Source organism: Chlorocebus sabaeus, chromosome 5, assembly GCF_047675955.1.
Source record: "Chlorocebus sabaeus isolate Y175 chromosome 5, mChlSab1.0.hap1, whole genome shotgun sequence".
Classification (NCBI taxonomy): Eukaryota; Metazoa; Chordata; class Mammalia; order Primates; family Cercopithecidae; genus Chlorocebus; species Chlorocebus sabaeus.
The window spans coordinates 14524028-14750177 of NC_132908.1; the positions used below are offsets into that span (position 1 = coordinate 14524028).

At 45.8% G+C, this 226150-nt stretch overlaps 2 protein-coding genes across 4 annotated transcripts; both read left to right on the forward strand.

Moving 5' to 3' along the window:
• Window positions 1-11566: 11566 nt before the first annotated feature.
• Window positions 11567-23766, forward strand: LOC140711656 (mpv17-like protein). Of its 3 annotated transcripts, XM_073015189.1 has the most exons (4): window positions 11569-11962; window positions 15962-16032; window positions 23338-23367; window positions 23449-23766. In XM_073015189.1, the coding sequence occupies exons 1-4, from the start codon at window positions 11653-11655 to the stop codon at window positions 23626-23628; spliced, it is 591 nt and encodes a 196-aa protein (XP_072871290.1). In that variant the 5' UTR covers window positions 11569-11652; the 3' UTR covers window positions 23629-23766. The 3 variants fall into 3 exon arrangements, with proteins under 3 accessions (XP_072871292.1, XP_072871291.1, XP_072871290.1); XM_073015191.1 differs by lacking the exon at window positions 15962-16032 and having other exon boundaries at window positions 11567-11962; XM_073015190.1 differs by lacking the exon at window positions 23338-23367 and having other exon boundaries at window positions 11568-11962.
• A 1428-nt stretch (window positions 23767-25194) lies between these two features.
• On the forward strand, window positions 25195-214034 carry BMERB1 (bMERB domain containing 1). Its single transcript, XM_007986401.3, has 7 exons — window positions 25195-25301; window positions 49058-49386; window positions 144754-144877; window positions 194151-194224; window positions 207958-208072; window positions 209888-209970; window positions 212781-214034. The coding sequence occupies exons 2-7, from the start codon at window positions 49281-49283 to the stop codon at window positions 212891-212893; spliced, it is 615 nt and encodes a 204-aa protein (XP_007984592.1). The 5' UTR covers window positions 25195-25301; window positions 49058-49280; the 3' UTR covers window positions 212894-214034.
• Window positions 214035-226150: the final 12116 nt, after the last annotated feature.

Here is a 226150-nt window from a genome sequence, read left to right on the forward strand (position 1 = left end):
ATATATATGGGGAGGTGTGCTCTGCTACAAGAGTTTGTGATAAAGGATTAATATTTTTAATTACAATATTTTACAATAATTGATATTATTATTATTATTATTATTTATTTTTATTTTGTTGAAACAGAGTCTCGCTCTGTTGCCTAGGCTGGAGGCTGGAGTGCAGTGGCACGATCTCGGCTCACTGCAAGCTCCGCCTCCTGGGTTCACTCCATTCTCCTGCCTTAGCCTCCCGAGTAGCTGGGACTACAGGCGCCCCCCATCACACCTGGCTAATTTTTTCTACTTTTTAGTAGAGACGGGGTTTCACCATGTTAGTCAGGATGGTCTCGATCTCCTGACCTCGTGATCCGCCTGCCTCAGCCTCCCAAAATGCTGGGATGACAGGCATGAGCCACAGTGCCCAGCCAAGAATTGATATTATTTTATTATCTTTAAAGCAAAATTAGAATGCCTTTGGTCTCTAGATATTGGGATATTTGGACACTCCCAAGTCTGGGTCCGTTTAGTAAACATTATTAATTTGTTCCCTTAACTGTAAACATCTAGAGGCTAGGACTGCTTACCTTTCTGGGAATGCAGCCCAGGAAGTCCCAGCCTCATTTTCCTAGCCCTCAATCAAAATGGAGTAGCTCTGGTTTGAATGCCTCTGACAGTATTCTATGTCAATAAAAATAATTAAACTATGTAAAATATTTTAAGAGGTTTATTTTGAGCCAAATACGGTGACCAAGGCCTGAGGCATAGCCAAGATGTCCTGAGAACATGTGCCCAAGGTGGTTGAGTGACAGCTTGATTTTATACATGTTAGGGGTACAGAAGTTACAGGCAGACATCAATCAATACATGTAAGGTGTACACTGGTTGGGCCCACAAAGATATAACTAGAAGCAGCAGGTAAGCAGGGCTGGGTGTGGGGGAAAGCTACTAGGTCATAGGTGGATTTAGATTTCCTGATGGCAATGGGTTGAAAAGGTTAAGCTCTGTAGTCTGAAGTCTGCAGAAGGAAATGTTTGTAGTTAAGATAAAGGGGGTTGTGGAAACCAAGGTTCTTGTTATGTAGATGAAGCCTCCAGGTGGCTGACTTCAGAGAATAGATGATAAGTATCTCTTATCAGATCCTAAAAAGTGCCAAGCTTAGTTAAATCTCTCCTGGATGAGGGAAAGACATGGAAAGGGAAGGAGATCCTCTATAGAATGTAGATTTTCCTCAAAAGAGATAACTTTACAGGACCATTTCATTTCATAATACGTTAAAATAATATATTTTGGCATAAAATCCTTTGATTTCTTTCAGGGCTTATTATCTGTCCTGACTAGGGTCAGGCTATAATTTGGTATCTTATTGCTACAAAGAGTCTGTTTTGTCAGTCTTAAGGTCTCTGTCTTTTTTTTTTTTAGTTGGAGTGTCACTCTGTTGCCCAGCTGGAGTGCAGTGGCATGATCCTGGCTCACTGCAACCTTTGCTTCCTGGGTTCAACTGATTCTCATGCCTCGCTAGGATTACAGACATGCACCACAATGCCCGGCTAATTTTGTATTTTTAGTAGAGACAGGGACTTTGCCATATTGGCCAGGCTGGTCTTGAACTCCCAACCTCAGGTGATTCTGCCTTGGCCTCCCAAAGTACTGGGATTACAGGCGTGAGCCACCGTGCCTGGCTTAAGATCTCTGTTTTAATGTTAATGCTGGTCAGTTGTGTCTTGATTCCAGAGGGAAGAAGGTATAAATGAGGCATGTTGACACCTCGCCTTCCCATCATGGCCTGAGCTGGTTTTTTCAGTTGACTTTGGAATGTTCTTGGCCAACAGGAAGGGTCTATTCAGTTGGAGTGGGTGGCTTAGAATTTTATTTTTGGTTTACATCTAAACTATCACAGCAAAAAGTAGGAGGGATATTTCATTACTGTCCAGTTAAACTGGTTAATGCAGAAAGGAAGTCTGGAAATTCCAGTTTTAAAGGAAAAGTTGGGACATTATAGAATTGATTATTTGGCATAGTTGTGATGCTTGTTCCTGCATTATGGTTTTGTTGGCAGGGCAGCCTTTAAGAACCTGTATATTTTCTTCTAGACTCTATATATTCCCTATGAGTATTAGTTGCATGGTCAAACTGGCAAATTTTACCATAGGTATAAATAATAGAGAATGTGGAAGAATAGTGTCAGAGATAGTTAAAAGTCCATACAATAGTAGAGAAAGTAATAAGTAGTAGTGACTTGGACTAAATATTTGTTGAATAAATTTTTTAAAAAACAAGCTATCTAAAATTTGTGTTGAAGATATGAATGAATGAAGTTTCCAGACCCTTATGTGAAGTCTTGATAAGTAAGCAACCATGAGGAAGGGTCCCCAGGTTGGGGAGAGTCCCAAGTTGAGGAGAATAATGAACGATTATTATATGAACAATTGTTAGAGACAGCTAATCATCAACAACCTGCGGGCACAATTACCTCATTCCACACGTAGCACCCTCCAGCATGACCCTATAACTTTCCTCCAGCCCTTGCCTCTTTGCAGATAGCCCCTTCTCTGCTGTGATGCCCATTGCAACCTTGCAACATATTTTCATAATTTCTTTCTTTACCTACAACTGTCTTGGTAAATAGCTTTACCACCTGCAAAACTGACCCTAGGTAGTTGCTACCTGATACGGTTTGGCTGTGTCCCCACCCAAATCTCATCTTGAATTGTAGCTCCCATAAACCCCATGTGTCATGGGAGGGACCCGGTGGGAGGTAATTGAATCGTGGGCGCAGGTTTTTCCCATACTGTTCTCGTGATAGTGAATAGTCTCACAAGATCTGACGGTTCTATAAAGGGCAGTTTCCCTGCACATGCCCTCCTGCCTGCTGCCATGTAAGATGTACCTTTGCTCCTCCTTTGCCTTCCACCATGATTCTGAGGACTCCCCAGTCTCGTGTAACTGTTGAGTACATTAAACCTCTTTTTCTTTGTAAATTACCCAGTCTTGGGTATTTCTTTATAGCACTATGAAAATGAACTAATACACCACCAAGATACGTTAGGAGATTTGTAAAAGCTGTAATGCCAGGTCTGCCATATTTTCAGCATAAAGCAAATGTTTACCCATGATATGACTGCACAGGCTTTCAGCTGGAGCCACAGCAACTCAGGTAGTAACCCTGTCTTAGTCTGATTAAAAGTAAATATTAGGCTGGGCATGGTGGCACATGCCTGTAATCCCAGTACTTTGGGAGGCTGAGACGGAAGGATTGCTTGAGCCCAGGAGTTTGAGACCAGCCTGGGCAATTTGGAAAAACCCCATCTCTACAAAAAATACAAAAATTAACTGACTGTGGTGGCATGCACCTGTAGTCCCAGCACCTTGGGAGGCTGAGGCAGGAGGATCTCTAGGTAGAGGCTGCAGTGAGCAGTGATTGTGTCAGAGGTGTGTGAACCAGAGCAACTCCATCTTAAATAGGAGTAGGGTAAAATGAGACTGAAACTACTGGGCTGCATTCCCCGATGGTTAAGGCAGCCTAAGTCACAGGATGACATAGAAGGTCAGCACAAAATACCAGTCATAAAGAACTTGCTATCACAACAGGTTGCAGTGAAGGAGCTGGCCAAAACCCACCAAAACCAAAATAGTGATAAGAGTGACCTCCTGTCATCCTCACTGCTACACTCCCACCAGCACCATGACAGTTTACAAATGCCATGGCAATATCAGGAAGTTACCCTATATGGTCTAAAAGAGGAGGCATGAAAAATCCATCCCTTGTTTAGCATATCATCAAGAAATAACCATAAAAATGGGTAACCAGGAGCCCTCACGGCTGCTCTGTCTATGGAGTAGCCATTCTTTTATTCCTTTACTTTCTTTTTCTTTTTCTTTTTTTTTTTTTGTCTTTTTTTTTTTTTTTGAGACAGAGTCTTGCTCTGTCACCCAGGCTGGAGTGCAGTGGTGCGATCTCGGCTCACTGCAAGCTCTGCCACCTGGGTTCATGCCATTCTCCTGCCTCAGTCTCCCGAGTAGCTGGCACTATAGGCTCCCGCCACCTCTCCTAGCTAATTTTTTTGTCTTTTTAGTAGAGACAGGGTTTCACTGTGTTAGCCAGGATGGTCTTGATTTCCTGACCTCATGATCCGCCTGTCTTGGCCTTCCAAAGTGCTGGGATTACAGGTGTGAGCCACCACGCCTGGCCTCCTTTACTTTCTTAACAAACTTGCTTTCACTTCACACTGCAAACTTACCCTAAATTCTTTCTTGCACAAGATCCAAGAACCCTGTCTTGGGGTCTGGATTGGGACCCCTTTCCTGTAACAATCATGCCACTGCACTCCAGCCTGGGCAACACGGCAAGACCCTGTCTCAAAAAAAAAAAAAAAAAAAAAAAAGTAATATGACTTCATACATCATTTTGGAGGGTAAGTCTCTTAAAATAGCCCTTTCACTGGGGGAAAATGGTAAAAATACACCCTGGTAATTCAAGAATTGGAGACTCCTGAGATGCTGCTCATATTAAGGGAGGAGACCACCCCTCATATCATCTTATGCCCAATTTCTGCCTCCAAAGAAAGAAGTAAAAACTAAAAGGCAGAAATGAAATCCACAGGCAAACAGCCCAGCGCCGCACCCTGGGCCTGGTAGTTAAAGACCGACCCCTGACATAACTGGTTCTGTTATCTATAGATTACAGACATTGTACAGAAATGCACTGTGAAAATCCCTATCTTGTTTTGTTCCAATCTAATTACCAGTGCATGCAGCCCGCAGTCACATACCCACTGCTTGCTCAATCAATCACGACCCTCTCACATGCACTCCCTTAGAGTTGTGAGCCCTTAAAAAGGACAGGAATTGCTCACTCGGGGAGCTCGGCTCTTGAGACAGAAGTCTTGCCGATACCCCCGGCCGAATAAACCCCTTCCTTCGTTAACTCAGTGTCTGAGGAGTTTTGTCTGCCACTTGTCCTGCTACAATATTAGCTGAACACTTATGAGTACTTCACCTTTTTCCATATATACTCAAGGAACAAATGCTATTTAATGTGTTTCACTTTGCTGTGCCAGGTGCAAGCCTATAAAGAGGTGTGAGGATCAACACTTTTATGAAAACCAATGTCATTCTGAAGATAGTTTCAGATGCTAATGAAAGGGAAGCTCTCGGTCTACGGAAAAAGTATCCAACAATAAATCAGTCATGGTTGCTTCCATTTTCTGCCTCACATACTTTTTTTTTTCATGGCTAAAGTGATGATATGTCTATGATATTTTAGATTGGCAGTTGCAAACTAGTGGTCCACAGCATGCTTTTTATGACACCTCCAAGGTTTGAAGACTTTCATATTAAAAATCTGGGTTTCAGGATGGGTGCGGTGGTGCACGCCTGTAATCCCAGCACTTTGGGAGGCTGAGGCAGGTGGATCACCTGAGGTCAGGAGTTCAAGACCAGCCTGGCCAACATGGTGAAACTCTGTCTCTACTAAAAATACAAAAATTAGCCAGGCGTGGTGGCATGTGCCTGTAATCCCAGCTACTCAGGAGGCTGAGGCAGGAGAATCACTTGAAGTGGGAGGTGGAGGTTGCAGTGAGCCAACATCATGCCACTGCACTCAAGCCTGAGCAACAGAGTGAGACTCCATCTCAAAAATAAATAAGTAAGTAAATAAATAAATAAAATCTGGTTTTCAGGCCAGATATGGTGGTGCACACCTGCAATCCCAGCACTTTGGGAGGCTGAGATGGGCAGACAGCTTGAGTTTGTCTCAAAAAAAAAAAAAAAAAAAATCTGGGTTTCTGGCATCTCAAAAAAAAAAACAAAACAAACAACAACAACAAAAAAAAACAGGAAAGCTCTGGGCGCATGGCTGCTACAGTCCTCTATTAAGCAATGTGCTGCAGCACGGGTCCCTAACCACTGGGCCATGGACCTGTACTGGTCAGTGGCCTGTTAGGAACTGGGCCACAGAGCAGGAGGTGAATAGTGGGTGGACAATTGAAGCTTCATCTGTATCTCTGGCCGCTCACCATTGCTTGCATGACTGCCTGAGCTCTGCCTCCTGTCAGATCAGCAGCATCATTAGATTCTCACAGGAGCATGAACCCGGTTGTGAATTGCACACATGAGGGATCTAGGTTGCGTATTCCTTATGCGAATCTAATTCCTGATGATTTGAGGTGGAACAGTTTCATCCCAAGACCATTACCCTTCTGCATCCCACCCCTTGCTGCCTGTGGAAAAATTGTCTTCCACAGAGCCGGTTCCTGGTGCCAAAAATGTTGGGACCACTATGCTTTAGAATCTGCCACGAATCTGCAGCCTCTATTATATAGTTCGCTATAGACTTTGCTTCCTACAGTCTTACATTCTGCCTTACAGGCATTTGAGTTTGCATCCCTTGTTTTTGTTAGTATGCTACGTTGGTGACATTGACCAAATGACCACTCATTAATTATAAGCTTAGTTGATAATGACCTCAATGGAATAACACAACATAGTACTGTGACAATACTTCTTGCATGTATCTGCAGGTGGAATTGTAAACCTGGTGGTCTGAGGTGGTCTAATTCAATCTTCCTACGTAGCTTGTTATATTAATAGTGGTAACATTTGAGCGTTTCAATGCCTCTAATCATGGCAACAACAAATGTTTTCCTTCTGAATCAGCATTAACCTAGATGTTACTGTGGATCAAAATTAGACTCTACATTTTCAACCACACAAATATTAGGCAGTAAAAATTTTTCTTAATATTGATTGCCTATGTAGGTTATATAATTAGTGTATATTTATAGTTCTATGATTTATGCATGGCTGCTACAGAGCTGGAGAAGGTAAAGCAACAGCGTTTTCTCAGTTGTGCGAGCAGCATTATGTTATAATGAATAGGCAATATTAAATTGGCCTGATGAGAATCGGAAAAAACTAATTTAAAGTTCACATGGAACCAAAAAAGAGCCCGCAACGCCAAGACAATCCTAAGCAAAAAGAACAAAGCTGGAGGCATCATGCTACCTGACTTCAAACTATACTACAAGGCTACAGTAACCAAAACAGCATGGTACTGGTACCATAACAGATATATAGACCAATGGAACAGAACAGAGCCCTCAGAAATAATACCACACATCTACAACCATCTGATCTTTGACAAACCTGATGAAAACAAGAAATGGGGAAAGGATTCCCTATTTAATAAATGGTGCTGGGAAAACTGGCTAGCCATATGTAGAAAGCTGAAACTGGATCCCTTCCTTACACCGTATACAAAAATTACTTCAAGATGGATTAGAGACTTAAATGTTAAACCTAAAACCATAAAAACCCTAGAAGAAAACCTAGGCAATACCATTCAGGACAAAGGCATGGGCAAGGACTTCATGACTAAAGCACCAAATACAATGGTAACAAAAGCCAAAACTGACAAACGGGATCTAATTAAACTAAAGATCTTCTGCACAGCAAAATAAACTACCATCAGAGTGAACAGGCAACCTACAGAATCAGAGAAAACTTTTACAATCTACCCATCTGACAAACGGCTAATATCCAGAATCTACAAAGAACTTAAACAAATTTACAAGAAAAAATCAAACAACCCCATCAAAAAGTGGGCAAAGGATATGAACAGACACTTCTCAAAAGAAGATATTTATGCAGCCAACAGACACATGAAAAAATGCTCATCATCACTGGCCATCAGAGAAATGCAAATCAAAACCACAATGAGATACCATCTCACACCAGTTAGAATGGTGATCATTAAAAAGTCAGGAAACAACAGGTGCTGGAGAGGATGTGGAGAAATAGGAACACTTTTACACTGTTCGTGGGACTGTAAACTAGTTCAACCATTGTGGAAGACAGTGTGGCGATTCATCAAGGATCTAGAACTAGAAATACCATTTGACCCAGGCATCCCATTACTGGGTATATACCCAAAGGATTATAAATCATGCCGCTATAAAGACACATGCACACGTATGTTTCTTGCGGCTCTATTCACAATAGCAAAGACTTGGAACCAACCCAAATGTCCACCAATGATAGACTGGATTAAGAAAATGTGGCAAACATACACTATGGAACACTATGCAGCCATAAAAAAGGATGAGTTCATGTCCTTTGCAGGGACATGGATAAAGCTGGAAACCATCATTCTGAGCAAACTATCGCAAGGACAGAAAACCAAACACCACATGTTGTCACTCATAGGTGGGAATTGAACAATGAGATCACTTGGACACAGGGCAGGGAACATCACACCCTGGGGCCTATTGTGAGGTGGGAGAGGGGAGGGATAGCATTAGGAGATATCCTAATGTAAATGACGAATTAATGGGTGCAGCACACCAACAAGTCACATGTATACATATGTAACAAACCTGCACGTTGTATACATGTACCCTAGAACTTATAAGTATAATAAAAATAAATAAATAAATTGGGCGGATGAATCATATTACAGTAATCCAGTATTTCGCTTGTAAAGTCCCCGAGGTTTACAGAAGGAAATATTTTCTAATAACAAGAAGAGTGAGGCATGTGCTTCGGTCTTTGTTTCCTAGTTATACGATCCTGGGTAAGGAGCTCAACTTTTCCCTGCCAAAATTAAATGAGGATTAAATGAGATTGTATGTGTGAAGGTGTGAAGGACAGTGCCTGGCACATAGTAGGAGCAATCAATGTTAGTATCTCTAAAATAGAGATTGATTCTGAAGATCCATAAAGTGGTAGAACCGATCTTAAGATTCCCAAATGATAGAATTGTCCTTTATTTGCCTAAGTAGTAGGGGCTTACTTATTTTCTATGTCCAGGGGATCCTTTTTTTAAAATAATTTTTATTTATTTATTTTGAGACAGAGTCTCACTGTGTCCTCCAAGCTGGAGTGCAGTGGCACTATTTTGGCTCACTGCAACCTCCATCTCCCTGGTTCAAGTAATTCTCCTGCCTCAGCGTCCTGAGTAGCTGGGATTACAGATGTGTACCACTATGCCCGGATAATTTTTGTATATTAAGTAGAGACAGGGTTTTGCCGTGTTGGTCAGGCTGGTCTTAAACTCCTGACCTCAGGTAATACAGCTGCCTCAGCTTCCCGAAGTTCTGGGAATGCAGACGTGAGCCACTGGGCCTGGCCTTTTTTTTTTGAGACAGGATCTCACTCTGTTGCCTAGGCTGGCATGCAGTGGCACTACCATGCCTCACTGCAGCTTCGAACTCACTGGCTCAAAATTCTCCCACCTCAGCCTCCTGAGTAGCTGGGATCACAGGTATGCACTACCACACCCCGTTAATTTTTTTTTTTTTTTTTTTTTTGAGATGGAGTCTTGCTCTGTCACCCAGACTGGAGTGCAGTGTTATGATCTCAGCTCACTGCAACCTCCACCTCCCGGGTTTAAGCGATTCTCCTGCCTCAGCCTCCCAAGTAGCTAGGATACCACAGGTGAGTGCCACCATGCCTGGCTAATTTTTTGAATTTCTTTTAGTAGAGACAGGGTTTCACCATGTTCACCAGGCTGGTCTCAATCTCCTGACGTCGTGATATGCCCACCTCGGCCTCCCTAAATGCTAGGATTACAGGTATGAGCCACCACGCCCGGCCCTAATATTTTATTTTTTTGTAGAGATGAGGTCTTACTATGTGGCCCAGGCTGGTCTTGAATTCCTGGACCCAAGTGATCCTCCCACCTTGACCTCCTGAAGTGTTGGGATTACAGGCTTGAGCCACCGTGCCCAGTTCCCTACCTAAATAGTTTTAAGGGGGAGAAGAAAAAGACTGATTTTCTTCCCTTCCACTACCAAGACAGGCAGAACACACCAGAACACTTTGCTTAGCATTTCTTTTCGTTTTTTTGTTTTTGTTTTTGTTTTGAGATGGAGTCTCACTCTGTCACCAAGGGTGGAGTGTAATGGCAAGATCTCGGTTCAATGCAACCTCCACCTCTTGGGTTTACGCTATTCTCCTGCCTCAGCCTCCCGAGTAGCTGGGACTACAGGCGCCTGCCACCACTTTCGGCTAATTTTTTGTATTTTTAGTAGAGACAGGGTTTCACTGCGTTAGCCAGGATGGTCTCAATCTCCTGACCTCGTGATCTGCCCGCCTCGGCCTCCCAAAGTGCTGGGATTACAGGCGTGAGCAACCGTGCCCGGCTGTCCCTTCATTGTTTAAGATAAATTCACATACCATAAAATTCACCATTTTACTTATTCTCTCTCTGTCCCTCTCTCTCTTTCTTTTTTTTTCCAGGCTGGAGTGCAGTGGCCCTATCGTGGCTCACTGCAACCTTGAATTCCTGGGCTCAAGTGATCCTCCCACCTCAGCCTCCCCAGTAGCAGTAGCTGAGACTATTGTCTCATGTGTCCATGTGAAGAGACCACCAAACAGGCTCTGTGTGAACAACATGGCTGTTTATTTCACCAGGATGCAGGTGGGCTGAGTCCGAAAAGAGAGTCAGCAAAGGGTGGTGGGATTGTCTATAGTTCTTATAGGTTTTGGGATAGGCAGTGGAGTTAAGAGCAATGTTTTGGGGGCAGGGGGTGAATCTCACAAAATACATTTCAAGGGTGGGGGAGATTATAAAGAACCTTCTTAAGGGTGGGGGAGATTACAAAGTACATTGATCAGTTAGGGTGGGGCAGAAACGAATGACAATGGTGGAATGTCATCAGTTAAGGCTATTTTCACTTTTATGGATCTTCAGTTGCTTCAGGCCATCTGGATGTATATGTGCTGGTCACTGGGGATATGATGGCTTAGCTTGTGCTCAGAGGCCTGACAACTATCAGTGCACACCACCAAGCCTGAGTAATTACAATATTTTTTCTTTTCTTTCTTTCGTGTTTTTTTTTTTTTTTTTTCTTTTTTCTTTTTCGTAGAGATGGAGTCTTCCCATGTTGTCTAGGCTGGTCTGGAACTCTTGCCCTCAAAGGATCCTCCTGTCTAATTCTCCCAAAGTGCTGGGATTACAAGCATGTGCCACCGCGTCCGGCCAAATGCACCCCCTTTTTTTAAAGTGTGCAATTCAATGGTTTTTAATATATTCACAAAGTCATGGAACCATCACACCTATCTAACTTCAAAATGTTTTCATCACTCCAAAAAAATAAGTCCATATGGGAGACCGAGGCGGGCAATTCACTCGAGACCAGCCTGGCCAACATGTTGAAACTCCGTCTCCACTAAAAATACAAAAATTAGTCGGGCGTGATGGCTCACGCCTGTAGTCCCAGCTACTCCGGAGGCTGAGGCAGAAGAATCGCTTGAACCCGGGAGGTGGAGGTTGCAGTGAGCCCAGATCGCGCCATTGCACTCCAGCCTGGGCGATAGAGCGAGACTCCGTCTCAAAAATATCTAATTAATTAATAAAAATAAAAATAAACAAGTAAATAAACAACCCCATGCCTTCTGCCTCTGTGGCTTTGCCTGCTCTGGGTATTTTGTGTGAATAGACCCATGCATGGGGGTGGGCCGGGCACCTTTCAAACGTTCATCCCCTGTGACCTCCGGATTGGACGGTGCGAGCTGAATGTGCGGGCCGGGCGCCCAATCGCTCCGGAGCGTCTGGAGGGGGCTGGTGCAGGTGCGGGCGGCGCCAGCTCAGGGGCTGCTGGAGGCCCAGGAGGCGGTGCAGGAAGCTGCCTACCACGCCGGCTCCTGATCGCGGGCGCCCATAGCGCGGCCATGGCGGGCTGGTGGCCGGCGTTGTCGCGCGCGGCCCGGCGCCACCCGTGGCCCACCAACGTGCTGCTCTACGGCTCGCTCTTCTCGGCCGGGGACGCGCTGCAGCAGCGACTGCAGGGCGGCGAGGCCGACTGGCGCCAGACGCGACGCGTGGCCACGTTGGTGGTGACCTTCCACGCCAACTTCAACTACGTGTGGCTGGGCCTGCTGGAGCGCGCGCTCCCGGGCCGCGCGCCGCGCGCGGTGCTGGCCAAGTTGCTCTGGGACCAGGTGGTCGGTGCGCCCATCGCAGTCTCGGCCTTCTACACCGGTGAGGGGCCGGGAGGGAGCCTCGGGGGTGGGACCCGCTATTGGGGGACTGGAGCCAGGGACTCGGGATCAAGCGGCTGGAGGAGGGCGCTGCAGGAGCCTGGGGACCCGGGTAGGAGCTGAGGCTCTGAGACCAGGGCTGCTTCAGGGGCCTGGAGGCCCGGGACAAAGGCTGGAGGCTGGGGTGTTTGATTGCGAGAAGTTGCGGGGGGGCACTGGCTGGGGAGCCGGGAAATTGGAAAGCCAGAGGTCCACCGGGTCAGGGGCTAGGGTCGGGGCTCAGACTCCGGGGTTGGATGTAGGTCAAGGCTGGAGCTGGCAGGGCTGGGGAGGTCTTTTCCCCCTGGAAAAGGGCCCACGGGAAAATAAAGGAGATCCCAGTTCAAGGCCATAGCAGCTGCATGACCATGAACCAGTCGTGGGCAGGGAAGGGACCGACCTGCTCTTCAGAAAATCCATGCCTGGGGCTCCGGGGCCAACACAGGAACAAAACGCAAGGGGACCCATGACCCTGGGGGGCAGAGCAGGTGGAATCTGAGGTTGGGCCTGGATCTTCAGAAAACTCATACCCACGGGCCTAGTCCTGCTTTGGTGACAAGATTTTCCCCTGGGGGTCCCACGGAAGACATCAAGGGATCTTGGATCCTTGCCGTGGAGGACTATATACCTGTGAGGGTTCAGGGAACCCTCTCCTTAGAAAATGCGACCCGGGCCTGGGGTTTGGGGGACGGGGGCTTGACTGTGGAAACCTTCTCTACTGCCTACGATAAGAACAATGGAAATGTTACCTGAAAAATGCCGGGGTTCATTCCCCTAACGAGTCCCAGATGACTCCATCAAGAGGCAGGTTTTGGTCAATGGGAGTTTTACTTGGCACAAGTAAGGAAGACACTGGGCGTGTTCTCCAAAGTAGTGTGTCCCCCCGAGAAGGAGACAGGAGGGTTTTATGGGGTGATGGAGAAAGGAGAGGGCGCGTGATTGCATGCAGAGTAGGAGTCCCAGTGAGTCATGAGGCTAGCACATAGATTGCATAGGTTACATAGGTTATAGTCATGAAGCTATAGCTTCTCCCGGGGTGAAGACTTTAGCATGGAAATGAGGAGAGTTAACTTGGGTGCATCTATATGTAACCTGGGGGCACTTCGGAGCTGGTTTAAACAAACAGGGTGACCTCATTCCATCCAGGGTTGGGGAAGAACAGGTTGAGGACAGGAGGCTGTAAAACAGGCTGATTGCTCAAGTTGGTTAAATTCTTGTGATCTTTGGAGATCCTCCGTCTTCTTACAGAAGGGGCCCTGTGGCCTCTATCATCTTTGCAATTTCTATAGCCTTGAAGGGGATGGGGTGGGTAACTGGGGAGAAAATCTCTATGGGTCTTAAGCCTGACCTTGGGATTGGGGAACAGATTTTCTCCCAAATGGGAGGGAACTTCTCCTAAGGGCTGTTGGTGCTTTCTAAACCAGGTTGAGGTCAGACAAGCCACCATCTTGAAGAGAGCTACCCTGCCCCCTGAACCTTATTTTGAAGAGTTGGATTCACTTCCTTTCTCTACAGACCCCACCAGAAACACAAACCACCTGGTTGCCTATTGCCATTGCGTCCAACTACATGGCTCATGGGATCAGTGGGTCAGGAGAACAGACAGCCTGAGAGCTAGCACCTACTGTTTTATCAGAAGGTCTTTGCCTGGTCCCACGGTATGATTTCCAGACTAGATTTGCAAACAGCTTCCTAGCACCTGTTACAGAAGCCTTGTACACTGTTGAAGGGGTAGGGGACCAGAATCCTATTTAATCCTGAAACAACTAGTGAGATTGTTCTCTTTTTCTTCTTTTTTTTTTGGAGACAGAGGCTCGCTTTATCACCCAGGCTGAAGTGTGTAGTGGCCCGATTTCAGCTCACTGCAACCTCCATCTCCAGGTTCAAGCGATTCTCCTGCCTCAGCCTGCCGAGGGGCTGGGATTACAGATGCACACCACCACGCCCAGCTAATTTTTGCATTTTTAATGAAGACAGGGTTTCACCATGTTGGCCACACTGGTCTCGAACTCCTGTCCTCAAGTGATCTGCTCATCTCGGCCTCCGAAAGTGCTGGGATTACAGGCGTGAGCCACCTCGCCCAGCCGGTTTTCAGTTTTTCTGGTTCAGTTTCCCTCACCTCAAATTTCCATGAAGGGGCAAGTGGAAGGGGATAGATTGGAGGTTTGCATGAGGCTCTACATGGAAATTGCACCAATCAGATGATCTTTGTGCTGGGGTCACCTTGGGGAACCAGATTCGTAACAGATTCACAACTCTGGCTTGGGAATCAGACACCTGGGTTGAATTCCGTCTGCTATTAACCTCTCTAAGCTCTTTTCCTCCTTTGTAACTCTACCTACCTTAGCGAATTGTAAGGAGGGACACATGAAATGAGGCGCATAAAGTACTTAGCATTTAATTAATGCTAGGTAAATGGAACACAGTATTACCAATATTTTGCTGGGTCATGTAAGAATCTTCTGTAATTAACTAATAAGGCTCTTATTTCCCCTACCTCCTAATCGGGGATTGGAAAGAATTTTTAAAGTACTCTCAGTTTACAACCCTTTCTAAAATAGGAGAGCTTTGCCTTGCTACCTGAATTTCTTTCTTCTTTTTTCTTTTTTCTTTTTCTCAGACAGGGTCTCACTGTATTCCCCAGGCTGAAGTGCAGTGATGTGATCACACCTCATTGCAGCCTCAACCTCCTGGGCTCAAGCAATCCTCTCACTTCTGCCTCTAGAGTAGTTGGGACCACAGGCGCGCACCCCTATACCTGGCTGGTTTTTAAATTGTTTTGTGGAGAAATGGTCTTGATGTATTGCCCAGGCTGTGAATTTCTCTTCAGGAATGTTGAAGATCAACGTTTTCAAAGTGTTTTTAGGAAGGCTGAATTGGGGTTTCACTTTCAAATTTTGAATAGGGTAATACTGATGGGAAATTTGTAGTTGCCAGAGTATTTGAGTCCACTAGCCTTTTTTTATTTTTATATTTTTGAGATGGAGTCTTGCGCTGTTACCCAGTCAGGAACTCAGTGGTATGATCTTGGCACACCAAAACCTCCAAATCCTGGGTTCAAGCAATCCTTCTGCCTCAGCCTCCCGAGAAGCTGGAATTAACAGGCATGCACCACCACGCCCGGCTAATTTTGTATTTTTAGTAGAGACAGGGTTTCTCCATGTTGGTCAGGCTGGTCTCAAACTCCCAACTTCAGGTGATCCACCCGCCTCAGCCTCCCAAAGTGCTGGGATTATAGGCATGAGCCACCACAACCAGTCCACTAGCTTTTTTTTAAAAGATAGAAATTAAAATTTCAAAATGTTCAAATGTTTGACATTTCACAATATGTTTGGAAGTTAGAGAAAAGTAACCAATAGACCCACTATTATAACTTGATTCTTTTTGTGAATTGCTATAGTTTTTGAAAAAATAATTGTTCTGCTGTAACTTTTATACTCTGCTATTCTCACTTCATATTTATCATTCCTTTAAAATTTATCCAGTTTTAGAGTGGAGATTATGTTCTATTTTCTTTTTTTTTTTTTTTTGGGAGACAGGGTCTTGCTGTGTTGCCCAGACTGGAGTGCAGTGTCATGATCACAGCTCACTGCAGCCTCCACCTGCCAGGCTCAAGCAATCCTCCCACTTCAGCCTCCTGAGTAGCTATGACTACAGGCTCGCCACCACACCTGGCTAATTTTTGTATTTTTTGTAGAGATGGGGTTTTGCCCTGTTGCCCAGGCTGGTCTCTAAACTCCTGGACTCGAGCAATCTGCCTGCGTCGGCCTCCCAAAGTGCTGGGATTACAGGCTTGAGCCACCGCGCCTGACTATGTTCTCTTTTCACTGTTGGATCAGAAGGGTCGTATTGATGGATGATAGTGATGGTTACTTCGCATTTTGAAATGGAAAACTGAAACATGCACTGTTATACGGTACCTACTGAATCTTTTAAAATTCTTTTGGTGTTTTGCAAATAGGTATGAGCATTCTCCAGGAAAAGGATGACATATTTTTGGACCTGAAACAGAAATTCTGGAATACCTATCTGGTAAGTCAGGCATTTGAAAATGTCATCAGTATGTTTTTCTGTATGTATGTGTGTGTGTATATATATTTATATACATTTATTTATATTACTAAATATTAATATTAATAAACATTAATGATGTTAATAAAATGTTAATAAAATAATAACTATATATTTTTATCTATAGTAAAGCCTCTCCTCATACATCTATCAAAATAACTTGATGATTTCTCTGTCAAAATATTGGACCGTTCTGCCAACCAAACTGGAGCTCTAATTTAGGAATAGTTTAATAGAAATGGACTTAATGTTGAGGTGGGAGAATCGCTGGAGCACAGGAGTTCGAGGAGTTGTGTATATATATATATACACACACACACAGAAAAATATTTTGTGTATATATTTATAAATATTAAAAAATCTTTGAATTGACACCTATATGTACATATTTTCAGTATACATGTGATAATTTGATACATTTGCATAATCATATCAGGATTCTGTGTGTATGTGTATGCGTGTGTGTATATATATATAATTATTATTATTTTTTTAATTAAAATTTCTTTGAGACAGGGTCTCATTCTGTCACCGAAGCTAGAATGCAGGGGCATGATCATGGCTCACTGCAGCCTGGACCTCCTGAGCTCAAGTGATCCTCCCACCTCAGCCTCCTGAGTAGCTGAGACTACAGGCATGTGCCACCACACCCAGTTAATTATTTTTAAATTTTTTGGTAGAGAGAGTCTCACTATGTAGCCCAGGCTGGCCTCGAACTCCTGTGCTCCAGTGATTCTCCCACCTCAACCTTCAGTCCATTTCTATTAAACTATTCCTAAATTAGAGCTCCAGTTTGGTTGGCAGAAGGGTCCAATATTTTGACAGAGAAATCTTCAAGTTATTTTGATAGATGTATGAGGAGAGGGTCTAAGAGTATCTGTACTTCTCATGAATTGGAAAGAAATAATGTCTCTGGGCCAGGCTTGGTGGCTCACGCCTGTAATCCCAACACTTGGGAGGCTGAGGCAGGTGGATCACTTGACGTTACGAGTTTGAAACTAGCCTGGCCAATATGGCGAAACCCTATCTCTATTAAAAATAAAAAAAATAGCTGGGCACAGTGGTGCATGTCTGTAATCCCAGCTACCCAGCAGGCTGAGGCAGGAGAATCGCTTGAACTTGGAGACAGAGATTGCAGTGAGCCGAGATTGCACCACTGCACTCCAGGCTGGTCAACACAGCAAGACTCCATCTCAAAAAGAAAAAAAAAGAAGAAAATAAATAATATCTCAATGGTGTCAATGATTTCTGACTTTATTAATTCTTATTAATGATCACAATTTATTTTGTGAATTTTGCAGCCCAAGTGACAACAATTTATTCTGTAAATTGGGATTCTATTTGCAAAATAGGGACTGCAGACTGTGAGTGGCTTAATGGAGTCATTCCCACATTCAAAGCCAGTGTTTTCAGGTGAACTTTCTGCGGAGTCCTGGTGAAGAGAACTTTAACATCACAAAGGTATTGATAGCGAAGGAGAAGTTTTCCAAGGGTTATTTCAAGGTTTGAAGCAAATCAGTGGTTTTACTGTTTGCTCGGCACAAATATATACAGTCCCATCCAATACGTATTTATTCATTGATTCAGTTAATATTTATTGAACAGTGTCCTTAAGGCCTGGCAAAGTCAGGGATACTTTTCATCTCTGCCCTAGAGCATGTTTGATTGCCTTCATCACAAGGAGGTAAATCTTTGGGATTACAGAATGTTCACAGACTGACCTAGGGCTTCACATGTTCTTCATTCCCTATCAAAAGCAGTGTTGAGCCACACCCAGCTATTACCTCCATAGCTTCAAGCATCATCTGTTGGATGGTACCAATGGTACCAAGCCCCTGAACTAGCAGCATTACTTGATAGCTAGAGGTAGAGGATGGAGAGGTTTGAAGTCAGAGGCTTCCCGTGAGCCTCTATACTCAGGAACAGTAACTATAAGGAATGTGTTCAGAACTCTTGTGATTTCTCTTAGGGCAGAAATTGAAGATCCCATGGTGATAACCAAATGTGATTTTCTTCTGTTTGGTGTGTGTGTGTGTGTGTGTGTGTGTGTGTGTGTGTGTGTGTGTGTGTTTAGATGGATTCTTGCTCTGTCCCCTAGTGGGGACTGCAGTGGCACCATCTCAGCTCTCTGCAACCTCTGCCTCCTGGGTTCAAGCAGTTCTCCTGCCTCAGCCTCCTGAGTAGCTGGCATTACAGACTTGCACCACCACATCCAGCTAATTTTTTGTATTTTTCAGTAGAGATAGGGTTTCACCATGTCGGCCAGGTTGGTCTTGAACTCCTAACCTCAGGTGATCCGCCTGCCTACGCCTCCCAAAGTCCTCCCAAAAGAGTCCAGGAGTTTGAGACCAGCCTGGGCAACATAGTGAAACCCCATCTCTACAAAAATAAAATAAATCATCTGGGCATAGTGGCATGTGTCTGTGGTCCCAGCTGCTCAGGAGGCTGAGATGGGAGGATTGCAAGCCTGGGAGGTCGAGGCTGCAGTGAGCTGTGATTGCATAGCTGCACACCAGCCTGAGTGACAGAGTGAGACCTTGTTTCAAAAACAAAAAAAAAAAGCAGGAAGTAGAATTGGGAAAGAAAGAAGCTTCAGGCAGGGATTTGTATATGAACACAGGAATATTTGCATACTGTTTTAATAAAACAGTGGTTACAATGAGTGAGTCTTATCTACCTTCAGGAAAAGAAAGAGGGTAAACTAGTGGTCTGAAGCCCAGCCCATTTGGAGATTTTGTGGGAAGATTTCCTGTAATAAAACTGTTGACCAGGCAGGATGACTCAAGCCTGTAATCCCAGCACTTTGGTAGGCTGAGGCAGGTGGATCACGAGGTCAAGAGATCGAGACCATCCTGGTAATTTGATGAAACCCCGTCTCTACTAAAAATATAAAAATTAGCTGGGCGTGGTGGAGGGCACCTGTAATCCCAGCTACTCAGGAGCTGAGGCAGGATAATTGTTGGAACCCGGGAGGTGGAGGTTGCAGTGAGCCAAGATTGTGCCACTGCACTCCAGGCTGGCGACAGGGAGACTCCCTTAAAAAAAAAAAAAGAAAGAAAGAAAAGTGTCTTCCAGGTGCTGTCTTAGGTGTGTTAGTGGAAGATACCCAAAAAACTATGTAAAACACAGATTCTGACCTAAAGGGACTTAGAGTCTAGTGGGATGGATAGATAAATAGACAAGTCATTAACTAGAGTTTGACGAGAAATGCTTTCAGATTCCATGGGTACTTAGCACAGCGAGGAGGTGTGGAGGGATCAAGGAAGTCTTGCTGGGGCCAGGCACCAGTGGCTCATGCCTGTAATTCCAGCACTTTGGGAGGCCAAGGTGGGTGGATTGCTTGAGCTCAGGAGTCTGAGACCAGCCTGGGCAATATGATGACAAAACCTCATCTCCAGAAATACAAAAATGAGCTGGGCATGGTGTCTCGCACCTGTAGTCCCAGCTACTCAGGAGGCTGAGGTGGGAGGATCTCCTGAGCCCAGGAGGTTGAGATTGAAGTAAGCTGTGATTGTGCCAGTGCACTCCAGCCTGGGCAAGACAGTGAGGCCCTGCCTCAAAATAAATAAATAAATAAAAAGATCTGGAGTTATGCACATACCGAGGGACAGGGCATTCCAGGGGCAGAAGGGCTGAGTAGAGGTGACAATGTGTGAAGCACCATGGTATGCCTGGAGGGGAGAAACCACAGGCAGTTTGGTGTTCACAGAGTATGTGTTGAGCAACCTGGAATGAGTTTGGATCCTGGAGACTGTTGAACGCCTGGAGCTGAGGATCTTGAACTTCACGGTTAGGTAATGGCAGCAAAGGAAACCAAAGTTGGGAGTTATCGTAACCAAGTTCACATAAGAAATAAAGCACGTTGGGTGTGGTGGCTCATGCCTGTAATCCTAACACTTTGGGAGGCTGAGGCAGGAGGATGCCTTGAGGTTAGGAGTTTGAGACCAGCTTGGGCAACACAGCAAGACCCTGTCTGTATTTAAAAAAATAAAACTGGCCTGGCATGGTGGCTCATGGCTATAATCGTAGCACTTTGGGATGCTGAGGCGAGCGGGTCACTTGAGATCAGGAGTTTGAGACCAGCCTGACCAAAATGGTGAAACCCGTTCTCTCCTGAAAAATACAAAAAATTAGCCAGGTGTGGTGGCACGCACCTGTAATCCCAGCTACTTAGGAGGCTGAGGCAGGAGAATCACCTGAACCTGGGAGGCAGAGGTTGCAGTGAGCCAAGATCGCACCACTGCACTCCAGCCGGGGTGACAGAGCAAGACTCTGTCTCAACAACAACAAAAAAAGAAAAGAAAAGAAAAGAAATGAGGTGAGTTCAGTTTGGGAAACGTTGAATGCCAGATGTCTTTGGGCTATTCAGAGGGAGATTGCCAAAGCACAGAGGAGAGTTCATGGCAGTGTTTAATTATTTTTAGTGCTCGCATGTCCCAGATTCGGCCAGTGGGAGTCCCTCCAAGCTGGTTCCTGTGTCCTGTGACATCACCCGTCTTCTTTCTCCTTTTCTTCCTTCATAAGCCACTTCCTTTCTGGCATGACAGTATGTTCCAGAACCATCTTGTACCTTGCCCCTGCCCTGCCCTGGCCCTACAATCAGCCAATTGTCTGAGGCATCCTGATTTCTTTTGGTGAGGGAATGGTTTGAGAACAAAACATACTACTGCATGATACTACATTCTGACAAGAAAAAAACACAGCCATAAGAAATAAAGCCATGGACAGGCACAGTGGCTCACGCCTGTAATCCTAACACTTTGGGAGGCAGAGGTGGGAGGATTGCTTGGGGCCGGGAGTTCAAGACCAACCTGGCCCACATAGTGAGGCCTCGTCTCTATTAAGAAAAAAACCAAAGAAAGAAGGAAAGCCATGTTTGGATGAGTTTAGTCTTCTGATTATTTTTGCTAAAGTTTTACATTCTTCTTTTTTTTTTTTTGAGATAGAGTCTTGTTCTGTTGCCCAGGCTGTAGTTCCATGGTGCAGTCTTGGTTCACTGCAACCTCCGCCTCCCGGTTCAAGCGATTCTCCTGCCTCAGCTTCTTGAGTAGCTGGGATTACAGGTTCCTGACATCACGCCCTGCTAATTTTTGTGTTTTTAGTAGAGACAGGGTTTCTCCATGTTGGTCAGGCTGGTCTCAAACTCCCGACCTCATGTGATCTGCCCGCCTTGGCCTCCCAAAGTGCTGGGATTATAGGGGTATATTTTATATTTAAAGTATATTTCAAAATTAAGGGTTAGGCTCCGTGTCTCACGCCTGTAATCCCAGCACTTTGGGAGGCAGAGGTGGGTGGATCACCTGAGGTCGGGAATTTGAGATTCCCAACAAGAGCAAAACTCTGTCTCAAAATAAATAAATAAATAAATATAAAATATACATTATGGCCTGGCGCGGTGGCTCACGCCTGTAATCCCAGTACGTTGGGAGGCCGAGGTGGGCAGATCACCTGAGGTCAGGAGTTCGAGACCAGTCTGGCCAATATCGCGAAACCCTGTCTCTACTAAAAATACAAAAAATTAACTGGGCGTGGTCGTGGGCACCTATAATCCCAGCTACTTGGAGGCTGAGGCAGGAGAATCACTTGGACCTGGGAGGTGGAGGTTGCAGTGAGCCAAGATCGCACCATTGCACTCCAGCCTGGGCAACAAGAGCGAAATTCCACCTCAGAAAAAAAAAAATTTATATACACACACACACACACACACACACACACACACACACACACACACACTATATGTAATATCTACTTTTAAATATAAATATAAAGCTTTTATTGCAATTGTTCATTTTAGAAATTTCAGAAAATACAAATTAGTGAAAAGAAAGTAAGTCTGTAATACCACTTTTAAGGACTATTTTAAAAACTTGTAGCTTTTCTTTTTGAAGTATAATTTGTATATCAAGACTTTTAAAAAAACTCATAATGGTGACGTTTTCATTAGACTGTATGGGATAAAGCTTGTTGAAATGTCTATTTAAGATATTTTGTAATATATGAAAATTTCAGCTAAACTTGTTCTATAGCATCACATGGTTTGAATATACTATTAGAAAATCATTCCAGAAACAATGGTTTGGTATATAGTTTTAACAATTCAAGGCTAGGCACAGTGACTCACGCCTGTAACCGTAGCACTGTGGGAGGCTGAGGCAGGCAGATCACCTGAGGTCAGGAGTTCCAGACCAGCCTGGCCAACATGGTGAAATCCTGTCTCTACTAAAAATACAAAATTAGCCGGGCATGGTGGCAGGCGCCTGTGATCCCAGCTACTCAGGAGGCTGAGGCAGGAGAATCGCTTGAACTTAAGAGGCAGAGGTTGCAGTGAGCCAAGATCTTGCCACTGCACTCTAGCCTAGGCAACAGAATGAGACTCCATCTCAAAATAAATACATAAATGAAATAATTCGGCCGGCTGCGGTGGCTCATGCCTGTAAACCCAGCACTTTGGGAGGCTGCGGTGGGAATATTGCTTTTGCCTGGGAGTTGAAGACCAGCCTGGGCAACATAGAGAGACCATGTCTCAAAAAATAATAATAAATTTAAAAAAATTAATTGATGATTTTGTATTTACAGATATATTTCTGCATCATTTTTTCATGGTATCCAGGAAATTGCAATGCATAAATATATGTTGTCATTTCCAAAGCAATTGTCTTCCAGAATTGGTACCGATTCTAGTAGACTTTTCATTCTGGTGTTAAAAATATAATTGATACAAATGTCTTGTACCTAATAGTCTTTTTCTCCACAACTGCCCAACCCCCTCCCAGCCTTAAGTAGTCTAATTTAATCAGCTTAGTCTGATATGTAATACTACCTCAGCATCTTTTTGGCCTAGTATTTCTTACTCTTTTATGGAATGAACTGTGCAATTGTTTTGTGTGGTTAAAAGGTATGCTAGGCCGGGTATAGTGGCTCACACCTGTAATCCCAGCACTTTGGGAGGTCGAGGTGGGCAGATCACCTGAGGTCAGGAGTTCAAGACCAGCCTGGCCAACATGGTGAAAACCCATCTCTACTAAAAATACAAAAATTAGCCAGGTGAGGTGGTGTGCGCCTGTAATCGCAGATACTCAGGAGACAGAGGCACGAGAATTGCTTGAACCCAGGAGCCAGAGGTTGCAGTGAGCTAAGATTACACCACTGCACTCCAGTCTGGGCAACAGAGTGAGATGCTGTCTCAAAAAATAAAAAATAAAATAAATAAAAAATGAAAGGCATTCTAATAAAGTTGTTGCTTTTTTATTTTTTTTTTAATTCCAGAGCGGACTGGTGTACTGGCCCTTTGTACAGGTAAGTTCCGCCTACTCAGTAATATTAACTCAGGGCTTTGGTTTCCATGTGGCCCTAACGAACTCTCTGTCTCTGTTCCAGCTGACCAACTTCAGCCTTGTTCCTGTTCAGTGGAGAACAGCTTACACTGGAGTCTGTGGTTTTCTCTGGGCCATCTTCGTCTGTTTTTCCCAGCAGAGTGGTGACGGCACATTGAAGTCAGCTTTCACCATTTTTCGTACAAAGTGGACCAGTGCCATAGAAGGATCCCCGGAGAAATGAGAAGTCAAGGATTCTCTTAAAGGGACCACATATTTGACCTAAAATGCACAGAATTGCCTGCAGACAAAATACTTGATGTGCCAATTATGCATTTCATTTTGAGGAATTACTGCTATTTATAAACCCACTTAAAAAATATTATGATTATTTTTGAATTGTATTCAGATATTTTTTCCTGTTCTAGTCTGAAGTATTACTTCTCTAATTTTTTGGTTGATATGAATAATAGTGGCAAAATGGCATTTCAGAATTATTAATATTTTTAATATTTTAACCCAGGTTTCGGGAAACTTGGTTTTGATGTTTACATTTCTATTCTAAAATCTCAGGTTATCTCCTGAACACTTTTGGGCAGATGAACTTTTATACCAAAAAATAGTTCTCATAGTGAATTTTAATTTACATAGAACTCAATCGAAATGAAGATTTAAAAACAAGATTTCTTTCCCCAAAGCATACATAATTTGTTTTTTTTTTACTAAAATTCAGTAAATACTTTTTTTTTTTTTTTTTTTTTGAGATGGAGTCTCGCTCTGTCTCCCAGACTGGAGTGCAGTGGCACGATCTCAGCTCACTGCAGCCTCCACCCTCCAGGTTCAAGCAGTTCTCTTGCCTCAGGCTCTTGCGTAGCTGGGATTACAGGCATGTGACACCACTGACACCACTACACCACGCCATGCCTCGCCTGATTTTTGTATTTTGTTTGTTTGTTTTTGTTTTTGAGCTCCACCTCCCTTTCCACACCATTCTCCTACCTCAGCCTCCCGAGTAGCTGGGAGTACAGGCATCCACCCCCATGCCTGGATAACTTTTTGTGTTTTTAGTAGAGATGGGGTTTCACCGTGTTAGCCAGGATGGTCCCCATCTCCTGACCTTATGATCCAGCCGCCTCGGCTTCCCAAAGTGCTGGGATTACAGGCGTGAGCCACCGTGCCTGGCCTAATTTTTGCATTTTTAGTTTCACCATGTTGACCAGGATAGTCTCGATCTCCTGACCACATAAGTCGCCTGCCTCAGCGTCCCAAAGTGCTGGGATTACAGGTGTGAGCCACCGCAACCGACTTTTTGTTTTTCCTTTTTTTGAGACAGAGACTCGCTCTGTCACCCAGGCAGGAGTGCAGTGGCATGATTTCCGCTCACTGCAACCTTCGCCTCCTGGGTTCAAACAATCCTACTGCCTCATCCTTCAGAGTAGCTGGGATTACAGGCCTGTGCCACCATGCCTGGCTCAGTTTTGTATATATATATATTTTTGAGACAGAGTCTCGCTCTGTCACCCAGACTGGAGTACAGTGGCCAGATCTCAGTTCACTGCAAGCTCTGCCTCCTGGGTTCAGGCCATTCTCCTGCCTCAGCCTCCTGAGTAACTGGGACTACAGGCATCTGCCACCTCACCCGGCTAGTTTTTTGTATTTTTTAGTAGAGACGGGGTTTCACCGGGTTAGCCAGGATGGTCTCGATCTCCTGACCTCGTGATCCGCCCGTCTCGGCCTCCCAAAGTGCTGGGATTACAGGCTTGAGCCACCGCGCCCGGCCCATTTTTGTATTTTTAGTAGAGACAGTGTTTTGACATGTTGGCTAGGCTGGTCTCCAACTCCTGGCCTCTACTGATCCACTCAGCTTGGCCTCCCAAAGTGCTGGGATTATCGGCGTGAGACACCACACCTGGCTCAGTAAGTACGTTTTTTTATTATCAAAAAAAGAGTAGTGTATGATTGGTGTATTCTGTATAGAATGTATTTTATTGATGTCTTCTATTTTTATAATTTCTGAGTTAAGTACTTTTTAATGAATGTTTTTTAGTTTGGGCACATTCAGTTGACTAAAGCACTTCATTTCCCAGATATATGACATAAAATATTTCGCTGCTTTTCCAATTTCACACTGATGTTATTTTGTGAAAATCAGTGCTTTAAGATAAACCTTTATACTTCAAGATAAACATGAGAAACTTGATCTAATATTTAATATTCAGTTCGTCTAACTTCTAAACCATCAGATTTAAAAATTACGTAACTATCTCAAGAAGTTTCACTTGGATGTAGTCGTTCACGCTTGTAATCCCAGCACTTTGGGAGGCTGAGGTGGGAGGATCGCTTAAAGCAAGGAGTTTGAGACCAGCCTGGGCAATATTGCAAGATCCCATCTCTATTTTTTAAAAAAATTCACTTTGTGAGGCCGAGGCGGGCGGATCACGAGGTCAGGAGATCGAGACCATCCTGGCTAGCATAGTGAAACCCTATCTCTACTGAAAACACAAAAAAATTAGCCGGGCGTGGTGGCGGGTGCCTATAGTCCCAGCTACTCAGGAGGCTGAGGCAAGATAATGGCGTGAACCTGGGAGGTGGAGGTTGCAGTGAGCGGAGATCACGCCACTGCACTCTAGCCTAGGCGACAGAGCAAGACTCCGTCTCAAAAAATTAAAAAAGTTTCAACAAATTCCACCTAAGATTTCCACCAGAGTTCTATTGTCTCCAATGTCATGTTCCACGGATTTCAAGTTGTGAAGGCCTGAACTGTTCATTTATCTTGAGAATTTATATTTAAGCTTAATTTAAGACTATATACCTAAAAATTGAGCATATAATTTGTATAATTTATGTAAGTTTCTGTAAGTCATAAACATGTAGTTTCCAAGTGTATAATTTATCTGAATGTAATAGGCATTAATATATTTTACATTATTGGGACCATAGTAAAGCAATTTCTAAATGGTTTGTAAAATAACTTATTTGCATTGTTGTAAAAGTAGTTAATACAATGGAAAAACTGTTTCATAATAATAAGATACATTTTAACATCAAAATACATCAAAAAATGTACCCAAGGTAATTGTGCGTACTGCCTGGCAAACCTTTACAGAAGCTGTGGTATCACTTTTATGATGGAAGAATAGTGTTTGCATTTTGTATAAAAGTACTTAGGGCTGGGCGTGGTGGCTCATGTCTATAATCCCAGTGCTTTGGGAGGTGAAGGCAGGTGGATCGTCTGAGCCCAGGAGTTTGAGACCAGCCTAGGCAACATGGCAAGGACCTGTCTCTCTAAAACATACAAACATTAGCCAAGCATGGTGGTGTGAGCCTGTAGTCCCAGCTACTTGGGAAACTGAGGCAGGAGGATCTTGAACCCAGGAGGCAGAAGATGAATACATCAACGGATGCAATTGAATGAGGTGAGGTCTCTTGAAGGAGAGAGCAAAAGAGATTTAAATAATAACAATTATAATAAGGCTGGGTGCGGTGGTTCACGCTTGTAATCCCGGAACTTTGGCAGGCCAAGACAGGCGGATTGGTTGAGGTCAGGAGTTCAAGACCAGCATGGCCGACATGGTGAAACCCCGTCTCTATTAAAAATACAAAATTAGCCGGACATGGTAGTATGTGCCTGTGGTCTCAGCTACTCAGGTGGCTGAGACAGGAGAATCGCTTGAACCTGGGAGGCATATGTTGTAGTGAACCGATAAATACAAAAAGTATTAAAGTACTAACAGGAAAATTTCCACTGATCACCCTTTAGCTATAAATAACGCAGAAACATATGCCCAGTTTACTTGTAATTAAAAATCATGCATCGTTCACAATTTATCAGTCTTGTTTGTGAAAAACTAATACAAGTTATTCTCTTTGACCTGTATTGTGATTGGTTTGGTGAAAGGGAATTGGGCCACTTGAGAGTTTGTGCATGTTTAAAATTTTCTGGCCAGGCACGGTGGCTCACGCCTGTAATCCCAGCGTTTTGGGAGGCCAGGATGGGTGGATCACTTGAGCTCAGGAGTTCAAGACCAACCTGGGCAACATGGTGAAAGCCTATCTCTACCAAAAATACAAAAAGTAGCTGGGTGTGGTGGCTTGCACCTATACTTCCAGCTACTCGGGGGGCTGAGGCAGGAGGATCACTCAAGCCCAGGAAGCGGAGGTTGCAGTGAGCCAAGATCATGCCACTGCACTCCAGCTAAGGCAACAGAGCAAGACTCTGTCTTAAAAAAAAAAAAAAAAAGAAAAGAAAAGAAAAGAAAATTAACTTTGGTATTTCAGATTGAATTCACATGGGGACTTCACGTCAACTGTGTTCACTACAGTGGACCAAATTAAGTGTAGATAGTCTCTTTAATAGAGAGATTATCTGGAACTGCAATTTCTAACTCATACATCATTGCTATAAACCTTATCTATTTACTGTGTCTCTTCCAAGGACCATCAGTCATCCTTTAAAATTCATCTGAAGCTATGAAAAGGTATTTTTTGTTACATGGGCAATTTGCTTTTCGTACAGTAAAATGTTACGTGAATTTCTACAGAATGTTTGCCAAAATGAATTATATCTAGAATATGCTTAACAATATATTCTGGAGGCAGCTTTCATTTGAAATTAGGTTCATCTTCTGAGAGTATTAAAAAGTTAATGGGTTTTTGTGCCTGAAGATTCTGACGCTGCATTTGGCTACATTTAATCCACTTTCACCCATAAGGTTTAGCATCTAAAAAAATTAAATCACCGCTAATGCAATTAAAATGATTGAAAAAGTTTCTTTTTATACTTTCAACAGCTGATACATAAAAAGGGAAATCTGGAATTTAAAGATAAAGTACATGCTGGAGTTGAAAGGTTAGGAACACTTGAAGATCTGTGAAGTGTAGCTAACCGTGTGAATAGAAGGCAGTAATTACTGAGTCACATTTTTGGTATATATCAAGTAAAAGCTTGTCTTTTCCCAGTTCTCTTCTGCTTTGTAAGTGTATCCTTCTCTAACTACATCTTTATTCATCCATTTATTCCTTCCTCTTTCTTTGTCCACAACCCAACCAAATCCACTGCTCTCTCCTCTCACCCCCTGCCCACACCATGACCACTTGAACATTCCGGGAGGGCAGAATAATTGTAATAAGGTGAAGGGCTTATTACATTTGTTACAGTTAAGGACTCGACAGCCTTGCTTAAGAGAGGACGGTAGCGGAGGATCCTCTCTGTTGTCTGGGAGAAGAAAAGGAGAAAGGACCGTCCCAGGGATAATTTATTTTTATTTTTATTTGAGATGGCATCTCACTGTGTTGCCCAGGCTGCAGTGCAATGGTGTGATCTTGGCTCACTGCAACCTCAGCCTCCTGAGTAACTGGGACTACAGGCGTGTGCCACCATACCCAGCGAATTTTTGTATATTTAGTAGAGATGAGATTTCACCATGTTGCCCAGACTGGTCTTGAACTCCTGACCTCAAGTGATCTGCCTATCTGTCTATGATATTTTAGACTGGCAGTTGCAAACTAGTGGTCCACAGCATGCTTTTTATGACACCTCCAAGGTTTGAAGACTTTGATTTCATATTAAAAATCTGGGTTTCAGGCTGGGTGCGGTGGTGCACGCCTGTAATCCCAGCACTTTTGGAGGCTGAGGCGGGTGGATCACCTGAGGTCAGGAGTTCAAGACCAGCCTGGCCAGCATGGTGAAACTCTGTCTCTACTAAAAATACAAAAATTAGCTAAGCATGGTGGCATGTGCCCATAATCCCAGCTACTTGGGAGGCTGAGGCAGGAGAATTGCTTGAATCGGGGAGGTGGAGGTTGCTGTGTGCCAAGATCGTGCCACTGCACTCAAGCCTGGGCAACAAAGCGAGACTCCATCTCAAAAATAAATAAAATTAAGTAAATAAATAAAATCTGAGTTTCAGGCCAGATGTGGTGGTGCACTCCTGCAATCCCAGCACTTTGGGAGGCTGAGATGGGCAGACAGCTTGAACTCTGGAATTCCAGACCAGCCTGGGTAACATGGCAAAACCCCATCTCTACAAATAATACAAAAATATTAACTGGGTGTGGTGGAGTGCGCCTGTAATCCCAGCTACTTTGGGGCCTGAGGTGAGAGGATTGCTTGAGTCTGGGAGGTTGAGCCGAGATCACACTCCCACACTCCAACCTGGGCAACAGAGCCAGACTGTCAAAAAAAAAAAAAAAAAAAAAAAAAAAAAAAAAAAAAAGGAAAGCTCTGGGCGCATGGCTGCTACAGTCCTCTATTAAGCAATGTGCTGCAGCACGGGTCCCTAACCACTGGGCCATGGACCTGTACTGGTCAGTGGCCTGTTAGGAACTGGGCCACAGAGCAGGAGGTGAATAGTGGGTGGACAATTGAAGCTTCATCTGTATCTCTGGCCGCTCACCATTGCTTGCATGACTGCCTGAGCTCTGCCTCCTGTCAGATCAGCAGCACCATTAGATTCTCACAGGAGCATGAACCCGGTTGTGAATTGCACACATGAGGGATCTAGGTTGCATATTCCTTATGCAAATCTAATTCCTTATGATTTGAGGTGGAACAGTTTCATCCCAAGACCATTACCCTCCTGCACCCCACCCCTTCCCGCCTGTGGAAAAGTTGTCTTCCACAAAGCAGGTCCCTGGTGCCAAAAATGTTGGGACCGCTATGCTTTAGAATCTGCCATGAATCTGCAACCTCTGTTATATAGTTCCCTATAGACTTCGCTTCCTACCATCTTACTTTCTGCCTTACAGGCATTTGAGTTTGCATCCCTTGTTTTTGTTAGTATGCTACGTTGGTGACATTGACCAAATGAGCGTGCATTAATTATAAGCTTAGTTGATAATGACCTCAATGGAATAATGCGACATAGTACTGTGACAATACTTCTTGCATGTATCTGCAGGTGGAATTGTAAACCTGGTGGTCCGAGATGATCTAATTCGATCTTCCTATGTAGCTCGTTATATTAATAGTGGTAACATTTGAGGTAGTGATTCAGCGTCTCAATGCCTCTTTTCATGGCAACAACAAATGTTGTCCTTCTGAATCAGCATTAACCTAGATGTTACTGCGGATCAAAATTAGACTCTACATTTTCAACCACAGAAATATCGGGTAGTAAAAATTTTTCTAAATATTGATTGCCTATGTAGGTTATGTAATTAGCATATGTTTATAGTTCTGCGATTTATGCGTGGCTGCTACAGAGCCAGGAGGGGGTAAAGCAACAGCGTTTTCTCAGTTGTTCGAGCAGCATTACGTTATAATGAATAGGTAATATTAAATTGGGCTGATGAATCATATTACAGTAATCCAATATTTCGCTTGTAAAGTCCCTGAGGTTTACAGAAGGAAATCTTTTATAATAACAAGAAGAGTGAAGCATGTGTTTCGGTGTTTATTTCCTAGTTATACGATCCTGGGTAAGGAGTTCAACTTTTCTCTGCCAAAATTAAATGAGGATTAAATGAGATCATATGTGTGAAGGTGTGAAGGACAGTGCCTGGCACATAGTAGGATCAATCAATGTTAGTATCTCTAAAATAGAGATTGATTCTGAAGATCCATAAAGTGGTAGAACTGATCTTAAGATTCCCAAATGATAGAATTGTTCTTTATTTGCCTAAGTAGTAGGGGCTTACTTATTTTCTATGTCCAGGGGATCCTTTTTTTTTTTTTTTTTTTTAGGTAATTTTGATTTATTTAAGACAGAGTCTCACTGTGTCCCCCAAGCTGGAGTGCAGTGGCACCATTTTGGCTTACTGCAACCTCTACCTCCCTGGTTCAAGCAATTCTCCTGCCTCAGCCTCCTGAGTAGCTGGGATTACAGGTGCGCACACCACCATGCCCGGATAATTTTTGTATTTTTAGTAGAGACGGGGTTGTGCCATGTTGGCCAGGCTGGTCTTAAACTCCTGACCTCAGGTGAACCAGCTGCCTTAGCTTCCCAAAGTTCTGGGAATGCAGGTGTGAACCACTGTACCTGGCCTTTTTTTTTTGAGACAGGATCTCACTGTTGCCCAGACTGGAGTGCAGTGACACTACCATGCCTCACTGAAGCTTCAAACTCCCTGGCTCAAAATTCTCCCACCTCAGCCTCACGAGTAGCTGGGACCACAGGTATGCACCACCACACCCAATTTTTTTTTTTGTTTTTGAGAAGGAGTCTCGCTCTGTCGCTCAGGCTGGAGTGCAGTGGCATGTTCTTGGCTCACTGCAACCTCTACCTCCTGGGTTCAGGCAATTCTCCTGCCTCAGCCTCCCGAGTAGCTGGGACTATAGGCGCATGCCCCCACGCCTGGCTAATTTCTTTTGTATTTTTTAAGTATAGGCAGGGTTTCACTGTGTTAGCCAGGATGGTCTGGATCTCCTGACCTGGTGATCCGCCCACCTCGGCCTCCCAAAGTGCTGGGATTAGAAGTGTGAGCTACCACGCCCAGTCCTAGTATTTTTTTCTTTTTTTCCGTAGTGATGAGGTCTTACTATGTGGCCCAGGCTAGTCTTGAATTCCTGGAATGAAGTGATCCTCCTACCTTGACCTCCGAAAGTGTTGGGATTACAGGCATGAGCCACCGCACCCAGTTTCCTTCTTAAGTAGTTTTAAGGGGAATAAGAAAGAAAAAGACTGATTTTCTTCCCTTCCACTACCAAGACAGGCAAAACACACCAGAACACTTTACTTAGCATTTCCTTTCTAAAGTGACCAAAATTTACAACAGACACTTAAAATATGTACTGGAATATATCCCAGTCATATCCCCAGTCTATAATTCAGCTGTATGCAGCTCGTTTATCTTATTAATGCTATGGATCAGCAATAGTTTATGTTTTCATGTTACCTGAGGCCATGCAATCCTCTTTTTCAGTTGTTGAAATAATTTCTGTAACTTTATTTCACCATTTCAATTGCCAACATTAATTCAACAATATATAAGCTGTCTGTCCCAGACACTATGCTAGCCTTTGGAGATATCCAAGGTGAATAAAATAGGACCCTGCTGTCTGTTTGCCTACGGTCTAGCAGACAGACCTTTTTTTAAATTTTATTTTTGAGACGGAGTCTAGCTCAGTCACCCAGGCTGGGATGCAGTGGTGCGATCTAGGCTCACTGCAATCTCCACCTCCCGGGTTCACACCATTCTCCTGCCTCAGCCTCCCAACTAGCTGGGACTACAAGTGTCCGCCACCACGCCCAGTTAATTTTTTGTGTTTTTAGTAGAGATGGGCTTTCCCTGTGTTAGCCAGGATGGTGTCGATCTCCTGACCTAATGATCCGCCCGCCTTGGCCTCTCAGAGTGCTGGGATTACAGAGGTGAGCCACCGCGCCTGGGCACTTTTTTTTGTTGAGGCGGAATCTCGCTTTCCTGCTCAGGTTGGAGTCCAGTGGCGTGATCTTAGCTCAGTGCAACCTCCGCCTCCCGGGTTCAAGCGATTCTCCTGCTTCAGCCTCCGGAGTAGCTTGGACTACCGGCGCATGTCACCACACCCAGCTAATTTTTGTATTTTTAATAGAGACACGGGTTCGCCATGTTGCCAGGCTGGTCTCGAAATCCTGACCTCAGGTGATCTACCCGCCTCAGCCTCCCAAAGTGCCGGGATTACAGGCATGAGCCACCGCACTAGGCCAGCAGACAGACTTCTAAGCAAATTACAGCTACCACTTCTTTTTTTTTTTTTTTTTTTTTTTTTTTTTTTTTTTTTTTTTTTTTTGAGACGGAGTCTGGCTCTGTCGCCCAGGCTGGAGTGCAGTGGCCGGATCTCAGCTCACTGCAAGCTCCGCCTCCCGGGTTTACGCCATTCTCCTGCCTCAGCCTCCCGAGTAGCTGGGACTACAGGCGCCGCCACCACGCCCGGCTAGTTTTTTGTATTTTTTTAGTAGAGACGGGGTTTCACCGTGTTAGCCAGGATGGTCTCGATCTCCTGACCTCGTGATCCGCCCGTCTCGGCCTCCCAAAGTGCTGGGATTACAGGCTTGAGCCACCGCGCCCGGCCCAGCTACCACTTCTTGTATGCTCACTAACTGTAGATAAGGGTCTATGCCACGCCCTTTACATCATGTGGTAATTGGCATGGTATGTAGTTGAATGGCTTCTACCATCGATTTCCTCACCTCCCCAACTTCCCAACAGCTCCCAGTTCCTTTCTGGGGCTCTTCCCAGATGACGTTTCTTGGCTTAAGGGGTGGAACACATGACAGGTCAAGCCAATCAGGGCATTTCATGCCCCTGGCTACAGGGTTCAGAGACGATCATGTTATCTGCAGCTGCCCAATTAGAGTGAATCTCATAACCTTTGTTGGAAAACCAGGACAAAGGCATATTCTCTCATTGTGTCCTAGAGATGTTAATACAGATGTAAGGCCTGGGACTACTATAGCCATTTTTGTTACCATGAAAGACATGGAGACAAGAGGGTATCACAGAATCTCAGAGAAACCCTGATGATTTCATAACCTCTGATACAGCCTATGCCCAAAGCCTGCTCTGGGCTTTTCTGTTATAAGAGCTAGTAGATTCCCTTTATTGTTCAAACCACTGTGAATTAGATTTTCTGTTACTCGAAGGAAAGCATCTTAAAGGATACACAGGACGTTTTTTATATTATAGTAGGTATCATTCTTATTTTGTGTGTGTGTGTGTTTTGTTTGTTTTTTTAGGACAGAGTCTTGCCATCTCGGCTCACTGCAACCTCCACCTCCTGGGTTCAAGCGATTCTCGTGCCTCAGCCTCCTGAGTAGCTGGGATTACAGGAGCATACCACCATACTGAGCTAATTTTTGTATTTTTAGTAGAAACAGGGTTTCGCCACGTTGGCCAGGCTGGTCTTGAACACCTGGCCTCAAGTTATCCATCCGCCTTGGCCTCCCAAAGTGCTGGGATTACAGGTGTAAGCCACCACGCTCAGCTGATTCATTTATTTTATTTTTATTGCTTTGCCATACAAACCAACAACTTGCAAACTCCCATTATAAACATTTCCAGAAATTTATGGGGTACAGGTGCAGTTTTGTTGCTTGCATAGATTTCATACTGGCGACGTCAGAGCTTTCAGGCTATCCTTCACCTACATGACGTGTATTGTACTGATTAAGTAACTTCTTGTCACCCACCCACCTCCCACACCCTCACTCTTTTCAATCTCCATCGTTTGTCATTCCATACTCTACATTTCTGTGTACACATTATTTAGCTCCCACTTATGAGTGAGAACATGCAATAGTTGTCTTTCTATGTTTGACTGGTTTAAGCTAATGGCTTCCAGTTCTGTCCATATTGCTGCAAAGGACATGGTGTCATTCTTTTTTTTTTTTTTTTGAGACGGAGTGTCACTCTGTCGCCCAGGCTGGAGTGCAGTGGCCAGATCTCAGCTCACTGCAAGCTCCACCTCCCGGGTTCACGCCATTCTCCTGCCTCAGCCTCCTGAATAGCTGGGACTACAGGCGCCCGCCACCTTGCCCGGCTAGTTTTTTGTATTTTTCAGTAGAGACGGGGTTTCACTGTGTTAGCCAGGATGGTCTCGATCTCCTGACCTCATGATCCGCCCGTCTCGGCCTCCCAAAGTGCTGGGATTACAGGCTTGAGCCACCGCGCCCGGCTGGTGTCATTCTTTTAATGGTTGAATAGTATTCTGTTGCGTGTATGTACCACATTTTCTTTATCCACTCATCTGAAGATGGACACTTAGACTGAGTCCACATCTCTGCTATAGTGCATTCACTCTCATTGTTATAGCTGAGAAAACAAAGGTCCTTGCCCTTTGCCACTGAGCCAATACATGGCAGAGTCATGCAGTCTGGTTGATTTCCAAACCTACACTCTTATGATCATGCTTCTAGTAACTCCAGTACAGTATAAGATGTATATGAAAGATACAGTAGTGACAGCCAGGCACAGTGGCAGGCTCCTGTAATCCCAGCTACTTGGGAGACAGGAGAATCACTTGAACCTGGGAGGTGGAGGTTGCAGTGAACCGAGATCGTGCCACTGCACTCCAGCCTGGTCAACACACTGAGACTTCATCTCAAAATAAATAAATAAATAAAAGGGATACAGTAGTGACACAAAGGAATGATCAGTTCATTTTGTGTGTGTGTGTGTGTGTGTGTGTGTGTGTGTGTGTGTCTGGTGGCCATGGAGATATTCCAGGGCACCAAACATAGACAAAAGTATGAAGTGAAGGGCTTATGGTATATGCTACATGTTTCTATTTTATTTTCCTTTGTGCTTCTGAGAAATTTGCTGTGCTAGGGGAATCTTAGTGGGAGGGTCCTAGTATCTCTAACGGGTCCTTGAAAGTAACACAGGGGACTGAGAGTTACTTTAAAAAAAGCTAGTGTTGTAAAACAGGGTTGTGCAGATGAATTCAGACTTTTTTTTTTTTTTTTTTTGAGACAGGGTCTCATTCTGTTGCTCAGGCTGGAGTGAGGCAGTGCGATTATAGTTCATTGTAGTCTTGACCTACTGGGCTCAAGTGATCCTCCTACCTCAGTCTCTGGAATAGCTGGAACTGCAGGCCACCACACCTGGCTATTTTTTTTTTTTTTTTTTTTAATGAGACAGAGTCTTACTCTGTTATCCAGGCTGCAGTGTAGTGGTTCAGTCTTGGCACACTGCAACCCCTGCGTCCTGGGTTTAGGCGATTCTCCTGCCTCAGCCTCCCAAGTAGCTGGGATTACAGGTGCCCACTACCACACCCAGTGGTACATAATAATAATTTTTTTTGTATTTTTAGTAGAGACAGGGTTTTGCCATGTTGGCCAGGATGGTCTCGAACTCCTGGCCTCAAGTGACCCACCCTACTTGGCCACCCAAAGTGCTGGAATTACAGGTGTGAACCACCGCGCCTGGCCAAAGTCTATCATTTTTATATTTGTTTAGTCCATCCCCTCTTTGATTCCACTGCCATTGCTTATTTCAGACCATTGCTGTTTCTCATGGAGACCCCTGATACTCAGAGTGTGGTCCATGGATCAGAGTCTCAACATTACCTGGGAACATCTAGGAATCTTAGACACCCACCTCGGACTATCTGGATTAGAATGTGCATTTTAACACACTGAAATTTGACAAGCACTGATACGTTTTTTCACTGGAGTCTTCCAATGATCTCCACGACTCTAGTTTGGTTGTTTTTTTTCAGAGATAGGGTCTCTCTCTCTCTCTCTCTCTCTCTCTCACCCAGGCAAGAGTGCAGTGGTGTACTCCATAGCTCACTATAGCCTTCAGCTCCTGAACTCAAGTGATCCTCTTGCCTCAGCCTTCTGAATAGCTAGGATTACACACGCATGCCACTACACGCGGCTACGTTCCTACTTTTTGTAGAGACAGGGTCTCACTATGTTTTCCAGGCTGGTCTTGAACTCCTGGCCTCAAGGGATCATTCCACCTTGGCTTCCCAGTGCTGAGATGAGAGGCATGAGCCACTGTGCTGGGCCCCTGCCTCTAGTTTTTGTTTGTTTGTTTGTTTGCTTTGAGACGGAGTCTCGCTCTGTCGCCAAGTCTAGAGTGCAGTGGCGCAATCCTGGCTCACTGCAAACTCTGCCTCTGGGGTTCAAGCAATTCTCCTGCCTCAGCCTCCTAAGTAGTTGTTCCAAGCATTTTGAGAGGTGGAGGTGGGCAGATGGCTTCAGCCCAGGAGTTCAAGACCAGCCTGGACAACATGGCGAAACCCCATCTCTACCAAAAATACAAAAATTTAGCTGGGCGTGGTGGTGCAGCTCAATGGTACCAGCTATACAAGAAGCTGAGGTGGGAGGATCACTTGAGCCCAGGGGCGGAGGTTGCAGTGAGCCGAAATCCTGCAACTGCACTCCAGCCTGGGTAACAGAGCGAGACCACAAACATTAAATAAAAATTCATTGTCTAGGGGAGAGAGAAGTTGAGACCAAAATAGTTCAGTGCTAGTAGAGAGTAAGGAACAGAGTATAGGTTAATACATTTAGATTTACCTAGGTAGTATCAGCCAGATTTGTAGGTCAAAGTATAAATTTACGGCCAGGCACCGTCCCAGCACTTTGGGAAGCCAAGGCGGGCAGATTACTTGAGGTCAGGAGTTCCAGACCAGCCTGGCCAACATGGTGAAACCCTGTCTCTACTAAAAATACAAAACAAAATTAGCCGGGTGTGGTGGCGCTGCCTGTAGTCCCAGCTACTAGGGAGGCTGAGGAAGGAGAATTGCTTGAACCCAGGAGATGGAGGTTGCAGTGAGCTGAGATTGTGCGACTGCACTCCAGCTTGGGTCACAGAGTGAGACTCCATCTCAAAAAACAAAACAAAACAAAAACAAACAACAACAACAAAAAACAACAAAGTACAAATTTACTGGTTTGAATGACTAGCTGAAACAAAGGTGTCATCAGTTGTCATAGGAAATGCAGAAGATAGATTCTGGAGGAAGACACTAAATTTCAAGTGCTTCTGGGATATCTAGTCTAGTGGTGCTGCCCAACAGACAGTTGTGTATACACATCTGGAAATATGAATTTGTAAACTTTCAGCATGTCTTTACTCACTTTACTGTTTAGTTTAGGTGAACCTTTTTCCAGAGGGTAACTCCCCTGCACAGATGATGGTAAAAAAATTGTAAAGACTAAGGTTGGGGTCACAAATACACGGTAAATATAGGTAGAATGCAAGGCTTTTTTTTTTCTTTCTCTTTTTGTAGAGACACGATCTCACCAAGTTCCCCGGGCTGGTCTTGAGCTCCTGGGCTCAAGCAATCGTCCTGCCTTGACCTCCCACAGTGCTGGGATTATAGGCCTGGGGCACCACCTCTGGCCAGATGCAAGAATTTTATTTCTTGGATGGAGCAGCATTTTGGAGCATCCAGAAATATCAGCCCGTATGCAAGGGGATGCTGTTGAATCAATTCCACATAAAATAGACATGACATACTAGCAGTTATGTTAGGAAGTTATTATTTGAGCTATACACACATCAGGGGGCACTTTAGAATTTTTCTTCTGCTTACTCAGTTCATTCATATACGTTCAACAAGCATTGGCTGGGTATCTACCACGTGCCTTTCAATATTTCAGCTCTGATGATCTGAAAATAAATAGAGCACATTTCTACTTCATGGGTATCCTCATGTATGTATGTGATTTATAAATGAGTTGTAGTACTCACGCATATTTCTGTTCCTTTCTTTTTTTTTTTTTTTTTTTGAGACAGAGTCTCACTCTGTTACCCAGGCTGCAGTGGTGTGATCTCAGCTCACTGCAACCTCTGCCTCCCAGGCTCAAGTGATTCTCATGCCTCAGCCTCCCAGGTAGCTGAGTAGCTGGGATTACAGGCACACGCCACCACGCCTTGCTTATTTTTGTATTTTTAGTAGAGATGGAATTTCACCATGTTGGCCAGGCTGGTCTTGAACTCCTGGCCTCAAGTGATTCGCCTGCCTCGGCCTCTCAAAGTGCTGGGATTAGAGGCGTGAGCCACCATACCCAGTCCTCATACTTCTGGTGAGTATAACTTGGCATGACATTTTTGAAGGATGGCGTGGTAATATAAAATGCCTTTAAAAATGTGCTTATCCTTTGATTCAGCAATTTTACTTCAAGGAATTTTTCCCTAAAGAGTAAGACATCTATGAAGTTTTAACCACAAGACTGCTCTCATATTTTGCTGATAATCTTGAGAATTTAGGAATAACCTGTTTGTCCCCAGAACCGAGGAGATTGGTTATATATTCTATAGGTAGCAGGAAACCAGTGGATGATTTTTAAATGTTGTTTTCTTTTAGAGGCAGGTTCTTGCTCTGTAGCCCAGCTGGAGTGCAGTGGTGTAATCATGGCTCATTGTAACCTTGAACTCCTAAGCTCAAGCGATCCTCCCACCTCAGCCTCCCAGTGGAGGTTTTTATGCAGGAGAGTGGCATTGGATGTGTGTGTGTGTGTGTGTGTGTGTGTGTGTGTGTGTGTGTGTGTATCTAGTTTTAGAAGCAGTGTGGATAATGGTTTCCAGTAGGGAGAAAAAAACCCAGAAAAGATGGTTTTTGCCATAGTGTAGGTCAGAGATGATGCAAAATTGAGCTAACTTAGGAAGTAAGAATGAAGAGGAGGATTGGATTTGAGAGCTATTTAAAAAATAGAATCAATAGGATTTGTTGACTGACTCTGTAGGGGAGAGTGCTGGGATATTGGAGAATAAGGGACCAAGGATACACTGAGATTTCCAACTCAGATGGAGCAGGTATGGGGGCTGATACAGTGAGTCTGACTTCGAATATGATCAGGTTGAGGTTATAAATCCCTCTTCATGGGCACTGCCATGGTGCTTTCTTGAAACACCTTTGAGAAGTGATGTGGCGAAGTGTTTAGGCTTTGAGACTGGCTGGCAGAGTTTGAATGCTGTTTCTGCCATGTGTTAGCAAGTAATTTACCTACTCAAACTCTCTGAGCTACAGCCCCTGTCTCACAGGATACTAGAGCATAGAGTGAAGGAGGATGAGTCTAGTACAGTGCCTAGCACACAGTAACCATGCAATAAACATCAGGTTTAAAAAAACAGACAATGGGGACCGGGCGTGGTGGCTCACGCCTGTAATCCCAGCACTTTGGGAGGCCGAGGTAGGCGGATCACAAAGTCAAGAGATCGAGTCTATCCTGGCCAACATAGTGAAACCCTGTCTTTACTAAAAATACAAAAATTAGCGGGGCATGGTAGTCTGCGCCTGTAATCCCAGCTACTCAGGAGGCTGAGGCAGGACAATCACTTGAACCTGAGAGGTGGAGGTACTAGTGAGCGGAGATCACACCACCTACACTCTGGCCTGGCGACAAGGTGAGAAAGCGAGACTCCCTCTCAAACAAACAAAAACCAGACAATGCTGCTTGTAATCCCAGCACTTTAGGAGGCTGAGGCAAGCAGATCACCTGAGGTCGGGAGTACAAGACCAGCCTGGCCAAAAGGCGAAACCCTATCTCCACCAAAAATACAAAAAATTAGCCAGGCGTGGTGGTGCGCGCCTGTAATCCCAGCTACTTGGGAGGCTGAGGCAGGAGAATCGCTTGAACCTGGGAGGTGGAGGTTGCATTAAGCCGAGATCGTGCCATTGCACTCCTGCCTGGGGAACACATTAAGGCTCCATCAAAAAAAGAAAAGAAAACCACAAAAAAACCTCAGACAATTCTATAATAGAGGGAGAATATGCATGCACCCCAGGGATTTTTCTCAGATACCCTCCCCACTCTCAAATAGGCATGTGCTCTAAGCTAGTCTCCTAACAGATTCATGTCCCAGCAAAACTCACACAGCTGATCCCACTCCTCAAGCACTTCCTGGAGAAGCAGCAGCTCCCAGCTCCATAACAGATACAGGATTTCAGGTCCTAAGTCTTGACAGCAATGATTTCCTCAACTTCTTTTTTTCTCTCTCAAGCCTCCTTTAAGAGCAATACATACTATGCTTTCTGGAACTCTATTCTATCTTCCAAACCCATTTATACCTTTTACGATTTTTTTTTCCCCCAAGATTGCTGGGTATTTTCTTTTTTGGAGACAGAGTCTCGCTCTGTTGCCCAGGCTGGAGTTCAGTGGCGGGATTTTGGCTCATTGCAACCTCCACCTCCCCGGAGGAACCTGCCAGACCATCTTCCAGAGTGGCGGCAACACTGGATATTCATAGTAGGAGAGTTCCAATTTTTCTACTCAATGTCATTTCAATGGTGTGGTTTTTGTTTTTGTTTGAGACAGGATTTCACTCTGTCACCCAGGCTGGAGGGCAGTCATCCAGTCATAGCTCACTGCAGCCTCAGCTTCCTGGGTTCAAATAAGTTTCCCACCTCAGCCCTCTGAGTTGCTGGGACCACAGGCACATGCCACCATGCCCGGCTAATTTTTAAATTATCACTTGTAAAGACAGGGTCTCCCTATATTGCCCAAGCTGGTCTTGAACTCCTGGGCTCAAGCAATCTTTCTGCCTCAGCCTCCCAAAGTGTCAGTGAGAGGTGAAGCCAGCTGGACTTCCTGGGTAGAGTGAGGACTTGGAGAACGTTTTTACCAAGCTAAAGGTTTGTAAATGCACCAATCAGCACTCTGTAAAAACGGACCAATCCGCACTCTGTAAAATGGACCAATCAGCAGAATGTGGGCGGGGCCAAATAAGAATAAAAACTGGTCACTCGCGCCCGCAGCGGCAAGCGGATGGGGTCTTCTTACGTCCTGTGCTAGGTTTGTTCTTTCACTCTTCACAGTAAATCTTGCTGCTGCTCATTCTTTGGCGATGCACTAGCTTTATGAGCTGTAACACTCACTGTCAGGGTTTGTGGCTTCATTCCTGAAGTCAGCGAGACCACGAACCCACCGGGAGGAACAAACAACTCTGGACGCACTACGTTTAAGAGCTGTAACACTTATCCAAGGTCTGCGGCTTCACTCCTGAAGTCAGCGAGACCACGAACCCACCGGAAAGAAGAAACTCCGGACACATCTGAACATCTGAAGGAACCAACTCCGGACACACCATCTTTAAGAACTGTAACACTCACTGTGAGGGTCCGCAGCTTCATTGTTGAAGTCAGCACGACCAAGAACCCACCGGAAGGAATAAATTCTGGACACATTAGGATTACAGGTCAATGTCATCTTAATAGGTTTTTGGTTTTGATTTGGAGACTTCATTTGATAAATTCTCAAAGAGTCAGAACTTGAAATATCAGCTAGCACACTGCTTCAACCCAAAAACGACGGTGATCATGATGACACTAACTTGTAGTGAGGCCCTCCTATGGGCTGTCATGCTTTAGCTCATTTAATCATCATAATAGTGCCCTGGGGCTGGGTGTGGTGGCTCACGCGTATAATCCCAACACTTTGGGAGGCCTAGTTGGGTGGTTCACCTGAAGTCAGCCTGGCCAAAATGGTGAAACCTCGTCTCTACTAAAAATACAAAAATTAGCCGGGCATGGTGATATGTTCCTGTATTCCAGCTACTCAGGAGGCTGAGACAGGCGAATCACTTGAACCTGGGAGGTGGAGGTTGCAGTAAGCCAAGATCACACCACTACACTCCAGCCTGGGCAACAGAGTGAGACTCCGCGTCAAAATAATAATAATAGTTCTCGGAATAGATAATAATGTCATTAGCATTTGAAAGAAAGTGAAGATTAAAGAAATTAAGGGACACAATACACAGGGTCACACAGCCAGCAGGTGGCAGAGTCGGGGCTCAAACTCAGATCCTCTGGATTTCACAGCCCGCAGTTCTGAAAACCATGCGATTCTCATAAGCTCGGTGTCATGGACATTTGAAATTCTCAACATGCTGGATGAAGTATCAAATTACCAGAATGATACTGTATTATTTTCCCTTTCAATCAACCAAAATGACAGTTTTATAAAAGTGTCTTGCACTGGCCCCTGCTGCCTTGGCTCTTTATAATCACCCAGGATCCCTCCAAGTCCTTGGCGTTCCCAGCAAAGCCAAGGCACGGAACCAGGACAAGCAGCCAGTGCTGGGCCCGAGGGGGTGGGGTGGCGGGGTGTTGCTGCTTAATACTTCCACGCATATGGTGACCTCAGCCTGTTAGTGAACTTGAAGCATTATCACCCTACACTAATGCAAACAGACAGGGTTCTGGGCACTGTGGTGGCAGGGATAGTTTGTCCTCTAGGATTATGGAATTGTATTACACACTTTTAGAAATGAAATTTATTCGCTTTTGAATTCTAAAGCAATATGGGCTCAATATAGATGGTTGGAAAATTCAGAAAATTAAAAAAAAAAAAATCTTTCCCAAATGTTAACTCTAGAAACAACCATGGTTCATATTCTGTTGTATTTACTCCTAGTCATTTTAGTTTTCATACATTAGAACCATTATTTATTTATATTTTAGAGACAGAGACTCGCTCTGTAGCCCAGGCAGGAGTGCAGCGGCATGATCATAGCTCACTCACTGCAGTCCCAACCTCCTGAGCTCAAGCAGTCCTCTCACCTCAACCTCCTGAGTAGCTGGGACTATAGGCGCATGCCACAACAGCTGGCTAATTTATTATTTTTTGTAGTAGAGACAGAGTCTTGCTATATTCCTTGGGTTGGTCTTGAACTCCTAGCCTTGGGCAATCCTCCTGCCTCGGCCTCCCAAATAATTTTACATATTACATAATAATACAAATAATATGTATTTGTAAAAAAATATATATATTGTGTCAGTGTATTTTTAGTAATTCAAATACTCCTTAGGGTAGATTTCCAGGAGTTGAATTTTTAGATCCAACTAAAAATTGGATCTAAATTTTGAGACCAGCCTGGGCAACATGGCAAAATCCCTTCTCTACAAAAAATACAAAAATTAGCCAGGCTACCGCACCTGGCCTGATTTCTTTTCTAATTATAAAAGTAATACAGGCTGGGCTCAGTGGCTCATGCCTGTAATCCCAGCACTTTGGGAGGCCAAGGGGGGCAGATCACTTGAGGTCAAGAGTTTGAGACCAGCCTGGCCAACATGGTGAAACCTCATCTCTACTAAAAATGCAAACATTAGCTGGGTGTGGTGGCGAGCGCCTGTAATCCCACCTACTTGGGAGGCTGAAGTGGGAGGATTGCTTGAACCTGGTAGGTGGAGGTTACAATAAGCCGAGATCAAGATTGTGCCACTGCACTCCAGGGTGGGCAACAGAGTGAGACTCTGTTTCAAATAAATAAAAGTAATACGTATACTTTGTAGAAACATTGGATAATACAAACAAAACATTTATTATTATGACATACATAGGTAGTCACTATCAACATTTTGGTATATGACATTTTAGTGTTTTTTCACCCAGGATGTGTATACATGTGTGTATATATGTAAACAGGTAAAATTGGAATCACAGTAGCCAGGTGTGGTAGCTGACGCCTGTAATCCCAGCTCTTTGGGAGGCAGAGGCAAGAGCACCTGAGGCCAGGAGTTCAAGACCCACCTAGGCAACATGGGAAAACTACATCTCCACTAAAAATACAAAAATTAGTTGGGCAAGGTGGCGCACACCTGTAGTCCCAGCTACTAGGGAGGCCTGGGTGGGAGGATTGCTTGAGCCCAGGAGGTGGAAGCTGCAGTGAGCCGAGATCATGCTGCTGCAGTGAGCGGAGATCACGCTACTGCACTCTAGCCTGGGTGACAGAGCAAGAATGTCTCAGGAAAAAAAAAAAAAAAAGGAATCACAGTATTTTTAAATTTCTACCATTATCATTCTCTATAAAATATGATTGAGATTAGAGTACACACTTGATCTTAGCCAACAGATCCAGAACAACAGCTCACACTTTATATTATAATTTGTATTCTACTTTTCCCGATATTTTGATTAAATTGTGTTATGTTTTCCCTATGACATTTCAAACTCTTTGTAAACATCATTTTAAGTAAGTGTACAGTGTCACATTGCAGGCATACCATAAGTTGTTTAGCCATTCACTTTTGTAAGATATTGGCCCTTTTCTGATTTTTTTCTACAGTTTACATAAATTGTAAAACAATATATATTGTGTGAATGTATTTTTAGTAATCCAAATATTCCTTAGGGTTGATTTCCAGGAGTTAAATTTTTAGATCCAATAGACGTATTTTTTCTTTTTTAAATTATAAAATATTTTATGTAGAGATAATTACATGACAAAGATCCCTGAATGCACCAACCGTCTTTTAAGGGATACACAGCCTTTTATTTATATATTATGTCTGTAAGATTCATCCATTTTGTTGGTAGTAGTTTTTTGTTTTGTTTTGTTTTGTTTTTCTGAGACAGGGTTTCACTCTGTGGCCTAGGCTAGAGTGCAGTGGGATGAACATGGCTCACTGCAGCCTGAACCTCGCACGCTCAAGTGATCCTCCTGCCTCAGCCTCCTGAGTAGCTAGGACTACAGGCACACACCACCCATGCCTGGCTAATTTTTGTATTTTTTTGTAGAGAAGAGATTTTGCTGTGTTGCCCAGGCTGGTCTCGAACTCCTGGGCTCAAGCAATTTGCCCACCTCAACCTCCTAAAGTGCTGAGCCACTGTGCTGGCCAGTAGTTTGGTCTTTTTCATTGCTGTGCAGTATTCAGTTCTATGAATATAGCACAATTTTTGTCCATTCTATTGTTGATGGACATTTGAGTCATTTTCATTTCTTGTTACGAGTAAAGCTTTTAACATTGGTGGACACAAGTATTTATTTCTCTTAGGGATATATCCAGGAATAGAATTGCTACAAGATAGAAAAAATATATATATATTTGTAGCCTTAGAGGGTATTGCTAGTTGTTTTTTTTTTTTCTTTCTTTCTTTTTTTTTTAATTTTGAGACAGTCTCACTCTGTCTCCCAGGCTGGAATGCAGCAGCGCAATCTCGGTTCACTGCAATCTCCGCCTCCCGGGTGCAAGCGATTCTCCTGCCTCAGTCTCCTGAGTAGCTGGGATTACAGGCATGTGCCATCACGCCCGGCTAATTTTTCAATTTTTTAAGTACAGACGAGGTTTTGCCATGTTAGGCTGGTCTCGAACCCCTGACCTCAGGTGATCCACCCACCTCAGCCTCCTAAAGTGCTTGGATTACAGGCGTGAGTCACCACGCCCAGCCGTTACCTCCCATTTTCTAAAGTGGTAGTACCATTTTCTGCTCCCAACAGCAATAAATTGTAGTTGCATTCTTACTAACTGCTAGCTCATTTATTTACTAGCATCTGGACTAACATTTGGTATTGTCGGTCTTTTTAATGTTAGTCATTCTGGTAAGGGTGTAATGCCCACCAGACATCTCCAACAGATTTTAACATATATACTTCAGATCTCTTTTAAGAAATATAAATTTAAATATTTGTTGGTGAATCTAGTAAAGGGTGTGTGTGTGTATATATATATGCGTGTCTGTATATATACACACACATATACATAGACAAGAAAATAACATATACATTATATAATGTATATATATACACATACTATATATACACACACACAAATTATATATATATATATATATGTGTGTATTTTAGAGACAGAGTCTCACTCTGTCATCTAGGTTGGAGTGGAGTGGTATGGTCTTGGCTCACTGTAGCCTCGACCTCCCAGGCCCAAGCAGTCCTCCTACCTCAGCCTCCTGAGTATCTGGGACTACAGGTGTGTGCCACCACACTTGGTTTTTGTAGATGGAAAACTGCTTTGTTGCCAAGACTGGTCTCGAACTCCTGAGCTCAAGGATTCCTCCCACCTTAGCCTCCCAAAGTGCTGGGATTATAGGCATAAGCCTATAATCTGGTCAAGGTCTATATTTTTTTATTGTACTAATCTTGCAGCTTTTCTGTAGATTTAAACATTTTCAAAATACTGTAAACAGTTTAAAAATACATACATTTTAGATATAGCTGAAGCCAACTACTTACCTCTTCCCAGCCTCCCAAAGTAATTACTATCCTGAATGTAATGTTTATTGTTTTGTTTTGCTTTTTTTGAGACAGCATCTCACTGTCACTGAGGCTGGAGTGTAGTGTCGTGATCTCGGCTCACTGCAACCTCCATCCCCCAGGTTCAAGTGATTCTCCTGCCTCAGCCTCCTGAGTAGCTGGGATTACAGCTGTGTGTCACCAGGCCCGGCTAGTTTTCTTTTTCCTTTTTTTTTTTTTTTTTTTTTTTTGTATTTTTAGTAGAGATGGGGTTTCACCAAGTTGGCCAGGCTGGTCTTGAACTCCTGACCTCTAACTAACCACCTGCCTTGGCCTCCTAAAGTGCTGGGATTACAGGCATGAGCCACTGCGTCTGGCTTGGTACAACTAATTTTAAAAGTAGGTTGACACTCTAGTCCAGTTACAGATGTGCATACCCCATGCCATTGTAATTTTTTTCCCCTAGAAAAACTCCTATTTAGTCTTACAGGGAAATGAGTATAAAAATTTGCTGCTGCCATGTTTGTAATTGTGGACAATTGGGAATAACCTTTATACCTCATCAATGAAAAAATAGACCAATTATGGTTAATTCATGTAGTAGAATACTATACAGTAGACTGTGAACCAGAGTTACATGAATCAACATGCATATTTTTCAAAAGCATACTGTGGGCTGGGCACCGTGGCTCATGCTTATAATCCAAGCACTTTGGCAGACCGAGGCAGGTGGATCACTTGAGCCCAGGAATTCAAGACCAGCCCGAGTAACACAGTGAAAACCTGTCTCTATGTTTTTAAAGGAAGGAAAAGCATATTATGGAACAACAACAACAAAAAAAGCAGTTTGCACAATTATAGATAAAGTATGACATCATTTGCATAAATTATAAGAAAATGTTAAAGAGTGCTATTATATATAATTTATAGAGCTATACATATATACCTGAAAACAATAAACGTTACATTCATACTGCAGGCACAGTGGCTCATGCCTGTAGTCTCAGCACTTTAGGAGACTGAGGCGGGCAGATCGCTTGAGCTCAGGAGTTCGAGACCAGCCTGGCCAACATGGTGAAACCCCATCTCCACTAAAAATACAAAAAATTAGCCGGGCATGGTGGCATGCTTGTAGTCACAGCTACTCAGCAGCTTGAACCTGGGAGGTGGAGGTTGCAGTAAGCCAAGACTGTGCCACTGCACTCCAGTCTGGGTGACATAGAGAAAAAAAATTAGTTGTGCCAATTTATACTCCCACTTGTGTTAGATAAGAGTTCAAATTATGCCAGGCATGGTGGCTCACGTCTGTAACCCCAGCATTTTTGGATTCTCTCTAAAAAAAAAAAATCCACACCTTTTACAACACATGATTGTTAGATTTTTTTAGTTTTTGCCTATCGGATGATATATTCTTATTTACATTTTCCTTATTGCTAAGGGGGTTGAGCAGCTTCTCACCTTAGTCCTTCCTCCTCTGCCCACATGAAATGCCTGTTCTTATTCTTTCCTTGTTTCCTACTGGGATATCATTTTATTTTTTTCGTTTTTCTTTTTTTGAGATGGAGTTTTCCTCTTGTTGCCCAGGCTGGAGTGCAATGGCACCATCAAGAGATTTTCCTGCCTCAGCCTCCAAAGTAGCTGGAATTACAGGCCGTCACCACCACAAATGGCTCATTTTTGTATTTTCGGTAGAGACGGGGTTTCACCATGTTGGCCAGGCTAATCGCGAACTTCTGGCCTCAAGTGATCCACCCGCCTTGGCCTCCCAAAGTGCTGGGATTACAGGCATGAGCCACCGCGCCCAGCCGCTGCCATGGATTTTTTTGTTTGTTTAAAGATAAACCTCTGGGGTTTCTGGAAAGTAAAGCCCCATGCTCCAAACAGCTCTGCTATACCTGTGTCCAGAATATTTTCATCTCTCTCTCTCTCTCCCCCCCAAGTGCATGCAAACACATATGGAACTGACATAGGCATCCACTGCCCCACTTCAAATTATATACACAGATGCACATGACAGAGATTCTCACAGAAACGCAATCAGCCAAGCCCAGAACCCATAGATCTAGGTCCACACTCACGCCCCTGCATAATCCCCAGAAAGATGGATCCATCGCCTACAGATAGAGACAGGCTCACCAATACCACTCAAAACCCGCAGCCCGCTGACAGCTTGCAAGCCGCCCACAGTGCCAGCCCCGTGCCAAGCATCACTAGGGGCTCTGGAATAGGCAGGGGCCTTGTTCTCACTTCCTTTGGGTTGGTTTTATTTTAGTTGTTGTGTTTGTTGTTCTTCTTAGAGTTATCACCTGCCCCTCTGTCTCCCTACCCAGCCCCCAGGCCTCCCCACCAAGCCTCCACTGCGCATGTGCCTTGCATCCCTCCCCCTCCTGGGTACCAGTAGGCGCTCCCCGGAGCTGGCGGCGGAAGAGATGGAGCCGCGTCACGGGCGCCCAGCCCCTTAAAACGCTGCTGGCTGGAGCCACCTCCCTCCCTGCAGCCTGCAGCGGGGATGGAGTAAAGGGAGACCCGTCGACCCGGCCGCGGGGATCAGCGATGGAGTTAAAGCAATCTTTGTCAACCCATCTGGAAGCCGAGAAGCCTCTGAGGCGCTATGGGGCGGTGGAGGAGACGGCATGGAAAACGGAAGGACTGGGGAGAAGTGAGTACTGGGGCGGGGGGCCGGGGACAGCTGGGGATCCGTGCGCCTGAGCGGGTGGTCGCGGGAGCCCGAGGAACGCCAGCAGACCCAGGAAAGCGCCCCCGCAGCGGGGCTGGCAGCGGAGGGGGATACGCAGCTCTGCGCAGCGACGCGCTCTCCCCGCGAACAAAAGCGGGGACCCTCCTGACTGAGCCTCACTGGGAGGGTTGGGAGGTGGCCAGGCAGCTAAGGCAGGAGCCTGGGCTGGACTTAGGAGTCCCGGATCCGTCAGCTCGCAGCTGGTCCTGGAAAGTCTGGTCTCTCCCACAGCCCAGGGAGGAGGATCCTCTCTCCGCCTGGGATGCGCCAGGGCGCTGGAGACGCAGGACCGTCCTGGAAAGCGCCCACGTCCCTGGAGAGGGGGGAGTGTCCGCTGGGTTTCTGCTTGCTTTCCTCCCCACTGTGTGAGGTTTCGGGGTACACCTGAAATTCCCAGCTTTTCCTCCGCCCGCCTTCCTTGGGTCGGGGTGGAAGGCTTGCGGCGGCAAGAGGGTCAGAAGATGAACCATGCACACACCGTTCTCCTTTCTCTCTTGACTCAATTAAAGTCTGCTTGGGTACAACCCCAGAAGGCAGTTTCGAAATAGACCGGCCGTATTTATTTACTGGTTCTCTCTGCGGTGTTTGGATGTCAATATTTCTAAGTAAACGAAGGATTTTTGTTTTTCCTTAATAGGATACAGTAGTTGAAACTCCTGTCCTCAAAGTGTAGAGGCAGCGTCAGGGGCTCCAGGGTCACTGGAGGTCCCTGCAAACCCAGGGGCTCCCCAAAGCTGCTGCTCTCACATGCCTTGCCCACCAGGCTGGTAAGGAAAGGCCCTCTCGTCCTTCTCACGGACCCTGCAGGTTCCTGCCTCGGCTCTGGGTCACTGCTCCGCGCTCTGCCCCAGCACGGATCTCTGAGCGATGTAGGGCTAAAGTATTGTGAATGTGATCTTCTGTCCTCACCGGGTAGAAAATTGTGTGTGCGCTCCCTTTCTCTATACCTGTAATTATGGGTTTAGAAAATCTTCCTAGAAGGGCTCAACTGTGTTCTGATTCTGACGGGTTGAAGTTGAAATCACAGTCGAATGTCTTAGAGGTTCATCTGCTAGGATGGATGTCATAGTGCTGCCAACCTCTTCCCTTCTTTTCTTTTTTTTCCTCCCTTTTTAACCTTGATCCTTCTTTCTAGTTCATCCTTTCAAGACCCAATGACTTGGTGTTTTGGCATAACATCAGGGTGTCAGGGCTGAGGGTCTCTGTTTCTTTTTTAATTTTTAAATGCACATAGTGGGTGTCCATATTTATGGGGTACATGAGATATTTTGATACTGGCATACAATGTGTAATAATCACATCAGGGTAAATGGGGCATCCGTCACCTCAAGCATTTATCCTTTCTTTGTGTTATAAGCAATCCAATTACATTCCTTTTTTTAAAAAAGCCCAGCTGTGTGACTAATTTTACTCTTTTAGTTTAGTTTTTGTTGGTTGGTTTGTTTTTTTGAGATGGAGTCTCGCTCCTGTCACCCAGGCTGGAGCACAATGGCACAATCTTGGCTCACTGCAACCTCCGCCTCCTGGGTTCAAGTGATTCTCCTGCCTCAGCCTCCAGAGTAGCTGAGATTACAGGTGCTTGCCACCATGCCCGGCTAACTTTTGTATTTTTAGTAGAGATGGGGTTTCACCATGTTGGCCAGGCTGGTCTCGAACTCCTGACCTCAGGTGATCTGCCTGCCTTGGCCTCCCAAAGTACTAGGATTACAGGCGTCAGCCACCACAACTGGCCTCTTTTAGTTATTTTTAAATGTACAGTACATTGTTAACTGTAGTCATCCTGTTGTGCCATCAGATACCAGATCTTATTCATTCTGTCTATCTATAGTTTTGTACCCATTAACCATCTCTATATCCCCACCTCCCAATACCCTCCCCAGCCTCTGGTAACCATCATTCTACTCTGTATCTCCATGAGAGTCTCCGTTTCTTACAAGCTCAAAATAATCTCAACAATGGCTGCCTTTTATTGCTAGATGACCATGTACTGAGAACTTTAAATGCATCATTTCATTTAGTCCCCACGACAACGTCCTGCCATACTAAGACTCCCCTTGCATAGATAAAAAGAACAAAACAAAACTGGGACTTGTTAGGTGATCTGACAGTTAAGTGGCAGAACCAGGATTTGAACCCACGTCTCTTGGACCGCAGAGCCTGCTTTTAACATGAAGGTTTATTGCTTTTGCTGTTTCAGAAAACTTCCTAAGTCTATTGAGATGGTCGCAGAACATGCTCAGTGATTTTATAAATATATGGCAGCCCTGTTAGTCTCTGAAGCACACAGAGGCCTTGAAAAAATGCTGGGTCCATGCAGAATAGAAGCTGTTCACACGAGTGCTGCTTTAAATCCTCACTCTGTGCCTTGCTGGCTATGTGACTTTAGTAGGAGTATTGCTGAACCTCACTCTGCCTTCATTTTCTGAAAATAGAGATAATAGTACCTACCTTATGGTTTTATTGTGAATACTAAATAAGATGATACATATAGAACTCAAGGTTAAGTGCTTAATACATACTGTTCACTTCCATTCTGTTACTGCACGACATTTATAGAGAGAACCTGCTTTTACTGTGCAAGGAATTATGTAAATATTGGTCAGTTCTCTAATACTGCTCTTACAGCCTTTTATATTCTTACCATTTTATGAGAAAAAATTTGAAACATGCAGGAAAATTGCAGCAAGCACCCAATTTATAGCAGTTTCAACCCTGAAATTTTTGTACTTCTGAGTCCTATGTTGCACACTGTTAAAAGTCTGGTATAAGGCCACGTGCGGTGGCTCACGCCTGTAATCCCAGCACTTTGGGAGGCCAAGGCGGGCGGATCACAAGGTCAGGAGATCGAGAGCATCCTGGGTAACACGGTGAAACCCCATCTCTACTAAAAATATAAAAAATTAGCGGGGTGTGGCGGGTTGCACCTGTAGTCCCAGCTGCTGGAGAGGCTGAGGCAGGAGAATGGCGTGAACCTGGGAGGCTGAGCTTGCAGTGAGCCTAGATGGCGCCACTGCACTCCAGCCTGGGCGACAGAGTGAGACTTCTCAAAAAAAAAAAAAAAAAAAAAAAAAGGTCTGGTATACAGTCCTTCTCACCCTCTGAGTCTTGCTTCCTAGTCAAAGGCAAGAGGAACAGCTCTTGATCTGCAGTTGTGTGGATCCTCAAATCTGGTTTTCCTTTCTTTTCTTTTTTGAGATGGAGTCTCACTCTGTCCCCTAGGCTGGAGTGCAGTGGCATGATCTCAGCTCACAGCAACCTCCGCCTCCCAGGTTCAAGCGATTCCCCTGCCTCACCTCTGGAGTAGCTAGGACTACAGGCGCCTGCCACCATGCTCAGCTAATTTTTGTAGTTTTAGTAGAGAGGGGTTTTCACTATGTTGGCCAGGCTGGTCTGGAACTCCTGACCTCAGCTGATCTGCCCACTTCAGCCTTCCAAAGTGCTAGGATTGCAGGCGTGAGCCACCGCTCCTGGTGAAACTTGAAATTCTTAAAATACGGATCCAGAGTCTAACTTTTGAAACTTGAATCTGGCAAGTTTTATTTTCTAGACTTTTTTTTTTTTTTTTGGAGACAAGGTCTTGCTCTGTAGCCCAGGCTGGAGTGCAGTGGCACAATCTTAGCTCACTGCAACATCCACCTCCCGGGTTCAAGCAGTTCTCCTGCCTCAGCCTCCTGAGTAGCTAGGATTACAGACATGCACCACCACGCCTAATTTCTGTATTTTTAGTAGAGATGGGGTTTCACTATGTTGGCCAGGCTGGTCTCGAACTCCTGGCCTCAAGTGATCCGCCCTCCTCGGCCTCCCAAAGTGCCGGGATTACAGGTGTGAGCTACCATGCCCAGCCTAGACTCTTGTTTGCAACCAGCGGGTGTTTGATTAAACCTTTTTTGGAACACTCTTTCAACTCTCAAGGTATCTATGTATCCATTCTATAAAGCCTGGGCCCTCCATTTATTTATTAATGAAGTGTGAAAATTAGTGCTTTTGTTTCTATGGCATAACAATTGCCAAGCCAATGTTGTAACGCGTGAAATGCTGGAGAAAAGAAGAGGGCCCTTAAAAAGAAGCCATGCTCTGTTTAACTTCCACACATTTTTAAATATTTTATGTTAAACACTGAGTAGGTGTAAATTAAACAGAATTGAAGAGGGGAGGGAGACTGCAGAACTGGTCTTTTTTAGTTAAGGTTGTGTTGACTGCTATTTTAAATTTCAACTATAGTTTTTAGATAAAAGATATGTAATGTACTATAGCAGAGTAGCAAAGAAGGAATGTTTTGAAGTTAGGCTGAATGAGTTCAAACCAGCCTCATTCAGCTGTCACTTGGTAGATTTGTGACCCTGGGAAAATTGCTCAACATCTCTGTGTGTCAGTTGCCTCATCTGTGAAATGAGGATAATTGTAGTAATGCGCACTTGGGACTCTTGGAAGATTAGATGAGATATGTATATGATGCATTTAGCATAGGGCCTCGCATGCTGAAAGTGTTCAGTCAAGGCTGAATGGTTGTCATAGGAGGACAGAAGAGGATGGCCCCCAGCAGTATTTGCAGAGGTTATTCCAAGCTCGCCAGTTACAGCTTTTCATTGCTTCCATTTCTTAGTAAATTCTAAGTTAATGATTTTGTACATATTGCCTTCCTCTTGGGAACACGTGGGGAAAGGTTTCTGCACCCTTACAAACCATCTAGTATTTTCTCCTTTGAGAAAGATTCAAAGTAATTGCTCCCAACCACCTTTGACAGCGTTTTTCCACTAGCAGGAAGGTTTTTTTCCCCACTCAGTTGGAAAATGTATAGTGACATTTCAGTGTGGTTAGATATATAAAAATACTGCTTTCAACCAACTGTAATTAATTGAGGGAGACGTGCAGACAAGGTGCCTTTTGAAAAAGCGCAGAGCTTTTCAGAAACACAGTTGTCTGCTGCTGTGGCTATTTCTTGATAGATTTGAATGCGTCTTTAAGGATGATCAAGATTTTGGACAGGGGAAGTGGAGGAGATGGGGGCGGAAGAGGGGAATGCCAGGAGAGTTAATAGCATCAACTGGCTGGGTGTGGTGGCTCACGCCTATAATCCCAGCACTTCAGGAGGTGAACGGATGGCTTGAGGTCAGGAGTTCGAGACCAGTCTGCCCAACACGGTGAAACCCTGTCTGTACTAAAAATACAAAAATTAGCCAGGCGTGATGATGGGCGCCTATAATCCCAGCTACTAGGGAGGCTGAGGTGAGAGAATTGCTTGTACTCAGGAGGCAGAGGTTGCAGTGAGCTGAGATTGCACTGCTGCATTCCAGCCTGGGTGACAGAGCAAGACTTCATCTCAAAAAATAAAATAAAATAAAATAAAATAAAATATTTAAAAAATCAACAAAGGCATAGTGGGAGAAATAAATGCTCTGTGAGTAGGAGATTGGAATGAAGTAGAACGTTCAAACTGCAATCTTTCCATAAGCCCAGTGGTGATGACTATTATTTTAAAGTTCAAGGTTGTATACTGACTAGCAAGCAGATTGTTAAACTGGCCAGTGTTTCAGTTTCATAAACAGTGTGGAGACTGAAATAATGCAAATTGTTGGCAATCTATATAATAGAGTCTTAGGGAAGGGTTTGAACTATTTTCTTCTGTTTGGTTACATAGGCTCACTTTATTATTTTATTTTGGTTTTGCATTATTTCTTTTTTTCTGATTCTAGAAGTAATACATATATTTATAAAAATTTAAATTCATCTGAGATATGAAAATAACAAGTGAAAAACGACCATCATTTGCTCCCCAAATCCCGTTTATTCATTCCATAAATAGGTACTGAGTGCCTTACAAGTGCCAGGCAGTGTTCTAGGGGCTGCAGATACAGTCTTGAGATTTCTCAACAAAGTCCCTTCCCACGTAATTCTATTTAGGGGAAGTTAAGACCTGGGTTGAGAGTAAAAGTGTCAAATAATACATAAGCAAACAAGCAAGACGGTTTAGGTCATAATAAGTGTTACATGGGAATTAACAGGGAAGGGATACTTTTCATTTGGTGTTCAGGAAGTGCTTCTCTAAGGAGGTGACATTTTGCTGTATAAATAGCAGGAATCCAGGCAGTAAACGTAAAGGCCTTGGTGTGCTAGAGGAAGAGACAGAAAGCCAGGGTGGCTAGAACACAGTGAGTCAGGGTGGAGGGCAGGTGAATCAGAGGGGAGCCAGACTAGGTAGGGCCTTTTAGGTCGTGATTAAAAAACAAACAAAAAGTCTGAAATTTATTCTCATTGCAGGAGAAACTGCTGACAAATTTTAACCAAGAGACTAATATGAACTGTTATTTTTTTTGTTTTTGAGACAGGGTCTCGCTTGTCACCCAGGATGGAGTGCAGTGGTGAGATCTCGGCTCATTGCAGCCTCGACCTCCTGGGCTCAAGGGATTCTCCCACCTCAGCCTCCTGTGTAGCTGGAACTACAAGTGTGTATGCCACTAGAGCCCGTTTAAAAAAAATTAAGATGGAGTCTCGTTCTGTTGCCCAGGCTAGAGTGCAGTGGTGTGATCTCGGCTTGCTGCAACCTCCGCCTCCTGCGTCCAAGCCATTCTTCTGCCTCCCGAGTAGCTGGGATTACAGGCGCCCACCACCATGCCTGGTTAATTTTTGTATTTTTAGTAGAGATGGGGTTTTTCCATGTTGGCCAGGTTGGTCTCGAACTCTTGACCTCAAGTGATCTGCCTGCCTCAGCCTCCCAAAATGCTGGGATTACAGCCGTGAGCCATGATGCCCGGTAGCCCTGTTAATTTTTGAATTTTTGTCGAGATGGGGTGTGTTTCCAGGCTGGTCTTGAACTCCTGGGCTCAAAAGCAATCTGCGTGTCTCAGCTTCCCAAAGTGCTGAGACTATAGGCAAGAGCCACTGAGCCCAGCCTGGTTTTTGTTTTTAAAAGGTCATGTTTGTTGAGTACTAGATAAGTCCATAGCGGGGCAAGTGATGATCAATGCAAGCAGCATTTGATATAGTCCATGATTCCTTCCTAATCAATTTTATTTTGGAAAAGTGGTGGCAATTTCCTTGAGTGTGAAAAGTGTGACAAGGGCCCCATGGGCTGTCCTCTGGAAGATCACCGGGTTAAGACTTAGGAGAGGGAGGCCGGGCACAGTGGCTCACACCTGTAATCCCAGCACTTTGGGAGGCCCAGGCGGTGAGGAGTTCGAGACCAGCCTGGGCAACATGGTGAAACCCCGCATCTACCGAAAATACAAAAATGAGCAGGGCATGGTGGCGCATGCCTGTAATCCTAGCTACTCGGGAGGCTGAGGCAGGAGAATCGCTCGAACCAGGAGGGCGGAGGTTGCAGTAAGCCGAGGTCACACAATTGCACTCCAGCCTGGGTGACAGAGCAAGACACTGTCTCAAGAAAAAAAAAAAAAAAAAAAAAGGAGACTAGCTTGCGCAACATGGTGAAACCCCGTCTGTACTAAAAATACAAAAATTAGCCAGGCGTGGTGATGGGTGCCTATAATCCCAGCTACTAGGGAGCCTGAGGTGAGAGAATTGCTTGTACTCAGGAGGCAGAGATTGCAGTGAGCCGAGATTGCACCAGAGAGGTGCAGTAGATAAGAGAGGGATCGATTCTGCACTGTCTCGACAGGCAACTATGTAAATTATTGCAAAACTATGATAGCAGGGATAGAAATATTACGAATATGATAGTATCTAGAATGTACTTTGAACAAGCCCAATTATTTACACAGTTGGGTAATATCTGCTCATAACTTTGTTCATAACATTATATTGTTTAAAGAGTTTCCTTCTCATGCGTTAATTGAAGAAAAAAATTAATCATGCCTATTCTTGGACTGATTCGTTATTAAACACGTATTAATAATAATATCCATTCAATGAGTTTTAGCTATGGACTTGAGCTCATTAAATTCTCATAACAGCCCTATGACGTAGGGAAAGTTATTATTCCCATTTTAAACATGGGGAAACCGAGGTTTCAGCGGGTTAAGAAACTTGCTGAAAGGCATAAAGCTAGGTGGTAGGGCTGGAACCCGATTCTAAACCCTCTCTACCTCTGGATGTTCCTATCCACTGTCTGTTATTCCTGGTTCAGTGCTGGGCGCTGTAGAGATTAGAGATGGAATAAGACAGAATCCCAGGCTTCACTCTTAAAAGGTTTACAGATTTGGAGAGTGAGAGACACAGCTACAAAGAACACCCAAGGGCCAGGCGTGCTCGCTCACACTTGTAATCCCAGCACTTTGGGAGGCCGAGGTGGGTGGATCACTTAAAGTCAGGAGTTCAAGACCAGCCTGAGCAACATGGTGAAACCCCGTCTCTACCAAAAATACAAAAATTAGCCAGGCATAGTGGCGTGCATCTGTAATCCCAGCTACTCTGGAGGCTGAGGCAGGAGGATCACTTGAACCAGGGAGGCGGAGGTTACAGTGAGCTGAGATTGCACCACTGGACTCCAGCCTGAGCGACAGAGCAAGACCTGAGACCCTGTCTCAAAAACAAAAAAACAAAAAGACACACCACAGGCCGGGTGCAGTGGCTCTCACATGTAATCCCAGCACTTTGGTAGGCCTAGGAGGGGAGGATTACTTGAGCCCCAGAGTTTGAGACCAGCCTAGGCAATGTGGCGAAACTCTGTCTCTACCAAAAATACAAAAAATTAGATGAAGTGGTGGTGCGCTTGTGGGTCCAGCTACTTGGGAGGCTGAGGTGAGAGAATCGCTTGAGCCTGGGGGGCATGGAAGCTGTGGTGAGCCAAGATGGCGCCATTGCACTCCAGCCTGGGCGACAGTGAGGTCCTATCTCAAAAAACAAACAAACACAAACAAAAATCCACTGCAACTTATAAAGCAGTAGAATGAAACACATGCTAAAGGAAAAGTTCAAGTGTGGGCCGGGCGTGGTGGCTCAAGCCTGTAATCCCAGCACTTTGGGAGGCCGAGGCAGGAGGATCACCTAAGATCAGGAGCTCGAGACCAGCCTGGTCAACATGCTGAACCCCTGTCTTTACTAAAAATACAAAAAATTAGCCAGATGTGGTGATACACACCTGTGATTCCAGCTACTCGGGAGGCTGAGGCACAAGAATTCCTTGCACCCGGGAGGTAGAGGTTGCAGAGATTGCACCACTGCACTCCAGCCTGGACAGCAGAGCGAGACTCTCTCTAAAAAAAAAAAAAAAAAGTGTGAAATTAGGGAAGAAGTTGGCTCTCACTGGGGAGCTGCAGGCCAACAGCAAAGAGGGGTGTTTGCATTGGGCCTGAAGGATAAACAGGGTTTTGAAAGGGGAAGAGAGTAGAGAAGGGGATTTCAGGTGAGCTATGTGCCCTAGGCATACAGGTGGAGATTCCAAAGGCCAGGGTCCACGCACCAGCCTTTTTTTTTTTTTTTTTTTCCTGTTTCTTTCCCCTTGGCTTAATGGATCCTGGGACTGCCTGGTTCACTTATGTGAACGGGCTTGGGGGTTGGGTGGAAGCCAGCACAGGTAAAGGCCCTCTTTTAGTACTTGACTCACAAGTTCCCCAAAAGACGCTTACCATACAATCCATTCATTTCTTCACTATTCAGTTGTTGTGAGCGCCTCCTGTTCACTCGTTTTAGAGGAACAGAGCTAGAGGGGTCCTGACCTCACCCTTAACAAATTCCCTGTCATACTGTGGTCCATTTCTGTCTGCTGCTTGCTAGCACTGTGCTCTTGGACAATTGGCTAACTTCCCTAAGCCTTAGTTTCCTCATCTGTAAAATGGGTATAGTGATGCCTTTAATCCCCGGAGAATTAAACAGAATCATGCCAGGAAAGCATGGTGATGAATACATGTCACTAAATGTTATTGATGATAGCAGTATGAAGGCTCAGCTCTGTTTAGCAGACGGTATTTGTTAATAAATGCCTGCCAGGCTGGGTGGGAGGAGCCGGCCTCACAGTATGAGTATATGGTGGCCCTACCATTAAAGAACAGATGGTTTCTAGTGTATTGGTTATAAGTGTGGGCTTTCAAGAGAGCCTTTATTTTGAGACCTGGCTCTGCCATGCCCTGGCTCTGGCCTTCGAATGAATTATTAAACCATTTTTTCCCCATCGCAATCTTTTGCTGTCTATATCTGTTCTCAGTGATAATCATGAGGAATTATATAGATCTGAGGAAGTTTCTCAAAGTCAGTTTTTAAGACAGGGTCTTGCTTCATTGCCCACACTGGAGTGCAGTGGCACAATCACGGCTCTTGCAAGCCCCGACCTTCTGGGACCAAGTAAGCCTCCCACCTTGGCCTCCCAAGTATCTGGAACTACAGGTGCACACCACCATGCCTGACTAATTTAAAAAATATCTTTGTAGAGATGGGGTCTTGGTATGTTGACCAGGCTGGTCTTCAACTCCTGGCCTCAAGCAGTCCTCCTGTCTTGGCCTCACAAAGTGCTGAGATTATAGGCATGAGCCACCACGCCTGGTTATTTCACCTCTTAAGCTTTGGTTTCTGCAACCGCACAACAGTGACAGTAATAGTTTCTACTTAGGATAGCTGAGAATTCCATGAGACACAGATTGGAAATCATTCAATACAGAGGCCAGTACATGGTATGTGTTTAGTAAATGTTAATTATTATATTATTGGCTTTACAGCTATGGCAACAGGCACATAAAAAGGTAAACTTTTTTGATTTAATAGAGGTGTGTGAGTAAGTAGGGGGTTGGGAGCAGGGCAGCTAATGGAGCAAAGAGGAGGGGCTTAGCCAACCCTGGGCCTTCTGAAAACTTTCCCGAAGAGCTGAGCCTTAATAAGAAAGAGTAGAAGGAAATACATACGTGGAATCACCATTAATTGTTAGGAAAAACCAAATTGGAACCTCACTGAGATATTACTATGCAGCCACTGGAAAGGCTAAAACTAAAAGGACTGATCATACTAAGTGCTGGAGAGGATATAGAGCAACTGGCACTCTCATGCCTTGCTGGTGGAAATGTCACATGGGGGGAAATGGCCCGGTCATTTCTTAAAAATTTAAGCATACACCACTCATAGGACCCAGACGGTGCACTTCTGGGTATTTACCCAACAGAAATGAGAACATGTGTCTCTACAAATATTTGTACACAAATATTCATAGCAGCTTTTTTAAGAATAGCCTCAAACTGGAAACAACCCAAATGTGGTATAACCATACAACAGAATGCTTCTCAACAGTAACAAGGAACGGACTAAAGATACACTAGGTAAATGGATCACAAAATCATCATGCTGAGTGAAAGACGTGAGAAAGAAAGAAAAGAGTATATACTGTATGAGTCCGCTAACATGAAATTATTTTAAAAATGCAAACTATTGTATAGAGACAGAAAGTAAGCAAGACCCTGACTCTACAAAAATAAAAATAAAGAAGTTAGTTGGGCATAGTGGCCCATGCTTGTGATCCCAGCTTCTTGGGAGGCTGAGGCAGAAGAATGGCTTGAGCCCAGGAGTTCAAGACCAGCCTGGGTGACATAGCAAGACCTCATCTCTACAAAATAAATACATAAATAAAAACTGGCTGAGTTTGATGATGTGCACCTGTAGTCCTAGCTTCCTGGGAGCGCTGAGGTGGGAGAATCACTTGAGCCCAGGAGTCTGGGGCTGCACTGAGCTATGACTGTACCACTGCACTCCAGCCTGGGCAACAAAGTGAGACCCTGTCTCTAAAAAAATAAAAATAAAGAAAATGATTATAAGAAATAACACACGTGAAGTTCTTCCTGTGAGCCACTCTGTGCATGTTTTACGTGCATCTTCCACTCCTTACAAAACATTCTATGAGATGAGGCATAATATGGCCATTTATTGCTCTATTTACAGAGGAGGAAACTGAGGTTTAGAGAGGTTAAGCAATTAGCCCAATGTCACTCCACTGATAAGTGGTAAGGCTGAGATTTGAACCCAGCACAGGTTGACTTAATTCTGCTGCCTTCCTAATTTCCCAGGATTAGTTGAAGCTGCCATCAATATAGATGCTTAATGTCAACTAGACATGTCTCTGTGTTTCTTAGAACTGATTCTGTTTTCTGGCTCATTAATTTCCCTTTCCATTACAAACATTCCTCCTGTAAGCTTGAGGACTACATCTCATCACTTCAAAGTGCCTTCAGGGTCAAACTGGAGTGGAAGTTGAAGACATTCACAAAAATGCAGCAGGAAGAGTCTTTCTGTTCTGAAGACTTGTAGCTTCACAGAGAAAGACTTTCTTTGAATGCTCAAGAAGGATTTCTAGGTCAATATAGGGGCATATTAATGTAATGTTGGAGACCAGGAGCTCTGCCTGCATTTGAATCCTGGCTTCACCACTTCATAATAGTTGTGTGATCTTGGGCTGGTTACGTAACCTCTCTGAATTCCAGTTTTCTCATCTATAAAATGGGGATAGTAACAGGATCTGTCTCAAAGGATGTATTGGTCGGTTTTCACATTGCTATAAAGATACTGAAACTGGGTAATTTGTAAAGAAAAGAGACTTAATTGACTCACAGTTCCACCTGGCTGGGGAGTCCTCAGGAAACTTACAATCATGGCGGAAGGCGAAGGAGAAGGAGAAGGAGAAGCAAGCATCTTTTTGACAAAGTGGCAGGAGAGCGTGACAGAGACGAAGGAAGCACCACTTATCAAACAACCAGATCTCGTGAGAACTCATTCAGTATCATGAGAACAGCGTGGGGGAAACCGCCCCCATGATCCAATTACCTCCCATCAGGTCCCTCCCTCCACACGTGGGGATTATAATTCGGATTACAATTCAAGATGAGATTTGGATGGGGACACAGCCAAACCATATCAAAGGCTAATTAAGAAGATTGAATGAAATAATATGTGAAAGCCCTTCACAGAGTCTAGTGCTGTCATTAAATGGTGGCGATCATGTTAATAGAAGAGGATGTGAAGTGGGAATTGACCAAATAGTATCTGAATAGTTGGAGAGAAGGAAAAGAGAGAAGTTAAATTTAAGTGGGGTGAACCAGCCTCAGGGAAGAATGGAGGTGACAATGAGCATGGAGATTTCTGGAGGCGTGCATGCGCTTGGCTGCATTGGAGGAGTCGTGAGATAAAAGGGATGGTTGAGCAGGACCACTAGACTTTGGTGGATTAAAAAAGGACTGGCAATATGGGGCCATTGCAGGACAAGGGATGGAGGGAAAGAGGTAACTTTTTTTTTTTTTTTTTTTTTGGGACAGAGTCTTGCTGTTGTCACTCAGGCTGGAGTGCAGTGGCGCAATCATGGCTCACTTCAACCTCCGCCTCCCGGGTTCAAGCAATTCTCCTGCCTCAGCCTCCTGAGTAACTGGAATTACAGGTACCTGCCACCACGCCCGGCTAATTTTTGTACTTTTAGTAGAGATGGGGTTTCACCCTGTTGGCCTGGCTGTTCTCAAACTCCTGACCTCAGGTGATCCACCTGCCTCGGCCTCCCAACATGCTGGCATTATAGACATGAGCCACTGCACCTGGCCAGAAGTAGCATTTTAGGAAGGCTTGTCTGCCAATGGTGGCCAACTGGATGCAAAGTCAGGGGCCCTGGGGATAAGAAGGTCTGCTAGGAGGGTTTGGAATTATCCCATCATGAGGCCTGGATGTCAAAATATCCTGTAGACACAGGGCTGGAGTCTACAGGAGCAGTGGGTTTGAAAGAAGGGGCTGATCAGAAATCTTGAAGGGAAAAAAACCATAGTAGTTGATTATGTCTCAGAAGGAAAGAAGGTCTTCTAAGTGCTCTCAGTGTGATAGGCAAGGAAAAACACTGTCATTAGCCTCAAGTCTTAACCATTTAAAAGTATCAGCATCCAGGCGCGGTGGCTCACGCCTGTGATTGTAGCACTTTGGGAGGCCCATGCGGGGGGATCACTTGAGCTCAGGGGTTCAAGACCAGCCTGGGCAATGTGGCGAAATCCTGTCTACCAAAAATATAAAAATTAGCTGGGCATGGTGGTGCAAGCCTGTAATTCCAGCTACTCAGGAGGCTGAGGCATGAGAATCACTTGAGCCTGGGAGGTAGAGGTTGCAGTGAGCTGACATCGCACCACTGCACTCAAGCCTGGGTGACAGAGCGAGATTCTGTCTCAAAAAAAAAAAAGGATTTCTTCCTGATGCTGCCGTGAGATTAGCATCCTTGTCCTCTGCTTTGAGGGAAAGATGTGAGATTTTCAGATCAGATACAAAGTAACAGGAATAGGTACCATGAATGGGAACCGGCAGCCAAGCGACAGCATTGTGATGGGTACAGGCTGGGCTAGGTGCTTTACACACCTTAACTTTTTGATTCGTAGATGCCAGCATAGGTGAGGTGCAGCATTTCAGAGTAAGTCACATCTTTCTGAAACAACAGAAACAAAAAACGATAAGGCCCCATTACATAGACTGGACCGCTTAGCACTACTCACAATAGCAAAGACATGGAATCAACCTAGGTGCCCATCGACGGTGGAGTGGATAAAGAAAATGTGGTACATATACACCATACCACCAGCCATCAAAAAGAACAAAATCATGGCCTTTGCAGCAACATGGATGCAGCTGGAGGCCATTATCCTAAGTGAATTAATGCGTGTTCTCATTTATAAGTGGAAGCTAAACATCGGGTGCAGATGGACACAAAGATGGGAACGGCAGCCACTGGGGACTACAAGAGGGAGGAGGGATTGGAGGGAAGGGTTGAAACACTACCTATTAGGTACTTTGCTCATTATCTGGCTGATGTTTTCACCCAGACCCCAAATCTCAGCGTCATGAAATACACCCTTGTAACAAACCTGCACATGTACCTCCTGAATCTAAAATAAAAGTTGAATTTTTTTTTTTTTTTTTTTTTTTGAGACGGAGTCTCACTCTTTCGCCCGGGCTGGAGTGCAGTGGCACAATGTCGGCTCACTGCAAGCTCCATTTCCCAGGTTCGTGCCATTCTCCTGCCTCAGCCTCCCGAGTAGCTGGGACCACAGGCCCCCGCCACCACGCCCATCTACTTTTTTGTATTTTTAGTAGAGACAGGGTTTGACCGTGTTAGCCAGGATGGTCTTGATCTCCTGACCTCGTGATCTGCCTGCCTCGGCTGCCCAAAGTGCTGGGATTACAGGCGTGAGCCACCGTGCTTGGCTTTTTCTTTTCTTGTTTTTCTTTTTTTTTTTTTTTTTAAAGAGAGGGAGTCTTGCTCTGTTGCCCAGGCTGGAGTGCAATGGTGTGATCTCGGCTCACTGCAACCTCCGCCTCCCAGGTTCAAGTGATTCTCCTGCCTCAGCCTCCTGAGTAGCTGGGACTACAGGCACCCGCCACCACACCCGGCTAAATTTTGTGTTTTTACTAGAGACGCGCTTTCACCATATTGGTCAGACTGGTCTCCAACTCCTGACCTCAGGTGATCCACCCACCTCGGCCTCCCAAAGTGCTGGGATTACAGGCATGAGCCACTGCACCCAGCCAAAAAAATTAAAAAAATATATATGGAGGGACGGAGGTCTCAATATGTTGTCCAAGGTGGTTTTGAACTCCTGGACTCAAGCAATCCTCCTGCCTCGGCCTCCCAAAGTGCTAGGATTACAAGCACTTAATTTTGGCCACCACACCCAGCCAAAATTTGAAATTTAAAAACATTATAAATATACTGGTCCACTTAAAAGACTTTCTAATTTCATGCAGAAAACAGGGTCATAAGAGACACTGTTCAGTGTTACAGCCTTTTTGGAAAGCAGTAATATCTATTCAATATAAAATGCTCTTAAGTTTTGACCCCAGCAATCCCATTCCTGGGATTCTTTCTTTACTTTTTTTTTTTTTTTTTGAGTCGGAGTCTTTGTTGCCCAGGGTGGAGTGCAGTGGCACGATCTCAGCTCACTGCAACCTCTACCTCCAAGGTTCAAGTAATTCTCCCGCCTCAGCCTCCTGAGTAGCTGGGGTTACAGGCGTGCGCCACCACAGCCAGCTAGTTTTTTGTTTTTTGTTTTTTTTGAGACGGAGTCTCACTCTGTCGCCCAGGCTGGAGTGCAGTGGTGCGATCTCGGCTCACTGCAAGCTCCGCCTTCTGGGTTCACGTCATTCTCCTGCCTCAGCCTCCCAAGTAGCTGGGACTACAGGCGCCTGCCACCACACCCGGCTAATGTTTTGTGTTTTAAGTAGAGATGGGTTTCACCGTGTTGGCCAGGATGGTCTCAATCTCCTGACCTCGCGATCCACCCGCCTTGGCCTCCCAAAATGCTGGGATTACAGGTGTGAGCCATCGCGCCCGGCCAGTTTTTGTATTTTTAGTAGAGACAGGGTTTCGCCATGTTGGCCAGGGTGGTCTCAAACTCCTGACCTCAGATGATCCACCTGCCTTGGCCTCCCAAAGTGCTGGGATTACAGGTGTGAGCCACCACGCCCCGCCCCTCTCCTGGGATTCTATCCAATGGAAATAAAAACACCTATGTGCAAAAATACTGGCCACAAAGTTGAGGCTCATCAGGAGAAGAATGGTGGAATAAATTATCATTCATCTGCTGTGAAATACTATGCAGCTGTCAAGAAGAATAAATTAGAACAATAATAGTTGTTTTAGAGATACCATTGAAGGAGAAAAATGAGATCCAAGAAAATGTATGTAACAGGATCTCCATTCTCTCTTTTTTTATTTGAGACAGAGTCTCACTCTGTTGCCTAGGCTGGAGTGCAATGGCACAATCTCAGCTCACTGCAACCTCCGCCTCCCAGGTTTGAGTGATTCTCCTGCCTCAGCCTCCCGAGTAGCTGGGATTCCAGGTGCGTGCCACCACACCCAACTAATTTTTTGTATTTTTAGTAGAGACGGGGTTTGACCACGTTGGCCAGGCTGGTCTTGAACTCCGGAACTTGTGATCTGCCCGCCTTGACCTCCCAAAGTGTTGGGATTGCAGGCTTGAGCCACCGTGCCCAGCCGGCAGTTGGCTCTTAAAAGTGGCCATCACTTTGACAAGGAACGAAAGTTTGCCTTTTGGTTCCGTTTGGTTCTTCCCACACTGAGCATATTGGGGTAAGACCGCATCACCCACTCTGTGTTTGAAGTGCTGTCTTAGTGCTGGAGACCCGACAGCCGTCGCTGCAGGATTCATCCATCTTCATCCTGTTTAAATAGACACAGCGAAAGCGTCCCTAGAGCACATCCTGCTGGTTAAAACCAGTGCAAACGACATCCTGAAGAGTGGCTCAGCTGGGGCCCAGGAGGCTGGGCTAGCATCCAGGAGACGAGAGAGCCATTTTCCTAGAGATGGGCTCTGCCTCACACAGGGCTCTGTTATTTCTCAAATGCTTATCCAGAACTGGGACTAGGTAAGCTTTATATGTCATCTCTTCTGAGAGAGATTTTTTTTTTTTAATTGAAGTACAATTTACATGATGTAAAATTTACCATTGGCTGGGCACGTTAGGGGCTCACGCCTGCAATTCCAGCACTTTGAGAGGTCGAGGCGAGTAGATCACCTGAGGTCAGGAGTTTGAGACCAGCCTGGCCAACATGGCAAAATCCTTTCTCTACTAAAAATACAAAAAATTAGCGGGGCGTAGTGGCGGGCATCTGCAGTTCCAGCTACTCGGGAGGCTGAGGTGGGAGAATTGCTTGAACCTGGGAGGTGGAGGCTGCAGTGAGCCAAGACGGTGCCACTGCACTCCAGCCTGGGTGAGAGAGAGACTCTGTCTCAAAAAAAAAAAAAAAAAAAAAAAAAGATAAATAAATAAATAAATAAATAAATAAATAAAATAAACCCTTAAGGATTTTATAGTGAATAATCTACCGTTCAATGTATTGACATTTAGTACATTCACAGTGTTGTACGATTATTACCTCTATCCAGTTCTGAGACATTTCTTCACCCCAAAAGGAAACCCTGTATCCATTAAGCGGTCCTTCCTCATGCTCCCACGACAGAGAAAAATACTTCTCTTCCTCACCCGTCACTAGGTTCATGGCTGAGACTCTTATAATAAAAGATAGATTAACAAAAGAGAAGCATAATGAATTCATTTTATGTAAGTTTTACATGACACAGGAGTTTCAGGAATGAAGACCCAGGCTGGGTATGGTGGCTCACGCCTGTAATCCCAGCACTTTGGGAGGCTGAGGCAGGAGGATTGCTTGAGGCCAGGAGTTTGAGACCAGTCTGGGCAACATAGTGAGATCCCATCTCTACAGAAAAATTTAAAAACGTTAGCTCCGGGTGGTAGTGTGTGCCTGTGGTCCTAGCTACTCCAGAGGCTGAGGCTGGAGGTTCACTTGAGCCTGGGAGGTGGAGGCTGCAGTGAGCTGTGATCACACCACCGCACTCCAGCCATGGTGACAAAGCGAGGCTGGTGACTGCCCCCACAAAAAGAGAAAGAAAGACCCAGGCGTGGTGGCTCACTCCTGTATTCCCAGCACTTTGGGAGGCTGAGGCGGGCAGATCACTTGAGGCCAGGAGTTCGAGACTAACCTGGCTAATGTGGCGAAAACTCGTCTCTATTTAAAATACAAAAATTAGCCTGGTATGGTGACGAGTGCTTGTAATCCCATCTATTGGGTAGGTTGGGGCACAAGAATCGCTTGAACCTGGGAGATGGAGGTTGCAGTGAGCCAAGATCGCGCTATTGCACTCCAGCTTAGGCAACAGAGGGAGACACCATCTCAAAACAGACAAACAAAAACAAAAACACTGACAATAAAACTGTGTTGGATGTGATGGAGATAAGAGGAACACCATTGCGAGCTTCCCAAAGCAAAAAGAAATCTCCCCATGCAAAATGGATTTGATTTTCCTTAAGGCATTCCTGCCCAGAAAGATTCCTACTTAGTACAAATCGAAGTCAATGAGAAAGTGTCACTTTCACTTATAACAAAGAAAATGCTCCTGGTGGATGACTAGAAATACCCTCCCAACAGCAACCCACTACTCTGCTACCGAAATGCGGGGGATTTGTGTCACTGCAGAGAGCACTGATGGTGAGGTTTCTCTGAAAGGTGATCTGTTTCTAGGGGCTGGCTGTTTCCTCTTCATTATCACCTCAAAGAGTACACAGAAAATCATGAAAGGGACCAGCAGAGGAAAGAGACCAGCAGGTGACACATGGCATTTCCATTTTTGCAAATTGAAATGAGCATTTCTTTTGGTGCGGCAGGGGAGGAAAAATAATGCGTAGCTCTTCCTTTATTTGTTTCTATTTTAATTTAATTTAATCTAATTATTTTATTTATTTTATGTTATTTTATTTTTGAGACAGAGTCTCGCTCTGTCACCCAGGCTGGAGTGCAGTGGCGCCATCTCAGCTCACTGCAAGCTCCGCCTCCCGGGTTTACGCCATTCTCCTGCCTCAGCCTCCCGAGATGCTGGGACTACAGGCGCCCGCCACCTCGCCCGGCTAGTTTTTTGTATTTTTTAGTAGAGACGTGGTTTCACCGTGTTAGCCAGGATGGTCTCAATCTCCTGACCTCGTGATCCACCCATCTCGGACTCCCAAAGTGCTGGGATTACAGGCTTGAGCCACCGCACCCGGCCAATTTAATTTAATTTAATTTAATTTAATTTTACTTTATTTTTGAGACAGAGTCTCGCTCTGTCACCCAGGCTAGAGTGCAGTGACGCCATCTCTGCTCACTGCAAGCTCCGCCTCCTGGGTTCACGCCATCCTCCTGCCTCAGCCTCCGGAGTAGCTGGGACTACAGGCGTCCGCCACCACGCCCGGCTAATTTTTTTGTATTTTTAGTAGAGACGTGGTTTCACCGTGTTAGCCAGGATGGTCTCGATCTCCTGACCTCGTGATCCGCCCGCCTAGGCCTCCCAAAGTGCTGGGATTACAGGCATGAGCCACCGCTCCCCGCCCATAGCTCCTTCTTTAATGGTCTTAGATAAATTTCTTAGTTTACAGGTGTACCACGAAATCAGGTGTTCCAGTGATTGAGGCACATCTCATTCCCTGTAAGGAGGACAGTGTGTGTGTAGTCCAAGTTTCATTGCTTCAATTACTTCTATAGCACATAGAATAAAAATTGTTCTTGCTGTGAACAGTCTAGTCCTGCGTGATTCCCAACTCTGGCTACACATTAGAATCTTCCAAGTAGATTTACATAAACCAGTCCAGGGCCTGGCGTGGGGCCTCATTCCTGTAATCCCAGCACTTTGGGAGGCCAAGGCGGGCAGATCCCTTGAGGTCAGGAGTTTGAGACCAGCCTGGCCAACATGACGAAACCCCATCTCTATTTAAAAAAAAAAAATACAAAATTAGCCAGGCATGTTGGTGCACGCCTGTAGTCCCAGCTACTTGGGAGGCTGAGGCAGGAGAATTGCTTGAACCTGGTAAGCGGAGGTTGCAGTGAGTTGAGATTGTGCCACTGCACTCTAGCCTGGATGACAGAGTGAGACTCCTTCTAAAATATATATATATATATTCTTGGTCCATTCCTCCCCTTTCCTTTATTTTCTTTTAAAATGGAGTCTCGCTCTGTCGCCCAGGCTGGAGTGCAGGGGCACAATCTAGGTTCACTGCAACCTCTGCCTCCCGGGTAGCTGGAAATACAGGCATTCATCACCACTCCCCACTAATTTTTATATTTTTAGTAGAGGCAGGGTTTCACCACGTTGGCCAGGCTGGTCTCGAACTCCTGGCCTCAAGTGATCTGCCCGCCAGGGTCTCCCAAAGTGCTGGGATTACAGGCGTGAGCCACCGCATCCAGCCCTCTCCTTTCCTTTAAAATGGATTAAAAATCCTTAGCCCAGAGGGAAGTGCTGAGCAGTAGTGTTACATAAAGGAGTCCTGATTCAGACCCAAGAGAGGGTTCTTGAACCTCATGCAAGAAAAAACTGGGGGCGAATCCACAAACTAGAGTGAACCAAGTTTATTCGAGAAGTAAACAAACAAAAGAATGGCCACTCCATAGGCAGGGCAGCTGCATGGGCTGCCTGACTGAGTATACTTATAGTTATTTCTTGATTATATGCTAAATGAGGGGCAAATTATTCATGAGTTTTCTGGGAAAGGGGCAGACAATTCTGGAAATGAGGGCTCCTCCCTCATTCCGACCATGTAGAGTAACTTCTGGACGTTGCCATGGCATTTGTAAACTGTCTTGGCACTGATGGGAGTGCATTTTAGCATTCTAACACATTATAATGAGCATATAATGAGCAGTGAGGGCAACCAGAGGTCACTTTTGTTGCCATTTTGGATTTGATGGGTTTCGACCGACTTCTTTACTGGATCCTGTTTAATCAGCAGGGTCTCTTTGTGACCTGTATTTTGTGATACCTGTCCTGCTGACCTCATATGTCATCCTGTGACTAAGAATGCTTAACCTTCTGGGAATGACATCCAGTAAGTCTCAGCCTCATTTTACCCAGCCCTTATTCAAGATGGAGTCACTCTGGTTTGAACACCTCTGACAGTAGCAGAAGTAGAACTCCATCCCATTTATCCTATATATTCAAAAGGAGCTAGGTGGCCGGGCGACGTGGCTTGCGCCTATAATCCCAGCACTTTGGGAGGCCAAGGCAGGTGGATCACTTAAGGTCCGGAGTTCAAGACCATCCTGGCCAACATGGCGAAACCCTGTCTTTTCTAAAAATACAAAAACTAGCCAGGCAAAGGGGCAGGTGCCTGTAATCCCAGCTACTTGGGAGGCTGAGGCAGGAGAATTGCTTGAACCTGGGAGGCAGAGGTTGCAGTGGGCTGAGATCACATCACTGAATTCCAGCCTGGGCAACAGAATGGACTCCATCTCAAAATAAATAAATAAATAAATAATACAAAAATAATTTTTTTTTTTTAAAAAGGAGCTAGGTAAAATAGCTATCTTCCTAATAAAGAACTTTCTCTACCAGACCATGACTGCCAACACCTGAAAGCTCTCAGTAAACTAAATAATTGAATCCAAAATTGTAAACCTATCATCACCACTGGGAAAACATTTTAACCCATGTATTCTGTTGCCCTAGGTCAGCCAGGATTTTTTGAATACAAAGGATACTATTGCTATTATTATTTGCAACCATTATTCAACAATTGTTCATGGGCAGAGAGATGTATAACCTGTATTTGGTGGGCTAGCCTTTCCATTAATTTAGTTCCTTTTCTGAAAAAGAAAAGGAAGCACAATAAATTGTATTTAGAAAAGATTATTATCCGTTAGCTAATGCATTTTTCAAAGAAACAGCCTACTACATGACACTGTGTCAGCTGCAGTAGAAATCCACCCATAGTTCTAAAGGGGCATGGGGCAGGAGTCACAGGCATATTTGAGGAAATTCAGGAAAAAAAATTAGTACCTTCCCATGTTGCCGTTAAAAGATAATTTTCAGAATAAGGTAAAGTCCTGACTCTCGAAAAGATATAAAAAATGAACACGTGTTGAAGATTGTATTCTACTCGATCAATAAGGGAACCAGGTAGGTCTTATTAACCAGTTTAAAAGAATCTGAAGAACACACTGATGTATAAATCAGGAATTTGACATGACTGTGCAGAGGAAAGTAACTTTGATTTTTCCATGAGGGAAAGGCACGTCGATTGGACTTCTGTGAAACAGGACAGAATTCGACGTGTGTAGGAATTATTTTTGCACTGTTGTCAGTTACCTGCTACTTACGGAGTTGTAAAATAGCGCAAAGACAGCGAAAAACCAAGTTCAGATAACCTGGAGAGGTAACCTTTAGACAATGCAGAGTTTTCCATCCAGGCCCACCTTTTTTTTTTTTTTTTTAACATTATGCACTCTCCTGAAAGAAAGCAGTAAGAATTCACGTTTTTGTTTTGCTTTGTTCTGTTTCCTTTTTGTGGGGAATGGGGTCTCACTATATTGCCCAGGAATTCACGTTTTTGTTTTGCTTTGTTCTGTTTCCTTTTTGTGGGGAATGGGGTCTCACTATATTGCCCAGGCAGGTCTCGAACTCCCGGGCTCAAGCTATCCTCCTGCCTCTGCCTCCCTAAGAGCTGGGATTACAGGCGTGAGCCACCGCGCCTGACGAGAATTCAGCCTCTTAATTAACCACAGTTTTCGAGCATAAAGAAAGCTACTTGTTCTTAAGAATTACAGTTCAGAAAATGACCCTTTAGAGCATAAAGTGATTTCAAATGAAACCTGGTCCAGTGAACGTCTGTGCTGGAAATGGAATTTACAGGTGTGCTGAAAAAAATGGCTGAAAATTTGGTCAATTACGTATCCAGATGTTTGTTTATCGCTTGATGCCAAATGTCTGATATTTTATTGACTTTTTTAAAGCATCAACCAGATGTTTGACTTGATTCAGAGAGAGGGCTGGTTAGAGAGCACTTGCTGGTTATTCAATTGCTGGCTGCCCTGTGAACTGAAAATAACCAGTACATATATAGATTTTTAAGGTCAAGATCATTACCACGTCACCCTGTGGCTGGTGACTACCAACCTGCCTGGTTAACAGATCTTCCTTTCAAAGAAGAGGCTGTGAACACAGGGAGCAGCACACAGTAGGAATTCAGTGTGCATTTGCTAAATTCCACCCAGGTATTTGATTCCAAAGCAACTGAGGTGAACTGCTTTGCTTCCTAGGGAGGCAGACATTTGGGGCAAAGAAGCTAACAAGCTTCTAAAAACGGCCCTGAAAGAGAAATTACTTTGACCCCTGGGGGGATTGGAATCAGGCATCTAGATTTACAATATTCACTCGGCTGCCATTTCTATTATCTAAAAATAAAGCAAATCTGCTTGGAGTTGGCTAGTGAGTCTAAACCCCTTGGTGTTCGATTATTTACTAGCTTGGCATACGCTGTTCTGTGTATAAAGATCTGGTGACTCCACGTATCAGAGGCAAGATTTAAAGATAGAAAGCCCATGTAGCAATTTGCCTTTTTGCCACATTTATAAAATCAACCATCTGGGTGCTCATTGTCCAAATAAAATGATTTCTCTCATGACTGTGGGCTTTTTCTCGAAGGCAGCATTTTCTAAACTATGTTTGGAGGCATAGCAGCTGTTAATAGGTTTTCTAAGAAAAAGAGGCGTGACTGTGTGGTCAACAAGTTTGGAAATTGCTGGGTGAAATTGAGTGATGTAGGTTTCTTGGTTGTTGGCATCTTTAATAGGCTAATGCATAGCGTGGCACTCCCATGAAACCTATATAGGATGTGCCTCCTGCCTGCAGCTCTGTTGATCAGTATTTTAATGACTCTTATTTCAGCCCATGTTCCTCTGGCTCAAAAACTTACTGTTGCCTCTGATGCCAATCCCAAACTCTTCTACCGTATTATCTTATTTTTAGTTTTTTTTGATACAAGGTCTCGCTCTGTTGTGCAGGCCGGAGTGCAATGGTTCAGTCATAGCTGACTGCAGCTTTGAACTCGACTCAAGCAATCCTCCTGCCTCAGCCTCCTGAGTACCTCTTACAGGTGCGCCACCATGCCTGGCTTGTTTTTACTTTTTAATTGGAGTAAAGACACTGCCTGGACTTCCCCATCTTCCGTAATCTGCATCTTTCCTCTCTCCCACCCTAACCTTATTTCCGGCATGCTCTAAAATACATCCCTGATCCTGTTAGACTGATCTCCTCTTCTTTGTACACAGTGCCCTCATGTACTCATCTGTAAAATGGGATAATGTGTAGCTACCTTGCAACAGTTAATGGAGACCATTCAACACGATGATGTATGCAGGGCTTTGATCACAGTGCCTAGCGTGTGAGAAGGACCTGATAAACGTTAGCTGCTATTATTATTGGTGCTGTCTTTGTCATCATTCCCTGCTTTGTGCTGTTCTGTCTTCCTTTTTTCTTCCTTTCTGCTTAAACTGGATACTGCTTTTTTTTTCCTTTTTGAGACAGTGTATAGCTCTGTCACCTAGGCTGGAGTGCGGTGGTGCAATCACAGGTCACTGCAGCCTTGACCTCCTGAGCTCAAGCATCCGCCCACCTCAGCCTCCCAAGTAGCTGGGACTACAGGCATGCGCCACCATGCCCAGCTACACTTTTTTTTTTTTTTTGTATTTTTGATGGAGAAGGGGTCTCACCATGTTGGTCTCAAACGGCTGGTCTCTAACTCCTGGGATCAAACGATCCTCCTGCGTCAACCTACCAAAGTGCTGGGATTACAGGAGTGAGCCACCACACCTGGCCTTGATACTATATTCTCTTTGTGGCAGTTCCATTTGTCTCCGTCTTCTCCACTTCCTTATTTGATATGCACAGTTGATTCCATCAACCCTCTTATGCAAAGGGAAATGAAAATCCCCATTCGAATTACTGTTTCTGAGCCCCTTTCATGTAGAAATTCAGGAATCAACAAAGATTCCAGCCTCAGCTCCTCCAGAAGCCCTCACGCCTTTCACCTCACATCTTCTTTTGAAGGATTTCTCCCATCTCTGGCTTTCTAACACAACCTCTCCATCCCATAGAGTCGAATGGTTAGTTGTCCTTGATTTGCTTCAGTTGCTTTGGGACTATTTCACCCATTTGGATTATAAGCTCCTTTAGAACAGGGACCAAGCTTTAACTTTATTTTTATTTTTTTGAGACAGAGTCTCACTCTGTCACCCAGGCTGGGGTGCAATGGCGTGATATCGGCTAACTGCAACCTCCACCTCTCAGGTTCAAGCAATTCTCCTGCCTCAGCCTCCTGAGTAGCTGGGATTACAGGCACCCACCACCATGCCTGGCTAATTTTTTGTATTTTTAGTAGAGACGGGGTTTCACCATATTGTCGCCATATTGGCCAGGCTGGTTTCGAACTCCTGACCTCAGGTGATCCACCCGCCTCAGCCTCCCAAAGTGCTGGGATTACAGATGTGAACCACTGCACCCGGCCTACTTTTTAAAAAGTCTCCATCTAGTATTTAGACCAGAGATGGGCAAATTTTTCCTTTTTGTTGTTTTCTTTAAAATTTTTTTTTTTTTTTTTTTTGGTAGAGATGGAGTCTCACTATGTTGCCTAGGCTGGTCTTGAACTCCTGGCCTCAAGTGATCTTCCTGCCTTGGCCTCCCAAAGTGCTGGCATTACAGGTGTGTGTCATCACACCCAACCCTGATGAACTTTTTCTGTACAAGGCTAGATACTATTTTAGAGTGTGCAGGTCATATGGCCTCTGTTGCAACCACTCAACTCTATCACCATACTCCAAAGCTATAGCCGAAAGCTGCCATAGACAGGCACCTAAATGAATGGATGTGGCTATGTTTTATTTCAACTTGATTGGTGAGCACTGAAATTTGAATTTTATATAACTTTCCCATGTCATAAAATTTTATTATTCTTTTGATGTTTTCCCACAGCCATTTGAAAATGTAGAGGTTGTCTCCAAAAAAAAAAAAGAAAATGTAGAGGTCATTCTTAGCTCAAGGGCCATACAGCAACTGGCATTGGTCTGGGTTTGGTCTGAAGGCTCATGGATCCCTAGCCTAGACAAATGACAGACATGTAAAAGTTAGTCACATCACAGCTGGCTTTTTAAAAAAAAAAACAGAATGTTGCTCTGTTGTCCAGGCTGGAGTGCAGTGGCGTGATCTTGGCTCACTGCAACCTCCACCTCCTGGGCTCAAGCAATCCTCCTGCCTGAGCCTCCCAAGTAGCTGGGATTACAGGCACAAGCCACCATGCCTGGCTAATTGTTGTATTTTTAGTAGAGACGGCGTTTCACCATGTTGTTGAGGCTGATCTCGAACTCCTGGGTTCAAGGGATCCATCTGCCTGAGCCTCCCAAAGTGCTGGGATTACAGGCATGAGCCACCACGCCCGGCCGCAGCTGGCTTTTCGGTTGCTATGGGAGGAGAAAGTTCTGGCTGCTTGACTTCGATGTTATGCTTGGCTCTTCCCAACCACCATTTGTGGCTTTTTGCTGCCAGAGCTTGTCCTGCCGCTGGATAGAGTGCATTGCCCAAGAGAAAAAGTTTGTGAGGTTCCACGTTCTATTTGTCGATGATCATTTTGAGGTTTTCACACACAAGAGACAGGATTATCGCAAGCAACAGCAATGAACTTTGGAAAACTCAGAGGTTTTCCAAGTGTGAGATTTAAAGCTTCATGCATGAAACTTTAAATTAGCTAAGAGGGTGTAACCAGCATTAAAAAAAATGAAATAGAAGGAAATAGGATATAGAAAGCTGCGTCTGTGCTGCTAAAGGTAAGTCTTATTTCAGGCAACCTTTTGTTTGTTTTGTTTGTTTGTTTTCTGAGACAGAGTCTCACTCTCTGGTGCGAGTCTTACCCAGGCTGGAGTACAGTGGTGTGATCTCAGCTCACTGCAGTCCCTACCTCCCATGTTCAAATGATTCTCCTGTCTCAGCCTCCCGAGTAGCTGGGACCACAGGTGCACGCCACTATGCCCAGCTAAGTTTTATATTTTTAGTAGAGATGGGGTTTTGCTGTATTGACCAAGCTGGTCTCGAACTCCTCACCTCAAGTGATCCACCCATCTCAGCCTCCCAAAGTGCTGTGATTACAGGCGTGAGCCACCATGCCCGGCCTATTTTATCCAACTTTTGTTTTACTTATGCCTATGTGTGTATATACATACTGGGTCACTCTTAGTATTTCTTTTTTTTTTTTTTTTTCCTTTTTTTTGAGACAGGAGCTCACTCTGTTGCCCAGGCCAGAGTGCAGTGGTACAATCGTGGCTCACTGAAGCCTTGAATTCCTGGGCTTAAGTGATTCTCCCACCTCAGTCTCCTGAGAAGCTGGGACTACAGGTGGGTGCCACCACACCCAGCTAACAATTTTTTTTTTTCCATAGAGACAGAGTCTTACTTTATTGTCCAGACTGGTCTTGGACTCCTGGGCTCAAGTGATCCTCCTGCCTCAGTCTCCCAAAGTGCTGGGATTAGAGGCATGAACCACTGCTTCTGGCTGTCTTGAGTATTTCTTACTGTGATCCACAGTAAGTAAAATTATTTAAATAAGTTTGCGGCTGGGCGCAGTGGCTCACGCCTGTAATCCCAGCACTTTGGGAGGCTGAGTTGGGCAGATCACAAGATCAGGAGATCGAGACCATGGTGAAACCCCATCTCTACTAAAAATACAAAAAAAATTAGCCGGGCGCCATGGCGGGCGCCTGTAGTCCCAGCTACTCAGGAGGCTGAGGCAGGAGAATGGCGTGAACCCGGGAGGCAGAGCTTGCAGTGAGCTGAGATTGCGCCACTGCACTCCAGCCTGGGGGACAGCGCAAGACTCCGTTTCAAAAAAACAAAACAAAACAAAAAAATAAGTTTGCAAAGTACAAGAACTTAAGGAAAAGGAATGTGTCTGGAAATCCTTCCAGAATTTAAAACAAAAAATAGCTCTAGGCACAGTGGCTTACGCCTGAAATCCTAGCACTTGGGGAGGCTGAGGCGGGAGGATTGCAAGAGGCAAGAGTTTGAGACCAGCCTGGGCAACACAGGGAGATCCCATCTCTACACAACAGTTCTAAAAATTATCCAGTCATGGGGCGTGCACCTGTAGTCCTGGCTACTTGAGAGGCTGAGGCAGGAGGATCGCTTGAACCCAGGAGTTTGAGGTTACAATGAGCCATGATTGGGCCACCACACTCCAGTCTGGGAGACAGACTAAGACCCTGGGGAAAAAAAAAAAAGGAAGGAAGGAAGGAAGGGAGGGAGGGAGGGAGGGAGGGCTAAACAGCCAGACCTTGGAGACAAGAGGAACCTTGGTGACTAGGAAGTTCCAGATGGCAGAAAATTCAGGGCACTGTTGTCTGACTGAATCAGTCTCCCTCTTTTGCATCTCTGAGCCACTGTGCCCAAGATTCAGGTACCTGGGAGAGAACACAGAGAAGATGTCTGCGTTAACCAGAGTCCGTTTCTGTTGCTGGCAAATCATCTATCCCATCTCCTGTGTGTGCAAACTCCTAAAATGAGCACTTTTAGAAGAAACGCTGACTCGTACCAACTTTCCTTGTGTCTTAAGGCCTCCTGCAAGCTTTGCAACTGCTACTCACAGGCAAGGGAGCCTCTCCAGTCTCAGGACAACGGTGGTTAGGAGAAGCTAACCTAAGGTCAAAGCCAAACACCGCGAGAACTTAGCCTAAGTGTATCAGCCCAGCTAGGATCAAGAACCAACCCTTGGCTAGGAAGGAGGGCATCTTGAATGCCAGTTCCCTAAGACAGCATTTCATGGGTGAGGTGTATTCTCCCATGGCAAGACATTGGAGGTGCCATCGTGAGAGAAAGAACAATGGATGCTTGCAGAACAGATCCCACAGATGACCACTAAGGAATGAAATTGCTTTTCCTTCTCTAACAAAAATAACAACAACAAATAGCTAGGCGTGGTGGCAGGTGCCTGTAATCCCAGTTGCTCGGGAGGCTGGGGCAGGAGAATCACTTGAACTCGGGAGGTGGAGGTTGCAGTGAGCTGAGATCGCACCACTGCACAACCACCTAGGCAACAGGGTGAGACTCCCTCTGAAAAACAACAAAAACAAAACCAAAACACCGTTGCTTTTATTCTGATAATAAAACAGGGTTAATGCTCGAAATTTTAAAACTAAAAAAAATACCAAAAGTTATAAAAGAGGGCAAATGTCATTTAAAAGAATGCCACAGCGAGGTAGTGTCTCACACCTGTAATCTGAGGCAGAAGGCAGGAACTTGAGCCCAGGAGTTCAAGACCAGTTTGGCCAACACAGCAAGACCCTGTCTCTACAAAAATAAAAATAATAATAATAATAATTACTTGGGCATGGTGGTGTGCCTCTAATTCTATTATTAGCTACTTGGGAGGTCGAGGCAGGAGGATCACTTGACTCCAGGAGTACGAGGCTACAGTGAGCCAAGACTGTGCCACTGCACTCCAGCCTGGGCAATAGAGTGAGACCCTGTCTCTAAAACTAACCGGCTGGGCGAGGTGGCTCACCTGTAATCCCAGCATTTTGGGAGGCCGAGGCAGGCGGATCACTTGAGGTCAGGAGGTCAAGATCAGCCTGGCCAACGTGGTGAAACTCTGTCTCTACTAAAAAATATTTAAAAATACAAAAAAATGAGCTGAGTGTGGTGGCATGTGCCTGTACACCCAGCTACGTGGGAGGCTGAGGCTGAAGAATCGCTTGAACCTGGGAGGTAGAGGTTGCAGTGAGTTGAGATTTCGCCACTGTACTCCAGCTTGGGTGACAGAGCTAACTCTGTCTCAAAAAAATAAAATAAAATAAAACAAACTAACAGAATGCCGCCAACCTCCGATAACCACTGAGAACATCCTTCAGACGTCCCTTCCTCCCTTCCCCTTTCCTTCCTCTCCTCCTCCTCTTCTTCCCGTTCTGAATCATGCTTCTCAAGGAGAGACAAATGGTACTTTGGGATCTGGTCTCTTTTCTCACACATCTCTGCTGTCTAGGGGGGCACCTCCCTCCCTATGGATATCAGAGGGAGTTTTTTATCCTTTTAAAGTTTGAATGGAGGAAGACTTCAGACAGAACTGTACACAGCACAGAGCTGGGGAGAAGTGGAAGATTAAGAGAAAATAATGTTGGACAAATTAGATGTAGCTTGCAAAATCTGGAGCTACAGTCACGAGAATAGGATGTAGCAGAAGGTCTAATGTGATTCAGCAAACACACGTTTTCATTCCTTTTGTGCAGATGGCTCTGCTAGGTGACTTGGAAGGGAAGGAAACCGAGGCAGGGCTGCTTCCTTCAAGGAACACAGAGTTGCTTCCTTTCCCCCCATCCACTGGGGAGAGAATTTCAAAGAGATCACAGCACAGACCAGCCTGTGGCAAATGCCTGAGCCAAGTGCGACGGGAACACAAAGGCGATTAAAATGCAGTCATTAGGGCCGGGCATGGTGGCTCATGCCTGTAATCCCAGCACTTTGGGAGGCCAAGGCAGGTGGATCACTTGAGATCAGGGGTTCGAGACCAGCCTGGCCAACATGGTGAAACCCCATCTCTACTAAAAATATAAAAATTAGCTGGTATGATGGCACATGCCTTTAGTCGCAGCTACTCAGGAGGCTGAGGCAGGAGAATTGCTTGAACCGAGAAGCAGAGGTTGCAGTGAGCCAAGATTGTGCCACTGCACTCCAGCCTGGATGACAGAGCGAGACTCCGCCTAAAAAAATAAAAAAAAATAAAAAAGAGATTGCTGTTCTATTTATGCTGTGAACATTGCTGAAAGATTGAGCAGGAAAAATGGAGATCTGTGCTCAGTAAGTTCTGCCTGAAAGACCTCCTTTGAACATGGCAACTGTTCACTTGGTGGAATTTGGCTATACAGGTAATGAGTGCTTTGTGAGAAATCACACTCGTGTCTCCGAGGAGCATTAACAATCTCTTGCAACAAAGAAAGCTGAAATGAAGAGAGGAAGTGTTGAAAATGTCATCTGAGGCCATGCGTAATGGCTCATGCCTATAATCCCAGCACTTTGGAAGGCAGAGGCAGGTGGATCACCTGAGTTCAGGAGTTTGAGACCAGCCTGGCCAACACGGCGAAACCCCGTCTCTACTGAAGATACAAACATTAGCCAGGCGTGGTGGTGGGCGCCTATAATCCCAACTACTCAGGAGGCTGAGGCAGGAGAATCACTTGAACCCAGGAGGCGGAGGTTGCAGTGAGCTGAGATGGCACAACTGCACTCAAGCCTGGGCAACAAATTGAGACTCTGTCTCAAAAAAAGAAAATGTCATACCCAACAGTTGCCACTACTGGTGTGGTGGTCAGCCATCCTGGTTTGCCTGGGACTGTCCTATTTTTAGCACCGAAAAGTCTTTTTAAAATTTTATTTATTTATTTATTTATTTATTTTTGAGACGGAGTCTCATTTGACACCCAGTCTGGAGTGCAGCGGCGCGATCTCGGCTCACTGCAAGCTCAGCCTCCCAGCTTCACGCCATTCTCCTGCCTCAGCATCCCGGGTAGCTGGGACTACAGGTGCCCGCCACCACGCCCGGCTAATTTTTTTGTATTTTTAGTAGAGACGGGGTTTCACCATGTTAGCCAGGATAGTCTCAATCTCCTGACCTTGTGATCCACCCGCCTCGGCCTCCCAAAGTGCTGCGATTACAGGCGTGAGCCACCGCGCCTGGCAGCACTGAAAAGTGTTGCATCCCAGGGGACCACTGGTCCTGGGCAAAAAGGTGTTGTGGTTTTTTGTTTTTTTGTTTTTTGTTTTTTTTTTAACCTTACCACTACCTTGCTTTATGGAGAGTGCAAGGTTTGAGAAGGCATTTGCTGGTCAGTGGTAAGCAATAGGACTGGTATCTCCTCATCTGTAGCGTTAAAAGCCAGATACTGAAGAGTGATGGTACAAGAACATGACCCACTTGGAGAAAAATATCTGTATAGAGTAAGCTGGTGTATTGGATGCATAATTACCAAATCAACAAAGCAATGCTAATGTTAACTCTCTCTCTCTCTCTCTCCATATCTATCTATCTATCTATCTATCTATATATTTATTTATTTATTATTATTATTTTTTTGAGATGAAGTTTCCCTCTTGTTGCCTAGGATGGAGTGCAATGGTGCAATCTCGGCTCACCACAACCTCCACCTCCCAGGTTCAAGCGATTCTCCTGCCTCAGCCTCCCAAGTAGCTGGGATTACAGACATAAGCCACCACGCCTGGCTAATTTTGTACTCTTTTAGTAGAGACAAGGTTTCTCCATGTTGGTCAGGCTGGTCTCGAACTCCCAACCTCAGAAGATCCACCCACCTCAGCCTCCCAAAGTGCTGGGATTACCCGCATGAGCCACGGTGCCCGGCCATGTTAACTATATATTAAGATAGGAAACAGCTTTCTTTCAAGGAGTGCAGCTTTAAAACAGTCCTCAGTATCAAGACATTTAACCTGTACTCTGAAGCCAGGAAACCTTGGCCTGACTTGCCACTGTGTTCTTTGAAAGGTCCGTCGTTAATGTTTGACTATTCCTAATGACAATTTCTGGCTTATCGAGTTGACATTTTCCTTTCTTTTCAAGCGGCTGACACTTGAGGGAGCGAAGTAATTTGGTGGTATTCATTGCAGGGGCCGCATAGATACTGTCAGTACGCTTTAAAAGATCTTTTTAAAGTAATAGATGCTCATTATAAAAATTCAAACAATACAAAAGTGTAGAAAGTAGAAAGTACTTTCTACATTAGGAAGAAAATTTCCCACCTTCAAATTGTCATTCCATCACAAGTTTGATGTGTATCTTCTCGGTGTTTTGTTGGACATATGTTAACACATGGATTTTAAAAAATAAATTGGATGATATGTGTACTAATCATAGTCTTTTTTTCATTCAAACTGTATATCACTATAAATTCACTTTTTTTTTTTTTTTTGGTTACAGAATCTCACTCTGTCGCCCAGGTTTGAGTGCAGTGGCGCAATCTCAGCTCGCTACAACCTCCACCTCCTGGGTTCAGGCAATTCTCCTGCCTCAGCCTCCCGAGTAGCTAGGCTTACAGTCACGTGCCACTAGGCCTGGCTAATTTTTGTATTTTTAGTAGAGACGGGGTTTCACCATGTTGGCCAGGCTGGTCTTGAACTCCTGACTTCAAGTTATCCACCCACCTTGGCCTCCCAAAATGCTGGGATTGTAGGCGTGAGGCACTGCGCCCAGCCTCCTCTACATAAATTCTTAAAAGTAGAATTGCTGAGTTAAAAGCTTTCAACTAGGTTTAGAATGTCGAAGATATGCAAATCTGAATTCACTTTACGGGGTGCATATTTGAGGCTAAATTAAAACTTCTTGAGGAAGAAAGAAAATATCGTAATTCCAATGATATAGTGGAAAAAGCAGAAGAGTAGGAGTTAGAATACTTTGGTTCTAGTGCTTGTTCACCTCCCAGCTAACTGGTTGAGCTTTGACAAGCTTCTTAACCTTTTTGCACGTCTAACTCTTGCCTCCAGTTGTATCTGGTCTCATGGATCTTCCAAATAATTGACAGAGTCATTTCTTACAATGCGAATATGACCTCTGCTTAAGTCCATCAGGAACTCACCATTGCCTTCAGGATGAAGCTAAAACTCCCAGCTAACCATGCAGCAGTCTGTGTTTGTAGCTTCCTCTCCCTCCACGTGCCCAGCCAGGACCTTTGATCCAGCTGTTCTCACCTCCCTTCATCGCCTTTAATGCTCACAGTTTGCTAAGCCTCCAGATGTTGGTTCAGGTTGTCTCCTCCTTCCAGAATACCTGGTCCCTTCTCTGACCATCTGACTTCTACTCATTCTTCAAGAAATAGCTTGGACTTTGTATTAGTCCATTCTCACACTGCTATCAAGGAATACCCAAGACTGGGTAATTTATAAAGGAAAGAGGTTTAATTGGCTCACCGTTCTGCATGGCTGGGGAGGCCTCAAGAAACTTACAATCATGATGGAAGGGAAAGCAAACACATCCTTTTTCACAGGGCAGCAGAAGAGAAAGAACGAGCAAAACAGGGAAAACTGCCTTATTTAACCATTAGATCTCTTGAGAATTCACTCACTGTCACAAGAATAGCATAGGGAAAACCACCCCCATGAGCCAATCACTTCCCACCAGGTCTCTCCCTCAACACCTGGGGATTACAATTCAAAATGAGATTTGGGTGGGGACACAAAGCCTAACCATAATAGACTTCTTACCTTCTCAGAAGACTTTCATGACACCTACAGGTTGAACTGATGCCTCTTCTCTTGGCTCTTGTGAATGCAGCATATTACTTCACGTATCCTCTGTAAATAGCACACACTGCATTACAATGGCTGACTTTCTCATCTGGGTCACTTCACTCTTTTGAGGGCAGAAACCACGAACTGTTCATCTTTGAATTTCCAGCATCTACCACAGCGTCTTGACACATATAGAGGTTTGCTGAATCTTTGTTCAATAAAACAATTGATCTATAAAATAAGTGACTGGATTCAGTAATACAAAATTGTAGCCAAGTATAGTGGTTCACACCTGTAATCCCAGCACTTTGGGAGGCTGAGGCGGGTGAATCACTTGAGCTCAGGAGTTTGAGACCAGCCTGGGCAACATGGTGAAACCTCATCTCTACAAACAATACAAAAAATTAGCTAAGTGTGGTGGTGCACACCTGTAGTTCCAGCTACTTGGGGGGCTGATGCTGGAGGATTGTTTGAGCCCAGAAGGTCAAGACTGCAGGGAGCTGTGTTGGCACCACTGCACTCCAGCCTGGGCAACAAAGTGAGACCCTGTGTCAAAAAAAAAAAAAAAAAATTGTAGAAGTTTATGAGAATTAAAAGTTGAAGGAAACTTGAGAACAACTACTAAGGAAACATCTCAAAGTAATACGGTAAAAAAGCAAAACAAAACAAAACAAAACAAAACAAAACAAAAAACCACAAACGAGACCGGATGCGGTGGCTCATGCCTGTAATCCCAGTACTTTGGGAGGCTGAAGCGGGTGGATCACAAGGTCAGGAGTTCGAGACCAGCCTGGCTAGCATAGTGAAACCCCATGTCTACTAAAAATACAAAAAAAATTAGCCAGGCATGGTGGCCGGTACCTGTAATCCCAGCTACTCTGGGGGCTGAGGCAAGGAGAATCGCTTGAACCTGGGAAGTGGAGGTTGCAGTGAGCTGAGATCACGCCACTGCTCTCCAGCCCAGGTAACAGTGTGAGACTCTCTCTCAAAAAACAAACAAACAACACACACGCACAAACAAAGGAATTAAAATGGCACACTGCAAAATAACATAGAAGAAAACAATTAAAAAGGAACAGAGTAACAAAAAAGACACGAGGGATATAAAAAACAAATAGCAAAATGTCAGGTGTAAATCCAACCACATCAATAATTACATAAATGCAAATGGGTTAAATACTCCAATCAACAGGCAAAGATTGTCAGACTGGATTTAAAAAAAAAAAAAACACCAGGATCCAACTATATGTTGTCTATAAGAGACATACTTCAGATTCAAAGACACAAATAGGTTGAAGAGAAAGAGATGGAAAAATATGTAGCCTGCAAACATAAGAGAGCAGGAGTGGCTATAATAATATCAGACAGAAGAGACTTTAAGACAAAAAAAAAAATGTTACTAGAGACAAAGAGGTACATTTTACAGTGATAAAAACATCAAAACAACAATTATAAATATATATGTGCCCAATAACAAAAGTAGAAGGGAATTGTAGAATGAATTACAGAACCTTTACAGTGTGGGTATTGTAACTTACAGTGTGTAAATTACAGGGTGTTTTCAGAACCATCCCTTGGAACCTCTCCAGATTCTTTACCTTGTGGCCTCCTGTCCACTCCATTCTAAGGTGGTTTTTTTTTTTTTTTTTTTTTTTTTTTTTTTTTTTTTTTTTTTTTTTTGAGACAGAGTCTTGCTCTGTCGCCCAGGCTGGAGTGCAGTGGCCGGATCTCAGCTTACTGCAAGCTCCGCCTCCCGGGTTTACACCATGCTCCTGCCTCAGCCTCCCGAGTAGCTGGGACTACAGGCGCCCGCCACCTCGCCGGCTAGTTTTTTGTATTTTTTAGTAGAGATCGGGTTTCACCGTGTTAGCCAGGATGGTCTCGATCTCCTGACCTCGTGATCTGCCCGTCTTGGCCTCCCAAAGTGCTGGGATTACAGGCTTGAGCCACCGCGCCCGGCCCTAAGGTGTTATCATACTCAAGTGTACCGTGGTGGTCTTGATGGGGAAAAGAAATCACAGTAGCCCTAACGGGAAACATCCTGAGGGAAGAGGCACTGTCATTTTTAGGTATAGGGAAGGTGTTTAAGAGCCCGTTTTAAACATCTGAACTTCTGGTCTTTGGAATTTTGTCAGCCCAGACTCAGTTTCTTCTCTTCTAAACTCTCTTTTCCTTTAATTGGTCTTCTTCTTGCCACACCTCATTCCTCAGTCATCCTGGTCTTGATCTCAGAAATCTCACATTCTCCTCACTGATTCAGCATGGTTTTCTACTTTAGTGCCAATTCTACTGTTGGAAGGAAAGAACCATCTTCTGGGGTGACAGGAAGCCTTAATTATTGATTTAAAATTCCCCTTCCCTTCTCCAACTTCTAAGGAAGTTAACTCAAGAATTATTGGAGTAGGTTGAAGATTCTCTGAGTGGGAAGATGGGTGAGATTCAAATTAGAGAAGTACTATAAAGACTAAATGACCCCACCTAAGAAATACAGTTTCCAAACTAAAGGTATGGGAGTTGGGTATGTAGGTAGGGACTCTGGAACCATCTTGGCTAGAGAAGGGTCAGCGGAAAAATACAGAGGAGACTCATGGGATAGAGTATTAGGGTGGGTATATACGGAACAGATGCACACTTCAAGGGGACATTTAGACATTTTGCTCTGAGATGAGCAAAATCACCCTCTTTCTCATCTCCCAACAAATCGTTTCATAAAACATAAGACATTACTCATTATTGGAGCGGGATCTGTTGATGTCGTTTTTTAATTTCTTTAGTTCATTTGTGTCTGATGTGATGATGTGCCAAGACCAGTCTGAAGGTGTCCAAGGGCAAAAGCAGAGGTTGTTACTTGCAGGCTAAGTTGACACCAGGCAGTCAACTTCACAGCTCAACACATCCACGCATATTGGCTGAACGTTAATTAGTTCTGCCTAGTTACAGGGTTCCCAAAATGGATGAGACATTGTGCCTCCCCTCAAGGAATTCGTGGGCTGGTAAAGGAGACAGACACAGTAGCAGATTATTATGTAATATGCTAAGTGCTTTATCAGAGGAAAAAAGTTGGATGCAGGCTGGGCGCAGTGGCTCACGCCTGTAATCCCAGCACTTTGGGAGGCCAAGATGGGCAGATCATCTGAGGTCAGGAGTTTGAGACCAGCCTGGCCAACATGGTGAAGCCCCGTCTCTACTAAAACTAAGAAAAATTAAACAGGAGTAGTGGTACATGCTGGTAGTCCCAGCTACTCGGGAGGCTGAGGCAGGAGGATTGCTTGAACGTAGGAGGTGGAGGTTGCAGTGAGCCAAGATTGTGCTAGTGCACTCCAGCCTGGGCTATAGAGCAAGCCTCTATAAAAAAGAGCCTGTCTCAAAAAAAAAAAAAAAAAAAAAAAAAAAAAAAAAAAGCTAGGTGCATTGGGGCCTTTGAGGCTTCTGACCCAGCCTGGGAACAGGGAGAGGCACGATTCAAGGGGACAGTTAGACATTTTGCTCTGGGAGGAGCCAAATCACTCTCTGGCAGGAGTGACCCCGGGGCTCAGTTCACCAGGTGAAAGGAATAGGCAAAGTCACGCAAGTACGAAGCAGCGTGGTGCTTTCTGGGACCAAAAAGCAATTCATTATCAATAAAACATACCCTGCCTTGGTTCCCATCTTACCTAACCTTCTTTCCTTTCTTCTTTCTTCCCTGCTTCCTTCTCACACGTCCTCCATTCACCTCTCAGAATTCATTCTATGTGATCTCTGGCCAAAGCACAGTGCTAAGAGCCAGGAACAAAATGGGCAAAACCAACCTAGCCGTTGTCCTCATAGAATTAATCACACAAAGAAAAATATAATTTTAACCTGTGGCAAGTGCTCAGACAGAAACAATCCAGTTAGGGCCGCCAGTAAAAATACGAGATGTGGCCGGATGTGGTGGCTTATGCCTGTAATCCCAGCACTTTGGGAGGACAAGGCAGGTGGATTGCTTGAGCCCAGGAGTTTGAGACCAGCCTGGGGAACACGGCAAACCCAATTTTTACAAAAAACCAAAACAAAACACAAAAATTAGCCAGGTGTGGTTGTGTGCACCTGTAGTCCCAGCTACTCGGGAGGTTGAGGCAGGAGGATCACCTGAGCCCAGGAGGTTGAGGCTATAGTGAGCTGTGATTGGGCCACTGCACTCCAGCCTGGGTGACAGAGGAAGACCCTGTCTCACCAAAAACAACAACAACAACAACAAACAAAAAACTCCCCCAAACAGGTGCCTAGCTAGCTTTGAATGTCAGATAAACAACATATACGATTTTTTTTAGTATAAGCATATCCCATGCACTATTTGGGACATATTTATCCTACACAAAAATTGCTTTTTGTATGAAATTCAAAGGTAACTGGATGTCCTGCTTTTTTTTTTTTTTTTTTTTTTTTTTTGAGATGGAGTGTTGTACTGTTGCCCAGGCTGGAGTGCAAAGAGTGCAATCTTTGCTTACTGCAACCTCCGCCTTCTGGGTTCACTAGATTCTCCTGCCTCAGCCTCCCGAGTAGCTGGGATTACAGGCACACACCACCACACCCATATTTTTGGTAGGGACAAGGTTTCACTACGTTGGCCAGGGTGGTCTTGAACTCCTGACCTCGTGATCTGCCCGCCTCGGTCTCCCAAAGTGATGGGATTACAGGTGTGAGCCACTGCACCCGGCCTGCATTTTTATTTGTAAACCTGGCAGCCTTATGTCCAAGATCCCATGAGATGACCTGACTAGGTGACCTGAGTTAACTAGGGCTGCAATGGGAGAAGGTGATTGGAGAAAGCCTGACATCTGCAGAACGGCGAGCTGCACCTGGGAGAAGAGGCCGGAGAGGGGAGTGACCTGGAGGAGGGAACAGCCTGAATGCAAGCAGAAATCGGCCCCAACAGAGCATTCGAGAGTCTGCGAGAAGGCTCCTGGGGCTTGAGCTCAGACATTTAGTTTACTGGGATATGGAAAGAGGAGAAGCAATTGGAAAATGAATAAATATATCATGCTTTTAAAGAGGCATGCTGTACAAGTAAATGTCAGGTACAGTGACTCAGGTTATTGATTTGAAAGATTAGTCAGTGGAGACATGTGCTGGACTTACTCAGTCCCTCTGTTGTCAAGGAAGTCCAACACGGCCAGCAGTAGATCCTTCAACAATGCAGAGTCCTCCCCCAAATGAATCTGACTTTGCTTGTAAACCGCAGAGAGTTTCAAAAACTGGAAAGCATTACAGGTGGCCAGTTCGTTTCAGTTTATGTAAAGTGCAGCACAAATGATCTGTCAGAGAGAGAACATAGGGATAAATTTCTTTCTTTCTTTTTTTTTTTTTTTTTGAGACGGAGTCTCGCTCTGTCGCCCAGGCTGGAGTGCAGTGGCCGGATCTCAGCTCACTGCAAGCTCCACCTCCCGGGTTCACGCCATTCTCCTGCCTCAGCCTCCCAAGTAGCTGGGACTACAGGCGCCTGCCACCTCGCCTGGCTAGTTTTTTGTATTTTTTAGTAGAGACGGGGTTTCACTGTGTTAGCCAGGATGGTCTCGATCTCCTGACCTCGTGATCCACCGTCTTGGCCTCCCAAAGTGCTGGGATTACAGGCTTGAGCCACCGCGCCCGGCCTCTTTCTTTCTTTTCTTTTTCTTTCTTTTTTTTTTTTCTGGAGACAAGGTCTTGCTGTGTTGCCCAGGCTGGAGTGCAGTGGTGCGACCATAGCTCCCTGCAGCCTTGAACTCCTGATCTTAAGGGATCCTCTCACGTCAGCCTCCTGAGTAGCTGGGACCACAGGAGTGCACCAGTATGCCTGACCAATTTTTTTTTTTTTTTTTTTGGAGAGGCGGGGATCTCACTATGTTACTAAGACTGGTCTTGAACTCTTGTTCCCAAGCAATCCTCCTGCTTCCGCCTCCCAAAGCCCTGGGATTGCAGGCATAAGCTACATCACCTGGCCTGAAATACCCTTGAAGGCATCCTTTGAATCACTGTTACCACAGAAGTGTAGCTAGGTTCAGTGTGAAGAATGAATGAGAAGCTGGGCGGGAGCCTATGCGAGTTGGGGTTTGTGGAGACACACAGAAAGAAGTCCCCCATTTTAACCACCTTCCTTTGCCTCGTCATTTTGATCACTGAGGTCTTATTCACACTCTGAGACTTTAGCTTTCACACGGCCTCCTCTAACATATTTTCAGTGTAGCCTTAACAATGAGTCATAGTAACTTCTCACCTTTCGTGCTCCCCAAAAGATATCACTTTGGGAGAACATATTCAAGGAACCCTCCCCAATTCTGACCCCCATCCCTACCCCTGCTCCTGCTGCTGGTGACACAACTGCCTTAGCTTTGAGGCTGTGCCGTCCTAGAACTGGGACTTCCCAATGCTGGGATGCCTCAGCATCATCAAGCAAAATTGGGGTTCTTTTTGTGTGGGCTTAAAAAACAAAAAACACTTGAGGCATAAAACTGTTACCGGAAAGGGGTCCTGACCCAGACCGCAAGAGAGGGCTCTCAGATCTTGCGCAAGAAGAAATTCGGGGCGACTCCATAGAGTAAAGTGAAAGTAGTTTATCAGAGAAGTAAAGATCAAGGCCGGGCACGGTGGCTCATGCCTGTAATCCCATCACGTTGGGAGGCCGAGGTGGGCAGATCGGCTGAGGTCAGGAGTTTGAGACCAGCCTGGCCAACGTGGCAAAAACCCATCTCTACTAAAAATACAAAAATTAGCCCGACGTGGTGGCAAGCGACTGTAATCTCAGCTACTTGAGAGACTGAGGCAGGAGAATCGCTTGAACCCAGGAGGCTGAAGTTTCAGGGAGCTGAGATTGGGCCACTGCACTTCAGTCTGGGCGACAGAGTGAGACTTCGTCTCAAAAAAAAAAAAAAAAAAAAAAGGGTTCCAAAGAATGCCAGGCATGGTGGCTCATACCTCCCAGCACTTTGGGAGGCCAAAGCGGGAGGATTGGTTGAGGCCAGGAGTTCAAGACTATGCTGGCCAACATAGAGAGACCCTGTCTCTAATTTTTTAAAAAAGAAGAAACAAAAAAATGACTTCACTGTAGGTGGAGCAGTCCTGGGGGCTGCTGGTTGGCTATTCTTGTGGTTATGTCTTGATTGTATGGTAAACAAGGGGTGGATTGTTCATGAGTTTTCCAGAAATGGCACAGGGAATTCCTGAAACTGAGGATTCCTCTTCCCTTTAGACTATATTGGGTAACTTCCAGAAGTTGCCATGGCATTTGTAAACTGTCATAGCACCAGTGGGAGTGTTTTTTAGCATGCGAATGCATTATAATTAATGTATAATAAGCAGTGAGGATGACCAGTGGTCACTTTTTTATTTTTTAATTATTATTTTTTTTGAGACGGAGTCTCGCTCTGTCGCCCAGGCTGGAGTGCAGTGGCCAGGTTTACGCCATTCTCCCGCCTCAGCCTCCTGAGTAGCTGGGACTACAGGCGCCCGCCACCACGCCTGGCTAGTTTTTTTGGGTATTTTTTTTAGTAGAGACGGGGTTTCACCGTGTTAGCCAGGATGGTTTCGATCTCCTGACCTCGTGATCCGCCCGTCTTGGCCTCCCAAAGTGCTGGGATTACAGGCTTGAGCCACCGTGCCCGGCCCAGTGGTCACTTTTGACACCATCATGGATTGGGCCGGTTTTGGCTGGCTTCTTTATTGCACCCTGTTTTATCAGCGGGGTCTTTATGACCTGTATTTTGTGACCTCCTATCTCATCCTGGGACTAAGAATGCGTAAGTTCCTGGGGATGCACCCTAGTAGGTCTTAGCCTTATTTTACCCTTATTCAAGATGGAGTCACTCTGGTTCAAATGCCTCTGACAAAACCAGCATAGCTGAAGACATAACACCGTTGAGCAAATGAGAGATCTGTGTGATGGAACAGTTATGTGTCTTGACTGGGGTGGTTGGTTACCTGAATCTGTACATGTGATAAAATTGCACAGAACCAAAGAGGCGTGCACGCGCGAGCACACACACACACGCACACCCCAATGAATTGGATGTAAAACTGGTGAAATCTGAATAAGGTCAGTTATGCAAAATGTTATCACTGGGGAGCATTGGGTAAAGGTTTTTTAGGACCTCTCTGAATTATTTCATACAAACGGATATAAATCAGCAATTCTCTCCAAATAAAAAGCGAAACAATAACAACAACAACAAAACCAACCCCAAACACGAATGCCTCGTATCCACCATCCAAATTTGGTCAATGCTAAGATCTTTTTTTTGAGACAGGGTCTCAATTTGTCACCCAGGCCGGAGTGCAGTGGTATGATCTCGGCTTACTGCAAACTCTGCCTCCTGGGTTCAAGCGATTCTCATGCCTCAGCCTCCCAAGTAGCCGGGATTACAGGCGCCCGCCACCATGCCAGGCTAATTTTTGTATTTTTAGTAGAGACCATGTTGACCAGGCTGTTCTCGAACTCCTGACCTCAGGTGATCTGCCTGCCTTGGGCTCCCAAAGTGCTGGTATTATAGCTATGACCCACCGCACCCAGCCCTAAGATCTTTGTATTAGTACTTTTTAGAAAAATAAAACAAAACCTTAAAGATTCAGCTAAAGACTCCTACTCAGTTCTTTTTCTTTCCAGAAGCGACCCTTGTCATAGAATTAATATGTATTTATCTTTTCCACGTTTGCTTTTACTGTATTATGTGCATATTCATAAACAGTCTGTGACATCCTGTTATACATTTCCTTTGATAGCTTATTTTGCCACTAAACATTATGTTTTCAGGATTTATGCATGTTGAAACATGTAGACCAATTCTTTTAATTTTTTAACTGCTCAAAGTATTTCTAATAGGTGAATATACCACAAATTCTTCAACCAATCTTCCACTGATCATAAGTTGTTTTCCACTTTTCACTGTTACCAGACATTGCTATCATGGCCATCCAGGTATAAATGCCTTTTTGGATCCAGGAACAAGAGTTTCTGCAGGGTTTTTATCTAGAATTGGAAGTGCTAAGCAGACAGTATGCACATACTCAATTTCAGTAAACACTGAGAAGTTGCTATCCAACTGTGACTCTACAAATTTATGACTGTCCCAGAGGGGGTAATAATCTCCATTTCCTTATATTTTCACCAACCAACCCTGATCTTTCCAGACTGTTAAAAGTTTGCCAATCTGATGGATGTAAAATAGTATTTCATTGCTATTTTATTTTTGTGTTTTCCTGATTACCAATGAGGTTAGACATCTCGTCATATGTTTATTAGTTGGAGTTTCCTCTTCTGTGAATCCTGAGTTCATACCCTTTTGCCCTTTTTTTCTATTGTTGTCATTGTCATAGGTATTTTTTGTATTTGGTTCCGAATTGTCTTGTATGCTTATGTATTATAAATTTCAGCTTGTGGCCTGTCTTTTAAAAAAAAGACTTTTTATTTTGAGATTATTGTAGTTCGCATGCAGTTGTGAGAAATAATACAGAGATCTATGTATGCCTTTCACCCATTTAACCCCAATGGTGACATTTTGGACAACTGAGTACAGTATCAAAGACAGGAAATTGACATTGATACAATCCATTCATCCTATTCAGATTTCACAAGATTTATGTGTGTATCTGTGTGTGTGTGTGTGTGTGTATTTAGTTCTATACAATTTTATCATATATTTAGATTTGCGTGACCATCAACGAAGTCAGGATGCAGAACAGTTCCATCACAAAGGTTCCTCCTGCTACTCTTGTATAGTTAGTTACCTTGCCCCATTCAACCCCTAGTAACAACTAATTAGTTTTCTATTTCCATAATTTTGTCATTTCAAGAATGTTAAAGAAATGGAATCATGCAGTATATAACCTTTTTGAGATTGGCTTTTTCACTCACCATAATTCTCTCAAGATCCATCCAAGTTGCTGTGTGTATCAGCCATTCATTCCTTTTCATTGCCAAGTAATATTCCATTGTATGGATGTACCATAGTTTGTTTTACCCATTGAAGGACATCTGGATTATTTCCAGTTATAGGCTATTATGCATAATGCTGCTATGAATACTCATACAAATTTTTGTATGAACATAAGTTTTCATTTCTCTGAGATAAATGCTCAGGCAGGGGTGCAGTTACCGAGTTGCATCAAATGCATATTTAGCCTTATAAGAAATTGCCAAACTATTTTCTAGAGTGGTTGTACCATTTTACATTCCCATTGGCAAAGCACAAGGGATTCAGTTTCTTCCAATCCTCACCAGCATTTGGTGTTATTGTTTTTTACTTTAGCTAGTCTGATAGGTGTGTAGCGACATCTTGTGGTTTTAATTTGCATTTTCTTTATAGCTAATGCTGTTGCATGTCTTTTTATGGGCTTATTTGTATGTCCATCTGTATATTCTCTTCAGTGAAATGCCTGTTCATGTCTTTTGTCCACTTACTAATTGGTTTATTTGGGGGTTTTCTGCTGTTGAGATTTAAGAGTTCTTTATGTATTCTAAACACAGGTCCTTGTTGGATATGTGGTTTGCAAATATTTCCTCCTAGTCTGTAGCTTGTTTTTTCACTCTCTTGTCAATGAAGAGTCAAACTCTGTAAAATATTTGAAGAGATTTATTCTGAACCAAATGGGAGTGACTAATGGCCTGTGACACAGCCCTCAGGAGATCCTGAGAACACGTGCTCAAGGTGGTTGGGCCACAACTTGGTTTTAAACATTTTAGGGAGATACAAGGCATCAACCAATATATGTAAGATATACACTGGTTTGGTCCAGAAAGGCGGGACAACTGGAAGCGGGAACTTTCAAGTCATAGGGGGATTCAAAGATTTTCTGACTGGCAATTGATTGAAAGAGTTAAGTTATTGTCTAAAGACTGAGAATCAATAGAAAGGAATGTCTGGGTTAAGATAAGGGGTTGTGGACACCAAGGTTTCATTTTGCAGTCAAAGCCTCTGTGTAGCAGGATTCAGAAAGAACATACTGTAAATGTTTCTTTTCTTTTTATCACTTTTTTCTTTTCTTTCTTTTCTTTTATTTACTTTTTTTTTTTTTTTTTTTTTTTGAGGCAGGGTCTCAGTCTGTCACCCAGTCTGGAGTGCAGTGGCACGATCACAGCTCACTACAACCTTTGTCTCCCGGGCTCAAGTGAACCTCCCACCTCAACCTCCAAAGTAACTGGTACGACAGGTGTGCACCTCCCCACCTGGCCATTTTTGTATTTTTTGCAGAGATGGGGTTTGTCTATGTTGGCCAGACTGGTCTCAAACTCCTGGCCTCAAGTGATCCACCCACTTGGCCTCCCAAAGTGCTGGGATTACAGGCATGAGCCACCACCCCTGGACTGACTGCAAATATTTTGATCAGACTTAAAGAGTCTGTTGTATTAATAATTCCAAAAGGAAGGCAGATATAATGAGGCATGTCTGGCTCTCCCTTCCCATCATGTTCTGAAGGAGTTTTTCAGGTTGACTTTGAAATGCCCTTGGCTAGGAGGAGGGCTCCATTCAGATGGCTGGGGGGCCTTGGAATTTTATTTTTGGTTTATACTCTTCACAGGCTCTTTTGCAGAACAAAGGTTTTTAATTTTGATGAGGTCTAATTTATCAATTTTCCCTTTCATAGATTATGATTTGGTGTCAAATCTGGGAACTCTTTGCTCCCTTTTAGGTTCTAAAGGTTTTCTCCTGTTTAATTCTGAAAGTATTACAGTTTTACATTTTACACTAAGTCTATGAATCATTTTATTTTTTGTGTAAAGCGTGATAATTAGGTAGAGATTTATTTTTTCAGCTTGTGGATATCCAATTTGTCCAGCATTGTTTGCTGAAAAGGCTTGCCTTCCTCCAATGAATTGTCTTCACACTTTTTTCTTTTCTTTTCTTTTTCTTTTCTTATTTTTATTTATTTATTTATTTTTGAGACAGATCCTTGCTCTGTTGCCCAGGCTGGAGTCCAGTGGTGCGATCTCAGCTCACTGCAACCTCCACCTCCTGGGTTCAAGTGATTCTTGTACCTCAGCTAAGTAGCTGGGACTACAAGCGTGTGCCACCACACCTGGCTAATTTTTGTATTGTTTTGGTAGAGACAGGGTTTCACCATGTTGGCCAGGCTAGTCTTGAACTCCTGGACTCAAGCAATCCTCCCACCTCAGCATCCCAAAGTGCTGGGATTACAGGCGTGAACCACCGCACACAGCCTTCACACCTTTGTGAAAAATGATGTGGGCACGTTTGTTTGGGGCTATTTCTGGATTCTCTATTCTGTTCCCTTCATCTATGTGTGTATTCTTCCACCAGTAACACAGTCTTGCTATAGTAAGTTGTAGGTATATGTAATCATTTGTGATTCCTTCCAGTTTATTTGTATTTTTCAAATTATTTTAGCTCTTATAGGTCCTATGCCTTTATATATAAAATTTAGAGTAACATTGTTTATATCTTCAAAAATTACCTTGCAGGGGTATTGATAGGAATAGCATTAAACCTACAGGTCATTTTGAGGGTAACTGAAATCTTTACTATGTGGAGTTTGCCAATCCATGAAGACAGTATGTATCTCGATTTATTGAGGTATCCTTAATTCTTTCTTCAGAATTTTGTAAATTTCAACATACATATCCTCTACATATTTTGATAAATTTATATCTAAGTATTTCATTTTCTTTGGAGTAATTATAAATGGTAATGTGTCTTTAATTTTGGTTTCCACATGTTAATTATTAGTATATATAGCTGTAGTTCATATTTGTCTCTTGACATTGGATCTTGCAAACTTTCTAAACTCTTGTATTAGCTCTAATAGTTTTTTGGTAAATTACTGGAGATTTTCTGTGTAGACACTTATGTCATCTGCAAATAGGGACAGTTTTATTTCTTCCTTCCTAATCTGTATGCCTTTTATTTCTTTTTCTTGCTTTATTGCACTGGCTAGAACTTCAGTACTATATTGAATGACAGTAGGGAGAGCAGACATTCTTGCCTTGTTCCCAATTTTAGGGAGAAAAAATTCAGGTTCTCACCATTAAGATGTTAGCTGTAGTTTTGTATAGATACACTTTATTAAGTTGAGCATGTTCTCCCTTATTCCTACTTTCTGAGACTTTTTGTACTACATGAGTGTTGGATTTTGTCAAATACTTTTTCTGCATCAATTGATATGATTGTATGATTTTTTATGTTTAGCTTGTTAATATATTGGATCACACATTGGTTGATTTTCAAACTAGCTTTGCATACCTGGATTGTCCCACTTAGTTGTGGTGTATAATTCTTTTCATCCATTATTGGGCTTGATTTGCTAGTATTTTTAGTATTTTGTTTGAAAAATTTTGCTCTAAGTTCATGAGGAATATACTGGTCTGTAGTTTTCCTTTTTTATACGGTCTCTCTCTGGTTGTGGTATAACAGTAATACTAGATTCATAAAATGAGTGATGGAGTGTTCCCTTTTCTTTCTTCTTCTTTTTTTTTTAGACAGAGTCTTGCTCTGTCGCAAGGCTGGAGTGCAGTGGCACGATCTCAGCTCACTGCAACCTGCGCCTCTCAGGTTCAATTGATTCCCCTGCCTCAGCATCCCAGGTAACTGGGATTACAGGCACACACCACCACGCCTGGCTAATTTTTCGTATTTTAGTAGAGATGGGGCTTCACCGTGTTGGCCAAGATGGTCTCAATCTCCTGACCTCATGATCCGCCCACCTCAGTCTCCCAAAGTGCTAGGATTATAGGCATAAGCCACTGCACCAGGCCTCTTCTTTTTTTTTTTTTTTCTTTTTTGGAGATGGAGTCTTGCTTTATCACTCAGGCTGGAGGGCAGTGGCGCAATCTTGGCCCACTGAAACCTCCGCCTCCCAGGTTCAAGTGATTCTCTTGCCTCAGCCTCCCGAGAAGCTGGGACTACAGGCACCTGCGGCCACGCCCAGCTATTTATTTTATTTTATTTTAGTAGAGATAGGGTTTCATGGTGTTGGCCAGGCTAGTCTCAAACTCCTGACCTCAAGTCATCCTCCCGCCTTGGCCTCCCAAAGTTCTAGGATTACAGGCATGAGGTACCGTGCCTAGCCAAGTGTTCCCTTTTCTATTTTCCACAAAAGATTGTGTAAAATATGCATTAATTATTTAAAGTTTTGATAGAATTATTCAATGAAGAATTGATAGAGATTCATTTTTTTTTTTCGGCCTATGGATGTCCAATTTGTCTAGCATTGTATGTTAAAAAGGCATAATTTAAAAGCTTGCCAAAGAGAAATATCCAGGCTATTTCTGGAGATTTCTCTTTTGGGAGCTTTTAAATTATGCACTCATTTTCCCTAATGGTTTCAGAACTATGCAGATTTTCTAATTCGTCTTGGATGAGTTTGGTAGGGTGTTGTTTTTGAGTAATTGGTCCATTTCTAATAAGTTGTCAAGTTTCTGAGTAAAAAGTTGTTTGTAGTACTCCCTTACTATCTATTCAGTGGCTATACAATCTGTAGGGATTATCACCTGTTTCATTTGTGATATTAGTGTTTTGTGTCCTCTCTCTGTCTCTCTCTTTTTAGAGATAGGGGTCTTGCTGCATTACCTAGGTGAGATTTGACCTCTTGGACTCAACAGATCCTCCTGTCTCAGCCTCCACAGTAGCTGGAACTACAAGCATGCACGGCCACGCCTGGCTAATTTTTTTTAGAGATAGGGTCTTGCTATATTGCCCCAACTGGTCTCAAACTTCTGGACTCAAGCAATTCTCCCACCTCAGCCTCCCAAAGTGCTAGGATTAAAGGCATGAGCCACTGCACATAGCCCTCTTTCTTAATATAAGCATTTAGTGCTATAAATTTGACACTGAGCCCTGTCTCCGTATCACGTATGTTTCGATATGTTGTATTTTCATTTTCATTTGGTCCTATTCTTTAAGTTTCCTTTTAGACTTCTTTGACCCAGAGATTATTTAGAAGTATGTTGTTTCATTTCCAAATGTCAGGAGATTTTCTGTTATATTTCTGTTACTGATTTCTGGTTTGGTTCCATTATGGTCAGGGAATACAACACATACTTTTAATTCTTTTGAATTTGTCAGGGATTGTTTTTTGGCCTGGGTATGGTCTATCTTGGCAAATGCTCTGTGAATGCTTGGAAAAAAATATGTATTCCCCTGTTGCTGGGTGAAGCGTTCCCAACTTAAATATCAATTAAGTTGAATTTGTTGACAGTGTTATGCAGTTATTCTATATCCTTGCTGATTTTCTGCCTACTAAGTCTACCAGTTGCTCACGGTGGAGTGCTGAAGTGATCAATTGGAATTGCAGATTTGTGTACTTCTCCTTTCAGCTCTACGAGTCTTTGTTTCACGCACCTTCAGACTCTCTGTTGTTTCGTCCATATACAGGATTGCTATACCTTCTTGATAGGTTGACCCTTTTATCATGACGTAATGTCTCTCTGGTAATTTTCTTTGCTTTAAAGTCTTCTTTGTCTGGTATTAGAGAGCCATCCTTGCTTTCTTTTGATTAATATTTGTGTATCTTTTTCTATCATTTTACTTTGAATCTGCCTATATCATTATATTTGAAGTGAGTTTCTTGTAGATAACATATTGCTGGATAAAGTTTTCATGTTCATTTTGCCAATCTGTCTTCTAACTGATATATTTAGACCATTTACATTTAAGGCATTATTGATGTGTTAAGGTTTAAGTCTGCCATTTTATTGTTTGTTCCTCCTGTTTTTCCTTCTTTGCTTCTCTTTTCTTACTTTCCTGTAGGTTACTTGACATTTTTTAGGATTCCATGTTTTTTTTTTTTTTAGACAGGGTCTCGCTTTGTTGCCCAGGCTGGAGTGCAGTGGTATGATAACTTGGCTCACTGTAGCCTTCACTTTCTGGGTTCCAACAATTCTCAAGCCTCAGCCTCCCAAGTAGCTGAGATCACAGGCATGCGCCACTATGCCCAGTTAATTCTTGTATTTTCAGTAGAGATGAGGTTTCACCATGTTGGCCAGGCTGGTCTCAAACTCCTGACTTCAAGTGATCCACCTGCCTCAGCCTCCCAAAGTGTTGGGATTATAGGCATGACCCACTGTGGCCAGCCAGATTCCATCTTTAAAAAAAATTTATTACTGATTTTTGTGGGTACATAAGTACCCAAATAAGATAAAACTAAAGTTCCAAGCCTTCTTCTGCTATCATTTCCTTTCTGTTTGGAGACTTTCCTTTAGCCATTTTTTTTTTTTTTTTTTTTGAGTTGGAGCTTTGCTCTTGTCGCCCAGGCTGGAGTGGAGTGCAGTGGCGCCACCTCGGCTCCCTGCAACCTCGGCCTCCCAGATTCAAGTGATTCTCATGCCTCAGCCTCCTGAGTAGCTGAGATTATAGGCTCCTGCCACTATGCCCAACTAACGTTTGTATTTTTAGTAGCAATGGGTTTCATTATGTTGGCCAGGCTGGTCTTGAATGCCTGACCTCAGGTGATCCACCCACCTCAGCCTCCCAAAGTACTGGGATTACAGTTGTGAGCCACTGTGCCCAGCCCCTTTAGCCATTCTTTAAGGGCAGGTTCACTAGCAACAAATTATCTTACTGTTTTCTCATCTGAGAATGTCTTTATTTCCTCTTCATTCCTGACATCTATTTTTGCCAGATATAGAATTCACAATTCATAATTCTTTTCTTTTAGTTCTTGAAAAATATTGAGTCACTTCCTTCTAGTTGCCATGGTTTCAAAGGAGAACTCCACTGTCATTTAAATTGATTTTCCCCTTCAAATAATGTTTTATGGCTGGGTGCAGTGGCTCATGCCAGTAATCCCAGCACTTTGGGAGGTCGAGTTGGGCAGATCACAAGGTCAGGAGATCGAGACCATCCTGGTTAACATGGTGAAACCCCGTGTCTACTGAAAATGCAAATAAATTAGCTGGGCATGGTGGCAGGTGCCTGTAGTCCCAGCTCCCCAGGAGGCTGAGGCAGGAGAATGGTGTAAACCCGGGAGGCGGAGCTTGTAGTGAGCCGAGATCACGCCACTGCACTCCAGCCTGGGTGACAGGGAAAGACTCCATCTCAAAAAAAAAAAAAAAAAAAGTTTGATTTCTTTCTGAATCCATTCAATATTTTTCTTTTTCTTTTGTCAGAGTTTAAGGACATATATTGGTATGGATTTCTTTAGTTTTATCTTATTTGGGATTTTCTCAGCTTCTTGAATCCATGGGTTATCTTTCTTCAAATTTGGGGAGTTTTCAGCTATTGATTCTTCAAATACTTTTTCAGTACCATATTCTTTCTCTTCTCGTTCTAGGAATACAAATTTATTTTTATTTTTATTTATTTATTTTGAGACAGGGTCTCACTCTGTTGCCCAGGCTGGAGTGCAGTGGCACAATCACAGCTCACTGCAGCCTCAACCTCCTGGGCTCAAGTGATCTGCCTGCCTCAGCCTCCCGAGTTGAGTTGCTAGAACTATAGGCATGTGCCACCACACTCTGCTAAATCTTTTTTTTTTTTTTTTTTTTTTTTTTTTTTTGTAGAGACAGGGTCTCACTATGTTGCTGGGTTGATCTTGAACCCTTGGCCTCAAACGTTCCTCCTGCCTTCAGCCTCCTAAAGCCCTGGGATTTCAGACATGAGCCACTGTGTCTAGCCTTTCTCTTTTTTATTTTTATTTTTATTTTTCAGATGGAGTCTTGCTCTATCGCTCAGGCTGGAATGCAATGGTGCGATCTCGGCTCACTGCAGCCTCTGCCTCCCGGGTTCAAGCGATTCTCCTGCCTTAGCCTCCCGAGTAGCTGGGATACAGGCATGCGCCACCACGCCCGGCTAATTTTTGGGTTTTAAGTAGAGATGGGGTTTCACCATGTTGGCCAGGCTGGTCTTGAACTCCTGACCTCAAGTGATCCACCCGCCTTGGCCTCCCAAAGCACTGGGATTTCAGGTGTGAGTCCCAACCTTTCTCTTTTCTTTTTAAGCAGGTAGCCTTCCTGTTGAGCTATAGTATGAGGGGTGGCTGGGATGTATATTCACTTTCACTTTCCCCCTTGGTGCTGGTGCCACTTTCCTAGAAAATATGAGGAACAAACTAACACTGCTGCATTGCTTCCTGGTACGGGGTGTACACTGAGTTCCTTACTGGGCTCTACTGCTGCTGGGGGGTGAGAAATGATGAGCTGACTCATACCACTTTGTTGATGCAGGGTGAGGGCAGAAGCTTAGCTCCCCAGTGGGTCCCACTGACACCAGAGGGTGGGGGAGTGAGACAGGAGTACAGACTAGCCTTGCACAAAGTCAGAGCACAGTCCAAAAGACCACTCTCACTTTTGACACCAGCTGCGAGTTCTGGGGCCCCCAAAACTATCCTCAACTTTCATGATTCGCTAGAGGGACTTACAGAACTCCCTGAAAGCTGTTGTACTCACAATTACAGTTTATTACAGGGAAAGAGTTCAGATTAAAATCAGGCAAGGGAAGAAGCCTGGGGGGCAGAGTATAGGTAAGTTCCAAACACAGAGATGACAATGGAGTAATGGGCAGCTTTAATGTCCTGGCAATAACATGTGACAAAATGAATGGAGCATGCCAACCAGGGAAGCTCACTCAAGCCTTGGTGTCACTGCCAGACTTTCCTGATACTTCTTTGGTAAAGAAATTGGAGTGCCGCCTCCTTCCACTGGGTGGGGGATGGAGAATCAGCTCTCAATTCATTCCCACCCACGCTACCCCAGCAGGGGAATCAGACTGTTACCACCTGCTTCTGCCACATGGGAGCTGGAAAATCAGCTTTAATCTCCTGTCAACGATGTGTGAAAATACACACAAAGTATTGCCAAGCAGAGAAGCTCTCCCAAGCCTTGATGTCCAGAGTTTTTATTGGGGCTCAGTCATGTAGACCTGGTTGGCTGCCCACATTGCTGACCTCATTCTCCAGCCCCTCTGAAGGTGGAGCTGATGTCATGTGACCCAAAGCTCCCATCCTAAATCACATGACTTGACTTTCTGATGTGGGCTAAAGCTGCTCCCCCCACCCCCCGCCGCCTGTGAACAAACACAGTTTTATTAAGCAGGACATTCCAAGTGCTGAGAGATGACCTCCCAGGAGCTGAAGGTTAAATTCATTACTGCATACCCTACCTCATACCCTACTTCATAACATCTCATTCACTTTTTTTTTTTTTTTTTTTTTTTGAGATGGAGTTTCCCTCCATTGCCCAGGCTGGAGTGCAGTGGCGTGATCTTGGCCTATTGCAGCCTCTGTCTCCCAGGTTCAAGCGATTCTCCTGCCTCAGCCTTCTGAGTAGCTGGTATTTACTGGCACCCACCACCACGCCCGGCTAATTTTTGTAGTTTTAGTAGAGACAGAGCTTCACCATGTTGGCCAGGCTGGTCTTGAACGCCTGATCTCAGGCAATTCACCCGCCTCAGCCTCCCAAAGTGCTGGGATTACAGGTGTGAGACCCTGTGCCAAGCCAACATCTCATTCACTTTTATTGCTGCCAGGTGGGTGTGGAGGTTCAGCTTCACAGTGAGTCTTGTTGACACCAGTGTAGGTGGAAAATGCAGGGCTGCCTGGCCATGACTTGTGCCACTTGTCCCATCTTGGTGATGTTGATTGGGATGGAGACTCAGGTTCTGGCTGGGCTCTGCCAACACCAGGGTGAGAAGGAAAGAAGAGTCGTGGTGAGTAGCCTCACCTTGCACCAGCTCATTAAGTCTGCTGAAAGGGAAGGGAGAGAGACAGGGGAAACCCATCACCAGACCCTGATGACATGGCTGTGGCAGGAAAATCAGGGTACCAGCTTCTTCCACTGTGTGGGGAGAGAGGATCAGCTTCCCACTCATTCCCATCTATGTACCCAAGCAGGGGAATCAGCGCATCACCACCTGCTTCTGCCAAGAGGAAGCTACAAGCCCAGGTCCCCAGTTGGCCCTACTGAAATGACAGAGAAGGAGTTGCAATTTTTCCATCAGTCTTTGGCTGGCAGGGCAGATATAGTTAAAAAAAAATTTCTCTATAATCTCAGGCCAACGTGGGAGTATTGCTTGGGGCTAGTAGTTCAAGACCAGCCTGGGCAACTGTGTTAGTCTGTTCTCATGCTGCTATGAAGAAATACCTGAGACTGGGTAATTTATAAAGAAAAGAGGTTCAATTGACTCACACTTCCATATGTCCGGGGGGCCCCTCAGGAAACTTAGGATTGTGGTGGAAGGCACCTCTTCACAGGGTGGCAGGAGAGAGAATGAGTGCAAGCAGGGGAAATGCTAGACACATATAAAACCATCAGATCTCATGAGACTCACTCGTTATCACGAGAACAGCATGGGGGAAACCACCGCCATGATTGAATTACCTCCACCTGGTCCTGCCCTTGACACGTGGAGATTATGGGAATTACAATTCAAGGTGAGATTTGGGTAGGGACAGAGTCAAACCTTATCAGCAACATAGTGAGACCTCCTGCTCTACAAAAAATACAATAATTAGCCAGTTATGTTGATGCACGCCTGTAGTCCCAGCTGCTCAGGAGGCTGAAGCAAGAAGATTACTTGAGCCTGGGAGGTCGAGGCTCCAGTGAGCCATGATTGCACCACTCCACTCCAGCCTAGGCAACAGAGTGAGACCATGGCTTAAACAGAAAAATAAATAAAAAATCCTATTGTTGGTTTTCTTTCCTTTCTTTTCATTCAAGGGAACTGGCTTTTTCTTTTCTTTTTTTCTTTCTTTCTTTTTTTTTTTTGACAGAGTCGTGCTCTGTCACACAGGCTGGAGTGCAGTGGCACAATCTCAGCTCACTGCAAGCTCCATCTCCCAGGTTTATGCCATTCTCCTGCCTCAGCCTCCCAAGTAGCTGGGACTACAGGCGTCCGCCACCACGCCCGGCTAATTTTTTTGTATTTTTAGTAGAAACAGGGTTTCACCGTGTTAGCCAGGATGGTCTCCATCTCTTGACCTCATGATCCGCCCACCTCAGCCTCCCAAAGTGCTGGGATTACAGGCATGAGCCACTGCACCCGGCCAGGAACTGGCTTTTCTTAGAGTTTTTTTTTGTCTGTGCCTTGAAGTGGTTCCAGGTTAGAGGCTTTTCCTGTACTGTGTCTGGGACGCTGAGGTATATGGAAGACAATAAAGAAACTCAGGGCCGGGCGTGGTGGCTCACGCCTGTAATCCCAGCACTTTGGGAGGCCGAGGCGGGCGGATCACAAGGTCAGGAGATCGAGACCATGGTGAAACCCCGTCTCTACTAAAAAATAGAAAAAAATTAGCCGGGCGCAGTGGCGGGCGCCTGTAGTCCCAGCTACTGGGGAGGCTGAGGTAGGAGAATGGCGTGAACCCGGGAGGCGGAGCTTGCAGTGAGCCGAGATTGCGCCACTGCACTCCAGCCTGGGCGACAGAGCGAGACTCCGTCTCAAAAAAAAAAAAAAAAAAAAGAAACTCAGATTACTCACTGCCATGAGTGCCTCAAGTCCCAAGACCCAGAGGTAGTCTGCCTTCTCCTTTTCACCTTTTGGAATTTCTCTATGCTTGTCTGCTGTGTTACGTCCATGAGTTACCAGTTGTAAGAGAGAGGGCTGGGAAGAATGACACTACTGCATCTTGGCCAGAACCAGAAGTCCTGTAGCTTGACTTTCACTTTGCTTATGATACTGTATTTAGTTTTGACTTTTTATGAGTCAAATGCATTGACGTTTTCCTCTCAGGTTTGTGTGTGTGTGTGTGTGTGTATGTGTGTGTGTGTGTGTGTGTGTCTGTTTAAGAAATCCTTCTCTACATTCAGGTCATAAAGATAGCTCAACCTTTTCCCTGTTTTTTTTTTTTTTTTTTAAGATAGAGTCTCACTGTGTTGTCCAGGCTGGAGTGCAGTGGCACGATCTCAGCTCAGTGCAACCTCTGCCTCTCCTGGGTTCAAGTGATTCTCCTGCCTCAGCCTCCCAAGTAGCTGGGATTATAGGCACACACCACCACGCCCAGCTAATTTTTATATTTTTAGTAGAGACAGAGTTTCACCATGTTGGCCAAGCTGTTCTCGAACTCCTGACCTCAGGTGATCCTCCCACCTTGGCCTCCCAAAGTGTTGGGATTACAGGCATGAGCCACCGTGCCTAGCCTTTTCTCTAGTTTTAAAGTGCTTTCCCCACTCCCATATTTAGGTCTTTAGTCTAATTGCAATTTATTTTTGGGTGTGGCAGTGATTTTCAAAGCATGATCCAAGGACCCTGGGTGACTGAGACTCTGTCAGGAGGACCATGAGCTCAGACTATTTTCCTAATGATGCCAAGATGTTATTTTTCTTTGTTGTGTTGACATTCCCAATGATGATGCCAAAGCATTGGTGGGCAACACTGTTCGTACCTTAGCACAAGAAGGCAGGGCACCCCACTCTACTCATCTTCATATTCTTCATGGCCATGCACTCACAGTTAAACAAACATGCACCAGTTTCATTTAAGAATGTTCTTGAAGAAGCAATGAGAGTTATTATTTTTACTGACTCCTAATCCCAAGTATGTCTTTGAGCTCTTCTAGATGATGGAATGGGAAGTACGTGGAAGGCACTTCTGCTGCGTTCTGAAGCACAATGGTTGTCTCAAGGAAAAGCACTTATGCAAGGCTAGAACTGAACTAGCTGCCTTTTGTCTTTTGTTTTTTGTTTGCGTGGAACATCATTGAAAGAAATACTGAGAAAGTCTGGTTTTTCAGCCTTGGGTATTTGTTAGACATTCTCTCAAAAATGAGTAAGTGACCCTGTCACTTCAAGGAAAACAACTGACAGGGTTTGTTGCTGGTAATCAAACTTCAGCTTTCAAATAAACAATTAGAATTTTGGAACATTTGCATCTGTTACCATGGGCTTAATGGTTTCCAGTAGAAGACTTTTTTGATGTGATTGGTGCTAATGTTAATGAATGTGATTTGGGGGATGAAATGTGTCAAATGTGGAAGATCAGTGTAAATCAGTGGACCAATGTTTTGTTAGTGACCAATACATGATATTCCAAAATCATACTTGAGCAAAGGAACTTTCAAAGAGTAAGAGAGACCAATGAATTCTCATGTAACGGAGTATGAAAAGTTCATTGATACAGTTTCAGATTCCACATCTCAAGTAAACCTTAAGAAACGACTACTTCTTGAGTTTGGGTGTCATAGAAAATAAGAATATTCACAATAATCTGAAAAGGCTTTTGAACTACTCCTGCCTTTGCTAACCACACATTTCTGTGAGGCTAGATTTTCCTTATACACTCCAACCAAAACAATGTATATTATGACAGACCGAACATAGAAGAAGATATGAGAATCCAGCCAGACATTGAAACGATCTGCAAAAATTTAAAACAGTGTCACTCAAAAATTTTTTTGTTTTGAAAAATAGAAGATCTTTAAATTAAATAACACGTTACCTATATTACCATGTAATGAATTTATAGTGAATTAAAAAAATAAATTAGAAAGGCCAGGTATGGTGGCTGATACTTGTAATCCCAGCATTTTGGGAGACTGAGATGCGAGGATCACTTGAGCCCAGGAGTTGAGACCAACCTGGGTCACTTAGGGAGACCCCATCTCTACCAAAAAAGAAAAAAAAAAAAGAAAAGAAAAAGGAAAAAAAAAAACCAGTGAGGAGGATGGTGCACATCTGTGGTCCCAGCTACTTGGGAGGCTGAGTCAGTAAGAGGATCACTTGGACCTGGGAGGTTGAGAATGCAGTGAGCCCATCATCATGCCACTGCACTCAAATTTGAGCAACAGAATGAGACCCCGTCTCGAAATTTTTTTTCCTAAAATTTCTCAGTTTAAATTTATCATATAGTTTTCATAAAAATATATGTGTGTGTGTGTGTGTGTGTGGGTGTATATATAGATATCTTTTTGGATCCTCCATATTTTTTTAAATGGCCAGGAAATGTTGACCTATGGCATGAAATAGATATCTGATTTTGTTATTTATTTATTTATTTTTTTTTTTCTGGAGATGGAGTCTCAGTCACCCAGGCTGGAGTGCCGTGGCGCGATCTCGGCTCACTTCAAGCTCCGCCTCCCGCGGATCACGCCATTCTCCTGCCTCAGCCTCCCGAGTAGCTGGGACTACAGGCACCCGCCACTATGCCCGTCTAATTTGTTTTGTATTTTTAGTAGAGACGGGGTTTCACGGTGTTATCCAGGATGGTCTTGATCTCCTGACCTCGTGATCCGCCCGTCTAGGCTTCCCAAAGTGCTGGGATTACAGGCGTGAGCCACCGCGCCCAACCAATCTGATTTTATTTTCTTTTTCTCGTGTGAATAACCAGTTTCCCCAGTACTGTGAAGTAATCTATCCTGTCCCTACTAATTTGTAATATAACCTCTTGCCATTAGTATGTTTCCATATTCATGTGGTTGTGTGCCTAGACTCTTTTTCTATTACATATATTTATTTGTCCATCCATATGCCAATTCCACATTTTTTTTTTTTTTTTTTTTTGAGATGGAGTCTTGCTCTGTCACCTGGGCTGGAGTGCAGTGGCGCCATCTCAGCTCACTGCAACCTCTGCCTCCCAGGTTCAAGCGATTCTCCAGCCTCAACCTCCCCAGTAGCTGGGACTACAGGCGTGCGCCACCATACCCAGCTAATTTTTATATTTTTAGTAGAGATGGGGTTTCACCATGTTGGCCAGGATGGTTTCGATTTCTTGACGTCAAAATCCACCGACCTCAGCCTCCCAAAGTGCTGGGATTACAAGCATGAGCCACCGTGCCTGGCCAGGAATTATACACTTTCAGAAATTTGTATCATACAAATATTTGCAGGAATGCATGAAGATCTGTACAAAAGAATTTCATTAGGGCATTGTGTCTAATAATAAAAAATTGGAATCAGTCTAAGAGTCCATCCATTGAGAAGTGGCTAAACTATGGTAGAGCCTGAGAGCAAAATATTGTGTAGCTATTTGGAAAAGAATGCAGAAGATCTAATTGTATCATCATGAAATGGTCTTCAAGACATTAAGCAGAAAGTCACCAAGTAAAAAAACAAGTCACAGAATATGTGGAGTATGTTCCCATTTCTGCTAAAAAATAAAAAAAAAAAAAAATACAAAAACTCGGCTGGGCGCGGTGGCTCACGCCTGTAATCCCAGCACTTTGGGAGACCGAGGTGGGTGGATCACCTGAGGTCAGGAGATCAAGATCATCCTGGATAACATGGTGAAACCCCGTCTGTACTAAAAATACAAAAATTAGCCGGACATGGTGGCAGGTGCCTGTAGTCCCAGCTACTCCGGAGGCTGAGGCAGGAGAATGGTGTGAACCCGAGAGGCAGAGCTTGCAGTGAGCCGAGGTTGTGCCACTGCACTGCAGCCTGGGTGACAGAGTGAGACTCCGTCTCAAATAAATAAATAAATAAATAATAAATAAATACAAAAACTCACCCATGTGCATACCCAACTACTACCAGTGATTTGTCACCTCTGGGAAGAGGAGTGGGACTGGAAGAGAGATGTCAAGGGAACTCTTTTCCTTCCTTTTTAAAACATACTTCTATATTGTTTGCATTTTCTATAATGAGAATTAATTCACATATTACTTATGTACTTCTTTTTTATTTTTGTTTTTATTTATTTATTTTTGAGTTGGAGTCTTTCTCTGTCCCCCAGGCTGGAGGGTAATAGCGTGATCTCAGGTCACCGCAACCTCCACTTCCCAGATTCAAGCAACTCTCCTACTGCGGCCTCCCAAGTAGCTGGGATTACAGGCGCCTGCCACCACGTCCAGCTAATTGTTTTATTTTTTTTTTTTAGTAGAGACGGGGTTTCACTATGTTGACTAGCCCGGTCTTGAACTCCTGACCTCAAGTGATCCGCCTGCCTCAGCCTCCCAAAGTGCTGGGATTACAGGCATGAGCCACCATGCCTGGCCTCCCAAAGTGCTGGGATTACAGGCATGAGCCACCATGCCTGGCCTGCCGTGTAATTCTAAGCAGTCATCAGGACCATGAACCTGACCATCTGTGAAAGACAGAGATGTTTCCTGGTGGGATAGGGTCCATCGCCATTGATATTGGCAAGGCGCCTGCTGCTCCTTAGCCTGCTCTAGGTACCAGATTGACCTTGAGTAGAATCAGCCTTGAGAGAAGAGGAAAGGAGAGCCAGGCCCTAATCTTAATAGGGATCCCCAGGGGTGTAGATGATGCTAAGGCAACATGTTCTCTGTCTCTAAGAGAAAAAGACTCTGCCCTGAGTATGAACTGACTTGTGTGCTTTGATGTCAGTGCCCTAAAGAGGAAGCCATGAGGTGAGCAGAGACACTTCCCTGCTGCCTGGGGCTGGGAGTTGGGAAGTGAGAAGACATCCTAGTGACCAGCAGAACCATCCAGTGGGTGGCTCTGAATCCTCCATTGATTTGTTGGGGGCCTCTGGAGGAGGAGCCTGGTGTGGAAGGTTGAGCCTGGTGAGTTGGAGGAAGCAGCTGGTTACTTTCCATGCAGAGCAGCTTGGAGTTGAGTCACTCGACAATCCAAGGGCACCTGTGGAAGCAGCCATGACTCATGCTACCTTCAGTTTCACATCTGGAGGAGGAAATCACTGACAGAGGAAAGCAAGGCGACTTCTGGGGGCTGCCGTGTAGGATTCTCCCATGTTTAAAGAAGAAAAAAAAGATTGTACGGGACTTAAACGTAGCATTTATTGCCTGTATTCCTAGTTACAAAATTAATACATGTACATAATAATTGTTGTAGTTACAATTATTTTATTCAGCATTTATCCTATGTCAGGTACTGATGCGTCAAGCTTTACATGTGCTATCTCACTTAGTGTTTCTGACCATTCAGTGGGGAAGATCTGTTATTATACCCATTTTACAGACATGGAAACTGAGTCTATATACACACACACACACACGAGTAAAGCGCATAGAAAACAATCACCCACAGTTCTACCTGCCAAAGTCAACCATCATTCTGATGTGTGCTTTTCTAGTAACCTTTTCATATTTTTCCTGTGTAGCTAATATCCAACTATTTTACTTTCCCATATCCTGCCTTTTTCACTCAGCACTAAATTGTGGTCATAGTCCCAAATCATCACATATTCTTCAATAACTTAACTAGTCCATATGGCCAAACATTGTATGTTTCCAGTTTTTCCACCGTTATAAAGGTTGCTGTTGTGAGTATATATCTTAGTGGCTAAACTCTTCCTCGAGGAAGAACATGGAATAATACCTTCTTCTAAAGAAATGTTCTGTGTTTCTATGCTCTTGCCTCTACTAGGAGGCACTAGAGCAGTGTGGTTTAGAGTTGTAAAAACCTATTTTTATTTGTTTATTTATTTTTGAGACAGAGTTTCTCTCTGAAGCCCAGGCTGGAGTGCAATGGCACGATCTCAGCTCACTGCAACCTCTGCCTCCTGGGTTCAAGCGATTCTCCTGCTTCAGCCTCTCAAGTAGCTGGGGTTACAGGTGCCCACCACCACACATGGCTAATTTTTGTATTTTTAGTAGAGATGAGGTTTCCCCATGTTGGCCAGGCTGGTCTCAAACTCTTGACCTCAGGTGATCCACTCGCCTCAGCCTCCCAAAGTGCTAGGATTCTGACAGGCGTGAGCCACTGTGCCCGGCCAGAAAATTCTATGTTTGAGTCCCAGCTCTCTGCTAATCTACAATTATGTAAACTTGGGCAAGTTATGCCCCCTTTCTGGCCCATGCATACTTACCTATAAAACAAGGCTAAAGTAATATTTACTACCTCAAGGGTTGCTCTGAGGATTAGTAATGTAATTACTGTATATAGAGGTATCTTAGTCCATTTCGTGTTGCTGTAAAGGAATACCGGAGGTTGGGTAATTTATAAATAAAAGGTTTATTTGGCTCATAGTTCTGCAGGTTATACAAGAAACATGGTGCCAGCATCTGATTCTGGTGAGGGGCCCAGGAATCTTACAATCACTGTGGAAGGTGAAGGGGAACAGACATCATATGTCAAGAGAGAGGAAGAGAAAGGAGGGAGGTGCCAGATTCTTTAACAGCCAGATCTCTTGGGAATTAAGGGTGAGAACTCACTCAATCCTGCAAACATGGCACCAAGCCATTCACAAGGGATCTGCTCCCGTCATCCAACCACCTCTCTAACAGGCCTCACTTCCAACACTGGGGATCAAATTTTAACACGAGATTTGGAGGGGACAGATACTCAGACCATATCAAAAGGGCTTAGCACTTTGTTACTAGGCCTAGAAAGCTTCTCCCCCTTCTCCTGCCTCGTGACCACCATATCTAGCTTCAGTGACACTCCTTTTGTGAAATCTCTGATATCTGCATGGTTAAAATTATGCTCTTCCCCCAACCTCCTTTTTTTTTTTTTTTTTTTTTGTGAGACAGAGTCTCGCTCTGCTGCCCAGGCAGAAGTGCAGTGGCACAATCTCAACTCACTGCAACCTTTGCCTCCTGGGTTCAAACGATCCTCCTGCCTTAGCCTCCCAAATAGCTGGGACTACAGGTACACACCACCACAACTTGCTAATTTTTGTATTTTAGTAGAGACGGGGATTCACCATGTTGGCCAGGCTGGTCTCGAGCTCCTGACCTCAGGTCATCTGCCCACCTTGGCCTCCCAAAGTGCTGGAATTGCAGGCGTGAGCCACCGCACCTGGCCTCTTTCCCCTCTTTTTAAAAAACGAAGGCGAAATTCACATAACATAGCATTCACCATTTTAAAGTGTACCCTTCAGTGGCATTATGTACATTCACAATCTTGTGCAACCATCACCTGTAGTTCCCAAACATTTTCATCATCCCCTCACCCATTGACCCCTTATCCACAGTAGTCACTGTACTTCAAGGTCTCCCATATCCCATATCCAGCGTGGCTGGATCCAAAGGATCAAATGCCATCAGTAGGACCCAGTTTTTCCGTCTTCTCTTGATTCTGCATCTACTTGTATTGGCTTCACTCTCAGGCAGATGCTTTCCATACGGCGACCCCAGTGGCTCCAAGCTTACATTAGCCATCAGGTAGCAATCCCAACAGAGAGAGATCGTTTGGTTAGAAGTTTCATTGGAAGTCATGGGACTGAGTATTATTGCTTCAACTTGGATACTTTGCCCACAGCTGAACTGATTACTGTGGTAGGGGAGAGGGGAAGAGGTGGTGGTAGAATATTCTGGTTGGCCAGGTTCTGGGTCATACGTCCATTCCTCCAAATTGCAATCGGAAAATGGGTGTTGGATGGGGCAAAAAAACCGGGGTCATTCAAAGGTCACTAGGCTTGGGGAGCTGGGCTCAGAGACCAGAGGCCTGATCTTGACCTTGTCATCACTTAGCAGATCTCCTGGCCATTCAGGCCTTCACACTTCCTGTCTGTAAATGGGTTTATCATCACTCATTCAAGTCCGAATTATTACCAGCGCTGAGAAATCAATGCTTTCTTTTTCCATCTCGCTTGTGTAATTTCTTCAGAGAAGCATTTGGATGGTCTCTGAACCATTTGTACCTTGAGAAATGGGACCTAGGAAATTATGCAGCCGCATTTTATATCCATTCCGGTCATTTCAGTAATTGGTTCTGAGACACTATTTATTTCCCCGAGCGCCATCCCAAGTATAAACTGCCATTTCCGTCTGTGTTATTGAAGGAAAACAGGGAAAGGCATTTGTGGGGTTTTTTTACCCCAGGCCAAAAAAAAAAAAAAAAAAAAAAAGCAAACAAACAACAATAAGAAAAACTAAAGTAGAGACCAAAACCAATTTGTTGGTTCCCGGGTTGGCTTAGGCACCATTTTAAGCATATTCCTCTAGTCCCTCTACCTGCAAACTAGTCTTTCTTGAGAACTGACCTAGTTAGTGCACAGTGAAGGAAATAAACAGAAATCCAGCAAGTCCATCATTTGAGAGGCCCATGCTGATGATTCAGAGAATATATAAAATGGCAGTTTGACCAGGCGTGGTGGCTCACACCTGTAATCCTAGGACTTTGGGAGACCGAGGTGGGTGGATCACCTGAGGTCAGGCTGGTCAACATGGTGAAACCCTGTCTCTACTAAAAATACAAAAATTAACTGGGTGTGGTGGCACAATCGCTGGAACCTGGGAGGCAGAGGCTGCAGTTAGCTGAGATTGTACCACTGCACTCCAGCCTGGGCGACAGAGCAAGACTCTCACCAAAAAAAAAAAAAAAAAAAAAAAAAAAAAAAAAAAAAAAAAGGCAAGTTGTTTTGCTCTTAATCGGGTTACGTTTGAGACCAAAACCCACTCAGTTCAGCCAAAAGTGGATATCGTTGAAGGATTCTAGGGTGTCTCACAGAATACAGGGCCACGGTTCCACTGGAATTCAGGAAGGGGATAGAGCCCATTGTGGATCAAGGAGGTCCGTCCCTCCCCACCACCTCTGCCTCTTGAATGTGTTTCTCTCTTCATGTCTCCTCTATTCTTCTAACTCATGGAAGAGTGACAGAAGTCAGGTTGAGACTGGAATCTTAATCTCAGCACCAAAATCTCAGGGAAGGAGCCTATTGGTCCAGCTTGGGCCAGATGTCCACACCTTATCCAATCAAATATGGAGAGGAGATGTGAGTTCCATTGTATCAACATGATCGTGTTAATGGTCCAGAGAAAAGATACTTCTGAGGGGAAAAAAAGGCATATGTTACACGGTGATATGAATTAAAATCTAAACTAGAGTGAAATATCATTGTCATTTCCACCTCTTTTAAATAAATCTGAGATGGTCTAACCCCTAGCATAGTTCAGTTTCTGGGTCTAGATTAGTTGGGGTTTGAATCCTGGCCCCAATAGTCGCTGTGTGATCTTAGGCAAATTACTTAACCTGTCTCTGTGCCTTAGTTTTGTCATCTACAAAATGGGTATAATAATATTACTTACCTGACAGGGTGGTTGGGGCCATTAAATGTGTTAATGTAAGTAAAATGCTCAGAACTCTGCCTGGTAAATAGTAAGGTTTAACAAATAGCTATTATTATTACTGTAAAGTTCATTTCGACAAATTATTTTTCAGATTATTCAAAATATAGAAGATATTTAAAAGGGAATTTCTATGATAATGGGAAAATAGGGCTAAATAACCCTTACTAAGATTGACGATATCATTGCTAGTGCCCTTGAATTCTATTATTTGAATTCATATTATTTGAATTCTAGACTGTACTTTTGGTTTATAACCTTAAAAGCTTTAGTAAGGGTTTCTTCTAAACAGCCTTATATAAAATAATAACAATTCTTGCCATCTTACCTAGCAAAAAAAAACCAATTGTTTTATCAAGTTTGCCAGCATAAGATTGGAATTTAAAGCCTTTAATATCTTAGTTTATAAAAGACAAGTTACAGAATGTCTGTTTCCTGGATGTCTCAGAGTTACAGTATCCTTTAGGGCAGGAGTCTGTGAACCTTTGCTTAAAGGGCTGATGGTAATTATTTTTGTCTTTGAGGGCCATATTGTTACCGGAAAGGGGTCCCGATCCAGACCCCAAGAGAGGATTCTTGGATTTTTTTTTTTTTTTTTTTTTTTTTTTTTGAGACGGAGTCTCACTTCGTCGCCCAGGCTGGAGTGCAGTGGCGCAATCTCGGCTCACTGCAAGCTCCGCCTCCCGGGTTCACGCCATTCTCCTGCCTCAGCCTCCAGAGTAGCTGGGACTACAGGCGCCCACCACTGCGCCCGGCTAATTTTTTCTATTTTTAGTAGAGACGGGGTTTCACCATGGTCTCGATCTCCTGACCTTGTGATCCGCCCGCCTCGGCCTCCCAAAGTGCTGGGATTACAGGCGTGAGCCACTGCGCCCGGCCGGGATTCTTGGATATTGTGGAGGAAAGAACTCAAGGAGAATCCAGAGAGTAACATGAAAGCAAGTTTATTTATAAAGTTTCTTAAGTTATTAAGAAAGTAAAGAAATAAAAGAATGGCTACTCCACAGCCAGAGCAGCAGCTTGGTCTGCTCGACCGATAATACTTAACAGTTATTTCTAAATTATATGCTAAACAAGGGGCGAATTATTCATGAGTTTTCTGAGAAAGAGGTGGGCAATTCCCACAGCTGAGGGTTCCTCCCCTTTTAAGACCATAGGGTAAGTGACGTTCCCATAGCATTTGTAAACTGTCCTGGCGCTGGTGGGCGGGTCTTTTAACGTGCTAATGCATTCTAATTAGTGTAGAATGAGCAGTGAGGATGACCAGAGGTCACTTGCATTTGCCATCTTGGTTTTGGTGGCTTTTGGCTGGTTTCTTTACTGCAACCTGTTTTATGGGTCAGGTCTTTGTGACCTGTATCTTGTGCCGGCCTCCTATCTCATCCATGACTTGCAATGCCTAACCTCCTGGGAATGTGGCCCAGTGGGTCTCAGCCTCATTTTACCCAGCCCCTATTCAAGACGGTGTTGTTCTGGTTCAAACGCCTCTGACAGTATGGTCTCTGTCCCAGCTACTCAGCCCCGCTGTAGCACAAAAGCAGTCAACCACAGAACATAAACAAATGGGCATGGGTGTGTTCTAATAAAACTTTATTTATAGATGCTGAAATCTGAATTTTTTGCAGTTTTCATGTCATGATCTATTCTCTTTCTTTTGATTCCACGCTGACCCCTTGGCCCCTGTCCAGATATTTAAAAACGTAAAAGCCATTCTTGGCTCATAGGCTGCACAAAAAGAAGTGATGGGCTGGAGATGGCCATGGGGCCATATTTTTCAGACCCTGCTTTAGGAGGCAGTACATTAGCATTCTGACAGCAGGCAGGGGAGGTACAAGATGAGTGTCCACTGTCTCTTGGGTTCTAACACCCCAGATGCAAGTTCACCCCCTGCTGCTTCTCATCATGCATTTCTCTTAAAAGATATATAGTATTTATGGGGCCGGGCGCAGTGGCTCATGTCTGTAATTCCAGCACTTTGGGAGGTCAAGACAGGCAGATCACGAGGTTAGGAGATCAAGACCATCCTGGCTAACACGGGGAAACCCTGTCTTTACTTAAAAAAAAAAAAAAAAAAATTAGCCCGGCATGGTGGCGGGTGTCTGTGGTCCCAGCTACTCGGGAGGCTTGAGGCAGGAGAATGGTGTGAACCGAGATTGCGTCACTGCACTCCAGCCTGGGCAATAGAGCGAGACTCTGTCTCAAAAAAAAAAAAAAATGATATGCAGTATTTGTGTGACTCTCTTGGTTTTGTGTAACAGAAAACTCAACCCAAACTGCATATGCAAAAAAAAAAAAAAAAAAAAAAACCACGAAAGTACTGGTTTCTACATTCTAGGGGTGGTTGAGGCAGGAGTCCAGAGTCTATCATCTGTTTATCCCCCAGCTTTTATCCCTTCCATGGGGGCTTTGTTCTTAGGATTCAGGGTTTCTTTTCCCCCAGGGGGTTCACAGCAGAGTTCTGGGTCTGACTGCTTCTGGTGTGTCTCTGATCCTATATCCATCTGAATCTGAACGGGAAGGGAACACAGTGAGCGCCTTAGGCCGCACCTGGGTAGGGTAAGCCCCGTTAAATTTGCAAGTCCTAGAAGTAGTGCACCTGTTGGTTCCCCAGAGGAAACGGGGTCCTATTACCTAAGAAAGGTGAATGGATGCTGGGAGGCAAATCAACAAATGTCCATCGCACAGGAGGACATCACACTGTGACATTTAGAGTCTACACGCCCTGGACAAAATGTATGGGGGACCCGCCAGGAACGGAAAATTGCTGTTCCTATCCCCTCTTCTTAGAGAAATTGCTGTCCTCCCGTTGGCAAAATCCCCCTTGCAGGTTCCAGCTTCTTTCTCTTAGAACAGGCCTTCTGGTTTGGCAAGCCCAGTCCCACATCAAGGTTTCGTTTTGGCCTTCTGTCGCAGGGTCATGGCACTCGCTTGATTGAAATTTTGTTTGAGGGAGCAATGACTTGAAGAGGTTACAGCTTGGGTCAACCACTCACCACTCTCAGGAAAAGCAGACAGAGTCAAACTTTCTAGCTGGGCTCAAAATAGCTGTTTTCTGACGTGGGTCCTCTGTGACTCATGGTGGAGTTTTCCAGGCTCCAGGGCACTGTTGACATTTACTCTGCTCCTCCCACGCCACAGAGTCTAACTTTTTCTATCTTCCTCCAGACATAACTCATTACCTCCAGTTTATCCCAGGTACACTTCTTTTTCACCCCCATTTTTCTTTTATTTTCAGTGATCCATTCCAGATACAATATTTATTTATTTATTTAGTTAGTTTTGAGGTGGAGTCTCGCTCTATCGCCCAGGCTGGAGTGCAGTGGGGCGATCTCAGCTCGCTGCAAGCTCCACCTCCCGGGTTCACGCCATTCTCCTACCTCAGTCTCCCTAGTAGCTGGGACTACAGGTGCCTGCCACCTCACCTGGCTAATTTTTTGTATTTTCAGTAGAGACAGGGTTTCACCATGTGAGCCAGGATGGTCTCGATCTCCTGACCTTGTGATCCGCCTGCCTCAGCCCCCCAAAGTGCTGAGATTACAGGTGTGAGCCACCTCGCCCGGCCTTCCAGATCCAGTATCTTTTTCCTCCATCCTTTGCCAAACCACGACTTCAGCTTCTGATGACTGGTGCCCACTTCAAAAGATGCCAGGCAGGGAACTCTCAGGGCACATACCAGGCCTGGACTGGCATATGTATTTTTTGGAGACAGGACCTCTCTCTGTCACCCAAAATAGCATGCAGTGGCACGATCATGGTTCACTGCTATCTTTAACTCCTGGGCCCAAGTGATCCTCTTACCTCAGCCTTCCAAGTAGCTGGGACCACAGGCATACCCTACCACACCCAGCTAATTTTTCAAAGTTTTGTAGAGATGGGAATTTGCTGTGTTGCCCAGGCTGATCTTCAACTCTTCGTCTCAAGCAACCCTCCTCCCTCGACCTCCCAAAGTTTTGGGATTACAGGTGTGAGCCACCGCGCCCAGCCTTGGACTGCTATTTTAGACCCCACTTTCTCAACCAGGTGTGATTCTGGGTGCATGTGCCCAGAGACACCCTGGCTCCCTGGGATTCATCCATCCACCAAACACCTGGTCACTCAGCCAATTCTGTGCGAACAGCACCTTCCCGGCTGTCCCACCATCTGCAAAGAACTATGATGCTGCAAAATTGTCTGTGGCTAAGTCAGAAGAAGTGAAGATCATTTGCATAAGTGCAGTAGTGTATTTATTGATTTTTATTCTTATTTTCTATTTTTATTTATTTATGTATTTTGAGACAGGATCTTGCTCTGTCACCCAGGCTGTGGTGCAGTGGCATGATCTCAGCTCACTGCAATCTCCACCACCTCCTGGGCTCAAGCAATCCTCCCACCTCAGCCTCCCAAGTAGCTGGGACCACAGGCACACACCACCATGCCTGGCTATTTTGGTTTTTGTATTTTTTGTAGAGATGAGGTCTCGATATATTGCCCAGGCTGGGCTTGATCTCCTGAGCTCAAATAATCCTCCTGCCTTGGCTTCCCAAAGTGTTGGGATTACAGGCCTGAGCCACCACGCTCAGTCCAGTAGAGCATTTACTGATAGCACTTATTGCAGCTATTTTCCTTTATTGCATTTACTGCACTCCTGCTGTGTCCCAGGCTTTGCACACATTAGCAGGCATTCAATCCTTTAACAATTCTTTGAGACAGTAGCAGGTCTTCCTATTTCTATACTTGCTCCCTTAGTAGAGCACGCTGTCACGGGAAACACAGCGACTCTTTCTTTCTCTTTCTTTCTTTCTTTCTTTCTTTCTTTCTTTCTTTCTTTCTTTCTTTCTTTCTTTCTTTCTTTCTTTCTTTTCTTTCTTTTCTTTCTTTCCTTTCTTTCTTTCTTTCTTTTCTTTCTTTTCTTTCTTGACAGAGTTTCCCTCTTGTTGCCCAGGCTGGAGCGCAATGGCGAGATCTCGGCTCACTGCAGTCTCCACCTCCTGGGTTCAAGCAATTCTCCTGCCTCAGCCTCCCAAGTAGCTGGGATTACCTGCCACCACGCCTGGCCTGACTGCATTTTTTAAAATTAAAATTAAAATACCATCAATAGGTTGACTACTAGGACTAAAATCCAAGCTTTTCAGTGAGGCCTGCAGGCCCGGCATCATGGGGCCACTTCCTGTCTCTCCATCTTGTAACACCCTGTCCCTTCCTCATTTTGCTCCACCCACATCCGCCTTCTCTCTTTCTTTAGTAACAGGATCTCGCTGTGTTGCCGCCTCTATGGAAAGCATTCTTCCCCCTCCGTCTTCCCAGGCCAGCTTCTGCTGATCATTCAGTGTGAGCTCAAATGCCACTTTCTCAGAGAGCTCTTCTGTGACTCCGCTATCTAGAGGAGTCCCCAGGATCAATCACTGTCTACCCCAGTCATGGCATTTTACTCTCTTCCTAGCCCTGTCCACCTAAATGATGTTGTTTGCTTATGTTTTGGCTTGCTGTCTGTCTTCGTCAGGAGGAAGGATGTTTCATTACTGCATGCCTAGCTCCTAGAATATTGCCTGGTGTGTGGCGGGTATGTTGAATAAACGAAGAGCCCCCAAATGACATAGGAGGCCATGCCATGTGCCCGGGCCCTGCAGAGGAGGGACCACCTGCCAGCAGAGCCCTGTGTCTTTGAAAGGAATGCCGGAGAGAACAAAAATCAGTGTCTGTGAAAAGTATCCCAGCTGGCTGCACCATTGCCTAACTTTCATGCTCAGTTTTTTTTGTTTGTTTTGTTTTTTTTGACATCATTGGTTTTAAATCCATGTCAACCTTTGCACTTGAAACCTCAGGTTGCATCTCTCACTGCATTGCTGGGAAGTCGACCCTTCCCAAACCACCAGTTCTAGCTGAGACACACACGAGGTTCTGGATTTCTGCTCCACCGGCAGGTGACCCTCTTCACCTTCCAATGTGGACATCTTTTTCTTTAATTATAAAGATAATACCATACTCCATTCTCAAGGAAGCGCTCATAACTCCCTACCCTAACAAGTGTGGGCTGTGTGTAGTGACTTCCTTCCAAAGAGGAAGTGAAAGGATAAACTTCACAATGGAGAAACCTGGCAGACACTCCCTCAGCCAGGTGCTCAAGGTCAGCATCAACAGTGCCAACTCATCTTGATGGGATATACTACAGATGTAAAGTGATGAGAATGGTGGCCAGGCACCATGGCTCACACCTGTATTCCCAGCACTTTGGGAGGCCGAAGCGGGTGGATTACCTGAGGTTAGGAGTTTGAGACCAGCCTCACCAACATGGCGAGAACTTGTCTCTACTAAAAATACAAAAACTAGCCGGGCATGGTGGCACACACCTGTAGTCCCAGCTACTTGGGAGGCTAAGGCAGGAGAATTGCTTGAACCCAGGAGACGGAGGTTGCAGTGAGCTGACATCACACCGCTGCAGTCCAGCCTGGGTGACAGTGTGAGATTCCATCTCAAAAAAAAAAAAAAAAAAAAAAAAAGAAAAGAAAGAAAAAAGAAAGAAAAAAAGTGATGAGAGAATGGTGACTTACCTCTGCAGTCTTCTCTTCAAACTCATAGCTTGCCTCACAATCAGAAAAACTCAAAATTAAAGGGCGTTCCACTACAAAATACCTGTCCAGTACCCCTTAAAACTGTCAAGGGCAGGCTGGGCACGGTGGCTTATGCCTGTAATCCCAGCACTTTGGGAGGCCGAGGGGGCCAGATCACCTGAGGTTGGGAGTTCAAGACCAGCCTGACCAACATGGAGAAACCCTGTCTCCACTAAAAATACAAAATTAGCCAGGAGTGGTGCCACACGCTTGTAATACCACCTACTCGGGAGGCTGAGGCAGGAGAATCGCTTGAACCCAGGAGGTGGAGGTTGCAGTGAGCTGAGATCACACCACTGCACTCCAGCCTGGGCAACGAGGTGATATTCCGACTCAAAAAAAAAAAAAAAAAAAAAAAAGAAAAAGAAAAAGAAAAAAAACAAAGAAAGCCTGAGAAACTGTCACAGTCTAGAAGAGTCTTAAGAAGACACAGGACTGAATGTCATGCAGTGTCCTTGATAGGATCCTGGAATGGAAAAAGAGCATTCGGGAGAAAAAAAGGAAATCTGAACAGAGTGTGGATTTTATTTTATTTTTTAAATACTGATGCTTGGCCTTTGTGGTTGAGATCCCTGTTAAGGCCTCATCTCCCTTCTGGTTTGGATTTTCAGTCCTACATCAACGCTTCCAGATTCGCCTCCTTCCTTCTTCTGCCATGATCTGACTCTCCCTCTGACTTCACATTGAACTTGACCTGTTCGCGACTGCACGCATCCTGTTTTTCCCCTGGCTGTTCTTCCCTGCATCCGCCCCAGACCACCCGCATTCAGATGAGGATATATCCCACCCTATTCCTTGGGCTTACCTTTCTGAATGAAAATAATGTTCCTGGTGCAATTTATCTCTCCTGTCAAATTTCCAGCCTGCAAGGAATTAAATGAGGCACATGATTTTCTGGCTAAGCAGTTTTTAAAAACTGAAATATTACTTTAGACAGTCCCAATTTATTTTCCTCTGAATTCCCATCATTTTAACCCCACCAAGCATGGTTTTAAGCAGCTCCATCTGCTTCTCTAACCATCCTTGTGTGACCTGGGTCCTTGGCTGACTTCTGAATTGGTTTGTAAATTGGAAGAATTAGGGAGTCGGTTAAGATGCATGAATCATGGCTCAGGACAGATTTATAATTGTCTGTTTTCATGAACTCATTCTGAGATTGCAGGGCTGGGGGATATTTCAGAACAAAAGGAGCTTGAGTAACACAATGAACCTACAGAAGTGCCGAAAAAGATTTGTTGTTTATGCAATTTTAACCGGGCGATTATTACTATTACTAGTTTATCAATGTCCACAATTTTAATTCCACAACCCTAATGATTTGCTTTGAATTAGGAAGTATACTTTATTCTCTCATATGGTCCCAAAGGGCCTTAGAAAGCAATCGGAGCCCTTTAGCTCGACATTGGAAGAAATATGGACAACGTGGTTTCGTGATTCGTTGAAGGTCACTCTGAAGTGTTGGTGAGAGGACACTGATTAATGTAAAATGACATTACAATTTGCTAAATAATTTGCCAGCACTCTTGTGTCATCTCTTTCAAAGTCTCACCCTGGAAACAACAGACACGTAATTCAAATGCAAACCTTTCTGGAAGTCCCGCCTGGGAACTGCAATCCCAATCTGTGGTAAAGTCTTGTGAATATCCTTAATGGTGATAAACCTTTGTCTTAGAGGGAGTTTGCTTTTTGGAATAACCAAAGTCATTCTGGGCCAAGGTGTTCCAACAAAGTGGTTGATCAAATGAAATTTAATATAAACGTATTTCAACTGCTTTTTCTGAGTAACGCATAAACTGATTTGAAAGCAACAAAGAATTTGTTTATTCATACCTCTCCTTATTCCAGAAAGGACTTAATAATCTTATTGAAGCCTTTAAAAAGTTTTAAAAGGCTCAAGAAATGTTGGTGAATTTCCTTTTCTTTTTTCTTTTCTTTTTCTTTTCTTTTTTCTTTCTTTCTTTTTTTTTTTTTTTTTGAGACGGAGTCTTGCTCTGTCACCCAGACTGGAGTGCAGTGGCTCAATCTCAGCTCACTGCAATCTCTGCCTGCCGGGTTTAAGTGATTCTCGTGCCTCAGCCTCCAGAGTAGCTGGGATTACAGGCACACGCCACCACGCCTAGCTAATTTTTGTATTTTTAGTAAAGATGGGGTTTCACCATGTTGGCCATGCTGGTCTCGAATGCCTGACCTCAAGTGGTCCACCCACCTCGGCCTTCCAAAGTGCTGGGATTACAGGTGTGAGCCACCATGCCCGGCCTAATTTACTTTTATTATCTTTTGTTTTTGAGACGAGGTTTCACTCTGTTGCCAGGCTGGAGTGCAGCGGCATGATCTCCACCTCCCAGGTCCAAGCGATTCTCCTGCTTCAGCCTCCTGAGTAGCTGGGACTATAGGCACGCACCACCATGCCCAGCTAATTTTTTCTTTTTTTTGAGATGGAGTCTCGCTCTGTCACCCAGGCTGGAGTGCAGTGGTGCGATCTTGGCTCACTGCAATCTCCGCCTCCCGAGTTCACGCCATTCTCCTCCTGCCTCACCCTCCCAAGTATCTGGGACTACAGGCACCCGCAATCACAGCCAGCTAATTTTTTGTATTTTTTAGTAGAGACAGGGTTTCACCATGTTAGCCAGGATGGTCTCAATCTCCTGACCTCATGATCTGCTGGCCTCGGCCTCCCAAAGTGTTGGGATTACAGGCGTGAGCCACCACGCCCGGCCTGCTTTTATTATCTTAATATCACTCTTCTCATTTCTCTTCTCCAAGCCTAATACTGGTTTTTGTGGACATTACAGGTGGGACACATGACCTTTGGTGCCTCTCATCTTCCATGAGGGCACAGACTGGGATGGTGTATGAGGTGGGATATTCCCAGTCAAGGGAGTTCTGGGAAGGAGGTGAAGTTGGGGCAAGGAATTCCCAGCGGCTGATGTCCTCTGTGCTTCCCCAACCACAGTTCCAGCTGATGTGGAATTCTGAGTTTGGCTGCTTTTTCTTTTGTTGATGGTGCTGATGGCAGTGGTGGTAATGATTATGATGATAGCGATGTTGATAGTGGTGATGGTGATGATGGTGATAGTGGTGATGGTGATGATAATAGGGATAGTAGTGATGGTGATGATGGTGATGTTGACAGTGATCGTGGTGGTGGTGACAATGATGGTGATAGTGATAGTGGTGATGGAGATGATGGTATAGTGGTGATGGTGATGATAGGGATGGTATTGATGATGATGGTGATGTTGACAGTGATCGTGATGGTGGTGGTAGTGATAGTGATAGTGGTGATGGTGGTGATAGTTGCAGTAGGGATGGTGATGATGGTGGTAGTGGTGATGGTGATGATAGGGAAGGTAATGATGGTGATGATGGTGATGTTGACAGTGATTGTGATGGTGGTGGTGATGATGGTGATGGTGGTGATAGTGATAGTGGTGATGGTGATGATGATAGGGATGGTAATGATGGTGATGGTGATGATGACAGTGATCATGATGATGGTGCTGGTGATGGTGATAATGATGGTGATGGTGGTGATAGTGATAGTGGCAATGGTAATGGTAAAGATAATCATGATAGTGGTGATGACTATGGTGAGGACAGTGACAGTGATTGTGATAACTGACACTCACCAAGTCCCCACTGTGTCCTTATGATGTACTAGGCACCAGATTAAGAGCCTTATACACGATCTGTCATTCAACCCTCACTGCATCCAAGGGTACCCTCTATTATTATCCCCGGTTAAGAGGTAATGAACACCGAGGATTGGGAAAGTTGCATAACTCACCAGCCACACAACTAGCTATTATGAAACGAACAAATATTGCAAACTAAGTATTAATAGATCCACTTTATGAGGGAAATTTGTTAAAGTAGAAACTCAGAGAATTTAAATAACTTGCCCAGGGGCACAAAGCCGGGCAGGGGCAGAGCCAGCCTTTAGACTTGAGTCACACTGTCAGCCATGTGATGCTGCGCCGTGGCAGCGGGCCCTGAGCTGAGTGGCGTAGGTGACGCTCAGTGAGCAAGAAGGTAGTCTCACTGCTTGGTTGCCCCACTTTCATACTGAATTTAGGTCCCTCCCTATAAACCACAGTTTCTACCCTTGAAGATGATAATGACCCTATCCTGGGCCCATCCACTGTAGGATTATGTGGACTCCTGTATAATGTAGAATGTGACAGGCTGAATCATGGCCCCTCAAAGATGTCCATGGCCGAATCCCTAGGATCTGGGAATCCAATCTTGTGTGGTGTCTTAGTTCAGGCTGCTGTAACAAAATACCATACACAAAGTGGCTTAAACCTTATTTATCACAGTTCTAGAGACCAGAACTCTAGGATCAGGGTGCCAGCATGGTCTGGTTCATGGTGAAAGCTTTCTTCCTGGCTTGTAGAAGGCTGTGTCCTCACATGGCAGCGTAGCAGGGAGAACTAGCTCTAGTCCCTTTCTCTCTTTTTTTTTTTTTCTTAAGACAGGGTCTTGCTCTGTCGCCCAGGCTGGAGTGCAGTGGCATGATCATAGCTTATCACAGCCTCAAACTCCTAGGCTCAAATGATCCTCTCACCTCAGCTTTACAAGTAGTTGGGACTGCAGGTGCATGCCACCAGAGCTGACTTGGTTTTTTATTTTTATTTTTTGTAGAGGTGGGGTCTTGCTATGTTACCCAGGCTGGTCTTGAACTCCTGGCCTCAGACGGTTCTCCCATTTTGGCCTCCTGAAATGCTGGGATTGGAGGCTTGAGCTTGGCCACTTCCTCTTACAAGGGCACTAATTCTAGGTTGAAGGCTCTACCCTCATTTCCTCATCCAATCCTAATCACCTCCCAAAGGCTCTACCTCCAAATCCCATCACACTGGGGGTTAGAGCTTCCACATATGAATTTTGGCAGGACATAAACATTCAGTCCATTAAGATATGGCGAACAGGAAAGAAAGTTACAGATGGAATTAAGGGCACGGACCTTGAGATAGAAAACTATACTAGATTATCTGGGTGGGTCCGATCTAATCACAAGAGTGCTTAAACTCAAGAGAAACTTCCCTGGCTGGGTCAGAAAGAAAGATGTGGGGATTTAAGAAGGGTCAGAGGCTGGGCACAGTGGCTCAGGCCTGTAATCCCAGAACTTTGGGAGGCTGAGGTGGGTGGATCATCTGAGGTCAGGAGTTCATGACCAGCCTGGCCAACATGGTGAAACCCCGTCTCTACTAAAAATACAAAAAAAAATTAGCCAGGCATGTGGCAGGGGCCTGTAGTCCCAGCTACTCGGGAGACTGAGGCTGGAGAATCTCTTGAACCCAGGAGGCAGAGGTTGCAGTGAGCCAAGATTGCACCACTGCACTCCAGCCTGGGCGACAAGAGTGAAACTCAGTCTCAAACAAACAACAAACAAAACTCCATTCACCATTGCTGGCTTTGAACATGAAGAAAGGGGCCATGAGCCAAGGAATGTGGAAGCTAGAAAAAGCAAGTAAAATTCTTCCCTAGAGCCCCAAGAAAGACACACAATCCTGCTGACACTGTTACCAAAACACCAGGGAATTGGTCTAGGTCCTGCTGCTCACTGCACAGGCCAATCGCTGAGACGACAATTATTGCTAAGGAAGGAGGCTTTACTCGGGTGTTGCAGCCAAGGAGACAGGAACTCAGTCTCAAATTCATCTCCCTGACCAGCTAAAATCAAGGGTTATATAGCAGGGAAGAAATGTAAAAATGTGTAAGAAAACAGGAACTTGGGAGGGACAAGGAAGCAATCCCGATGAATGAGGGGGGTCTGGCATCTCATTGTCTGGATGCTGTAATCTGGTGAGTTTCAGTTCTTTGATACTTATTTGAGAGGCAAAGGATTCCTTCCGGAGGGAACTCAGATAAAACAAATGTAAGTTTCAAGCGTTAAGACCAGAAGCATGAAATTCTATGTTTATCAAAAAAGAAAAAACTGTCTATGGGACTACTGGGTTGGTTTCAACACCTTGATTTTCACATCCATTGGACCTCTGTCCTCCAGAACTATAACAAATGTGTGTTGTTTTAAGCCACTAAGTTTGTGTTCATTTGTAACTGAGACACAGATAGGCATTTTTTTTCCATTGTCACCCCTCTTGCTTTGTATCGTCAGTTGCCGGTACTTGTTTTAGCTGGAGAGGCAGCTGGAGCATGAAGTCAACAGGAACGATGATGATCTACAGGGAGGAAAGTCCTAGGATGGTGGGAAGAACCCCATTGTGCCCCCTCATCATTAGCCACAGCACTTGGCTGGCATTTGAGCAGAGTGGTTATCACAGCAGCGTTCACTCTCCTGCCCCCGGGTTCCTGTTCTTCCCTTTCTTCGAGAGCACTCAGTGCATCTCTTTCCAAACCAGTGCTTCTCTACCTTTAATGCGAGTGATAATGGCTAATATTTAGCACACTGTGCTCAATGTGTGAGTCCCCTCACTTAATCTCCATAACAACCCTTGAGAGAGATATTATCATTATCCTTCCCATGTCAGGAAACTAAGGCATAGAGTGTTTCATGAAGAATCACCTTCTTGAAGGGCAGCTTGCTGGGTCTCCTCCAGGGAGATTTTGATTCAGTAGGTCCAGGAGAAGCCCAGGGAGATGGATTTTTTTTTTTTCCACACCTAAGTGAGTCTCACACCTGTGTCCTAGGAGCACAATAAAAAACTCTGGGTTTAGGCTGGGTGTGGTGGCTCGTGCTTGTAAACCCATTATTTTGGGGGGTCTGAGGTGGGAGGATTGCTTGAGGGCAGTTTAAGATCAGCCTGGGTGACATAGGGAGACTCCATCTCTACAATTTTTTTTTTTTTTTTTTTTGAGATGGAGTCTCACTCTATTGCCCAGGTTGGAGTTCATGGTGTGATCTCGGCTCACTGCAAGCTCCGCCTCCCGTGTTTATGCCATTCTCCTGCCTCAGCCTCCCCAGTAGCTGGGACTACAGGTGCCTGCCACCACCACGCCCAGCTAATTTTTTGTACTTTTAGTAGAGACGGAGTTTCACCGTATTAGCCAGGATGGTCTCGATCTCCTGACCTCGTGATCCGCAAGCCTCGGCCTCCCAAAGTGCTGGGATTACAGGCATGAGCCACCACATCTCTACAAAATTAAAAGGACGTGGTGGCACACACCAGTAGTCCCACCTATTCAGGAGGCTGGAGTGGGAGGATTACTTGAGCCCAAAAGTTTGAGGATGCAGTGAGCTATGATCACACCACTGAACTCCAGCCTTGGTAATAGAGACCTTGTTTCAGAAAAAAAGAGGAAAGGAAAGAAAGAAAAAAGGAAAGGAAAGGAGAAAAGGAAAGGGGAAAAAGGAGATGGGAAGGGAAGGGAGAAAGGCAGGAAGAAAAAAAAAAGAGAAAGGAAGGAAGGAAAGAAGGAAGGAAGGAATGAAGGAAGGAGGAAAGAAAGAAAAAGGAAGGAAAAGAGAGAATGGAAAGGGGAAAGACCCTGAGTCTAAACCTATGGTTCTCAACAAAGGGTGATTTTGTCCCCCAGGGGATACTTGCCAGTGTCTGAAGACATTTTGGGTTGGGAGAGGATGCCACTGGCAGCCAGTGGGCAGAGGCCAGGGTTGCTGCTGCACACCCTATGGTGTTTAGCACAGCACAAAGAAGGATCCAACTCCAAATGTCAAAGCGCTCACAGGCTATGGAGCAGTGGTGAGATGAAGCTCTTGCTCTAGCCTTGGCTCCTGCACTCAGAATGAGTCTTCAGATGTTCTCAGATTACACGTCCACAGGATTAGCCTGGAGTTTGTCTTTCTTGTGAAAGAAACTGTTTGTCTCAAATCTTGGGTCCTCCCAGGATTCCTCCCCAAATGGGCTATCTTAGTCTCTCCTCTACTCCTCAACCTCACCTCTTCACCTCCACCCTTATTTCCTATTTCTCTGCAAAAGTCAAGGGCCCAGGCCGGCCAACATGGTGAAAATCCATCTCTACCAAAAATACAAAAATTAGCCGGGTGAAGTGGCAGGTGCCTGTAATCCCAGCTACTCGAGAGGCTGAGGCAGGAGAATCACTTGAACCTGGGAGGTGGAAGTTGCAGTGAGCTGAGATTGCGCCACTGCACTCCAGCCCGGGAGACAGAATGAGACACCGTCTCAAAAAAAAAAAAAAAAAAAAAAAAAAAAGAAAGAAAGAAAAGTCTAAGACATCAAATGCTCTCCTCTGCCCACTTTGTCGTTTCTTTGTACCTGGACCTCTTATATCTGGGACTTCTGTGAGGTCGCAGAGGAAGAGCCTGTTTCCAGAAAGAAATTCCTACAATCAGCCAGTTCTGCATAACCTGTGGTTCATGAGAGAGGAAGGACCACAGCTTCTCCCAGAGTCCTCTGGGATGGGCATCCATGGACACCTTCTCTCTGCCTCCCTTTCCTTCCTCCCAGTTCCTTCCTGGAGGGATGGTGTTTGATTTCTGAGGCCCTGGACATTTCTTCCAGCTCATCATTTGGGTCATTCAGAGCATCTGAAAGATGAGCTTTTCTCTTGCCAACGCTGACTGCCTCTTGCGGGAAGATGTCGCGGCATTATTATTTAATAAGCCGTGTCTTTCTTCAGCTCACCAAAGACCTTCCAGCTCCAGGCAAGGAGTCAGGGTAGGGAGTGAGGAAACAAAGGGATGAGGGTACAGGCAAATCCCACCTGTCCCTTATCACTCAATCAATATATTCAATCAATATAGTTAATAACAACGCGCCAAAGTCAGTTTCTTGGTAACGTTAACAAATAGTAGAAATTGAGTGAGGAGTAGAGGGGAATTTTGTATGCTCTTTGCAACTCATTACTGCCCATCTCCAGTTTTCTGGTGCCTTTGTTCAGACGTTGCTGTGGAGTCCCCTGCACAGAGATACCTGTCCTTACCGCCACCTTCCTGGCTCCCGACAGACCGCACTGCCTGAGAGAGCTGACGTCAGGCATTCATTCTGCAGGGGATTCTGAGTCACAGCTGAGCCAGTCCTATTAGGATTTAGGGGGCAGCTGACCTATGGGGCCTGCACCCCACACGCTCCTTCTAAGGGTTTCCTCACAATCCCTGCTGAAGGGGAGGGTTCTGTGTGACCTGTGGATCCACGTAGGTTGAAGCTGCTGAGCCCCTGACCAAAGGCAGGGCCACCCGTAGGCTGCCAGGGGCTGGAGGTGGGACGAGAGGGTCCATCAGAAGCCCTTTCATGAGAGTGGTTAAGAGGGAAAGCAGAAGAATCCTGAAATGGAGAAACACCTCAGGGAGACAGAATCTTTGAGGAAGGGGAAGGTATCAGGGAGAAAAGAAGGAAGGAGAGGAATGAAGTGTCCCAGGATGGTGAATAAGAACTTGGGACTTGGGAGCACTTGAAATGTGGCCATTCCAAATTGAGATCTATTCTTTATTTAGTTTTGAGATGGAGTCTCACTGTCACCCAAGCTGGTGTGCAGTGGCACAATCTCGGCTAACTGCAACCTCCATCCCTCAGGTTCGCATGATCCTCCTGCCTCAGCCTCCCAAGTAGCTGGGATGACAGGCGTGTGTCCCTAGTCCTGGCTAATTTTTGTATTTTTAGTAGAGATGGGGTTTCACCATGTTGTCCAGGCTGGTGTCGAACTCCTGACCTCAGGTGATCCACCTGCCTCGGCCTCCCAAAGTGCTGGGATTACAGGTGTGAGCCACCATGACTGGCCTGAATTGAGATCTATTCAGAGGGTAAAAAATACATACTGGACTTGAGACTTCCATACTCCCTCCAAAAAGAATATAAAACATCTTATTCATATCTTTAATATATTGATTACATTTTGAACTGATAATCCTTTACATCTATTGGTTTAAATAAAATATGTTACTGAAATTAATCTCGCCCATTTCTTCTTATCTTTTTTTTTTATTTTATTTTTAAGAGACAGGGCCTCATTGCTATGTTGCCTAGGTTGGACTCAAACTCCTGGGCTCAGGTGATCCCCCTGCCTCAGCCTCCAGAGTAGCTGAGATTACAGGCGTGTACCTCCGCACCCAGCTCTTTTTACTTTTTTTTTTTCTTGAGATGGAGTCTCGTTCTGTCACCCAGGCTGGAGTGTAGTGACTTGATCTCGGCTCACTGCAACCTCCGCCTCACGGATTCAAGCAATTCTCCTGCCTCAGCCTTCTGAGTAACTGGGATTATAGACACCTGCCACCATGCTCAGCTAATTTTTGTTGTTGTTGTTGTTGTTGAGACGGAGTCTCCCTCTGTTGCCCAGGCTAGAGTGCAGTGGCATGGTCTCGGCTCACTGTAACCTCTGCCTCCTGGGTTCAAGCAATTCTTCTGCCTCAGCCTCCCGAGTACCTGGGATTACAGGCACATGCCACCATGCCTGGCTAATTTTTGTATTTTTAGGAATGTGGGGTTTCACCATATTGGCCAGGGTGGTCTTGAACTCCTGAGCTCAGGTGATCCACCTGCCTCGGCCTCCCAACATGCTAGGATTGCAGGTGTGTGTTAGCCACCGCGCCCTGCCATGGCTAATTTTTATAATTTTAGTAGGGATGGGGTTTTACCATGTTGGCCAGGCTGGTCTTGAGCTCCTGACCTCAAGTGATATGCCCGCCCCCCTTGGCCTCTCAAAGTGCTGGGATTACAGGCGTGTGCCTCTGCACCCAGCTCTTTTTATTTTTTAGAATGCGGTTCCTGGAATGTTCAAAATTACATGTGCGGCTAGTGTTCTATTTCAATTGGTCCGCGCTGACCTATACATTCTCTCTTTTCTGACCCCCAATTTACAGATAAGGAAACTCAGAGAGGTTAGGGCATTTGTCGAGGCCGGCCGTTAGAAAGATGCCGGACCGTCAACTCGTGTCTGCTTGACGCCAGTGCCTGCGTCTTCTCCCGCTGGTGGTGCATCCTCCCTCATGACTTTTGTGTCCTTTGACATGTCAGATGTGGCTGAGAAAATAGAAACTCACAGAAGTTAAAAAAATGTGCTTGAGGTATCATTGGAGAATAACAATCATAGCCAGGATCTGAAGCCTGTCAGTTTCCTCAGTCACAAAATCTTCCTTGTGGGGCGACATCACAGAGACGGGACGTGTGGGACGGCAGAGTGCAAGGAAAGGTACGACCGCTCTCGGGGGCCCGGTGGCATCCTCTCCACGAGGCAGGCTGGGGGAAACGGAGCAGCCAGGAACTTCTGAGTTAAAAGCAGTGACTTCATCTCTTTGGGAAATGGTGACTCATTAAAAGCAACGGGCGGCTTCCCATTACATTCACGTTATAGCAAGAAGGCGAGATGCTTGGTGCATCCCATAATAGGATGCTCGGGGGTTGGAATGAGCTTCTTTCCTCCATGAATGATTGATAACAACGAAGTCTGGAGTGCCACCAGGAGCCTTTGAAATGCATTCAGATATCGGCTTCCTGGTCACAGGGCGCAGATCTATTACCTTGGGTTTCAAGACTCTTTTGGGTCAATACCAGGAACTGACACCTTGACAAAAGGCTGGGGGGGCCCCCTCTAGATTCTCCTCTCAGGGCAGGCATGGGTCTGGTGGCGCTGCGGGGCTGTGGTCTTACCTAGAGGGGCCAAGAGATGGTCCCCATGACCATGACTCTGTGTTCTTCAAATCGGATGGTGGCTCCGATTTCATTTTCTCCCCGGTGTTAGTCTGGCTTCTTCTGGGGAAAGGCTCTGTGATGGCAGGACTAATGCTACTGACTGCTCTTTGTGATGTCCAAGCACTACACCAAACACATGATGTATATATAGTTGGTCCTCTGTATCTGTGGGTTCCACATTCTTAGATTCAACCGATTATGGATGGAAAATATTCGGAAAAAAAATCCACAAATTACCAAGAAGCAAAACTTTGAGTACTATGCTGAATCTATGTAAACGAAGTGATGTGTAGGCATGGTATTAGGGATTATAAATAATCTAGATACGATTTAAAGTCTACAGGAGGATGTATGGGGGTTCTATGCAAATATTCCACCCTGTTATATCGGGAACTTGAACATCCAAGGATTTTGGTATCCAGAGGGAGGCCTGGAACCAATCCCACACGGATACTGAGGGACAAGTATATTATCCCATTTCTTCCCTACAGTAACAGCTTTGTGAGGCAGGAGTTATTAGTCCCATTTTACAGAAGAGGAAACTGAGAGTTAGGGAGATCAAGTAATTTGCCCAGGTCGCACAATTAGTGGTAGAGCCAAGGCTTGTAGCGACATCTGTCTTGAGCCAATGACCCCTGCAGGTTATTAGAGCAACTTTTCTCCACAACAGTGTAAACCTCTTGCTAGAAGCTCAGGTCCACAAGGGCAGAGAATTTTTTTTTTTTCTTTTTTTCTTTGAGACGGAGTCTTGCTCTGTCGCCCAGGCTGGAGTGCAGTGGCCGGATCTCAGCTCACTGCAAGCTCCGCCTCCCGGGTTCACGCCATTCTCCTGCCTCAGCCTCCCGAGTAGCTGGAACTACAGGCGCCCGCCACCTCGCCTGGCTAGTTTTTTGTATTTTTCAGTAGAGACGGGGTTTCACTGTGTTAGCCAGGATGGTCTTGATCTCCTGACCTCGTGATCCGCCTGTCTCGGCCTCCCAAAGTGCTGGGATTACAGGCTTGAGCCACCGCGCCCGGCCAAGGGCAGAGATTTTTGTCTGTTTTGTTCATTGCTCCTTCCCCATTGCTTAGAGCAGGGTCTGCCACAAAGCAGGTTCTCAATGCGTAGTTACTAAATGAATATAAGAGCAAATATATGTTGCAGAGAACTTTCTATATGCTTGTCACTTACATGAATCACCTGCGAGGTGGGCATGATTGTTCCCCAGTGTTGCAGATGAAGAAACTGAGGTGCCCAGAGTCATTGATGGGTGGGTCAAGCAGGACAACTGGAGTCTGAAACCCAAAAGCCCATGCCCAGAACCACTCCTCTCTCTTGCCCTCTTCAAGGGCTGGCCTGGCTCCTCATGCCCTTTGTCTTTTCTCTCTTCTTTATTTTAAATCTGTTTTGAAAATGTAGCATCTGACCATTGGTAGATTGCTAAAATTTCCAATCAATATAGTTAGTCACAATACACCAATGTCAACTTCTTGGCAATGTTAACAATATGGAAATTGAATTGAATGAGGGGTAGAGAGGAATTCTGTGTGCTCTTTGCAACTAATCTTTTCTTAATTTTTTTTTTTTGTTTTTCTTTAGAGATAATGTCTCACTCTGTCACCTAGGCTAGAGTGCAGTGGCACCATCATAGCTCACTGAAGCCTCAAACTCCTGGACCAAAGCGATCCTCCCACCTCAGCCTCCCAAGTAGCTGGGACCACAGCCGTGTGCCACCACGTCTGGCTAATGTTTACGTTTTATTTTTGTAGAGATGGGGTCTTGCTGTGTTGCCCAGGCTGGTCGTAAATTCATGGCTTCAAGTGATCCTCTTCCCTCAGCCTCCCAAAGCTGTGGGATTACAGACATGAGCCACCACATGCAGCCACATTTTCTAGAAATCTAAAATTATTCCAAAATAAAAAGTATATTTAAAAACCTGAACAAGAGAAAAGGACATATTAGGTGAAAGTTGATTCTCCCTCAACACTGACTCCCCCTACCCCAGTCCCTCATGTCCTTCCCTAAATATATTGTGTGACCTAAGTATATTCCAATGACTGAAATGAATAGCTCCCCCCAGCCTTTCATTTAATTGCCTTTGTTATATGAGCTGGGTTGAAATAATCGCTCAAAATGGCTGATTCCTCTTTGGGTAGGACTTAACCCATGGCTGAGAATTGTCCTTCCAGCTTGAGTTCTCATTGAATTTTGAATGAGAACTGTTTGTTGAGGGACCCCGAGAACCACATCTTGCCAAGTCATTTTACATCCTATCCAACATGGGTATAAGGCTGACCAAAACAATCTTTAAGACCTTTCCAATGCAAAGGACTGGAATTCTATTCTACAACGGGGGATGGGATAGGTACCTCCAGTGGTACTCTCATGCTTGTAGAATCAAACAGCAATGAATTACCTCAGGAAAGCTACTCATTTTCTCTCCAATTATCCAGCTTTCTGATTACCTAAAGGAGAAAGCCATGATTTGGTGCTAGCTTTGTCTTTAATGTCCCTAGTACTTGCTGATTCACCTTGTTAAGAAAGAAAATTCAAGCTTCGATCTGAACCTTAAGCAGGCTATAGGATTTAGCCAGAATTTAACAGCATTGCTTTGTTTCATAGGTTTATTTTCATGGCTATTTTCTAATTACGCCAAGTAAGAGTCACTTATTGTTTATGGCTATTTTCTAATTACGCCAAGTAAGAGCCTCTCATGGAATCCTAAAAAAAAAAAAAGTCCATGTCATGACATACGAAGTAGTACATGGTAGAGTACAGAGTATGTAGCTGGGGTAAATTCTTTGCAGTGCTGAGAGTTTTGGAAACACTGTTCTGTAGCTCTTTTGACCTTAGAGCATGGGCGTTGGGATCAGATAGATCTGGGTCTGAGTTTCATTTCCACCACTCATTATAGCACTGCCCCAATTGCCCCTTAGAACTGATGTCTATGGTTTTTTTTCTTTTTTTTTTTTTAAATAAACACAAAAATTTACCCCCAATCTTAAAATTTGAGAAAGTTACATTCATTTTACCTGAGTTCCTTTCTCAAGAAACTGACCTCTTGGCCTCCCAGATAGTATTAAGGAATTGAAATTTACCAGATCACTATATGGGGACAATGAGATGCCACACTCCTCAACCACCACGATTGCCTAACCAACTACCTGTATCCTGTTGACCAGATTCTCTTCCTTACGCCTTCCTAATCCTTTCCCAGAAAAAAAAAAAAAAAAAAAGGAATAGGGATGTATCACAATGTAACACATGGTTACATTTCTTCCTTGCTACCTCTAATTTTAGTGGGTTGAGAAGATGGATTTGAGGCTCTTTCCATCTCCTGGGCTGCAGCACCCGATTAAAGCCTTCTTCTCTGGCAATACTCATTGCCTCAGTGATTGGCTTTCTGTGCAGCAAGTGGCAAGATCTAGACAGAACCCTTGGTGTTTCTGTAACGACTGAGTGAGTGAGTTTGATCAATCATTTATGACCTCTCTAAGCCTCATTTCATTAATCTAGAAGGAGAGGTTGATATGAGCTAGATCATGGCTCCTGGTAAATGTCCGAAATGAGCAAGCTCTGGGGCCACTACTAGGCACATTAAGTTATGAAGCAGAAGTAAAAGCAGGGGATATATAGGGCATCCAGGGCTTAAATTCCTACCATGACCACTGATTGGAAAAGATGGGCTAGGGAAGGTATCTCTCTGGTCCCCAGCAGTTTAACCCTCCAAGCTTATATTTAAATTAGAAGTTTCTAGATCACCAGTCCTCATCCTCCATCACCTCCACCACTCCTCCCTGGGTAGCCTTACTTTTTGTTTTGTTTTGAGATCAGTGATTAAATCTGCTGGCGCATACCAGGGCTGCCCGGGTGCTCAGCTCTTGTTTGCTGGTGCCACCGCACAGGAAGCATGCATCTCCCTAGGGTGGCATTTGGGAATGGGAAGATGGATTTAGCTGCCTCTTCCCCCAGAAGTGACTCAGCTCCTGGAAGCTCGGTGACAGCAATGGCAGTTGGAGCCCTGGGGATGTCTGTGCCTTCATGCTTTGCTGTCTCCACACAGCCAGCAAGCTCTTGCTTGGAAGTGTGCATGAGAGGCTCGTGGCGACCGTCGTCTCCAGCCAGCTTGAAAAGCTCCTCCCGTTTCTTCCTGTGATTTGTCCTCCTCGTGGAGACATTCTTTGGCAGCTGTTGGATGCCTGCCTTCTAGTTGGAAAATGTGATCAAGAAAGGAACAGCCTATCAGGCTAATTTCTATCACACAAGTTTAGACTGGAAAGAAACCGACTGTGTGTGATATTCATTTATTCAGGTCCTGTATCAGCATTTTTCACTCTGATGTGAAGACCTCCTTCATGAAGGTTACCGGACATGACACCCCAACACAGGTTTATCCTAATCCCTGGAGGCGGAGGCAGGGAATTGTTTCTTAAACAACCTCCCTAGATATTCACCATGCCCACTAATGTCTGGGAATAACCACTCCCTCTGTGTCTAAAGCAGTCCAGTCTACTCAGTTTTGTTATGATGATGATGGTACTTACATAGGGAGGTAGTTCTTACATGAATATGGTTCATTACAACAAGAGCTTTGGAGTAGGACAGATCTTGTTTTAAATCTCACCTCCATCACTTACTCCCTTTCCTGAGCCTCGACTTCCCCATCTATGAAATGAGATAACAGCACTGACCACCCAGGGCTGTTTTGAGAATCAGATAAGGTAAGGCACAAGTCCTGGCATGTGATAAATGCTCGACAAATGTTAGTTATTATCGTTACTGGGTAAACCTGGCTTTCATAACTTTTAAACGGGAGAAATTACAGTATACCACCCAGGGAAGGGGTTGGCCAACTTTTTCTATAAAGAGCCTGGTAGTAAATATTTGAGGCTTCGTGGGCCAGGGAGCCTCTGTGGCAACTACTCAGTTTTTGCAATGTAAAAGCAGCCATAAATGACATGTTAATGAATGAGTGTGATCAGTGTTCCAGAACAACTCTACTTACAACATCAAGCATGGGGCTGCGCTTGGTCCCCTGGCCATAGGGTATCAACTCCTGGCCTGAGGTATTGTGCAGACGAAATGAGATGAGATTCATTCCTGTAATCCCAGCGCTTTGGGAGGCTGAGTTGGGCAGATCACTTGAGCTTAGGAGTTGGAGACCAGCCTGGGCAACATTGCAAAGCCCTATTTCTACAAATAATACCAAAAAATTCGCTGGGTGTGGTGGAGCGACCCTGTAATTTCAGCTACTCAGGAGGCTGAAGTGAGAGGATTGCTTGAGCCCAGGAAGTTGAGGCTGCAGTAAGCCAAGATTATGCCGCTGCACTCCAGCCTGGGAGATAGGGTGAAACCCTGTGTCATCAAAAAAAAAAAAAAAAAAAAAAAGATGAAGTTTACAATGAGCCCAACACAGTGCCTGGTGCAGACACACAGCTCACGGCAAGAAAGGATTCTAAGAATTTGTATATGATTCAAGCTTTAGGCTTCGTTCCTTTCTCTTGGGGAAGAAAAACATGCTTGAGCAAGACTTTTCAACATAGGTCTTGTTCCATTCTTTGCCCCAAATCCAAGCTAAGCACCTGGAGCCTGGCAGCCACCGCCTCCGTCCTCCCCTGGGGATGGAGGTAAAATGCCAATTCCTGGGGTGTGATTAATTCTTTTCGTCCCACGCCTCGCCCCAGGGTGTGTTGCCGTTTTCAGCATGTGTCCCATGGAAATCAGGTTGCCCATCTGAACTGTGATGAGAAAAACAAGAATACTCATATCGTGGGGTGGTTAACTACGCACTTTCGCAGCCACAGATGCATTCAGCCCTCACCAGGAGGCTGGATTACGTGGTTAAGGTCATGTGGTTGTGGATTGGAGGGGAGAGAGGGAGGAGAGAGAGAGAGAGCAAGTTGGGTTTGAACACTATCTCTGCAATGATCTGGCTGTGTGATATTGAACAAGTCACTTTCCTTCTCTAAGCCTCAGAGTCATCTCGGTAAAATAGGGATTAAATGAGCTAATACACAGAAAGTCTCTGGCACAGGTAACTATTGAACTCTTGTGTAGAGGAGGAAAGTGATGCAAAGACATAAAAGGGCTCATTCGAGGTCTGGCCGCTGATGATTAGTGTCAAATGAGGATTTTTGACACAGCTCCTGCCCGGCTGATTTTTGCCAGACCCCAATTCTCCCACGTACTTCCCTCACCCCCGGCCACCTCCTGGGACTCCTGCTGCTTCCAGCCAAGGCTGTGTTCCGTGTGCAGGGTCTAAAGCCCCTGGAGAGAGTGACATTACTGTCAGGGAGCTTTGAAGGCTGCGGCCATTCATTCTTGTGGGTTTCTGGCCTCCTGAGGTTCATGTGCATCTTAGAACATCAGAATGTGACCTTATTTGGAAATAAGGTCTTTGCAGGGGTAATTCAGATAAGGATCCAGATGAGCTCACATTGGATTAGGCTGGGCCCTAAATCTAATGAGACAGAAAGGGACACACAGAGCCACCCGGAGGAAGACCCTATGAAAACAGAGGCAGAGGTTGAAGTGATGCTATTACTTTCAGTGGCAAAAACTGCAATTACTTTTGCACCAACCTAATACTACAAACCAAGGAGCCACCAGGGGCTGCAAGGGCCAAGAAAGGATCCATCCCTAGAGCCTTTGGAGAGCGCATGGCCCTGCCAACACCTTGGTTTCAGACTTCTGGCTTCACGAACTCCAAGAGATTAAATTCCTCTTGTTTTAAGCCTCCCCATTGGCCATGACTTGTTACGGCCCCACGCTTAACTCTGAGATGGGAATGAATGGGGCGTGTCGGACTTAGAACAGCTGCCTGGACCAGAGGCAGCTGTGAGGGTCAAAGAGCATGAATTTGAAGCCAGACTTGGACTCAGCTCTTTCCCTTGCCAGGGTTGAGCCTTTGTTTCTTTGTGAAAATGAGAACCTACTGAACCTGCTGGCTTATGGCGAGGATTAAAAGAGGTGATGGGCAGAGCAGGTGCGACAGTCATAATGAGGGCAATTGCAAGCGTATATTAAACGTGATGTGCCGGGATAATTCATCCCTCATGTCTGTTTTGGCTGGTGGGCTCTCTTACTATCCTCATCTTACAGGAGAAACAGAGCTGCTAACAGGTTAACGAACTCCCCAGGGCCACACAGCCAGGGAGGGGCAGAACTGAACTGGAACCCAGGCCATCTGATTCGATGAGGCTGGTCTTCCAGCTTGGTAGCATCACAGCACACAGCAGTACTCAGTATTAAAATGTTTTTTTTTTTTTTTTTTTTAAGACGGAGTCTCACTCTGTCCCTCAGGCTGGAGTGTAGTGGTGCAATCTCGGTTCACTGCAGCCTCCGCCTCCCAGGTTCACGCGATTCTCGTGCCTCAGCCTCCCAATATGCTGGGATTACAGGCACCTGCCACTATGCCAGGATAATTTTAGTATTTTTAGTAGAAACTGGATTTCACCATGTTGATCACACTGGTCTCGAACTCCTGACGTCAGGTGATCCGCCTGCTTCGGCCTCTCAAAGTGCTGGGATTACAGGCGTGAGCCATCGTGCCCAGTCAATATTAATATTTTGATCTTATCCCGCCCTCTTTCCCTCCTTCCTCAAGCCTGTCCTCGCTGCTTCAATCCCAGGAGCCACCACAGCATGGTGTCAGGGACAGTAGTAGGACCCAAAATTGGATTCCAGGGGCCTTGAAGCATAACCAGATGACCCCAGGAGATCTTCAGCCAGCACATCACATGAGACATTTCCTACAAATCCTCTGCAGACAGACATCGCTCGCTCTCCCCAAGCCACAGCCCGAGACGGCTCCTCTGACCTCTCTCCTTCCTGCTTCTCTTTGACACTCCCTCCTCTCCCTCCACTGTGTCTCCCTTTTCACCCTTCCCTGCCACAGTCTTGGCCAGGTGGCCAGATAATCTTCGGGACCCACCATCTTTAGAAGGCAGGGAGGACGTGATTGTGAATCTCTCCAATTTCACGTTTTTCCCATTCACCCACCTCGGCTGTCTTCCTCCCACTTATACAGTTGTTCGGTGACCCCCTCTCCAACCCAACAGCAGGTTCTGCACTATTTGTGTTCTGCACTTATCTATTTTATGAAATATTGGAGCTCCCTGAAAATATACAAGAAGCAGACATTGCTCCGAGATGCTGAACTCAAAGAGGAGAAAATCTTCAACAGGCTGATGACAGTCAGGTTAAATTTTTTCCTCTCCCCATATAATTGCTTGGCCTTTTCCATTGCCTTTGTTATTGTTTCTCTTGAAAACTGAGAGTTGTCAGGCCGGGCACGGTGGCTCATGCCTGTAATCCCAGCACTTTGGGAGGCCAAGGCGGGCAGATTACCTGAGGTCAGGAGTTCAAGACTAGCCTGGCCAAAACGGCAAAACCCTGTCTCTACTAAAAATACAAAAAATTAGCTGGGCGTGGTGGCATGCGCCTGTAGACCCAGCTACTCGGGAGGCTGAGACAGGAGAATTGCTGGAGCCCGGGAGGCAGAGGTTGCAGTGAGCGGAGATTGCATCACCGCACTCCAGCATGGGCAACAGAGCAAGACTTGGTCTTAAAAAAAAAAAAAAAAAGGGAATTGTCTTGTCTCGGAGAGAATGAAGAGAGGCCATTCATTTCAATGTGAGAATCAACTCCAGAGAATTACCTTCTTCCGGTCTCCTCAGCAAAATAAGGTGTTTTGATTGGTGGAGGGGAGACAGATAATTTTGGCACATGGAATGACCACATTAGGGAGTAGGTGATGGAAAGGAACGTCAGTTTACCGAGAATCCAATGTCTGCTGAAAAACTCAGGACCAGGAGAGTCCCACAGGTGGACAAACGCATCAGGTGGGCTCCTGGAAGAGGGCGCTATTCTGTCCAGAGATCCAAGCAGGCAGGGATTGACCTCAGGGAAGCCAGCAAATCACAGCGCCCTAAGCCCTGTGCAGGTGTGCAAGGGCCAGGGGCCCAGGATATAGGAGGCAGATGGACAGGTAGAAACAGGACAACCTTCACTGGGCACAGTGGCTCACACCTGTAAGTAATTGCAGCATTTTGGGAGGTTGAGGCAGGAGGATTGCTTGAGGCCAGAAGTTCCAGACCTGTCTGGGCCACATAGCGAGACCTCATCTCTACAAAAAGAGAAAAGAAGACTAGGTGTGGTGGCTCATGCCTGTAATCCCAGCACTATGGGAGGCCAAGGCAGGCTGATCACTTGAGGTCAGGAGTTCAAGACCAGCCTGGCCAACATGGTGAAACCCCAACTCTACTAAAAATACAAAAATTAACTGGGCATGGTGGCACGAGCCTATAATCCAAGTTACTCAGGAGGCTGAGGCAGGAGAATCGCTTGAACCGGGGAGGCGGAGATTGCAGTGAGCTGAGATCGTGCCACTGCACTCGAGCCTGGGCAACGGAGGGATACTCTGTCTCAGAAAAAAAAAAAAAAAAGGAAAAGAAAAAGAGAACAACTATCCAAATCATGGGTATAAGGTATACCCACTTCTATTATTCCTTGAGTATAAGGAAAAAGACAGACGCCCTTGTAGAACTGAGGTGTGGGGTGGGTTCCATCTTAGGGGTGGGTGTGGAACGAATTAGCAGATACAGGCGATGTGACGGTGTCTCAGGGTACACCAAGAACATCTCCTGCCCCGAGTCTCCCCCGCTACCGATCAAAGGCCTTGAATAGCGCATCCCTTATATCTCAGCCATTCACCCTAGAAATGTAGCGCGAAGGAACCCCATAGATGTGTGCGAAGATTTCACTTTGAGAATGTTCCTCACTGGAACATTCTTACAGTGAAAATAATTCTTACATTTTTTTCCCCATGATTACAGTGGGGAAAAAATAGGAAACAACCTACATGTCTGTGGATTGCTTAAGTGCTTCGTGATGCAGCCACAAATAGAAAACCGCGCCGCCTTCCACGCTGCTGCCGAGGAAGACCATCCAAGGACAGGCAGGAGCGCTCATGGCATGCTGCTAGGTGAAAAGAACACGTCATGAAATAGTGAGACCCTAACTTTATATTAGAAAAATAAGACCTATATCACAGTGGATATATGCATATGTACATAATAGTATATATATTCACATGCATATGTATTAACATTTTAACTGCTAACATTTTAGTGTACTTTTTCAGTCTTTAAAAAAGTGTGTCTGGCCAGGCGCGATGGCTCATGCCTGTAATCCTAGCACTTTGGGAGGCTGAGGTGGGCGGATCACAAGGCCAGGAGTTAGAGATCAGCCTGGCCAACATGGTGAAATCCCATCTCAACTAAAAATACAAAAATTAGCCGGGTGTGGTGGTACACACCTCTTATCCCAGCTACTCAGGAGGCTGAGGCAGGAGAATCACTCGAACCCGGGAGGTGAAGGTTGCACTGAGTCAAGATTGTGCCACTGAACTCCAGCCTGGGCGACAGGGTGAGACTCCATCTCAAAAAAGAAAAAAAGAAAGTGTGTCTGTGTATATTATACATATTATACATATAAAACCATATATATTCATATATATACACATATATATGAATATGTATGTATGCTCACGCTTGTAATCCCAGCACTTCAGGAGGCCAAGTTGGGAGGATCGCCTGAGGCCAGGAGTTTGAGACCAGCCTAGGCAACAGAGTGGCACCCCATCTCTACAAAAAATAAAAATTAAAAAATTACCTAGGTGGGCCTGTAGTCCCAGCTACTTGGGAGACTGAGGCAGAAGGGTTCCTTGAACCCAGGGTTTGAGGCGGCAGTGAGCTATGATTGCACCACTGCACCCCAGCTTGGATGACAGAGTGAGGCCTAGTCTCAAAAACAAACGAAAAAATACTTCCACTACTTATTAGTAGTATTACTATAAGATAATTATGATAAAACTTTCTTCTGCCTAGAGTTGGCTGGTCTTAGAGGCTCAGACCACAGGGCAAAGTGGTCATGGTCAGGGGGAGCAGAGTCTCAGAATTTGGGACCAGGTAGGGGCTGACAAGGCCTTAATCAGGCTTTTGTAAGCCCCTTGTTAGCCTCCACTAGCCATCATAACAAAGTTCCCAGCCAGGCGTGGTGGCCTCACGACTGTAATCCCAGCACTTTGGGAGGCCCAGGCGGGCGGATCACTTGACCTCAGCCTGGTCAACAAGGCGAAACCCTGTCTCTACTAAAAATAGAAATATTAGCGGGGCCTGGTGGTGTGCACTTGTAATCCCCGCTACTTATAATATAGGCTGAGGTGGGAGAATCGCCTGAACCTTGGAGGCAAAGGTTGCAGTGAGCCGAGATTGAGATCAGCCACTGCACTCCAGCCTGGGCAACAGAGCATGACTGTGTCTCAAAAAAACAAAAACAAGGCCAGGCGTGGTGGCTCACGCCTGTAATCCTCGCACTTTGGGAAGCTGAGGTGGGTGGATCACGAGGTCAGGAGATCGAGACCATCTTGGCTAACACAGTGAAATCCCGTCTCTACTAAAAATACAAAAAAAAAAAAAATTAGTCGGGTGTGGTGGTGGGCACCTGTAGTCCCAGCTACTCGGGAGGCTGAGGCAGGAGAATGGCGCGAACCCAGGAGGTGGAGCTTGCAGTGAGCTGAGATTGCGCCACTGCACTCCAGCCTGGGTGACGGAGCCAGACTTCGAGACTCCGTCTCAAAACAAAAAAGCAAACAAACGAAGTTCCTGTGGAAAACACGTGTTCTGGTTTCCAAAGGGCGTGCTCACGAATACACATTTGCGGCACAGGCTGAAGTCTGTGTGCCCTCAAGGCGTATGACCGTAGTGGAGCAAGGCTGTGCCCTGAAACCATGTCAGGGTCGGTCCCACGGTGCAGCCTCGGGGTCCTGATGCTTGCGTTTCGTGTCTCCTGCACAGATCAGCTGGACATCATCTCCATGGCGGAGACAACCATGATGCCGGAGGAGATTGAGCTGGAGATGGCAAAAATTCAGCGTCTCCGGGAAGTCTTGGTCCGCCGGGAGTCTGAGCTCAGGTTCATGTGAGTGTTTTGGGGATGTGGCCGAGGAAAGAAGAGTGTGGAGGAGAGAGGAAAACCTAATCTTTATTAATCGCCTATTGTGTGCCGGGCCCTGAGATAAAGGCATTATGCACGTTTTTAAAAGCCTCATTTGAATCTCACCACCACCCAGGGAAGCGGGTATTGTCATCTCCTGTTTTAAGCAAGACCCTGAAGTTGGAATTGAATTCAGGCCAATCTGACTCCAAAACCTTTGCTCTATCACCCACAGGAAAGAAAGACCCTATGCTGTGGTCTTTTACGAGCACACACTCTGCTCTCAGGCCTGAGTTTTTTTTTTTTTTTAAAGCCTGTCAGCTTGGGCAGGTTACTTGTACTCTCTGAATTTCAGTTCCCTCATTTCTAAAATGGGGGAAAATAACAAGATGGGGTCTCTAGCAACATCAGAGTCATGTGGGTTGAGCGTTCATTAGCTACAGAGTAGGGCGTCCCTGAAGAATTGCAGATAGTCTTTCAAGACAAACTCTCATTTAAAAAGTTGGGCTCTGAGTGTGTGGTGGTGCGCACCTCTGTGGTCCCAGCTGCTCAGGAGGCTGAGGTGGGAGGACTGTTTGAGTCCTGGAGTTCAAGGCTGCAATGAGCTATGATTACATCACCGCACTCCAGTTTGGGTGACAGAGAGAGACCCTGTCTCTAAAAAGTACAAATTAAGGCCAGGCATAGTGGCTCACACCTGTAATCACAGCACCTTGGAAGGCTGAGGCGGGATGATCGCTTGAGCCCAGGAGTTCAAGACCAGACAGGGCAATGTAGCCAGACCCTGTCTCTACAAAAAATAAAATTAGCTGTGTGTGGCTGATGTATGGCTGTGTGTGCCTTTGTCCCAGCTACTCAGGAGGCCGAGGTTGGGGGATCAGTTGAGCCCAGCGGCTCAGGCTGCAGTGAGCGACGATCATACCATTGCACTCCAACCTGGGAGACACAGCAAGACCCTGTCACTAAAAGAAAAAATTTAAAAATACAAAAAATATAAAAATATATCAAATTAAAATGAAAAAATTGGGCTTTTGCAGACAAACAGTGAGAGGTTACAAGCAAAACCAAACCAAGCCAGAGGTTAAGAGGCAACCTGGCTGGAAAACTCCCTGTGCTGCCTGTCAGCTCCCCACCCACCCTCCACTGGAAGCAGCAGGAACATCAAACCTTCTAGGCAGGCGCTAAGCCCCGCCCCTATTCATTCACTGATTTTTCACAACACCAAGAGGCTGAGTCTGTGATCACCCCATTTTGCAGATGAGGAGACTGAGGCTTGAAGAAATCAAACAACCTGCCCAAGGCCTCCCAGCTAGTAAATGGGGAGTTAGGGTTCAGACCTAGTTCTTTCTGCCTTTAAAACACGTATTTTTTATACATTTTTAGTTACTTATTTAGAGAGAGGCTCTTGGTCTGTCGCCCAGGGTGGAATGCAGTGATGCCATCATAGCACATTGCAGCCTCGAACTCCTGAAAGCCCATCCTCTCACTAGGACGTTATATGACCTTCCCTCTCCCTGCATAAAATGAATTGCACTATTCACAGCTGTCATTTATCCAGCCCTTTGCATGTGCCTGAGCCTGAGCTAAATGCTTCCCATGCATAATTCCTTCTCAGAGACATCTCTGAGGAAGGTTCTAGAACATTTGCACTTTATGGCTAACAAGTATCTTCCCTTTTGTCTGGAAATAAACTAAAATGATACGTGAGCATTCAGAAACAATCCCTTCCTCCCTGTGTTTTAAAAGGGAGACAGAGGCCAGGTGTGGTGGCTCACATCTATAATCCTAGCACTTTGAGAGGCCGAGGCAGGTAGATCACTTGAGGCCAGGAATTCGAGACCAGCCTGGCCAACAGGGCAAAACCCCATCTCTAGTAAAAATACAAAAAATGTAGCCACGTGTGGTGGCGTGCGCCTATAATCCCAGCTACTTGGGAGGCTGAGGCACAAGAATCGTTTGAACCTGGGAGGCGGAGGCTACAGCAAGCCGAGATTGTACTATTTCACTCCAGCCTGGGCAACAGAGTGAGAAACTATCTCAAAATAATAATAATAAAATAAAGTAAAAGGAAGACAGAGAACAAGAGTCTTGCTTTTAGGTACTGAAGATCCCTTTGTTTGAAAAAAAAACTACAAAAATACAAAAAATTTAAAAATACAAGTACAAATTAAAAATTTTAAAAATATATATTTATTTTTATTTGCCTAATGGTGCTGCTGCGGGAACAATGGTTGCCACTGTGCATTTACTGACCTTTATTGTGTGCATGTGTGTGTGTGGATGTGCATGTGTGGATGTGTATGTGGATATTTGTGTGGATGTGTGGATGTTTGTGTGTGGGTGTCTAGATGTATGTATGTGTGTGGGGGTGTGGGTGTGGATCTGTGCGTGTGTGTGTATGTGTGAGGATATGTGTGTGTGTGGATGTGTGGGTGTGTGGATATGTGCGTGTGTGTGGATGTGTGTGTGGGGATATGTGTGTGCGTGTGTGGATGTGTGTGTGTGGATGTGGATGCGTGCGTGTGTGGATGTGTGAATGTGTGTGTGAATGTGTAGATATGTGTATGTGTGTATGTGTGGATATGTGTGTGGATTTGTGGATGTGTGTGTGTGTGTATGGATGTGCACATGCCTGTCACTTAGCACGGGCTTAAGGACAAGAATAACTAGCATTTTTTAAGTGGCAGCTCTGCAGTAAGCTCTTGACTTGTGATCTCACTGAATGTCCTCATCAAGCCCATGAATCTGACACTTAGGGACAAATGTCAACAGTAGACCCTTGGGTAAATCAAATTATCTAAAGGATACAGAAGGACCTGAGTATTGTTAGGACATAGATCAGGGATTCTGTGACATTCTCCAGGGGAGGGACCCCCTTCCAGGCCCCCAGATGTCTTGCTGGAATGGAGTCCTACAGACAGTATTGGATGATAATGATGCTCCCCAAGCAAGGTCAGCCTTGTGTGGTGTGTAGCCTGCCGGGTGGTGCACCTGCCTCGTCAATCTCAGAGATACACGGTGGACCCTAAGGCAGCCAGGACAAAGGACCCAGCACGTTCCGATCTGCACAAACTCCTCATCCATCATCCTCAGCCCTCCAGGTCAACAGGCTTTGAGCCAAGGCCCTGCTTGAATTCAGTTTCTCAGCTGTTTCTCAGTGCTGGTTTTTCCTGAAGCTGTGGGACTTACCCTGTGAGTGTGTCCTGTTCCTATCTCCATTTTGGATGGGAAGGAATGGGAAGTTAAGAAATTTCCCCAATGCTGCATTAGCTAATAAGTAGCCAAGCTAGGATGCAGTCTGACTCCAGAATGTTTGTTAAGTGTATCAGTGAATGAAGGAAGGAGGGAAGGGAGGGGGAGGGGAGAGGAGGGGAGGGGAAGGGAGGGAAGAAAGCAGGAAGGAAGGAAGCTTTGACTATAACTACCAAGATAATTCCTTCAAGTGTAGAAGCTCCATGAGGGCAGAGACCTCATCCAGTTTCCTCACAATGTCTTCCCAGCATTTTGAACAGTGCCTGGCACTTAGGGTCATGAATATTTGTGAAATGTGCAATAAATTATTCTTTCTCACTCCATCCTTACCCCAACGATCCTTTTACACACGCACACACACACACACGAGACACTCTTGGCACAGAGTAGGAGAGAGAGAAGAAAGTTTCAGACCCTACTGATTATTTTCAGGCTTAGGCAAGGAAGCTTTTAAGTGACAGGAATGTGACAGCCCTTGGCTGAAAGATTCCCAGTGACCGTAGTGTAATAGCCGCCGTGAGATTGGTTTTGTCACACCTGCTGCGAGGTAATCACCTTAAAACTCATCAGCTGCTGCGGAGACTGTGCGAGTCAGCCCCTATTTCATGGCTGAGAATGTGTCTCACTTCCGTGGCTTCTTGCTGCATTGACTCTTTTAGTTTTACTTCTTGCGACAGAGTCTCGCTCTGTTGCCCAGGCTGGAGTGCAGTGGTGTGATCTCAGCTCACTGCAACCTCCGCCTCCTGGGTTCAAGCGATTCTTGTGCCTCGGCCTTCCAAGTAGCTGGGACTACAGGTGTCCACCACCACACCTGGCTAATTTTTGTATTTTTAGTAGAGACAAAATTTCACCATGTTGGCCAGGCTGGTCTTGAACTCCTGGCCTCAAGTGATCTGCCCTCCTTGGCCTCCTTGGGGTTGCAGGCGTGAGCCACTGCACCCAGCCTGCGTTGACTCTTTTAAACATGAGTCCAGGGGTGGGCTGCCTGTCCCACCCTCAAAGCCCTGGCACCCTAACATTTAGATTATTTCATGGGCTTCGTTTTTCTCAGCTGATTTACCTTGTCCTTTTCCCCAAGATCCACAACCTCTGCCTGTTCTCCCTCTTTTCCTGCCACGACAGTGAGGAAGAAGAGGGAGATATCCCTACACCTAGGGAACTGGTGAAAACTCGGGAGATGTGGGATCAGAGGTCATCATCCTGGCTCTCTCACGTCCTTGGTCACGTGACGGTGCACACAGAGTTGCTATTTCCCGTGGGCACTGACATGCCACCCTGAGCGCTATGTCCCTTGCTGGCATTCACCCCTTCATTTTAGCTTCTTGAGTCCTCGTGAGAACACCAATAGAGTGAGTTCTATCTCTTCTATTTTATGAATGAGCAAATTGAGGTGGCAGAGGCAAAGTGACTTGTTCAAGGTCCCAGCTAGGATGAAGTAGTGCCACAATTTGAACCCAAAGTGTCTGTCTCCTGGGGACAGAGCCCTTAACCGTAAGCTGTTCTGTTATCTTTATTCTCAATGCCAGGCCCCCCTTTCTCTTTGCCTTACTCTCCTGCAATGCAAGGACAAACCCCTGATTGGATGCCCCCAGTCCCACACTGAGTCTTGTCGTGTTCCACCATCTTGAATGTGTGTGGTGGAACTTGGACAGATTTTACTAAGTCAGGCTTTGAGGCTTCTTTTCTGTACCATTGCAACTGACCCAACAGTCCCATCATAGATTTTTTTTTTTTTTTTTTTTTAGATGGAGTCTCAATCTGTTGCCCAGGCTGGAATGCAGTGGGGCGCGATCTGGGCTCGCTGCAAGCTCTGCCTCCCAGGTTCACGCCATTCTCCTGCCTCAGCCTCCCGAGTAGCTGGGACTACAGGCACCCACCACCATGCCCGGCTAATTTTTTTCTTTTTGTATTTTTTAGTAGAGACGGGATTTCACCGTGTTAGCCAGGATGGTCTTGATCTCCTGACCTTGTGATCCACCTGCCTCGGCCTTCCAAAGTGCTGGGATTACAGGCGTGAGCTACCGCGCCCGGCGCATAGGTATTCTTTTGGATAAACACAGAAGCTGACCTTTCCGATCTTAAAGCTTGAAGCCCTCATTTGTCTTATCTGAGTTCCTTCCTCAGGAAAGGGCCACCATGCCTCTCAAAAAAAGTATCAAAGAACTGAAACTCACCAGATTACCACATCCAATGAGATGCCAGACCCCTCATTCATCATGATAGCTTTCTTGCTCCTCCCTAGTTCCTGTTTTCTTATACATTGTTGCATTTCTTCCCTGCTATATAAACTCCTAGTTTTAGTTGGTCAGAGAGATGGATTTGAGACTGAGCTCCCATCTCCTTGGCTGCAGCACGCGATTAAAATCTTCCTTGGCAATACTCACCTTCTCAGTGATGGGTTTTCTGTGCAGCGAGCAGCAGGACCTAGACCAGACCCCTGGTGTTTCAGTATCACTATTTCTTTGCACAGAAACTATTTATTTCAGAGACCAAAATGAAGAGCTCAAATGGAGACAGTCAAAGTTTGTGAAGTCAGTCTGCTGGGAATGTGCTGTAGAAAAAGAACCGTGTTCCAGTAAGAACTCTTAAGGACCACAACAGTTGACATGTACAGAGCCCTTATCGTGGACCTAGGCTTAGGCTAAGCCCTTCACCCGCGTGCTCACATAACCCACATCAAATGCTTACTAACAGAAAGATGCATCAGGAACCACCCCAACCCAGGACACCCACTTGCCCTGAATCAGGCCCAGGAGGTCAAGTTCATAGACCAGCTATGAGTGAGCTCCCAGCAGGTAGGTGTGAACTCTTGAGTGTGCTCCTCACTCTGAATTTCCAGTGTGTCTTCTCTTGCTGACTTCCCTTTGCTTGTGCCCTGGTTTCCAGTGTGCAAAACGGCATTTAGAGATCTCTCTGTTGAGGCTTGGCAATCTTATCAACTTTACTGGAACAGGGCAATAATGCAAAACCGCCTCCAGAAAACAGGCAGCAAACATCTGGGAGATAATGCTTGAAACGCCTGTGTTTACCCCGCTCTTGACCCTATGTTCCACCCACCTCCTAGTCCCTCCCACTGCTACCCCATCTCCCTACCCATCCTGCCCCCATCTTACTGCAGGCAAGAACTCTCAGAGGCTGTCAACCTCAGACTCATTTTCTCGCCTTCCTTCCAGCACTGAATCACATCATTAGTTTTTAATAATTCTTCTTGCAGCCCCTCTGGCTCGCTTTGGCTCTTCCACGTCTAGTCTACCATCCCGCTCCTGCTGTTTATCTGGGTTTCAGATAATTAAGTATCTTCGGCCTCCAAAGGGGGCGGGGGTGTGGTTATCTTCCTTTTACACCCGCTTGCTGGATTTTCATAAAAAGGGATAGCGTGCCCTGCTGCTCAGCTTGCTCTGGGCAAAAGCAGGTTTTAATCAGCCGGAGACAGAACTGTAGCAGGCAGGGAAGGTAGGCGTGCGAAGGACATATTTCAAGAGAATAGCCTTTGAGTTCCAATATTTCCAGAGCCTGGACTTGAAATCCAGTACCTTCGCTTTATTAAGAGGTACCAAGTGTGGTAAAGAGGTCAGGCCCTGGGACCCTGGCAGAGATTCAAAATGGGGTAATAGAAAGTGCATGCATTGTGTTGAAACCCCCCCCCAACACACACACACACACAGAAAGTGTATGCATTGTAGACAGCAGTTCTTTTAAAACATTTTCTATGCTGGCTAATTTTCTAGTGTTTTACTGTTTTGAACCATATAATCCTTACTGCCACCATCCAGGCAGAAAATATCACGTAGCCCTTATTTTATTTATTTGTTTATTTACTTTTTTAGAGATGGAATCTCATTGTGTCACCCAGGCTGGAGTGCAGTGGCACAATCTCGGCTCACTGCCAAGCTCCGCCTCCCGACATAGCCCTTATTTTATAGATGAGGAAGCTGAGGCACTGAGAGGTCAAGTCTCTTGCCCAGGGTTGTACAGTTTCCATGAAATAGCATTCTGGGTCCAGATGAAACGGGAAGAGTTCCCTTGTCCCCCTTGCAGGGTGTGTGATGGGGGAGTGGCTCGCTTCTTCAGCGCCCCGCTGCTCTAACCTCTAGGGGAGCATACAGATGGGTCCATTGTGGGGATCCGATCCCACGGCAGTGTCTAGGGGTGGATGTTTACAGCTCCTGAAGCCCCAGTGGGTGTGTGTTACAGGGTGCTCTTTTAGTTTTGCCATCTGTAGGCGGCTTGTGTTAACCAGCTCAATTAGACCCGTTGTCCAAAGGACAGAGGGCTTTCTGTATCCTGGGTTCTTGCCTTGATGCACCAGAAGAATCAGATCACACGTGGACTTGGGGAATGAGTGCGAGGCTTTATTGAGTGGAGGTAGCTCTCAGCAGATGGGGGAAGCCAGAAGGGGACGGAGTGGGAAGGTTTCCCCCTGGAGTCAGGCCGCCGAGTGGCCCAGGCCCCCCTCCGACTGCCCAGGCCAAACTCCACCTCGTTCGCCAGTCGATGGCCTGCCAGCGTCTGTCATGTGTTCTTCTGCCAGCGTGCTCCTCTTGACGTCTTCTTGACATCCAGCCGCTGTGTCGTCTTCACCGATCTGCAGCTCTTGACGTCCAGCAGCGTGTGTGTCTGCCTGCCAGGGTCTTGGGTTTTTATAGGCACAGGATGGGGGCATGGCAGGCCAGGGTGGTCTTGGGAAATGCAACATTTGGGCAGGAAAACAAAAATGCCTGTCCTCACCTAGGACCATGGGCACAGGTGTGGGGGTGGAGCCCTCTCCAGGGACCATGCCCTCCTCTACCCAGCACTTCCCTTCCCTCCTTCTGTAGCATTTAAAGTGGCCACACCCTTCCCTTCCCACCATTTCCCTTCCATATCACAGAGTCCATGGTCTCAGTTGTCAAGCTGGGGGGTGTCTCAGCTAGCTTTGAATTCTACTTCTTACCAACTGTGTGCCCTGGAGCAAATATTTTGTCCTGTTTCAACCTCAGCTTCCCCTGATGTACAAGGGGGATAGTGATAACTCCCAGCAGCATCATAGCAAGGGATGAAAACAGACACAGGTATGAAATTGGGGGGCCCTTTCTAGGTAGTAGGCAGTTCAAAATTCCCTTCCTTCCTTTCATTGTTAATATTGTGCTTCGTGGGACAGTAGGGCATCAGGGCTGCTTATAGTTGTCTCCAGAGAATTCCCAGAAAATATTGCTCTCCCCAAGAGAAGATGGGATTCACCGTGGTTTCCTTGAGACCCTCTTGGGAGGTGCCAACTCTCTGACAGTGGCTCTCAACCATTAAGTGCAACTCTACCCTGGGGCCTTGATTTTATTATTATGATTATTTAAAATTTTTTTTATAAACCTGCATTTTTTCCCCCTTAATGAGCTGATAATTCTGAAGTCTGTTAGGAAGAGCTTCAAGCCAAGGGCAAAATGAAGTATGTGCATTGATGTAACTTGACACATTTCAGCCACATTCAGGAGCTCTGCGTCACTCTAGTTGCACTCGGGGTTTTAAATAGCATCTTCCAGGAACAGGTCACCGTTGCCGGGGCCACTGTACATGTTGGGTGGGAAGAGATGCCCTTAATTGCAGAAGATCTAAGAAGCAATTTGTCTTGGACAAAATATACAAGAAGTTGGGGTTTAGGGGAGGGAAAGGAAGAAGAAACGGAGAGACTAAAGGGAGGAGAAAGGAGGGAGAATGTTCTAAGCTAGACGTCTGAATGGAAGGCCCCTCCGCCTGAGTTTCTAAATGTACTGGGAGGCGCAGAGGAAGGTGGGAATCTGTGTTGACTGAATGGAGAAATAAATGTTAGTCTAGGTGCAGTGGCTCATGCCTGTAATCCCAGCACTTGGTGAGGCCGAGGCAGGTGGATCACCTGAAATCGGGAGTTCCAGACCAGCCTGGCCAACATGGCAAAACCTCTTCTCTACTAAAAATACAAAAAAACTTAGCTAGGCATGGTGGTGTGCACCTGAAATCCCAGCTACTCGGGAGGCTTGAGGCACAATAGTCGCATGAACCTGGGAGGCAGAGGTTTCCATGAGCCAAGATTGTGCCACTGCACTCCAGCCTGGGTGACAGAATGAGACTCTGTCTCAAAGAAAATAAGTAAATCAAATAAATGTTCTGCACTTGACAAGCTCTTGCTGCTACAAGTTGTCTTCATGGTCAGAACAAGTTTCCAGAAAGAAAATAGTCTCTAGAAGTTCCATCTTCCTAGAACTGCATTACATTCTGGTTCACCTCTGAACCACGTAGATTCCATTGGATTCGGAGGGAGATTACCATGTAAGACCCTGGTGATTGTCAATTTTATGCATCAGCTTGACTGGGCCACAGGGTTCCCAGATGTTTGGCCAAAGATTCTTCGAGGTGTGTGTCTGCAAGAGCATTGGTGGATGAAATTAACATTTGAATTGGTAGACTGAGTAAAGCAGACTGCCCTCCCTAATGCAGAGGTGGGTGGGCCCCGTGCTATCAGTTGAAGGCCTGACTACAACAGAAAGGCTGAGTCGGAGGGAACTCTTGCTGCCTGACTGCTTGGGCTGGGACATCAGTCTTTTCTGGTCTTTGAACGCAAACTGAAACATCAGCTCTTCTTGGGTCTTGAGCCTGCCAGCCTTTGGACTGGAACTTACACCATCAGTTCTCCTGGGTCTTCAGCTTGCCACCTATGGATCTTGGGACTTCTTGGCCTCCAAAATCCCATGAGTCAATTCCTTATCATAAATCTCTTTCCAGGCCAGGTGCAGTGGTTCACGCCTGTAATTCCAGCACTTTGGGAGGCTGAGGTGGGCAGATCATTTGAGGTCAGGAGTTTGAGACCAGCCTGGCCAATGTGGTGAAACCCTGCCTCTACTAAAAATACAAAAATTAGTGGGGCATGGCGGCGTGTGCCTCTAGTTCCAGCTACTTGGGAGGCTGAGGCAAGAGAATTGCTTGAACTTGGGAGGTGGAGGTTGCAGTGAGCCAAGATTGCACCACTACACTCCAGCCTGAGCGACAGAGTGAGACCCCATCTCAAAAAAAAAAAAAAAAAAAAAAAAAAGAAAAGAAAAAAGAAAGAAAAGAATAAAGAAAAAACAAATAAATAAAATAAAATAAACTTCTTCAATCCTATTGGTTCTGTTTCTCTGGAGAACCCTGAATAATAGAGCCCTTTTTATTCTCAGAAATTTTTATTTGGATAGTTTATCTGGTTAGCAAAGATTAGGGAGTTGGATAAAATGAAAACATAGAGAAATTGGCTCTACCTCTTTGGAAAACAGTTCAGTGTTACCTAGCAAAGATGAACAGGTGATTATAACCTGCAGTTTTGCTCCTGGGTCTACCCCTGGTTAGCCACTAGCTTCATGTGGCTATTTCAATTTAAATTAATTAAAATTAAATAGCATTTAAAATTCAGTCTCTCGGTAGCCTGAACCATGCTTCAAGTATTCATTAGTAAATAATGGCTAGTGGCTACCCTATTGGAAAGCATACATTTGTACAGAACGTTTCTATTGTTGTAGAACATTCTATTCACCAGCACTGCCATAGAGAAATTACACATGAACATCAGGAGGCATGTTCCAGAATATTCATAACTGCCTTGTTTGTGGTCTAGTTGTACCACAGAATACTATACAGCAGTGAAAAATGAATGAGCAACAGGTATGAACATGAAAGCATCTCAAAAACAAGATGTTGAGCAACAGGTTTATATAAAGTGTATAAAAGTAAAAAATATAGGCCAGGCATGGTGGCTCACGCCTGTAATCTCAGCACTTTGGGAAGCCAAGGTGAGTGGATCACGAGGTCAAGAGATCAAGATCATCCTGCCCAACATGGTGACACCCTGTCTCTACTAAAAATACAAAAATTAGCCAGGTGTGGTGGCACACGCCTGTAGTCCCAGCTATTCGGGAGGCTAAGGTGAGAGAATCCCTTGAACCTGGGAGGCGGAGTTAGTGATCATGCCGAGATCATGCCACTGCAGAGCCAAGATCACGGCATTGCACTCCAGCCTGGGCAACAGAGTGAGGCTCCATCTCAAAAAAAAAAAAAAAAAAAAAACCTAAAAAATATCATTGTGTTGGCATTCATATATGGGTGCCAAATGATAAAAATAAAAAGCATTGGCCGGGCGCAGTGGCTCACACCTGTAATCCCAGCACTTTGGGAGGCCAAGGCAGGCAGATCACGAGGTCAGGAGACCATCCTGGCTAACACTGTGAAACCCTGTGTCTACTAAAAAAAAAAAAAAAAAAAAAAAAATTAGCCAGGTGTGGTGGCAGGCACCTGTAGTTCCAGCTACTCGGGAGGCTGAGGCAGGAGAATGGTGTGAACCCAGGAGGCGGAGCTTGCAGTGAGCCGAGATGGTGCCACTGCACTCCCGCCTGGGCAACAAAGCGAGCCTCCCTCTCAAAAAAAAAAAAAATAATTAATTAAAAAAATAAAAACCATTAGCACAAGTTTGTGATAATGCCTACCTCTGAGGGAGGTATGCATTCCTCACCCCCAGCTCTCTCCCTTATACACATACACCACTTCCTTGGACCTCCTTTTAGTCTCTGCCCTGCCCATCCCCACCTCCCACACACACACCAGGTCCCCTCCTGCCATGGGGGCCTTTTTGTTTGTGGTGGTCCCTCTGCGTGCATCCCTCTCCTCCCGCTCCCCTCTCCTTCCCTGGAGCTATGATTTGAATGTTTGTACCACCCCTAAATACATATGTCGACATCTAATTCCCAATGTAATAGTATTAAGAGGTGGGGCTTTTAGGAGGTGATTAGGTCATGAGGGCAGAGCCTCATGAATGGAATTAGTGCCCTTGTAAAAGAGGTCCAGGGTAGCTTGTTTCTCCCTTTCACTGTGTGAGGACACAGCGAGAACTCACTGTCTGTAAGGAATGAGTCCTCACCAGACACCGAGTCTGCTAATGCCTTGATCTGCTAACTTCCCAGCCTCTATTACTGTGAGAAATAATTGTCTTTTTTTTTTTTTTTTTTTTTTTGACAGAGTCTTGCTCTGTTGCCCAGGCTGGAGTGCAGTGGCACAATCTCGGCTCACTGCAAGCTCTGCCTCCTGGGTTCACGCCATTCTCCTGCCTCAACCTCCCAAGTAGCTGGGACTACAGGTGCCTGCCAGCACACCCGGCTAATTTTTTGGTATTTTTTGGTAGACACGGGATTTCGCTGTGTTAGCCAGGATGGTCTCAATCTCCTGACCTCGTGACCTGCCCGCTTCAGCCTCCCAAAGTGCTGGGATTACAGGCGTGAGCCACCGCGCCCGGCCGTGTTTGTTGTTTATAAGCCACCTATGGTAAGGTACTTCATTTTGGCAGCCCAAATGGACTAAGGCACCTGATAAACTCTCTGTCTCCCACCAGGACTGAGACCCAGGGCATTTCTGGAGGGACACCTTCCCAGCACTTCCCCAGTCTCATTACCACCCCTGTGATCCTTTCCTTAGAAGCCTTTTGTAAATCTATGTTCATTGGTGTGAGTGTATGTTCAGTATCTGACTCTCCTCCTAGATATTGACATACATGAGGGCAGAGGCTGAGCTATTTTCACTCCCGACAATGTTGATGGCACCCAGCACACAACCAGACTCAGAGTAGGCACTCAGTGAAGACTGCTTGAATGAATTCATGAGGGCTCATCTTCCTGCTTCTCTCAGGGTCAGATCATCTCAAGGGTTCCCCTTCATGTGGCAGGTCTGGGTGGTGAGAGCTGCCTGGCTCTGATGGTTAGAGTGAACAGTGGGTTCATTCATAGGAAGGAACAGAGTGATAATGCAGCTAAGTGCATTATTTTCCTGTGGCTACTGTAACAAACAGCTGCAAATGTGGTCTTAAAACAACACACCCTCCTTTTATCTTACAGTTCTGGAGGCTGGAAGTCTGAAATCGATTTCACTGAGCTGAAATCAAGGTGTCGGCAGAGCTGTGCTCTTTCTGGAAGCTCTAGAGGAGAAGCCTCTTCCTTACTCATTCCAACTTCTAGAATCATATTCTTTGCATTTCTTGGCTTGTGTCTCCCTCCTCCATCTCCGAAGCCAGCAGCATGGCATATCCCAGTCCCTCTTCATTGAGGTCATCCTGTCACGTTTGCTCTTCCGTGTCAAATCTTCCTCTGTCTTTCTCTTAAATGTATGCCTAGTATTCCATTATTGGAACACTAAGCACGTGGGAGTTATTTATATTCTACTTCTCAAGGTCATCAACAGGTTTGATTTTTCAAATTCAAAAAATTGCAACCTCAGGCATAAATGGGTAGGGACACTTGTGATGACATTGAAGGGCCACATGGATAACCCAGGATGATCTCCCCATCTCAGAATCCCTTAATTTAATCACATCTGCAAATTTCCTTTTCAACACTATATATTTTTCAGAGACGAGGTCTTGTTCTGTTGTCCAGGCTGGAGTGCAGTGACACAGTCATAGCTCATTGCTGCCTTTAATTCCTGGGCTCAAACAAGTTTACTGCCTCAGCCTCCCCAGAAGCTGGGACCACAGGCACGTGCCACCACATACAGCTAATTTTTGAATTTTGTAGAGATGGTGATATGGTTTGGCTGTGCCCCCACCCAAATCTTATCCTGAATTGTAATCCTGTAATCCCCACGCGTCGTGAGAGGGACCCAGTGGGAGGTAATTCAATCATGTGGATGGTTCCGCCATGCTGTTATTGCGATAGTGAGTTCTCATGAGATCTGATGGTTCTATAAGCATCTGGCATTTCCCCTACTGGCATTCATTCTCTCTCCTGCCGCCCTGTGAAGAGGAACCTTCTGCCATGATTGTAAGTTTCCTGAGGCCTTTCCAGCTATGTGGAACTGTGAGTCAATTAAATCTCTTTTCTTCTTCTTCTTTTTTTTTTTTTCGAGACAGAGTCTCACACTGTCACCTAGGCTGGATTGCAGTGGCTCAGTCTCGGCTCACTACAACCTCTGCCTCCTGGGTTCAAGCAATTCTCCTGCCTCAGGCTCCCAAGTAGCTGGGATTATAGGCACCTGCCGCCATGCCCAGTTAGTTCTTTTTTTTTGTATTTTTAGTAGAGACGGGGTTTCACTATGTTGGCCAGGCTGGTCTCAAACTCCTGACCTTGTGATCTGCCCGCCTCAGCCTCCCAAAGTACTGGGATTACAGGTGTGAGCTACCACGCCCGGCCTTAAACCTCTTTTCTTTACAAATTACTCAGTCTTGGGTATTTCTTCATAGCATCAAGAGAATGGACTAATACAGTTGTGATCTCATCATCTTGCTCAGGCTGGTCTTGAACTCCTAGGTTCAAGTGATCCTCCTGCCTAGGCTTCCTAAAGTCCTGGAATTACAGGCATGAGCTACCATGCCTGGCCCAAAATCCCTTTTGCCGTGTAAGGTAACAGATTCATAGGTTCATTAGGACATGGATATCTTCAGGGACCCTTCTGCAGTCTACCACATTAAGTGACCACAGCAATTGATGTAAGGGCCAAAGTCCAGAGCAGGAGCCACAGTGTGGCAGCAACAATGACAGAGACGGCCCTGGTGTGAGGCTGGGGAAAGGGGAAGACACACTACACGGGGCACCCTCGTGGCTTCATCCTGTGCAGGGTTCTCATGATTTTTTTGAAATCTTCCAAAAAAGAAACTTCTTAGAAAGACAGGGCAATAGATACCAGTAAATTGCATGTACCGTGGCCTGGTGATGAAGGGTTTTTCCATTCCCTTTGCTTATTTCTGGAAAGCTGCTGATGTGAGTGGCCACAGAGATTGAGAAGGGCTTCTCCCTATCACTTGATGGTCTGAATTGAATTGGATAACGCTTGGCTGAGCCTCCTTCCCACCTTTTCCTTCAAATAAAATACCAACCCTTTCTTGACAGTTCTAGGACAGGATGCCCATAGAGAAATGGGGGGGGATCAAAACTGCAAGTGACTTAGCAGAGCTGCCTTGGTGTTTTGGGTCTTCACAGGCAGATCCCCAGGCACCCCCTTAAGGCAATATCCTGACTTACGTCTTTAATATTACGTAATTGGCTGCTGTTCATTGAGCCATCGGTTACCTCGATCTCGTTTTCTCCTGGAATTCCAGTCTGCTGTGTCTGTCCTCAGTCCCCTAAACTCCTCGGGGATCTCAAGTTATATTAGATTAATCCAAGACATTCCTGGTTGGGTTCTTCCAAAGGTGGTAGGATCCCTGTTTTTTCATTACTCGATCTCCTGGTCTCGGACGGGGTTGCTTTCTGATAAACAGAGAGACCTCGTGCCTGGTAAGTGTGTTTACTTGCTCCGGATTAAATTACACCTAGATTTAAATTCTACCCCTGCCATTTATAGGCTGTGCAATCTTGCACAAATATCTTACCTTCTCTGAGCCTCAGCGGCCTCATCTGTTAAATGGCCATGCATCCAGTATCTCGCAGGATGGTCATGAGGAGTAAAAGAGATCAAGTGTGTTACGTGGTCAGTCCAGTGCCTGCTACCACATAACTGCTCATTAAATGTTACTTTCCTTTACCACCAGGAAGAAATCGAGTTTGGAAATGAATAGATACAGGCATAAGTGTAGACACTGGTTTCTTTGTTTGGAAGAGGAGGCACAAGAGAAGGGGGAGATTGGAGGGTGGAATGATGATCTTTTCCATGTCAAGGTTGTTGAAACGAGGAGAGAAGGCTCAAGGGGCACCTAAGATTTGTCTCAAAATATCTGAAGGATGTCACGTGGAAGAAAGTTTGTTTGTTTCTTTTTTTTTTTTTTCCTCTCTGAGATGGCGTCTCACTGTGTTGCCCAGGCTGGAGTGCAGTGGTGTGACCTTGGTTCACTGCAACCTCTGCCTCCCAGGTTCCAACAATCCTCCTGCCTCAGCCTTCTGAGTAGCTGGAACCAAGTAGCAGCCTCAGGTGTGGGGCTTGAGCCTCTCCTCACTCCTCTCTGATTGATCCAAATTGGCTCAATCTGGGCCAATCAGTCTTTGTCCTGGGATGCCGAGAGATTAGCCCACGTGGATGACAGGGGAGTGACAAACCAAAGTCTATGCGTAAGCAGAGAAAGTCAGTCTTTGGAGGGAAAGAGGACAGAGCGTCTGCCTCAAGAATAACAAACAAGAGACAGTGTCCTTTGAAAGCAAAGAATGAACTCAGCCATGACATTCCTATTGCAGTCCAGATGAACTGGGCAGTCCATAAGATGTTGCACCTTGTTCGACCCCGAACGTACCCTCTCCAGACCCTTGGAGAAATGCCTCCCTCCCCGTGTTGCCACCGCCTAGGGAAATTGAAAATCCAGCTGTATAACGTCTACATTGGCAGGGGCTTCCATCCTCAAGTCTTCTCTGCTCCTGTGCTTGGTTCCTTGAGTCCTGTACCTCCATCCATCTGAATATGAAACTCAGATGCTTCACTAGTTTCCATAACAACAGAATAAAACAATGCCCTATCCTACTCCCACAGGTCATTTGAGGAGCAGCACAATGAGGATCACAAAAAGGGTGTTATTGATCTCTTCACAGCAGACAGCTTAAAAACCATAACCAATGACAATCGTCTCCTGGCTCACCATGCAACTGGCCCTCCAACCCCAGAGGAGTAGCCCCAGCCACAGCCCTGCAAAGACCTTGATTTTTTTTTTTAATTGCAAAAAAAAAAAAAAAGGCCGGGCACGGTGGCTCACGTCTGTAATCCTAGCACTTTGGGAGGCTAAGGCGGGAAGACCACCTGAGGTTAGGAGTTCGAGACCAGCCTGGCCAACATGGCAAAACCCTGTCTCTACTAAGAAATACAAAAATTACCTGGGTATGGTGGCACACACCTGTAATCCCAGCTACTCAGGAGGCTGAGGCTGGAGAATCACTTGAACCCGGGAGGCAGATGTTGCAGTGAGCCGAGATTGTGCCACTACACTCCAGCCTGGGCGAAAGAGTGAGACTCCGTCTAAAAAAAAAAAAAAAGTCAATGTTCCAGTAAAGGGCATTGTGGTATCCATATGGCCATAACTAGAAGAATTAGAAATCCACGTTTGACATTCCTGGTTAACGATCTTTTTCACCACCCTGTGCCATCAGGCAGTGGGGTGGTTTCCCTTTTCTTGGCCTTTTCCACACACGGGGTCCAGTTTCATCACCTCGTTTTCTCTTCTCCTTTATCTCAGCTTCCTCCATTCCAGGGAAGACACTTCTCCCATCTTATCCACAGCAGCTTTGCCCTCTTCTAAGAAGCCATGGCACCAATTTATGCTTGGCCTCATGCAAGTACCACCCCAGGTGTTTGTCAAGCTATAATTCCAAGCAAAAACCATTATCTCCCCAAGATAGATATGGGTATCATCTGTCAAGATGCCAGCATTTCCCTCCATTTTCTTATACCTTTACTAAACTATGTTTTTCTCAAGTGAGCTTGAATGGATTTCTGTTCCTTCTAGTCTGTGCCACAATATTCTATTAAAAACTTAGGCTGAGTGCAGTGGCTCGCACCTGTAATCCCTGCACTTTGAGAGGCTGAGGTGGAAGGATCACTTGAGCACAGAAGTTCAAGACCAGCTTGGGCAACATAGCAAGACCCCATCTCCACAAAAAAAATTAAATAATTAGCTGTGCATAGTGGTGCATGCCTGTAGCTTCAGCTATTCTAGAGGCTGAAGTGGGAGGATTGCTTGAGCCCAGGAGTCTAAGGCTGCAGTTAGCTATGCTTGTGCCACTGCACTCCAGTCTGGGCAGCAGAGTGAGACTCTGTCTCAAAAAGAAGAAAGAGGGCTGGGTACGGTGGCTCACGCCTGTAATCCCAGCACTTTGAGAGGCCGAGGTGGGCGGATCACGAGGTCAAGAGATGGAGACCATCCTGGCCAACATGGTGAAACCCCGTCTCTACTAAAAATACAAAAAAAATTAGGTGGGCCTGGTGGTGTATCCCTGTAGTCTCAGCTACTCGGGAGGCTGAGGCAGGAGAATCACTTGAACCCAGGAGGCGGAGGTTGCAGTGAGCTGAGATCGCGTCACAGTACTCCAGCCCGGCGACAGAGTGAGACTCCATCTCAAAAAAAATAAAAGAAAAAAGAAAAGAAAAAAGAAAGCTTAACTGTGCTGAGAACTTTGTTTCCCAAATCCCTTTTTGTATTAGTCCATTTTCACACTGCTATTAAAAAAAACACCAAAGACTGGGTAATTTATAAAATAGGTGTAACTGACTCACAGTTTCAGTTTCGCATGGCTGGGGAGGCCTCAGGAAACTTACAATCATGGCAGAAGGGGAAGCAGGCACCTTCTTCATAAGGCAGCAGGAGGGAATGAGAGCCAGTAGGGGAAATGCCAGACACAAAGTGCTCGGGTCTCATGGGAACTCACTCTTTATCACGAGAACAGCATAGGGGAAACTGCCCCCCTGATCCAATCACTTCCCTCCCTCTACACGTGGGGATTACAATTTGGGATGAGATTTAGCTGGGAACACAAAGTCAAACCAAATCGTTTTCCCTGTAGGGTTGTGGGTTAAAAGTAGGCAGAAGAGGATGGTGCGGGAGATTTGGGAAGTGGGAGGAAGGTGACATCAGTATTTACTCTTTGAAGGCTGTCATGATGAGATAAGGAGGTGATCTGACAGAGGGACCACAGAGGTTCCAGCTTGTCCTCACCCTCCCCTGTGTCCCTTGCAGCTTGTCTTCCTGACCGCTGGCCCTGCTGACCAATAGCAGCCTCACCACCTCTGGATGCTTGGCAGATGAGGCAGCAGCCCGCTAGCGACCCCTCTGCCTGCTTCCCCTCTTCCACCCCATCTTGACAGCTGGACGCGTCTGACTCTCACCTCAGCTGTCGGTGACTTCTCTCGTCCTCTCCACCCCTCCCAGACCGCCATCTCCCCAGCTCCCTGCACGATTATAGGTCTAATTCCTATAACGCATCCTTTGCCCCAGAGCACATAGTGGCCCTGCTTTCCCGGTTGAGCACTGACTGATACTCATGAACAGCCTTTACAGAAGCAGCCAGAAGTTGGAGGCAATGTGTCAATCTTGCACCAGGCCAACATCCGCCTCATACGTCCGCTTCTCAGCCTTGACTGCCTATTGCAATCACGTGAAGAACTTTAAAGAAAATGCTAGGGCCTGGTCTTACAGCCAGAGTCTTGTCTAATTGCTCCAAGGCATAGCCTGGGCATTGGGAGTTTTAGAAGCAGGTAGGCTGATGCCCCCCTCACCTCCCATGGCACAGACATCCCCTCACCTCTTCCCTAGGTGAAATAGAAGAACCCTAGTGTCCGTCAGCTGCTTCTAGATGACTCATCTTCTTAATCGTTTCTTGAAGAAAACTTGCCTCAGATGTTAACAAAAAGTACAAAATCTGCCCCATGTTAGTTTGACTCCTTGGCACAGCAGTGGGGGCCTCTCTCTCTCCCCTGTAGCCTAGGATCGTGATCGGAATCATAATGAAATGTGTGTTTGTGGTCTCCCGTGGCATCAGATAATTCCGGTGCCATCTGCCGTCTTCATCATCACATCCGTTATTGAAATCCATTGATTATGCCTTTGATTGAACCTGGTGCTATATTTATCAGGAAAATTACAAGCACAGGCTTTCTGACGGTTTCCCACCAAACAGAATTTGTCATCATTCAATGACTATTGGTTCCCATTTGCTCCTGTATTGGACTTCTAAAAACCAACACAGGGTCTCCTTTTACTTTTACGTTTTAAAAGAAATCAAGTGAGCTGGCCAAGAGCAGAGCAGAAGATAGATTTTTTAGTTTTATTTTTTTTGAGACGGCATCTCACTCTGTCACCTAGGCTGGAGTGCAGTGGCATTATCTTGGCTCACTGCAACCTCGTCTCCCAGGCTGAAGCGATTCTCCTGCCTTAGCCTCCCGAGTATCTGGGATTACAGGTGCCCGCCACCATGCCTGGCTAATTTTTGTATTTTTTGTAGAGACGGGGTTTCACCATGTTGGCCAGGCTGGTCTCCAACTCCTGTCCTCAAATGATCCACCCACCTCGGCCTCCCAAAATGCTGGGATTACAGGCATGAGCCACCACGCCCAGTCGAGAAATATATATGTGTGTGTGTGTATATATGTGTGTGTGTATATATATGTATATATGTGTATATATACATTATATGTGTATATATATTTTATATATGTGTGTGTGTGTATGTGTGTGTGCGTGTATATATATATATATTTTTTTTTTGAGACAGAGTCTTGCTCTGTCGCCGAGGCTGGAGTGCAGTGGCGTGGTCTTGGTTCACTGCAAGCTCTGCCTCCCGGGTTCACACCATTCTTCTGCCTCAGCCTCCCAAGTAGCTGGGACTACAGGCACCCACCACCATGCCCGGCTAATTTTTTGTATTTTTAGTAGAGACAGGGTTTCACTGTGTTAGCCAGGATGGTTTCGATCTCCTGACCTCGTGATCTGTCTGCCTTAGCCTCCCAAAGTGCTGGGATTACAGGCGTGAGCCACTGGACCTGGCTGAAATATATATATATTTTTAAGAGCCAGGGTTTCACTCTGTTGCCCAGGCTGGAGTGCAGTGATGAATCATGGCTCACTGCAGCCTCGAACTCCTGGGCTCCAGTGATCCTCCTGCCTCAGCCCCTTGAGTATGGGGACCACAGGCATATGTCACCGTGCCTGGCCAATTTTAAAATTTTTTTTGTAGAGATGGGGTCTTGCTATGTTGCCCAGGCTGTTGTCAAACTCCTGGCCTCAAGTGATTCTCCCACTTCAGTCTCCCAAAATGATGGGATTACAGGCATGAGCCTGGCTGAAAATTCATAAATCTCTGCCTCCTATGAAAACATTTTGGAGCTGTAGTTTGACCCAAGACAAAAACTGCTCATTTAGATAATGAAATTTAGTTTAACTTTGAAAGCAACACTTTGAGAAATGCCTGAATAAACCGACATCTTGACTTGATAGGAGGCTTCCCCACATAGAGTTTGGTAAGCTATACCAGGTCATTAAAAAGCCCTTAGATGGGCCGGGTGCAGTGACTCATGCCTGTAATCCCAGCACTTTGGGAGTCCAAGGTGGGTGGATCACTTGAGGTCAAGAGTTCGAGACCAGCCTGGCCAACATGGCGAAACACCATCTCTTACTAAAAATACAAAAATTAGCCAGGCGTAGTGGTGTGCACCTGTAATCTCAGCTACTTGGGAGGCTGAGGCACGAGGATCACTTGAACCTGAGAGGTGGAGATTGCAGTGAACCGAGATGTGCCACTGTACTCCAGCCCGGGTGACAGAGGAAGACTCTGTCTCAAAGAAAAAAAAAAGGCTCGTTCTTAGATTGGAAGTCGGTGACTTCATTCCCCCTTGAAGTTGGTGACTATTTACTATTGTTCCATGTCTTCAGTGCTCTTCAATGCTCATGCTGCTTCTTAGACCTGTTAGAACTGACCTTGAGTTATTCCAGAGGAAAATTCCATCGGATCCTAGAACAATCAGAGTATGCTTCAGTCCAGAATCGCTCTGGTGATTAAATTCGGAAAGCTTGCCCAGGGCATCATTAACCGCCTGGAGGAGTGAGCCCTCTCACCATCTGTTGTCTGCCATCACTGTTTGGTTTTTCTCTGTGGTCTCATTTAGAGCCAAGTTGAGAAACTTCCAGTTCCTCTCCACTTGCTGCCCGACATAGTTAAACAGAAACACGACGTGGCGAAGGGGCCCATGTTGTAGCTAAAAGAGCCCTAGACTTGGAGGCAGGAGCCTGGGTTGCTGTCTTGGCTGTTTGACGTTACAGCAGTGATCCCCAACCTCTTTGGCACCTAGGACTGGTTTCATGAAAGACAATTTTTCCATGGACCGGGGGCAGGGTGGGGGCATGGTTTTGAGGTGATTCAAGTGCATTACATTTACTGTGCACTTTATTTCTATCATTATTACGTTGTAATATATAATGAAATAATTATGCAAGTCACCATAATGTCGAATTGGTGGGAGCCCTGAGCTTGTTTTCCTGCAACGAGATGGTCCCATCTGTGGGTAATGGGAGAGAGTGGCAGATCATCAGGCATTAGATTCCTATAAGGAGCATGTAACCTACATTCCTCACCTGTACAGTTCACAGTAGGGTTTGTACTCCTATGAGAATCTAATGCAGCCACTGATCTGACAGGAGGGGAAGCTCAGCCGGAAATGTGAGCGATGCGGAGCGGCCGTAAATGCAGATGAAGCTTCACTCACTCACCAGCCACTCACCTCCTGCTGTGTGGCCTGGCTCCTAACAGGTCAAGGACCTGTACTGGTGGTGGCCCAGAGGTTGGGAACCCCTGCTTTATCAGACTCAGTTGGTCCAGTTTTTCTCAAAGTAGGCTACACTCTGGGATGATTTTAGGCAGCATTTAGGAAAACATTAATTTAGAATTTATTTTTGGCCAGGCACGGTAGCTCATGCCTATAATCCCAGCACTTTGGGAGGCCAAGGTGGGCGGATCATGAGGTCAACAGATCAAGACCAGCCTAGCCAACATGGTGAAACCCAGCCACTACTAAAAATACAAAAATTAGCTGGGTGTGGTGATGCACACCTGTAGTCCCAGCTACTTGGGAGGCTGAGGCAGGAGAATTGCTTGAACCCAGGAGGTGGAGGTTGCGGTGAGCCAAGATCGTACCACTGCACTTCAGCCTGATGACAGAGCGAGACTCAGTCTCCAAAAAAAAAAAAAAAAAAAAAAAATTTTCCGGCACAGCCAAGTGGCTCATGCTTGTAGTCCTAGCATTTTGGAAGGCCAAAGGGGAGGATCACTTGAGCCCAGGAGTTTGAATCCAGCCTGAGCAACATGGTGAAACTCCGTCTCTACAAAAAATTAGCCCAGTGTGCTGGTGTGCACCTGTAGTCCCCCTAGCTACCCAGGAGGCTGAGGAGGGAGGATTGCGGGAACCCAGGTTGCAGTGGGCTGATATCATGTCACTGCACTCCAGCTTGGACGACAGAGTGAGACCCTGCTCAAAAAAAAAAAAAATTATTTTCATGTCTTTTAGGAAAAATATTAGGTTTCCATTTATGGTGATGTAAAAAAGAATCAACATAAAGAAAAGTATTAAATAAACAATAAAAGACAACACGCCTGTAATCCCAGCACTTTGGGAGGCTGAGGTGGGGAGATTACTTGAGACCAGGAGTTCAACACCAGCTTGGCCAACATGGCAAAACCCCATCTCTACTAAAAATACAAAAATTAGCAGCGCTTGTCGGCACGCACCTGTAATCTAAGCTACTCAGGAGGCTGAAGCATGAGAATCGCTTGAACCTGAGAGGTGGAGGTTACAGTGAGCTGAGATTGTGCCACTGCACTCCGGCCTGGGTGACAGAGTGAGACCCTGTCTCAAATAATAATAATAATAGAGAGGGCTTGAGGCATAGCAACCGTTGCCATGGTAACGTGCAAGCGACCGATGTTCAGGAAACACTGGCTTTGCCACCCTGAGCCACACTTTTCCTTCTTGCCTGCAAGGCCATATGGATGTTGCACCTGGTGGCTGGTGTGAGGAGGTCAGGCGCAGCAAGAGGCAACACACGTAGCAGTTACAGTCACAGGCTTTTCCTGCGCCAGGGTCTGTGTCCCGGCAGAGATGCTTACCAGCTGTGTGATCTTGAGCAAACTGCTGGACTTCTCTGTTACTCTGTGTGGTATTTTCTGATGCCACTTCTGACACCAAATGTGTTTTTTCTAATACCAAATATGTGCCATTTTTCTACAGTAAATCTCTGATTGTTGGATGCCAACTGGGTGACCAAGCAATTCAATTCAGTTCTCACACTGTGTCCTGGAGTTAGCATCAGATCCTACAAGTTAAAAGGCCCCATTCCACCAGACTGCCCCCATCTCAGATGCCAGTCGCAAGTCCAGAGTCACCCACCCTTCTGCCTGGCCAACTACAAACTTGGGGGTTCCCACGACCACCCCCTGATATTTTGCCAGAATGACTCACAGAACTCAGGAAAGCCCTTTACTTATGTTTACTGGTTTATTACAAAAGACAGAACTTGGGAATAGCCAAATGGAAGAGAGACGCATTGGGCAGGGTGTGGAGAGGGAGCTGTGCAGAACTTCCATGATGCCCTCTCTGGGTGCACTGCCCTCCCAGCACACCAATGTGTCCACCGACCCAGAGGCTCCCTGGATCTCACTGTTCAAAAGCTGTTACAGTTCAATCGCCAGCCTCCTCCTCTTCCTGGCAGGTCAGCGAGTGGTACTGAAAGTTGGCCACAGAATTTTTTTTTTTTTTTTTTTTTTGAGACAGGTTCTCACTCTGTCACCCAGGCTGGAGTGCAGTGGTGCGATCATAGCTCACTACAGCCTTGACCTCCTAGGAGTGAGCCTCCCGCTTCAGCCTCACAAGTAGCTGAGACTACAGGTGGGTGCCAACATGCTTGGCTAATTTTTAATTTTTTTTTTTGGTAGAGATGCAGTCTTGCTATGTTGTACAGGCTGGTCTCAAACTCCTGGGCTCAAGTGATCCTCCTGCCTTGGCCACCCGAGTAGCTGGGACTATAGGCATGAGCCATCGCATTTGGCAGTGCCCCCGACCCTCCCCCTGTCTTTTTTTTTTTTTTTTTTTTTGAGATGGAGCCTCACTCTAGCTTAGGCTGGAATACAGTGGCACGATCTTAACTCACTGCAACCTCCGCCTCCCGGGTTCACGCCATTCTCCTGCCTCAGCCTCCCAAGTATCTGGGACCACAGGCGTGTACCACCACACCCAGCTAATTTTTGTATTTTTAGTACAGACGGGGTTTCACCATATTGGCCAGGCTGGTCTCGAACTCCTGACCTCATGATCTGCCTGCCTCGGCCTCCCAAAGTGCTGTGATTACAGGCATGAGCCATCGTGCCCTGCCCACCCCTGTCTTTATCACACATTTGCTCTTCTGGTGAGGAGGCCCAAACCTGAAACCAGCTCTCTAGGGGACTCAGCCTGAGTGCCCTCATTAACATACACTCAGATGTAGTACAATGGGGATTGCTATGGATAACAAAAGACACTCCTATCGCTCAGGAAATTCCAGGGGTTTTAGGAGCTCTGTGCTGGGAACCAGGGATGAAGACCAAATAGATATTTTATTAAGCTACACTTGTGGCTTAATGAATTACCTCTTAGGGATTTTCTTTTGTGAGGAGCAGATGAGATATGACACATAAAAAAGATATTACAGTATCTAACCACTTAATAACTGTTCAGTAAATGTTAGCAGTGAAACAGGGGAGCTTCCTTGACCCCTATGCGGGACCTGCGACAGGGGTGTGGCTCGCTTACTTGGCTGCCACTGCACTCAAACCCCTTGCAGGAGGAGGAGCATGCAGGTGAACGGATTGGGACTGGGGAGAGTGCTTTTGGGCTCTGGTCCCATGGCAGCATCTAGGGATGTGTTACAATTAATACTCTTTTAGCAGTTGCTGTCCACAGATGACTAAGTGTTAACCAGTTCAGTGGAGATTCAGGGTGACAGCCTTTTACACCCTGCCCTCTTGATATCTGGGTTCTTATGTGGTGTCTAGGAAGAATCATGTCACATAGACTTGAAGGATGGTGAATGCAAATTTTTTATTAACGGTGGAAGTGGCTCTCAATGGAAGGGGAGCTGGAAAGGGGATGGAGTGGGAAGATAATCTTCCCCATCCTCAGCTGATCTCCTCTCCGACTGTCCCCAGCTGAACTCCTCTCGATGTTCAGACACTTCCTCTCTTCTCTCCTTCTCTGCCATGCCACTCTGGTGCTATTCTGATTGTGGAACCTGGGGTTTGGGGTTCTTAAGGCCATAGGATAGGGGCAGGGTGGGCCATACCAGTTTCGGAAAAGGCAATATTTGGGTGCGAAAACAGGAATGCCTGTTCTTATTTAGGGCTGCAGGTCCAGGCTTGAGGGTGGAGCCCTCACCCAGGACCTTGTTCTCCTGCCTCCTGTCCGTATCAGCAGGATGCTACTGCTGCTGCTGATACCTGGGGAATTGCCAGATGTGAAGTGGGCATTAGAAAAATTTCAGGCTGGGCACAGTGGCTCAATTCTATAATCCCAACACTGTGGGAGGTTGAAGCAGGAGGACTACTTGAGCCCAGGAGTTTGAGACCAGACTGGGCAACATCACAAGAACTCCTCTCTACAAAAAATTTTGAAATGAGCTGGACATGGTAGTATGTACCCATAATCCCAGCTACTCAGGAGGCTGAGGTGGGAGGATTGCTTAAACCTGAGAGGTCAAGGCTGCAGTGAGTTCTCATTGCACCACTGCACTCCAGGCTGGGCCACAGAGCAAGACCCTGTCTCTGAAACACAATTCAAAAAAATTTCAGTTGAATATGTTCCTAGGAAGTCACAAAAGAGTCTTTTGTTATGATTCTTAATAAAAATTGGAAATAAGGAAGAATGTCCTTTCGTACTGAGGCATTGCTTAATGACCTGCCCACGGATGATTAATTATCTTGGAGAGAGTACATGTATCTGACTTTGTTATTTATTATTTGATTAGAGCACTGACATAGTGAAATTACACATTAACTTGTAGATTTCTGTCCAGTAGAAAAAAGAGGACATTAAAGATTATGGTTGTATTGATCTTATAGCACATTAACCAGATTAGTCTTGAATTTAGCAATCTTATGCTAAGATTCTTATTAAAGATGCTGATGAATCCACTTTTTAAATGCCCTTGGAGCGAGCTTTACCATTTTACTGGTTCCCTCATTAATGGGTTAAATAAATTTTTTTGACAAGTGCTCATTCCACATTTGTATGAGTCACGTTTTAAATTTTGAAAATATACTTCAGCATGATCATAATAATGCCAAGTCCCAGAGGGCTCTCTGTGCCCATAATTTAGTTCACTGGGCACATTCCCAGAGCACATTCAGTGTGCAAAGCATCACGGTGGGCCCCGCAGGGAAGACTAAAATGGGTAGGACTGGTCCCTATAGTTGCAGATTTCATAATTACTTATGGGCAGACAGGAAGTATATAAATTACTTCCTACACTTTGAGAAAGAGAAAAGCAGCCCCTGGCAGCCAGGAGCTGGCTTGATACTCACAGCTTGGCCAAAATGTTCTCCTGTTGAACGTAAACAATTTTGCAGATCACCGGCATCAGACAAGGTCATCCTGAGACCATGATAGATCAAGACAAAATCACACTACTCCTAAAGGCAGATAAAGACATGAACATTGTCCCAACTACAAAAATCACCCTACAGCCCCATTTCCTAGCTCATATGAGTGTCTACTAGTTCTCCATCAATCACGGTTTAAGTCTCACTCTGTTCTTCTCCCCTTAAAGGAAAGAACGATGAAGACACTCTATCAGAATTACCTCCACTTCCTAACAACATTCAATCCAGAGTAAATGCCCACTTCCTTTAAACTGTCCCCCAAAGCATCCAACACAAGCCCAACATTTCTTTTCTTTTCTTTTTTGAGACAGAGTCTTGTTCTATCACCCAGGCTAGAGTGAAGTGATGCAATCTCGGCTCACTGCAACCTCCATCCCTGGGTTCAAGCGATTCTCCTGCCTCAGCCTCCCGAGTAGCTGGGATTATAGGCACCTGCCAGCACACCCAGCTAATTTTTGTATTTTTAGTAGAGACCAGGTTTCACCGTGTTGACAGCCAGTCTGGTCTCGAACTCCTGACCTCAAGTGATCCACCTGCCTCGGCCTCCCAAAGTGCTAGGATTAGAGGTGTGAGCCACCGCGCCTAGCCCCAAATTTTCTAATAAGTCCTTTCTAACACCCGCTTACTGATATCTGCCCACAGCTGATTAGGTACAAGCTAGCCCAGTAACAATTGATAGAATATGCTACAGACTCACTAAGGTGATAATGTGATGGTGAAAATTGTCCCCATCGGACTTCCCTTAAAGAGAAGACTTGGTGTGGTTGGTGGGAACGCTCTGATGCTTCTTTTGGTTAGGGTTGTTGGCCACAAGCAACAGAAATCAATTCTGCCTGACTCAGCCAAAAAATGGGATTGTAGAAGGCTATGAGTGGGGATGGGGGCTCGGGAGTCAGAAGGAACAGGCTTGGAAATGAGTATGGATCAAGAAAACCCCAGAGACTGGCCATAGGACCAATCTTGCCAGGAAGCCGCCGTTGCTGGTCAGCACCAGTCTAATCCCTCACCCTCCATCCTTTTATCTCTGTCATTTGCTCTGTGGTCAAAGTCTTGGACATGAGCTTCTGATTGGCTGAGTCTGAAGAAGTGGGGGTGCTCCCTTGTTGAACTTCTCGAACAATGACTGACACAGTGAATGCTTTCCCTAGAACTAGGGTTTGGAGGTTGAGCAGCCAAAAATTCCAACTTTTTTCCACTACAGGAGGGAGACACAACCCCATCCAAGACCGTGTGTAAATAACAATAGGTGGTCTCTAAACAGCCTTCCATGGCCGGGAATGGTGGCAAAAAAGGTCTTCTTTGACAGAGGTCAAAGAAGAGGGTGGGGGCCAGTCACAGGGACTCACGCCTGTAACCCCAACAATTTGGGAAGCCGAGATGGGAGGATTGCTTGGGGCCAGGAGTTTGAGACCAGACTGGGCAACATGGTGGAACTCCCGCTCTATAAAAAATATAAAAATTAGCCAAGCTTATGCTAGGACGCGCCTGTATTTCCAACTACTCAGGAGGCTGAGTCAGGAGGATGTCTTGAGCCTGGGAGATTGAGGCTGTGGTGAGCCGTGATCAAGCAACTGCTCTGCAGCCTGCATGACAGAGCAAGATCCTGTTTCCCTGTCTCAGACACACAAACAACAAACAAAAACACATACACATACACCCCGTCCTTCTAAGCAAAGTGAGTCCTGCTATCTGCAGGCTTTTGATTTTTTTTTTTCCAGAGCGTTATGCTGAACTGGTATCAGAGTTAAATTGCTTGGAACAATTGTTCCTGGATCAAAACTGAGGGTCGGGCTGCTTATGCTAGAGGCCCAATCACGAGATGCAAATAAACTGGGAAAGGAGGGAGTTTCTATTTCTGTTACCAGTTACGGGGAGAAAGCCTGGAAAATACCACCAGACCAACTTAAAATTACAAAGTTTCCCGGAGCTCACATACCTTCTAAGCTATACGTCCACGTGTCAGTGTGCATTCATCTAAAGACCTAAGTGATTAGCTGCTTCTAGTCTAACTAAGCTGAGTCCTGAAGACCTTCCTCTGGAGCCTCAGTAAATGTACTTAATCTAAGTGGGTCCAGGTGCTGGGGTGATTACCCTTATCTTGTCTCCTGCTAAATCATGGAGGTTTGGGGAGTCCCTTCAGACCCCCAATAAACTTGTTTGTGGAGGCCTGGGGAGTTTCTTCACACCCCCAATAAAACGTGTTTAATCCTAAACGGGTCCTGTTAAGAATTACTTCATTATCTTGTCATGCTTCAAGGCCCAGGAAAAGCCTGGGCAAAATTCTTGGAGGGTTTCTGTTACATTCCAGCCTTTTTATAAAAGGGCACTGCCTCTCCTAGCTTTTTTTTTTTTTTTTTTTTTTTTGAGACACAGTCTCGCTCTGTCGCCCAGGCTGGGGTGCAGTGGTGTGATCTCTGCTCACTACAACCTCCGCCTCCCGGGTTCAAGCGATTCTCCTGCCTCAGCCTCCCGAGTAGTTGGGATTACAGGCATGCGCCACCACGCCCAGCTAATTTTTGTATTTTTTGTAGACATGGTTTCACTATGTTGGCCAGGCTGGTCTCAAACTCCTGACATCAGGTGATTCACTCGCCTCTGCCTTCTAAAGTGCTGGGATTACAGGTGTGAGCTACCATGCCCAGTCGGCTCCTTCAGTTTTTTTGTTTTTTTGAGACAGAGTTTTGCTCTTGTCGCCCACGCTGGAGTGTGATGGTGGGATCTCGGCTCACTGCAACATCTGCCTCCCAAGTTCAAGCGATTCTCCTGCTGCAGCCTCCCAAAGTAGCTGGGATTATAGGCACCTGCCATCACGCCCAGCTAATTTTTTTTGTATTTTTAGTTGAGATGGGGTTTCACCATCTTGGCCAGGCTGGTCTGGAACTCCTTACCAAGGTGATCCACCCGCCTTGGGTTTCCAAAGTGCTGGGATTACAGGCATAAGCCACCACGTGCCCAGCCACTTTCAGCTTTTAATATTTAACTTAACCACACAGTCCCTGCTGAAACAGCTGTTCTGGAGGCCTGCGTTGGTGAGACCTGACCTACCGCACAATGAAGGAGGTGTTCTTCATTGAGATAATGTGGGCATCCGAACCAGGCTACACAGATCAGTGTCCCAGATTCAGCACTGACTAGCTGTGTGATTCTGCTGGAGCCACTTAACCTCTCTGAGCTGCGGGATCTTCATGTATAAAGAGATGACCACACAGTGCCTACCTCAAACAGTGGTTATCACGATTGAGATAATCTATGTAAAGCATTTAATGCCTATGAAGCGCTTCTTAGTACAGCTGGATGTAGTGGCTCATGCCCGTATAAAGTGTATAAAGCACTTACGGTATAAAAGGCGCATGGTAAATTCTGTTTGTTGCCCAGGCTGGAGTGCAGTGGCATGATCTTGGTTCGCTGCAACTTCTGCCTCCCGGGTTCAAGTGATTCTCCTGCCTCAGCCTCCAAGTAGCTGGGATTACAGCTGTGTGCCAGCACACCTGGCTAATTTTTGTATTTTTAGTAGAGATGGGGTTTCACCAGGTTGCCCAGGCTGGTCTTGAACTCCTGATCTTAAATGATCTGCTCGTCTTGGCCTTTCAAAGTGCTAGGATTACAGGTGTAAGCCACTGCGCCTGCTCTGTGCATGGTGAATTCTGAGTAAATGGGAGCCAAAATCATTGTCATCATCATCACAGGCAACCTTTTCCCCAAATAGTTCTAAGTTTCTTTTCTAAGTAACTTCTCTTCTAAGTAAATGTTGAGTAAATATTTTAAAGAGTGTTGAAGAGGCACCCCCAAATCTGCCCACTTGTTGATTCTAGCCAGTGATGTTAAATTTTTAGGAATCTGAAGAACCAGTTGTTCAACTGTGGGTAGCTCAAAATCTGCAGTAGTGGGAGTATTTACACCGTGGAAATTGGCAAATGATTCACAACGGGGCTTCTACCTCCCTCCCCTGCTCCCAGCCAGTTAAACATTCTGCGGCACATCTCTCATTCTAGTCCTAGCCCACCCTGCTGTGGGGCATCCAACAGAGATTACTGGCATTTTCTTTGCGGTTCTTCAAGCCCCAGGGTCTCGCTTCCCTACAAAGGCGACCACTAATCACTAGCGTGCTGAATAAACATGAAGTTGACTTAAACATTAATTTACTTATCATCAAAAGCCTATCTGCTTCTGCTGGTGCAGTGACTCTAATGGGAATTGCGAGTGGTGATGGTCGATAGCTGATGGCTTCAGAGAAGTGCGCTCTGTGCTTTGGCAGGGCTAAGCTGAGACTGTGGTCACAGTGGCTCAGTCCATGGGCTAAGCAGGAATGGGTGGGAAGAGGGCACGGGAGGCTTCCCCGGGGACTGCAGATTGTGTTTCTAAGATTTTTTTTTCCTTCACTCCTTAGATGCTCAGTTGAAAGGAACAACTGCGGCCGGATGTAGTGGCTCATGCCTGTAATCCCAGCACTTAGGGAGGCTGAGGTGGGCAGATCACCTGAGGTCAGGAGTTCAAAACCAGCCTGGCCAACATGGCAAAACCTCGTCTCTACTAAAAATACAAAAATTAGCAGCGCTTGTTGGCACGCACCTGTAATCCAAGCTACTCAGGAGGCTGAAGCATGTGCAGTGGCGCCATCTTGGCTCACTGCAAGCTCCACCTCCCAGGTTCACGCCATTCTCCTGCCTCAGCCTCCCGAGTAGCCGGGACTACAGGCTCCCGCCACCACGCCTGACTAATTTTTAGTAGAGACGGGGTTTCACTGTGTTAGCCAGGATGGTCTCCATCTCCTGACCTCATGATCCACCCACCTCGGCCTCCCAAAGCGCTGGGTTTACAGGCATGAGCCACCGCGCCTGGCCTAAAAGCACTTTTTAAATGTTGAGGTGGTTTGAAGGCTAATGGAAATTACGAGGTGGGACTAAAACCATTCCTGCCATCCTGAAGAAAGCCCACCCCTTGGAACTGCCACTGGTTGAAAGCATTTTTTTCTTTTTTTTGAGACAGAGTCCCACTCTGTCACCAAGGCCAGATTGTGCAGTGGCATAATCTCAGCTCACTGCAACCTCTGCCTCCCAGGTTCAAGCGATCCTCCCACCTCAGCCCCCCAAGGTGCTGGGACTACAAGTGCCCGCCACCATGCCTGCCTAACTTTTTTTTCTTCTTCTTTTTGTTTTTTCAGTAGAGACAGGGTTTCACCGTGTTGCCCAGGTTCATCTCAAACTCCTAAGCTCAAGTGATCCGCCTGCCTCAGCCTCCCAAAGTGCTGAGATTACAGGCATAAGCCACCACGCCCGGCCTGAAAGCATTTTAGAAGGCTCCTGACTGCAAGAACGGGATAAAGTAAGGGGGTAGGGGAACAGAAGATGACAGTCTGGTATATCTGGGTGACATACGTAGGCAGTCTATTGTAGTGGCAATTGTCAGGGCTCTGAAGTCAGACTGTCTTCTTTCAAATCTTGCAAGCTGTCTGATCTTGGGTGATTTACTTAACCTCTCTGAGATGTCTGTAAAGTGGAGACAAGAATTCCACCCTACAGATGATGAGGATTCAGGGAGACTGGGCTGGATGCAAATCAGCTTTTGTTGGCATCAGCTTGAGAGCAGGGATGGATTTGGGAGTGGAGAGGGTGGATTTGGGAGAGGGGACGCCGCACAGTGGCGGGAACTCGCAGCAGGTGACTGAGAATGGAAGGCACAGAGAGCTCAGATGCTGAGCCAGCTCAGATTAGAAACAGTATTGATAGCAGAATGCAAAACAGTATCACTTGAATGACGGATGTTTAATTGGATTTCTCCAGGGCTGACTCAACCGCCTTTGATAGATACGATTGCCCTCATGGCGTCTATCATGAGACTTGAAATTTTTCCACCTGCACCTGCAGTCTTTAGGCCTTGTTTCAACAAAATGCAGGACTGTGTGTACTCTCCCTGCCTGCCAACCTTCCTTCCTTCCTTGTGTATTTACTGCGACGTGTCAGGCATGGGGTGGTGTGCTAGAACCATGAAGGAAAAAGGCAAAGTCCCTTAAAGGAGGTGCAGTCTGTTGAGGCAGAAACACAAAGAAATGCCTAGATGATTCTGGAATGCCTAGATGTCAGTGAGATAACAAAGGGGCTATGGCTGCAGGAAGGAAGAGGCCCTGATGTAGCTGAGGGCATCAGGAAGATTCCAGAAGGAGAAGGGATTAGTGAAGCTGCAGAGGAATTAGTTTGAGACAAAGATGTTCTGAGCTGGGCGGGGGAGTTGGGCAGAGGCTTGAGTGCAGGAATTCAAGAGAACTCACTGGGGCCAGACTTTACACAGGGATGCACACGGGCTGGGTACCAGTCTGTTCAGACACTGCTGTAAAGATACTACCCGAGACCGGGTCATCTATAAAGGAAAGAGATTTAATTGACTCAACAGTTCTGCATGGCTGGGGAGGCCTCAGGAAACTTACAGTCATGGCAGAAGGCGAAGGGAAAGGAAGCACATGGCAGCAGGAGAGAGAGAGCACAAGAGAAAAAGAGCGAAGAAGTGCCACATTTAAAACCAGCAGCTCTCTTGAACTCCTGCACTCAAGCGATCCTCCTCCCAAAGTGCTGGGATAACAGGCAGGAGCTGCTGCGCCCACCCTGGAGCTTAATCTCTGTTTACATCTTTAGTTATTCTGGGGCAGCTGAGCCAAGGGCCTTAGGGGTAGGATTAGGGACACCAAGGACCAGCCTTCTACCCACTTCACAGCTCACTGGGCCCTCCAAAGGAAGGACGATGTGTCTTATTCTAGGCACTGGTAAGAGTCTGGGGGAAAAAAATATAGAAAATAATAAATGAGCGTGGTGGCTCACACCTGTAATCCCAGCACTTTGGGAGGCCAAGGTGGGCAGATCACTTGAGGTCAGGAGTTCAAGACCAGCCTGGTCAATATGGTGAAACCCCATCGCTACTGAAAATACAAAAATTAGCCGGGCATGGTGGTGTACACCTGTAATCCCAGCTACTCAGAAGGCTGAGGCACGAGGATTGCTTGAACCTGGGAGGCAGAGGTTGCAGTGAGCTGAGATGGCACCACTGCACTCCAGCCTGGGTGACAGAGTGAGACTCCATCTCAAAGAAGAAGACGACGGCGAAGAAGAAAAAGGAGGAAGAGGAGGGGGAGGAGAGGAAGAGGAAGAAGAGGAAGAGGAGGAGGGGGAGGGGAAGAAGGGGAAGAGGAGGAGGAGGAAGAAGGAGGAGGAGAAGGAGGAGGAGAGAGAGAAAGAAAAAGAAAGAAAGAAAGAAGAAGAAATAATGAACTCACAACACTTACTGTCTCCTTCAAAGGAGTGAAGGATGTGCAGAGGGCTAAGTGTAGTCACAGAAACCACCAGGTAGCATTAGTGGGCATGTATGGGAAGGGCACAGCCCAGTTCCCCGCCAGAGCCCAGAGAAGAAAACAAGCTCTGGTCTCTCAGTCGAAGCAGTGGGGTGGGAAGAGCCCTGCTGTCTCGCCACATGGCCTTGGTAGCTGGCCTGTGTCTCAGTGTCTCTCAAAAGTGAAAACAGATCAGGAGGGCTGACACACAGTAGGCACTCAAGAACTGTTTTCAGTGAATCAGGGAATAGCATTCACCTCTCTAGGCATTGATTTCTTCATTCGTGTAAGGTGAGAGCTGGAAATTTCTTTAGGGCCAGGCACAGTGGCTCACACTTGTTATCTCAGTACTTTGGGAGGCCAAGACAGGAGAATGGCTGGAGCCCAGGAGTTTGAGACCAGCCTGAGCAACACAGTGAGACCCCCAGCTCTACCAGACTTTTTTTTTTTTTTTTTTTTTTTTTTTGAGATGGCGTCTCACTCTGTGGCCCAGGCTGGAGTGCAGTGGCACGATCTCAGCTCACTGAAACCTCCATCTCCCAGGTTCAAGCAATTCTCCTGCCTCAGCCTCCCGAGTAACTGGGATCACAGGCGCGCACCACCATGCTCGGCTAATTTTTGTATTTTTAGTAGAGATGGAGTTTCACCATATTGGCCAGGCTGGTCTCGAACTCGTGATCTCAATTGATCCACTTGCCTTGGCCTCCCAAAGTGCTGTGATTATAGGCATGAGCCACTGTGCCTGGCCCAAAACATTTTTTAAAAATTACCCAGGCATGGTGGCATGCGCCTGTAGTCCCAACTACTTGGGAGGCTGAGGCAAGAGGATTGCTTGAGCCCAGGAGACCAAGGCTTCAGGGAGCTATGATTACATTCCTGTACTCCATCCAGCTTAGGCAAGACAGAGAGAGACCTTGTCTCAAAAAAAAAGAAAAAGAAAAGAAGAGAAACTTCTTCAGTCTCTGAATACTTACCAAGGTTCTTTCTGAAGACCAGAGGTCACCAAACTATTTCTGTAAAGGGCCAATTACTAAATATCTTAGGCTCTACAGAGTGTACAGTCTTTGTCATGATTGCCCACCTCTGCCACTGTCGTGAAAAGCAACCACAGACAATGCCGAAATGAATGGATGTGACTTTGTTCCAATAGCACGTTATTTACAGACGCTGAACTTTAAATTTCACGTAATTTTCGTATACCAGAAAATGTTCCTCTTTTGATTTTCCCCAACTATTTAAAAATGAAAATTAAACTATTCTTAGCTCGTGAGTTGTACCAAAACAGGCAGTGGGCCGGATTTTGACTGTGGGCTGTAGTTTGCCAGCCCCAGCTAAAGATTGGTGAAGAATCTTCCAGGAATTCCTTGGAGTGTCTTAGACAGAAGTTCAAAGGGAGAGTGTGCTCTCCTTGGTGTGGAAATACTGATCACCATGTCTCCCAAACTGGGTTTCATAGACACATCTCCATGCCATGCTCTCACTCTAGAACCTAAGATGGCTCCCATGTTAAGGTTCTTTACAACCCAGACACATATGTCCCTGATATGTCCTAATTAGGCAGACTCCTCATTGTCACCTACCCTGGCATACGCACCCATTCCTAGTATTTGTCTCAGCTCCTTCCTCTCTCTGAGTGCCTGGAATCTCTTCCTGACCCCTGCAAGTCGTGCGCCCCCTGTAAGGTGCACCTCGATTTGAGCAACCTTCTCGCAGACTATCCTGATCTGTGTCTTCATTGAACTCTAGGCACTGTCTGGAGCTTTCACAGTCCCAGCCGAGAGCATGGGTTCTGAGATCAGACTGCACGGGGTCCAAGTTCCTATCACTTACTCCGTGACGTTGAACAAGTTCTTTATCCTGTCTAAGAGATAATAATAATAGTCCTTACCTCGTAAGAGTTGCTGCAAGAGTTCACTGAGATGATTTGTGTAAAATGCTTAATCCAGAGAATGACACCAATCATATGAAAGCATTCAATAAGTGCTAGCAATTATACTTCTGTATTGTTTGATGTTTTTATAGTGAGACCATATTTACGTAATAGTTGTTTAATTTTTTAAATAGACCAGACTGGGTGTGGTGGCATATGCCTGTGTTCCCAGCTACTTGGGAGACTGAAGCAGGAGAATTCCTTAAGCCCAGGAGTTCAAGTCCAGCCTGGGCAATATAGTAAGACCCTGCCTCTAAAACAGAAAAAAACAAAAAAAAGGACCAAGTATTCTTTTAGGTCTAAAACAAAAGTAACTAAGCAATACTGGTGTTTGTTTGTTTGTTTTGAGACAGGGTCTCACTCTGTCAAGGCAGACAGCTGGTCACCCACATCGAGAAAACTGACTATTTTTAAAAGTCAATCCTTGCCTCCCAGGTTGGAGTAGAGCGGCGTGATCATGGCTCACCCAGGAGCTCAACCTCCTGGGCTCAAGTGATCCTCCCACCTCAGCCTCCCTGGTAGCTGGAACCACAGGCACACGCCACCAGGCACAGCTAACTTTTTTATTGTGTAGACACAGGGTCTCGCTGTGTTCCCTAGGCTGATCTCGAACTCCTGGGCTCTGTCGATCTTCCCATCTCATCCTCAAAGTGCTGGGATTACAGGCATGAGCCACTGTGCCTGTCCATAATTTTTTTATATGATACATACACAAAAGAACAGTATTAGTAGTTGTTATTGTAAGAAAAATCAAAACTAAGTCTAGAAAGCCCTTGGAAGGGAGAAGAATAAACTGCGCTTGAGGAAGTTGACGTTTGTTTGGGAACAGAGTGGGAACAAGGGTCTTGAAGAAGGTGACATTTGTTTGGGAATGAGTATCTGATTGCAATCAAAGGAGAGGCCGGTGTGACAGGTGGATGTTAATCCACAGACCATTAAAACAGCCACGGAGAGAAAACAGGCATATTGACCTTCCAGGGTACAACATGAGGGCATTCCCTTCCTATGTGTGTCACCCAAGCCCACTGGGAGGCACCTCTCTGGTCCCTTGGTCCCCAGCAAGATGCTGAGAAATGGCTGAGGCCAGGGGCTCCCTGGAGACTTCTCAACACTTACCCTTCCCCAGGGATATCATGAAAGCTGAACCAATGCACATGTTTATCATCTTGGAATCATTTGATTTGAGGAGATTGAAATAGCACGTGCTGGCTGGGTGTGGTGGTTCATGCCTGTAATCCCAGCACTTTGGGCAGCTGAGCTGGGTGGATCACCTGAGGTCAGGAGTTCAAGACCAGCCTGGCCAACATAGTGAAATCCCATTTCTACTATGATACCAAAATTTGCTGGGCTTGGTGGCATGTGCCTGTTATCCCAGTTAGTTGGGAGGCTGGGGCAGGAGAATCGCTTGAACCTGGGAGGTGGAGGTTGCAGTGAGCCGAGATCCCACCATTGCACTCCAGCCTGGGTAAAAAGAGTGAAACTCCATCTCAAAAAAGACAGGACAGGACAGGACAGGACAGGACAAGACAAGACAGGGGAGGGGAGGGAAGGAAAGGGGAGGAGAGAAATAGCATATGATGGCGAGATACACGTTTTGCACAGAAATGTTGGCTAGGAGAGTCCAGGAGCGTCTCTGTGAGCTGACTTCTTACCTAGGGTGGAGGGGTGGATGGAAGTGGCTGTTCCTACACACCCACGCTGCCTGTGCAAAACCGTGGGCTGCCAGCACCACACACACAAGCCTGTTTCATTCTCACACAACCCCAAGACAAAGGTGTAATCCCTTTTCAACAGTGACAGCACTGAGGCTGAGAGCAGTAAAGGAGGTCATAGCCAGTCAGTGGGGGTACTGAGATCTGCAATGAGATCTGGCTGGGTCTAAAGCGCGTTGCGTCCTCTCTGTGCTCACAGAATGGGGCTCGAGGGCTCATCTAAACCCCTCTTTATTTATTTATTTATTTATTTATTTATTTATTTATTTGAGACAGAGTCTTGCTCTGTTGCCAGACTGGAGTGCAAGTGGTGCAATCTCGGCTCACTGCAACCTCTGCCTCCCAGGTTCAAGTGATTCTCCTGCCTCAGCTTCCCGAGTAGCTGGAACTACAAGCACGTGCCACCAAGCCCAGCTAATTTTTGTATTTTTAGTAGAGACAGGGTTTCACCGTATTGGCCAGGATGGTCTCGATTTCTTACCTCGTGATCCGCCCTCCTCAGCCTCCCAAAGTGCTGGGATTACAGGCGTGAGCCACCGCGCCCGGCCTAGACATTACTTCTTTTTCTCACCTGTCATAAGATGCCCACAGCCTCCATAACTTATTTTTAAAAGGAGACAATAAAGACTATTTTTAAAAGTCAATCCTTGCCTCTGGAAACCTGCCTCTGCTTTTGTCGTCGTCTCTGCTGGGTTTCCATTAGGCTGCAACTCAAGCTGATGCCTCCGTTTCGTGTCGTTTTCACAAAAGTTTGGTAAAGCAGCCGCTCTGTTATTCCAGCAGGGCCTGATCACCTCTCCCCACCCAACGCTGATAAAAAATGACCCACTTTCCCCATCATCCCAGCGTGAAAGGCCAAGATGCTGAATGACACGGGTTGGCTTTCTTTTCCTTCTGAACGTTAATCAGGTTACTGAAGATAACATCTCCCTGTGGAACACTCAGGCAGCGGCAGAGTTTGATGTCCAGGTTCAGCCCTAATGGTACAGAGACCTGGACTAATGTGGCTTATTCACAGTTCCAGCTATGCTTTTAAAGCCCTTTGCATGAACTATTCACATGTCTTTTGAACAATAGGATTTAATGGCATTGGAAAATCATCACGATGTCATGCTTGCAATGAGCGGGACAGCTGTAGGTATGTCTTGATCCAATACGCATTAAAAATGCACCTATCCACACACATGTATCCGTGAAAATGTCTTCAGCTCCAAGGAACAGAGCATTCGATGACTAGTGTCTTTAAATCTTGGGTGACCAGCTGTCTCTGTTTGCCCGGGACTGAGAGGTTTCCAAGGATCTGGAAATTGCAGTGCAGAAACTGGGACAGCCCCAGGCAAACCAAGTCAGTTGTTCACACTACTTAAGTCATAAGGACATTTAATATTTACTTGAGGCTGGGCGTGGTGGCTCACACCTGTAATCCCAACACTTTGGGAGGTTGAGGTGGGTGGATCACAAGGTCAGGAGTTCAAGACCAGCCTGGCCAAGATGGTGAAACCCCGTCTCTCCTGAAAATACAAAAATTAGCTGGACATGGTGGCAGATGCCTGTTATCCCAGCTACTCGGGAGGCTGAGGCAGAGAATTGCTTGAACCCATGAGGCAGAGGTTGCAGTGAGCCAAGATCATGCACTGCACTCCAGCCTGGGCGACAGAGCTAGACTCCATCTAAAAAAAAAAAAAAAAAAAAAAATTGACTTGATAAGCAGTCCAGATGCAGGTGGCCTGAGGGTCAATGGGGTGGCCCCAGGATGCTATCAAGGGTTTCCTCTCCTCCCCTCTGCCATAGATAGCGAACCTGTCCCATTCTGCCCATGCATAGGAAGCCAATCGCTGTTATGATGGATCTGGCAAAAGAAAAGAATTTATTCACACCAATGCAGCCAAGCAAGGAGGCAGGAGAAAAGGTCTCATACTTGCCTCCCTGAAGATGGAATTTAGGGATCTTTATGGAATAAAGGAGCAGGGTGTTCTAAAGTGTGGGGAAAGGTGACTGGAGGCAAGGGGAAGTGAGGTCATTGGCAATCTGTACATACATAGCCAAGCTCCTGGCTCTTCATAGGATGCATGTTTAGAAAATGGCAGCATTACCATGATCTCAGGGAGTTTTTGGGCCCTCTGACGTCAAAAGGTCACTTCTCCAGCATTTGCACAGGTTCAGTTGAAGGGTCATTGATCTCAACGGGTTCGAACTGGACAAGAGCTGCCCCCATAGTCCTGAAAAACAATTTTAAGCAACCATTACCATAGTCACATATGGGTCATAGTGACATACATGTGACATATGACATACGTGTACCATAATGACATATAGTGACATATATAAGGAAGCCAGTGGGGGGTGGGGGGTTAGGTATATATCGTTTGGCTGTTTGACTTTTAGCTATGTAAGTTTTAAGATCAGCTAGAAGTAAGTGGTTAAAAGCAAGCAAGGCAAAGCTAAGTTTGGTGGGTTTAATCAGGTTAGCATTCAGTGTCACCATCCTCACGTGAGTGGCTGTAGGAGCTTAGGACCGGGACGGGGGAGAACCCAAGGCCCTAATTATCCTCCCCAGAAGCCTGCCCAAGCAGACTTTCTCTTAAGGGCTTTGTCTAAGCCCACCAAATTTAACTTGCCTTGCTTGCTTTTAACCACTTACTTCTAGCTGGTCTTAAAACTTATATAGCTAAAAGTCAAGCAGCCAAACGATGTGTAACTAAACCCCCCAGTAGCTTCCTTATATATGTCACTATATGTCTTTATGGTACATATATGTCACTATGACAGATATGTGACTATGGTAATGGTTGCTTAAAGTTGTTCTCTTATATTTCATTGGCCCAGAGTAGATGTCATAGCTACCTCTAGTTGCAAGAGAGCCTGGAAAAGTGCATGTCTGGCCAAAGCAAATGGGATTCTGTGGCTGGCTTCCATCAAGCTGGGCAGGTTGCCTCCTGGACAAATCAGAGCTCTGGGAGAAAGGGGGAGGGGAAGGTCTGCAACGGATCATGCCAGCTGCAACTCACGTAGCCACATAGAGAGGAGACACCAGGGTGAAATTGTCAAGAGCAGGAGCTGGGGCTGAATCTAGAAGGCCACTTACCAGTACAGAACATTGGGTGTGGTGCTTAACCTCCATATACTCATCTGGAAAATGGAGCTCAAAACAATGTTTCTCTTCCTGGACTGCCGTGAGGGTCTAGACGAGTTTATGCACAGAAAGTGCTGAGCATTTGCATAGTAAAGGCTCCGTAAATGCTGACTTCTTGTTTGCCTTAATGGCAGAACCCATCCTTCCGTATTCCAGAAAAAGATTTGATTTTTAGTTACGTGAATGGACACCAAACCCTGATGGACAGCTTGCGGTGGGGGGACGAGCTTCTTTCTTGGGAGAATGTTCAAAGGACCACGAAGCTTTTGCTTTTGCCAACTGGGGTTTATAAGTCGAAGAACAGACCTGAATGATTTAGGACGGGGTCTCCAGTCTTTTGTCTTCCCTGGGCCACATTGGAAGAATTGTCTTGGGCCACACGTAAAATACACTTACAGTAACAATAGCTGATGAGCTTTAAAAAAATCACACAAAACAATCTCATGTTTTAAGAAAGTTTACAAATTTGTGTTGGGTTGCCTTCAGAAGCCATCCTGGGTCAGATTTGGACAAGCTTGATTTAGGACCTGGTGGTCCTCCTTTGGTGGGAGGTGTGTGGAGGAGGTAGAGAGAGAGAGAGAGAGAAGAGATGAGGCATGAGGAAAACAGAGCTATCTCATAGGGACATTGATGAAGTCCTGCAGCATGACTCCCGTGAGCAGTTCTGTAGAATTCCACCTCGCTTGTCAATGTTTGTGGGCTTGGATCTCTTGGGAGGATCCAATCACATGCTAAGGGCAGCCTAGAGATGGACAGAGGGCCAGGGAAAAGGCCCCCAGGGCAAGCCCGCCACCCTTAGGTTATGTGGAGGAAAAAGACAGCTGTGAAATACACCAGAACCCCCGGAGTAGAAGTGGCCTCTGCTACATGTAGGTCAAGGTTTTGCATACGTTTAGCTTCCTTCTTTGTACTTGTTTGTATTTTCCAAAATTTCTACAATAATTAGGGATCCACTCTACAATCAGATAAAAATGCCATTTACAAACTTTTATTGGCCAGGCATAGTGGCTCATGCCCGTAATCCCAGCACTTTGGGAGGGTGAGGTGGGTGGATCACTTGAGCCCAGGCGTTTGAGACCAGCCTGGGCAACGTGGCAAAACCCCATCTCTACCAAAAATACAAAAAATTATCCGGGCGTAGTGGCGCCTCCCTATAGTTCAAGCTACTCTGGAGGCTGAGGAGGGAGGATGGCTTGAGTCTAGGAGGCATAGATTGCAGTGAGCTGAGATTGTGCCACTGTACTCCAGCATGGGTGACAGAGCCAGACTCCATCTCAAAATAAAATAAAATAAAATAAATAAAAACTTTTACAAAGAAGAGTATAAGCACTGAAAGTTATTTTAAAAAAGGTTTTACATGTTAGCTCCATTCCTCAGAAATAGTGCTTCTTCTACATCATTTTCTCTTTTCCTTTTTCTCTGCTTCTTTTTTTTTTTTTTTGAGATGGAGTCAGGCTGAAGTGCAATGGCACAACCTCCGCTCACTGCAACCTCTGCCTCCCAGGTTCAAGTATTCTCCTGCCTCAGTCTCCTGAGTAGCTGGGATTACAGGCGCCCACTACCAACCATGCCCAGCTAATTTTTGTATTTTTAGTAGAGACAGGATTTCACCAAGTTGGCCAGGATGGTCTTGATCTCTTGACCTTGTGACCTGGCCACCTCAGCCTCCCAAAGTACTGGAATTATACGCATGTGAGCCACCGCACCTGGTCTTTTTTTTTTTTTTTTAGATGAAGTCTCACTCTGTTGCCCAGGCTGGAGTGCAGTGGCATGATCTTGGCTCACTGCAACCTCTGCCTCCCGGGTTCAAGCAATTCTCCTGCCTCAGCCTCCTGAGAACTGGGGATTACAGGCGTGCACCACCACGCCCGGCTAATTTTTATATTTTTAGTAGAGAAAGGGTTTCACCATGTTGGCCAGGTTGGTCTTGAACTCCTGACTTCAAGTGATCCTTCCACCTTGGCCTCCCAAAGTGCTGGGATTACAGGTGTGAGCCACTGCACCCAGCCATTCTCTGCTTCTTTCTCCCAGCTAATGATAATAATAGTAAAGGCCAAGGGTGGTGCCTCATACCTATAATCCCAGTGCTTTGGGAGGCTGAGGTGGGAGGATCGCTTGAGGCTAGGAGTTCAAGACCATCTTGGCCAATATAGCAAGATTCTGTCTCTACAAAAAATTTAAAAATTAGCTGAGTGTAGGGGCATATGCCTGAAGTCCTAGCTACTTGGAAGGCTGAGGCAGGCAAATCCTTTGAGCCCTGGAGTTTGAAGATGCAGTGAGCTATGATTGCGCTGCTGAACTCTAGCCTGGGTGATAGAGCCAGACCCTATCTCTAAACAACATAATAATAGTAGATAGCTTTTATTTGGGCATTTGACTGTGTAGGTCCCAGGCACTGTGCTTAATGCTTGACATGCGTAATAATCCCATCAAATAGTACTGCTATCATTCCTATTTAAAACATGATGGCCAGGTGCGATGGCTCACGCCTGTCATCCCAGCACTTTGGAAGGCTGAGGCGAGTGTATCACCTGCGGTCAGGAGTTCGAGACCAGTCTGACCAACATGGTGAAATCCCATCCAAAAAAATAAGTAAATAAATTAGCTGGGCCTGGTGGTGCATGCCTGTAATCTCAGCTACTTGGAAGGCTTAGGCAGGATAATCACTTGAACCTGGGAGGCAGAGGTTGCAATGAGCCAAGATTGCACCATTGCACTCCAGCCTGGGCAACAAGAGCAAAACTGTGTTTCAAAAAATAAATAAATAAATAAGGCTGAGACGGGCGGATCACGAGGTCAGGAGATCGAGACCATCCTGGCTAACATGGTGAAACCCGTCTCTACTAAAAATACACAAAACTAGCCAGGTGAGGTGGCGGGCACCTGTAGTCCCAGCTACTCCGGAGGCTGAGGCAGGAGAATGGCGTAAACCCGGGAGGCGGAGCTTGCAGTGAGCTGAGATCTGGCCACTGCACTCCAGCCTGGGCGACAGAGCGAGACTCCATCTCAAAAAAAAAAAAAAAAAAAAAAGATAAATTATATTAAGAATGAGTTAGGTAAGTGAGGCAGAGAAGGAAGTTACTGCACCGTGGCCCCTTTGAGCCAGAGTTGTTTGGTGCCAAAACTCTGCCTCCTAATCACTACCTGTCTCTCCTTTTGTCCTTTCTCCATCTTCTCCTCTCTTATCTCTCAAAAATTATCAATAATTTGATAATTCTGTGATTAGAATCCAAGATTCCTCAACTTCAGTGTGATTGACATGGTGGCTGGCTCACTGTCTGTTGTGGGAGCTGTTCTGCGCACAGTAGGATGTTTAGCAGTGTCCCTGGTCTCTACCCACTAGATGCCAGTAGTAATCACACCCCTCCCCAACACACACTCAATTATAATAACCAAATATGTCTCCAGGCATTGCCAAATGTTCCTGGAGACCAAGATTGCCCTGATGTAGCCTGATCTCTGCAAAAGCATCCGGAGTCCCTCCAGTTGAACGATCACTGATAGAAACCCACAGGAACAGTCTGTGCCCTCCCGGCAAGTCCACACTCATTCGAGGCAGCTGTCACCTGCTAGGACATTCCAGAGCAGGGCTTGAAAAATGCTTGGCGTGCCTCTGGCAACAAGAGATGCAGGCTGAAGCAAGGCATTCCTGGCTCTTATCCTGAAACTAGGATGCTGAGATTAGAATGGACAGCATGAGTTTTTCTTGAGTGGCAAAAGGCAAGGGGTCCTGCTGTGGTTTGTATGTTTGTCTCCTCCAAATCTCATGTTGAAATTAGTCTGTTCTTGCATTTCTATAAAGAACTACCTGAGGCCAGGTGCGGTGGCTCACGTCTGTAATCCCAGCACTTTAGGAGGCTGAAGTGGGTGGATTGCTTGACCCAAGGAGTTGGCAACCAGCTTGGACAATATGGTGTAACTTTATCTCTATTTTAAGGAAAACATTTTTTAAACTACCTGAGATCGGGTAATTTATACAGAAAAGAAGTTTAATTGACTTGCAGTTCCACTGGCTGTACAGGAAGCGTGGCTGGGGAAGTCTCAGGAAACTTACAATCACGATGGAAGGCGAAGGGGAAGCAGGGAAGTCTTACACGGCTGGAGGAGGAAGAGAGCAAAGCGGGAGGTGCCACACACACTTAAACAACCAGATCTCGTGAGAACTCACTATCACGAGAACAGCAAGGGAGATATCCGTCCCCATGATCCTCACCTCCCCCCAGGCCCCTCCTCCAACACTGGGGATTACGATTCGATTCGACATGAGATTTGGGTGGGGACACAGATCTAAACTCTATCATAGGGGCCAGTGGGAGGTGTTTGGGTCACGGGGGCGGATCCCCTATGAACAGATTAAGCTCTCCCTGGGAGGTGGGAGTGAGCAAGTTCTTGCTCTTTTAGATCCTTAACAGCTGGTTGTCAAAAAAAGCCTGGCACCTCCCGCTCTCTCTTGCTTCCCGTCTTGCCCGGTGACCTCTGCACACATGAGCTCCCTTTCACCTTCTATGAATGTAGCCAGCCTGAGGCCCACGCCAGATGTCCCATCTTCCAGCCAGCAGATTTGTGAGCCAAATAAACCTCTTGTCTTTGTAAAGTACTCAGCCACAGGCATTCCTTGATAGCAACACTCAACAGACTAAGACAGGGCCCCATGCTGGTCTACAGATGGCACTGCCGAAAAGAGTCAGCAGCCCCAGCCCTTGATGGAGACGCTGAGGAATGAGGCAGAAAGATCAGTGGACTCAGACTCTGAAAGGTCGATTTCTAGTTCTGGTCCTGCCCCTATGAGCTGTGTGTATTCAGTTGAGCCTCTTTACCTGTTTCCGCATGAGTAAAATGAAAATATGATTTCTGTCCTCTGGCTTTTCCTAGGATAGTTGTCAGGAGCAAAGTAAGATATTGGCTCCAAGCTGACCCACTACATCCCTTACCTGCTTCAGTCTTCTTGGTAACATCTGAAATATTGTATTTGTGTTTAGCTTCTGTCTCTGCTAGCAATATGTCATCTTCATGAGGGCTTGGTCTGCTTTGCTGCTGCAAGCCTCAGAGATGACAACAGTGCCCAACATAGTAGATGTTCAATAAAGACGTGCAGGCTAGGTGCAGTGGCTCACGCCTGTAATCCCAGCACTTTGGAAGGCCAAGACGGGAGGATCACTTGAGGCCAAGAGTTCAAGACCGACCTGGTGAACAGCAAGACTCTATCTCTATGAAGTTTAAAAATTAAAAAAAGAATGAGCTGGGCATGGTGGCTGCACAGCTGTAGTGCCAGCTACTTCGGGGGCTGAGGTGGGAAGATCACTTGAGCCCAGGACTTCAGGACTGCAATGAGCTATGATTGTGCCTTGGGCGATAGAACAGGACCCTGTCTCAAAAAAAAAAAAAAAAAAAAAAAAAAAAAAAAAAAAAAAAAACAAAACAACAAGAACAACAAAGACAAAGACATGCAGAGTGAATGTGAACCTATATGTCACGCGCTTTGAAGACACATCTCAACAGCTATGGAAATCTCAAGCCCTTTGTACACAGTGGTTCCACTTCTGAGAATGTAAACCCCAAATAATCCAGCATGGAGAAAAAGCCTTAGAGGAATTGATGTTCATCCTACAGTGGCCAAAATTGCTCAAACCTGAAAAGCCAGCCTTAGTAATCAAGAGGAGGGCGTAATTAGCACAATCCCGATGAGTCTCATTTGTGAAATTGCAGACAGCCATTACAAATATTGTAATTGCAAGACAAGTTCATTTTTGTGGCACACACACAAAACCATAATGTGTAATGCAAAGCTATAATGTGTAGTGTAAAACGGGGTTGCAAAAGCAACCCAAATACTGAGATGACAGGAGCCAGCACTCACTGTCCCTCCACCGCCACACTGTTGGGAATGTCATGCCCAGTCTCTCTGGAGGGCGATTTGGAAATTCCTACTAAAATGTAAATGTTCATGTCACTAGACCCAGCAATTGCATTTCAGGAATCTATCCTAGAAATGTATTAGGACACAACCCAGATGTCTATGAATAGGGGAATAATTAAATAAATTATAGTTAAATAGATCACTGTATTATCAGTCGAGTGCAGTGGCTCGTGCCCTTATGCCTGTAATTCCAGCTACTCTGGAAGCTGAAGCCAGAGAATCACTTGAACCTGGGAGGCGGAGGTTGCGGTGAGCCAAGATCGCACCACTGCACTCCAGCCTGGGCAATACAATGAGACTCTGTCTAAAAAAAAATAAAGATAAATTTAAAGAATGAAAATAAAAGACATCACTGTATATCAATATAATGGTATATACTATGCAGCTACTAAAAATGTGGAGATTTGCATATACCGATAAGGAAAGATGCTCAAGACTATTAAAGATTATTAAATTGAAAAAAGCAAATTGCAAAACAATTTTTTTTTTACAATAACAATGGTGTCATATATGATATTATAAGCATGTGCATTTTTTTTAAATCTGGAGGAGGTTGGGTGCAATGGCTCATACCTATATCCCAGCATTTTGAGAGGCTGAGGTGGTAGGATTGCTTGAAGCCAGGAATCCAAGGCCAGCCTGGGCAACATAGCTAGGTCCCTGTCTCTACAAAAAAAAAAAAAAAAAACTGTTTAGAAATTAGCCTGTAGTCCCAGCTGCTTGGCATGGGGCCGGGGTTGGGAGGGGTTGGGCAGAGGTGGAAGAACTCCTTGAGCCCAGGAGTTCAAGTTTGCAATAAGCTGTGATCACACCACTACACTCCATCCTGGGCAACATAGTGACACTCTATCTCCAAAAATAAAAAAAGAAATTTAAACAGTTGCAGAATAAAATAATGTTTTTTGGTTTTTTTTTTGTTTTTTTTGAGACGGAGTCTTGCTCTGTTGCCCAGGCTAGAGTGCAGTGGCGCGATCTTGGCTCACTGCAAGCTCCGCCTCCCGGGTTCACGCCATTCTCCCACCTCAGCCTCCCGAGTAGCTGGGACTACAGGCGCCCGCCACCACGCCCGGCTAATTTTTTTTGTATTTTTAGTAGAGACGGGGTTTCACCGTGTTAGCCAAGATGGTCTTGATCTCCTGACCTCGTGATCTGCCTGCCTCGGCCTCCCAAAGTGGTGGGATTACAGGCGTGAGAAAAACAATGTTTTTAAAAATCCAGAGGAATACATACTAAACTGTTGACAATGATTCTCTCTGAAGGACAGAGGGAGACTTTCCTCTATGTTGTCAATTTCTGTAATGTTTAAAAAACGTAAACATTAGCTGAAAAACAAAACTGAATATGCCACGTGAACCCACTCATATAAGCAAAGCCAAAGCCAGGCACATGAAGACTGGAAGGAGCTCTATCGAGGTGTTATTAACAGTGACGGATGGCCAGGCACGGTGGCTCATGCCTGTAATCTCAGCACTTAGGGAGGCAGAGGTGGGCAGATCACTTGAGGCCAGGAGTTCAAGACCAGCCTGGCCAACATAGTGAAACCCCGTTTCTACTAAAAATACTACTAAAAATACAAAAAAAAATTAGCTGGGCATGGTGGCAGGCACCTATAATCCCAGCTACTTGGGAGGCTGAGGCAGGAGAATCGCTTGAACCTGGAAGGCAGAGGTTGCGGTGAGCCGAGATCATGCCACTGCATTCCAGCCTGGGCAACAGAGCGAGACTCCGTCTGAAACAAACAAACAAAAAACAATGATTGATCATTTCCAGGTGGTGGGAAAATTGAACAGTGTTTGGCTTTTTCCTTTTGAGGGAAAACCTCTACAATGAGCATGTATAGCCTCTTCAAAAGATAACCCACCTTTATCAGCTTCTTTGTGTTAAGCGGGTGATGCTCAGGGTGTGATGCTCTGCTGATGTAACCTGCTGTTGGTGGTGTCCTGTTTCCCCAGGATGGATGACATCCAGCTCTGCAAGGACATCATGGACTTGAAGCAGGAGCTGCAGAACTTGGTCGCCATCCCAGGTAACCATTTGCAACTTCACCTTGTGCTAAGCAGATGCTGGGGGGCCTCCAACCTGGCCCATCTGTACCCTTGGGTCTGGAAGACAGAGTCTCATTCTTGCAATGCAGTGCTCCCTGACTGCATGTGTCAAACACGACTTCGAGTCAGGCAAACCTGGGTTCAAGTCCTAGTGAATTCTGGTCACCTTCTTGTCCTTGAGCAAGTCACTGTACTTCTCTGAGACTCAATTTCTCCTCCTCTGAATATTGGGTAGTAAGAGGACCTAATTCATTGAGTGTCAATATCATAGAGGCCGGACACGGCGGCTCACACCTGTAATCCCAGCACTTTGGAGGCTGAGGTGGGTGGCTCACTTAATGTCAGGAGTTTCAGGCCAGCCTGGCCAACATGGCAAAACCCCATCTCTACTAAAAATACAAAAATTAGCTGGGTGTGGTGGCGGACACCTCTAATCCCAGCTAGCCGGGAGGCTGAGGCCGGAGAATCACTTGAACTCGGGAAGGCGGAGGTTGCAGTGAGCTGAGATTGTGCCACTGCACTCCAGCGTGGGCAACACAGCGAGACACTGTTTCAAAAAACATATAATTAAATTAAATTAAATATCATAAAAATTAATGAGATGATGCAAACTAAGTGCTTAGCCTGATGTTTGGCCTTGAGAGTCCAGTAAATATTAGCAATTATGATCATTATGATCCTACTTGGGAACAGATGAAGTGAGTACAAACTCTAACTTTGAAGTCACCCCAGATTTGGTAGTTATTAATGCCTGACTTATTTGGGATCTTCTCCAAAGAATTTTCCCTTGCCCATTAGGCTGGGTCAGTTGCCCTCTGGAGGGCTCACCCTCATCAGAAGACTAGTCCCAGGCTGGGTGTGGTGGTTCACGCCTGTAATCCCAACACTTTGAGAGGCCGAGGCGGGCAGATCACTTGAGGTCAGGAGTTTGAGAATAGCCTGACAAAATGGTGAAACCCCATCTCTACTGAAAATACGAAAATTAGCCAGGGGTGGTGGCAGGTGCCTGTAATTCCAGCTACTCAGGAGGTTGAGGTGGGAGAATTGCTTGAACCCAGGAGGTGGAGGTTGCAGTGAAGTGAGATCACACCACTGCACTCAGCCTGGGTGACAGAGCAAGACTCCCACTCAAAAAAGAAAGAAAGAAATACCTAAGTAATTTATAAAGAAAATAAGTTTAGTTGGCTCACAGTTCTGCAGGCTGTACCAGAAGCACAATGCTGGTGTCTGCTCAGCTGCTGGAAGGCCTCAGGAAACTTATAATCATGGCTGAAGACAAGGGAGCAGACACGTCACGTGCCCAGAGCAGGAGCAAGAGAGTGAGGGAGGAGGTGCCACACAGTTTTAAATGACCAAATCTCATGAGAACTCACTCACTATCGCGAGGACAGAACCAAGGAGGATGGTGCTAAACCATCATGAGAAACCTCCATCATGATCCAATCACCTCTCATCAGGCCACGCCTCCAACACTGGGGATTACATTTCAATATGAGATTTGGGTGGGGACACACATCCAAAGTGTATCAGAAAGGGTGCTGCTGATTGGTTGGGGATGCAATCATAGGGGTGTGAAAATGGTTCTCAAGGGTGCTAAGTCCACTTCTGGGTGGCAGGTCCAGGTGAATGACGAATGAATCATCATTCATCAGAAATGCAAAACCTAAGAAGATATCTCAAAAGGCTGATCTTAGGTTCTGCAATTGTGATGTTATCTGCAGGAGTAATTGGGGAAGTTGTGAATCTTGTGACCTCTGGAATAATGGCTGTAGTCATTTATGTCTATGCCTTAGCGGAATTAACCTCCTCCCATCCTTCTAACATGGGGGCCTTTTATTAGCTTTACAAAGGCAGTTTAGTTGGGGGGAAGGATTATAATCATTTAAACTATAAACTAAATGTCTTCCAAAGCCAGCGTGGCCTAAGCCTGGGAATGATTAAGGGCAGTTTGAAGGTTAAAGGTTAAAAGCAAGATGGGGGTTGGTTAGATCAGATCCCCTTCACTGTCCTAATTTTCTCACTGTTATCATTTTTGCAAAGGCATTTTCAAATAGTCCAGATAAGCACCCACCATTGCCCTTGACTTGAATGTTTTTGCCGTCCTGTCAGTTCAATAAGTATGTCTCAAGAGGCCGTTCTGCAGGAAGCCCTGAACCTAGGTGCTGGACATGCAGTGATGAACAGAGAACGATTCTCTACTCTCAAGGAGCCCCCAAGTTAGTAGAAAGAGACCGGGCCCAGCACACAGTGGGTGCCCATAAGTGGCAGTTATTCCTGAGCTACAAGTGCAGCATGAAGAGCCTTAGAGAAGCGTTTCCCAACCTTCAGCTATTGACATTTGGGGTTGCCAAATGTCAATATCTTCCTTTGGGGTTGATCATTTTTTGTTGGGGGTACAGGGCTCTGTGTTGTGTCTTGTGGGATGTTGAGTTTCATCCCTGGCCTCTACTCACTATAGGCCATTAGCACAACCTACCTGCCCACTACCCCGCTTGGGTGATGTTACCAGAAAGCGATCCTGATCCAGACCCCAAAGTTCTTGGACCAAGAGCAAGAAAGAATTTAGGGTGAGTCCGAAAGTGAAAGCAAGTTTATTAAGAAAGCAAAGGAATAAAAGAATGGCTACTTCATAGGCAGAGTGGCAGCTTGGGCTGCTTGATTGATTATACTATAGTTATTTATTATATGCTAAACAACGGGTGGATGATTCATGAGTGTTCTGGGAAAGGGGTGGGCAAGTCCCAGAACTGAGGGTTCCTCCCCTTTTTAGACCATATACGGTAACTTCCTGACGTTGCCATGGCATTTGTAAACTGTCATGGCGCTGGTGGGAGTGCCTCTTCGCATGCTAATACATTATAATTAGCACGTAATGAGTAGTGAGGACGACCAGAGGTCACTTTCATGGCTATCTTGGTTTTGGTGGGATTTGGCAGGCTTCTCTACTGATGTTGTTTTGTCAGGAAGGTCTTTGTGACCTGTATCTTGTGCCGGCCTCCTGTCTCATCCTGTGACTTAGAAAGCCTCACTTGCTGGGCATGCAGCGCAGTAGGTCTCAGCCTCATTTTACCCAGCTCCTATTCAAGATGGAGTCGCTCTAGTTCAAACCCTTCTGACAGTGACAACCAAAAACGTCTACAGATGTACAAATGTGGCTCAATGTACCCCAAGTTAGGTCAGGGGGGCGTGCAACATTGCCCTGTGAAAGGAAAATAAAGTCCCAGGACCCCAAATTCACTATACCAAAAGGAAAGGTTAAGCTTGGGAACTATGAGTCATACAAAAACCTGCCTTTCTTTCTTTTTTTGAGACGGAGTCTCGCTCTGTCGCCCGGGCTGGAATATAGTGGCGCGATCTCTGCTCACTGCAAACTCCGCCTCCTGAGTTCATGCCATTCTCCTGCCTCAGCCTCCCGAGTAGCTGGGAGCCTGTAGGCGTCCGCCACCACGCCCGGCTAATTTTTTGTATTTTTACTAGAGACGGGGTTTCACCGTGTTAGCCAGGATGGTCTCGATATCCTGACCTCGTGATCTGCCCACCTCGGCCTCCCAAAGTGCTGGGATTACAGACATGAGCCACTGCGCCCAGCCAAAACTGCCTTTCTTTTTTTCCTAAATAGATAGCTGCAAGATAGAAGGCCACCCATCTTCCCGGGGGCCTCCCTCACCCTGTCAATGTAAATTAATAGCCTATCCTCACAGGTAGGGGACAAAGACAAGACTAGAAATCATCGTCCCTCACCCACCCAGACTCTGCATTTCCTTTATCCTATGAAAAATGCAGCTTCACTGAGGGCCAGAGAATGCAATCCTCCCCTTCCTGTCCTCTCTTTCCCCTTTAAATATTGAAGTCCTTAAGATCCTCTGCAGGAAAAAGCACACGCCAGGGATCCTACTGCTGCCTGTGTCTCTTGTTCCCAGGCGCCTCCTCGACTTTGGCAAAATAAATCTCCAGATTGATTGAGACCTTCTCAGACACTTTCACATAAGAACTACTGTTTTAGTCATTAGGGTGCAGCAACCTGGGTTTTAATTCGGCCTTAGCAGGTGGGTGAACTTCGTGAAAGTTCACGACTTAATTTCTCTGAGTCTTGAATTCCTTGTTTGAACAATGAGGCCAATACTACTACCCCCGCATGGTTGTTGTGAATATCCCATAAATAACAAAGGCAAGGTGTAGGAGTGTTCAACACAGTCTCGTTGTAAAGGTAGTGTGCACCATGACAGTAGAACTGAATCCTCTAGCTTTCATGAGCATCACTAGGTGCCCAGAACTGTGCAGGCCCTAAGACTAAATGAGTGAATAGACTCTCCTAATTGAAAGAGAGTGACAGCTAGTGGGTATGGGGTTTCTTTTGGGGGTGATTAAAATGTTCTAAAATGGATTCGGTGATGGTTGCACAACTCTGCAAATACACTTGGAACAGATGAACTGCATGATATGTGAATCATATTGCAATAAAGCTGTTCCCAAAAAAAAGTTAAATGTCAAACGTAAAACAACAAAGGAATGAGAGAAAAGTACCAAAGTCTATTGACTACCCACTAGAAACCCCAATGCAATTGATCTGGCATTGTTGGCTTTGGACTCTGGCATCGTAATAGAACTCAACTAGTGACATGGTTTGGCTGTGTCGCCACCCAAATCTTATCTTGAATTGTAGCTCCCATGATCCCTATGTGTTGTGGGAGGGACCCGGTGGGAGATGACTGAATCATGGGGGTGGTTCCCCCATACTGTTCTCCTGGTAGTGAGGAAGTCTCACGAGATCTGACGGTTTTATAAGGGGTTTCCCCTTTCACTTGGTTCTCATTTTCTCTTTGCCTGCTGCCATGTAAGATGTGCTTTTTGCTCTTCTGCCATGATTGTGAGGCCTCCCCAGCCACGTGAAACTGTGAGTCCATTAAACCTCTTTTTCTTTATAAATTACTGAGTCTCGGGTATGGTTTTATCAGCAGCATGAAAATGGACTAATACAACTAGGGTCTACTCACCTGGCACAGTAAGACCAGCTATCTCCCCAGAGGTTTTGCAGTGGTGAAAAGGAAGAAGTTTATTTGCAAGGCTCCAAGCAAGGAGGACGGGGCAGCTAATGCTCCAAGCCTGACCTCCTCAATGGCGTATAGGTAATGTAACTGTCCAACAGGTTCACCTTGCCCTCTGCCTAGACAAAGCCGATTTATCAAGACTGGGGAATTACAATGAAGAGTAATTCATGCAGAGCTGGCTGTGAGGGAGACTGGAGTTTTCTTATTACTCAAATCAGTCTCCCTGAGCATTCCAGGATCAGAGTTTTTAAAGATGATTGGGTGGATGGCGGTGGGGGGGCGGTGAGTATGGAGTGCTGATTGGTTGGGTCAGAGATGAAATCATAGGGAGCCGAAGCTGTCCTCTTGCACTGAGTCAATTCCTGAGTGGAGGCCACAAGATCGGATGAGCTAGTTCATCAATCTGGGTGGTGCCTGCTGACCCGTCAAGGGCAGGGTCTGCAAAATATCTCAAGCACTGATCTCAGGTTTTACAATAGTGGTGTTATCTTCAGGAGTAATTTGGGGAGGGTCAGCATCTTGTGGCCTCCAGCTGCATGACTCCTAAAGCATAATTTCTAATCTTGCGGTTAATTTGTTAAGTCCATTTTCACACTACCGTAAAGAACTGCCTGAGACTGGGTATAAAGGAAAGAGGTTTCATTGACTCACAGTTCGGCATGGCTGGGGAAGCCTCAGGAAACTTAAAATCATGGTGGAAGGTGAAGGAGAAGCAAGGCATTTTCTTCACAAGGTGGCAGGAAGCAGAATGAATGCAGGAGGAACTACCCAACCCTTATAAAACCATCAGATCTCATGGGAACTCACTCACTATCACGAGAACAGCAAAGGGAAACTGCCCACGTGATTCAATCACCTCCACCTGGTCTCTCCTTTGACACGTGGGGACTATGGGGATTATAATTCAAGATGAGTTTTGGGTGGGGGCACAAAGCCTAACCATATCACCTACAAATGCAGTCTAGTTCCCAGGCAAGAATGGCGTTTCTTTTGGGAAAGGGCTGTTATCGTCTTTGTTTTAAATGATAAACTAAGTTCCTCCCAAAGTTAGTTCAGCCTATGCCCGGGAATGAACGAGGACAGCTTGGAGGTTAGAAGCAAGATGGAGTTGATTAGGTCAGATGTCTTTCACTGTCTCTGTTAATAATTTTGCAATGGCAATTTCAGTGGGGGTTTTTAAAGGCAGAGATAAATTTGAGTCAAGCAGAGGTTATAGGCAAAATTGTAAAGCAATACATTGAGATTACACATTGGTTTTGGCCTAAAGGGGCTACATACATTGAAGCTGGGGCTCACAGGTCATAGGTAGATTGAAAGATTTTCTAATTTGCAATTGGTTAAGGAAGAGAAGCTTTGTTTAAAATCAGGGGTCAAGGCCAGGCGCAGTGGCTTATGCGTGTAATCCCAGCACCTTGGGAGGCCGAGGTGGGCAGATTGCTTGAGGCCAAGAGTTCGAGACCAGCCTGGCCAACATGGCGAGACCCCAGTCTGTTCTAAAATTACAAAAATTAGCCGGGCGTGGTGGTGCCTGCCTGTACTTCCAGCTACCCGGCAGGCTGAGGCAGGAGAATTACTTGAATTCGGGAGAGGGAGGTTGCAGTGAGCCAAGACTGTGCCACTGCACTCCAGCCTGGGTGACAGAGCAAGACTCTGCCTCAAATAAATAAATAAATAATAAAAATAATAAAAATTGGGGATCAACAGAAAATAATGGCAACCCTGGCCCGTGGATGTGACTCCCTCCAGGCCTCTCTGGAAGACATTTAGAACAAGGAAAGATGGTCAGAATTCAGTCCTTAGTCTTCCCTTATCTGACGTCTATATGCCAGTGGATCCATTTGGTAGGGCCCTGGGTTTCTGAAAAACAATTCAGACACATACGTTAAGATGTTTATCTTTAGTTTCTATAGAGAACAAAACATGTCCAAATTCTAACTTCCTTGGCTATTGTTTTAGGCTACTATCACCTTCTTGCTGATAAATTGCTTATTGACTTTTCAAGGCTAGCTAGGTGCCTAGAATTTCCTTTGAGGGGACTCAAGATTTTCCTTTATTTCCATGCTTGGGGTTGGGAGGCTCCCACAGGCCCCAAAAGGGAGTCCCTGTATTACTGGTGGGTGTCCAGGTTCTTGGTGTTTTGAACAAAGAATTGGACAAAATGCACCAAAAAAAAAAAACAAGCGAGGAAAGAATGCAACAACAAAAACAGAGATTTATTGCAAATGAAAGTACATTCCACAGGGTGGGAGTGTGTCTGAGCATAGGGGCTCCAGAGCCGCATTACAGAATTTTCTGAGGTTTAAATACCCTCTAGAGGTTTTCCATTGGTTACTGGGCATACACCCAATGTAAGTGAAGTAGTGGCTCACAATTAGTCTGATTGGTTGCAGAAAGCTTTTGCAGTAGCTTTCTGCAACCGGAGATAATTTCAATTTTTCATCTGCCACACAGAAAAGGAGGGGGGTTTGCAAAGGCAGTAGCCTCCAGTCCTTTCGTTACTTAGGTGTGGAAAATTGTTTTTTTTTTTTTTTATTTAGTTCTTGGAAGCTGGCCCTGGGTTCCCTGCCTCCAGACTGTATTCTCCTGCCTCACCTGCTCCATCTCAGCATTAGTAATTTTTTTTTTTTTTTTTTTTTTTTTTGAGACAGAGTCTTGCTCTGTCACCCAGGCTGGAGGGCAGTGGTGAGATCTCAGCTCACTGCAAATTCCACCTCTTGGGTTCAAGTGATTCTACTGCCTCAACCTCCTGAGTAGCTGGGACTACAAGTGTGCACCACCACCATGCCTGGCTAATTTTTTTTTTTTTTTTTGAGAGGGAGTCTCACTCTGTCACCCAGGCTGGAGTGCAGTGGCGCAATCTCGGCTCACTACAGGTTCCGCCTCCCGGGTTCACGCCATTCTCCTGCCTCAGCCTCCCGAGTAGCTGGGACTACAGGCGCCCGCCACCATGCCCGCTATTTATCTTTTTATTTTTGTATTTTTAGTAGAGACAGGGTTTCACCGTGTTAGCCAGGATAGTCTCGCTCTCCTGACCTCGTGATCCGTCCGCCTCGGCCTCCCATAGTGCTGGGATTATAGGCGTGAGCCACTGGGCCTGGCCTCATGCCTGGCTAATTTTTGTATTTTTAGTAGAGACAGTGTTTCGCCATGTTGACTAGGCTGGTCTTGAACTCCTGAGCTCAGGTGATCTGCCCGCCTCACCCTCCCAAAGTGCTGGGATTACAGGCATGAGCCACCGCGCCCAGTTGAGCATTGGTAATTTTTAAAGCTTAGCAGGTGATTGTGATGAGCAGTGAGGGTTAGGAACCACCAGGCCTGTTCCACTCTCTCATTTCACAGCTCTCCAAGGAATAGGCTGGTTGAAAGGTACAGAAACCCATCCAAGTTTATGTAAGCACAAAACAGGCAATTACTGGAAGGAGAGTGGAGTTTCCTGAAGCCCTAGGGCACTGCATTCATTTCCTAGAGCTGCCTAACAAATTGGTGGAAACTGGATGGCTTAAACAACAGAAATGTTTTCTGGATGTATGCTCTTTCAGTTCTGGAGGCCAGACATCCAAAATCGAGGTGTCAACAGGGCCATGATCCCTCCTAAGGTTCTAGAGGAGACTCCTTTGCCTCTTCCTAGCTTCTGGTAGTGTTAGTGAAGCAGCGTCGTTGACTGGGGTAAATACCCAAGTTTCGTCGTCTCTCTCCAAGAAGATTAAGGACCCGGACACACACGAGGAGTTAGTTTAGGAGTGGAGGTTTAATAGACAAAAGAAAGAGAAAGGAGAACAGCTTTCTCTGTCTCTCCAGTGAGGCCCCTGAATGGGAATTCCGGCCTGTGGCGGAGTGCACCACATTTTATAGACAAGCTTGAGGAGGTGGTGTCTGATTTAGCTAGGGCCCACAGATTGGCTGGAGCAGGTGTGATATTTACATAGCACGTGGGGAAGGCTGGCCACCCCACCCTAATCTTATTATGCAAATGGACTTTCCACTTGGGCGGCTCCACATTGTCTCCTTACTGTACACGTGGCTGGCAAAGAGAAGGGAGCATGGAGCCGCCATTTTGAATGTACCTAGACCAGTTAGCCTTTCCGTATGGGCACAGCTGCCAGCATTCACCCGTGTAAGCTTCCAGCTCCGTTGACTATGTCTACAGCTCAATTTTACCGGCTGCTCCTTGCTAGAAAAAAAAATGATTTGGGGGCTGCTTTTCATTAACAGGAAAACCTTACCAAGGACTTCCTTACCCTATCTGCCTAAATAATTTCTTCTTAACTCCTGTATCATTAGCAGTAGCAAATCCATACAAGTCTGAAGCAACTTGATTCTTGCCTCCTCGGAGGAAATAATTCCACCAGCGGGCATAAGGCAGAGTGAGAGACCGAGGCAAGTTTTAGAGAAGGTGCAAAAGTTTATTAACACGTCTTAGAGCAGGAATGAAAGGCAGTAAAGTACACTTGGAAGATGGCCAAGTGGGTGATGTGAGAGCTCCAAGTGCACTGCTTGACCTTTGATTTGGGGTTTTATATGTTGGCATGTTACAGGGTTTTATGTCTCTCCCTTCATTTTTCCTCAGGGCAGGTTGTGCGCATGCGCAGTGGCCTGCCAGCATTTGCGAGAGGCCGTGTGCACGGTGTGTTTACAGAAGTCATGCACCTGATTATTTGAGATGCGTTTCCCTTACCAGTTGAGTTTTCCTAGAGGAAGGTCATATACCAGTTAGACTCCGCCATTTTGCCTCTTAGTGTGCGTGCTTGAGCCCAGTCGCAACTCCTGAGATCTCATCGGGAAGCTGCTCATCACTTCAGGTGTTTTCTATCTATTGGGAGATGGCCTTTCCCTGGCACCAGCTGCAACCAATTATTATTTTAGCGAGACAGTTTTAACAACTGCCTGACTTCACCTGATAGTTGCCTGACATTCCTTGGGGGGAATCCCCTCTCCTTTCTTGCTCATGGTTGCCTGGCTACCTACTTTAACAGTAGCACACACAATCCTTGGCATTGCTTGGCTTGTAGTTGCACCATTTCAATCTCTGCCTCCATCTTCACATGACCGTGTGTGTGTCTGTATGTCTTCTCCTCTCCTTTTTTTTTTTTTTCTCTAAAAGACAAGGTCTAGCTGTGTTGCCCAGGCTGGTCTAGAACTCCCAGGCTTAAGTGATCCTCCTGCCTCAGCCTCCGAAGTAGCTGCGATTACAGGTGCAGGCCACCATGCTTGGGTCTCTTTCCTTTTCTTATAAGGAAACGAATCACTGGATTTAGGGTCCATGCTAATAAGTATGACCCCATTTTAGCTTAACTATTATAGTTACATGTGCAAAGCAACTTCCAAATTACTTTGGAAATAGAATATTTCCGAATAGAAGAGACATACATGGGTGAAAACTATTTCCAAATAGGGCACACACGAACTTTGAGGGTGCCGTAGTCCCTGTGGCTTACTCTAGACTGGGGGCTTGTAAACAACATTTATTACTCACAGTTCTGGAGGCTGGAAGTGCAAGATCAAGGTGTTGGCAGATGCAGTGCCTGGTCTGTTCCTTATAGATGGTACCTTCTCACTGTATCCTTATGTGGTGGAAGGGGCAAACAAGCTCCCTTGGGCCTCTTTTATACGGGCATTAATTCTATTCATGAGGGTTCTACCCTCATAATCTACTCACTTCCCAAAGGCCTCATTTCTTAATACTGTGACCATAGAAGTTAGGATTTCAGCGGGTGGCCCCTGTGGGCAAGTGAGAGATGTTGAGAAAGGTATGTAGCACACATGCACGTGAGCAGCATTGGCCAATGCCTTGGAGACCTGGGCTAGTCATAGGTCTGTGAGCTGACGCAGGCCACTCGTGTGAGTAGGTGGTTTCTCCTGGGAGTTGCTGCAGCTGAGGCTGGGGAATGCCACTACTGGCGAGTGACAGAAGACGTGGATGAATGGCTTGGAGACAGAGGTTTGCAGGTGCTGGGGGCCCAGCTAGTTGTTGGGTGATTCCGGCTAAGGTCTAGAGAGCAGGGGAGGGCACTTGGGAATGTCAGAGTGCTGTCAATGGTTATTTGGAAAGTAAAGTCACACCACGAACTCACAAGACAGCCTGAGTGAGCAGGGGTCCTGGTGAGTCCATGGGTGTTGACGCGTGGCTGGAGAGGGCAGGGAGCAGCTCTGTGGTGCTGATGAGTGATTTGGGGAATCAGATCCAACCCACAAGACTTACCATGGCAGGAGCCATGACACCACCATCCAATGCACCGACGGCTGGGAATGGGGAGTGGCTGGCAAGCCCATTGCCCTTCTTCATGCAGTGGTGGCATCCTGGTTAATGAGAGAAGCCAACTTTCTCTGCTATCCAAATATTATGTTCTCCTTACCCCTGGTTCTCCTTCCAGAGCCAGAAGAAATGATCGACATCAGTCCTGGGCAAGCAGACAAGCTGCCCCACATTTTTTATTCTGAAGGGATTTGAGCAGAAGGAGCCCAAGTGGGTTTAAGTTTTTGCCTCCTAATTTTCTCAAACCTCATCTTCAGCACTCTCTCTTTTTTTTTTTTTTCTCTTTGGCATCCTAGCACTTGGTGTTTGGGACAGGGTTAATGTCGTTGGTATGGATGATTTTCTTCTGGTAAATTGGTTTACCCTCACCAAAGGAAAAAAAAACTAGTTCCCTCCCAGCACCCCTATCTGAGCCTCTTCTCACGCCCTGCCTTTGCAGAAGCCCCTGGCTTTGTTGTGACCATTTACTGAAGGCTGTCAGCCAAGGCCAAGCATGCCACTAAGCCATTTACTGACATGACTGCATTTCAAATTGTATTTTATTTATACGTCCAGGGTACATATGCAGGGTGTGCAGGTTTATTACACAGGTCAACGTGGGCCATGGCGGCTTGCTGCACCTATCAGCCCAGCACATAGGTATTAAGCCCAGCATGCATTAGCTGTTTTTCCTAATGCTCTCCCTTCTCAAGCTCACCCCGCAATTTTTTTTTTTTTTGAGACGGAGTCTCACTCTGTCGCCCAGGCTGGAGTGCAGTGGCACCATCTCGGTTCACTGCAAACTCCACCTCCCGGGTTCACACCATTCTCCTGCCTCAGCCTCCTGAGTAGCTGGAACTACCGGCGCCCGCCACCATGCCCAGCTACTTTTTTGTATTTTTTAGTAGAGACGGGGTTTCACCATGTTAGCCAGGATGGTCTCAGTCTCCTGACCTCGTGATCTGCCTGTCTCGACCTCCCAAAGTGCTGGGATTACAGGCTTGAGCCTTTTTTTTTTTTTTTTTTTAAAAGAGGGTCTTTCTCTGTGACCCAGGCTGGAGTGCAGCGGCACAATCATAACTCACTGCAACCTTGATCTCCTGGGCTCAAGAGATCCTCCCACCTCAGCCTCCCAAGTAGCTGAGACTACAGGAACACTTCACCACACGCGGCTAATTTACAAAAAAAGTTTTTGTAGACATAGGAGGGTCTCACTATGTTGCCCAGGCTGGTCTTGAACTCCTGGCCTCAAGTGATCCTCCTGCCTTGGCCTCTGAAAGTGCTGGGATTACAGGCAGCAAGCACTATGCCCAGCCCATTACTCCCATTTTAAGCCTCACTGTGTGTGTGTTGTTTTTTTTGAGACGGAGTCTCGCTCTATAGCCCAGGCTGGAGTGCAGTGGCCTGATCTCAGCTCACTGCAAGCTCCGCCTCCCGGGTCCACGCCATTCTCCTGCCTCAGCCTCCGGAGTAGCTGGGACTACAGGCACCCGCCACCTCGCCCGGCTAGTTTTTTTTGTATTTTTTAGTAGAGATGGGGTTTCACCATTCACAGGATGGTCTCGATCTCCTGACCTCGTGATCCACCCGTCTCGGCCTCCCAAAGTGCTGGGATTACAGGCTTGAGCCACCGCACCCAGCCCCTCACTGTATTTTACAGATGAGAAAACTGAGACTTGAAGAGGTCAAGTTGCTTCTCCAAGTTCATCCAGAGAGGGCAGAGTCAGGACTCCAATCCTGGCCGCTCAGCTCAAGTGTTTTTTGTTTTGTTTTGTTTTTTTGAGACAGAGTCTCACTTTATCACCCAGGCTGGAGTGCAGTGGCGCAATCTCAGCTCACTGCAAGCTCTGCCTCCCGGGTTCATGCCATTCTCCTGCTTCAGCCTCCTGAGTAGCTGGGACTACAGTTGCCCGCCACCACACCCAGCTAGTTTTTGTATTTTTGGTAGAGTCCACCAGGAGTTTCACTGTGTTAGCCAGGATGGTCTCAATCTTCTGACCTTGTGATCCGCCTGCCTCAGCCTCCCACCACAGTGTTGGAATTACAGGTGTGAGCCACCGTGCCCGGCCAGCTCAAGTGCTTTTAGTAGCCACCCTCTCATCTGTCTATCTGTAGTTATTTTTTTTTTTTTTGAAACGAAGTCTCATTCTGTTGCCCAGGCTGGGGTGCAGTGCCTCAATCTCAGTTCACTGCAACCTCCACCTCCCAGGTTCAAGCAATTCTCCTGCCTCCTGAGGTGGTGGCTGACAGCCTCCCGAGTAGCTGGGATTATGGCCGTGCGCCACAACGCCTGGCTAATTTTTGTATTTTTGGTAGAGATGGGGTTGTTTCACCATGTTGGCCAGGCTGGTCTCAAACTCCTGACCTCAAGTGATCCGCCCACCTCGGCCTCCCAAAATGCTCATCTGTCTCCTTGTTGATATCTTCTTTCCAGAAAAAGAAAAAACCAAACTGCAGAAGCAGAGAGAGGATGAGCTAATCCAGAAGATCCACAAACTGGTGCAGAAGAGAGACTTCCTGGTGGATGATGCGGAGGTCGAGCGGTTAAGGTGAGTGCACTGCGGGTACCGGAAGAATGGGCTGCAGAACAGCAACCTTCTGCTTCCTTCCAGAACCCATCTTCTGCTCCTGGGACTCACTGCCTTGCCTAACAGGCATGGCCTTGGCCCACAGTCTCTGGACGCTGAATCCCAAGGAACCCCAGCCTTTTGGCTTGAGAATTCATTTCATATTCAAGAGAATTTCAAATCTGTGCCTCTTGAAGGAATGTTGTTCCAGGAAGTGACCAGGGAGGAGTCACATCCCATAATACATGACAGAGCTTCCTACACATCCTGCCACTCATCAAGGCAATGTCTCGAAACTTCTGCTGTCAGTTTCTACAGAAACTCTGCCACCTGAACTGACTTGCTCTCCACCCCTGCCCTCCCAACCTCCCAGCTTTGTTCTCCCCCTTTCCCTTCCCCTTGGTGGCACCAATGCCCTTTTCTAAGTATCAGGGTCTTCTCTTTGCATCTGCCACCTTGACCTGGACAACCACAGCCCTGGAACTGCAGTGTAAAAATTTGTTGTAAATGTAGAAAATGTGGAAAGCTGTACATGTTGGTTCTTGATTTTTGTTTTCTTGCACCAGAGCAATGATTTAGGGCCTTCCACAAGGAAAGAGGCCCTTCCAACCCAGAGGGCAACTTGCTGTTTATTCTCTGTGTCCTCAGAGACCTTTCTTCAAGGCCCCTGGGACTAGCAATTCCACTGCCCTTCTTCATGCTGCAGTGGACTTCTGGTTAATGAGATAAACCAACTTTCCTTCCTATCCAAATATTATATTCTATGGCTGGATGCAGTGGCTGATGCCTGTAATCCCAGCACTTTGGGAGGCCAAGGTGGGTGGATCACCTGAGGTCAGGAGTTCAAGACCAGCCTGGGCAACATGGTGAAACCCCGTCTCTACTAAAAATACAAAAATTAGCCGGGTATGGTGGTGCATGCCTATAATCCCAGCTACTAGGGAGGCTGAGGCAGGAGAATCATTTGAACCTGGGAGGCAGAGGTTGCAGTGAGCCAAGATTGCGTCAGTGCACTCTAGCCTGGGTGACAGAGTGAGATTCCATCTCAAAAACAAAACAAAACAAAAACACAAAAAAACTACAACAATAAATATTATATTCTCCTTACCTCCAGTTCTGCTTCCAGATCTAGAAGAAATTATCAATGCCCCAGACAAGCTGCCCCAACATAGTGAGACCCCCCCCCCCGGCCCATCTCTACCATTTTTTAAAATTAGCTGGGAGTGGTGGAGTGCTCCTGTAGTCTCACCTACTTGGGAGGCTTAGGTGGGAGGATCTCCTGAGCCCAGGAGTTCAAGGCGTCTGTGAGTGATGATTGTACCATTGCACTCCAGCGTGGGTGGCAAAGAAAGACCCTGTCTCTTCAAGGCAGTTCAGCAAGTCTGCACCACCTACTTTATCTTAGTGATCCTTGGAAGAGCTAGGGTGACTCGCTTTCTGAGGCCTGCCTCAGACTTTGTGGAAGCACAGGTGAATAGGGTGGCTTCAAAATACAAGGTCAGGAGAGATGCTGCCTCACTCACTGACCCCCCAGCAGGGTCCTGTAATGTCCCTGCCTCTGACCTGGGATCTCTTACCTACCTCTGGGTAAGCATTTACTCCATCATTGATAAGTCTCTGGCTCAGAGCAGGTTCATCAGATACAACATACACATACTGTACACACATAACACACAACAACATACATGCACCATCCACAAAGCCTGTTTCTTAATTTAGTGGTTTATTTCATTGGTTCCTTGATGCTTTCTTTGCTTGCTATATATCTTGTTTTCTTTTACCCATCTACTTTCACAGGGAGCAAGAAGAAGACAAGGAAATGGCTGATTTCCTGAGAATCAAGTTAAAACCTCTAGACAAAGTAACCAAATCTCCAGCCAGTGAGTATATTCATTATTCATTCCTCTCCCCCACAAAAGAGAAAAGGATCTTTCAGGCCAGGCCCACAGTGGATCACGCCTGTAATCCAGGCACTTTGGGAGGCTGAGGTGGGTGGATCACCTGAGGTCAGGAGTTCGAGACCAACCTGGCCAACATGGTGAAAGTCCACCTCTACTAAAAATACAAAAATTAGCTCGGCATGGTGGCACATACCTGGAATCCCAGCTACCCAGGAGGCTGAGGCAGGAGAATTGCCTGAACCCGGGAGATGGAGGTTGTAGTGAGCCGAGGGTGGGCCACTGCACTCCAGCCTGGGTGACAGAGTGAGACTCTGCCTCAAAAAAAAAAAAAAAAAAAAAGGCCAGGCACAGTGGCTCACACCTGTAATCCCAGCACTTTGAGAGGCTGAGGCAGACGGATTATGAGGTCAGGAGATCAAGACCATTCTGGCTAACACAGTGAAACCCCACCTCTACTGAAAATATAAAAAATTCGCCAGGCGTGGTGGCGGGCACCTGTAGTCCCAGCTACTCGGGAGGCTGAGGCAGGAGAATGGCATGAACCAGGGAGGCGGAGCTTGCAGTGAGCTGAGTTTGCGCCACTACATTCCAGCCTGGGCGACAGAGCGAGACTCTGTCTCAAAAAGAAAAAAAATAAAATAAATAAAAAAAAAATAAAGAAATTATGCCCAATTCAAACTGGTCTAAGCAAAAAAAGGAATTTGTTAGAGAAAGAGCAACAAGAACTAGGGCCTCAAGGACTGAACACTATTACCTCCCCCACTTTTCTTCTTTTTCTCATCTCTGCCTCTCTTTGCATGCAAGCATCATTTTTCTCCTACTACACAGGCCTTCTCCATGGGACCAGAACCCCAGAACCATAACTTAGCAACTCTGAGGCAATGCCACAGATTCTTTTTCCTGGTATCGAAATATGTAAGTCTCAGGGAAAGATTCTGATCAACCCTTCTTGGATTATGTTCCCACCTCTTAGATGCGTTACCATCACCAAGAGAATGGGGGTACTGGGATTGGCCAGGAATGTATAACATGCCAACTCCTGCAGTCACAGGGACATGAGCTGTTAGAGGAAGAGGGACTTGAAATCTTGCTGGGAAGACAAAAACCAAAAGCTGCCACTGTCTGTAAAACTACAAACCCAGTTTTCATTAACATCCTGTGAAACACGGTTGGAGGAAGTAAGGAAAGAGAAGGGCAATGATCTCTTCTGCTGGCTTCTATAACCACAGGGCATGTGATCACTGCCTAAGGCCAACATCCTCCTCAGTGGACCCTTTCATGAAAGGCAAAGTAGAAAAACTCCACCTAGCAGCATGGAGGAGGAGCAAGGAAACTTGCCTTCTCTATTGGGTTATGGGTGGAAAAAAGAAATGATTCTGGCAAGAAATCAAAACACCAAGCCTGCACCACATGCAGGGGGCCAGCTTTTACTACTCATCTGGTACGGGAATTCCAAGTTGAAAAATAAAAACTCTTGTAAAACCAGTGAAATCTCTGGGATCCTAGCAGATTTAGCAAATGCAAAACTGTTCAGTGGGGATTCTTCTGGATCCCATGGTATACAGTATTCTCACAGGAAAAAAACAATCCCCTTGAAGATGAGCCCTCAATAAAAATGAAAAACCCGACCGGGCACAGTGGCTCATGCCTGTAATCCCAGCACTTTGGGAGGCCGAGGTAGGCAGATCACGAGATCAGGAGCTCGAGACCAGCCTGACCAACATGGTAAAACCTTGTCTCTACTAAAAGTACAAAAATTAGCCAGGCATGGTGGCACGCACCTGTAATCCCAGCTACTCAGGAGGCTGAGGCAGGAGAATTGCTTGAACCTGGGAGGCGAAGGTTGCAGTGAGCTGAGATCATACCACTGCACTCTAGCCTGGGCGACAGAGCGAGACTCCATCTCAAAAAAAGAAAAGAAAAGAAAAAAACCCATGAAGAACCGAATCACCATGAGGAGAATCAGTAGATGCACCAAAGAGAGTGTCCTCCCAAGAACCAAAAATAATAGAACTATTTAAAAAGGAAAATAAACTAAGTACTTTTAAATTATCAAAGAGCTAAGAGAAGGACTAAAACCCAAAATGAAATAGTAAGATGCTATGAAAAAAGAGTAAGTAGACATGCAAAAAATTGGCCTTCTGAAATTTTTTGTATCAATAAAGTAAAAACTCAAAGGATTAAATACAGAGACACAGCTGAAGGGAGAATTTATAAATTGAAAGGCAGCCCTAAGAAAATTACACAGAATGCAGCACAAAGATAAAAAGAGATGGGAAATATGAAAGAGAAGTTATAAAACCGAGAGGATAGAGTGAGAAGGTCCAACTTACATGTGATAGGCATTCTGGGAGATAAAACAGAGAATGGGAGGTGGAGGTGTCTGAAAAGACATATGAGCATTTTCAAAAATTGAAAAATATGAGCCCTCAGATTGAAGTGACTTGAACAATATTTCCCATTTATCTATTTACCAGATAATTCTTGGATGTCAGGCCCTGTGCTAGGCTTGGCAGGTTCAATGATGATAAGAGCTGACTAGGAGAAGGGCTGAAAGTTAGGGTTGGAAGCTGAGTATTGAGGACCATATAAAATGAGGACCATAAAATGAGGACCAGCTGAGGATCATATAAAATGTGCATGAGCTCTCCATACCATCTGAACAAGGCCTAGAACAAGACCTGGCCAGGGGTTGCAGTGGGGCTGGGCTGCAGATGGTCAGGGTTCCCCTTACCTCACCTCTCTCTGTTCCTTTCTCCCCCTCTCCCTGTGCCCACATCTTGCTGCAGGCTCCCGGGCAGAGAAGAAAGCAGAGCCCCCACCTAGCAAGCCCACGGTGGCCAAGACGGGGCTGGCACTCATCAAGGATTGTTGCGGGGCCACCCAGTGCAACATAATGTAGCCCCCATGTGGGGTGCCCTGGGGCCATGGGGCCCCCCCCACCCTCTTGTCTTTATAGCCCCCATTTCACCGGGGCCCAAGAGCTCTCCAAGGCAGAAGGGGTTGAAGGCAAGCCCGTGACTGTCGCCAGAGGCCATGGGCGCGGCAGGCGGGCCCGGCCACCCTGTACAGAGTGTAGCAGTAGGGAGTCCCTCACCGTCGCATGGCCCTCCCCAGAGCATGCCGAACCCAGGAGTCTGTCTCACTGTTTATCCAACCACCAGGAAAGGTCCTCCCTCAAAAAAGCGTATCTCCACTTCTCTCTAGCTGTATCTAACCCACCGTGTGAATGAACTGGGAGAGGGGCATGCTCCCCAGCTGTGTGTAGTTGTGACTTCTCAACAATCTAGCACCATGTCGGACACATGCCCCATCCACCCTCCTAGCTCTGCTCTCAGGCCTGCCCCACATGGGCATAGGTCCCCTCCCCTGTCTGTCCTCTCCCAACAACTGCGCCTGGAGGGCTCCACACAGCCCCTGTGTCTCCCCACCACCTCCTATATAGCATTCCCAGAGACCCAGAGGGCCCATCTGTAAAGATCAAGCTTGTGTGTGGTGTCGTGGTCACATCTCCCGCTTCCCCCCATCCTGTGTCTGGGCACAGTTCACATCAGGACAGTGTCCACTGTGCTCTCAGTCTGCCCCAGGTGTGTGCCTGAAGGGGGCCTGGACTTGCACGGATCCAGCTTGCAGAAGAGCCAGCAGGGAACTGGAAGCTCTGAGGTCAAGGCCAGGGCAGTTGAGAATGGGACCCAGAGTAGATGCTGACCTGGGCACTCCACCACTCCGGGGCCACCACAGAGATGCCAGCAGGATGCCACTTCACCAGCCCGACACACAGACCTCTGTAAAGAACGGCGACGGGCGGGAGAGGCAGCGTGTGACCAGATTGTGTCCCGTCATTGGGTGGCATATATTAACTAGCTGCCAAACACTTCAACCTGTATAACTCCATGTACATTTGTGACAGCCAGCCCGGTACAGCCTGTGTGACTTCTCTGTATGTGTGTGTGTGTGTGTCGTGACCGGCCTAAGTAGTTAGCATAACTCAAGATTCGCTGATGTGCAGTCACCCATCAGAGAAAATAAAAATGGAAACCACGTTCACGGCATTTTAAAAGTTTTTACTTTTTTTCTTGATTATGGAAGTAATCCATGTACATAGTAAATCATTTTAAAAGTACAAAAAGTATGAAGAAGTTTGTTTTTTTTAAAAAAAAAAAAACCATTATTCCTCCAACTAGAGACCACTTTGACATTTCAGCATTTAAAAAAAAGTCTTTTTGGTGCGTTTTTTTCATCGTTGACATCATATTGTGATATCATTTATAACCAGTTTTTTCCCACTTCTTATACCACCACCATCTTCCATATCATTAAAAGCTCTTTGTAAACATTAAACACTCTTCATAAGTCATGCCAATGTCTGTTTAGTAATCTATCTTTTGGTGTACTGTAATTCACCTAACCATTTCCTCACTATTGGACGTGGAGACTGGCGCTAGGTTTTCTTTTTTTTTTCTTCCTTTCTTTTTTTTTTTTTTTTTTTGAGATGGAGTCTCGCTCTGCCCAGGCTGGAGCGCAGTGGCGTGATCTCGGCTCACTGCAAGCTCTGCCTCCCGGATTCATGCTATTCTCCTGCCTCAGCCTCCCCACCAGCTGGGACTACAGGTGCCCACCACCACGCCTGGCTAATTTTTTTGTATTTTTAGTAGAGATGGGGTTTCACCATGTTAGCCAGGATGGTCTTGATCTCCTAACCTCGTGATCTACCTGCCTCGGCCTCCCAAAGTGCTGGGATTACACCGCGCCCGGCCTAGTTTTTCTTATAAATAGTGTCTTCAATTAGCCAGGCATGGTGTGGGTGCCTGTAGTCCCAGCTACTTGAGAAGCTGAAGCAGGAGAATTGCTTGAACCCAGGAGGCAGAGGTTGCAGTGAGCCGAGATTGTGCCATTGCACTCCAGCCTGGGCGACAGAGCAAGACTCCATCTCAAAAAAAAAAAAAAAAAGAAAGAACCAAGTGTCTTGGGCTGGGCACAGCAGCTCATGCCTGTAATCCCAGTACTTTGGGAAAAGGTCAAGGCAGGAGGATTGCTTGAGTCCAGGAGTTCGAGACCAGCCTGGGCAACATGGCAAAACCCTGTCTCTACTAAAAATGCAAATAGCCGGGCATGGTGGCACGGGCCTGTGGTCCCAGCTACTTGAGAGGTGTGAGGATTGCTGGAGCCTGGGAGCTCCCAGCTGCAGTGAGCCGTGATCACACCACTGTATTCCAGCCTGGGTGACAGAGCAAGATCGCATCCCCTGTAAAAAAAAAAAAAAAAAAAGGTGTCTTGAAAAACATGTAGGGGAATAAGGTTTCATCTGAATGTTTTATTTTTTCCTTAAGATAAACTGCTAGAAGTGAAATTCTTGGGCTGTTCATAAGTAGTATTTTCAAAATATTTGTAAATCGGTTGGGTGCGGTGGCTCACACTTGTAATCCCAGCACTTTGGGAGGCAGAGGCAGGTTGATCACTTGATGCCAGGAGTTTGTACCAGCCTGACCAATACAGAGAAACCCCATCTCTACCAAAAAATACAAAAATTAGCCGGGTGTGGTGACATGTGCCTGTAATCCCAGGTACTCAAGAGCTGAGGCAGGGGAATCGCTTGAACACGGGAGGCAGAGGTTACAGTGAGCTGAGATTGAGCCACTGCACTCTAGCCTGGGTGACACAGCGAGACTTTATCTCTAAAAAAAAAAAAAAAAAAAAAAAATGTAGATCAAAAAGTCTTTTGTGGCCAGGCGCGGTGGCTCAAGCCTGTAATCCCAGCACTTTGGGAGGCCAAGACGGGCGGATCACAAGGTCAGGAGATCGAGACCATCCTGGCTAACCCGGTGAAACCCCATCTCTACTAAAAAATACAAAAAACTAGCCGGGCGAGGTGGTGGGCGCCTGTAGTCCCAGCTACTCGGGAGGCTGAGGCAGGAGAATGGCGTAAACCCGGGAGGCGGAGCTTGCAGTGAGCTGAGATCCGGCCACTGCACTCCAGCCTGGGCGACAGAGCAAGACTCCGTCTCAAAAAAAAAAAAAAAAAAAAAAAAAAAAAGTCTTTTGTTGGACAGGCCCTCCCAACAGGCCGCTAGACCCCAGTCCTCCCACTCTGTGTGTTCGAGGCTGTGGTCTGCACACCACTTCCCACCATTCTGATGCTGAAAAGGGTCCCTTGGGCTACTCAGTGCCATCACAATGGCCTCAGAGGACCCCGTGTCCTCCTTCACCAACCTAGATCAAGCATGAAGCCAGACTGTATTCGTGTCCTGGGGATGCCATAATGAATGACCTTCTGCTGGGTGGCTTAAAACAATGGAACTGTCTCCTTTCACAGTCCTAAAGGCCAGAAGCCTGAAATCAAGGTGTCTGCGGTGCTCTGCTCCCTCTGTGGAGAAGAATCTTTTGCTGCCTTTTGCAGCTCCTGGTGGCTCCTGGCACCTTGGCAATTCCCTGGTTGTACCACTCCAGTCTTCACCTCTGTCTCCACGTGGCCTTCTCCGCTGTATATGTGACTCTGTGCACCCTCTCATAAAGACACCAGACATTGAACTGAGGTCCACCCGAATGCAGTGATCTCATTTGGACCCTTCCCTTAATTACTTCTGCAAAAACCCTCTTTCCAACCAAGGTCACATTCTGAGGCTCCAGGTACACATGCATTTGGGGAGGACCCAATTCCACCCACCACAGACCCTTCCCGCTCCAACGTGCAGTGAAAACTCAGGCTGCAAAGGGCCCACCGCCCTCTCTTCCCCATAAAAAATGTGGGTCAAGGCTGGGCGCTGTGGCTCATGCCTGTAATCCCTGCACTTTGGGAGGCCGAGGTGGGAGGATCACTTGAGGTCAGGAGCTCAAGACCAACCTGGCCAAATGGTGAAACCCCGTGTCTGCTAAACATACAAAACTTTGCAAGCGTGGTGGCACACGCTTGTAATCCCAGCTACTCGGGAGGCTAAGGCAGGAGAATCGCTTGAACCCAGGAAGTGGAGGTTGCAGTGAGCCAAGATCAAACCATTGTACTCCAGCCTGGGCAACACAGTGAGACTCCATCTCGAAAAAAAGAAAAAAAGAAAAAAAAAAAAAGAGGGGTCAGGGAGGTCTGGCCCCAGACCAACTATACAGCAGTCACTTACATATCCCATGAACCAGAGGAGATCAAACCCTCATCGAAATCCTGCCTCTGGTACTTCCACTAAGCTCTGGGTTTTACACCTACCTTATGTTCCTGTCATTCCTATTGATTTTTTTTAAAAAACAAAACATTAAAAAATCCAATTTATTTAGGCTGTCACAGAAGAGCAGAAGAAAGTATTAATAATAATTCCAGATGCTTCCAGATCACCAGGGCCACCTTCCAAGCCGGAAAACCTTGCAGACAGTGGGGTCCTGCACACCTAGACTTGCTCCTTTTAGAAGCCATGGGGGAGGCTGATAATGGGAGTAACATTTATGGTATCTTATCTCTATGCCCTGAGCAATGTGCACACACTGGCTGCTTCCCTCCTCACATCACCCGATGAGTCAGATCCTGTTATTACTTCCACTTTACAGATGAGGAAGTGGCAGTAAATCCATTGCCCATGGTCCCAGGGGTTGTTAGTGACAGAGTCATCATTCATCTCCCTCCCTCCCCACCACTGTAGCCCCAATTGTTCTTTCTCTTCCCATCAGAGGGATTTAAACACATCTCTCCCATTTAAAAACAAACAGGACTGGGCGCGGTGGCTCACGCCTGTAATCCCAGCACTTTGGGAGGCCGAGGCGGGCAGATCACGAGGTCAGGAGATCAAGACCATCCCGGCTAACACAGTGAAACCCCATCTCTACTCAAAATACAAAAAAAATTAGCCGGGTGTGGTGATGGGCGCTTGTAGTCCCAGCTACTCAGGAGGCTGAGGCAGGAGAATGATGTGAACCCGGGAGGCAGAGGTTGCAGTGAGCCGAGATCACGCCACTGCACTCCAGCCTGGGCGACAGAGCGAGACTCTGTCTCAAAACAAAAACAAAAACAAAACAGGGCCATGGGGCGCAATGGCTGGCTGACGCCTGTGATCCCAGCACTTTGGGAGGCCGAGGCAGGCAGATCACGAGGTCAGGAGATCGAGACCATCCCGGCTAACGGTGAAACCCTGGTCTCTACTAAAAATACAAAAAAATTAGCTGAACGTGGTGGCACATGCCAGTAGTCCCATCTACTCAGGACACTGAGGCAGAAGAAATGCTTGAACCCAGGGGGCGGAGGTTGCAGCGAGCCGAGATCACACCATTGCACTCCAGCCTGGGCGGCAGAACGAGACTCCGTCTCAAATAGCAGCAACCACAAGAACCAGGCTGGGCGCAGTGGTTCACGCCTGTAATCCCAGCACTTTGGGAGGCTGGGGTGGGCGGACCACTTGAGGTCAGGAGTTTGAGACCAGCCTGGCCAATTATTAAATTAAATTTAATAATTTAATTAAAATATTAAAATATTTTAAAATATTTATTTAAAATAAAATAATTATTTATTAATATATTAATATATAAAATGTATTAATAAAATAAATTTTATTAATTAAAAATTAATTAATTTTAATTAAATTTTTAATTTAATTAAAAATTAAAAATTTTTAAATTTTTCAGTCAGGGTTTCACTCCTGTCACCCAGGCTAGAGTGCAGTGGTGCATCTCGGCTCACTGCAGCCTCAACCTCCCAAGCTCAGGCAATCTTCCCACCTCAGACTCCTGAGTATCTGGGACTAAAGGTCTATGGCTCCATGCCTGGCTAATTTTTTTTGTAATTTTAGTAGAGACAAGCTTCTGCCATGTTGCCCAGGCTGGTCTTGAACTTCTGGACTCCAGCGATTCCCCCACTTCAGCCTCCTGAGTAGCTGGGACTATAGGTGTGTGCTACCATGCCCAGCTGGTTTTTTATATTTTTAGTAGAGATGGTGTTTTGCCATGTAGCCCAGGCTGGTCTGCTGCTTTTTAATTTTTTTATTTTTTCTTTGAGACAGAGTCTCTGTCACCCAGGTCGGAGTGCAGTGATGTGATCTTGGCTCACTGCAACCTCCACCTCCCAGGCTCAATCTATTCTCCTGCCTCAGCCTCCGCAGTAGCTGGGATTACAGACGTGCGCCACCATGCCAGGGTAATTTTTGTATTTTTAGTAGAGAAGGGGTTTCACCATGGTGGCCAGGTTGGTCTTGAACTCCTGATCTCAGGTGATCCACCTGCCTTGGCCTCCCGAAGTGCTGGGATTATAGGCGTGAACCACCGTGCCCGGCCTAAATCTTGGAATCTTTAAGAAAATCTGGCCATCATTGACCTAAACTGCCCTCAACTTCTCTGGTGTTTTCCATCTCAGGAAACGGTATCACCAGGTTGTCTAAGGTCATCCTAGGACTTGCCCTAGACTCTATATCTCCTCCATCCATTCAATTGCCAAGTCTTTAGCATCTACCTCATCAATTTCTCTAGAATCTGGCCATATCCCCAAAGTAGACCCATTAACTTTAAAAAAAATTCAATTACTATTTTTTGCCTTTTTATTATTATTATTATTATTATTATTATTATTATTTTGAGACGGAGTCTTGCTCTGTCACCCAGGCTGGAGTGCAGTGGTGTGATCTTGGCTCACTGCAAGTTCCACCTCCCAGGTTCATACCATTCTCCTGCCTCAGCCTCCCGGGTAGCTGGGACTATGGGTGCCCGCCACCACACCTGGCTAATTTTTTTGTATTTTTAGTAGAGACGGGGTTTCACCGTGTTAGCCGGGTTGGTCTCGATCTCCTGACCTCTTGATCTGCCCACCTCAGCCTCCTAATATTTTTAAAAATTATTTGTGGAGATGAGGGTCTCCCTATGTTGCCTAAGCTGGTCTCAAACCCCTGACCTCAATCAATTATCTTACCTCAGCCTCCCAAATTGCTGGAATTACAGGCGTGAGCCACCTCACCTGGCCTAATTATTATTATTATTTTTAAAATAGAGATGGGGTCTTGCTATGTTGCCCAGGCTGGTCTTGAACCATTGGCCTCGAGTGATCCTCCCACCTTGACCTCCCAAAGTGCTAGGATTACAGGTGTGAGTCACTGCACCCAGCCCCATTATCTTTTGCTTGGTCAACAGCAGTGGCTTCTTGACTCCTTAGCACTCATCTTTCTCCTCTTAAATTCGTTCATGTTATTTCCCGCTTTATTTTATTTATTTATTTATTTTTAGACGAAGTCTTGCTCTGTCACCTAGTCTAGAGTGCAGTGGTGCGATCTCTGCTCACTGCAACCTCCACCTCCCGTATTCAAGCGATTCTCCTGCCTTAGCCTCCCAAGTAGCTGGGACTACAGGCGCCTGCCACCACGCCTGGCTAATTTTTTGTGTTTTTAGTAGAGACGGGGTTTCACCATGTCAGCCAGGATGGAATTTCTCTCTTTAAAACCATTCCCCTGGCTTTAGGATAAAATTAATCCACACTCTTTCATGTGGTTTAAAGCCCTCTTCAGTCTGGCCTCTTCTTCACTCTTAGCATCATCTCATCCCCTCTCCTGGACCCCTCTTTATTCTGGGACCTCAGAGCTTCCCTGGGTTCTTGGGTTCTTCTTGCCATTCTCTCTGTTGGCATCTCTCCTGGACTTTCATACTATATTAGTTCGTTTTCATGCTGCTGATAAAGACATTCCCGAGACTGGGTAATTTATAAAGAAAAAGAGGTTGAACGGAGTCACACTTCCACGTGGCTGGGGAGGCCTCACGATCATGGCAGAAGGTGAAAGACATGTCTTACATGGCGGCAGACAAGAGAGAATGGGAACCAAGTGAAAGGGGAAACCCCTTATAAAACCATCAGATCTCGTGAGACTTACTATCACGAGAACAGTATGGGGGAACCACCCCCATGATTCAGTTACCTCCCACTGGGTCCCTCCCACAACACATGGGACTTACGGGAGCTACAATTCAAGATGAGATTTGGGTGGGGACACAGCCAATCCGTATCACACACGTTATTCCCCTGCCCAGTCCATCTCAGATTCCCTGCCAGGCCTTTCTCCTATTGCCGTCTGCCTAGTCTGTGTGCTGCTCTGAAACCAAAATGGCCCTCCTAAAGCACAGGTCTACCCAGGTCTGTTTTAATAGCTTCCTGGTTTAAAAATCTCTGGTGCTTTCCACAATCCTCACGGTACAATCTCAGATCTTGGGTCTAGTTTCCAAAGCCCCTGATTGCCTTTTGAACCTCCCTTCTCTCTGCTCCATCAGCTCACACCAACATTTAAGGGAACAGAAGACAAACCCAGAGGTCATGTGGTCTTAAGGACTGTATGAGAAGTGCATGAAGAATGTGCAGTAGGCTGCAATTGGCATGATCAGTTTCAGCAAAGCACTGGTCATGGAAGCCAGGTGCACCAGGCAGAGGATCCCCCTCATCCACTGTCTCATTGTGGGGGGAGTAGGGGTCATCACCTTCATATGGCAGATGGGGAAACTGAGGTTCAGAGAGAGGAAGTGATTAGCTCAAAGTCACAACGTGTAAGCGGTCAAGCCCGGCCTGGGAAACAGAGGCCCTGGCCTGTCTGCAGAACAGAGTCAGCCAGGCCTGGGCATTGATTTCACATGTGTAATCCCAGGAAACCATCACCGCACTGGTTCCCTGTTGAGCTGTGATGGATTAGAGGTGACTCATAAAGACACAAGCAGCAGCTGGGCGTCTTACAAACCTCTGAGTCCCACGGTGGCTGGATGGCCCTGAGCTGCAGGAGTGCAACAACTCGGCTTGACAGGCTGCAGTGACAATATGCCTGGAGCCAGCAGCCAGGACCCCGATGACTGTCATCATCAGGGCAGCAGGGCAGGCCTCATGGCTGGGGCAACACGCTCAGGAAGCCTGGCTTGAGCAACATACATCAGTTTACATTCCCACTCACGCACGTGCTAGTTAATTCTACTAGTGAATACAGGACTTGGCAGGTACCTGGGAACGCGGAGATTCCTGCCTTCATGCAACTTACATTTTAGCGAGGGAGACAGAGCTCAAAGAAGAGACCGGGGGCTGGGTGCAGGGGCTAACGCCTGTCATTCCAGCATTTTGGGAGGTGGAGGCAGGAGGATCACTTGAGACCAGGAGTTTGAGACCAGCCTGGGCAACATAGCAAGATCCTGTCTCTATGAAATAAAAAATTAGCTGGTCTTGGTGGTGCATGCCTGAGTCCCAACTACTCGAGAGGCTGAGGTGGAAGGATTGCTCAAGCTCAGGAGTTCAAGGCTACAGTGAGCTGTGATCGTGCCACTGCACTCCAGCCTGGGCAAAAGAGTGAGACCCTGTCCCTAAAATAAAATAAGAAAATGAAGAAGAAGAGGATTGGAGGAGATCTCCTTAGCAGTGTTAAATCTGCACCAACCCCACTGACCAGCAGGACTAGCAAAAGGGACTGCATTGTAAAAGGTGATTAATGGCTTCAGCTTGGAACCAGAAAGCCTGGGTTAAAATCCTAAGTGGATGGAGCCTTCACTGCGTGAGCCTGAGCCATGTTCTTCACCTCTTTGCACCGCAGAGTCCAGACCTGCGTGATGGAGAGAGCGACAGGAGGATGAAGTGAGACAATGCAGGAGAAGAGTCGGGAACAAGCACGTGCTGAAGTCGACTCTTATTGGCTAAGTCTGAAGGCAGGAAGATGATGGCTGGAGGCTGGGGGCTGGGGATGAAGGAGAGACTCAGACTGACCCAGTCCTGCCCTCATGGAGCTGACAGTGAGACACGGCAGTGTGACAAAAGTTGGTGTCACCCAATACCAGCTGAAGGCCCAGCCCATGTGCTTCTGCAAGACTTCTGTACCTTCTCGGGGGCTTCAGGACCCACGGTCACATTTGACCCTATCCGCCTGCCCTCGCTGGCCTTTCCCCATCTCTCATGATTCCCTCTCCACCATCATCCCCCCACCACTACTCCTGCCAAGTTCAACATGGAGTTTGGGCCCCTCTTTTCCACTAAGCACAGACACCACGCAGCACATGACTCTGAGACCCTCCAGAACGATTTTGGAGGTGGGAGGGGCTTTGTATCACAGCCACACAAGCATATGAGAATCGAACGCTGAATTTCCGGCTTCCACCAGCGCTGCCACCACCACTATGCTGCTCACACCCCAGTTCCATCAGTATACATTTCCTTTCTGCTTTTTTTTTTTTTTTTTTTTTTTTTTTTGAGACAGAGTCTCAGTCTGTCGCCCAGGCTGGAGTGCAGTGGCACAGTCTCGGCTCACAGCAACCTCCGCCTCCCAGGTTCAAGGGATTCTCCTGCCTCAGCCTCCTGAGTAGCTGGGATTACAGGGGTGCACCACCACGCCTGGCTAATTTTTGTATTTTTAGTAGAGATGGAGGTTTCACCGTGTTGATCAGGCTGGTCTCGAACTCCTGACCTCGTGATCCACCCACCTTGGCCTCCCAAAGTGCTGGGTTACAGGTGTGAGCCACCGTGCGTGGCTTTTTTTTGTTTTGTTTTGACAGAGTCTCGCTCTGTCGCCCATGCTGGAGTGCCGTGGTGTGATCTTGGCTCACTGCAACCTCGTGGGTTCAAGCAGTTCGCCTGCCTCAGCCACTTGAGTAGCTAGGATTACAGGCACATGCCACCATGCCCAGCTGTTTGTTGTATTAATATTTTTAATAGAGATGGGTTTTTACCAGTTTTGCCAGGCTAGTCTCAAACTCCTGACTTCAAGCGATCTGTTCTCCTTGGCCTCCGAAAGTGCTGAGATTACAGGCATGAACCACTGCACCCGGTCCCCATTCCGCTGTATTAGAATGATTCAGCTTCCTCGGGCTTAGTGGGCAGCTGCTCCAGGTGCCTTTGTGGGTTGACAGAAGCCTCCTCCACTCCTGTGGCCGCCCAGCTCCGGACCTCGCCTCCCTCCTACCCCCGCTTAGGCTCGCAGGGGAAGGGAGAGGAGGAAGATGGATTTCCCTGCTGATTAGAGATGTGCGGCTCATTGCTTTTCCTCCCATAGGAAAGCTGGCGCGTCAGGTGTGGGTTACAATGAACCATCGCTTTTCCCTCTGTCCCACTGAGACCTCAGTAGACTCAGAGGTTATGGGAGCATGGCAGGGGCACCTAAGGGAGTCTGGGGCTCAGGGAAGCTTTTCTAGGGGAGGACACATCTCATGATGAGATGCTGGCAGGAACTGGAGTTGGCCAGATGAAGCTGGGGGTGGTGTGGGGACAGGAGGGCCGCCTGGCCAGGAGGGCTCTCCCGGGCTGCAGGTTGACGACATGAACCTCTCAGTATGGGGGCAGTAGCTCTCTGCATTAGGATCCTTTTGGTTGTAAGTGACCGAAACTGAAGGCAAACAGGCAAAAAATAAAGAGCATTTCCTGGCTCCTGGGCTGGGATGTTCGATGATTGCGGGTACCATTGGGCCCAGGGGTTCAAATGATGTCATCTGGACATGGCATCTCCCTGCCTGTCTGTCCTGCTTCCCTCACGCTAGCTCTGTCCTCCGAGAGTCTCTTTGTAGGGCCCACGACAAACAACCCTGGCTTACTTCCTCCCAGGGCTTACAGAGAAACAATCCGGCAATTCTAATACAAATCCCAGCGTGGAGTATCCCAGGCTCTGGCTTGGATCATATACCAGCCCCAGGTCACTTGCTGGGCCACTGGAGTGCAGTTCTCTGCTTAGCATTGCTGGGGTCCTCAGGCCGACCCTATGGAACCTCTTGTGCCAGTAGAGGAGAGAATGGATTCTGGGTGGTTAAAGACAAGTGTCCTCGGCCAGGCGTAGTGGCTCTTGCCTGCAATCCCAGCACTTTGGGAGGCCGAGGTAGATGGATCACGAGGTCAAGAGATCGAGACCATCCTGGCAAACATGGCAAAACCTCTGTCTCTACTAAAAATACAAAAATTAGCCAGGCGTGGTGGTGCGTGCCTGTAGTCCCAGCTACTCGGGAGGCTGAGGCAGGGGAATCGCTTGAACTGGGGAGACAGAGGTTGCAGTGAGCCAAGATTGCACCACTGCACTCCAGCCTGGAGACAGAGAGAGACTTTGTCTCAAAACACACACACAGACAAACACACACACACGTCCTCTTCCTTTTAGACAATTTTAAAAACAGGCTTTCAGGCCAGGTGCAGTGGCTCACGCCTATAATCCCGCACTTTGAGAGGCTGAGGCAGGCGGATCACGAGGTCAGGAGATCCAGACCGTCCTGGCTAACACAGTGAAACCCCGTCTCTACTAAAAATACAAAAAATTAGCCAGGCACGGTGGCAGGCGCCTGTAGTCCCAGCTACTCTTGAGGCTGAGGCAGGAGAATGGCGTGAACCTGGGAGGCGGAGCTTGCAGTGAGCTGAGATGACGCCACTGCACTCCAGCCTGGGTGACAGAGCGAGACTCTGTCTCAAAAACAAACAAACAAACAAACAAACAAAAACAAAGTTTCAGAGAGAGGCAGGGACTTGCTTAAGGTCACACAGTGAGCTCACCAAAGCCAGGAGAGAACTCAGACCCCCCAGTGCCCTGCAACCACTTCTCTCTCTGACACCCAGCCTGGTCCCTACCGGCACCTCCACCTGAAAGAAATGGAGCCAGAGCACAAACCGCCGGTTTCCTGTGGGTCCCGCCCATACTCGTGACTTGGTTCACCCAAGAGCTGTTTGCGCAGGTTCCAATGACAAATGTTTACCCAACATGAGCCACAAGCTAGCAGCGTTTGTCAAAGTGTGACCCTGGGCCAGCCAGCTCTGATCCCAACTGCCCCAGCATCTGGTGTCCGTCTCCATGGTGAGCCCAGGAGCCTGCTTAACAGCCTTCTCCTGCCTCAGCCTCCGGAGTAGCTGGGATTACAGCCACCCACCACTATTCCCGGCTAATTTTTGTATTTTTAGTAGGGATGAGGTTTTGTCATGTTGGCCAGGCTGGTCTTGAACTCCTGACCTCAGGTGATCCGCCCACCTCAGCCTCCCAAAGTGCTGGGATTACAGGTGTGAGCCACCGCACTCGGCGAAAAGCCTGCATTTTAAACTCGTTCCCCTTATGCCTCTGATGCCCTCTTTAATTTGAGAACCACCCCCTCAGAGGGCGGCTTCTTGTCTTAGCTGTCCGCAGAGAGCCCAGGGTCCTGCTGCTCTCAGGGAGTCAGAAAAGTACCCAGCTCTTACTCATCCGGCTGCCAACCCCTGGTTCATGCCTAAGACCCCGTAGGGCTCATAGCT

Coding starts and splice junctions, on each gene's coding strand:
- LOC140711656 (XM_073015189.1), top strand. CDS start 11,653: ATGGCGGGCTGGTGGCCGGCGTTGTCGCGCGCGGCCCGGCGCCACCCG. Junction 16,033..23,337: donor AATTCTGGAATACCTATCTG/GTAAGTCAGGCA, acceptor TTTTAATTCCAG/AGCGGACTGGTGTACTGGCC. Junction 23,368..23,448: donor TGTACTGGCCCTTTGTACAG/GTAAGTTCCGCC, acceptor TCTCTGTTCCAG/CTGACCAACTTCAGCCTTGT.
- BMERB1 (XM_007986401.3), top strand. CDS start 49,281: ATGGAGTTAAAGCAATCTTTGTCAACCCATCTGGAAGCCGAGAAGCCT. Junction 49,387..144,753: donor AACGGAAGGACTGGGGAGAA/GTGAGTACTGGG, acceptor TCTCCTGCACAG/ATCAGCTGGACATCATCTCC. Junction 144,878..194,150: donor GAGTCTGAGCTCAGGTTCAT/GTGAGTGTTTTG, acceptor CTGTTTCCCCAG/GATGGATGACATCCAGCTCT.